The sequence below is a fragment of the Phoca vitulina genome, unplaced genomic scaffold (assembly GCF_004348235.1).
Source record: "Phoca vitulina isolate PV1807 unplaced genomic scaffold, GSC_HSeal_1.0 scaffold7, whole genome shotgun sequence".
Classification (NCBI taxonomy): Eukaryota; Metazoa; Chordata; class Mammalia; order Carnivora; family Phocidae; genus Phoca; species Phoca vitulina.
This window is the reverse complement of record NW_022589710.1, coordinates 68747012-69011917: the sequence shown is the minus strand read 5'-3', so window position 1 is coordinate 69011917 and position 264906 is coordinate 68747012. Positions and strand designations below refer to the sequence as shown.

The window sequence follows — 264906 nt, the reverse complement described above, 5'->3', positions numbered from 1 at the left end:
CCCCCCCTTATCCGGGTAAAAAAAAAAAAAAAAAAACAGCCACGCAGCCGCGTGTGGGCCCCAAAGGTGCAGGTTCCGTGGCGGCCGGGAGCGATGGCGTCACCCGGCTCACCCGCGCAGCCACGCTCACTCCCACAGACTGCACCCCTGGACGCACGCTCGCCATCACCCACACGCACCCGCACACTTGCCGACACAGGCTCTCAGACACGCATTCCTAAACACGGCGCCGCTCGGACGCGCTCACACTCACCTGGGCACAGACACGCTCACATCCCTCGCACTACCCACCCCTGCACGGACCGGCCGACACACGCTCCCGCACAGCCGTGCTCACAGCACACACGCGCGCGCTCACACACACATTCCTCGCACACACACGCGCGCAGGTGGGTGGGGCCGAAGGTGACTCAAGCCGTCTGGGCCTCCGCTCTCTCTTATTGAGAGGGGCCGTCGGAGCACTTGTCTGGTTGGAGTTCCTTTCCTTCCTCCCTGGGCTCCTCCCACACCCAGGAAGCCGCGCTCGGTCAAGTGTGACAGGGTGGCCAGTGTGCCACAAGTGCCCCGACTTCGCCTCTGGCCCGGGCGCCCCGAGTGGACGGGACTGCGCCGCCCGCGCACCGCTCTCCTGCGTCGAGCTCGGGCCTCTGCCGGAGAGGCGGCCTCCGGAGCCAGGGGCGCCCGCTTCTCCGAGGCCGCGGCCCCGCTGCCCCCCAAGTCATCAGCGGTACCCCTGGTCCTCTAAGACCGCTGCACCCCGCCTGGCGGGGCCTCTCTCGGGGAGGCTCCAGGCCAACTCTACCCATGTTGACAAGTCAACACTGGGGCAACAGAAAGGGCTTTTCGAGAAGGCTCCTGAAGGTCCCTGACCGGAGCTGAGGCCAGTGGGAGCAGCTCGGGCCAGTCTTCCTTCTTGTATTTCTCCCATGACTCATGGGAGTAGAGGCAGGAAGTCCAGCATCTCCTCCGGCAGCTTCCCCTTGGAACGTTCCGGAACCCTGGACCGCCTGCACAGGCTGCTGCAGCCATGGGGTCTGGCTCCATCGGCCCAGCAGGTGTCTGTCCCCAGCCACCGCAGCGGGGGGCCCTGCGCCCCAGACCCAGGCTGCAGTGGCGCCCCCGCTTGGGCCACAGAAGGGCACAGCTCTTCGAGCTCAGAGCAGAGAACCCGAGATGGCTGCCTTCCCCGCCCCCCCATCAAGCAACCATGTCCGGGTGACAGGCCGGCCGCAGCCAGCCTTTGCACACAGACCCCCCGGCCCCCGGCTGAGCCGAGGGCCCCTCATGGTGGGCTCCCCTCCAGAGCCCGGGGTGTCCTTTCCCGCCTGTGAGACAGTATGGTGAGCTGACCTGAAAGGGGCAGGCCGCGGCTGCTTCGCTCGGCCCGTCTCCTCCCAGGTCCCCAGGCCGGCTCACTGTCCCGGGACACTGCGGCCAGGGGCTCACTCCCGCCTCCTGCCTCACATTATGGCGCAAGGGCTCTTTTTAAGACTTTGCCAAAATAAGACTGCCAAAAATTCTCTGGGCTGGGCTATTTTTGGTCCTTTTAAAATAAGCCACAAGGTAGAAGTTTCGGAGATCCGTCAGGGGTTTTCTGGGACTCCCGCCGCTCTCCACCAAAGCACGTGAAGCAACACGGAGAAGGCGCGGATCCAAGATTCGGCCACCACCCTGGTGGAGCCCTCTGCTGGTGAGACCTGCTCCTGCTCCTTCCCGGCCACCTCTCCTTTCTCTTCTCCAGCTGTCCGAGCAGTTCTGGATCCCCAGCTCTAGGGACTCGACGGGAACGACAGCACGACCGTTCTGCCCCAAACAGGTCAACCGCTCTGGGGGCGGGTCCTCCGGCCTCTGCGGGTTCAGCCGGCCTAGCAGCCGTGATGGGCAGCAAGCAGGGCCAATCACAGCCCTCCTCTGCCTTTTAGAGGCCGCCCTCTCGGTTCCCTATGGCAACGCGGAACAACAAGCTGACACCATTTCTGGACAAAGAAATTTCTCCCGGGGATTTGTGTAGCATTACATGTTCTGTTTGCTGTGTTCCTGGGAGAAGTGCACACGGATATTAGAGCCGGGGCTCGGAAGCCAGTCCTGTTTGTTTTCCAGAGAAGGGGGAAGCGTAGTCATGGATAGTGTTAGGGGACTTCAGGCCTCTCCCTGAATGTGATGATCAGGCCTTCAAGTGACACCCACACAAAGACCATGGGCCCCCCGGGGGAGGTCTACTTGGGCTGCAGGACCCTGTCAACTTCTCCCACTGAAACGTGTTAAGTGTCACCTCCGGAGGGACCGGGACTCACGGCAAAATAAAACCAGTGATACCAACCGTCCAGGCAAGTGGCTTCCAAGCTTTGTGAATTTTACAGCACAACCCAGTCGTGTATCATGTATGTGCACATACACACACACGTATGACAGCACTTCACCTCAAACATGTGATGTGCTCTATTTTCTAGTCCATTCTGTTTTGTAAATACCGTTGTGACCCTCTCCATGCACTGTTGGTTTGTAACCTGAAGTTTGAAAACACTATCTTGGACTGAAAGAAGGGCTGAGGATGGTGCACTGGGCCCCCCGCGTGCGGGGGGGTGGTCGGCAGGGGAAATCCCCCTCCCTGGCCTGCTCCAGGGTGAGTGTGCGCTGCCCCTGCTGAGCTGGGCAGCCAAGGTCCCCAGCACCCCCACCCTTCAAGTGGACCCTGCGCACCAGCAAAGATGTGGACTACCTCTGCCCCTCTCTGGACAGGGGTAGCAGAAAGCAAATGCAAAGGAAATGGGGCCCAGAGAGGCCCAGGATGGCTAAGGTGTTCAAACCTAGCCAGGGGTCTTGTGCAAGTGACAGACAAGAGCAGGGAGGGTGGGAAATTTGGGGAACTGGCCAGATGAACTTTTAATTTTCTCTCATTTCTGTGGGCCACTCAGGGAGATGAAGGGGAAGACCCACTCTGGGATTTGCACACGTGTGAGTGCACACACACCATCTCCACACTTTCCCCCCAATCCTTCAGGAGAACCCAAGCACGGGGTGAGGCCAGCCTCCCACAGGTGCCTTGATTGGAGCCCCACATCGACCTTGACCTTTAACACCTTCTGAAAATTAGATTCAGTCTCACCAAGAAAAAGGGGTATTCTTCTGCAGGCCTCATGGGAGATAGGGAAGAGGGTTTGCATCAAGAACCACACAGCAAACTCATAAATCCTGCTTTGAAAATCTGGATGCCTGCCTTCAAATCCTATTTAGAAGTTTCACCTCCTCTGTGTGATCACTGACCTTCTCCCTCAACCTGCGGGTTTGTCACAGCCCCTTTGCTCCCCCCACCCCAACGCCCCCCTGGGAATTCAGCTCCAGCCTCAGCTCACACACACACAGCGAGCCAGCCAGTGGCTGGTAGAATCCTACTGCCAGCTCATCCTACCCCAGCAGACTCCTAGGAAGTAGGCTCTGCTCCTCCCTGCTCATTAGAAATGAGGAGGGAGGAGGTCATTAGGTCCAAATTAAGTCTTGGATTAATGAGATAAAACGTTTGAAAAGGAAAAGAATCGTTCTAATTCATCAAAACTGCAACGTGACATCTCACTATGAGTAAAGGCAAATGGGGTGCCCTTCCCCAGCTCTCAAGGCTGGTGGCAATGCACCTGAAATGTCATATGATGCCAGATCAAAGCCATTGTCCCCTTGTTCATTAGTGCAGTCAGTCAAGACCTGCTTGTAGTCAAGACCCTCCAGCTCTCTTCCAGCACAGAACCAATTAAATGCTTGCCCATTTGGAGCTTACCTTCTAGCAGGTGAAAACAAAATAAATTGCAAGTGAATTTATAACAAGAGCTCTGGAGCAAGCCAGAGCAGAGAAAGGGAAGAGGGAGGCCTGGAGCGAATGGTCAGGGAAGGAGGCAGGTAAGGTGCCAGGTAAGATACCACTTGCATGTAGAACTAAAAGAAAAGAGGAGGGTACCATGTGGCTATCAATGGGAAAAGCATCCAGGAGGAGGGAACAGCCTGGGCAAAGGCTTTGAGGTCAGTAAGCATTTGGGAGGCCAGTGTGGCTGGAGCCAAGGAGCCAGAGAAAGTCACAGAGGATGAAGGTGAGCGTGGGGATTAGGGCTCAAGGGAGCTGGAGACAAAGGGCCTTTCAGGTCATTAAGAGCATTTTGATTTTACTCTGAGAAGGGGACCACTGTAAAGTTTAATTGGCAGCTTATATTCTATCCACACTAGCCCTACATTTGATCGTACTTCATTTTCATTCAGCCAATAAACACATGCTGAGAACCAGGCAAATCTGAACAACAATGGGACGTTTTCTTGTTACATGATGAATGAGATCACCGTTGATGAAGCTTGGTGCAGGCCTGCAACTACGAACACAGACCTCCCGAGTGTTAAAAAAAGGAGGTGACTCCCTCTCGACACAGTGACCCCATGTCTGGGACTCTCTTCCAAAGAAATAATATCAATACTGGAAAACCATTAGGCACCTCCCCCCTCCAAAACTGAAGAAAGGGAATGAGCATCACCCTTTAGCTGGTGGCCATCACAGTGGTGTTCTAAACCTAGTAGATGCTTAAAGCCCCACGGGGCTGAGAACCCACAGCACACGGCCCATAGGCCAAGCTCTGGCCACAGCAGTGTGGCCCCACACAGCAGCCCTTGCCCCGCTGCTCTCAGTCCCCAGGAAAAACCGACGGGCTAAGGTTCCCCGAACTCACCTGCTCCACCCACACTGGCCTCCAGGGAGCCTCTGTGACTCAGGCCAACTCAGTTCTCAGAGCCTTTGCCCGTGCCGTTCCCTCTGCCCAGAACACTCTTCCTCCAGGTCTCTGTATGCTTCACTCTCTCTCTCCCTGTGGGTCATAGCCATTTGGAGCAATTCCAAATAAAACATGCATTTCTAGGATTTGCCCTATCCACCTCCAAATGGGCCCTTGGCCCGACACAGTGACTTCACACCCCAGCAGGAAGGATGCCATGGGTCAGGCCCCCAGCTCTTCTTGCCAAAGGGCCCCCCAAAATATTGTGGTGATGAGTTCCCTAGGAAAGGTGAACCAGAGAGGAATTCACTAGAACAGGACAATGCTAGACCAGGAATCGAAAAAGCAGAACTCAACTCATGACTAACTGTATCATCTTAGGAAGGTACCTTACCTCCCTGGCCCTGGGTTTCCCCTTTTGTAGAGCGGAAATAAGACTGCCTGCCCTACCCCAAGGGGGCTGTGAAGGAGGATGATGCCAGTGGGGCCATGTGGCCAACATGTCCCCCAGAGGTGCCCCGATGCCCAGAAGAAATGTGCAGGGCTGTATTTCAGATGCCCTTGTCCTCACTGTGTATAAAGGACCTGCCCGCCTTTCCCAGGTTATGAGGGATTGTTTGAATTGCAGGTGTTCATCATCGATTGCCATGGGTAAAAGTCACATTTGCCCCAGAATTTGGGGGAGGGATGTCACCTAACCTAGGACTTTCAGGGGTGCCAGCCATGTGCAATGTGAAATTATCCATTCACTGAAAAGCATTTTTTGAGGAGCTGGTCCTCGGGCTTTCACGGCCTCTATGAAAAGAACCGTGCCCGCACCAGTGCCCAGGGCACAGTGTTCTTCAACCTGCAGCTGCCAATCCCTCAGTAGGTCATAAAATCAGTGGAGCGGGCGTGACCAGCCTCTTATCAAAAAATGAAATAAAATAAAATAGAAAATAGCAGAAGGCTTCACACCGAGGGAGGGCTGGTATCATTCCATAAAACTCTTGTTCTAGTTCCGCCTGGCTGGTTCTGGTCATGTATCTTTCTCACCGTGCGTCCCGGTGAAGAAGTCCAAAAAGCCACGGTCCTCAGGGAGACACAGCTCCGGCGTCATTTCTACGGTCGTGTGAAAGCTCTTTTCCTCACTTCTGCTGACACATCTCTGTGTGTGCCAAGCAAATACAAGTTTCACCCACTCTGGGATGGAACACTCAAGATTAGTAGAGTCTGAATTAACAAGGTTTGTTATATTAAAAATGAAAACCATGATGATGCGGCTCAGCTTGCATCCCTCCTGCTCTCCCTGAGTGGTTCCATGGACAATGCTGGGCCCTGGCTTCCCCATCACCCGGCTGGCTGAAGGCTTTGGTCTGCGGGGTCAGCTCCCTCTCTCTCTCTCCAGGGCTGCCACAGGCCTCGCTGGGGCAGAAGTCACTGCCATTCTCCCACGCAGAAGGCCCTAGGCAGCCATTAAAATATCTAGCCAAGCGAATGAATGTCTGAGTGAATGAATGAATGAATGAACGAACGAACGAACCAGCGAACCATCCGTCCAAGCCACATCTCTCCTGTCCACTTCACGTACCTCCAGTTTCACGCGGTCAAACTTCATCAACAAGCAGCTCCCCACAAAGGACTCTGACCCAGGACTGGGCTCAGAGCTCGTGTCGGCTCCAGAATCTCCACAAGGTTTATGATGTGATCATCTGTCTAGAAGAGCATCCGAAGGACTTGTCTTCAATCCTTACTGCCATAACAAGATGATTCCTTTATTTCGTATGTGGATCTGAGGTGGATTTGGGGAGCTGTGGAAGATTGGGAGTCTTTGCCCACCCCTTGACCTCACCACTGTGTCCACTTCTGCATGGACACAAAAGAAACCCAAGGCCTGCTATCTGTCCACCCACCCCCCCCTCCAGCTGATCAAGAATCCACTCCAGAACACTAAAGATTTTGCTTCCCAGGGAGTTGCCACCCTCACCAGCTCTGACTTCATTCCTTCTGGCCAGGTTGTATTTGGGGCAGCCTAAGTGGACTTGTGTCTTGCTATTCACCTGAAGCATGTGAACTATGATTAATCAAGTCAACTATAACTAGAATGCCCAAACTCTGGGGCATTTTAAGGCCTCAAGAGTAAGCTGAAGCCAGTGTTGGGTGAGCTGGTACGAAGGAATCCAGTCTGGCCGTCCTTTCGCGGAGGTGGGTCTATGAGCGGTTCTTGGGGACGGCAGTTGAGGTGTGGAGTTTCCAGTCTGGAGTCCAAAAGGGATCTAATGAGCCCCGTAATCGCCAAATCACCTCTGTCCTCTGTCCTAGGTAGTTGAGCATAAAAACAGCAGATTCACAAATTCATGTTCTCATTACACCTCTAGCTAATCAATGGCTCTAAGATATTAATTTCCATGAGTGATTTGCAATGTAGATGAGTTTTCATAACGACCACATTTGAATTTCCCTCTACTATTTTTTAACATGGACCCAAATAAGCTCATTTCACAGGAAGACCTAACCTTGCTACGTGCTGATACCTGAAATGACAGTCATAGGGCTTCAGTCACTAATGACTGCTTTGTAATTAGCAGGGCACCTAAATAGCCCTGCTTCATCAGCCTAACAAGAGTTTGCTAAACACCAGCTGTATTGTACTTCCTAAAGCCAGGGGACCCAGAGCTGGCCAACAAGCCTTGAGGACACGATTAAAGGGACCAAGGACTGGAGTGGGCATCCACCTGGGGTCTCTACGGACCCTGTGGCCCCTGGCGCAGGTGTCTTGGGCAGGCCCTGGGCCTCTCCGGTGGCATACTTCCCCTCTTGTGGGGGATTTAAGTCAGTCGGGCAGGGCTCCCATACAGCGTCCCGTGACGCGGCCCACGATGCCCCAGTCGGGGCAGGCCCTGCGGGGTGGGCACTCAGGCACTCAGGATGCAGCCTGGGGTGGCTGCCCCCGATGGCTGTCACAGGAAATGGCCTTTCCTCCCTTGCTGTTTCTTTTTGAGTATGAGGCAAACTCAAAAATTCCCCCACAGATGGTGAAGGAACCAATGTCGGACACTCTAACTTTGGTTTGGGGATTTTGCTCTTCTGATGGGGCGCTTCATTCTGCAAGTCCAAGTGCAGAAACTGAGCTGCCAGTGCCCGGAACAAGGCTCTTCTGAGCAGCCGCTTCCAGGCCACTCCCCGGCAAGACCACCACCGGCCCAGGGCCTCCCTCGGACCCTGTCCTCTGTGGGGAAATAATTTGAATAGTCGCAGGCCTGTCTGAAGTTGCCTGGGTGATCAAGAAGTGGGACTTGGGGGGCGCCTGGGTGGCTCCGTCGGTTAGGCGTCTGCCTTCGGCTCAGGTCATGATCCCTGGATCCTGGGATCCAGCCCCAAGTTGGGCTCCCTGCTCATTGGGGAGTCTGCTTGTCCCTCGCCCTCTGCCCCTCTCCCTGCTTGTGCTCTCTCTCTCAAATAAATGAATGAAATTTTAAGAAAAAGTGGGACTTGGGTGTTCCTTCCATGCTTTGATTCCAATGGATGTGAGTCTTCTTGATTCCGAAAAGGAAAAAATGTTAGAAAAGGATCAAGGAGAAGTCCCCCAGCTTGTCTAGAATCTTGATTCCATTTTTTTCCCCACCATTTTTAAGGATAAATAAAATTCATTTTGCCCCAGGATCGGTCAAAAATAACATCCACCTATGCATCTTTGAAATGTTCATTCATTCCTACACTCACAATGCCCACTGGACAGGTGAGGAATCGGATCTACTCCGAGCCTCTTCTGCTTGTAAATCCCAAAAAGCTGCTCAGCCCAGGGGGTGGTGGGCAGGGGGAGACCGCATCTTCCCCTCTGTGGGTAAAGCCCTGTGAGGGGTCTTCCCCACTCCCTCCTCTTCACTCCCCTCTGCCCAAGCTTCAGGGCTCCCCAGGATGGCTGGCTGCGAGAAGGGGTGAACATGAACTCACTGAAATCGTTTTTCAGTGCTTTTTGCCCTTGGACAAGGGCCCAGCTACCCCTGGGTTGTCAAAAGACCTGAAACTAATAATGCAATAGAATCTCTGACATTTGTCCAGAAAAACAAGATGGCCTAATATACAGCTCCTAATACCTTTTGTCACATAGCATCATCCAGTTCTATGCATCGAAGTTAGGATCCTTTCAAAAATGCTGTAATTTACCCCCAAGCCATTCCTTGCCACCCACCATCCCTCCCTCACCCCTCACTCTCACCCGCCATTACCCCTCACCATTCTTGCCACCATCATCTCCATCTTCCCCTGCCATGACTCTCTTCCCACCATGCCCTCCCCAATTCCCTAACATCCTGTCCTGTGTGTGCCCCCTGCAACCACTAATGTCTCCCCCACATGCCTGCCACTCACCATTCCCCCATCACTCCTCTGCTGACCTCTCTCCTCCCATCATCCCCTACCTACCATCCTCAGCCTCCTGGGGATGAAGTGCGTCACTCTCCCTACTCTTCGACCCCTAGACCCAGCTGTTAAGCAAAGCCTGAAAAGTGGGCAGCCTTTGCGGGCTGGGGATTGATGCCAACACCTCTAAATTGCATCTTAAACCCCAGACCTCTGCCTCCAGGAATCACCTCCTTCCTGGCCTTCCCCTGCTCTCCTGGTCCTTGAAAACTCCAGCTTGTCTTGCAGAACCACACTCCTGAGACTGGGGACTTGCTCAAAAAGGCTGGAGATGCAGAGGGCAGTCTGAGAAGAAGTCCAGACAAAGTTTGATTCCTTTGGAAATGGGCACACTTCCAAAGTTCCCAACAAAGAAGAAAGACCTTTAACCAGCCTGCCACCGGCCCTCCTACTGAGCAACCACAAAGAGACTTACTGTTCTGGAAGCTTCTCTCCTGGATTCTCTAGTGGAAAAGAGGTTAGAGGGGCAGGATGGCTTGCTGGAGAACAAGGAAGATCTGTCTGGCTACAAACACGAGGGTCCCAGTGTACCGGACCTTCCGCTAACATTCATTGATACTGCCGTGAGCCAGGCACTTTGAGAGGCTCTGGGAGTGGAAAGAGAAATGGGACTAATGGGGCAGACATGTGTGCATGCACGTGCACACACACACACGTGCAAACACACAGTTAACCTGTGCACAGAGTGAGAACAGAGGACCAGCGGTTTGGACAGTGTCTCAAGTCCTCAGGAAGCCCCTCCTTCTGTTCTCCATGGTAACGGGGAGATGGACATTGTCTAAGAGTAGTGCATGGTCACAATTACTGCCCCACAAATTAGGCCAAAACTTAGTGGCTTACACAACAAAGATCATTTATTATCTCTCAAGGCTTCTGGGGGGTCCAAAATTCGGGAAAGCTTTAGCTGAGTAAAGTCCCTCCTCCAGGTGCAAGCAGAGTGCAGTGACGTCTGAACAGTATGGGGCTGGCTGAGCATCTCGCCACGTGGGCCAGTTTGAGCTTTCTCACAACACGGCAGCCTCAGGGCCGTCCGTCAGGCTAGAGGCTTCAAGAGCCGGTTTCCAGTCAACAAGGCAGGAGCTATGTTACCTTCCAGAACCTTCCACTGGAAGTCACACAGCCTCACTTTCGCCATTCCCTGTTGGTTACAAGCAGGGAGTGTCCAGGGCACCCTCTAGAGACACGAGTGGAATAGAAAATATCATTGGACCATCCTGAGAAAATACAATCTCCCCAGCTGAGTTCCCTGGAAGCAGAGCCTGAGAGGGATTCAGGGGCATGTGGTCTGCTGAGGGCATGCTTTTCAATAAAAGCCTGTCCGGGAGAGAGGGAGGGAAGTGGGGCAGGGAAGGGGAAAGAGCCGAGCAAGGGGGTGAGGGCCCAAGTAAAGTCAAGCCCTCACTGGTGCCCAATGGGCTCAGGACCACAAATCACGCCACAGTTGGCCCTGTCTTGAAGAAAGGGGGCCAGCCTCTTTGTACCTTTGAACCAGTCAGCCGTTGGCTGTGAGGACCCCCAGGCAGAAACAAAGAATGTAAGCTGGGGTGCGTGGCTCTCATCAGCTGAAGTCATTCTCTAGAGAAGACAGCTGTGAGCTGTTAGCAGCCAACCCTCAGAGCATTTGGAGAAGGGGTAACACCAGCCCTGTAAAGGTGGTCTAGGTGGGGCTCTGTGGAGACTGCAGAATGCCACAAATCCCTCCTATCTCTGCATCCATGCCCTTTTGCATGTGACTTTGTTACGCCCTCCATCAGGAGTCTGTTCCCCACTCCTTAAGTCTGGGCTTGGCCATATGCCTTGCCTTGGCCAGTGGGACATCAGCAAACACGATACATGCAAAGGCTTGAAAACTGCTTGTTCATTGGGGTTTATGCTCTCTTGCGGCACTTGGAGCCCTGAAACCATGGAAACGAGCTCAAGCCAACTTCCAAAGGGGCCACATGGAAGAGAACCAAGGCAATCCAGTCAACAGTCTTCATCCGGCAGAAATGTGCATCCGGCCATCCTAAATCATCCAGTCCCAGCTGAGCCACATGAGTGAGCCCAGGTGCGACCGTAGACCCACCCAGCTGAGCTCAGCCCAAATTGCCAATTCACAGAATCAAAGACCAATAAATGATGATTATTTTAAGTCACTAAGTTTCTGGGTTGTTTGTGACACAGCAAGGCTACCTAATAATACAAGCAGGTCCCCCTACAGGAATCTAGTGGTCCCAAAGGCCTGCTAACCCTCAATACTGGTATGGATGGAGAAAAAGAGGGGCTTTCTCCTGGGTCTGGACTTGGCCCTCTCACCCTCTGACCCTTTGGTATGCCACTCACACCAAGAGTGTTCCCTAAACACCCAGAGTCCCTCATCCCATAAATGAGATCTGTGGCCCAATCAGAGGCTCTGGGGCTCCTGGGGATCCTGGAGGCAAATGGGAACCAGCCCTTGAGGAATTCCCAGAGCAGTGCCCCCTGCCTAAGTCCATGCTTTTTGCCCTTGGGACTTTGACCTCTGGGGCCCCAAACTTTGGGGGGGGGGTTTGGGCAAAAGTCAGGGTCACAGAGTCATCTTTCCAGTTATCACAGCCTCACATTAGAGTCAGGGAACTAGGTCAGCAGGTTTAGGAAATGCCAAGCTGCTCCCTGCAAAACACTTTTTGGTCTCTTGGATAAAGATTTCAATATTAAACATTAAGATTTTGCTATGATTAAATTCTCACTGGGCATGAAGAAAGAGCTGTAACTACATTTCAGTGTAGCATTTGAAGGGATTTAGTGCTTTTCCATTAATTTTTTTTTAAATGTCAAGGGTATATATCTTTCTTCGAGGACTCAGCCTATGGCAAATTTCAGATTTAAAAAGACCCAGCGATGGACTTAGGAGACCAAAAGGGGAGGTGAAAATCTACAATTCAAAAATTATGAAACTGCTAAGTTTTCAGTTAATTCAAAAATCATCTCAGTGGAAAATTCTGTAAGCTTCCCACACATAATCAATGAGATCTGGTTTGGAATTGCAACTGAAATGAACCCTTGTAAGGGCTCGCTTTCTGAATTAAATGATCAAGCTGAGATCAAAGCAAATGGTGAGTGATCCAGTCTCATTACAAAAAACCCAATTGAAGGACCACATGTACACTGTCACAGAGAAACAGGCTGGACCCTCCCTCTCCCCTTCCCAGCTGCCTCCCTCTCTCCCTCAGCCCTGCCTCCAAGCCAAGAAAGCAAGCCAAGAAGAAGGCACTGTCTTCAGTTTTATGGAGCAATGAGATTTGTAGTAAATATTTATTAGCTGTTTAGTAAATACAATAAAATTTCTGGCTGAGCTTTACCGTGGCTATTTTATTCGAATTAACTAAGGTTTACTTTCAAGTCCAAGTGGATCCCGTGGAGTAAAGCCGCGCAGACGTTAAAGCGCAAATGACAGGGGCGCCTGGGTGGCTCAGATGGTTAAGCGTCTGCCTTCGGCCTCTGCCTTCGGCTCAGGTCATGATCCCAGGGTCCTGGGATCGAGCCCCGCATCGGGCTCCCTGCTCAAGTGGGGAGCCTGCTTCTCCCTCTCCCTCTGCCATTCTCTCCACTTGTGCTCTCTGGCTCTATCTCTCTGTCAAATAAATAAATAAAATCTTTAAAAAAAAAAAAGCGCAAATGACAAACGGGTGCTGGTTACAGCAGGAGGGCAGGGTCTCTCTGTCTCTGAGGATCAAAGGGCCTGGTCAGGGAGCCAAAGCCAGGGCAGATGCCCGCGTCCTGTGCCCTCTCTGCCCTCTGGCAGGTTACAGCAGGAGGGCACCGCCCTCCCTGGCCAGCACAGTGCCAGAGAAACCGTGGCTCCTTCCCCAGGAAGGAAGCGGGCAGGCAGGTGCCCTCTCAGGGCTGGGCACATCCACTCAGCACCCGTGTCACTGAGATGCACGAGAGAAGGCCTCTTGCCAAGGTCCTACAGGCCCCAGACAGAGCGGCCCGGACCACAACCTCCGGACTCCCTCCCAGTGCGCAGAACACTAACCCCACCCACTCACCACTTAAACGCATCTGTGCTTTCACCTCCTAAAAAAGCCTTTTACCCGCGATTTCATTCCTAGGTATCTGCTCTAGCGGAATGAAAACATCCGTCCGTACGAAAGTTGTTCCCGAACGTTCCCGGCAGCACAAGTCATGACAGCCAAAGGAGGAAGCAACGTCCCTGGGCTGACGAACGCACAAACGCAGTAGCACGTGTCCCGACCACGGGACGAGGCCCGAGACACGCGGCAACACGGGTGAACCCTCAAGTGGTCACGCTGAGTGGGAGAAGCCGGACACAAAGACCACACACGGTACGACCCACTATGTCAAATGTCCCGGACGGGCAAATCCCGAGACAGAAAGTAGATTCGTGGTGACCGGGCCGGAGGGAGGGAAATCGGGGGTGACCACTGCAGGACCAGCGGCTTCTCTTTGGGGCAACGAACTTGTTCTACAGTTGGTGTGGTGATGGTTGCACAACCTCGTGAATACAGCAGCAACCACTGAACTGTACACTTCAAAAAGTGGTACCGTTACGGTATGCAAATTACACCTCGTTTTTAAAAAGCACTTCCACTGGATGGGTGTGGTGGCAGCTAGGCTCTGGGTTCGAATCCCAGCTCCCCCTCTTACAGGCTGTGGGCCTTTGCATGACCCCCTTCGGCCCATGTCTTCCCGGCTCCCCGACCCCGGCCGGGTGGCGGCCGCGGAGCTGCGGTGAGGATCCCCGAGGCGCCCCCAGGCCCCCGACCTGCACCCAGCACACGCTTGCTCCTCCCGCTCTTAGCCTTTGGGCGGAAGAGGCAGGCCAGGCTCTGCCATGTGACTCGAGGCCAAACCCTGATTGGCAGAGCCAATGGCCCTCCTAGCCAATGATTGGCTCAGCACAGAGCATGTGACGCAATCTGAGCCAATCAGATGTGAGTGGCCGGCGACTGAGGAATGCGGCGCCCAGGGTTTGAGGCGGATGGGAGACGCAGAGGTGGAGGTCGTTTCCTTTTTCTGCTGATGGTTGGGTCGGCAGGTGGCTGCCAGGATCTGGTCAGTCACCGCGCAGCCGTTTGGGGACTCACCGGAGCATGGCAGGGCAAAGGTGTGGGAGAATGGCCCTTCAAGATGGCGCCGAGGGGCGAGGACCAGCCTGGAGCCGCCCGGCCTTGGGACAGGCCCCGTGCGCCCCCGAGCTCGGCTGGCTGTCCGTGCGGCGGAAGCGCGCTAGGCGGCGGCGGGCAGGCGCAGAGAAGCCCGAGCTGTAACGACAGGGGCGTCGCGGATGCGGGGTGTCCACGGTCAGCGTAGGGCTGGCAGGAGGCGTGTCTCCACGCAGGTGCCGAGCTGACCGCTGGCTTTTCTTTTGGAAGCATGCGCTCTTTGCAACGCTTGCCTGCCCTGAGCGTCCTTTCGCCTGCATCTGTGACTGATACGTGTGCTGGCTCTAGGGTCGGCTGCCAGAAGAGAAGCAGGACGCCCTGCTTGTGTGGAACTCGGATTCGTCTCTTGTGTGCTTTATCCTGGACACCGAGCAAGACAGGACGTCAGACCTCCAGCGCTGTGACCCTCTGGCTCTTCGCACCAGCACCCTGAGGTCTGACGCTGGTCACATCCTTCTCCCTGGCGGCCCCTCGGGGAGAAGGCCCGGATGAGGCCTTCAAGAGGTGTGTGCTCCCCCGTGCCAACCCCTGCCTCAGTTTCTCCATTGTCAGTGAGGAGGCCCAGATGATCTCTGCATCCCTCCTCTCTCAGATGTGCTACATGACCCCACGGTGCTGGTGGCAGGTAACAGGAGGAACAAAGGGCCACCTGTCCCTCTTTGGGGAGAAGAATTCATGCATTCATTCCTTCACTTCTTCCATGACATTCATTTAGTTCCTCAGGCTCCCCAAAGGAGGCAGCTGTTAAATTGCCTCTCAAGAGCGGCCGGGGCTTTCTGGGCTCAGGAGGAGAGAAGCGGTCTTCAGGCGTCGAACCTGAGAGGGGCCGAGGCAGGGAGACACCAGGATGTTGTGCAGTCAGGACACGGAGGGGCAGCAGGGACCCTCAGTGTTTGTTGCTCGCCCAGGTGGGGAGGTCAGGAGCACGTCTGAATCCTATCTTTGGACTCCAGGCAGCGGTTGCTGATGGAGGGGTGACAGGATGCTCAGATCCTCTTGAGGAAAGGAACTCCAGGTGGAGTGTGGACAAGGTGGCCATGGGCCCAAGGACAGCGATGCCAAGGGTCTGAGCAGATTCCCAGCTTTCATCTGGCAGGTGGGAGGTTGGCATTCTCTTTCCTCTGACACCAGCAGGACTGGATGACCAACTGGATGTCAGAGGAAAGAGAAGGTACAGCGGACCCTGAGGCTTCAGGTGCTTCGGCCTGGGCGCCCGGGGCAGGAGGTGTGAGGATAGTGGGTCTGGCTGTGCTGAGCTTGGATGTGTGCAGATGAGGCTCCTGTGGCACGTCTTGGGGAGACCCAAGGGAGCTGGGGTGGTGGTGGAGGTCAGGAATGGGAGCCTCTGAGGTGAGGACGGGGGATCTGGAGAGAGAAGGGGTCCACCCGTGGGGCCTTCGCCGGGCATTCCTTCTAAGCAGGCACGGTGGTCAAAGGCCTGCTGAGTCAGGGCCCAGTTTCTGTGAGCCAGAGCGCCCTGGAGGAGGGAGGAGAGAATCAGGGGAGTGGAAATAAGGCCCCAGTGACGAGCACAGACAGTAGACATGCATGGTTTAACTTGGGGTGGTAAAAATAACTCAAACCCAACCTCTCCCCTGAGGTACTAAAATTCCCCAGTTTTAGAGTGGGGTTAACTTTAGCAAGAGTGAGAGTAAGCCAGCTTGGTGGAAGACTGTTCCCAGGTCTCCTTAGGTGGCCTCATGGATTCCAACAGCTGGTTCCACCCCTGCCTCAGTTTCCCCATTCTTGGTGGTTGGCAGAGCTGCTCCCTCCCACAGTTTCACCCAGGGAGCAGCCCTCACCCTGGAACTTGGAGGCCCCGGGTGGGGAAATGAAGCCTCAGCCCCCTTGGAGCCACCGCTTTCCACTCGCTCATGCCCCAAGTCCATGGTCCTGCAAACCCAGCCTCCTCTTGGGCTTCCAGCAGAAATTTATAAAGATTTAACAGCTGAGGGCTGTAATGAGAGTTTAGATTATTAAGATCTCATTTCTCTATGAAAATATCTCATGAAGTATTCTCTTAAATAATTAAAACTAAATCCCACCAATCCAAATAAATGAAAAGGCGAGTGTCCTCGAGTGACTTGTCAGGGCCACCTGCTCTTTTCTGTGTGCTCTGAGCTGGAGGAATTGGCTCACAAATCCTGGGCTTTCTAAACCCACCCCCCCCCTTCTCTCAGGCCAATGTCGTTCACGTTGACACTGGCCAAGTGACCAACCTTCCCGATATACAGCCACCCTGAAGCTACACAGACAGGCAAAAAAAACCCATGTCGACATCAGATGTTGGCACCAATTGGCCCACCCCAAAATAAGGATTTATATATATTCCAAGAATGCAATTTCGTCTATACTTAGGAGATGAAAATCAGCCTTGCTGGACGGTGAGCTCATCACCTCCCAGGACTCAGCCGGCGCCTGTCTGTGGGACCTCCCAGCAGCCTCTCCGGGCGGCGGGGACCTCTGGCGGGGCAAGTCGGGGGCCATGGCTCCCTCGGGACAGGAGTGGAGGCCTTGGGCTGAGGCTGTTGCGACGGTGACGGTGACGGACAGCAGAGGGAAGGGAAGACAGGCTGAGCAAGCGGTACTGATCGGACGGTCTTCCTCTGCACGTCTGGGGCCCAGGTGTCTGTCGCTTCCCATTCATGCACCTTCCTGGTTCGCTTGGGTTCTGAACTTCCCTCCGGAGGGCCTCATTCACACACCGCCCAGGAAGGGCTCGCCGAGAGGCCATTTGGCCCGCACACACCCCAGGCAGGGCATGGTGGGGCGGGGAGGGGGGGGGCGGCTCAGCAGTGCCCGGCTGAGGCCCATTCCGAAAAACTGGGGCTGCCACGACCTCCCGGCCCCTCCAGTCCTTCAGAAACCACCACTCAGGTGTCACTGCTCCAGAACACACAGTGGCTCCCACGGCCAACCAGAGGTCCAACCCTGAGCGAGCAAAGCAGATAATTAAAGAACGAAGCCGACCATGGGCCGGAGCTGAGTCTGCCCCCAGGGGAGGGAATGTGAGGGAGACTAAGACGTGGTCTCGGCCCTTAAAAGGCTTCCCTTTAGTGGGGAAACAACTTCACACCCACAGTGTGGACATATGGGTGTGTACCCAGCACGCGAAGGCCTGGGGTCATCACGGGGGCCTCCCCAGAGGGGACGCCTGAGCCGGCTGGCCGAGAACATCCAGGCAGAGGGCACAGCTGGAACAAGGGCTGGAGGAGGCTAGGGGAGAGCGGGGGCCAGGGTGCTGAAGGCCCAGGAAGCTGGGGTTTACCTCAGGGCCCGGGGGAGCCACGGAAGAGGGGGGTCCTGGTCAGATGTGCTTTCTGGACAGAACCCCTGCTGGCCCAGGTGGAGGACAGACTTGTGGGAAGGAGTGGAGGGGGGAGGCAGGATCCCGGGGAGGGTGCTGAGAGCCTGAGCTGGGCAAGCAGCGGGAGACACCAAGCAGGAGGCTGGGCTTTGGGGCACTGCTGGAGGCGGCAGAGACGGGGCTGGTGGCCTGGGGACCGGGAAGGGGGGGGCGGGTGGCCAACCAGGGGATGCTCAGGATTGAGGCTTGGGTGGCCGGGGGGACGATGGTGCCACCGCTGAGGGTTGGGAGAAGGGCCAGGCAGGAACAGGTGCTGGGAACGGCAGAGGGGCGAGCTTCGAGGAGACAGTGTTATTCGTTCAGACGTTTCCGGCCCCAGGCCTCCATGGGTCAGGCCTCCTGCAGCTGGGGACGTGCTGGCGGTCAGCACGCACGGCTCCCTGCAGCCGCAGCAGGCAGGAGCCCTCACTACCCTATCCCACAGCAAGTATAACTCACAGGTGGGACAGCGCCTGAGCCCTCCAGGAAAGCCCAGGGGCTGGGAAGGCTTCTCTGAGGTGAGCCGGAGCCGAGCCCAATAGAGGGAGTCCTGGAGAAGGCTGGGGGGTGGCGGGGGGCTAAAGGATGTGGAGAGGAAGCTAGAGGTATCTGAAGAGATCCCATCAGGGCCCTGACACGGTTCAAAGTGCACTGTTAGAAGAGCTACTGCATTAGATAGCTCCAAGGAAGAGCTCTTCCTGGGCAGCCCTGTGAAGTTGCACAGGTTGTGCGTTATACAAGGTCAGATGTCACTCTCCAGACCCGTCCCCAGCCTCCACAAGGAGGGCCTGGCACTCGGTTTGTGGCCTTAGCTGGCCCTTCCCAGGATTCAAACCATGATGGAGAAGGAGGGAGGGAGAGTCACGAGGGGCCAGGAGGGGACACAGGAGCTGATCAGCTGTGGCCGCTGAACACAGGTTGGAAGAGAAGCCACACAGAGCATCTTGAAAAGAAAGGGCAGTCTGTCCAACCATGCTAATAATGATGATGATGATAATCGTAACAGTGATGGTAGCCTCCCCCCCTGCTTCTTCTCTCCAGCGCCCTGAGTTCCCCCCCACACCATTGTCTCACTTATTACCGCCCCCATGAGGAGCTTCCATCATCTCTGAAGCCCAGAGAGGGGAAGTAACTCTCGGGGGGTCACACAGCTCCTGAACGGCGCAGCTGCATGGACCCCCAGCACTTGCAGGTGGGAGCCAGGGACCTCTGGCCTCCCCCACCCAGGGCGCTGCCGCCCGAGAGCCAGTTCTAAGGCACACAGCTTGGCAAGTACACACAGCATAAAACACAGACGCTTCCAGATGGACTTGTCTGCATTCTCGACCTCTGACCACCCTGTGACTTCCTCCTGGGGCCCCCGTGGTTGCTTTCCAGAACCCCATCCTGCGCCCTGACCCCCTAAGCCCTGGATTCCCCTCCCCGATCTGGGCCCTGATGGAGCTGCCCTGGGATGTCTGTCCTCATCCATGCAGGTTTTGCCAGGGGGGGGGGGCGCCTTGCTTTGTGACCACATCCTCGTTCCTGACCACAGGAGAGCCGGTCTCGGGGTCAAGGAGCTCTGGGCAGGAGGCTCCCTGCAGGGCCATTCCGGGGGGTCCTGGGGCACACTGCTGTGGGTGAAAAGCAGAGGCTTTTGCTGACCTTGAGCCCTCTGGGGCGTTTTGTAGGAGCAGACCTTGACATCATTGTCCCCTTCTCTTCCAAGGCCATATGGTCTGAAGAAGGCACCTGGCCAGGCTCTGGGGGTATCCCTGGCCCGTACCCCGATTTCTGCACAGCCATGGGGGACGGTGCTGGATGAGCCCAGGTCCTGTGTCAGGCCCGAGCCAGCAGAGGGCTCATGCCAGCTGAGGAGTCGTTCCAGCCTCAAGGGGCACGGTTTCTCTGAAGCCAGGAAAGCTATAGGGCCAGCTCCCAGCAGAAAGAGCAGGACTGTCATTGCCCCAGTGGCCATCCTCAGCCAGCCGGATCAGTCTTTGGGTAAATAGCCAGCCTCCTTTCCTTCTGATGAGCCGTCCCGAGGTGCATGCTAGATGATTCCTCAGGGTCCCCGCGGATTGAGCCCTGAGTGATTGCAGCGGTGACTGGCTCCAGCCCTTGGCCTGCAGTGGCTCCGTGTGGGTCTCCTTCCTGCTTCCCTGGACCCTCGCCCAGATGAGCCGCCTGCACCCAGGTCCTTGCTGTCCCTGTTTTCCGGGCCCTCGTGTGGGCCCTAGGACCCCTCCGAGCTCTGACTTCCTCACCTGGAAAGAGCACCAGGAATAGGGCAGGAGGTTTGAGGGGCCCGGGCTGGGCTCATGGAGGTGCTCAGCAAACTGAGGGAGAGCCGTGAATGAGCTGACAGGCGCCAGTCTCGCTCTTATTACTTATGGATTCCTGGTGTATTATTATTTGTTGATTGTTGGTATAATTTTTGTTGATTTGCTGATTATTGTTTGTTGATTCTGGGCTTGCACAGCCACAGATATTCACATATCTCAAACATTCCCTGCTGTCTCCTGGCTAATTCAAGCAAAACCCAGAATGTTCTGCCTGGGTGCTCGGCGTCTCGCTGTTGCCTGATAATGGACAGGGAGAGGCCCTGCCCCGACCTGCTCTGGGAAAACAGAACGATCAGCCAGGAAGACTTCACTGGGTGGGTGGTCAGCATGGCGCGGAGACATCAGCCCCGGCTGGCTCTGACCACGCAGAAAGCCAGAGCACAGAGATGGGGGTGCTCTCCCCACACAGGCGCCGCTGAGGCTTTGGGGACAGGAGCTGATGGACAGCCACACCACTGTCCTCCCCCTCCCCACAGTCCAGCCCCCGGGACGCGCCTGCAGGACGTTGCCCGGGCTGTCTAGCTAAATCCTGAAATGCTTACACAGTAAGGTACATAGCAAAATAGGTGACATCAAGCGCTGTCCCAGCCCTTGCAGCTGGACACCGCGTGAGCGGCTGGGGTGGCAACGGTGGCAGCTTGAGGACGCACACGGCTTATGCACAGGGCCTGGGGCTGGGCCGTGTCGCCCTGCGGCCCCTGAGTGTGGCCTGGTCCAGACACCCAGCTACGGGGAGAACTCGCTTAGTCAGGGAGCTGGGGACACAGGGTGGATTTCTGTGGCAGGAGGAGGACCGTCTGCACGAAATGTCACAGAATCCCCTCCAGGTCTCGCAGGGACATGTGACAGCCGCAGTCCCGGCCATGCCAATGGGGAGGGGAGGTCTCTAGGCTGAGAGAGGCTGGGACACGGTGTTTACAGCAGCTTTGGAGCCGAGGGCACTAAAAATAGCTGGGGCCTTGCCCCCTGTACCCCCTCCGCCTGGCCGCCCGGCAGGTGCTGGGACAGGAATAGGCAGCAGACCCCAGCCTGCAGGCATGGGGAGCCTCGACCTCGCTGGGGGGTGAGCCAGGCTGTGGGACCCTGGATCCTTGCGCTGAGCTGCAGGGGGAATGAGGAAGGGTCAGATCTGGCCACCCTGGGGGACCCCTGTCCTGCTTGGGGCAGGGAAGCAGGCCCAGTATGATGAAGAGACAGGCCCCACCATTTTGAGGGCCAACCACTGTCCCCGAAGCCCCAAAGCAGTACCCTGGAGTTCAGAGCCAGAGCAGGGGTTCCTGGTCTGTGCATCAGCTCTGTAACCCCCTTAGCTCTCAGGGTGCAGCCTCCTCGCCTGCACTCCAGGCACTGTGAGTCTGACCCAGGGTGACGGGCATGGGGACCCCTAGGGCATGGGCAGCCGGGCCTGGCTCAGGGGGTCAACGGAGGACCCATACGCTGTGGCCGGGGTTTCCAGAACATCGGAGGCGGTGGACGTGAGCTGCGCCACACGAAGGGGTGAGTCTGGGCATGAGCGTTTCAGTCCCGAGGCCCAGAGGGAGCAGAGACCGGGGCCCCACTCCCGGCCCCCCAGGCACACCGTGTGCCCTTGCACAGCTGATAAGAATAGGCTGCTGCTTGATGGCTTTTCAATCCAAACCTTCTTGGAAGTGACATGTTCTGCAGGCTAAAAAGGTTCGGTCACCAAAATACGGCCCCAAGGCGCCAGAGGTCTGGGTGGAGGGCTGAGCCACACTCTTTGACATCGACCTCATGTTTTCAAAATATCACACCTCGTGACTGTTCCCAGCACGGCCTGGAGGGCTCAGGGCTTCTGTGTCGGTCTTCCGTTTTCACTGTAAGTGCGGGCAGCTGGTCCTGGGCTCGGACAGAGCGCTGCGCCCTGGCACCCGGGGATCGGGCACAGGTCGGCCGGAGCCGGAGCCGCACATGTCACCGGAAGGTAAAGACGTGCGGGCAGGAGAATCCCCCTGGAGAAGCTGAGAAGAGGACTCGCAGGGCTAAACTGGGGTTTGGAGAGGGTGACCACAGCCCAGTTCCGTCCTCAAGACTGCGTTCTTCCTCCAGGGTTGAGCATCCATTCGGCACCCCTTGTGGGCGTCACAAGCATTAGGCGTCCTGTGCTGGGGCCCCCGCACACAGCCCGGCAGACGAGAAGCTTCTTGCACCCACAAAGCTGCTGCGGGCAGATCCTGGCTGGACGGTAGACGGGGTGGGGGCGGGGTGAGGAGAGCCAGCACCCACCTGCCCACAGTCGCATGTGGGCTCCTCCCGGAAGGCCCTGCTCCCCTCGTACGGCATCCTGACAGAGGGCAGGGCTGGGTGCCAGGGCTGGAGCCCCTCGGTCCTCGGCAGCAGCCCCTCCCCGTCTTGCCCGTCCTGCTGAAGGCCTTCGGAGTAGACCCCGGGCAGCATGTGTATTTGTCGCCGTCATAAAGTGTCTGGGGCAGAAGGCTAAGAAACGGGCAGGCACCCCTTCTGTCAGGGCCCCTAGGCTCCAGATCACTGTTACCGTCCACCTGATCGCTCCCTGCACACTGTACACGAAGCGCAAACGGGCCATGGCTGGCTGGAGCTGAGAGCCTGTCCCTGCAGGGGCCTGGCCAGCCTCATGGGACCCTGCTCTCTCCCTCTCTCCCCTCCCCAGAGTTGCCCCTCGCCGCCCCAGCGGCCCGAGGACACAGGCAGGAAGGCAGGGACAGGCCCTGGGCAGCCTCCAGGGTTTCTACGGCCTCAGAACACTCTGAGGAGCTACGGCCCCTCTCCAGTCTCGGGATATCCTCCCTCCGTGGGGCTGGGGAACCCCACTGACTCCCTAAGCTCACCTGCTTCCCAGATGTCTGGGAGGGAGGTGAGCCTCTGAAGCGGTCCCATATGTCCCACCCACCACTTCCACTAAAGCCTCCACCTCGGGGACCCGGACCCCACTTGGGAGTCATTCTCCGCATGCCCGGGTCGCAGCCTGCGAATGCAGGTGGTTCAAGCAGCAGACAGGACTTCCGGGGCCACGCAGAGCACAGTGGTCACTGGGTGGGGGGGCAGCTTGAGTCTCACCAGTGGGCCTTCTCCTCAGCATCTGGGGACTGTCATCCCCAGTGGATGTCCCTTGGGAGTGGACTGAGGACCAGGACTGGGATCTGCCTCTGGACTTCACCTGGGTAAAGCCGGAGGGCTCAGGGATCCACCCAAAATGGCTTCTTGGGGACTTTGCACCCCAAACCAGGAAGTCCTGGGAACAGTAATGACCCCAAAGTCACTGGGCTCCCCTCCCCACACCCCCACATGCACACAGAACCTTGATACCCCCCACAAGTTGTTTCCAGTAGTTCCTAGAGCCCAGGTCTTGTTGAGCTCACCCTCCAGCCAGGCAGCAACCCGGGGGCTCTTGTTACCTGTGTGGCCCTCCACCTCCCCTGGGAACCATCCAAGAGGCAGCCCAAGGAATGGGGTGGGGACAGGCATCTCCCACGGCAACCCCGGGGCCCTGCGTTGCTCACTGTTGCCTAGGCAGCAGAGAGGGCTCTTCCAGAGCCGGCTTTCCCCACCTGGACGCAGGCCTGTGAGGTGAAGCCTAACAGCTCCTCATCCTGCCAAACTCGAGTCCCAGCTGGGCTCTTCCCGTGATGACTGGAAGGTGGCCCAGGTGCTCGGGCTGTTGCCCCTCCTTCCCCCAGATGCTCCCCCCTCCAACCTCCCCACCCCAACCCTGACCAGCCTTAGAGATCCAGCAGGGCTCTGTCCCATCCGGGCTGCATCCATCCAGCCAGTGGGGGGGTCCTTCCTCCTAACAGTTCCAGAGACGGGTTGCAGGGGCCAGGCGGGGGGGGCTCACAGCCTGGAGACAAGCCCGTCCTGACAGGTGTTCAGCAGCAGGGAGGGAATCCTCTGGATCACAAGGCTCAAATCCGGCCCACATCACTTCCTTGCTGCAGAATTTGAGGCAAATCCTTAAATTCTCCAAACCCGACTCATCAGCAAATGGGACAAACAGCCACTGTGGGAGGATGACACTCTGTGGGGTAGCTTACGTGAGGCCTGAGCAGACTCAGGGTGAGCTCAGAAAAGGGAGCAGGCGACGGAGAGAGCCAGAGACTGTGCGATCGTGCTGGGGACGTGGCAGCGTCCAGCCTCCGTGGTGGGGACGGGGTGGATGCCACCTGCAGGTCCTCATGGAAGCGCTTCAAGGTTGCCATCTGGGGGCTGTTCCCGGCAGCAGGGCCTCAGCCTGGTTCCTGTGGCTCCAAGATTCTGTGGGCTTCCCACTCCCCCTGGGTCACAGGCTTACCTTGCTATGTGATCAATAATGTGAGAGGTGAAATCTCCAGGCACAGTCTCAGACTTGTCTCCTCCCTTATTGTGTCAGATTTTGCCTCCTGCATTTTGAAGCCCTGTTATGAGGTGCGTACCCATTTATCATTGTTAGGTCTTCCTGCTCAGCTAGCCCTTTCATCATTATGAACTGTCTCTCTTTGTCTCTAATAATATGCTTCCCCTTAAAGTCGATGCAGGGAGGGAATACGTAGACCCTGGTGTTAGTATAACCTCCAGCCTTCCTAGGCTTACTGTTTGTCAGGCATGGCTTTTTCCAGACTTTTACTTGCAACCTGTCTGTGCCTTTGCATGCCAAGTACACAGCTTGGAATCAGACCTTGCTTTTTATCCAGTCCGACAATGTTTACCTTTGCACTGGAGTGTTTATTCCATCCACATGGACTTTTGGTTGCAGTTAAGTTAGATTTAGATCTGCCATTTTGCTCTTTGTCCCCTCTGTTGGTTCCTCTGTTCCTCTTTTCCTGCCTTCTTTTGTGTTACTACAATATTGTTTAATTTTTTATAGTTTTCCTATTGGATTTCCAGCAGTAGGTCTTTGCATATATTGTTTTTTCAAAGGTTGCTCTAGAGATTCAAATACGCATTTCAGCGTATCCCAAGCTACATGGGTTCTGGATTACTTCAGCTAAAACACAGCAGCAGGACATTTCCACTTACCCCACCCATAGGGGTATTGTTGTCTATTGCACATCTGTGTTATAAATACAGCAAATACGGTGTTAACTACTTTTGCTTTCAACAATGTCTTTTAAAGAAGATTTTAAAAAGTAGAAGTAAGTAGATAGCTCGCTGGTTATCAGTGCATGGTCTCTCAGCTCCAAATCTGCCCTTCTTTGCCCTGTGCTGTGAACCGGGAGCTGGACCCTGTAAATATTTCTTCGGCTGCCAGAGCAATGCTGGGCTTTGCCAACAGAGGGCACAAGGGGGCCACTGCAAGGCCACAGCCAAGCTGCAGCCTCTCTTCCCGTCCCCGGGCTTTTTGTCCACCTGTGGCCAGCGGCTTGCGGGAGGCCCACTGGTGTGCTCTCTCCAGTGCGTTTCTGGGCCAACCAGTGGGTCACTTCCTGTGAACCAGCTTCAACCAGCTCCTTCTGTCTGCTTTCTGCTACTCCTTGGGGCTCTGAATCTCAGCCTCGTGGGGCAGACATCCCTCTTCTACGTTCTTAATTTATTCTCCCTGAGCACTAGACGGAGCAGCTCTTTTCTGCTTTTGCTATTCCCGAATCCCTAAAGTTCTCTTTTGTCCGATTTGGGAGCTAACCATCTCTTACCAATTGATAATTCTTTGTTAAGACTTCTCTGTTTGAATTCGAGTGGCTTTGGTCTTCTGGCTGGCACTGGAGCCATCCATCTAGTCTCTTACTCCACGAGCGTCCATTCCTACCTGTCCTTCGGAGATGTCTTCTTTGGAGGTTATTTCCTTTCCCCCGGAACATCTTCCTTTAGCATTTCTTACAGTGAAGACCTGCTTGGAACAAATTCTCTCAATTTTTGTTTATAGAAAATTTCCTTCTTTTGCCTTTATTTGAAGGTTTTGCTGGATATAGAGTTGTTTGCCAGTTTTTCATGTTAGCACTCTGAGTATGATATTCCGAAGTCTTCTGTTGAGAAGTCAGCTGTTAATTATAGAACTGTTCCCCATCTATATAACCTGTTGTTTTTCTCTTGCTGCTTTCAAGACTTTCTCACTCTCTGGCTTTTAGCAGTTGTGCTATGATATTCCTAGGTGTAGTTTCCATTGTTTTCATCCAGCTTTAGGCTTACGGAGATTCTTGAATCTATAATTTTAATGCTTTCCACAGAATTTGGGGTCGTTTTTCTATTATTTCTTCAAATATGTTCCCTGTCCCTTTCTCCATGTCCTCACTTTCTGACTCAAGTAGATACATGTTGGCTGCTTCGTATTGTCCCACATAGATCTGACACTGTTCATTTTTCGTCCAATCTTTTATTCTCCAGTGTTTGGATTGTTTAATTTCTATTGGTCTAGAAGTTCACCAATTCTGCCATTTTTTTAATTTCTTTTTAAAAAATTTTAAATTTTTATTTGTTTTTAAAGATTTTATTTATTTATTTGAGAGAGAGAGAGAGAGCATGAGCAGGAGGGAGGAACAAGGGGAGAGGGAGAAGCAGGTTCCCCGCTGAGCAGGGAGCCTGACATGGGGCTCAATCCCAGGACCCTGAGATCATGACCTGAGCCAAAGGCAGATGCTTAACCGACTGAGCCACCCAGGCACCATCTTCTGCCATTTCTAATCCGCTAGTCAGACCATTTAAAATTTTTCATTTCAGTTCTCATACTGTACACCTCTAGAAATTCCATTTTTAATAGTTTTTAAAAACTCTTCTGAATTTCCCTATCATTAAAATAATGATCTCCTAATGATTGATACATACCTATAATAGATATTTTGAAATTTTTGTCTGCTAAATCCAACATCTAGGTCCACTTGGGAGTCAATTTCTATTGACGGTCTTTTTCCTGATCATGAATCATACCTTCCTGATTCTTTTCATGTCTATTAATCTTCGGTTGAAAATTGGACATTTTGGATAATACATTGTAGTGACTCTGGATTCTGTTGTTCTTATGATCATCATGTTGTTATTGTTATTGCTTAAGAGGGCAGGTAATGTGCCTACATTCATACTACAAGCAGCCAATATCTCTGCTCATTCTCTTCTGCTTCTAGCTGCAGGTTTTGTTACCCTGCTCCCGGGGGAACTCCCCTGTGCCTGTATCATCTGGCAGCCAGTCAAGGATTTCAATAAAGTGTATACATAGGAGCTCATTATCCCTGTGGCTCCCTTGCTTCTGAGGATTCCCTCCTGTATTCACAGCTTCTCTGCCAGCATCCGGTTATGTCCACTGGTCCCTCAAGGCAGTAAAGCTTCGGCTTTCTATCCCCCAAGCTGTACATATTTGGGGAATGCATGCAGTTCAAAAGCAGTAAACTCACAGATCTCATCCAGCTGCCTTTCTAGATTCCTCTCCATTCTGCTGATCATCCTGGTGTCTGTAGCACATGCACAGACTCATGGTCAGCCAGGGATGTGAGCACACTTTATACTCAGATTTGGGGGCTCATCCCCTCTGTGGTTCTCACTTCCAGAGGTCTCCTGAGGTTTCCTTCTAGCTCTAGACTCTGTTCTTGGTTACTTCAAGGTGATAGGGTTGTGGTGTCCCCTGCTCTTTTCCTCCACTCTGGCAGTGGGCATGGGGCAGGGTTCTCAGGGAAAGAGGAAACATAAACTCTCAATTCTTACCTCTTTTGGTTGCAGTTTTTTAGGAAAAATACTCCTCCAGTTCCTCTCTGCTTTTAGGTGTTTGCAGATCTTTTAAATAGTTGGAATGTGTTTGTTTTTATTTTTATTTTTTTAAAGATTTAATTTATTGAGTGCTTGGGTGGCTCAGTTTGTTAAGCGTCTGCCTTCAGTTCAGGACATGATCTCATGGTCCTGGGATTGAGCCCCGCACTGGGCTCCCTGCCCAGCGGGGAGTTGGCTTCTCCCTCTGCCTCTGCCCCTTCTCCTACTCATGCTCTCTCTTGCTCTCTCGAATAAATAAAAAATCTTTAAAAATTTGAGAGAGAGAGAGATCACAAGCTGGGGAGAGGGGGAGAGGGAGAAGCATCTACAGCATCTCTGAAGAGTCCAGGGTGCAAGGAAGAGAGAATGAACATGATGACTCTCGTCTCCTCTTGGCTGGAGTTCCTGGAGGGCGTTGACACCTGTCGCAGTTGCAGGTTGCACAATTGTGGGTGCTGAGAAGCCCCTATTGTGTTCTGTGCTTCAGCAGCTACAGGATAGCCCAGGCTGGAGAGAAGGGGTAGAGAGTCTGGGTGTGATGTGAAGCACCGTGGGAGTGTGTCCTTGAGCAGAAGCCCAGAAGCAGCTGCTACAACATGCCTGAATCCACAAGCACAGGAACAGGACAAGGCAATGCAAGGATGCAAGGACCAGAAAGCAGGGCACGTGGGCAGGTCTAGGGTGGTGTGTGTCTCGTGCGGGTGGGGAATGGGGAGATGTTGGCCAAAGGGTACAAACTTTGAGTTAGAAGGTATTTAATATGTTCTGGGGATCTAACGTACAACATGGTGACTGTTGGTTAACAATACTGTGTTGTACACTTGAAATTTGTTAAGTGAGTAGATCTTGTGAAGTGAGGGATGTGTTAACTATCTTTATGGTTGTGATTATTTGTTACTTATTATAAATCAATATATACATTTATCACATTTTTAAAATGTCAGTAGTACCACTGTTAAGAAATCCTGGCCTAGTGAAGGAAAAAATAAATAAATATATTAAGTCCTAGAGTCTGGTGTTCAGGGACCAGCCTCTAGGTATGAGGTTGCAAGGGCAGCAGAGCCGGGACAAACCTAAGACAGCTGAGCACCTCCGTGAAGCAGGACAGCTTTTTACCTGCATCTTCTCCTGCTGGACACAAAGAGCCTATCCACTCCAGCACATAGTGTCTTGGTTAGTATTGACATCTTAATAATATTAAGTCTTCCAATCCATGAACATGGGATGTCTTTCCATTTATCTGTCTTCTTTAATTTCTTGCAGTAATGCTTTGTAGTTTTTAGTGTACAAGTCTATTTCCTCCTTGGTTAAGTTTATTCCTAAGTATTTTATTCTTTTTGATGCCACTGTAAATTATTTTCTTAATTTCCTTTTCAGATTGTTTGTTGTTTGTGTAGGAAGTGCAACTGATTTTTGTGTGTTGACTTTGTATCCTGCTACTTTGCTGACTTATTAGTTCTAACAGTTTCTTTGTGTAATCTTTAGGACTTTCCACATATAAGATCATATAAGAAGATCATATGATCTTCTTTTCCAATTTGGATTACTTTTATTTCCTTTTCTCACCTAAATTGCTCTGGCTAGGATGGCCAGTACTATGTTGAATAGAAGTGGTGAAAGCTTGCATCCTTACCTTCTCCCTGACCTTACAGAAAGGCTTTCAGTCTGTCACCATTGAGTATGTTACTGTGGGATTTTCATATATGGCTTCTATTATGTTGATTTAGATTCCTTCTATTCCTAGTTTGTTGAGTGTTTTTATCATGGAAAGGTGTTGAATTTTGTCAAATGTTTTTTCTGCATTAATTAAGATGATCATGTGTTTTTAGTTCTTTCATTCTTTTTTTTTTAGAGGGGGGAGGGGCAAAGGGAGAGGGAGAGAGAGAGAATCTTAAGCAAGTTCCATACCCAGTGTGGAACCTGATGTGGGGCTCGATCTCACAACCCTGAGATCATGACCTGAGCTGAAATCAGAGTTGGATGGTAGGGCACCTGGGTGACTCAGTCGATTAAGCGTCTGCCTTCGGCTCCGGTCATGATTCCAGGGTCCTGGGATTGAGCCCCACATTCATCTCCCTGCTCACTGGGGAGCCTGCTTCTCCCTCTCCCTCTGCTGCTCTCCCTGCTTGTGCTCTCTTGCTCTCTCTCTCAAATAAATAAATAAATAAATAAATAAATAAATAAAATCTTTTAAAAAATGAGTCAGATGCTTCACCAACTGAGACACTCTAGGCACCCTGTTCACTCCAACCTCTTCATCTGTCATGTTTTCTTCTTCTTCTTCTTCTTTTTTTTTTAAGTAGGATCCATGCACAGCATGGAGCCCAGTTTGGGGCTTGAACTCATGACCCTGAGATCAAGAGTCAGACGGTGAACCAACTGAGCCACCCAGGTGCTCCCTTCTTTCTTTCTGTTAATGTGATGAATTACACTGATCGATTTTCATATGTTGAACCATCCTTACATTCCAGGAATAAATCCCACTTGGTCATGGTGTATGATCCTTTTAATATGCTGTTGAGTTCAATTTGCTAATATTTTGTTGAGGCTTTTTGCATCAATGTTTGTAAGAGATATTGGTCAGTAGGTATCTTTTCTTGTAGTATCTTTTTCTAGCTTTGGTATCAGGGTAATGCTGGTCTCATAAAATTAGGCAGTGTTCCCTCAATTTTTTTGGAAGAGTTTGAGAAGTATTGGTGTCAATTCTTTAAATGTTTGGTAGAAGTCACTAGTGAAGCCATTAGATCCAAGGCTTTTTCTTTGTTGGGATATTTTTCTTTTTACTGATTTAATCTCCTTACTACTTATAGCTCTATTCAGATTTTCTATTTCTTCATTATTTAGTGTTGGTAGGTTTTGTGTTTATAGGAATTTTTCCATTTTATTTAGGTTATCCAATTCTTTGGCATACAGCTGTACATACTACTCTCTTATAATCCTTTTTTATTTCTGAAGGCAGCAGTAATGCCCACACTTTCATTTCTAATTTTAGGAAGTTGAAGTCTTCTTTTTCTTAGTCCAGCTAAAGGTTTGTCAATTTTGTTGATCTTTTCAAAGAACTAACTTTTGGGTTCATTGATTTTCTCTACTGTTTTTCTGTTTTCTATTTGATTTACCTCTGCTCTGTTATTTCCTTCCTTCTGCTAGCTTTGAGTTTAGTTCTCTTTCTAGTTCCTCAAGTTAGCTTGTTGATTTGAGATCTTTGTTTTTGTTTGAAATCTTTTTTTTTTTTTTTTTTTAAGTAAGCACTTATAGTTATAAACTTTCCCCTTAGCACAGCTTTCACTGTGTCCCATAGTTTTGGTATGTTGTATTTTCATTTTCATCTATCCCTGGGTATGTTCTAATTTCCCTTGTGATTTCTTCTTTGATCCACTGATTATTTAAAAGTGGACTGTTTAGTCGTGCCTGGCTGGCTCAGTTGGTGGAGTGTGCGACTCTTGATCTCAGGGCTGTGAGTCTGAGCCCCACGATGGGTGTAGAGATTACTTAAAAATCTTTTTTTTTTTTTAAAATAAATAAAAGGGGTGCCTTGGTGGCTCGTCGTTAACCGTCTGCCTTCGGCTCAGGTCATGATCCCAGGGTCCTGGGATCGAGCCCCACATTGGGCTCCCCGCTCGGCGGGAAGCCTGCTTCTCCCCGCCACTCCCCCTGCTTGTGTTCCCTCTCTTGCTGTGTCTCTGTGTCAAATAAATAAAATCTTAATAAATAAATAAATAAATAAAAATAAAATGTACTTTGTCTGAGTATAGCCACCCTGCTCTGTTTGGTTACTACTTACATGGACTATCTTTTTTTATCCCTTCACTTTCAACCTGTTTGTGTCTTTGTTTTGTTTTTTTTTTTTTTAAGATTTTATTTATTTATTTGACAGAGAGAGACACAGCGAGAGCAGGAACACAAGCAGGGGGAGTGGGAGAGGGAGAAGCAGGCCTCCCGCCGAGCAGGGAGCCCGATGTGGGACTCGATCCCAGGACCCTGAGATCATGACCTGAGCCAAAGGCAGACACTTAACGACTGAGCCACCCAGGCACCCCATCAACCTGTTTGTGTCTTTGGATCTCAGCCGAGTCTCTTATAGACAGCATTTAGTGCATCATTTTTTAAAAATCCATTCTGCCAGGGGCACCTGGGTAGCTCAGTTGGTTAAGTGTCTGACTCTTGGTTTCCCCTCAGGTCATGATCTCATGGGTGGTAGGACTGAGCCCCGAGTTGGGCTCCATGCTCAGCAGGGAGTCTGCTTGAAGATTCTCTCCCTCTGTCCCAGCCCCCATGTGCATGCAGGTATGCGGGCTCACACACTGTCTGTCTCAAAATAAATAAATAAATCTTAAAAAAAAAAAAAAAATCTATCCTGCCAATCTCTGTCTTTTGATTGGAGAGTTTAATCCATTTCCATTTAAATACTGCTAAGGAAGGACTTCAGTCATCTTGTTGTTTTCTATATTTCTTCTAGGTTTTTGCCCTTCATTTCCTGAATTGCTGTATTCTTTGGCATTTACTTGATTTTTTTTTGTGGTGGAATATACTCCCCTCTCATTTCTTAGTATATATTCTGTCACTGTTCTCTTTGTGGTTACCATGAGGATTCTATTTAACATCCCAACGTGATAAAACCCTAATCTGAATTTATACCAACTTAGCTTCGATAACATACAAAAACTGCTCCTTTACAGCTGTCCCTACCCCTTTCAGTTCTCAGTGTCACAATTACAACTTTATATGTGAGTGTCCAACAGCTTAAGCTAGTAATTGTTTTTCTTTTAATGCATTAGTCTTCTAAATTATTTAGAAAAAAATGGAGTTACAAAGTGAGATAATACTAGCTTTTAATTTTAAATGTCAGTTTCTTAAATCATGTAGAAAACAAAAAGTGGGGTTACAAACCACTGTCACAATAATAGTAGCTTGTATAATTGCCCACGTATTTACTTTTACTGAGGTCTCAATTTCTTCGGAGAGCTTCCACTTACTGTCCAGTATCTTTTCATTCTGACCTGCAGGGGTCCCTTGAGGATTTCTTGCAGGGAAGGTCCAGTGGTGACAGACTCCCTCAGCTTTTGGTTATCTTATCTTAATTTCTCCTTCACTTTTGAAGGATGGTTTTGCTAGATGTAGGATTCTTTTAGCCCTTTGATATATTGGCCCCATGCCTTCTGGCCTCCAGTGTTTCTGAGAAGAAGCTGCTCATTATCTTATGAGGGTCCCCCATATGTGGTGACTTGCTTCTCTCTTGTTGCTTTCAAGACTCTCTTTGGTTTGGCTTTGGACAGTTTAGTTGTAATGTGTCTTGGTGAGTGTCTGAGTTCATCTTACTTGGGGTTCGTTGAGCTTCCTGGGTGTTTATATTTGTATCTCTCATAAAACTTGGGAAACCTTTGGCTGTTATTTCCTCAAATAATCTCTCACTGCCCTCTTTTCTTCCTGAGACTCCCACAGTCTGTACCTTGGTTTATCTGGTGGTCCCTTAGGTTCTGTTCACTTTTCATCAGTCTTTATTTTTTCTGACCTCAGACTTGATCATTTCAATGATCCGATCTTTAAATTTGCTGATTCTTCTGCCTGTTTAATCTGCTATTGAATCCCTCCAGTAAATTACTCGTTTCCAGTATTGTACTTTCAGCTTTGGATTTTTTTTGGTTTCCTTTTAAGTTTTTTATCTCTTTATTGTGATTTCCATTTAATTAATACATTGTTTTCTTGACTTTTTCCTCATTCTCCTTTAGTTCCCTGAGCATCTTTTTTTTTTTTTTTTTTTATCCATTTGACAGAGACATAGCGAGAGAGGGAACACAAGCAGGGGGGAGTGGGAGAGGGAGAAGCAGGCTTCCTGCCGTGCAGGGAGCCCGACGCGGGGCTCCATCCCAGGACCCTGGTATCATGACCTGACCTGAAGGCAGACGCTTTACCGACTGAGCCACCCAGGCGCCCCTCCCTGAGCATTTTTAAGACAGTTGTTTTAAACTCTTTGTCTGGTAGGTCTGCCATCTGGTCTTCCTCGGGAACGGTTTCCATTGGCTTATGTGTTCCTTTGAATGGACCATTTCTTTGTATGCCTTGTGTTTTTGTCGTTGAAAACTGGACATTTGAATCTAATAATATGGTAACTCTGGTGATTAGATCTTCGCCTTCCTCAACCTTTGCCACTGTTGTTTTGTTTTTATTTTTGTAGGCTACCCCATGCCAGGGATCGGCCTGAGGTATAATCTTAAGCCTTCCTTGGACATTTCCTGAGCCTGCATCTTTCCCTGGGCAGGTGCAGTGACTTTCTAATTTCCTCCATAGATGCAGTTGCTTTTGAATGTCCTAGTCTTCAATGTCTGGATCCCAGAGGGGAAAAAGAGGAAAGTGGGGGTAGGGGGTGGGTAAAAAAGGTGTTGGCCCCTTAAGTCCCCTGGAGGTTGCTTCCATCGAGGATGAGGGGCCTGCAGCAATCATGCCCTCCTGCCTCTGTGTCTGCACCTCCATGGTCAGAACACAGATCAGGATATTTGGAGGAGAGGATTCTTGCTCCCACAGGTGGCTCCAGGGACAGGCACATGGCTGCCTGCCATGGGGCTGGGTATCTGCTAAAATGCCGTGAGCTGAAACTGATGGACTGCCATCATCATTTATTGTCCAAGACCTTCCCAGGAAGTTGCAAGGCTTCAGTAGGCTCCAGATTTCCAGAATAATGATGTCAGGCAGATTCTGTTGGTATAATTGTTGTCTAGGTGGAAACAGATCCCTGCTATTTCTACTCTGCCATCTCCCACAGTCCTCTCTGAGGACTGTTGAAATTGCTGGTAGGTTCCGGTTCAGCCTGATCCGTTACCAGGTTCTCTACCAACCTACTTGATGGTTTTAGCAGCCAATGATGATCTGTGATTAGGTCTGTGATTTCATAGTAGGCTGCCAATTAGTTATTTTCATGTCCTTCTGCATGTATTAGCTGGAAATTCTGTAAGGAACATTTGCTCTTGGTGACTGGAGTGTACTGAAAAGTGTGGATAGGAAAGTTGAATACACGTGATATCCTCTAGTATCCAGGCGTGATCACTGGGTATTATCATTATGAACTTTTGGATTCTTCTGTTGGCTGCGTTTCAATCAGTCATTATGCTTTTGATGGCAAACTGGTCCATGTTAGGCCAGTGGGAGGCATTTTGTGTTGGCTTTCATGTCCTCTAGATACAACCCCATTATTTTCTGGGTGCTTCTTTGGGCAGTCTCCTTGTATACTTCTTGCCATATCTGAAACCAGCCACTTCTCCAAAGATCCCTGGTTCCTTTTATGGGGAAATGGCATTCAGAGACCACAAGCTGGGCTCGGAGGTGGGGATGTAAGGAAGGGCAGGTCCATATCCTAGCCTAGGTCATGCTGCACTGGCCGGGGGCCTGCCTACCTTTGCCTTCGTGCCTCATATCCAGGGCTGCCTTCCTGCTGCTGAGAGCCTGGGACCCATTCAGCAGCTAAACCTGTTAAGTACTAAACCTCGGCTCGTGGATGGATTATGCTCCCGGCAGGATGGGCTCCATCTCCTGAAGTCAAACCAAAGCTGGTGACAAGGCCTTCCTGGACGCCCCACAGGGAAGGAGACTCCGGGCCGAGATGGGACAAGGCCAGTGGTGACGCTCTGGTCCGTTGCAGCCCAGCCAACTAATCTAATCACAGGAAGCCTGTGGTTATCTTGGCTTTGTGGATGTTCCTACTTCCTGGTCGCCCCAACAGTGTGCTCCTTGAGGACAGGGACCTCACCTGTCTTGCTCAGTCGCTCTGCCAGGGCCGCAGTAAATACCTGCTAACAACCAAATGAACCCAAGGCACCATTTCCTTTGACCACGAATCCCAGCAACTGAATGACTCCCCGACCCTACGCAGCAGAGCAGGGCCTGGGCCAGAGGCTCCAGGCTGGCTGCCTCTAAGGCAGCCCCAGCTCCGCTCCCCATCCTGCTACTGGGTCCCAAGGGTGCCTAAGGGCTGTGTAGAGCATGCTGGCCTTGGCACTTTGCTTGAACAGGCCTGTAGGGACATCAGTCCTACTGGCTGCTCCCAGAAAGACTGGGACATTCCCCAGCCTCATTCTGTCCTGCAATCCAACCCAGGTTAGCAGGGGAAATATCTGTCCTTTAGTCAGGGAGGGAGCTGGGTGGCCACCTCCCTACCACGTCACCCAAAGAAGGAGGGAATGCCCCCCTCTTCCTGGTTGGGGGGGAAGAGAATGTGGAGGGATTAAAGCTTGCCTAAGGTCACAGTGATTCGGGGACAGGATCCAAGCCCAGTTTCTAGCCAGGCATGGTTTGGCTTCAAAGCTGGAAAAAGATGCTCCAGGCACACACAGGCTAGAGCAGGAAGGCAAGGAGAATGTGGGTGGAAGGAATGAGGGGAGAGGGCAGTAGGGAAAGCATTTCCATCCTGAATCCCCTTAATGAAGAAGGCGGACCCAGCAGGACCCAGACTTACTAGCCTGGAAGGCTATTGAGAGCGACTGCAAGAAAGCCTGCCGCCTCCCCACAATAAACATGCTCAGTCCATTGTGGGCTGGGCCCTGGCTCCGGGGTCTCAGCAGCCTGCAGCTTCCTCCCGGAAGGGACCCGTGACCCTGCCTCTCAGAGCTGGGATCCGAGCAGCACCCCAGGCACCAAAAGCCCGGCCTGTTCTGCAGCCTGAACCTTCTCAAATGCCCCTGCCTGCCACCCTCCCCCGCCCCCCCCCGCCCTCCCCACGGCTCAGTATCTCCTGCGGGTGCCAAACCACTCCCCAATCAGTGGCCTAGAGCCAGTCACTGCACATGCCCGCTGTGCTGGGGGACAGTGGTTTGGGCTGGGTTCGTCCTGGCCGCTCCCCCGGGGTTCCGGGCCTCACTCACAGGTCCGCCGGGTCCCTTGTGTCCACGTGGTTGTCCCACAGTTGTCCCAAGCTTCTCCACGGCAGAGCAGGTGGCAGCAGGGGGAGGCCGTCCCTGGCGCTCCCGGCACGCTTGCTGAGGTTCCGCTGACCTAAGCGAGTCGCGGAGCAGGCCCGGGGTTAGGGGAAGTGGCCTCACGAGGCGCGGGCACTCCGCGGCCGTCGCTGGCTGTGTTCCCTGAGCAGGCGCCGTCGGGGCCGTCGGGGTCAGGGCCAGACCAAGGCCCAGTCGTGTCCGAGCTCCGCCGGGGAGGCTGACCGGGCTCAGTATCCCAGGGCTGCAGACCAGCAGGGGTCACTCTGCTGAGGAAGGGCCTGGAAAAGGACAAGGTGGCGAGGGGCAGCAAGTCCTCTTGGACTGCCCAGGGCCACAGGGGGAGGAAGGACCAGGAAGGTCGTGGCGGAGGAGGAGGACCGGATGCGGGGTCGTCAGCACGGGGCACCACGGCCATCTGGGGGCAGGCGTTGTGCCCCGAGCAGGGCAGTGGGGCCGTGCCTACGGCATCGGGCGTCTGCAGGAAGGGTGCGCGCCCGCAGCCAGGCCTCAGCAGGAGGCAGCCGGCTGGAAGGGACATCCCAGCAGTGGCGCTTGGGCCTGTAATCCAGGACCGACTTGGGGGCGGCAGGGAGGCTCAGGTCGGGCCTCTTCAGTTGGGCCACAGCCCAGGCCCCTTGGCCCCAGCTCGGTCCACTTAGCGGCAGCCACGGCAGCGGGGCCTCGTGAGGAGCTCTGTCTCAGGGCCACCCACCACTTACTAGCTGAGTGACCTGCAGACGTCACTTCACCTCTCTGGCCTCAGTCCCCTCCTCTCCAAAGTGGGGGCCCACCTGTGTGACAGCAGTCGGCCCATGCCTCGGAACAGTCTGGCCAGGGACGGTCGGCCGCCTAGAATAGTGGGTGTAGAACTGGTGGGTTTTACTAATTTGGACCATGCTAGTTGCAAGAACTGCGTGCGTGTGAGTTGCAGGTGAACACACAAGCAGATGCGTGGCCAGAGTATGCCACCAAAACCACGTGGTGATCACTGGCCTGGGCAAGGACTGGAGGCGGGAATCTATGGAGAGAAGAGAGTTCTGTGTGCAGGACACGGGTCTCGAGCCGCTCCGGCCTTGCCCTGCCCCACAGGAGGGCCCAGCAGTGGCCCTACCACTGAGACCGGTCTTGACAGAATGACAGCACCGGCCATGGATCCGGTGTCTCTTCCACCAATCAGCCGGGCGAGCCGGAAGTGTTTCTGCACCGACCTCGGCTCCTCTCACCACCCTTTAAAGGGTGTCACCCTGGCTTCACAGGTGAGGAGCCGGGCCTGCGGGGCTGAGGGAGTGACTGAGATGGCGACATGCCAGCGCGGAGCGAGGACGGGAGCCAGCATCCTGGAGTCTGAACAGAGGCCGCAGGTGGAGTAGGGCCCGGCTGCGGCCTCGGGGTCGTGCAGCTCGGGCACGGCGTTCTTCTGGCAGTCCCGGTCTCGCCTCTAAAACAGGGATGTGGTCTCTACCCGAAGGTGGCCGTGGGCATTAAATCAAAGAAAGCATAGTTTGTCCTTGAGCAGCAAGGCAATCTTCAATAAATAAAGCAATTATTACTAAAAACCACAAATAATTTGCTACACATGATTATCCACTATATAAGACTTAATTGTTGCCACATTTATTTCCAGTCGATGAAGCACCCTGAGCAGCCCCAGCGGAACTTCTCCTTGGGCCCAAGGCAAGCGAGAGGCCGGGACCTTGGACCACCCAGCGCCCCGAAGGGCTTAGCGAGCACCTCACAGCCCGCGCTTGGTTCCCACGGTGCGGCCAGGACGCAGGGGCGACAGCAGCGCGCGGAGAAGCTGCCAGGACGTCAGGTCTGTGGCAGGTGTGAGCGTCAGCAGGTGCTCTGACCCAGAAGCTCCCGCCCTAGGAATCTGTCCGACAGCGGGGCCGGCGGGTGGCGAAGGCAGACGGTCACCCCCAGTCGGCGGCCCCACACAGGGTGACTGCCCGCACCTGACCACAGGACAGGGAAATCATCGGAGTCCTACCCGGAGGGCCGGACCGACGACCACGGAGCCTCCAGGGGCAGGACGCGTGGAAAGAGGGAGGTGTTGGTGTGTCGGGCGACACGAGGCGGGCACACGACGGCCGTTTGCCTGTGCGTGGAGGCTGCGCGGAGCGGGGCGGGCGGCAGCCTGCGGCGGGGTCGGGGCGGCCGGGGGCGGCAGGGCGGGACTGCGGTCCAGCGCGGCCTTCCAGCCCCTGCAGCGCTCGGCGACCTCGAAGAGTCAGAGACGTTTTAAGCCATTTCTTAAGAGCCCCGCGAAGAGGGAAGTGCAGAGGCGGGCGTGGGGGCAGCCCGGGCAGCAGGGGAGGCCCCGCAGCCGGCGAGCGCGCACAGTCCCGGAGCGAAGGCCCCGCAGCACGCGCACGCCGGGCTGGGTTTCTGTTCGAAGCCGCACACGGCCTGACGACGGCTGCGGACGAGGAGTGTCGGCCGAGCCGGGCGGCCCACGAAGGGCTCGCGCTGTCGCCGCAGGAGCAACGGCGGGAGGCGCGAGGGGGACTCAGAGGCGGGTGACCAGACGCGCAGCCGTGCAGACGCGGAGAACTCGCGAGGAGGAGGGGCGGGGACGTCCCGGCCGGGTCCCTGCGAGGCACGGACGGACGCGGCGCGGGCCCGCTGCGAGCGTGGTCAGGCCCCGGCGGGGGACGCACGGCCCGGGGCAGGGGAGCCGAGACCGGAAGGCCCGCGCGTGCGTCGGCGCCGCGTACGTGGGCGGCCGCCCCGGGAGGCTTCCGGCGGGAGGCCCCTCATGACGCAGCTGCGGCGGGGAGCAAGCGGGCTCTTAACCGCCGACGAGGACGGAGACCGGGCCGCGCGGCGCGTCCCCGGGGCCACAGCTTCGGAGCGGGGCGACGGGCGCCGGCAGCGGCAGGCTGGCCCTCAGCGCGCCCGGGGGAGCTGGGCCCCGCGCCTCCCGACGTCCAGGCTGCCCGGCGCCCTCCAGGCCTGGCCCCGACAGAAGCTCTGCGGCCCGGGACACTCCTGCCGCCTCCGCGTGTCCTTGGCCCCGAGGGCGCGGGAAAGCAGCGCCCACGAGGAGGGCCTGATTCTGAACGTGATCCCAGGAACGGGAGCGGGGACGAGAAGGGACAGGGGCCGTCTTCAGTCGGGCACCACGGTGGCCCGCGGGGGCTGCCCCAGCGCCTCCCGGCCCCGAGAGCGGGCAGCTGCGCCTGCGGGGCTGAGAGCAGGGGCCGGGGGGCGCGAGACGCGGCCGGCCGGGCTTCCTCAGGCCCCGTCGGGGTCGGGCCCCAGCGCTCTCCCGCTGCCTGAGGCCCGCACGGCGTGGCGGCGAGGCCGCCTTTGGGAGCCCTCCGCTCGGCACCGCCGGCCCGCCCGCCCCGCGTCCTCCCCTCGGTGCTGGGCGCTCTTCGGAGGCGGCGGAGGCCGAGCCCAAGCGGCCGTTCGGCCCCATCCTGGCAGGCGCCCCGCACTGTTGACAGGGGTCACCTCCTTCCCGCAGCCGTGACCCTCCTCGGCTCCCCCTGCGCCCGCACTCTCCGTTTCCCTCCTCCCACCTCCTGGCCGCGCAGCCCAGGGTGCTTTCGGTACCACGGGGCACCTCCACGGGGCACGCGGGGCGCCTCTGAGCCTCTGTCCGCCCCTCCTGGCTGCTGCCCTCAGGTGCCAGCCACGGAGACCTCTGCCGGGACGCCGAGCGTGGTGACTGCGGGAGGAACGCTCACAGGTGTCCTGCGAAGCCCCTTCTACCCTCTGCCGAGTCCCACACAGAGAGGGACCCCATCCCGTATCTTAAACGCTGCCCGAAGCAACGCCGGATTCGGAAGGCAGGTTCTCCTGGCAGTTCTCCAGCCAGATGCTACACTCTGGCTACAAAAGGGGACAGGGCAGAGGTGACCAGTGGGTGCTCCGAGTGTTCTTCATACCACTCGGAGGTGCTGAGGTCAGCTGTGTCCACTCTCGGCAGACCAGAGGCGACAAGGCAGTCGTCCGCCTCTTCGCCGCCGCGGTCCAGGGCCGTGCAGAGGCCAGCATCCAGGTGTCAAGCCTGGTCACGCTGAAAAGAGAAAAACCACTAATGGGGAAAAAAATGTCCTCTCACTGAACTTCAAAATGTAAGCCCTCAACAGCTGCCAACTTTTATGAATTCATGTACCTCAACTTGGTCCCAACTGTAAGTTCATCGTACATTAAAATTTAAAAAAAAAAAAAAAAAAAACAGTTCAAGGAGAGCCGAAGGCTAAACACAGAAGGCACGCGTGGCTGCTTCCAAGGGTGTAGCTCTGGGGGGCGTCTACGCTCTGAAACCCCAAGGCCCAAAGCAAACCCCACTACGCATTAGCGCGGAGCACTGCTTTGATGGAAAGGGGAGGGTGCAGAAAATGGTTTTGTCTCATATTTTATTACATCAATGGCTTGAAAATTTTTTATTTAACTTCAGCAAATATTAGAAATAGAAAAATGAATTCTGCAGAATTTCACAAATAAATTTTTCGATCTCCACTAACAAATGTTATCATTCAATGGCTAAGCAATTATAATGCTATGAACATTCACCACAATGAGTGTGCTGATATAGAAAACAGGCAAAAAGAGACATTAAAATATTACTTACAACAGCATTATTACAACGTATTTTCTTTAAAATTCCAACATGGATTTTATCACTTCAAAAGATATACAGCATTTCCATTATATTTGCAAACTTAACCTTATACATCTTTTAAAATCTTGAAAAATTTTTAAGCAATCTAAAAAGCACTTAGCAAAGTTGATAGGTCTACGTAATGGAATACTATCCACTCCAGTAAAAATTTTAGTTTTCGGAGAAGGTGACTGTAAACACTCATTATCACACGACATGCATAGACTCTACTGACCTTCCTTCTTCTGAATTGTAACATGGCCGCAATTGTGCTTTAGTGTAAGAGGGAAAGCTGCAGGGACCCAGGGAGGGGCGGAGAGAGAATCTGTTTTTGAGCATTGCACAAGATCACTAGATTCAGATTAGCTAACTACCTTGAGTCAACGTGAAGCCAAGTTTCACTCGATACTGAAAGCTTGGATCCTGGGTCACTGGGCTTAGACACAGGCTGGACGAGAGAGGAAACGAGGCTCTCGTCTGAGTTGGCTCCGTCTTTCCTTTGCTCCGTTTAAGCAGGGATCCAGTTAGTGTAATGCACTGTTTGGCTTATTTTTGGTATGCAATTATACCAATAGTACATCTGATATTTAGAAAGACAAAATAGGGCATAGTTGAAATTTAAAGTGACAGTGAGCACACTTAGAGTGGTGTGTGGTGTCTGAGGGAACTTTTATACACAGGAAACAACTGCTTAATTAGTCCACCACAGTAAGCTTGTAAAACGCAACAATTTTTTCATTTTCATTTTTTGATTAGAGAGGTTGGTGACCATCGAAGGGCTGTATAGGTTAAAAACTATCGAAACCCATTCTGAGGAACTGGTGTCCTGGTGGGCACAAGCAGCCCCAGACCACGCGGTGGGCGTGTTGCACTAACTGCCGGCCCCGCAGCCCCAGCACCCGGCCGAGCACAACCGAGGCGCGGCCTCCTGGTGAAAACAGCTACGTTACAGGGTCGATCGCTGGTTCAGACCAGTCAGCACAGTATTCAAGTAACAAGGTGTTTAAATGGATAAGTGAAAACAATTTTTACCTAACACTTTACACACCTACATAAAATTAAATAGAACAAACTTTTAATGCATATGCAGTACAATTTATATCTTTTAGGATTTCTAAACTAAAAGTTAAACTATCATTTGCTTCAATGGTACTATATTTTGCACAATAACTTATACTTAGGAGAAATTTTCCACAAAAATATATATATAATTATGACATTCACATGGATCAATTCTTAAGAAGACAAAGCTTAAGTGAACATTACATCCGCAGCAGCTGTCACCGTGGACCCTTATACATCCAAACACGACCTGCTGATGCACCGAAGTCTTGATATGTTAAAAAAGGGGCTTCACATAAATAAGATCAATCACTCAGCTTTTAAAGCTAAGTGATTTCTTGCATTTACAACATCATTGCAAAGACAGTGTAATGAAACAGTTTAAAACACAGTGCTACGTTATGCTTGAAACTACAACGAGGGAGTCAGGCAAAGACAGCCATCTTTCTTCCTTCTGGCCAATGACAACGACGGCGCCCCCTTCTGGTGGAGAAAGCCAGAGCCGGGCTGCTGTGGCGGCCTCGGGTACTGGAGCAGATTCCTCAGCACCGGGCGAGCACAGGAGCGGCAGGTGCAGAACACACCCAGGGGCCCGGCGCCCCTGCCGCGCTGCCTGCCCCGCTCCCTAGGAACCAGCATGGGGCTTTCACGCCTTGCCAGAGGGAGAAGTGCCCGGGCACGCAGAGGAACAGATCTACTGGCAGAACGAGACCCACTGCAGCAAACTGCCTGCTGCTTCCATAAAGAGGAAGGAGGCCTTGAGAAGCAAAGAGAACCTACGGCCTCGCTTCTTGCCTAGTGTCCCCTTTAAGCGATGTGCAAAACTTTTGCCACCTCCTCTCCATGGTTTACCTGCCATTTTCCAATCACACAGCAGGCTTAGGATACGAGCCCAAACAAACCCTACCTCATGACTAGTGTTACTAGGCTACCCCGTCTAGGTAGGAGCAGCGAGCTGTGACTGCCCTCTGGCCTCCTCAGATGCCGTTCTTCACACGCTCTTACCAGACCCACAGACTCCCTGTGAAGGGACAAGATGACAAAAGTCGGGAAAGTCCCATTTTACTCCCCTTGTGAATGACCTTTCTCCAGATTTCTAAAAACATACAAATCCAAACAGTCTAGGTTTCTAGCTGACGTTCTTCCTAAAGAGACAATCAGCTGACTTTAAAAAAAGTGGGGGGGAGGGGGGCAAGGTGCTTGGGAGTCAAAACACATCAAATTTTAATTGCATATTTTAAATTCTTAAGAATTCTGTTTGTGCCTTAAAGCATCTGCATTTTTTTTCTTTTTGGTATTGAAAGCAGGAAAAATATTTAAATGATGCAAAACAACAACAACAAAAGCTCCTTCAACATATTTAGTGCAGGCTGGACTGACCGTGGGCGGGACACAGGTTACGCGAGAACGCAGTCTGACAGTCTATCCCTCAGCCCCGCAGCGGGTCCAGAGTCTGGTACGAGAATAAGTGATTCTGGAAATCTCAGAACATTTATTAGAAACATTTACTTGTTCCCAGTCCAACCAAAAGGCATTACAGACCACTTTGTACATGGTTTCTTTTCGTCTTGGTCTTACTAGAGCCGATAAACTGATCACTTCTCTGTCCTGTACTATAATATTAAAAGAGAAAGAATGGTGTTTATATGATCATGTCAGTACACGAAGGACAAAAAAAGCTGTATGGAGTGAGATGTAGAAGGCCAGGCATACCAACAGAACGGGGAACACACAATGTGTAGCTTTTATAAAACCCTCACCAGCTATTCTAATACCCTTTATTGAGCTAACCTGACATTTAAAATCTGCACTCTGTCAGAATCTGCAGCAATTTCTCCCCTGTCTCCTAATCTCAGTGATGTTATCTTTGGCAAGCAATAAACTTTAAAGAAGAAATAAGACACTAAAACAGAAAAAGGGTTGATAACATGGTTGCCAAAAGGAGAAGGCACCAATTCCAATGCACAAGCACCAGGTACAGTGGTATGGACCGCATCTCTTGGAGTTGGATGGTGGGGTGGGGGGATCCAAAAAGACAGGGTTGGCTCCCGTCCTGGGATTACAATGCTGAAAGCTGAAGGCAGAAAGTGTTGAGGTCCACGTTCCCTTTAAGCTAGCGTCCAAGGACAGTTGCTGTGAATGAGCTTTCTACCACTTGGGAAGGGAGAAGGGCGAGATTTAAGCCAGATAAATTTACAAACCATAATTACACCCAACGTTTGGGGAAATGTGAGCTGTCTCAGGATGTTTGGCACAATGGAGGTTATAATGCAGTCTGCCAGTATACTGTGATTTCCAAAGAAGCATGATATCACTTAGGTGGCTGCCTCAGAAAAGACCAAGAGAAACTTTCTAAAAGGCCAACAGGGTCACAGTCACTCTGAAAATTACATTATGCACAAAGTAGAAGTTGCAGGCCATGCAGGAACAGAGTCGTGCCTTCCAAGTGGACTACCTGTTTGAAGAAGCTGCTGACTGGGCAGAGCTGCCATTGGTGGGGCTCAGGAGCTTCGACTGGGGAGGGGTCCCCAGAGTCACAGGAGGCGTGCAGGCCATGAAGACTCCCCAGCACTGAGGCAGAGTGTGAGAGATGCAAAGGGGCTCTCTGGGAAGTGGCGCCACATGGAGGAACGAGCACAGAATTAAGGCAGATGGAGCACAGGACTGGAAGTGTATGCCTTTTTTGGTAATAGCTGCTTGTCCACAGAGATGTGATGCAGATGGCTAGGTGATGTCTTGTAATACCTGATATCCTGGATAACACAGTCGTCCATACCAAGTGCTCAAAGCTACCAGAGTTTCTCATGAAGCAGATGCGTATCTGACGTCAAGAACAGAAGCAGCCTGAGGAGAAAAGGGGAAAGAAAAAAAAAAATCAAAGAGCAGGTAAACACTGCAAACCGCTACTTCTGGTGTGGCGAGACAGGGCGAGAGGGTGTGGGCCACCTGTCTATCCCGCACGCACGCGTGTTCCTAAGGGCAGGGCCTGGGCACGGCAGGCAAGGTTAAGGGGGCAGCCTCCATGGCCAGATATCTCAGGCTCGAATCCTGGCTCTTCCACTTTCTAGATGTGGATCCTTGGATGAGTTACTTCTTTTCCAATTTCTGTTTCCTCATCTGCAGAATAGACACAATAGTGACGTCTACTTCGCAGGATCAGATAAAACCCCTGGAAAGGGCTTGTCAGCACAGTGCGTGGCCAAAGGCAGCACTCAGGCGTGTCAGCACTGGCTGGAGGGAAGCCGTGGCACCTTCCCCACTCAACCAACAGCCACTGGCCCGCGCTGGGACACAGCGACACACAGGAGAGCCAAGATTGCGGGATCTTCTTTAAAAGCCTCAAAGGCATTTCTGAACTAAAACGGACTCCCAGACCCAAACCAGAAAGTTACAAGGTATCTTAGTGCTCATTGCTACCCTCATGATGTTGCTCTTATTGCTAGGGAAACCACTGGGTTATGAACCCCAAATCTGAAAACTGCGGTTCCTTCGGGCGATATCACAATTTATGAGAACAGTTAGGTCAGGAGATTTCTCCTCACTAGTAACGCACTCAAGCCATTCTGTAACTTTAAGGGAGACTCTACCTCTGAGCCGGTCCTGTCTAGCATCCCCATCACCCGTTCTGACACGCACCCACCCCTGCTCTGTACTGCATCCTTGTCCACCTCAGAGAACTCTGAATCTCAAAAGCTCAAAACCCGTGGGCTGCCTTCCCTTCTCAGCCCTGAAGGAAATAAAGCCTACAGCTAACAGGCCATTATGTTACTGGAACTTCTGGCAATTCTGATGTCCTCCCTCCTCCCTGTCTGTGCTACATTTAACACATAAAATCTGAGGGCAGAAGGGGTGGACAGGACACTAGCAGACCTCTTTCTTAGCTGCTGGAATCCACAGGCTACACAAGAACGAGAAATTACAGGGGCACCCAGTTCTGGGCACTGACTAGACAGACAATTAAACCAGCATTCTAACAAGTTCCCTCAGGCCCCTCATGGACACAGAGAAGCAGCTGGTCCCTGTACAGAATGATTTCCTTTTGCAAACTGCTATACGGAGAAGAGACAAGCAGGGTGGTAGAGTGGGAAGGCCGGTACGACAAGGAGCATAAGGAAGGGACCGTGGCGCCTGGGTGGCTCAGCCAGTGAAGCGTCTGCCTTCGGCTCAGGTCGTGATCCCAGAGTCCTGGGATCGAGTCCCGCATCGGGCTCCCTGCTCAGCGGGGAGTCGGCTTCTCCCTCTGCCTCTCCTTCTGTGATCACTCTTGCTCTCTCTTAAATAAGTAAATTAAGAAAGAAAAGGAAGGAAGGAGCCAAAGAAAAGGAAGTAAGGTGTGCGATGGCAGGGATTTAAATGACTGAGGAGGTGAAAATGTTTACAGACAACATAAAGATCATACATTAAAGAGAAGTCAGGTAATAGTGCTGGTTTTGAAGAGAAGGGTGGGCAGACACATGGAAGATCAACCACCAGAGAGACATGAAGATGTGCTGCTTGGTGGGAAATGTGGTCATGGGTGAGCCAATGCTCCCAGAGACTGGGAAGAGAATTATGTGCGTATATTTTGATGTGCAATCAACATGGTGAATGGACCATGAAGAATGGCCCTTCTGGACTACAAAGAAAAAAACGTACTGTCAGTGAATGAACCAGGCTTAAGAAAAGGGAGGAAAATATATGGGAAAGAACTCACATGCCATCCCATTGGTGATGGCCCTTGGTCCCAAATTTACGACCACATTTTTTAGGCTAACCCTGCCAATGCCCACTTTGATTAAATTTGAAGAAAGAAGAAAGCTAGAGTTTCCTATTATTTCTGCTTCCTGGGACTAAAGCTGAAAAACACACATGGAAGCTGTCCTTCCCTGGTGATTCTCACCTTTCAGTGCTTCCTGAGCGCAGGACGTGAGGGAAGTTAATTTGCTGCTAAGGCGGCAACCAGCACTGGGGCAAGAATTACTGCTCAAAGCTGCAAACCCCTTCTCTCTGCTCACACGCTGCCAGGTTCCAGGGTCTCAGGCTGGGCCATGCATGCGTGTGGCTCAGGAAAACACTCACACTGTTGATAATATAAATTCTGTACACTTATTACAAAGATTTTCTGGTAGAAAGCTCTAAAGAGTCTAACAAAGTGAGGATGTTTTAACCCCCTTCTGACAGATGAAGTACCTTGTGGCCTTTCACACTGGTGCAGAGGCACGGAGCGCTCCATCTATGGCATGGCGGGGGGGGTGCAGATCTCCCTCGTGAGGCACTCTGTGTGCTCAGGTCAGGAGGGGGGCCTCTGGGCAGCTTTTATAACCAGCCTCTTAGAGTAAAGGGGGAGCACAGACAATACAAACTAGGTAATTGCAAATCATTCCTGCATGGTCTGGGAGAGGCTTTGATGAGAAAGTAAAATTTCCTGTAAAGCTCAATTAATCCTTGGAGTTCCGTGTGAGTGAACAAACTCAAACGTCAAGTGATTGGCAATGAACTCTTACCTCTGTCTAGCCCCATTCTCCTCCTCTGTGGGAGCGGGGGTAAATACATGTAGCAGGGCCGGCCAGACTAGCGAGGGAAAAGGCCGCAGCCCTGTCCCAGGAAGCAGGGAGACAGCCGAGGGGGCCGTGCGGCCTCACTGATCTGGCTGCCTAAGCTGTGCCGAGCCGGCAGAGGAGATGGGGGCAGCTACCCTGGAGACGGCCAGAACGTCAGCCTCCAGCCTGGAAGGTCCAGCCAACCACAGAACCTGGAACTGTCCCCATCAATATGTAAACCCATTAGCCCCAAACAGCATCAAAGTCTGGATGATCTGGGACAGCAGAGCCAGACCTAGGAGCTCCTGGCTGGCCAGCTGCGCCGATTTACCAGTAAGTTCATTAACCTCCCATTGAGATGACAGTGCATTTTATATGACTGAGCGTGACTGACGCTGTTCAAGGCACTTCCAACTAACTGTTTTATGGCTGAGTTCTTACTTGATCTGAGGAATGTTGGTAATGTGGAATATACTGTGACTGGAGGAAACCAGGATGGAACTAAGAATTTGTACAGCAATTAAAATGTGAATAATTTACCTAGTGACCAAAAACTAACTGGCGTCAACACTCACATTATGGTATTTATAGGTAGAAGTCAAGTCACTGACAGAGCTGAGAGCTAAAAATATTTCTACAGCTGAGAAAGGCCATCAAAGAAGAAACCAAATATCGAGCATGAACCTGGCAGCGATCTTATTGTTTCAGATTTACCTCGTCTTCCTCTTCAGGCATCTTGATAGAATTATCCGGGGACTTGATAGGTTTCTGGCTACTGGGCCCATTGGTCTCTTCTTTACCATGTTCTGCCTCCCATTCTTGTAAAACTTCATCTATGTTGAAGCGGCGTCGATAATTTACAAAAAAGTTTTTCACTTGTACCACTGATTTGTTCCCAATCACATCTGAGATTGCCTGAAAATCTCGGCCATATTTCCTGATGGCTAAGGACGTAAGAGAGCATTGTTTTTCAATATAGGGGAAAAACAACTTTGAAAACCCACACAACTGAGACTTACCCCTTCCTTTATCTAGATAAGAAAACATACGGGGCTTCTAACAGCAGGCACTATCTTAATGCATTATACCAGTGGGAAAAAGCAGCAACGTAGATCTGTTTCGTAGATGACTGATCTAAGAAGTCCAGTATGACCCTGTCATCCAGAAATCTGCACCTTCTATCACCTGTCCCAAGATACCTGAAGTCACCCAGCCAGCATCCTGTGGCGATGGACATTCTGCATTCTTCTTTTCAGGATCCCCAGGACTAGAATACCGCCCAACTGTAAAATTCTGACAACCTGCTGCTTTTGGGGTTTTGTACTTTCCGACCATTCAGAACCCAACACACTCCCACAAGTGGTGGGATGGGAATGGGGTGAGGCATGACTTTTCTTAAAGGCGCCAGAGCTGCAAGCCCACAAGAAGGACTCCCCATACCTTGTACCGCAAGAAGCTGCTCTTCTGTGGTCCAACGTGCATTACATTTCTGAATGACCTGCATATCCAAATGAGTCACATGAGCATAATGCATCTACACGTGCGTATGTCCTTACGAGAGTTAATGAATCTTATTTTTTTTCCTATCAGAATTTCAACATCAACTAGGTTTTCAATATTGTGTCTATACCTTTCTTTCTATGGGATGTATACTGGAGATGTATTATATAGGCATTAAATTCTTAGCACATAAAACTTGGTTATGACTTCTAAGATGATGTCAACGTAATCCTACCTCTGGAAGCCGATATGGTTCTATTCCACCGTCAAGTTTTTCTTTGAGAGCACTGTTTGTCTGTTTAATATTCTGAATCTAAGAGAAAGAAGAAAGTATTTTAATTTTAAAAATGAAAAACTTTTATAAAGGTATGAAATGAAAACGAAACTAAAAAAAAGTAAAAGAAACAAAAAACCAAGAGCAAAGAAGTACCAGATCTGTATGGTAGCCAAGATTTGAGGTCCCTACATTATCCCTTCAGAGCATCTAACTAGATGCTTTGACTTGCTTAGAGCAGCATACAAGGGACAAGAAGGAGGGCATGGCGGTGAAAGGGCTCCTGTGTGCACAGTCCTAACTCATAATTTCGTAAGAGTTCATCCCCTGAGGAGCATATCTGGAGTCTGACACAAAAGAGAGGCAATGCCTGGGCTTCCCGCCACACAGAACTGAGCTCAAGCAGGAGAGGGGGCAGAGTCAGGGCTGAAGAGAAGAAGCACGGGCTCTGCAGCAGGACTGTAGTGCAGACTCCTGGAGCCCCAAGCACTGTCCGTCCAGGCGCCACACAGGGCAGAAGCCCACAGTGCAGCCTTCTTTAACGAGAAGAAAAAAGAAAGCAATATGTCAGTTTCCCACAAGCCTAATTTTCATCAACTGTAATTCTTCACTTTCTCACAGATTTTCTTTTCCACATTATTGCTTGGATTTGGTGCACCTAATCTTTCACTGCTCATACCTAATCAAAAGAAAGACACAAACACCACCAACCACTGAATCAATCCATGGCTCCTCCTGACTTCTGCACGGACTCCTGAATGAGCTGGGTCATGGGAATGGGCCCTTCCCGCTCAGCCCTACGTGCAGAGGCATTTCCAGGTGAAGCACCAGGGGGGGGACTCTGACCCTAGGGTTTTTCCTTTCTGAATAATCCCATGGGCAAAAAAAGAAAAAAAAAAAAAAAAAAGCAAGGGGAGAAACAAATTCATTTTCCCAAATAAAACCTCAAAGACACTCATGAGCAGAAGGTGCCCTCGGAAGCAGCAACCTTATTAAGACAAATAAAGAAAAGCAGGACTTCGAGGGGTAGGGGAGGGACGGGAGATTAGCGGAGATGGTGGTGAAGGACACGGTCTCATGGACACTTTAATAATTCTCTCCTCTACAAATCTTTTTATACTTAGAAGAAAATTTCATTTTCAAATACTTACGGTTCACAGAATTCTAGTTTTGCATTTCCTTTCCTATGTTTTACTTCTTCTAAAAGATTTAAAACGGGGGTGCCTGGGTGGCTCAGTTGGTTAAGCGACTGCCTTCGGCTCAGGTCATGATCCCGGAGTCCCGGGATCGAGTCCCACATCGGGCTCCCCGCTCGGCGGGGAGTCTGCTTCTCCCTCTAACCCTACCCCCTCTTGCGCTCTCTCTCTCTCTCTCTCACTCTCTCTCTCAAATAAATAAATAAAAAAAATCTTAAAAAAAAAAAAGTTTAAAAGATTTAAAACGGGGTGGAGATGTACAGGGGACCAGTGGCCCAGTAAGTAAGACCAGCGCTATCAGGGACCAGAAAGTGAGCCTGTTTGCCACTCATAAGGGCCTTAAAGCCTACCAGAAATACAGCCTACGCCAAATCTTTTTCTATTAATGGCAAATCAGAACATAGAAACAACCGAAAAGAAAAATATAGGAAATGTGCACAAAATTTACTCTACTGTAAAACTAAAACTGAGGACCCTGATTTACTGAAATTTGCTTTAGTGAATTTTTGAAAAGGTACAAGTCAAATAAAATAAACTGGTACCAGAAATTGATTCACAGTGAGTTGCTGGGACGGTGACGCCAAGCTCTCAGAGCAGCACTACCTCACAGAATGTTCTTGGACGCAGTATTCTGCAGCCGTGGCTACCTGACACGGGAGCCGCCAGCCACATGTCACTACTAAGCACCTGAAATGGAGCTTATGCAACTAAGGAATCGAATTTTTCATGTCTTCTACTTTCATCCAAACTTGAATTTAAATGACCATGTGTGTCTACTGGCTACCCGATCAAACAGCAGGGTCTTAGACACTTGCTCAGAGCTCTCAGGCACCAACCACCCATAAAATGTTGTAAGACATTCAAGATTATGTCCGCTGAACTCTCCTTAGGCTAAACACTAGACCTAGAAACTTGTGACAGGGAATTAGCGAATTCTCAAAAGTCAGCAATCTAGAATACTCGATGCTGCCAAGCACGCCAGTTAAATATGTTATTCTATTTGCTCCAGCTTGTTGTTCACATATGTATAAAACTGGGGATATATTGCATTGTGATTAAGTAACATACGTGTTTCTAAGGAGACCAACCTATTTGCCACATGCATCTTCTCTTTAAAAATCAATAAAGCATCACAGAGATTACGTAAGTGACTACACAGCAAGACATCCACAAATTCTGAACTAAAAGTTAGCTCTCAATTCTCATTAACCTTCACCTCTCTTCCTAATGTATTTGCCTTGTTAGAAATACTCAGTGTTTACTACCAGAATAAGGATAGGGTTTGGCTGCCAACATCATGCTACCTGGAAGTCAGAGTGGCAATGAGCTGCGTTAAGAAATACGATAAGAAAGCAATCAGCATTTAAAGAAAAAAACAAAAAAAGCCATTGACTTGGCCTGGTGCCTTACCTAGACCTCCCAGCTGTACGGGGCTTTTCTACTTTCTTGTGTGACCGTCTTCCCCTCCACCCAGGAGAACTAATGCACCAGGCACTGGGCGGTCGCTAATCTAACAGACGTCTGTTCCCCAGTCCCCCTCTCACAGGTATCGTCCATAGAGGCTGGGGGTCTTCCTCGGAGCTAGAAGGAGCCGTTCTGCAGAGCTCTGGCATGCACAAAGGACAGGAGCCCCCCGGGAAGGTAAAAGCTTCTCCTGCTAGGAGGGCAGATGGGCTGGCTCCGCCTCCAGCCCCTCCTCCGCCCTGAGCGCAGATGTGCAGGCCACAGAATGGCTTCTGAAGCTTCCATTGCGAGAGAGCAGCAAGGCGAAAGCCAGGACACTAAGAATGGCAGAGGAGAAAATGTGGAAGAATCTGGGTCCTCGACAACACCACTGAAAAGACGGGCTGATGCCAGTAACTACTGACGTTGGGACTTCTTGCTATTTGATAAAAATAAATTCTGAATTGTTTAAGCTGCTGTTAGTCAGGTTTTCTGCTATGTTCGTGCGAGCCCTTCCCTGATACCCCACCACACAGGGAGGCATCCAGAGAGCATGTCCAGGGTGTGGACTGGGTGCCACTGTTGAGTCGGCAAGTGCGTTTGGCAGTAGCCCCGCCAGGCTGTGGGGGGTGAACAAACCGTCTCCTCCCTGGAGATGTAACCCTCTCTATTCAGTGTGAACTCGGAGTAGCTACCTCCCAGTAAAAAACCCCCGCTCCCGACCCTGGCTGTGAAACCAAAGACCGATGTACCTGACTGCACTGTCAGTCACACCTCCATGGAAGAAGGGGCTCCTTTTCTTTCCTCCATGTATTAACGTTGAATGGCAAGCGTTAGGGACTTGCTCAGCAGAGGGGGAAACGCGGCCCCTTGTACAGGAAGATGACAGTGCATGTGGGAGCTCACAGCCCCAGTCAGAGAGCTCTTCCAGCACAGACAGAGCTTAAAACGCTCCCTCACGCAGCAGCCCTCCGACAGCCGGGGTGAGATCAGGCAGGCAAGGATTAATCTCCTCATTTGAAAAGAGGCCCAGAAAGATTAAGTGATTCTCCTAAGAAGAGGGTGCGGCACCGTGCCAGCAGCCAAGACTCGAAGCCAGGCCTCTGCCTGCACAGAACACTTGGTCCTGTTCTGGGCTGCCACCTGACACGAGGGGACAGACCCGGCCCACAGCCCCCTCCTCTCATCTGTGGAATGATGGTTGGCCTCCTATTCAACCTTCCATGGAACCATCAAGATCAACGAGTCAAAAGCAGCAAAAACTAAAAGTAAACCATCAGCCCACCACAACTGGCTCTGAATTCCAGAGAGAAAAGGATGGGGGAGGGGCGGAACACTAACGAAAGGACATTAGGCTACTCGATTCAATCTGCAGTTGAAATGTACCGTGTAAAATCAGATTCAAATGACGAGCCATTCCTCAAGAGAGACATAAGTAATTAGAAAAGGATTAATTTTAAGAACAGTATCCTTTACAAGAGCATCATAACGTACCAAACATCTAGGGTAACTCTGACAAAGCGCTGGACGCAGAAACAGCACAACACCGAGAATTACAGATCTGTGTTGGTGGGGGGCAGATCATGTTCGTGAGTCCCGGGTGAGTTCTCCAGTTTAATGCTAAGTCTCTATTTTGATCTATACATTCAATACAATCCCAATAAAAATTCTAGAATTATTATTCTTCTGGAAACTGAGAAGGTGAATCTAAATTTTCTATGGAAACAAAGAGCCAGGACAGACAATCTTGGAGGACTTACAATCTAGACCAGATACTCAGATTTGTAAGGTAGGTATAATGAAGGCAGGATAGTATCGGTGAAGAATAGACACACAGACCAGAGTAACAACAGAAAACCCCAAAGCAGATCATGCATATATGGACATGGGATTCAAAACAAAGGTCCTAATGCATTGAGGTGAGAAAAGGATAGTCTTCAATCAACATTACTGTTAACTAGCTATCCACATGGAAACACAAATGTCAACCCTACATGTAAAACACACACAGAAAAACATTTCCGGACAGACTGAAGATCAAAATGCGAAGAGCAAAACACCACTTTCAAGATAGCACGGGAGAACAGCTTCATAACCCTAGGAAAGGTTCTTAACTTAAGAGCACTAACCATAAAAGATAAGAATGAGAAACTGGACTACCTTAAAATAAAAAATTTCATCAAAAGATGAACCATTAAGAGGGTGAAAAGGCAAGCAAACCTCAGAATGGGAAGGAGTAAGTAATTTTGCCCCCACACCCGGGGTGGGCGGAGATAATTAGGCAACGCCTGAGGCCGTTTCGGCTGGCACAACTGATGGGGCCACGGTGCTACTGGCACCTCGTGGGTGAAGGCCAGGGATGCTGCTGAACATCCTACAACGCACAGGACAGCTCCTCATGACAAGTTCTTACCCAGCCCCAATGTCAACAGTGCTACACTTAGCAGGCCTAATGTAGTGTAACCAAACTCACATAAATCGACATGACCACCCTGGAAAACTGTTGGGAGTTGTTTTTGAAAATGCTGGACAGGGGCCCTTGGGTGGCTCAGCTGGATAAGCATCTGACTCTTGGTATTGGCTTAGGTCATGACCTCAGGGCCGTGAGCTCGAGCCCCGTGTCAGGCTCTGTGCTGGGCAGGGCGCCTGCTCCAGTCTCTCTTTCCCTCTCCCTCTGCATAACCCCTCCCCTCAAGAGAAAGTAAGAGAGGAGAGGAGAAGACAAGGAAAGAGAAGAAAAAATGAAATAAAATGTTGGTCATACGCGTACTCTGTGACTCAGCAGCTCTGCTCTCGTGTGCGTGTCCAACAAAGGTGCACACGTAACACCAAGAGTCACATAAAAAAATGTATCAGTATTATCTGTTAATGGCCTAAAACATCTACTAGTAGTACAATGGGTAAGCCACAGGGTATTCACACAGTAATGAGAAAGAACAACATCTACGGCTCTATACCATCCTGACGGATCTCATATGTTGAATGAATATCGGGTGTAAAAGAAACCACATCATATGATTTTGTTTATATAAAAATCAAAAAATGGATAAATAATGTGTGGTTTAAAAAGCAGACCAGCGATCAGCTACTCAAAGAAGGTGGGTCATGGGTGACAGGGAGATTAGTGAGCACTGGAGGCAGCACTGAGTCCCCGAAGGGCAGGGGCTACAAGGGGAAATGAACAGGCCTTGGGAGGCAGCGTTTCTTTTCTTGATCAAGAGGGTGGCTGTGTGGTGGGTGTGCTTACACTGTGAAAATCACTGACACACACACACACACACTATATATATAAATCTTCAATTTCAAAGTTAATTTAAAGAACACCAACGGATCAGTACCCAAGATCTTCTGTCCAATTCCTTAGAAACAAAAGCCCTCTGGAGATCTGTGACGAGCACAGCTAGGTGAGTGACACACAAAGGCCCTGGCACCCAGGACGGGCCACGGTACCTGCCGCTTGATGGAGACCAGCTCCATGTCCAGCTGCCTGAGCACCGTGGTAGCAGCCGTGGCGTTGGCAGAGACAGCCTCCACGTCTTCTTGGGACAGAAACATTCCTTTGGGAGGTTTCCTTTTTGCTCTATTTTTAGCTTGTGTGCTATGCTTCTCTTTTTTGATCTGAGGAACTGTCTCCGTAGGGGGCACCTGCATGATATACATATTTGATAAATGAGACTCTAAAACATTAAAATGCCAAAAGAACAGTAATAAGCATATTTCCTTAACATGGCTCTAAACACCTGAAGACAAACACCATGCCATATCATAATAACCATCTACAAACAGGCAGTTAACAAAAACATTGGCTACTGAATTTTGGCTAAACACATCAAAGTAGAATCCACTGCGGTCCGTATAAACAACCTTCTTCTATCACTCTAAGCCTCTGGCAATAGGCATTCTCAGTTCACTACAGTAATACAGGAAGAAAAAAGATCTGTATTCTCGTCTGGTGTGCTTTGTATATATGAATGGGGAGCTATTTAATCCTAATAGTTCTTAGCAAAATAGATGGATTTGGGACCACAAAAAGAAAAGAGAAAAATACGATTTAGCACATATATAAAAATCCATTTAAATTCTTTAAATCTATATAGAAGTTTATTAAAATATAAACTTCCATACAAAACTGTGACTTTTTTATATACCTCTTTTTGGATGACTCTTAACTTTTAGGGCAACTGTGTAATTTGCCTCAAAAATATATGCTGTCATTTTATAATGCATGACTGCTGCTCATTTCTTTAAGTGCTTTCTCTAAAACCGAAACCTGTGGAAATGAAATGAAATAAAATCTTGGCAAGGAAAGGATACTGTCTTCCTGATAACAATTTTAAGAAGAAGTTTTTGTAATTGTTAATAATCTCATCTTCCTAGCATATTTACATTTGCTGATGAAGCTGAGAATACATTCAGGTTTTTTTTACTTCATATTTTAAAACACTTGAGATAAGCAGACTCTGTAATTACGATGGTGCCCATGAGGTCTTGAACAAGTGGTCATAAACACTACATAAAAATATTAGGAGGCAATAACCTTTGTCTGTAATAGCACTACGCTGTTTAGTAAAGATCACCGAATGACCATGTGTCTGTTTTAACAACATTTTAGTACATAAAGAATTTAAGATATAAATCATTTTTCTCTTTTAATCAGAAATTGTGCTATATAAATAAGAATTATAGAAATTAATGTAAAATCAAGCCTTTCCTCTTTCATTTAAAATGTTCCATTGAAGAGCCTAATACAGAACAATGCATCAAAACAAAGCTTCCTAAAAATTGCAGGTACAATCTGATTTCCCAAACAATCTAATTTAGCTAACCATTAAAATAGTCTTGTTATTTGGGCATTCATATAAATCACTGGCTAGAGAGCCGTCCAGAAAGAATTACCAGTTTTCAGTTTGGTGGTATGCAGCAGCATACCAAAAGAAGCCTGACCCAACAATTCAACTTCCAGAAATTTGTTCCAATGGAAAAAATTCAGTGTACTAATATTTAATCATGAGATCAGCACTTCAGCATTGTTTATAATAGCAAAAAGCAGAGGGGAAAACCGATAAAAACCCCTAAGATTACTTGACTGAATTATGTAATGTGTGTATGATAAACCAACAGTTATGTATACAAATATATTTGACATAAAAACATGTCCAAGAAAGAGTAAACTTAAAAGGTTATAAATATTATATATTAAGATCCCATTTTATTTTTTTAAAGTGAGTACCGATTCAAAGTTATGTAAATAGGCATATTCATTTCATAGGAAGTCATCTGGAAGAAGTCACCCAAATGTTAGCAGTGATTAAGGATGATAATATTGTGAATCATCTTCATTTTCCCTTTTTTGTTTAACTGGATCTCCTACTTTGCCCAGAAAAATCATGTATTACTGGCGTGATTTTTAAGTTTAGGTATGTCCAGACCCTTTTGTTTTTCGTAGAACAGTCTAAAACAGCTGTTCTCATACTTTAGAACCTTTTGAGATAGAGAATTCTTTGAGGTTTTACTGAAACTATAGCTATAAGACTCTGTCTTCAGAAAAACACTTGTATGAACATATAAAAGTCATATCCCACACTGGGAGGCGACACTCCAGCCTGAACCGAGGAGCTAAAGGGCGCCAATGGACAACGAGGCCCTTTCCTCCAGGGACTGTATCACTAGCCCACCAGGGGCCTGCCGCAGGTAACGCTGTGCTGTGCAGGGTTTCCAATCTGTGCCAAGGAGCCTTGGGTTTCCTTGGAGGGCCCTCAGGGATCCCACATATGCTTTACTTAATTGTTATAAATGGGCAAAATAACCTTAGACTATAACCCATTTCAAAAGGTTAGTAGAATCAAAAAGATTCTACTAAGATCATCTAGACACCCCATCGTTCTCAATGGACAGTTTACAATAAAGAAATGTTATAAATATACAAAAGTCATATACAATTGTAGGAATTCATGGGTCTCTTGAATCCTCTGACATAATGATTTTTAAGATGTGAAAGATGAAACATTCACCATGTGTGAGGCTCGTTGCCATATGACCTATGCTGCTGGCTCTGAGTAACGGGAACACTTGCACCGAGTCCCTGCCAGCCCCCTCCAGCCTCCTCCAGAACCACTGTGCAGACCTCTGGAGCTGGCCATCATGAGGAAGGAGACCCCGAGGGCTGAAAGGAGGAACCAAACCCTCACCTGTTCCTCACCAACACCACCCCACCACTCGCTAACCTAGGGAAGAAGGCAGTGAGGACGGCTGCCCAGTGGCGACAAAATCCTTACTTGATAACACTCTCACTTCCTTTAGGGCTTCCTTTATTCCTGTTTCTTGGCAAACAAAATTCTAAGGTCTATAAAGCAAAGTTAGTATTGTTTAAAAAGTCTTATCACAATGCCTTATACATAGCACTTAATATTTTAAAGAGTAAGAGGAATGTTTTACTTATGGAACTAGTAATTAAATTTATTTGCCTAAATAATACTAGGGAAAAAAAAATACCTCCTTTTTGCTTTCCTTGTTTTGATCAATCTCAATGTCAATGGGGTTATTTCCATTTGTTTCTTCCAGTTCATCCTCACTGGAAGACAAGAACAAGTTACTGAAAGATTATTTGGTACTAATTCTATTTAATATACAAATATAAGCAATAAATTGATTTAATTACAAATTTAATATAAAATTAGTAAGTTTTCAGATTGCGGAGATAAAAAAAAATTTTTTTAATTCAAATAAAATAATATCAACTCCATAGTTCTCTTGGTCTAAATGATTAAAAAAAAAAAAACAACTATTAAAATAGGTCTCTAACTGCTTTATATCTGTAAAATGCTTTTTCTCAACTCTCCACTGAAAATATCAAATTTAAGACGCTTATGTAATTGCCCCATAATTAGTTTGTGGTGCGCTAGGATATGATCTTGAGACGTAACCAGGAGATGGCTCAAGAATCGAGTCCTACTGCATTGGGAACAAACTCCCCAACAAGTAAAACTCCATTGCAAGTCCCATGAGTAGATGCTCATAACTCAACACAAGTGAGAATGGGAGAGCCTTCTTGGTGGCCTACAGAGATTGGTATTTCAAATTAGGTTAATTTTAAAAAGAACATTCGGGGCGCCTGGGTGGCTCAGTTGGTTAAGTGACTGCCTTCGGCTCAGGTCATGATCCTGGAGTCCTGGGATCAAGTCCCGCATCAGGCTCCCTGCTCTGCGGGGAGTCTGCTTCTCCCTCTGACCTTCCCCCCTCTCATGCTCTATTTCATTCTCTCAAATAAATAAAATCTTAAAATAAAAATAAAAAAAAATAAGAACATTCGTGTTGACATGGTACTTCAAATGCTTTTGTTTATAGCCTTCCATGTATTACTAAATTTTTAAAAGAGCTTAGTAGTAGTTAGGACCTTTATTTTAAAAAATAAGAAAATAAGGATGACACAAGTCAAGTAGCTGGCCCTAGTTTGCCCACGGTTTTGACCAGCTCAACAGTGGTGGCAGCAAAACAGTCAGCTGTTCAAATGTCAATGTCCCCACTGTCTCAGGAATCCATCCCGGGGCCCATGCTACCCTTTCTCCCCACCCGCCCTGGCTGAGGAGAGTGTCTGAAAGGAGGATGGGTCTGGGGCTGAGGAAATTCTTTCCCACTATTGCCAACAACCTCTCTGGTGCGACCGCCATGTGGCGTGCCCTCCTTGGTCTGCATCCTGACAGCGGGGAAGGTGCTCGCAGGAGGTGGGAGCACAGCTGGTCTCCTACCCTTGGTGCTGATGCAAAGCACCAGGAAAGGGAGTACACAGGTGTCAGCCGATGCTCTTACCATGTCATACAAGGAAAACAAATCCCAGATACTTTTTAATTTAACTCTGATTTCAGCTTAGTAGAGTATACCTGCCTATAGTAATAGATTCAATTTATAAAAAGTAAATGAGACCAAACATAATGGGTGTAAAAATTTTTAATCAAAAGTTACTGGAACACTAAAAACAAATTCAGTAGTGTTTGCCACTTCTGGTCACTAAGAGTAATGACCCAAAAACAGACCCACTGGTATCTCTGCGGCAGACCACACAACATGCAGATGCCTCAAGGCCAACAGTCTTACAGACTCTTACAGCTGGAGAGAGCTTTGAGGATGTTCCACCACTGCCCCCATTTTACAGCTGGGCCCACGGATCCGAATTCTCCAAAAGTCATACTCCCAATTTGTTCCCACATGTTATTCTATTTAAAATCATAAAACACTCTCTTAAAATGGGGCCATGGAGGTCATACAGTCTTTCTTCACTTTACTTGTACTATTGATTTTTAAAAATAACATTACAGAAAATGTGGAAAACATAATTTTAAAAAGCCACCTATAGTCCCACCAACCTAACACAAAAACCAGTATGTGTATGCGCTGCCTTCTGGACTTAGAGCTTCTTCATTCTGAGTTGAGGAAGTGAGGCTTGGGGAAGGAGCATGTGGAGTGAACTCGCCTGTGAGCACACAGCCAGAGCCTCTGGAGCTCACATGCCAACCTGCCTCTGCGTGTGAGCACAGGGCTGTGCCCACTACTCTGTGCCATTTATAAGACCAAGGGAGTGCTGGCTAAGATGCAGCCTACTCACCAAGCTATTCTTAAAAGTAGATCCTTATTAAGGAGAAATCATAAAATGTTTCTCTCTCTCATACACAAAACAGATGGTCAAAAAAGGGATGAAGGAAATCTAAACTGTACAGTCATCTTTTAACATATCAGACATTAAAATATGGCAAATCTTATGTATCAAAAAATAAATTCAACCTAGGAAATAACAAGATTCCTTCTTATTAACAGGAGACACCTTCAGGGCAGGAAAGAATATGTGGGAAAGTTTGCTCTTTCAGAATGGAAGCTTGCTAAATGGCAGAAAGAGCGCGCTAAGAAAAACATCTGCAGAACAGAACGCGTGTTAACACAGCTCAGGAGCATCAGAGGAAGAGTATCTGTGTACGTGTGGCTCCAGCAGGAAGGCACTGGGGCAGACCCATCACTCAACCTTTCCTTTGTGCGTCTACCAGCTCTCAGCAATTTTACTGACCCAGGAGATCCCCATGTGGGGAGACACCACCTCCAGGCAGGCACTGACCTCTCCTCCCGCTCCCGCTTCTGTTTCCGAGCATGGCGGTCCATCACACTGGTTTTAGTCCTCGTCTTCTTCCAAGAGTAGTAAAATTTCACCAGACTTGCTATAGATTTATCAGGAAGCTAAACATAAAAACTAAGTTGGTTTCGATTTAGAGCGAATCTTCCCAAATCAAATGTGCTTATTAGGTATGGTTAAGGGTTGTCTCACGCACCCAGAAATGTCCTAAGTCACAGCCCTTTTCTCTGAGAAGGAGATTCAAAGAGAAGTCTTATCAATACATTCCAAACTAGTGCAGTGTGACTGGAAGTGACACTTGGCCCAGGAAAGATTGCTAAAGCAGTCTGAGATGAATCCAAGGATTTACCTAAAGTTTCTAGCCTAACTCTCGGGTTATTTTTTAAAAATTCATTTTAGCACTCATGTAACCACCAATAAGCTTTCCTAGTAGGACTCCACCAAATAGCCTTCTAGAATATAAGAGATAAGCAAACCTTCCCCAGGCAGATAGGGTTCCATGATGCTCCACCTCATCAAACAACCATCAAAGAAGCTTTCTATCAGACTAATCTGGGGAGTCCCAACAAGAGAGATGGGGATGGGGGTGGGGGTGGAGGAGGGCTTCTGTTACAGCTGCTATCAAGCTGGGAAGTGCTAGGAAATGATTCACTCTTGTAATGTAAAGCCTCTTATCTACCCCGCAGCAAGTATGAACTATCTAAAGGGAGCTTTATTAAAAATGAGAATATTCATGCTTGCGGGTTATCCCTACCCTTCTGGTATGCTACAGTGAAGAGAGGCTGGGGAAAAGAGAAAATACAGTGGTCTCATTTACTTACCATTTGTTGGATTCTATGAAAAGTTTTCCCATGAAAACTAAAGGCTTGTTCAAACAAGACTTTATCTTCCACAGTCCACTCATCTGGGAAGGGGGTAAAGTTGGGCAAATCAGCCAATGACTTTTCAATATTATGCTTATGCCAAAAGAGCATCCCAAGAGCCTAGAAAAATAGTATCAGTGAAATTTTAGACCAAAGGCAGGAGTGAAACATTAAAATGGCAATGAGATTAGCAAAAGAAGAGCCTGTGCTTCCCTGCAAGCAGACCAGACTGCCATGTGACTAAGGGGGTCTACGCCTGCCTACACGCGGGCGGCTGTGAGGCAGGTTCCATTATGCTCACTTCTCAGATTAGAATACGATGGTCTGAGAAATTAAGTCCTTGCCAACGGTCCAGTGTGGAAGGTAGGTGAAGAGGCAGTGTGGCCCCTAAATCTGTGCTCTTAGAAGGCCACAATCGAATGCCTCCATATACAATAGGACAAAGTAACTCATAAAAGCACTTAATTGGGGGTGCCTGGGTGGTGCAGCTGGTTAAGCTCCGACTCTTGGTTTCGGCTCAGATTGCAATCTCAAGGTCATGAAATCAAGCTGCATGTCAGGCTCCATGCTCAGCATGGAGTTTGCTTAAGACTCTCTCTCCCTCTGCACCCCACCTCGCTCGCTCTCTCTAAAATAAATAAATCTTCTAAAAAAAAATTTTTTTTAAAGATTTTATTTATTTATTTGACAGAGACACAGCAAGAGAGGGAACACAAGCAGGGGGAGTGGGAGAGGGAGAAGCAGGCTTCCCACGGAGCAGGGAGTCTGACGCGGGGCTCGATCCCAGGACCCTGGGATCACGACCTGAGCCAAAGGCAGACGCCTAATGACTGAGCCACCCAGGTGCCCCTAAAAATTTTTTTAAAAAGTAATCGTTCTGTTATTCTTTTGCCGAAAAAGCTCAAAAATAGTTTTGTTTTATGGTGTTTTTTTTTTTTTGGTAGCTCAGAAGGGAGAAAATATTCAAATGGGTGAGGGACAAAGTGGAAAAAAGAGAGAGAATTCAGCAATTTTTTCCTGAGAAAACTTTCTATAACTCCAAAGTGAGAATGATCATACTTTTGAAGATCAGAATCCTTAAAAATTCATACAAGTATATTTAGCAATCACCAATTTTTTTTAAGGTTTTATTTTTATTTTTAAGTAATCTCTACACCCAACGTGGTGGCTCAAACTCACAACCCTGAGATTAAGAGTCCCATGCCCTTTCGACCGAACCAGCCAGATGCCCAATTGCTGAGTAATTTTTACACTTTCTAAATAGAATTTATAATTGGTGATGTTTGGGCCGCCTAGCTGGCTCAGTCAGTGGAGCATGCGACTCTTGATCTCGGGGTTGTGAGTTTGAGTCCCACATTGGGTGTAGAGATTACATAAAAAATAAAATCTTAAAAAAAAAATTGGTGATCTGAGCAACTTCGTGAAGTTCATGAGTAGGGTTTGGAAAAAGAGAAAGCATACATCTCTTGCTTTGAAAGATTCTGGAACTATCTCATTGTAATTGGCTTCCCTAACAAATTCTACCAGGGTGGAATAATTAAAAGTAAGACCAGGGCTAAAAGAAGGAGTCAAATTCTATATAATGTAACTTAGTGGTACCCTCAGTCATGAGGATAAATGCTAGAAACTTACAGGTTTTAATACCTAGATCAATGCCAAAGCCCACAGCACTAATCCAACTTAATATACTTACTTTTAAAACAGTAATTAGAAATAAGGCTGACACAGGATTATTATCACACTTTGAGCAAAATTAATTTCATATATTTCTCATTAATAGGTTCCAAGCAATTTTTAAAAGAAAACCTTAGTCCAATTTCACAACCTGAAAGTGATTCAAAAGAACTGATATGAAAACACTGTGAGTCTGTGTGGGTCTGAGTGTGACAACACGGGGTCAGGAAAAAAGCCAACACACAAACACACAAACGACAAACACACCATGTATTCAAATAGGGAAGCCTCATGCCCAGGTATCTGGGCACCCCGGGGCTACTCTGGAGTTACAGGTGCCATAGATCTACAAACCCGCAGAAAGACGCAGATGCTTTTCAAACCAAAGGCTCCTCTAATACTCATCTCAAGCACAAAAGGGGGCTGGAGCCTCAATTTGCTAGTGACCACCAAAAATTTGCACTGCTACTCAACACACAGAACACAAACAATTTAACAGGTTAGCTACAACCCCTCCCCCTTTAAAAATAAAAAACTCATCCTGAACAACAAAAGAAAACCACGTCATTACCTGTTCCATGTTGTACCCATGCTTCTCTTTAGCGATGGCAATGTATTCATCTACTGAAAAACAAGACAAGAGGCCAATAAACAAACGGAGGGGCAGGAAACAACAGTCTAGGAGCACTAGAGTTGTATATATGTTTCAGGCCTGCCATGCACAGGAATAAAAATAAAGAACAAAGTCCACTACGGATCTTACATATATAAATCCCACAGAGGAATGGCTCAAAATATACTCAAGTATTAACAGTACTTGGCTCTGGATGGGAAGACTATGATTCTTCCTTTTTTTTTTTTTTAACTTGCTTCTACTTAAATTTCCTATGATAAATATTATTTTGCTACTCTGAAAGATAATTAAAAGAAGTATTAAAATTGGGGGTTTGTTTTTAGTCTCAGCCAAAGCTGAACAACAAGCCACTTATCTTCATATTAAAAAAATCTAAGAGATGAATTACACGAAGCAGCGCCTGGTATTTGCTTCCAAACCCCAACACGAGGCGACAAGCGCCGACTCTAAGCACTAAGGGTAACGCCAAGGAAAACTGACGGACTCAATCTCCAGGAGAAGTTAACACACCCCCAAAGTTACTTCCTCTCTACATTTTCTAGTCTTTTTTCCAGGAATAAAAGAGACTACCAATCAATAACAACACTTCATTGTATTCCTGTATAGCTTTTTTTTTTTTTTGATAAATTACAAAAAATAACACAGGCTCCCAAAAAAACCCCAAAAGCAAAAACAAAACAAAACAAAAACCAACCACCAAAAACAAAAAATTAAAAAAAAAAACCCAACTAGCACAGAACTGTCTAAAACAAACAGTAGTTTCCCATTGGCCTGTGCCTCTCTCTGGAGACCCTCAGCCTCACTCTCCAGGTGTGGCAGACTTGGAGATGCACACTGGAGGAGACCAAGATGCACACGGCAACACACTAGACCCTGAGGGATGGACTGCAGGTCAGATGATAAAAACTAAGTAATGAGGTGTGTTCAAGCCAAGGCTATGTCAGGGGAGAAGAGAAAAACAATCTACGGTGAACTGAGGGTCAACCCCGGAGAGGGTCTGCTCTAAGGGTGGTTTCTTTTAATAGATATTTGGTAAATGAACCTCAAACTTCTGCTGTACAACCTCAACTCTGCAAGCACACACATTTCCAGACGCTATTACTCCCCTCAGCTGAGTGAGGGACGTGTGACGCGTGCGCGGCCCCCCTGCAGTCACGTGACCCGCCAGCAGCTGCCCGCACAGGCCGGCCAAGGGGGCAGACGCGATCTGCTCCGTCAGCAGCAGGGCCAGTAAGCCTGTCCCCAGGTCTCCAACCAGATTTAGCTTAAAAATTACATGCAGAACCAAAGCAGTCTTTGGATGCTACTCTATTTTCATCTGCTTCTTTGCTTTCTAACATAAAAATTAGCTGGTGGTAGGAAGAGTAAAATTCCGAGTGTTGCAGCTAAGTTTGGACAGAACATTTTCCATGTTGTAAACAGCAAGGTATTCTTACTAGGTACCTTTAAAAATCACACCTCTTTTAGATTTTCTTGGAGACTAGCCTGAGGAATCAAATCTAAAGCAAAGGAAGAAAGAATTCTATCAGAACCACTTACGGGAAGTCACTTGGTATCTCTACCAGGTGCCCTAAAGGTGTGACCCCAGTAAGTTCAAACATGGGGAGGCTTGCAACTTGCCAAAGAATTACCATCTGATACCCACTGGCAAAAATACAATTTTTCATTCTTTTTATTGTCCCCAATGTCCAACAGAGATTAAATAGTTTGCTAAATGAATGCTAGGGGTGCTGTGATGTGTAGAGTGTCACCGAAAAGAAAGGCTCTTTTCTAGCAAGGTGAGAGGCGGTAGAGCTTAGCGATGTGGTTAAGAAAGATGGAGGTCCAGTCTTGGCTCTGTCTCTAGACAAAACGAGCTGACAGACAGTGGTGCGTGATGTATAAGTAAGAACTACAGTTTAAACTGTGTTACCTTTAGCAACTTTCCTGACCTTCCCAGGAAGGAGCTCTCCCCAGTAAAGCTGCGTCATCACCTATCTGAAAAACAGCAGAGTAGAAGTCCTCCCGCAATGTTTTCGTCTGGAGTGAATTCAGAAACCAAGCCATGTGCTCGCACAAAGGATGCTGCTTACAGCCTGGTCTCTGACTGCCTCCCTACTGTATATAGATAGTCCTCAGCTCTCGTTCCCTTTCACGATCAGGGGGACAGGGCTTCCCACCACAGTTTTTAGACTCCCGTCTTCTCTACCACCTACCCTGCTCCTTTACAGAGCGCATGCCAGTAGCTGCCAGTAGGGCATGATGAAAATGGAACGTGTGCATTTTCAAAACTTCCCACATGCTTTCCTTAAGCAAAAATAAGCTTTCAACCTAAGACAGTAAAATCCACTCCCACATGCCTTCATAAAAACAAAGGATGACCAGATACTTCAGGCTGTGGATGAAAGATGAAACAGGAAGGGACACAAGAGAAATACAAGCTACTTGAGACCAACAGCTCTCAAACAAAGAACACAGGGTTCCTTGGGGATTTTTCCAGTACTTTCTCATCTCTGGCAACAGGGATCCTGATTTCATCTCTAAGAAATTAAAGGTTAACCAGAGTCAGTCCCAATCTGGCAGTGAGGAGTCATTCCAGGCAGAGAGTCATCAAGCTGTGATTAGGACAATGCACAAAGTCCACGTGGCTTAAGGAAATGCCGGGACGTTTCTACGGCCCCGTCATTTATATCCGCCAGCCTTCCCCAACTTGGGCACAGGGGACAGAACCAGGCAGTCATCTGGGTGCAAGAAGAAGCTGAGCTGACATTCTCATCTGTCGGTGAGAAGCAGAAAGATCAGTCACTAAGTATACTCTCCTTTAAAAAAACAATTCCAGGGGCACCTGGGTGACCACGTCAGTTAAGTGTCCAACTCCTGATTTCTGCTCAGGTCATGATCTCAGGGTCCTGAGGTCAAGCCCTGCATAGGCCCCGTGCTCTGCGGGGAGTCGGCTTAAGATTCTGTCTCTCCCTCTCCCTCTGCCCCTTCCCCCACTCGCATGCTCTTTAATATAAAATCTTTTTTTAAAAATTTTAAAAAATGTATAATGCGGTATTTTTTTAAAAACTGATTTTTTTTAAAGTTTTTTTTTTAAATTTATTTATTCGAGACACAGAGATACAGAGAGAGAGGGAGAAGCAGAGGGAGAGGAAGAAGCAGGCTCCCCGCTGCGGGGCTCGAACCCAGGACCCTGGGATCATGACGTGAGGCGAAGGCAGACACCCAACCATCTGAGCCACCCAGGCGCCCCTATAATGCGGTATTTTTAAAAACTTGAATATCCTATGGAAACGACCAAAGAGAACTATCTGATCTTAAATTATGACGGATAAAGTCATGTATCACTCCGATTCTTTAAGGAGTACACAGACTGTACAAACCACTGGCTTTTTTGACAAGAACTTAGCATTACGGAAAGCACAGGTAAGTGAGTTATGTTTTGGCATAACATCACTTAAAGGGAGAATGTGAGATTCATCAAGAAAATTTATAAAATTCCTAAAAAAACAAAACAAAAAAAACAGTAAGAAAGAAGAAAGAAACTTTACAAAATTCCTAAAGCCTAGTCAAACATTTATTGAACTACCCTTACTCTGTACAGAATACTGTACTAAGTAGCAGGCCAAAATACAGAAGAAACTAGCTTGAAACAATACACAAGTAACAGAGAACAGAAATACATAAAGTAACAGTACAGATGTAAACTAGCATGGGAATCCAAAATAATCAGTAAATAATGATGGTAATGATGTTAAATCAAGATAAGCTTCCTGAAGATTCAACAGCTATATTGATTAATAACAATAGCTAATATTTGAGAATTTACTATGTGCCAGCCACTGTTCTAAGCTCTTTACAAGGATTATCTTTTTAATCCTCTCCAATAATTCTATTATCACTCCCATTCATAAATAAAGAAACTGAGGCTCAGAGAAGTTAAGTAATTTGGCCAAGTGACACAGCTGGTAAATAGCAGAAATAGGACTTATATACACGCAGAGTGTCTGACCACAGGACCCGTGATATTAAACCACTATATGCTATCCTACCTCTTGAGTAAAGGACACGGTGGGAGAAGGGCACTCAGATAAGAACAGTCTCCATGGTACAGAGAACTGAGCAAGACTAACCAATATTGTCTATGTCGCCTGAATAGAGTTAAGAAAATAAAACGGGGGTTGATGACGGAAGTGATGGAAAGCAAGGTTAACAGGCAAAAGGCTGCCTTGCAATAGGCATCATTTGCTTCTATATTCTTGTTTCTATCCGATGAACTAAATGTCTTCAGTTCCATTAGTGAGAGTCTCAAACTCAACTGCAAAAAAGGGAAAAATGCAGATGAAAGTTGCCACAGTAACCTGAGCTCCCCCACTCCTCCCTCCTCTAGACACTGCAGAGACTCAGGACACCTTGTGATCTTGCATATTCTATTCAGAGCAAGAGGCTGACACCATAAGGTGGGTTAAGGACAAAGCTATAACCTCAATACAGTTTAAAAAAAATTTTATTATCCTAACACTTGAAGTAGCATCAGTACTACAAAGGAACGTGGCACCAATTTCTCTCTCATAACTCAAACTGAGAATACCAAAATTTTCTTTAGGAATATGATAAATATCATGGCATCTCCTTTTATTATTAAAATAAGAAATGAGTTATCACTGTAACTCACTGAGAATGGAAATGAGCTTAAATCATTTAAGTAAAGCAATTATGCCACCTGGTGGGCATAGATATTACTACAGTTAACATTTCAATGATCCCTCTGAATATCTGGGGGGGGGCCCCCACAAGAAACAAGATAAGCCGCAGAGACTCTGCAAGAATACAATATAATGAACCAGTCCTTCCTAGTCAGTAATAAAATGCACTTTATGAAAATTGTTTCCTAATGTAGTTTCGTCAAAATCCCACTTTATAGAAAAAGCACCCCTGCAGGCTCTCCAGTAAATTTTACTACAAAATCCAACCCAGTCTCATAGACTATCTGATCAAGTGGAAGTAAGTAATATGAACACCCTCCCAAGCTACACGTATTTAAATTCAGTTTCTGGCATCTATTCCTACCTAATCTGCATTTCTGTATTCCCCGTCCCTGCCAGTATCCACTAGTATGACTGTGGCTAAGTTCCACCCCCGCCTCTGTGCCTCCTTTCCTCATCAGAAGAGTGGACTGACTATCATGATCTTAAAAGTGGTTCCAGGGCTAACATTTTATGAGTAATTAAAAAACTTGGGGAGGGGGCGCCTGAGTGGCTCAGCTGGTTAAGGGTTCAACTCTTGATTCGGGCTCAGGTCATAATCTCGGGGTCATGAGATCGAGCCTCAGGCAGGGCTCCACTGAGTCAGCTTGAGATTTTCCCTCTCCCTCTGCTCCCTACTCCCCGCCGCGCATATGTGCACATGCGCGCACTAATAAATCAATCTTAAAAAAAAAATTTCTGGGCGCCTGGGTGACTCAGTCGGTTGGGCGTCTGCCTTCGGCTCAGGTCATGATCCCAGGGTCCTGGGATCGAGTCCCACATCGGGCTCCCTGCTCAGTGGGGAGCCTCCTTCTTCTCCTCCCCACTCATGCTCTTTGTCGCTCTCTCTCAAATAAAATCTTTAAAAAAAAAAAAAAATTTCTCCCTCCCCCCCGCCCCTCTGGCTCATGTGCATGCTCTAAAATGGATAAATAATCCACCTTTACTCCAGTCCTCAAACACTTGTGAGCCTTCCAGAACGGCACAGGTAGGATATCCTGTATTTTACAAAATGATCATCACTAGAATGACATTTAGTTGTAATTAAAACAATAACTACCTTTCTCTTCAAAATGTGCAAGGCCAATGGTAAAGAATCAATCAGCATAGTGACACACTATCGCCTTGCATCTCTCACCTGACAGCTAAGTCCCTAGGCAGGCAACTGTGTACTCAAAATGATTTCATTTGCTCTCACCCATGTTTTCCGTTTACAGTATGAGCTGAAGGAAGGAACCGTGCTCCAAACAAGGTCTGCATCTCCCTTAACTAAAGGCAACATTCCCTGACAATAAAAGGAGAGAGGGGAACACACTGTAGATTCACCCATAAATTCACAGCAGGCAACAGTGAAAAGAGCCTTGCGTCCTTGCTTTCTATCAGGAACTTGCGAGCTAAACCCATTTCCTCACCTATTTGACAAGAGCGAGGTAAGATATCCTGCTCAAACCCTTTACAAAGTAGTAAAGCAGCCAAGATATACAAATATGAAGTATTACTAAAATGAATTCCTCCATAAACATGTGTGAGATTCAATTAGAGATGGGGTAGGGTGCACTTCACAACCACAGAATTAGCTTTATCAAGAGACACCCAGTCCTTGAATCCCAGGAGAGCTGTGCCCCAGTCCAGAAGTTCCCAATCCTAACTGATGAGAACCAGATGGTAAACTTTGAAATACTGATTCTTGGGTTCCACCCTCCTTCGTTTATATACATGTGTGTACACGTATGTAAGTTTATGCATGTATATTTATGTGCGTGGATGTGTGTACTTCATGTATATATAGTTTTTATAAAGTATGATGGGCACAGAGAAAAGCACACACATAAAGGCCCAGCTTGGTGATTTTTCAGAAAATCAAACACACCTAGCTCAAGGAAAGAACTGACTACACTCAAGATGTTTTGGTTTGCTTTCAATGCCCCCAGATGATTCTGAGTGAATTAGAGCATAATATTAATGTGTGAAGAACATGAGTTTGATAACATTCCTCATTTTAATGTGATAAAAAGCACCTCAACAAGCACAAAATTTTTAAATTTAGTATTAAAAAGATTAGACACTATCAGGACAACAGAAACAGGAAGAAATGTGCTTTTTATGTTACTACTATATAGAAAGGAGGTTTGTGAATTTCAATCATGCAAAAAAAAATTCCTTTCAGCGACTATACAGAAGTTCTCTTTTAAATTACCGACTTCAGGGGCGCCTGCGTGGCTCAGTCGGTTAAGTGTCTGACTTCAGCTTGGGGCATGATCTCAGGGTCCTGGGATCCAGATCAGCATCACGTTCCACACTCAGCAGGGAGTCGGCTTGTCCCTCTCCCTCTGCCCCTCCCCCCTGCTCATGCTCTGTCTCTCTCTCAAATAAATAAATAAAATCTTTAAAAATAAGTAGATTAAATAAATTACCCACTTCAAACTCCCATCCTGCAGAGGAGGAGGTGGTCAGAAGGATTTATAAGCCTGCAAATCCTAGTGACTCCTCACAGATTGGTCTACAAACCTCAAATTATAGGGACATTTGTCCTTTAACCCTGCCTCTGCCACCCTACATATACAATGGTCCTTCCCTTAGCACAACCCATTGTGTACAAGAATGCAGAAAAAAGGGATTCCTAAGTGAGACGAAAACAGCCAAGGGAAACACAGAGGGAGTCTGGGTTCTAGGACGGGCACAGGGACACAAGGCTCTGCCCACCACTCCCACAGACTTGAAGAAAGGCCACTTCTCCTCTGTGGGCCCTGGTTTCTCGAGCTCTGAAAATGGAAGGTCAACTGCACAGTGGTATAGTGAGAATGGGGGGAGGGGACAATGGCATGTTTGTTGGGAGGGGGTGGGCTTTCCCACTCTAAGTCCTACCCACTTTCAATGTTTGAATCTTGTGGGGGTGGCAGGGGTGAGGGTGGGGGTATCTTCATCCAGTAAAGAAACCCAACATTTCCAATTAAGTGGCAGAAAGGTGACATTTTATAATTACTATACTTATATTTAACCATTCTCCACTGATTCAACAAATCTTTCAGGCCTACTGTGTGCCCAGTGCTGCTTTTACAGCCACAATTAAAACAGCCTGCCTTCACAGAATTCAGTCTGGCTGGAGACAGAAATAATTACACAAATAATTAACTCCAATCGTCATAAGTGTCAGAGAAAAAGAACTATGAGTGCACTTACCTGGGAAACCTGATCTGCAGAATCAAGGGAGGCTTCCTTTTCTACTGGAAAAGGACATTATAAATTCCTGCTTACCCATTTGTTATTTTTAGTATGGAAAATTTGAAAAAATGGAAATATTCAAGAATGGGGACATGGTTAAATAAATTAAGCTATAAACTGAGGGTTGCTGGAGTGGAGGGGGGTGGGAGGGATGGGGGGCTGGGTGATGGACATTGGGGAGGGTATGTGCTATGGTAAGCGCTGTGAATTGTGTAAGACTGATGAATCACAGACCTGTACTCCTGAAACAAATAATACATTATATGTTAAATAAATAAATAAATAAATAAGGCTATATGATGGGATATTCAGGGATCAATACTCAGTTTAATGTTTAATTATAGGAAAATTAAAGTTGATAAACTATTATTTACAGTGTGACCCATCTGTGCTTAAATCCAGAGTGTGCAGAAGCATAAAGACATGAAAGCAAAATTTTAATAGTGGCTATACCCATGTGATGAGGTAAAGGAGTTCTAGGCTATTTTTTTTTTTTTTTTTTTTATTTGAGAGAGAGAGAATGAGAGAGAGAGCACATGAGAGGGGGGAGGGTCAGAGGGAGAAGCAGACCCCCCACCGAGCAGGGAGCCCGATGCGGGACTCGATCCAGGGACTCCAGGATCATGACCTGAGCCGAAGGCAGTCGTCCAACCAACTGAGCCACCCAGGCGCCCCTCTAGGCTATTTTTAATAATAAAAACAAGCTTGTGTGTTTATGTGTAATTTCTTTTCTGAACCATTTGAGACTACCATAATTATACCCTGTACTCTTAAATACTCAGCACATATCTTCTAAGAGTAGGTACGTTCTCTTACATAACCACAGAACAGTAAATTCAACATTTAAACAATAACCTGGGTCTGTATTCCAATCTGGCCGTGGACCCCAAAATGTGCTTTACATTGTGCTCAAGAATTTTAAAGTAAATACTAGTTATCTCTATATATAACCAATACACATCTTTTTAAAAATGTGGACCAAGAAAAGTGGACATATTTTTTTAATAGAACCACAATACCATTATTACACCTAACAAAAACAGCAAAATTCCTTGACGTGAGAAACAGTGGTACAATCACTGGATTGTCTAAAATGTGTAAGTCCAACAATAGCAATTACTGGTGAGGACATGGAGCACATAAATTTTGCATTTTATTGGTAGCAGTATGAACCAGTTTCACCACTTTGGAAAATAATTTGGCATTGATCTCTCATAGCTGAGTATCTACATTCTCGATGGATATCAAGAACCAAGTCACAGAAAGTTCCTAGTAACAGTCATAGAAATAAAAAACTGGAAGCAAATGTCCATTGTGAACAGAAACGATAAATAAATTGTAACAAGATGAAATTCTTTAAGTATAAAAGGATGAAGATAAGACACACTGGCATGATGAAAGGGGAAGGCAACCCTTGATTTTTAGTGGAGGGCTTCAACTACAGGCTGTAAATCCAGCTCTGAACATTGACCTAACTCTAAAACACTTAATAAAAATGACAAAAATAATTTTCACACGCTAAAAAACATCATTTTAATCACAATTATCAAGCTCTCTGAAAGCCATTTACTTATAAAAAGCTGAAAACCAAGGCCAGTATTAGCTTATCCTATCCTTACCCCTGCACAAATTCCAGTCAAAGACCTAACAGGTTAAGAATTTTAAGTTCACTTCTCCCTCCTGTCAATGACCAGGACAGGTTCCCATCAGACCATAAGCTACACTCGGACAGGGACTTGTCAGACTGTTCATTCTTATATTCCCCCAGTGCCTGGCACATATGTATCACTCAAATATTTACTGAGTAAATGAATGGTCACTAGGCGAGTGGCAAAAAAGAAAATGTTGGAGGATTCCAGATGACCCAAGATGCAGAACAGGGAGCTGAAAAGCCTGTATTTGCAAATCTCCATACAGAGGAGTGTCCACATCCCCATCATTTTCTCATTCACCGGACAAGTATTTATTATATCCACCATGTGCTGAGAGGATTGACAGCTGAGCAAACATACCAAGTTCCCCATCAGTTTTTAGTAAGAGGGAGACAAAGTAAAAAAAATACTACGTCCGGTGACGATAAATGAAACGAAGGCAATGAAGCAAGGTAAGTAAGAGGCAGCAGTAATCTCTATTTCACAGTGTGGTCAAGGGAAGCCGCTCAGATACTGACGAATAAGCAATGACCGGGAGGGACTGAGGGGGCCATGCAGACATTTGGGAAAAGACTATTCCAGACAAAGGAACAGAAAAGGCTCTAGGGAGCATGTTTTGGGTGGACTCAGGAGGGCAGAAGTGGGGTCAGACCATGTAGGGTCTTGTGGCCAACTGTCGGGTCTTCTTTTTTTTGGTTTTTTTTAAAGATTTTATTTATTTGACAGAGAGACAGTGAGAGAGGGAACACAAGCAGGGGGAGCGGGAGAGGGAGAAGCAGACCCCCTGTCAAGCAGGGAGCCCAGTGCGGGGCTCGATCCCAGGACCCTGGGATCATGACCTGAGCTGAAGGCAGATGCTTAACGACTGAGCCACCCAGGTGCCCAAAGGTCTTCTGATTTTTATACTGAACTGGAAAGGCACTGGAACATTTTAGAGATTTTTTTTTTTTTTTAAGATTTTATTTATTTATTTGGCAGAGAGAGAGCAGGAGAGCACAAGCAGTGGGAAAGGCAGAGGGAGAATGAGAAGCAGGCCCCCTGTCAAGCAGGGAGCCCGATGCAGGGTTCGATCCCACAACCCTGGGATCATGACCTGAGCTGAAGGCAGTTGCTTAACCAACTGAGCCACCCAGGTGCCCCTGTTTTAGAGATTCTTGACATGTACTATGTATTTATATGAATGTTAAAAAATTTACTGTATATCTATGAAACTTTCGCACACAATATAATCTTGAAAATGTGTTCTGAAGTCAAATGTCCTAACATAGAAACGTTTGTGTATGTTGCAGGTCTAAGGAAGGTTCTCATTCCAAGAAAGCTACAACTTGTTTTAAAATCTCTAATTTGACTTTGCCTTTTGACACATCTTTCAATTCTGTATGTCTAGCATATTGTATATGTTAATTTATCATTAGCCAGCTTAAAAAAAAAAATCATCCAGCTTGACGGTCTCTGCCATAGCTAATGATTTCCATCTATGTCCATTTTAACATTGAGATTTGTGCTTACCACTGTACCAGTTTCTCCTCATTTCTATACAATAAAAATAAAATGCAATCAAACACTTAAATAACTGCAGAAGTACTGATTATATATAACCTATAAAGTACATGATGCATAATTGAGCAGGACCATCTGTTTCACTGATTCCCAACAGCCAAAGTTACCTTGCAAATTTCTACACCCAAGGCAAGTGCAGCTGAGTCTAGGAAATTTGCTTCCTCAGGAAATGACCCACAGTGGGCATGGCTGTCCACCGGCTTGTCCTCTGGCTCCAATTTGCCTCTTATAGGTGAGTCAAACAACAAAAACCATCCTCAGATTACCCCCTTTCCTAACCCATCCTCTCTCCTGAAACTGCCTTCTAAGAGCTCTTTCAGGCCACAGTTCTGTATTACATTTGACCGCACCTGCTTTGGTAAACTTTTTTTTTTTTTTTTTTTTTCATTAAAGCAATGAAGTGAACCCAGACTTGGAATAAGATCTGGCCTAACTATACATTTCAAAGAAGACAAGACTATCCAGTAAAAAACAAACAAACAAAAAAAACAACTTTTTGAGATTTTTGCTACTAACATGTCCACTTTGTTTTGCTAACGTTCAGCTGCTTCTCTCCACAGTTCAGACCTTGGCTGGGTCTGCGTGTAACTGTAGGGCCACAAGGGGTAAGGACAGAGTAGCCTGTCCGCGCTCAGGGCAGCAGCTGCCCCCCAGAGAGCAGGCTGTCCTAAAGCCATTAGGTTGGGGCAAGCAGGTAGGCATCCAGGGTGTAGACCAAGTGGGATGAGGAGGGAGTCCCCAAGGAAGAGCAGCCTGAAATGGGGTGGGGAGGATGTTCACAGATGGGAGTAGAGGGGGGCATCCATGCAGGAGGGCACCTTACATACATCACAGAGGGGACTAAGGAGATGATGTCATATCACAGGTGCTTGAAAGTATCGATAAAAATGTGTGGAAGAACTGATGGAGTAGCACAGGTACACCTAGATATGATAGTATTCTGCTTATTTAAAGGTCTGTTAGAGGAGAGGGGTGGAAGGATGGGGTAACTGGGTGATGGACATTAAGGAGGGCACGTGATGTGATGAGCACTGGGTGTTATATAAGACTGATGAATCACTGGGTTCTACCTCTGAAACCAGTAACACACTATATGTTAATTAATTGAATTTATTTTTTTAAAATTTAATTATGTTAATTTAAATAAAAATACATTTTAAAGAGCAACAATGAAAATTTGGTAGAAAATGAAGCCTGAAACCAAGAACTATTTTATCATGGGTGGGTTTTAATAACCATCAACTAATAGATGTGAAATACTACTGCTTTTTTACCTGGAAAAGAAAGTAGAAATATTTCAAAAAATAATAATATTAAAGGCCTGTTCAAGGCCACCCAACACCCACCCAACCTCACATTTCTATGATCTCCATCTCCTCTGAGCAAGTTCACACACTCCTGACACTACCAGTGTGACTTCTCAGATTTCAATCAAACCTCTCTCTTTTTTTAGTTTTTATTTATTTGACAGAGAGAGACACAGCAAGTGAGGGAACACAAGCAGGGGGAGTGGGAGAGGGAGAAGCAGGCTTCCCACTGAGCAGGGAGCCCGATGTGGGGCTCAATCCCAGGACCCTGGGATCATGACCTGAGCCGAAGGCAGACGCTCAATGACTGAGCCCCCCAGGCGCCCCAATCAAACCTCTCTTTAACAAGCAATGGCCTAGTGAGGGCATCAACTTCTCTCAGCTGCAATGGATCAACACTTACTGCCTCTACCCTAGCTCTTCACTAAACCACAAGACTGTCAAGAGCCTTGACATACAGTTTCACTGCTTCTCACCTCCCCGAGGACAACCCGTGTCACAGCCAGGCAGGTCTCCAAAACAAAGCACTGCATCTCCTCCCCACCTCCTCAGGCCTGTCCGAATGCACATGCATCTTTCCCCTGTCTGCAGTGTGTGTGTGCACCTTGTCCCACCAGCCAGCTCTTATTCCTCAACACTCTACCCTGCAGTCAGCCGGCTCCAACGCTTCCCTTGTTTCTACCCAGGAAAATATTTCTTCTACATGAAAGGTGTCTCTACAAGGCACATTTTCTAGGCATACCCCAAAGGTTGGATCTCTCCCTGAAGTTTTACTTAGACACAGCCCAAAGCAACTCATGTAACATCATTAATGTTTTAAGAATGTAATTATAGTTTATTAAATGAAGCAGCACATGAAGGCAGATGTGTATAATAAATGCCATCTGGAGACCAGAGATCTAGCCCAAACTTGGCTACTAATTAGCTGTGGGATCTTAAGCATTTGACTTAACTTCTCTAGACCTCAACTTTTTGCATCCAAAAAAGAACTGGACTAGAGGAAATACATATAAATTACTTGTTTACATGTTCATTTTCCCTTCTTTCTCCATTAGAGTATAAGCTTCCCGAATCCCTCACTCCTGCTATAGTACCAAGCACACAAAGCTGCTCGATTCAGTACAACCCCAATCAAGATACTTCTGGAGAGAATGTGAAACTATGAGCCTAAACTTCACCTAGAAAAATAAATACATGAGCCAAAAACACTGAAAAGAATCAAAATGGTACAAATCAGGAAACAGATAAATCAATGAAACAAAATCAAGAGTCCAGATACAGACCAAAGTAGACATACAAGTTTAACATAAGTAAAGGAGAAAAGATTTAAATAATTCCAGATGAACAATGGTGTAATGAGGAGGGAGGAGGAAGGAGGGGAGGGCAGAAGACACGTAGGTATCTATGTCTGTAATATGTGGAGGGGAGGGGCATTTTCAGCATGACAGTATGCTAGAAGCCACAAATAAGGTTAATAAATTTAAGTACATATAATTCTAAAACACAAATTAAAAAATAAGGTAAGATTTAACTGCTATTTAGAGAAGAATTAAAAGATCAAAATATGAAGATGCTCAACCTCAGTAGTAATTAAATTCTTTTCTATCAGTTCAGCAAAGTTTAAAAAACAATTAATATTCTCATACAGTGAGACACCACCTCACATCCATTAAAACAGATACTATTAAAAAAAAAAAACTCAAGCAAACTGAAAATAACAATCCTGACGAGGAGGGGGAGCTACTGGAGCCCGTGCACTGTTGGTGGGAGAGTAAAATGGTAACAGCCTCCGTAGGTGGTGTTGAGGATGGTGGTGCCTCAAGAAAATTTAAAAATAGAAATGACCAAATCCAGCAATTCCACTTCTGAGTACCCAAAAGAAACGAAAGCAGGTCCTCAAAGAGGTATCCGCACACCCGTATTCACAGCAGCAGCATTCATGGTAGCCAAAATGCAGAAACAACCCAAGTGCCCATCAACAGATAAACAGAGACAAATGTGGTCTTATCCATTCGTATAGTGGAGTATTATTCAGTCATAAAAATGAAGGAAACTGACACAGGCTACAATGGGGATGAAACCTGAGGACATTATGCTGAGTGAAATAAGCCAGTCACCAAAATAGTATAATTCCACTTATATGAAGTACCCAGGGTGGTCAAATTCACTGAGTCAGAAAGTAGAATGGTGGCTGCCAGGTGCTGGGGGGAGGAAAAATGTAGACTTGGGTTCTTTAATGAGTACGGAGTTTCAGTTCTGCAAGATGAAAAGAATTCTAGAGGGACGCCTGGGTGGCTCAGTCGGTTAAGCGTCCGACTCTTGATTTTGGCTCAGGTCATGGTCCCAGGGTCCTGGGATCAAGCCCCACGTCAGGCTCCCTGCTCAGTGGGGCACCTGCTTCTCCCTCTGCCTTCCATTCCACCTACTTGTGTGCTCACTCCCCGTCCCCAACAAATAAATAAATAAAATCTTAAAAAAAAAAAAAGTTCTAGAGGTTGGGTGCACAACAGTATGAATTTACTTAATACCATTACACTATACACTTAAAAATGGTTAAGATGGGGCGCCTGGGTGGCTCAGTCGTCAAGCGTCTGCCTTCGGCTCAGGTCGTGATCCCAGGGTCCTGGGATCGAGCCCCACATCGGGCTCTCTGCTCAGCAGGAAGCCTGCTTCTCCCTCTCCCACTCCCCCTGCTTGTGTTCCCTCTCTCGCTGTGTCTCTGTCAAATAAATAAATAAAATCTTTAAAAAAAAAAAAATGGTTAAGATGGAAATATAAATCAACATATTTCATTTGCTTGTTATAGTTTCACAATAAAATTTGCTTGGAATTAAAGAAATGGTTAAGATGGTAAATTTTACACTGTATTTTACTATAATTAAAAATAATTATTAAAAAATTTTAAGAAAAAAATTAATATACCCAGTGATGGGGACATTTTGGAAAAGAGGCACACTCCTTTAACTCTTCGGATGACACATGGAAAGATCTATAAGTGTCAAATGTACATATCACTTGACCCAGCCACCCCACTTTAATGATGTTCACAGCACTGTTTAGAAATGCTTAACTATGAAACACCTATATTATATGACCATTAAAAAAAAATAGTAAGTGTATAGGGACTAATAGACACCCCAAATATTAACATAACACTGGTTAACTTGAGAGAATTAGAATATTTTTATCTTGTGCATATGTATTATTTTTTTAGTTTAAAAGAAAATAAACTATACACTTATTTAGAGTGGCCAAAATCCAAAATACTTGTAACACCAAATACTTACAAGGACACGGAGCAACAGGAACTCTCATTCATTGCTGGTAGGAATGCAAAATGGCATAGCCACTTCAGAAGACAGTCTTGCTCTCTCTCAAATAAATAAAATTTAAAGGGGGGGAGGCGCCTGGGTGGTTCAGTCAGTTAAGCATCTGCAGAGTTCATGATCCCAGGGTCCCTCTCCCCCTCCCCATCACTTGTGCTCTCTCTCTCAAATCAAATCAAATAGATAGTCTTGCAATTTCTTACAAAATTAAATGTATTCTTAACATACAATCCAGCGATCCTCCTCTTTGGTATCTACCCAAAATAGCTGAAAACTTATGTCCACACCAAAACCCACATATACATGTTTATAGCAGCTTTATTCATAAATGCCAAAACTTGGGAGCAACCAAGACGCCCTTCAGCACGTGAATGGTTAAACACACTGCAGTCCGTCCAGATAATGGAATGCTGTTCGGCACCAAAAAGAAAATGAGCCATCAAGCCATGAAAAAGACATGGAGGAAACTCAAATAAATGTGTATTATTATTAAGTCAAAAAAGCCAATCTGAAAAGGCCACAAACTATACCATTCCAGCTACATGACAGTTCTGGAAAAGACAAAACTATGGAGACAGTAAAAAGATCAGTAGTTGCCAAGAGTTATGGGGTTGGGGGAGACGCATAGGCAGATCACAGAGAATTTTTAGGGCAGGGAAACTTTTCAGTATGATATTACAACAGTGAATACGTGTCATTATACATTTGTCAAAGCCTCCAGAATGTACAACACAAGAGTGAGCCCTAATGTAAACTATGAACCGTGGGTAACAATGATGCATCAATGTAGGTTCACTGATAACAAGTTTACCACTCTGATAGGGGATGTCCACAATGGGGGAGGCTGTGCATGTGCTGGGACAGAAGGATATGGGAAATCTCTGTACTTTCTATTCAATTTGGCTGTGAACCTAAAACTGCTCTAGAAATTAAATCTATTTTTAAAAATGAAAAGAAAAAAGAAGAAATAATGTATTTGCCCCTTGGCCTAGGAGCTCTATTTCTAGGGATTTATCATTCCCTTACAGCTTTTTTTTTTTTTAAGATTTTATTTATTTATTTGAGAGAGAGAGAGAGAATGCAAGCAGGGAGAGGGAGGCAGAGGGAGAGGGAGAAGCAGACTCCCCACTAAGCAAGGAGCCCTACACGAGACTCGATCCCAGGACCCTCGGACCATGACCTACGCTGAACGCTTAACGACTGAGCCACCCAGGCGCCCCTCCCCACAGCTTTTTTAAAAAAGTTTAAAAACCAAGAAACAGACTTTTAACTATAGAGAACAAACTGGTAGCTACCGGGGGGCAGGGGGATATGGGTGAAATAGGTGATGGAGATTAAGGAGTGCACTTATGATGAATACCACGTGATTAAAATAAAAACTTAAAAAAATAATTAAGTTTAAAAAAGAAAGAAGAGCTGAAAGACTTCAAATATCCAGTTATGGAATGAGTAAGTAATGGGGAATGAAAGGTACAGCGTAGGGAATATAGTCAGTGGTACTGTCATAGTGTTGTATGGTGACAGATGTATGGTGACAACCAAGACTTACACATTCTTTGAAAATAAAGAACGGCAAGAAGAAAAGGTTTCTTTTTTGCCCATATACCGTGGGGAAGGGAGTTGAGGGGGAAATGGTAGGTGTGCAAATGGAAAAAACTGTGTACCCCTGTCCGCATTCATACTATAATCACACTGTAATGCCTAACTGTGATTAGACTACTAGTCACGAACTGTATGATTTACAAAGCTCCATAAACAGAAGCCTAGTACTAAGCGGAACCTAACTCATGTCAGGACACTGCATTATGTTTACGTCCTTACCCCTGAGCAGTTGAGCAAGTTCCCAATAATCCACACTCCATTCCTAGAGCTCTACTTAAGAAAAGACTAAAAACACAACAAAAACAAAAAACAAAAGAGGACAAAGCTCTAGGATTCAGTTTTTCACTATAGCTTCTTTTACAACAGCCAACAAGCAGAAACAACATAAATTTTCAACAGAAGAAGGTTAATAAACACATGGATCCACCCATATGATGTACATGGTTATTTAACAATGTGGAAAATGCTTAGGTCAGTATCAGGAAAACAATACACACACATACACACACCTACATCATCTTACTTATATAAATATGCACACAAGAGGAAAAAAAGAGGACAGGGAAAAATCCCAAAACGTTTACAACAGTTATCTCTGGGTAATGGAATAATGTGTGAGCTGTTCCTTCTTTGTAAGTTCCTGTATCTTCTGAACTCTCAACAATATAGCAATGTTACTTCCATATTGGTTTTAAAAGTCTCAAGTTTTAAAGGCTAACATTAAAACTGCAAGTTTATTTTAGGCAATGCCATTGTTTAAAAATCAACTAACTTCTCATATTCTCCTCTTTTCTTCTAGGTCTAGGAAAAATAAGAGAATATCAAAATTAAATTCTGACTCCACAGATGTCAACAGGTAATACAATCACGAAGGGCACTGATCGACTGTGAGCTGTAGGAACAGAAGATCATGGCAGAAATACAGAACACCGAGAGCTAATGAGTTCTCCCAAAGAGAGGCACTCAGAGCATGAATCAGGGTGAAATCAGCAAACCTGGACAGTGCTACTGGCTTCACCACTTATTATCTGTGTCAGTTTCACAAACCTTTGAACTGTGGAATGCCATCTGTAAAATGGGGACAAAAACTTCCTCTTGGCTGACTGTGAAGAGTGAATGCATTTTAGTGCAGGGCTTGGCATAAAGATTCAACGAATGCTCATGATTCTGGATATTCGGTTCTGGGCACCATCATTTCATATGGGCAGTCTGACCCAACTGGAACAGTAGTGCAAGAGAGAGATCCAAAAACCAAACCATCTGAAAAACACCTGAAACAACCAGGCAGGTTTAACTTGGACTGAGGGAAGCCTGAACATCTGAAAGACTTGTCAGAAAGCAAACCTATTTAGCAGAGTTCAGGAAAGTAAAGCTTTAAAAATTACAGGGAGGCAGATTTTCAGCTTTCTGTTAAAAAGAGTATGTTCAAAAAAGGAATAGATTGCTTTTGTAAGTTAATGCGAGTACTCAAAGGGGAAATAAACACGCTAGAAATACTTAAAAGGTCTCTCCCAGCATAGTGAAGACATCAGAAATGCCAATACACTTCCTTTTGCCATTCTGTTCTTCATTATAAACTCATTAAGCAGCAGCCTGATAGAGGCAAAATTAAGATACTCTTAAAATCAGATTAGACTGAGATTATTTTATTACTGCTAAATTCAGCATTAAGAGTAGATGAATTTCCCGTGTTCCATGGAGGGGACGGTACAAAAAAAGAATCTTTCCTGATCAAAATTAAACCTGTTTCTTTACCATATGAGCTCTTTGCACCTTAAATGTGCTAACATGGATACTGAATATACAAGAGGAGAATATTTAATGTGTATCCTCTCATACGAAAACACACATTGGGAAATCCTGATCAAAGCCTAAAAATCTGAGCCTTTACTCACAATCAAACAGTTTCCTAATAACATTTACCACTGGTGGCTTTCCAAGACCTACCCTTTTTTAGAGCATTGATTCTTAACCCATTTTTGTCAAAGACCCCTTTGAAAATCCAGAAAAACAAACACATACACCAAAAAAACTTTGCATGTGATTTCTAAGTTCACAAATCCCCATAAATTCCATCCATGAACCCCCATTGAAAAATTCTCCAAAAGGAGATTTAGTTTTTCTTAAGTTATGAAGAAAATAAAAACTTTGAAAATGCCAAAGACTAGAATTAATTTTGCTGGTATCATCTGAGCAGAGCGAATATAAAAGCTGAAAGAGCGAACTCTGAATATACAAGTAATATTACTAATAGCTAAAGGACCCCTATCCCCTCAAAATAAGATTCAAAGTAGCTCAGAGTATTCATCCTAATACAACTTTAAACTCATAAAATAGAACCAATTCAACAGTTCTCCTTCTAGCTAGGCTGAAGTCTTACAGTATAAATAAAGCCTGTTTCCAATAACATACATTTGCCCTTTGTAACCCTTCAATTAGAAATTTATAAATCTATCAATTCCCAGCTGATGGAACTTTACATTGCATTATAATTTTCTTCCACTCTAAGCTTTTCCTCCTAGTAACTCCAGCATTTTGAAAAAAGTAGATTATGAAACCACTGGTTAAGAATCTTTAAGTCCTTATGACAGGCCACAGTAAAGAAATGCACATTTAATTTGAAAAAAAATGTAACGTGTATAGGGACTTTTAGCTACAAAAGTGACTTTAAAACTTTGCATTAAATAAGAAAGGGGGGAAATAAAAGTCCTTTAAAACTTACGTTTTGCTTCTGATAGATTCTGATTAGGTGACCAGACCAGCATGCCAAGATTGTCTCGTTCTTGACTGCGTCTTGCTAGTTTGGCTTGGGAGAAATAAAAAAGAACATTCTTATTATAATTTAACAGACATAATAAGCAATGAGTAACAGCACCATTCTGGTCTTTTATTCCTCACAATATGGTGACATTACCCACCTTTTACTAAAATCTGCCCCAGTGGAACCTGCACAATTACCATCATAGGGTGAGGGTGGCCTTGGAGTCTGCCAAAATGTATCTACTTCCAAGCCCTTTACTATTAACAGACAGGTTTATTATTCTCATTTGCTAGGTGAGGAAACAAAACAGGTCATTTACTAGAACAAGGAGGAGTCAGGACTGAACTCAGGCAGAATGGCTACAGTACGTTTAAGCACTATTTACTAGGATGCTCTGCTTTCAGACATGGGACATCCAAAAGGGAAGCTTCAAAGATTCTTTTAAAATATGTATACTTCATGTGTGCTTTGAATACCTTTACCCTTCTCTGCCAGAATAACTTTTTAGGGACTTGACAACAGGAATCCAAAGATTCTTTTAACAACTTTATTAAAGAATAACCACTGGAGCGCCTGGGTGGCTCAGTCGTTAAGCGTCTGCCTTCGGCTCAGGTCATGATCCCAGGGTCCTGGGATCGAGCCCCACATCGGGCTCCCTGCTCAGCAGGAAGCCTGCTTCTCCCTCTCCCACTCCCTCTGCTTGTGTTCCCCTCTCTCGCTATGTCTTTCTCTGTCAAATAAATAAATAAAATCCTTAAAAAAAAAAATTACAAAAAAAAAAGAATAACCATTAAAAATAATCTTAAAGCAAACTTTTATTTTTAAAGATTTTATTTATGAGAGAGAGAGCGCGCACAAGCGGGGGGAGCAGCAGGCGGAGTTGGAGAAGCAGGCTCCCTGCTGGGCAGACAGCCCGACGTGAGGTTCTGAGGTTCGATCCCAGGACCCCGGGATCATGACCTCAGCTGAAGGCAGGCGTTTAACTGACTGAGCCACCCAGGAGCCCCTGAAAGCAAACTTCTTAAATGCATTCAAATTCTTAAAAATCTATGATACAAAATAGTAGGCCAAGGTTTACAAGTGGCATGTGTTGAGCTGACATGTGTAACTGGATTAACCACAAACAACAGTCATATACTACATCAGAGACATTTAAATGTTATCTTCAAAAGGTACAAAGGATTCAAGACATAAGAGGCTTACTAACACGCCTTTTACACTGGTTAGGCCCAAACTCACTCATTCCAAACTTCCAAAGGTATTCTTTCTTACCTTTGTTTTTTCTTTTTCCTTTTTTTAAGATTTTATTTATTTGAAAGAGAGCGACCAAGAGCGCGCGTGTGAGAGAGAGCATGCCCGCACGTGCTCCTGAGCAGGTAGAAGGGGAGAGGCAGAGGCAGAGGGAGAAGCAGACTCTCGGCTGAGCAGGGAGCCTGACGCGGGGCTCGATCCCAGGACCCTGGGATCATGATCTGAGCCAAAGGCTCATAAAGCCTGGTTTAAGAATTCCTGCTTCTATGAAACTGCCATATCTATCAATGTGTTCTAGGTTTTACAAAGAAAGAGATTTTTGGCAAAATCTAGGGGGCAGTTACTTTAAGGAAAAATAATGGGATGGTGGAAGGGAAAGACCCAAAGTGTGAACACGATGAATCTGGCAAGGTGGGAATGGGGTGTAAACGATGGAGAGACAGGAATAGGAAATAATTCTGACTTTCAGAAAAATGTTACTGCTACACATAATCTAAAAATAAAATAAAATCAACAAAGATGTATGTGGGGAGGACCCCACACGATATACAACCTTGCTGTATTTCAAATTAAAACTCAAAAGTCAATGGGGCGCCTGGGTGGCTCAGTCATTAAGCGTCTGTCTTCCGGCTCAGGTCATGATCCCAGGGTCCTGGGATGGAGCCCCGCATCGGGCTCCCTGCTCAGTGGGAAGCCTGCTTCTCCCTCTCCCACTCCCCCTGCTTGTGTTCCCTCTCTCGCTGTCTCTCTGTCAAATAAATAAATAAATAAATCTTTAAAAAAAAAAAATCAAAAGTCAAAACAGAAATAAAGGGAATACACATTGAAAAGGCAGAATTAAAAATGTCTTATTCACAGACAACATGATCATCTGTGTAGAAAATCTACAAAAAGTTACTAGAACAAATGAGTTTAACAAAGTTGCAGGAAACAAGATCAGTAGTAAAAAAAGGAAAAGTAAAAACCAAAATAGTTAATAAAAATCAAAATTAAAGAATACCTCTTTCAGGAGTTAATAAAGTTAATAAAAGTTAATAAAAATTAAAACTAAAGAATATCCCTTTCATATCCCTATTCCCTTTAGGGATCTGAAAAACATTCTGAAAGTCATACAGGAGCACAAAGTACCTAAACAGCCAAAATAACTTTGAAAAGGAACAAAACTGGAAGATCTACCTGAATCAAAACTAGTTATAAAGATGCAGTAATCAAGACAGTGCTGTACTGGCATACAGGGAAATAAATTAATATAACGGAGCCCAAAAAGAGGACCACACATGCAGCGTCAAACGATTACCCACAAAGGCGCAAAGGCAAAATTCAACGGAGAAAAAGAATCTTTTTAACAAATGATGCTGGAACAAATGGATACTCATATTTAAAAAAGTTAACATGGGTCCATATTTCACATATACAAATATATAAAAATTAACTCAAAACTGATGATAGAACTAAATGTAAAACCAGAAGTTAAAAAACTGCTAGAGGAAAACATTGAAAAAACCTTTTTTGGGGCACCTGAGGAGCTCATTGGTTAAGCATCCGACTCCTGATTTCCACTCAGGTCATGATCTTAGGGTAGTGAGATCAAGCCCTGTGTGGGGCTCCTCGCTCAGCAGGGGACCTGCCTGAGATTCTCTCTCTCCTCTGCCACTCCCCCTGCTCATGCACATGTGCTCTCTAATATAAATAAATAAATTTTAAAAAAAGACCTTTTTGGGGCACCTGGGTGGCTCAGTCGGTTAAGCATCTGGCTTTGGCTTGGATCATGATCTCAGGCTCCTGGGAACGAGCCCCGCATCGGACTCCCTGATCTTTGGGGAGCCTGCTTCTCCCTCTCCCTGCTTGTTCACTCTGTCAAATAAATAAAATCTTTAAAAAAAAAAAAAAATAAATGCATAAAATTTTAAAAAGACCTTTTTGAACTTAGGTGGAAAAAGATCTTACATAAAACACCAAAAGCACAATCCATAAAAGAAAAAAATCCACAAACTGGACTTCATCCAAAGTAAGAACTTCCGTTCTTCAAACGACCCTTTTAAGGAAACAAAAAGCCAAGCCAAAGACTGAGAAATTACAAATCACATATCTGATAAAGCCAGAATCTATAAAGAACCCTCAAAACTCAACATTAAGAAATAATGATACTGTTAAAAAAAAAAAACATTGGGCAAAAAATTTGAATAAACATGCCTCCAAAGAAGGCGTAAGAACAGCAAATAAGTACATGGAATAGAAAACTATACAAATTAGTCAATCTAGAAAGGCAAATTAAAAACATCCAAGATTTCAAAACAAACCTATTAAGAGTATAAAATTAAGAAGACAGACAATATCAAAGTTTGACAATAATGTGGAGGAACTAGAACTCTAGTGCACTGCTGGTTGGAATGTAAAATGGTACCATCGCTTTGGGGGGGAAAGTCTGGCAATTTCCTAAAATTGTGACATACCACTCAATGGAATAATTTTTCTTGGCAACTTTTCTCTTAAAAAAAAAAAATGAACTATTTAAACATACGAATGAATCTCAAAGTAATTATGCTGAGTGAAAGAGTTACAAATAAAGGGGGGGTTAGAAAGAATTCTGTAGTGCTGGACAGGATTGGATGTTAACAGTACAAACTCATAGTTTTCAATGTCCACTGAGAGGGTCTTGCTGCAACCCAGCAATAATGTGCACATCTAGCTCCCAGATCTTGATGCTAAATACCATTCTCTTATAAAAGAAACTAGATCTCCTTGGAGAAATGGTTGATTCCAGGACTAGGACAGGAAATGGACAAGAGGACCCTAGAACATCTTGTTATGCCAGAAGGTAAGAAGTGTTCAAAGAATGATGGGATATGTCTCCCCCTGGCCAAATCTACAACATAAGCAAAAACTTAAATGACAGCAATAAAATAACAATCTGTGAGTCCACATTGATATAAAACAAAAGGATAGATAGATCGAGTAAAGGGGGAGGCCAGAATTGTCAGGTCAAAGTTGGAAGTTGCACACAACTCTAAGTCAAGTCTTACTGTATAAAGGAACAGTAATCAAGACAGTGTGGTATTGGCAAAAAAACATACACACATCAGTGGAACAAGAGGCAGTTCAGAAACACTCATATAAATATGGTCAAATGATTTGTGATCGGGTGCAAAACCAATTCAATGGAGAAAGCATTCAATTCCATACCCTTTTAATAAAGGGGATTTTCACAATTGGATCTCCATATGCAAAAAGAAAAGAAGAGAAAAGAAAAGGTGAACCTCGAACTATACCTCAACACCTTATAAAAATTTTATTCAAAATGAATCTCATAGATAAAAGTAAAACCTAACAGTAAAATTTTTTTTAAAAATGAGAAAATCTGGGCGCCTGGGTGGCTCAGTTCGTTGAGCATCTGCCTTCAGCTCAGGTCATGATCTCAGGGTCCTGAGTCAGGCTCCGTGCTCAGCAGAGAGCCTGCTTCTCCCTCTCCTGCCTGCTGTTCAGCCTACTTGTGATCCCTCTCTCTGTCAAATAAATAAATAAAATTAATTAAATAAAAAATAAATAAATAAATAAAAATGAGAAAATCTTCGTGAACTTGGCTTAGGAAGAGTTCTTAGATATGACACCTGAAGTGTAATCTATAAAAGTTTAAAAATGGGGCACCTGGGTGGCTCAGTCAGGTAATCGTCTGCCTTCCACTCAGGTCACGATCCTGGAGTCCTGGGATTGAGGCCCACATCGAAGGGAGTCGGCTTGTCCCTCTCCCTCTGCCCCTGCCCACTGCCCTTCCCACCCGCTTGTGATTTCTCTCTTTCAAAAAAAATAAAATCTTTTTTAAAAAAAATTTACGGGTGCCTGGGTGGCTCAGTCGTTAAGCCTCTGTCTTCGGCTCAGGTCGTGATCCCAGGGTCCTGGGATCGAGCCCCGCATCGGGCTCCTGCTCAGCGGGAAGGCTGCTTCTCCCTCTCCCACTCCCCCTGCTTGTATTCCCTCTCTTGCTATCTCTCTCTGTCAAAAAAAAATCTTTAAAAAAATAAAAATAAAAAAATAAAAAAGTTTAAAATGGTAAACTGGGCTTAATCAAAACCTTGAAACTTACGCTCTGCAAAAGGAATCGTTAAGAATCCCTTGCAGACTGGGAGAAAACATTTGCAAATCACATATCTGACAAAGGACTTGTTACCAGAATGTATATAAAGAACTTCAAAAATGCAGTAAGAAAATGACCCAATTTTTAAAAAATGGGCAAAAGATCTGAACTACTTCACCAGAGGAAAATATACAAATGGCATGTAAGCACATGAAAAAATGCCCAAGATCATTAGCCATTAGGGAAATGCAAATTAAAGCCATAGTGAGAATTCAACACATACTATTAGAATGTCTAAAATAAAAGAAATAGGGGCACCTGGGTGGCTCAGTCAGTTAAGTGTCTGACTCTTGATTTCGGCTCAGGTCATGATCTCAGGATTGTGAGATCCATCCCCATGTTGGTGTGGAGCCCACTTAAGATTCTCTCTCTCCCTCTGTCCTCCCCCCCAACCCCCAGCTACAGCATGCTCTCTCTTTCTGTCTCTCTTTCTGAAAGATAAAGAAAAAAGAAATGGACAATACCAAGCACTGGCAAGAATGAGGAATATCTGAAACTTTCATAAAGTGCTAATATAAATGCAAAATAAAATGGTAAAAGTCACTCAGGAAAAGTTCTATAGTTTTTTTTAAAGATTCAACATTTAACAAATGACTGACCCAATAATTACACTCTTAGATATATATACCCTATAGAACTGACATGTTCACAATAAAACCTGCACAAAATATTTATAGCAGCTTTATTCACAATCACTGAAAACTGGGAGGAAAAAAACCCCAAATGTCCTTCAAAGAGTAAATGGACAAACTGTAGAGCATCCATACGCTGGAATACTACACAGCAATAAAAATAAACTACTGATACATGGGCCATATCTCCAATGCATCATACTCAGCGAAAGAAGTAAGTCTCCAAAGGTTACATATTATATGATTCCATTTATATGACATTCTGGGAAAGGTGAAACTATAATGATAGGAAAAAGATCAATGTTTCAGGGGTCAGAAGTAGGAGGAAGGCTAAGAACCATACAAGGTAATTTTTTGAAGAGATGAAACTGTTCTGTATCCCAACTGTGGTGGTGGTTGTATGGAACTATGCTTATTTTAACACTCACAAATATGTACACCAAAAACTAGTCCATTTTGCTGTGTGTGAATTGAAGAATACAAATATGATGAAAACAAAGCAATGTCATTAATTTCTGGATTGATACTGATGTCTTCTGAGGGTGCTAACTCTAAAGCTGCTCTCTTTGTTTAAAGTCGATTGCCAAGTGTTATAAACCTTAAAAAATAAACCCAGACCTGATGGAAGTAGAAGGATTACAAAGAAATTGAAATTACCAACTTCCATGAAGGGGGAGAAGAAAGAATTCACTAGTGAGAATATACCTTTGCATAACTACTTTAGAAAGTTGCCAGCATATGATAAAGTTGAAGTATGGATACCCTGCAAACCAACAATCCATTTCTAGATATAAAATATATACAATAGCAATGTTTTTCAAATTACAGGTCAGACCTATGAAGTTAATTTACTGGGACCTAATCAGGATTTTTTTTTTTTAATTAAGAATAGAAAGCATCAGCATATTGCTTCATTAAGTATGTATATAAGCTATTGGTGAAAATTTACACACACACACACATACACACACACACACACACACACACACACACACACCTACTGGTTTGGTTCTCTGGAGAACCATGACTGATATGACTGTTACCAGATGCTTGTTTATGGTTCTAAAATACAAGAAAAATTTAAAGGTCTATCAACAGGAATTGGCTAAATCATAGTATATGCAGTCAAAGGAATTAAATACAGAATATAAAATTGATCAGATGTACAGATATCAACAATTTTGATTCCAAAAAGTTAAAGGGTAAGATTAACAAAATCAAAGTTGGTCTCGAGAAAAAGCTAATAGACTAATCTCTGCAGAATTTGAGGAGATACAAATAATTTTAATCCAAAAAGTGGATATAATTCCAAATACATTAAAAATAAAGGGAAAAAAAATTACAAACGACACTGCCCAAACTTGAGAATTAAAGCAAAAGGATTGTTTTTGTGCGACGTTATATATGCATTATCCTCTTTTCTCTTGTAGTGGCTTAGGACTAGGAGCAACTGTTAAAAAGGCACTGCTCTAGGGGTGCCCGGTCTCCCTCTGCCTGCCACTCCCCGCTTGTGCTCACTTGCACTCTCTCTGACAAGTAAATAAAATCTTTAAAAAACTTAATTAAATTTTAAAAATTGGTAAATTCTTGGGGCACCTGGGTGGTGTAGTTGGTTAAGCACTGACTCTTGATTTCTGCTCAGGCCATGATCTCAGGGTCGTGAAATTGAGCCCTGCACTGGGGTCTACACTCAGCGCGGAGTCTCCTTGTCCCTCTCCCTCTGCTCCCTGCCCCAACCCAGCTCGTGCACTTTTTTTTTTTTTTAAGATTTTATTTATTTGAGAGAGAAAGAATGAGAGAGAGAGAGAGCACAAGAGGGGGGAGGGTCAGAGGGAGAAGCAGACTCCCTGCTGTGCAGTGAGCCCGATGCGGGACTCGATCCAGGGACTCCAGGATTATGACCTGAGCCGACGGCAGTCACTTAACTGACTGAGCCACCCAGGCGCCCTCAAATAAATAAGATCTTAAAAAAAAGGGTGATGCAATCCCATTTCTATTAAAAAAAAATTTTTTTTAAAGCCCTTAAAAACGCAAACTTCAGGGTGCCTGGGTAGCTCAGTCGGTTAAGCATCTGCCTTCAGCTCAGGCTGATTCCAGGGTCCTGGGATTGAGTCCAGCATTGAGCCCCGCATAAGGCTCTCTGCTCAGCAGGGAGCCTGCTTCTCCCTCTCCCTATCCCCCTGTTTGTGAGCACAAAGGCTCTCTCCCCTCCCCTAAATAAATAAATAAATTCTTAAAAAAAACAAAAACAAAAAACACTTCAAACTTCATCCAAGTGCTCCTGAATTTGAGAGACACCTGACATACCCTATCTCCGCCAGGTGATGAAAGTCAACATCAATATTTGGTAAGTCATGCTGATAGTATGTACCCCTGCAAGTCATCTTGAACCCCTCCTCCCCCACTTCCTGCCAGGTCCCTAACCCCAACCTACTAAACCCCTCAATTATACCTCCTCAACTTTTCTCAAATCACTCTCTTTCCAACCCCACTGCCACTGTCTTAAGTTGAGGTCTTCATCTTTTCTCACCTTATCTGGAACTCTCCAGGCTAACCAAGACCCCACACATGAACCTATCCTCAACGTCAGTCTCTCCACTCTGGCTAAAGCAATCTTTCGGACTCACAATTCTGATTAAATCACTTCTGATGTTTAAAATCCTTCCACAGAGAGAGATCATAACCCTCCCCTCCTTAAGTGTGGAATGCACATAGTATCTTCCTCAAAAGAAGATGTTATAGAAAGGAGGATGGGGAGGGGGGAAGGGAGTGATTAACCTCACAGTGGAGATACCTGACAAATCAGCCAGGCGATGAAAGCCAACATCGACAGAGACTAAGCCATGTTACTAGTATGTGCCCTTGACATGTGACAGGAAAAGCACATTACATCTGGGGTCTTCCTCCCAATACCTTCGGTCTAACCATTAGAAGAACATAGACAAATCCCAACTGAAGAACATTTTTTAAGATTCCTGACTAGTATTCCTCAAAACTGCCAAAGTCATCAAACACAAGGAAAGTCTTTAAGACTGTCACAGCCAAGAGAGCCTAAGGAGACGTGGCCACTAAATGGAATGTCGTGTCCTGGATGGGATCCTGGACCAGGAAAAGGGCATTAGGTAAAAACTAAGGCAATCTGAATAAATTATGATTTTGGATAATAATAATGAATCAATATTGGTTCATTAATTGTAACAAATGTACCATACTAATGTAAGATATTAATAATAGGGGAAACAGGGAGTGGGATATACAGGAATTTTCTTTGTAACTTCTGTAAATCTAAAACTACTCTAAAATAAATTTACTTTGAAAACAAATCCTCCCAGAGCTTCTCCACTGTCTTTAGGATAAAGCCATAACATTCTAAGGCCCTACACAATCTGGCCAGCCTTTCTAACCTTATGTCCCATTCTCATGACTCATCTACCCCACACATGGCAATTCTATTGCTGTGCCTTTTTACTTTCCCACGTCTTTCTTCATACATTTCCTTCTCACTGCAATGCCCCTCGCTATCTTTTCCCACCAGCTGACTCTCATTACTCTTTCAAGATAGCCCAAGGATTAGCATCTTTGGAAAGTCTAACTCTCCCAGGCCAGGTGAGCAGTCCACCCCTCCTCAATACTCCCATAACACTCTCATAGCTTAAAGTCTGATCATTCATGGTTTGCATGAAGACACACCGCAGGGTGCCTGACTGGCTCAATCAGTGGAGCCTATGACTCTTGATCTTGGGGTTGTGAGTTCAAACCCCATGCTGGGTGTAGAGATTACTTAAAAGTTAAAAACCTTCAAAGAAAAAAAGAGGAAAAACAAAGACACATTGCTGCTGGGCAAAGAAAAGGGGCTCTGTAAGTTAAGACTCAATTATTATTGATAGTGATTATTGTGAGTGACTTTAGGATCAATAAGATCTCATTATTATTAACTCTTACTATGTGCCAGTAACTGAGCTAAAGCATCTTACATTTCTGTGTCACAAAATACACAAAACAACCTTATGAGGTAAGAACTGTTCTATCTCTGTTTGAAAACAGGGGTTAAGTGACTTGCATTCAAGCCCAACACTGGCCAGGATCTGAGCTCACCATCTGAGACTAAGTCCCACACAGGGTCTGAATCCTATCTTAACCACCTTGTCCCTGAGGGATGCGGAACAGTTTCACGGACCCCTGCTGAAAAATGGAGAATGCTTTCCTTGTGTCCAGGTTTCTATGAGCATTAAAAGGGACACATATTAGTAAGTTCCTGGTACCTACTTAATAACGATTGTCCTCTTCTGTCTCCCCTATTAGACAGGTCCTTGAGACCTGTGTATCTTCACTGTCTGACACATTCAAGGTGCTTCATAAAAGATGAGTAAGTTAAAATGCATGAAGTAACAAGTTAGGTGGCCAGCTCATGGAAAGCTTTAGAAAGGGAGCAGTACATACTCTAATCCGGATCACCCCAGCAGTCCAGACTGACAAGGGTGGGAGCCAACAGGCTGAGCAGCACAAACTCTATCCCCACAGACAGGCTATTTCAAACATACCATGATTCACAATATTCCAAGCTGACCTCAGAACTCGTTGTGTCAGGGTCCGGTAACCTGAGTCCAGCCAATGCCTCACCTACATCCCTTTCCTGATTCCCAAGAAGGAAGTTAGATTCTAATCAAATGCCACTGAGGTAAACTGCTTATACTAGCAACTGGATTTCTGGACTCCATTTATTTTCTTCTCATTCCCCTGACCTACAGGTGCCTTGGACTCAGACTCAGTCTTCTCTAGAGAAAATACAAATATGTTTCTTCAATGCTATCAATTTAATTGACTCAACATTTAACACCAATGTACTATCACCACATATAAACCTTAAACCAAAACAAACAGGGACAAAATACTTCCGAGACACGAGTGGCGGCACAGTGTTGACCCCGTATGCTTTCTCCCAGTGCTTTCAACACTACGCCACCAGCGACATCACCAAAGCACAGTCCTCCGCACAGGCGAGGAAGACGATACTGGTGCTTCGGCACCAGGTACCCTACAGGGAAAAGCCTCAAGCCACAGTCCGATTAAAGGGGATGCACCACCATCTTAGGGGTGGTTCACCCCAGAACACAACATTCCCAATATCCTCACCACTTCCACACAGTCCAGCAAAAACGTTAACTACTTGAACTGCCAGCTGAGGACATATCTTTTGAATTCACACACGTTCTAAGAACTTCCTTATGAAGAGCTGAGATAGGAAAAAGAGAACACGGAATTCTTTCCAAAAGTTTGGCAGAGCAGGATGTTAGAAATGGGTACAGATAAAGTAGCCACCAAAAATGCTGACAGATGTGTGCTGTCAATTAGTTTAGGCTTTCTGAAGGGCAGTTTGGCAATGTTTACCAAAGGCTCTACTAATTTATCCTAAAACAAAAGATCCATCTACAAAGTTGTTCATCAAGTGCTGCTAAAAATGGCAATAACCTGGCAATAGCTCAGGAAGCCTGGGTGGCTCAGTCAGTGTAAGTGTCTGCCTTCGGTTTAGGCTAGGGTCCTGGGATCGAGTCCCGCATGGGGCTCCTTGCTCAGCAGGGCGCCTGCTTCTCCTCTGTCTGCCACTCCCCCCTGCTTGTGCTCTCTCTTCTCTCTGACAAATAAAATCTTAAAAAAATAAATAAATAAATTGGCAACAGCTCAAATGTCCAACAACAGAGACTTAAAGTTTCGTACAACAATACAGTGGAAACTACACACACATTAAAAGTTGTAGAAGTACACTTAACTTGGGGAAACAGTAAAGTAAAACAGCAGACTATGAAGAAGCACCTTACAGAATCATCCGATACAACTCATGTCCAACTGAAACCATGTTTCTATAAACAGAACTAGGTAAGTTAGAGGGGCCTCCCTGGGCTCCAGGAGCAACACCTGTGCTCACCCCTAAGGAGAGGAGCTACTGTCCATGGAGCTGCTCTCCACCAGTGCTTGTCCCAAAGCTTAATACTTAACAAATACAAATTACACTGTTGACTAAATTTTTCTTAGGAAAAACACTACTTTCTTCTCTCTTTAATCTTAAGAGGTTAGGAGATGCTGAGAGTATAAAGCTACCGATGTAGTTTAATGAAAGAAGGAATGAATATCCAATCTTTTGGTGCAATAAAAAATAGCACTATGGGTCAGATATTTTTTAACTTACTTATTACTGACTTTTCTACAATTAATCCAGATTTGTGAGAATTTTATTAGATTCCAGCCTCCACAGTCTTTCCTTACAGTGCCATATCCCTCTAAAAAACTGTTGAGCATTTCTGGTCCCACACAGTCTAAAATGCCCTGTTAGAAGCATGACAAATGTACAGTAGGCATAATTTCTGAATATACTGACACTAACCTAATCAGACCCAAGAGCAGTGTTCAAACAAGCTGGGCTCCAGAAAGCACAGAACCAAATTAAAAATAAGACTTTTTGCTGTGTTTTTAAACAGGAAGTAGGGAATTCCTTCCTTTTTGACATATAATGATATAATGGACTTTTTTGGGGGATACCATCTCATTCTTGTGAGCAATGATCTATATTGTATATATAGTCTGAAGCTACAACTATTACTATTCTAATTCAAACAATAACACTTACATAAAAATAAACATTATACCCCAGAACTCAGCAATATCACAATATACAATATTACTGGTGGTTCTTTTTTTTTTTTTTTTTTTTTAAAGATTTTATTTATTTATTTGAGAGAGAGAGAATGAGAGACAGAGAGCACGAGCGGGAAGAGGGTCAGAGGGAGAAGCAGACCCCCCGCTGAGCAGGGAGCCCGATGCGGGACTCGATCCTGGGACTCCAGGATCATGACCTGAGCTGAAGGCAGTCGCTTAACCAACTGAGCCACCCAGGCGCCCACTGGTGGTTCTTTTAAAAACAAATCTGAGCCAACTTTTAAGATTGTAATTTATGCAAGTCAAACCATATTAAGGAAACTTTATCCTTTTTTTTTTTTTTTTTTTAAGATTTTATTTATTTATTTGACAGAGAAAGAGAGAGAGAGCACAAGCACGGGGAGCGGCAGGCAGCGGGAGAGGGAGAAGCACGCTCCGTGCCAAGCAGGGAGCCCAATGTGGGGTTCGATCCCAGGACCCTGGGATCATGACCTGAGCAGAAAGGCAGACGTTTAACCGATTGAGCAACCCAAGCATCCTGAAACTTCTATCCTTAATATTATACTTGAAGATGAAAACTGTCGTACAATTTCTTCATAGCATACTAATCTGGTAATGACACACTTTAACAATGGCAGAAACCCAGATGCTGTCAATTTCTTATTAGCAGTCACAGAAAAGGTACATCTCTTTTCCCCTTAATTTAGAACAGATTGAAAAGTTAATTTTATTACACAAGATATGAAAAGAAACTTAATTTTTGCCCAAAAAACCTATGCAAAAGTATCTGTTCAAATTTCCGTATTTGTTAAGAAAATCACTTACAAATCACAACAAATATCACTTACCTTGTACATCAAATTCTTAGAGCTATTTTATTAAAAAGCAGCAAAATGTTCACATTCAGCAGAGCACATAAACCGTACTAACTTTGGCTCATATCTACAGAGAACCTACTAAGAGGAATTGGTTAAACAGAGGAGCTCAGAGCTCAAACCACCATGGGTTAGAAAACAATCACAGGTTAGAGTTCCAGTTCTGCACTTAGAAAGTTAAAGACACTGGAAGTTTCTTAGAAGGAAGTCTTTATCTTCTTATATGGAAAAGGCAGTTAAAAAGAATCTCCACCTCACAGTCAAAGAATTAAATGAGACAATACATGTAAGGATCTTGGCTAAATGCCTTGGCTCACCTTGAGTACTCTACTTACCAAATAATTGATTACTCTTATTATTAAAGCCAACTGTTGGGAGTAAAACAAGCAAAAACAAAACAAAACAACAAACCTAAAAATAACTGAACATTACTTCCCTCATGCTTCTTGGCTATGGCTATCTTCTCCTACATTTCCAAACATTGGTCTAGGCCCTAAGTTCCTTGTTCAGGTTGTAGTAACATCCTTACCAAACTTTGAGATTCTTCTCCTTGCTTCCAAATCCAAATCTATTCCATAAACAGCAGCAAGAAATATTTCCCCTCTACTGTCCATGTGATAGTACTTCACATTACTTTGCAAGAAATGTCTCCAAAATTCATGCAAGCTCAGAAACTGACTCAGAATATTAAAGCTACAAAGAATATCATAGACGGAGTTTGCTGGGGCGCCTGGGTGGCTCAGTCGTTAAGCGTCTGCCTTCGGCTCAGGTCATGATCCCAGGGTCCTGGGATCGAGCCCCACATCGGGCTCCCTGCTCGGCGGGAAGCCTGCTTCTCCCTCTCCCACTCTCCCTGCTTGTGTTCCTGCTCTCGCTGTGTCTCTCTGTCAAATAAATAAATAAAATCTTTAAAAAAAAAAAAGAATATCACAGACGGAGTTTGCTTAGTCTGTAAGTGAGGAAGCCACACTCTCAGAGACGTGAAGTGTCTTGCCCTTGGCGGTATGGTGTCAAAGCTGTCTTCAGTGGAGGCTCCCATCCCTACTCCGGCCTGGTGTTCTCTCAGCCACACTTGATTACATTCAAGGTAAATCAAGAATTGCTCTATTTCTTGTTTAAGAAATAAGCATAATTCTTTGTCCTGGTATTCTGTGGCACTTCACAGGAATTTCTGGTAAAACAAGGTGAGTTTCTCTGTTGTTGATAATATTATCTGGCACCAGAATAGCCAATATAAAAATGGAAGACTTATGGGGCCCTAATGATTCTGGTACTTAGCTATTTATAAATGCTGATGAGATGAAGAGACATTTGTTTGATAGTAAAGATCTCGTAACTTTCTATCAACAAACCTACCCATTCAAATACAAGTAGGTAGTTAGTAATTCATCCAAATATTTATGCAGATCCTAAGTAAAGCGCTTTTTAAAACCAAATAAAAAGCCCAATAAGCCAACAGAAAAATGGGCAAAGAAGATATTTCCTAGAGAAAGCAGCTTCTCTGAAGAATTTCAAATAATCTACATAAATACTCCCTACAAGAGGTGGAGATTAATTCCCTCAAGTGTGGTCTGTACTTAGTAACTTGATTTCAAAGAATAGAGTGTGAAAGGGGATTGGGGTAACTTTATAGCAGAGAAACCTAGTAAACATTACCTGGGCCAGGTAATCAAAGTTAACACAGCCAGTGAGAAGTCATGATTACAGCACACACACTGCCCTCCAACTCCAATACGATAAAATGCGAAGGGCACTTTATCTCTGTAGATTCTTCCCCAAACCTATGTTCCCAGTCTAATCATAAGAAAAAAGGTCAGATAGGGGCGCCTGGGTGGCTCAGTTGGTTAAGCAACTGCCTTCGGCTCAGGTCATGATCCTGGAGTCCCGGGATCGAGTCCCGCATCAGGCTCCCTGCTTGGCGGGGAGTCTGCTTCTCCCTCTGACCCTCCCCCCTCTATGCTCTCTCTCTCTCTCAAATAAATAAATAAAATCTTTAAAAAAAAAGAAAAAAGGTCAGATAAATTGAGGGATATTCTACACAATACCTAAACCTGACTAGAACGCCTCAAAACTCTCAAGATCATGAATAACAAGTTAAGACTGGATAACAAGTTAAGACAGAAACTGTCACAGACCAGCGGAGACTGGGAAGGCAGGACAATTAAATGCAATGTGGTACCTTGGATTGGATTCCAGAGCAGAAAAAGCAAAATGTGAATAAAGGCTGGAGCTTGGTTAGTAATAGTAATGTACCAATGCTGGCTTCTTAATTTTCATAATGTAATGTAATGGTAATGTAAGATGTTAACATTTGGGGAAATTGGGTGAAGGGTCAGATAACCTACCATAGTCAGGAAATGCGAAGGGACTGGTAGCCACTCCCTTGCTGAGAAAGTAACACTCTAAAAACTCCCAGAATTAGAGCCATAAACATATGAAAAACATCAAAACTACAGTTTGTAGCTCATTTTTATGATTTTATTTATTTTGAGAGAGAGAGAGCACGAGCTGGGGGAGGTCCAGAGGGAGAGGGACAGGGATAAGCAAACTCCCCACTGAATGCAGTGCCCGACTTGGGGCTCGATCCCAGGATCCCGAGATCATGACCTGAGCCAAGGTCAGACACTTAACCCACTGAGCCACCCAAGTGACCCTGTAGCTCATTTTTAAAAAGAAAGATCATTCAGGGGCACCTGGGTGGCTCAGTGAGTTAAGCATCCAAGTTTTGATTTCCACTCAGGTTATGATCTCAGGGTGATGAGATCAAGTCCCATGTGGGGCTCCTCGATCAATAGGGATTCTGCTTGAGGATTTTCTCTCTGCCTTCACATTCCCCCCACCCCCGCTCACATGTGTGCTCTCTCTAATAAATAAATCTTAAAAAAATAAAATAAAATTGCATTAGATAAATAAAATTTCTAAATACCTGAAAGGATGGATAAGACTGAAATTTGTGTTTTATACTCCAGGTAGTTTTCTAGTGTGCTGACATTCTAATTACACACCAATTATGAAGTTCTCTGTATCTGCAAAAGCCATTAATTAATTAATCCTCAGAACACCTCTGTGCTATATCAATCTTACTCTGGATTGAAGACAACTTCACTAGAAAGGTTAATATAAAATTAGCTCCATGTGGAAAGAATCAGTCTAGGATTAGGATGAAAATACCTGGTGGGTTGGTTGGTTGATTGTGTGTGTATATATGTATGTACGTATGTCATCTCTACCCCCGATGGAGGGCTTGAACTCACAACCCTGACATCGAGAGTTGCATGCTCCTCTGACTGAGCCAGCCACGCACCCGAAAATACTTGTGGTTTAAAAAAATATATATGTATTTATTTTAGAGAGAGAGTAAAAGCAAGAGAGAGAGTGAACCGGCATCTGCCGGGGGGGGGGGGGGGGGGGGGGGGGGGGCGGGGAGAATCCCAAAGATACTCCCTGCTGAGCACAGAGCCTGACTCAGGGCTCAATCCCAGGACCCTGAGATCACGACCTGAGCCGAAATCAAGAGTTGGACGCTCAACCGACTGAGCCACCCAGGCACCCTGAAAATACTTGGGTTTTAACACATCTACCAAGAAGCCAGTATGGCTGTATGTTTTAAACCTGAGGACACTGGGCACCTGGGTGGCTCAGTCGGTTAAGCGTCTGCCTTTGGGTCAAGTCATGATCCCAGGGTCCCGGGGTCGAGTCCCACATCAGGCTCCCTGCTCATCAGGAAGTTGGCTTCTGCCCATGCCCCACCCCCGCTCGTGCGCACTCTCTCTCTCAAAAAAGAAATAAAGTAAAATCTTTAAAAATAAATAAATATACCTGAGGACATGAAGTCACCTAAGAGGACCCACAGTAAGAACAATACCAGTGGGAAAACCTAAATCCAGACACTAGGCACACAACAGCATTCATCACTGTGATGAGGAACATTTTGCAAAGATATCTTCAAAAATCTTGTTCACAAGTCTCTAGCCCGTATGTGTTTGGGTTACAGTCAATGTAAAGAAATTATATAAGGGAAGAACTAGGCTTGAGGAATTTCTTTTTAAATAATCTGAGCAAAGTGAATTCAAAGAATGAAAATAATTTGTTTCCACTCAAAATGAATGAGTTCAAGAAACAATTCACACAAGCTTAACCTTAATTTTGGAATCCACTGCACGGTCTGGTTCACAAATATTTTTTCATCTTTTTTTTTTTTTAAAGATTTTTTATTTCCTTATTTGAGAGAGTGAGCGAGAGAGAGGGAGAGAGAACACGAGCAGCGGGAGGAGCAGAGGGAGGGAGAAGCAGACTTCCCGCTGAGCAGGGCGCCCGATGTGGGGCTCTATCCCGGGACTCTGGGATCATGACCTGAGCTGAAGGCAGACACTTAACCAACTTAGCCACCCAGGCGCCCCTCATCTTGCTTTTTTTTTTTTACACACACCACCAGTGGGAGGGAAAGACGGTACAAAACGAAAGGAAATATCTATTGATCAACTATTATGTGCCAGGAACTTTCACAAACCTTAGCTTGTAATCATCGCAATTTTCTGAAATAGATACCAAAGCCAGTTCTTAAAACAAAAGTGGAAAATCATAAAAACACAGGAAAATGTCATGATAAAAAGAAAAAAGCGAATTACAAAACTTGCCACAGGAAAGGTACTGAGAGGAAGGAATACCAATGAGCTTGATGAAAGGAAAAAAATGTCTGAATGTGAGTCATTCAGCTTCCTGCCGTTCTAAAGTGCAGCAGCAAAGATACTCCTCTGGAAGCCAGGGTCAACTCATACAGAAGAAACTAGTAAAAATGGCTGTCTCGGGCGCCTGGGTGGCTCAGTTGGTTAAGCGACTGCCTTCGGCTCAGGTCATGATCCTGGAGTCCCGGGATCGAGTCCCGCATCGGGCTCCCTGCTCAGCAGGGAGTCTGCTTCTCCCTCTCCCGCTCCCCCCTCTTGTGCTCTCTCTCTCTCTCACTCTCTCTCTCAAATAAATAAATAAAATCTTTAAAAAAAAAAAAAAAAAAAAAAAAAAATGGCTGTCTCCAGGGAGGGGAAAATGGAAGGCTAAGAATGCAGGAGAGGTCTCCTTTTTATGGTACATACCCTTTTGCACCTTTTAATTCTGTACCACATATCTGTATTACCTATTCAAATATCCAATTAAAAAAAATTTTTTTTTAAGTCAACCACAGGCAAAGAGGTGTGACCAAGACCAACAATTATAAATTACACAGATCAGATCAGTTTTGATCGCCTTCCTCTGCCAGGGAACACTGTGGTTCCAAAACACCCTTCTCTCTAGGCCTCCCACATCACAGAGGGGGGTCTGCTGTCAGCACCCAAGAGCCATCATAAGGCATTACTCAATGACTGAATGACTAGCTCCAGTGAGAACTAAATCTCGTCTTTACTCACTCTTTACCCAAGTGCCCAACTCAAAATGGAATCCATACTGTACATGATGGCTACAAACATGTAAAATGAGTCTTCTGAGAATTAAGGAATAACACTATAAAATTCAAGTTATTTTCTAATAGCTTTTTTCCATACTTCTCTGAAATCGTGCATACACCCTTCCAATTTTATGTGCACAGTTATGCATTCTAAGTACATTCATTATTTACCAATAACAATATTTTTGTCTGGGGCGCCTGGGTGGTGCAGTCGGTTAAGCGTTCAACTCTTGGTTCCGGCTCAGGTCATGATCTCAGGGTTGTTAGATTGAGCCCCGTGTCCAGCTCCACGCTCAGCGGGGAGTCTGCTTGACATTCTCCCTCTTCCTCTACTCCTCCCACTTGTGCGCACATGCACACTCTCTCTCTCTCTCAAATAAAATCTTTAAAAATAAATAATATTTTTGTCAACTGGAAGACAGAAAATGTTAAAAAGTAGGTGGTTGCTATGTATCTATCAAAAAAGTCTCATCTGGGAAGCTGGTTCTAGGTAATACAAACAGAATATACTAGCAAGAAATGCAGTTTGGAGAATTTTCACCCAAATTAGGGTCTCAATGAAAAGATACAACATACTTAAACACAAAATATTTAAATACAGATGTGGAGGAATGGTACGACACTTGGAAGAACTGTTCAGAGGAACACAGAGGCAAGCTTAGGTGTGGAAGAAACGGACATAATGCAATCACACAAAACACTCAGGCAAAGGTCTGAGAAATGTGAACACTCCCAAAGAAGGCAGAGCAGGGGAGAAGGAGCCTACGTGTAACTCACTTCTCAGCATTCCTCCTTCCAGGTAAATGGATACGGGAGGCTCAAGGTATTCCCTGTCGGCCATTCTTTAATTCAGCTAACATTTATCGGGATCAGTCCAGTCTAACATTTATCAGGATCAGTGTAACAGTCAAGTGTCACCGAATAAGGTCCCAGCTCTGCCTAGATCAAAGGAGAGTTCTCTCTCTCTCCACCCCTCAGTTTTCTTGTCCATAAAAATGGAGGACATAAGACTTTCCCCACAGAGATGAAATAAAATAGCATTTTAAAACAAGTAGCAAAGGTCCTGCTACATATTGGGAGCTTAAAATAATCGATCCGGACGTGAAAATAGATTGAATCACAAGGATGTTTTTAAGAGACCTGGTTACAATGCTCTCATCTAAAGCAGATCTAGCAATTCCTACTTATTCCAGCCAACTCAGCATAAAGATCTCCAGTCTAAGTTTCCTTTTATTTAAAAGATCTACTCATAGTCAACTCAGGCAACACTCAGCCGTAAGAAATCAGATGTGTGTAGCTATCTAAATAATTAGGGAGCCCATTTATTTCACAAGTACACTTACTCTTATCAACCATTTCTACTTCAGTCTCCCCTCATTAATGTCAATATACAAAATTTACTGTCAAATTATTCTAGCCAACCATATTTATTGTGAATTTATTGTAATTCACAATACAATATTTTGTATTTATTTTATTGTGAATTTATTGTGATTTATTTATTTATTGTGAAACAATGACAATTCCATCAGGTGCTAGTAAGTTAGGAGTTAACTTTAAAAATGAGAACATTCTCATTAAGATATCTGGATTCTATTATGAGTCCGAGTCTCAATGCCTAATACAGCAACTGCTTTTGAGAAGAAAACTAAACTATTCGGTACAAGGGGAAACTATCCAACATTTGATGACTAGGACTGACAATTCTGAAATGAGTCCTATACTTTTAAAACATTTCAGGAAACTCATTCCTAACTTGGCTGTAAGGAACCCACAATTCCAATGAGAACAAATGGAGCCCAGTCACCCCAGGACTATTCCTTCTTATACAACAACCACAGAATAACCAATGGCTTGCAGAAATGTAGAAATTTCAAAAAAGTACCCAAGACTCAGTTTCCGCATAAGTAAAATTAGAGGACTGGACTTGACCTCTAGAGTCAATTTGATAAACAAATGAAAAGGCATAATCCTGTCCACTATGTTTTGAAGTCTGACCTCCCTTTCCCGCTATCCCAGGAAATCCTGTTTTGTTTTGTTTGTTATGAGTGGGTATGGTGAGGTTTGTAAAATTTGTGTTTTTTCACTCACTTCTCCCTGAAACTTAATACAATGACTGAATAATAGACTAATCTTAAGTCATTAAACACTGCTGATTACTTTGATTCTTCAAGCTCTCTCTCCTTTCTCTCTTCACTGCCTTCATATACAACCAGGCTAGACAACCAATCTATTTCCTTAGAGACTCTTAGTGCCAATTTCTTCATCAATCAGATTTTTTACTCTAAACGGAACCCACTCTGCTACTAGAAATAACTAAGAGGCTCCGAAAACGTCTAGAAGGTAGGAGAATCAGGCTTAGTGGCCTGATCACAGGCTGACCCCAGAATGATCCCACAGTGCTGCTCTGGTGGGCACTGCTCAAGCTGCTGCTCAACGAGGGCCCTGGACAGTGGGCACTACCATTAGAACCTGCTGCCCCTAAAAGCTGGATGCCCTTCAGCCTACTGATGCTGGGCCTACTTTACACCACCTGCTCCCCACTCTCGGGCTTGCCTTGGGATTCAGGGAGCAAAAGTTACATGTCTACATGGCTAACTACAAAGAAGGGTGGGAAGGAAAGCATAACAGCTCCCACTTTAGGATTAATAAAGTAGGAAATCCCCCGCCAAAGATAAGAGTGTTCAAAAGTACTAGTGGCCAAACTGCATAATACCCACAAGTGATGCCACACCAGCCGCTTCCCTCCTAAGGCCCATGCCCAGTTTTTTCTCAGCTTATTCCCTAAAGCTTGGTGTTATGGCTCTCTCTCTCCTCACTCTACAGAGTGAAATCACTTTCAACTCTCTTAGCCGTTTCTACTATTTCTAAACAACATGTTTATACTGCTATTGATTTCCTCCCCAGTTTCAATAATATCTACTCACTACCTTATATAGAAGAAGAGGATTTGGCTTTCTTATACAAACAACCTCTCCCTTTCTCCAGTCATTCCACAATATGCTTAACATGTTTTGATTAAATTAATATTTTAGCTGTTTGTGACTATGTGAATGCTACCCACAGCTGATTCACGTTGCATACTATTATTACAGGTCCATTTTTGTACAGTATGCCTCATCTGGAATTAATAATTGTCTTCTTTTGCCTGCTTGGTTTTCTGCATACTCAACACTAATTCACTCCCTCCCTCCAAACTTCCACCAGAAGTGTAAATCTCAGTTGTTTATTTCTTGAAAACACCCCTTGAGAGCCGCCTTCACTCGCCGACCCAGACGGCTGGTTGATGCCTGCCGAGCTACGATCTCAAGATTTCTCGTTACCATCACCCTGGGAATTCCCTTCACCTTATCTCCCTTGTTGAGTTCCCCTTTTCCTGGATCCCATGTCCAAGCCAAGCTTTCAGGAAGAATAAGCAAATGGGTAAATATACTGAGGATAATGAAAAGCAGGACCCTCGGTGCCAAAGAAGGGAGTTAAGAAAGAGGAAGGCCAGAATGAACTCTATGGTGCCCGATCAAAAATGGTGGCACTGGTATGAATCCAGGTGTCTAATATATACAAATGGATAGGTATAGAAAGATGTAACAGAGGTGTGTATGTATATACATAAATGTCCTTTCTAGTTCTGCCCACTGAGAGGCCTCGAAGCAATGATACTCTGGCAGCAATGAGCACATCTAAGGCCCCAGTCTTGGTTTCTACAGTACTATTCCCGCCACCAAAAGCAATCAGTCCTCCTTAAAGAAACAGCTGACTACAGCATGAGGCAGGAAAAATACAAGATGAACTTGGAATATTTTGACACATCAGCAAACAAAGAAGTATTCAAAGAATGGTGGAAATTTGTCAAGAGGACAAAGGAGCCAGCTTGAAGGGGCCTTCACTGGACAAAGCTGGAATAATTTGAGCATCAAATAAAATAATAATAGTTATGAATTGTAATCCTTTGAGTAAAATGGAAAATCATAAGTCTACACGGATATAAATAAAGGAATAAATGTGTGGCAGAGAATTAGAAGCTACATACTATTTCCTCACAAAATATTTATTACAAATCAATCAGTATAAAAATATTTCTTAAACAATTCTACAGTGCAGAAGAATCCTGGCAGACACCAATTAAAAGTCAAGAAATAAAGGTTACATACTAATATGGCCAATACCAGGACAAACCGATATTGTGTATCTCCTGCTAGGATGCACTAAGAGCACAGTGTCTCTTCTGCACTATCCCTGCCCCAAAACACAAAACTTGAATTTAATCATGAGAAAACACCAAACTCAATTCTCATCTATAAAGTAACTAGTTGTATTCTTCAAAAATATCAAGGTCATAAGAGACGAGGAAAGACCAAGGAACAATTCCAGATGGAAGGAAACAAAAGAGACAGGACAACTAAATACGACACACGATCCAGGACTGGATTCTGGGCCTTCAGAGAACATTACTGGGACAAATGATGAAATTTAAATGGGTTTGTGGATTAGAGGTATGGCTGCATCAGTATTCCAATTTCCTCATTTTGACAGTTATACTGTGGTTGTAAAGGAGAACACTCTTATTCATAAGAAATACACAGTGACATATTAAAAAATAATGGAGCAGGGGCGCCTGGGTGGCTCAGTTGGTTAAGCGTCTGCCTTCGGCTCAGGTCATGATCTCAGGGTCCTGGGATCGAGTCCCGCATCAGGCTCCCTGCTCAGTGGGGAGCCTGCTTCTCCCTCTGACCCCCCCCCCCCATGTGCTCTCTCTCATTCTCTCTCTCTCAAATAAATAAATAAAATCTTAAAAAAAAAAAAGATGTGGAGAAACTGGAACCCTCCCCTACACTGCTTGTAGGAATGAAAAATGATGCAGGCACTTTGGAAAACAGCTTGGCAGTTCCTCAAAGTTAGTTAAATACAAAGTTAACATATGACTCAGCAATTCTACTCCTGGGTATTTCCAAGAGAAATGAAACACTTATTTCCACACAAAAATTTGTATACAAATGTTCACAGCAGCCTTATTCATAATAATTAAGAAGTAGAAACAACAGGGGCGCCTGACTGGCTCAGTCAGTAGAGCATGAGACTTTTGATCTTGGGGTAATGAGTTCAAGCACTACGCTGGGGGTAGAGTTTGCTTAAAAATAAGTTCTAAAAAAATTTTTTTAAAAAGTAGACACAACACAAATGCCCATCAACAGATGAGTGGCTAAATGTGGTATATCCATATAATGGAGTATTATTCACCAATAAAGAATGAAGGACCGATACATGCTATAACATGGATGAACCTAAAAAGTACTATGCTAAGTAAAAGCAGCCAGTAACAAAGGATCACATATGATATGATCCTGTTATATGTAATATCCAGAATAGGCAAATCCAGAGACAGGAAGTAGATTTGGTGGATGCCTAGGACTGAGTGTTGGGGAAAATGGGGAGTGACTGCTAATGGGTATGGGGTTTCTTTTAGGATGATGAAAACGTTCTAAAACAGATGTAGTGATGGATGCACAACTCTGTAAATATACTAAAATCACTTAACTGTACACTTCAAATGGGCAAATTATATTTCAATAAAGCTATTATTTAAAAAAAAAAAACAACAAAACCCTCTGGGGCACCGGGCTGGCTCAGTCAGTAGACCATGTGACTCCTGATCTCAGGATCATGAGTTTAAGCCCCACATTGGACAAAGAGCCTACTTCAAAAAACAAAACAAAACAAACCTCAGAGAACAAAAATAAAGTATCACATCTGTCCCTTATTCTCAGAGTCCCAAAAAAGGCAGCACATGTAGTGATGGGGAAGGTAAGCCCCCCACCCTTAAAAAAAAAGAGAGAGAGAGAGAGAGAGACTTGTCTAAAAAAATGCCTTTGTTTCCACACCTGACACAGTTTGACATAAGACTCCTACATTGGAAGAAATACTCCCAGCATCCGAAGACACTATTCATTCCACTGTCACCTACATTCCAGTGTCATGCAGATCCTCAGGCCATTGTTATAACTTGATTTGTTGCCTCTGGAAGATTTTGGGATCCTCTCCCTTCTCACTGTTCTGAAATCTCATTGGGATATAACGACATATATTTTCTCTTATTCACTGTGCTGGGCACTCAGTAGATCTGTTCATTCTGGAGATTTATGACCTTCAGTCCTAGAAAATGTTTAAGTGTTAATTTAATCACCGTTCCCTCCTAACCCATCCCCCCACACCTAGGAATTCAGAGTTTGGATCTCCCGAACTGATCCATTAATTCTGTTATGCTCTGTTTTGTTTTGTATTCATCATTATTAACGTTGTGCCATAATAGCTTTAATTTCCTCTCTCTCGTGCCTGCCCTCTCTCCCTCCCCCCACACATACACATAACCATTTGAAGAATGCAGACACCATAACACTCAACTCCTTCAGTATCTATCTTCTAGGAATAAGGACATTCTGCTACATAAACACAGTACCATTATCACACTTTGGAAAAATTAACATTAATTATCACTTAATATACAGTCCATAGTCACATTTCCACACTTCCTCCTCCCACCTTAAATGATATTTGTCAATCAAGGATCCAATCAAGGCCCAGGCACTGTCCAGTCTCTTTTTCATCGGTCTTTGCCTACTACTTTCTGGAAGATTTTCTCAGTTTCCTATTGAAAATTTTCCCTGCTATTCTTTTTTCCAAGAGTTTCTTATTTTCTGAATGGTTGCCTGTTTTACCCCATCCTATTTTTGTGTCACGAATGTAATGCCCCCTGTTCCTGAAGTCTGAACTCCTTCTGCGGCCTGCACTGCCTCTTTCTTCAGGGTCTTTTTGTCTGTTTTTGTTGGACTGTTAGAAGCTTTCTTCATGTGTAGGATGATCCCTGACTGCTCAGTCATAGTTACGAAGAAGTACCAGCTAAAAAGCAGACCTGATGTTCATGTGCACAGATGGAGCTTATTAGGCAGCAAGGCCTGCCTGTGGGGTGTTCAGACCGGGGTCTGTTCCTCTAAGAGGCGCGGCAGACTGTGTTTTCTAAAGCTGACCACATTATCTCCCATCTCACGTGATCTTCTTACAGTGCAACCAACTGGACCTCTTGCCTTCAAGAGGTGACGTCTGTCTATGTTCTCTCCCCCTTGAACCTGGGCAAATTTGTGACTACAGCAGAAATGATGTGACATGACTTCCAAGACTAAATCATAAAGAGATGAAACATTCTGCCTGCCGGTTCTCTTGAGACAAATATCTTTGGACAATGCGTGTGCATGTAAGCAACTGAAGGGCCCGGAAGCAGGAACACAAACTAATCCACACACAGAGACCTAATGGAGAGGCTCTGAGACCACCTGGAGAGAGAAGTACAACTCCTGCCCCCCCGCCACACACTGCCTCACCTGCCCTGTGCCCACTGCTCTTCCAGCTCCACCAACTGACTGACTGCCACCCCAAAAGTGACCTGAGCCAGAACCACCCAGCCAAGCTACCCTCAACTTCCTGACCCAGAGAAACCATGAAATTATTTTAAGTCACATAATGGGGGAGGGGAGTGTCATATTTTAGGCAGCAAGAACAGGCAGAACAGATTTTGGTACCCGGAAGTGAGATGTTGCTGTAACAAAAACCTAAAACAAAAGGTACTGGCTTTGGGACTACTGGAAGGCCTTGAGGAGGCTGTCAAGAGAAAGCCTGCAGGGCCTCAACAAGGAGACGATCAGTAAAGGTTTGGTGGAAAGTAAGAAAAATATTACTGTGTATTGGAGAAGGGGGTACCCTTGTTACGTAGTGGTAGAAAACAGGAAACGCATCTAATAAGCTCAGTGATCTATCTAAGTTTCCAGGGAGAATACTCAAAGTGACACCTAGCTTCTTCACACAGCCTAAGACAAATGAGAGAAGAGAGAGATGAGCTGGGGAAAACTGTTAAAAATAAAAGCATCAGGATTTGCTGGGTTCAAAAATAAAACTATTTCTCATTCCCAGCCTCCCTGAAGGCAAAACAATTCTCAGAAGACATGGCTATAGGGGGAAAAATCAAATCCAGGTTACGACTGAAAAATTTTTAAAACCTCAGAAAGATCCAAGAAGGTGTCAGCTGGGCCTTCCACGGATCTCTAAAGAGCCTCTCCAAACAATGGAGTTTCATAGACTGTTACAGGTGGTTGTCCCATAGCACACTCACAAAGGAGTCCAAGGAAGCAAAGAACTTATCACAAAGAGATTTGTAAATGTGGCTTTTGTCTAACAGAGTGGATGTTTCTCTAAAGAAAATTCACAAATGGTCAAGAAGCACATGAGAAGATACTTGGTATCACTAATCATTATGGAAATGCGAAACAAAACTACAACGAGACTGATTACCTCACACCCATTAGGAAGCCTACTGCTAAAATAATAACAATAACAATAATAATAATAATAATGTTAGCATTGGCAAGGATGTGGAGAAAGTGGAACCCTTGTGCCCTACTGGTTGGAATGTAAAATGGTATGACACTGTGGAAAACAATATGCAGTTCCTCAAAAATTTAAAATACAATTACCATAAAAAAATTACCATATGATCGGGCAATTCCACTTCTGGGTATGTACGTACCCAAAACAACTAATAGCAGGGTCTTGAAGAGACATTTATACTCTCAAAGAGACACTTGTATGTACATACAAGATTATCCACAATAGCTAAAACATGGAAGGAACCCAAGTATCCATCCATGAAGAACAGATAAGCAAAATACAGTATATATAGCCACACAATGGAGTATTACTCAGCCTTAAAAAGGAAGAAGATCCTGACATAGGCTACAATATGGATGAACCTTGAAGGCATTATGCTAAGTGAAATAAGCAGTCACAAAAACACAAATAACTGTATGACTCCACTCACACGAGGTACTTAAAAGTATTCAGCATCACAGAGACAGAAAGGAGAATGGTTAAGTGCCAGGAGTTAGAGGAGGGAGAATGGGGAGTTAGTATTTAATGGGTACAGTTTCAGTTTTACAAGATGAAAAGAGGTCTGGAGGTGGATGGTGGTGATGGCTGCACAACATTATGAATGTACTTAATACTCCTGAACTGTACACTTAAGAATGGTTAAGATAGTAAATTTCATGTTATCTGTATTTTAACACACTTAAAAACAAAAAAAACAGCCACTGCTTATGGAAAAGGATAACTTATTTTTTTTAAAGATTTTATTTATTTATTTGACAGAGAGAGAGAAAAAGAGAGCAGGAACACAAGCAGGGGGAGAGGGAGAAGCAGGCTTCCCACTGAGCAGGAGCCCGATGTGGGACTCGATCCCAGCACCCTGGGATCATGACCTGAGCCGAAGGCAGACGCTTAACCAACTGAGCCACCCAGGTGCCCCTGGGAAAGGATAACTTAGAAGGCAAAACAAAACTCTCAGAGTAGGGGTGCCTGGGTGGCTCAGATGGTTAAGCGTCTGCCTTCGGCTCAGGTCATGATCCCAGGGTCCTGGGGTCGAGTCCCGCATCAGGCTCCCGGCTCAGCAAGGAGCCTGCTTCTCCCTCTCCCTCTCTCCCTGTATCTCTGTGTCTCAAATGAATAAATAAAAAAAATCTTAAAAAAAAAAACCACACACACACACACACACACAAAACTCTCAGAGTAGAGCCAAGAGCCTCAGGGAAATCATTCCCAGGCAACAAAACTAAGTCTTTACCAAGGAACTGGCAAGTTGTGCCTGACTGGATTTCAGAAAAGCTATGAACCAGAGACTTTTTTACCTTTTTTCCCCTTTTCTGAACAGATGTGTCGACAGCCATTATCCTAAGCCTGGCCCACCATTTTAAGTTGGAAGGAGTGGCAGATTACTTGTCTCTTGAGTTCACATGTGTTGGGATCTAGAACTATACCTGAGTCTCGTCTAGCCACAACTGAGCCTGATTTAGATAACAAGACCCTGAACTTAGAGCTAATGCCATAATGGGATGAGACCAGGGAGAACTGGGGGAGAACAGGAATATAATTTGTACATAGTAGAACGTATTACAAGCAAAGGGTAAACTGGTAAATCCTACTTTCCAAAGATGGCCACATCATCATCCTACATGGTCTCCTTACAATCTGACTTTTTAAAATAATTTCGACACCCAATGTGGGGCTCTAATTCACAACCCCCAAGATCAACCCCTGAGATCAAGAGTCAGATGCTTGCTCTTTCTCGGCGCTGCCTGCGGAGGTGGCAGCCTTCTCTTACTCAGCATCACGGCTGCCCTCAGACCTCTGATGAAGCCCAAGATCGTTAAAAAGAGAACCAAGAAGGGGCGCCTGGGTGGCTCAGTCAGTGAAGTGTCTGCCTTTGGCTCAGGTCATGATCCCAGGGTCCCGGGACTGAGGCCCACATCGGGCTCCCTCCTCAGTGGGGAGCCTGCATCTACCTCTGCCTCCCGCTCCCCCTGCTTGTGCTCTCTCTCTCTCAAATAAACAAATAAAACCATTAAAGAGGACCAAGAAGTTCATCCAGCACGAGGCAGACCGATACGTCAAAATTAAGTACAACTGGTGGAAACCCAGAGGCATTAACATTAGGGTGCGCACAAGATTCAAGGGCCAGATCTTGATGCCCAACACTGGTTACAGGAGCAGTAAGAAAACAAAGCACATGCTGCCCAGGGGCTTCCGGAAGCTCCTAGTCCACAACGTCAAGGAGCCTGCAGTGCTGCTGATGTGCAGCAAACCCCACTGTGCAGAGACTGCTCACAGTGTCTCCTCCAAGAACCGCAGAGCTATTGTGGGAAGAACGGCCCACCGGGCCACCAGAGTCACCAATCCCAATGCCAGGCTGTGCAGTGAAGAAAATGAATAGACAGCTTATGTACATGTCATATTTGTGTCAATTAAACCATAAAACCACACACACACACACACACACACACACACACACAGAGTCAGATGCTCTACGGACTGACCCAGACAGGAACCCCTACAATGTGACTTTGATTCAACATCTATCAAGAGATGGAATCTACACTGTCTCCTGTCTCCCTTTAAAACATGAGAAAAGATGTGTGGCCAGCCCATTTGGCTTCAGTCACCACGTGACCACAACCTGAAGAGAAACCTGAGTCAGAACTGCCCAGCTGAACCCTTCCAAAATCCTGACCACGAGAAACTGTGAGAAATCAGAAAATGATTGTTGTTTTAAAGCAACAATAACTTGAATACAGGGTGACAACTGTCAAGACTGTTGACATTTACACCTGGGCTACTTTTCTCCCAAAGAAGAATCTTCTAGTCTGCTGCCTAGAGAGTATAAGCCAGGCTGCAAGAATTTGGGGGATGTTCTGGGGTTCTCCCCATTCAATATGCAAGCTTTCACTGAATCTATGCACCTTCCCACACTCCCATGTCCGGTTCTATCCATCCTTCCCTCTTCAAATCTGGTGTCCCTCTGGTTCAAACTCCACCAAGAATTAATCTGTCCTCTGCTGGGACAGGAAAGGGGCAGTTGCTGGGCTGCTGGAGTGAAGCCAGAAGCTAGGGACTTAACTTCCCACCGACGTTGGGTCAGCCCTCCAGTCTGCCTCACCACAGCACACGGAGGCCTGGGGAGGCACCTGGTACTTCTACTTCCCAGGCCTCTCTGCGGTTCTGGGGCAGCAATCTGCTTACTTCTCACCGGTGTCACTACTTCTCCTTCCGGTTTCAGCTTTCTCAGTTTGCCAAGGTAATCACTCTACATTAAACTATTTTTTTCAGTTTTCAAAATATTAGTGACATCTCCAGACTGCTCTACTGTTTACAGAACCACTACTCAAAGTATCAAAACTCGCGCTTTTTACCTCCCTTCCTCTCTGCCAGCCCAGTATGGTTTGTTCACATCCTCTCAAACATGTTCCATTCCTAATGCTTTGAGCCTTCACTCTCTAGTTCAGGACTGTAAAATGTTTAAAATGGCATTCCTGACTCCATTCTCCCCTACTCCAATCCCTCCTATGATGCCTCAGAACACTTTTCTCCCCATACTATGCTAGCACATACTAAATGCCCAGCAAGTTTAACCATTAGTATTACTGTTAAATCATCAGCCCAACTCCTTGCTCAGCAGGCAACCTGCTTCTCCCCTCTGCCTGCTGCGCCCCTGCTTGTGCACACTCGCTTGCTCACTCTCACTCTCTGGCAAATAAATAAAATCTTAAAAAAAAAAAAATCATCAGCCCAAGACTTTTATAAAGATTCTCTCTTAATCCTCTATATCGACCCTGTGAGATAAATATTAAGTCCACTTAATAAATGAAGAAAATAATTCAAAAATTATCTATGGAATTGAACTGTCCCTCATTTTCCTCTTGCCAAATAATCTCGATAATCAAGCTGTAAATTTTTTTTTTCTATTATTTAGGGGTAAGAAACTGGAGGCACTACATACAATTAATACTAAACGTAGATTTCCAAGACCACGGACTCTCGTCAATATCAACATTTAGAGTTTGTTCCTTCTATTTGATCCCTTCAATTACTACTTACTTATTCCTTCACTTAGATCAAGAAACTAAAAAGACACAGGGCCAAACTAGATACAGTTGGAGCAGGAGTGGAGAGAAAGGGGTAAAAACTACACATACCAAAAGGAATGGAGTCACAATTATCTCAATCCCTATGTTAACCACCCTCATCTCCAAACACTGGATCTTCTCAAATTACAAGAGATTTCTCTCAAATGTTCCCAAGATGAAATCCAAAAATATAAGGTTCCCTTGATAAATATGCAGATTCAATGCTACTCCAACACTCAATGCGATTTCTCTATGAATAGGAGTTTGTTACATCTACACAAGTTCAAAGCTAATAAATGAAGATAACCATCTTTGTAAAACCAGCCTTCATATACATTTGACACGCTACTCAAACCCCATAGGAACTACGCTATATACAGGGAACAAAGCAGAAACAAAGAATAGACCCTACTTTCCTGGAGCATACAATCTAGTGAGCAAGAAATAGTAAATCTTGTGCAAGTGATTTAACTTCTCTAAGCTTTGGTTTCCTTATCAGTAAAATTGAGTTAACTGAGTTTAACTGAGTTAAAATCGACTACTTCCTAAGATTGTCCTGTAATGTACTATCACAGTGGCTGGCACACAGAAATGCCTAAATATTATCCATTATTATTAAATAACTATTCAAATAATTCTTTAAGTTATAATCGGATAAGAAGGGAATAAGCATAGTAGCCTCTGGGGGAACTGTGTGACTTTGAAAACATAGGTAAGAGACCAATTGTGTTTTACTGTATTATCTTTTTGAAATTAATTTAGTTGTTTTATACCAATGACACACTACCTATTAAATTTTTAATTAAAAAAATTAAAATGTCAACCAAAATAAGAGTCCATTATCTCAATCTCCAGGAGGCTTCCATGGTGAGACCCCCACGTCTTCTGGAGTCAGAAGGACTACCTAAAATACCTGTCCTTATTCTGCAATGTTACGTACACTCTAGGATGGATCAGGTGTAGTCCATACACATCTGAATACTGACCTTTTAAGCTTAAGAGGCTAAATTTACAGAATACAGTGAGTTATTTCAACTCTCCTCCCTTTCAAACATTAAAATTAATTAAAAACAGAACCAGTCCTTTCTATTAAAAGAGTTTACACAATTTCACAGTTATAATTCCAAACCACCCTGTTTAAGTTACCTTCCCCCACAGAAGGTAAAACATCCAAACACCTTTTAATGAGAAAATTTTAATACGTTCCAAGCTAGATCTGCCTAGCAACAAGTTATAAACTCACGTCATCCTACTTGTGTTCCCATGGATACAGTCATGAACAGTACGGTGGCAGCTGTACAAATCAAGAAAAGAATTCCAAGAGAATTGTATTTAAAACGTGGACAGAAAACAATACTATAAAGGTAGGAATAACATCTAGCACCCTTCCCATTTAAATCCACCTTTCCAGGGACGCCTGAGTGGCTCAGATGGTTAGGCATCTGCCTTCTGCTCAGGTCGTAATCTCCAGGTCCTGGGATCGAGCCCCATGTCGGGCTCCCAGCTCAGCGGGGAGTCTGCTTCTCCCTCTCCCTCTGCCTCTTCCCCTGCTTCTACTCTCTCCATCTCTCTCCTTAAATCAATCAATCAATCAATCAATCCACATCTTTAGGGGTGCCCGGCTGGCTTGGTCAGGGCAACATGCGACTCTTGATCTTGGGGTCATGAGTCTGAGCCCCACGCCGGGTGATTACTTAAAAAAACAAAAAACCCCATCTCTCCATTCCCTGTAAGTCCCAAACAGCCTTCCACTTAGAAACTCCCTCCTTAAGCCCGCTCCCACCCAGTATTCCTGAACACAACTGTAAATAAAGCTTTAGCAACAACCTCTGCATTAGCTGATAATGACTTTGGGCTATTTGTTTGTATGCTATTCCCAGGACTGGTACATAGCTCTTTCTGATGTAGCAAACTTATCACACTGGCTTGAACACAAGGTAGGAACCCATTCTACATTTTAAACCTGAAATCTGGGGAATGTTAAACGTTTTTATTAGTTTTCTAAAACATTTTTTTTTTAAAATACTGACATTTGAACTAAAAGAAGTACATGATCCAAACTGTGAAGAAGACAATTATTTTATATTATAACTAATATATATTATTTTGTAAAACAACCGGGATGGATATTTATTTCCAGTGTTTAAACACTGTAAGGACCATAAAAAACTAAATTTAGACACACTGCAACTAGAGAAAATAAAGGAATGCTCCCACAGAGCAATTTAAAGACACTCTTCCTTTGTTCAAATACGTTTTCCTAAATTGTAAAACTTCTAAAAGCACAAAAAGAGGCATATGTTTTTTAAACCATCTTTCTCCTAGCACTCTATCAAAAACTAGAGATTAACAATCCCAGAATTCATAAATAAAATGATAAATCTGACTATATAAAATTTTAAACTTTTCTACAAACTATCCATACATCCCCAAAAGAAAAACATTTACAAAACTTCTACCAAAGACCTAGTCCCTTTAATATATAAAGAGTTCCCATAAATCAGTAAAAACGTGAAATGAGCAAAGGTCACAGATAGGCAGTACACAGGAAGAAAAAACAAATGGTCCATAAATATATGAATAGATAGATGCTTAAGTTCACAAGTTAAAAGCACTGACAACTACTCTTCAAGTAAGGACACTTTTAAAATCTGCAGTGAATGAAAAGCAGCCTCTGCAGAAGGCAATTTGGTAGTTATCTCAATTTTGATCCAACTATTCCACTTCTAGGAATCTACTCCACAGAAAAGTTAACCTATGTGAGCAGAGATTATATTAGAAAGAAAATCATGCAGAATTAGTTGTAACAGAAAATATTAGAAACAAGATGGCCATCAGTAGGGTCAAATTATGATTAAATCCATACATTCTACATACTTACTATGAAAAAATACAGCTGTCTTTAGCTCATTTCTGTATATGTATATACACATTGTAAAAAACATAAATTACTTCCATTATTTTTTATGTTAGGAGATTTTAGAAACATACATGAAGAAAAATCTACAACCCACATGAGAAAAACTAGGAGAAATGGACAGGGAAGGAAGACTTCTTAGAAGCACGTGCAAAATAAACCACAGATTTGACTTTAAAAACCTGGAAGTACTAAAAAGGCAAGCACTGGGGTGCCTGGCTTACTCAGTTGGTAGAACATGCAACTCTTGGATCTCGGGGTCATGAGCTGAGTCCCATGTTGAACTTAGAAATTACTTTTTAAGAAAGGCAAGCAGGGGCGCCTGGGTGGCTCAGTCAGTTAAGCCTTTGCCTTTGGTTCAGGTCATGATCCCGGGGTCCTGGGATTGAGCCCTGCATCATCGGGCTCCCTGCTCAGAGGGAGCCTGCTTCTCCCTCTCCCTCTGCCTGCCGCTCCCCCTGCTTGTGCTCTCTCACACTCTCTCTCTCTGTGTCAAATAAATAAACAAATCCTTAAAAAAAAAAAAAAAAAAAAGGCAAGCATTCTCAGAATAACATAGTTGTAACAGGTGACTAAGTATCTCAAACTATTAAAACCATAAAAACCCTATTTAATGGGAAAAAGACAAAGACAATTCACAAGAGTACACAGAAAATGTTCCACCTGTCTGGAAATGAGAATACTTAATAACGTGGCAATCTTCTGCTCATTAAACTTGTCTGCTTACTGCAAGCCAGATTACACAGCAATACAGCCTGCAGTACACGCTGGGACACACACCAGCGTACGCCCTCTGGAGAGCACCTGGCAATGTCTACCATCTTCACTATGTTCATACATTTTGACCCGGTAAACTCACTTTGGGGGATATACAGAAATAATCCAAAATATAGGGAACTGTTATAACTACATGAAGATTCATCTCAAGTTGCTTATAAAATGAAAACAAAACAAAACAAAGACACTTTCTGAGCAACCCTCTCGGGTCCCCTCCCTCCTCAGGAGCTTCGTACTATCACTTTGCTATCGCTCAATAAACCTTGCTTTGCTGCCCCCCTCTCAAAAAAAACCTTTTTAAAATGATCTGGTAAAGAGGAAGGGTTTTTTTTAAATCAAAGTATAGTTGACACACGTTACATTAGTTTCAGATGTACAGCACAGTGATTCCACAACTCCACCCCGTACATCATGCTGTGCTCCCCACAAGCGTACACCCATCGTCACCACACAACACTATGACAGTACTGCTGACTGTATTCCCTGCGCTGTACCTTTCACTCCCCACTACTTACTCATTCCATAACTGGAAGCCTATACCGCCCACTCCCCTTCACCCATTTTGACCATCCCCCTTAGAAAAATGAATTTTGAACCCAAATACTGACAACAATAGGAGCTGGTATGCCTGGTAATATTCTATTCCATGGACTATTATCCAATTATTAAAAAGTCTTGAAGACCATGCACATAGAAAACTATTAATGTTAATAACAATACTAATAGTGAACTTACTTCTTGTCAGGCCCTATTCTAAGCACTTTAAGTATATTAATTCATTTAATAATAGTGTTGGAAAATATTAATGGCATAAAGCAGAGGCTCTTGAGGCTGTTTTTTGAGGCAGAAAACATTGAGAATTTTATGAAAGCTATGGATCCTAACATTTTCCAAAAAAATGCACATATAACAGTTTGCACACAACTTCCAAGGGTTCATAGGTCCCAGGGTAAAAAACCCAGTATGTTGAATATTTACAACAATGTAAGAAATAGGATATGAAAAATATGAAGGCAATATAGCTAGTTATAACAATTTTCCCAGGAAGGTTGGATCTATGTATTTGGTGGAAGATAAAGTATAGACAGGGTAGTTGGGAACTACCAAAATGGGGGGCAGGGAGAGAGGGGATGGACCACAAGCATTTTATCTATTTTTATTTTTATTTTTTTTAAAGATTTTTTTATTTATTTGACAGAGAGAGACACAGCGAGAGAGGGAACACAAGCAGGGCAGAGGGAGGGGGAGAAGGAGGCTTCCCGCGGAGCAGGGAGCCCGATGTGGGGCTCGATCCCAGGACCCTGGGATCTTGACCTGAGCCGAAGGCAGACGCCTAAGGACTGAGCCACCCAGGCACCCCACCACAAACATTTTAAAGCCAAACAAATCTGAGATCAAATCCAAGCTTTGACAATTACTAGCTGTATCACATACAACCCTGGGAAAGTCAATCTTCATTCCCTCATGTATAAAATGACATGGTCTTCTTCACAGGACAGCTAAAAATGAGTACATATAAAAGGTACTCTATAAATGGTAATCCTTTCCCTATTTAACAGTTCTTAAATAAACATTACCTGTGCCAAAGTCATCTTAAAAGTCAATGTTTTCCCTGAATCTCAATATAAACCAACTTGTCAAACAACTGCAAAGAAAAGTGTACTTGTCACCCTGATTTACCGACCCACCTTCCTCCCCAACCCTAGAGGTAGACCAACAGCAATACAGGAGGTTGGGCTTCCTTATTAACAAATGCTGCCAGTGTCAGAGCTGCTGCACCATTAAAAAGCGTACTATAAGACATGTCGTGAGGAAAAAATCATAAATATATAGAATATTTGGTATATATTACATAAAATCAGTGGGAACCCTGTGCTCCCAGATGGCAGAAAGTCATGTGACTATAGTCATATATTAGTGACCTGTTCAGCCAAAAAAGATGTCACAACTATTCAGCAGAAACATGGAGAAGTTTGTTTCTTATACTGTAGTCAGGATTAATAAATAAGGAGACTATTACACTGCATTCAAGTCAAGAATTTTCACTGAACCTTCCCCCCTCCCCAACCAGCGCAAGACACAGAACTGCATCAGGTAAGCATTCCGTAAGAATGACACCCTTTCCCCCCAGGGAACAACTTCAGGAAAGACAAAATGGACCCTCCTACTACGTTCCGAAGCGCAATCACGTGTGGGTGCACAAGCATGAGACATGCTGGAGGCACGTCACTTCAAAATGGGATCTTAACGGCAGGCCTCCGAAATCTAGCAAATCTAGCATCTATTGTACAGAAAAGTGGGATTTTTAATTTTAGAATTATCTTTTACAGCCAACCTTTTAAGACTCAATATTCTTTTGAGAAAAAATTCCATTTTGGATTGCAAACTAACTTTTCTTAACAGTATAAAGCAACTTTACCACATACAGTTGTCTGGATTCCCACCTGGCCCCAGATCACATCCAAAGTATGAAAGCCTTTATCACGGCTCTCCAATTGTTGTTTGGGTACTTGTAACAACTTTCTATGAGACAGAACAGAAGTTTAGATCTGGAAGAGACCTCTGAGATCATCTGATTAACTGCAGAACGTAGCTAGGTCTTATGATAGGATTCCAAGTTAATAAGGTGAAAATGGTACATGGTCAAAATTAATCTTGAAAAATACCTCAGGAAAGCCACCGGCTGGAGACCAACAAAATCATCTCAGTAAGCTCAAAGCCAGTTTCCCACTCCACTGTTAGAGTAAGTGATTCCTTCTATAATCATTGGGCACCCAAACAAAGTTGTTGGATTGTGTTTAGAAGTCATGTTCAATTTAGAACATAAGCAGCCTGGGACGCCTGAGTGGCTTAGTCGGTTAAGCACCTGCCATCAGCTCAGGTCATGATCCCGGGGTTCTGGGATCAAGTCCCGCATAGGGCTCCTTGCTCAGCGGGGAGTCTGCTTCTCCCTCTGCCTGCCGCTCACCCTGCTTGTGCTCTCGCATGTGCTAACAAATAAATAAATAAAAACAAAATCCATGAGCAGCATATTGAACATGGTCCTATTTTCACACTAAGAAGATCACATGGAAAAATTCAGGGTAATACCTATCTCTTGCTTCTTCCAGGGCACAAGTATGACTATGATGACCATAAGTCCAGGTTAGTCCTGGACAGTTCCAATTTACACCTGTCAACCTGGCATAATTTTTAATAGGCCCTTATTCACTCTCAAAAGTAGTTTGGGCTAAGAGGAATGTTGAAAAAGAAAAGCAAAGCTGGCGGCATCACAATTCCGGACTTCCAGCTCTACTACAAAGCTGTCATCATCAAGACAATATGGTACTGGCACAAAAACAGACACATAGATCAATGCAACAGAATAGAGAGCCCAGAAATGGACCCTCAACTATATGGTCAACTAATCTTTGACAAAGCAGGAAAGAATGTCCAATGGAAAAAAGACAGTCTCTTCAACAAATGGTGTTGGGAAAATTGGACAGCCACATGCAGAAGAATGAAACTGGACCATTTCCTTACACCACACACAAAAATAGACTCCAAATGGTTGAAAGACCTCAATGTGAGACAGGAGTCCATCAAAATCCTAAAGGAGAACACAGGCAGCAACCTCTTCGACCTCAGCCGCAGCAACTTCTTCCTAGAAACACTGCCAAAGGCAAGGGAAGCAAGGGCCAAAATGAACTATTGGGACTTCATCAAGATAAAAAAAGCTTTTGCAAAGCAAAGGAAACAGTCAACAAAACCAAAAGACAACTGACAGAATGGGAGAAGATATTTGCAAATGACATATCAGATAAAGGGCTAGTATCCAAAATCTATAAAGAACTCATCAAACTCAACACCAAAAGAACAAAGAATCCAATCAAGAAATGGGCAGAAGACATGAACAGACATTTTTCCAAAGAAGACATCCAAACGGCCAACAGACACATGAAAAAGTGTTCAATATCGCTCGGCATCAGGGAAATCCAAATCAAAACCTCAATGAGATACCACCTCACACCAGTCAGAATGGCTAAAATTAACAAGTCAGGAAATGACAGATATTGGCGGGGATGGGGAGAAAGAGGAACCCTCCTACACTGTTGGTGGGAATGCAAGCTGGTGCATCCACTCTGGAAAACAGTGTGGAGGTTCCTCAAAAAGTTGAAAATAGAGCTACCATATGATCCAGCAATTGCACTACTGGGTATTTACCCCAAAGATACAAAAGTAGGGATCCGAAAGGGTACGTGCACCCCGATGTTTATAGCAGCAATGTCCACAATAGCCAAACTGTGGAAAGAGCCAAGATGTCCATCGACAGATGAATGGATAAAGATGTGGTATATATATACAATGGAATATTATGCAGCCATCAAAAGGAATGAGATCTTGCCATTTGCAACGACGTGGATAGAACTGGAGGGTGTTATGCTGAGCGAAATAAGTCAAACAGAGAAAGACATGTATCATATGACCTCACTGATATGAGGAATTCTTAATCTCAGGAAACAAACTGAGGGTTGCTGGAGTGGGGGGTGGGGTGGGAGGGATGGGGTGACTGGGTGATGGACACTGGGGAGGGTATGTGCTCTGGTAAGCGCTGTGAATTGTGCAAGACTGTTGAATCTCAGATCTGTACCTCTGAAACAAATAATGCAATATATGTTAAGAAAGAAAAAAAGAAGAAGAAGAATGTAGCAGGACGGGAAGAATGAAGGGGGGGGAAATTGGAGGGGGAGAAGAACCATGAGAGACGATGGACTCTGAAAAACAAACAGAGGGTTCTAGAGGGGAGGGGGGTGGGAGGATGGGTTAGCCTGGTGATGGGTATTGAGGAGGGCACGTTCTGCATGGAGCACTGGGTGTTATGCACAAACAATGAATCATGGAACACTACATCTAAAACTAATGATGTAATGTATGGGGATTAACATAACAATAAAAAATTAAAAAAAAAAATAGTTTGGGCTAGGGGCGCCTGGGTGGCTCAGCTGGTTTAGTGTCTGCCTTCAGCTCAGGTCATGATCCCAGGGTCCTGGGATCGAGTCCCGCATCGCGCTCCTTGTGCTGTGGGGAGTCTGCTTCTTCCGCTCCCTCCGCCTGCCACTCCCCCTGCTTGTGCTCTGTGTCAAATAAATAAATAAAATCTTTTAAAAAAAAAGTAGTTGGGGCTAGTCTACCCCCAATAAACCTACTCCCACACCCTCTGTAGTCAACTCTCACAACGAATCCAAGCTGGGCCATGACTCATGTTTACCAAGGAAGTGTGGCAGAAGTGATAATGTGCCAGTTCTGGGCCTACACTTGCAAAGGGCTAGCAATTTCTGCTTCCTCCTTCTTGAAATGCTTGCTTTGGGGAGCCCTGAGTCACTAGGTGAGAAATCTGACTATCCCACTAGAGACCTCTCCCACTGGAAAAAGGATAGGCCCTGAGACTACACAGAGATAAAAATAGGTCCAGCTGTCCCAGCATCTCAATGAAGCCACCCCATGACACCAACCCCACAAAGCAACCAAAGGAGACACTCTAAGCAAGCCCAGCAGAACAACTATACAACTAGGCAAGAATCATAAAATAGTAATTTCAAACAATAAAATCTGAGTGGTTTGTTACAGTTTCCTATGAGGGAAAAGGGGACTCCTGTAATTCCTCAAGGAATACCCCAGAGGTAGATGGAGGTAATTAATAACTTGAGCCAGAAAAGGCAAGATCCTTCACGATGGCAGTCACCACTACCATTCTAATCTTCTAGACAAGGTACGTACCTCTGATCCAGAAACCTAAATAGGAGGACTGAGCCTAGGAAGATGTGGGAAGGCTAAAGCTGAGAAAGGCTCTAGGTTGAGTTATTTTTGCACCGATCTGAGAGAGAATTCCTAACTTTGAATGGTTCTTTGTGCCAAGTATACACTGAGCAGATACTCTGGTTATTTAACACTATTATGGCTATAAGGGGTTAAATAGCCTGCCCAACATTCCTAAGTTCCTGCAGGACACAACATCTATTTAGGATATGGCATCTCATGTAAGAACAGTCAAGAATACAGATCTAGATCAACTCGGATTCTCCCACTTACCAGTGGAGACCTCAGGCAAGTTGTTCAAGCTTTCTACATCTGTTTCATTGTCTGCACAAATGGGGATGATACCACTTGTACTGTAGGACTGTTCCAAGAATTAAATAAGGTCTTATTTGTAAAGCTCTCCAACACAGTGCTGGTTCTTACACACACAGCTAGGAGGAAAGGAGTTGAGAAGGATGGCGAGGTGCCTTCGGAATCACATCACCTCACCCAGTCAGGCTATAAAAGACCTATGCAAAAGGCATCTATGAGCCAATAAGGGTACCCACTGCTGAGAACTCGGGCTGAAAACCTCTGTTTTGTAAACTTACTAGAAAGAGTTGCTGTCCATGTTTTTAAACAAACAAAGTTGTTACTGAGAGACACTTGTACCAGCCGCTATTCTAGATCACCTCACAGAGCTTACCTTCTGGTTGGAGCAGTCAGGCAAAAAATAAGATAAATAAGGAAGTATGTGGATAATGATAAGAGTGAATGAGAAAAAATAAAGTAAGGGGTACAGGAAACACCAGGGATGCAGCTGAAATTTTTAGAGGTATTAATCAGGAAAAGCCTCACTGAGAGTGTGACACTTCAATGCAGAGGGAAAGAAATAAGACTATGAGCTATATGGATTAAGAATAAGGGGAGAGGTGTAGAGAAGCAAGGAAAAAGCACTGGAGGCAGAAGAAAAATGAGTGCAGAGACCCTAAGGCAGGAACATATTTGGCGATGGTCAAGAAAGAGCAGGTAGGCACCTGTGACTAGAGTGGAGAAAAGAAAGGAGTAGCTGGAGCTGAGGTCAGGGGTGACAGGGACTAGATCTCCTACAGAACAAACTGACATCTTGTTCTAGATGTTTTGGGAGAGAAAGGGTTTTATGATGGTTAATTTTATGTGTCAACTTGACCAGGTTGTAGGTTGCCTAGATATTGGTCAAACATTATTCTGGTGCATCTGTAATAAGAGTATTTTTGGACGAGATTAACATCTGAATTGGTAAACTGAGTAAAGCAGATTGCCCTCCATAATGTGGGTGGTTCTCATCCAGTCAGGTAAAGGCCTGAATTTAACAAAAAGGCTGAGTAAGAGGGAACCTCTCTCTCCAGCCTCATGGCTTGAGCTGGGACACTAGTTCTCTCTCAGGCCTTTGGACTCAGACTACACCTACCATCAGAATTTCTCTTGCGCCTCTAGTTTGCTGACTGGCAGATCCTGGAACTTCTCAGCCTCCACAGTCACATGAGCCAATTCCTTATAACAAATCCCTTTAATATATACTTCCTATTGGTTCTGTTTCTCTGGAGAACCCTAACTGATCAGGTTTCAAAGAAGAGTGATCTACTTGGGTCCTGGGGTAAATAAGGTGAAGACTGCAAGTTGACATTAGATTTTGCAACATGGAGGTCACTAGTGACATCATGAGCAATTCTGGAGAAGCAATGGGGGCAACAGTCTGAAAGAAATGTGTTCAAGAGGAGAATATGAGAAAAGAATGGAAAACAGAATATAGACAATTATCAAGAAAAAATTTTTTAAACAAGGGAGATATAACAGCCTGCTATATGCACAACACAGAATAAAAGTTTATGATGCAAATAAAAGATGAATCACTGGCGTGGTATCGAAGGGTCTAACGCACATGCAGAGGAGCTGGCCTTGGCTGGGAACAGGGATAAAGCAGAGGATTAGGCACAGATGCAGGAAGGTGGCACATACAGCAATGGGAACCTGTGGAAGTTCTCTTCCAATTACTTCCATTTTGTTCTACTTAAAGGAAAAAAGAGGAAGGAAAAATGGAAGATTTTTTTTTTGAAGATTTTATTTATTTATTTATTTGACAGAGAGAGAGAGATAGCGAGAGCAGGAACACAAGCAGGGGGAGTGGGAGAGGGAGAAGCAGGCTTCCCGCTGAGCAGGGAGCCCGATGTGGGGCTCGATCCCAGGACCCTGGGATCATGATCTGAGCCGAAGGCAGACACTTAACGACTGAGCCACCCAGGCGCCCCAAAATGGAAGATTTAAAGTGAGATATTCAAATACTATCTAGAAAAGTAACTGGAGTAGGAAAACAGAATATAACCTATAATGGGCCTATGTGATTTTGGTGGTCATGATTTTAAGTGAGATTAGTCAGTATGGCTTCTTCAGTCACATTCAGCTGTCTGGATACAAGCAAAAAAATAAGCAAAGGCTGGATTAAACAAGCCTTAACAGATGCAGTTCATGCACCCTCCCCCAAATCCACTCTGCCTTGCCTGCTGCTCTACTTCCCAGCGGGAGCAGCCCCACGAGGCCTAGCAAAAACGCAAGCTTCAGGCGATCATAAAGCCTCTCAGCTCACTGCCCATGTCTTCTCTCCTAACATCACCAGCTGTCTCTAGCTCCCCCAGGGGTACAGGCTGAACTCTGGTAGCCTTCACCATGTGCACTGTGACCGAAGCCACAACAGCTCTAATACCCAAATTCTGCTGCTTCTCCAGGAGTTGCCTGGAGAGGCCAAGTAACAAGCCTGAAAGAAGAGAACAGTTAAGACCCTATGGGGCAACTCTTACCAGTAAGAGACAGGAAATGGGAAAGGGCCAACAAATTCCTCAGCTGTCCTTTCCACATACCTGCCTGCCCCCCATCCCCTGGGAGTGCTCTGAGAGGGGTCATGACTCACTCCCTACAGATTCCCAGCATGGCCCAGCAGTCAGCCACTAAGGTTCTCATGAAGCTGTGACGGCTTGGTAACATACCACTTTGTATTTGTTCTCTCTCCTTCTCTGCCTCACCTTTTTTCTCTCCTCATGCTAACTACAAACAAAGCATCAGCACATACACTCATGCCCTCTTCCAGGGAATTCAGGCTGAGAGAGACTGTATCTTAGCCAAGATTATAGATGAAATGAGAGGAAAACAAGAGAATACGAGTACAGGACATATTGTAATGACTATGGAATTTAAGGTGAACAAAGACATGAGAGTGATGGGAAAGGTGGCAGGAACGATGAACTGAAATTCACGATGGGACTGAAGACTACAGGAAATGGGATAGTAGAAGGTGTGAGCTATAAAGTCTGGAAGAGGTAGTCAGAGTGCTAAGTCTGAAAATGAGGTGGCAGAATTTTTTCAGATAATAGTAATTCAAGGGAATGGGTTACCAAGGTAGGGTAGAGAACATGATAGCTGGGAGAGAGGTCAAAGAACTAAGAAGCCAAAGTATTTGAAGGATCAGGGTCACTGTTGTTCAATAGTTGTCCAGCCAGCCATTCACAGTTGCTCTGGGACGAATTATTTCCAGGGTTACTGAAATCACAAAAGACTAAAGACACTGTACTGTAGCAGGTGAGAAAAGTAGAAGCTACTTCTACTCTAGTAATAAACTAAGTAACTTACACCCCTCCCACTGAGGACAATCAGAGAAGCTGAACAAAATATTAACATCTGCTTGAAGGAACCAGAGAACTAACAAGACTGGGCTGGAACACAGCAGAGACTGAGGCTTAGGAAGGGAAGTACAGATCTTGGGGTCACTTTTCCCCCAGAGGTTATTTGCCAATTCCAGAGGAAAGCACTGAGAGGCTGAGAAACTGAATAATGCATCTGACAGGCTCATGGCTTTGGGTAATAGGCTCTGACTTCAAGTACTGCCACTGGGGGGAGGGAGAGAGAGCAGCAGCTAGCAATGACCATTTCTTTGAGTTGGAACTCCAAAAGGCCGTACCCTGGAAGTTAAGAATAAAACTGAAGTTGGGGGGGGGGGATGTGCCTGGGTGGCTCAGTCGGTTAAGCATCTGCCTTTGGCTTGGGTCATGATCCTGGAGTCCCGGGATCGAGCCCCACATCGGGCTCCCTGCTCAATGGGGCGTCTGCTTCTCCCTCTCTCTCTGCTCCTCCCCTGCTCGTGCTCTCTCGTTCACTCTCTCAAATAAATAAAATCTTAAAAGAAAAAAAAACTGAAGTTGGGGCACCTGGGTGGCTCAGCTGGTTAAGCGTCTGCCTTCTGCTCAGGTTGATCTTGGGGTCCTGGGACAGAGCCCCACATCAGGCTCCCTGCTCAGCGAGGAGTCTGCTTCTCCCTCTCCCTCTGCCCCTCCCCACCATTCACGCATTCTCTCTCTCTCTAATAAATAAATAAAGTCTAAAAAAAAAAGGGGGGGGGGGCCTAGGTGGCTCAGTTGGTTAAGCATCTGCCTTCAGCTCAGGTCATGATCCCAGGGTTCTAGGATCGAGCCCTCATCGGGCTCCCTGTTCAGCAGGGAGCCTGCTTTTCTCTCTCTCCCTCTGCCCCTCCTCCCTTCCTGCACATACACACATGTGTTCTCTCTCTCCCCTCTCTCAAATAAATAAAATCTTTAAAAAGAGAGAGAGAGAGAGAGAGAAAACCTAAAAAGAAATCAAAAAAATTCTGGAGATGAAAAATGCAATAATTGAAATGAATTTAAATACTATTTTTTTTAATGTTTTATTTATTTATTCATGAGAGTCAGAGAGAGAGAGAGAGAGAGGCAGAGGCAAAGGGAGAAGCAGGCTCCCCGCCTAGCAGGGAGCCCGATGCGGGACTCGATCCCAGGACCCTGGGGGATCATGACCTGAGCCGAAGGCAGACGCTTAACCATCTGAGCCATCCAGGTGCCCTGAAATGAATAATTTACTATAGGGACTCAAAGGGAGATACGAGCAATCAAAAGAATGAATCAGTGAATCTGAAGATAGGAAAATGGAAATTGTCAAGTCTAAGGAACAGAAAGAAAAGATTAAAGAAAAGTGAACAGAGAGCCTAAGGGACCTGTGGGATACCATCAAACAGACCGACATATGGATTGTGGGGATCCCAGAAGAGAGAGAGGGGCAGAGAGAATATTTGAAGAAATAATGGCTAAGAACCTCCCAAATTTGATGAAAGACATGAATATTAACATCTAAGAAACTCAACAAACCCCAAGTAAGATGAATCAGAGACCTACACCAAAGCACATTATAATCAAACTTTCCGAAGTCAAGGACAAAGACAGAATCTTGAAAGTAGCAAGAGAAATGACTCAACACATATAAAGGATTCTCAATAAGTTAATCAGATTTCTGATCAGAAAGTACAGAGGCCAGAAGACAGTGGACCAATACATTCGAAGTGCTAAAAGAAAAAACTGTCAATCAAGAAACCTATATCCTGCAAAACTGTCCTTCAAACAGCCTTGAAAAGGAAGGAAATTCTGACATAGGCTACAACATGGATGAATCTTAAGGGCATTATGACAAGTGAAATAAACCAGTCACCAAAAACAAATTCTGTGTGACTCCACTTATAAAAGATACTTAGAGTGGTCAAAATCATAGAGACAGAAAGTAGAATGGTGGGGTGGACAGGGGCTGGAGGAGGGGTGCACGGAGAGTCACTGTTTAATAGGAATAGAGTTTCAGTTTTGTAAGATGAAAAGAGTTCTGAAGATGGAAGATAAGGATGACTGTACAGCCCATTATGGGTGTATTTAATACCTCTGAACTGTACACTTTTTAAAAAATGGTTAAATATGACAAATTTTATATTGTTTATTTTACCATAATTTTAAAAATTGAATACAAAACTAAAAACACCTGTAACCCCTAGGATAATCATTAAGAGAATACTATTTTTAAAAAGAGCATATAGGGGTGCCTGGTTGGCTCAGTCATTAAGCGTCTGCCTTCAGCTCAGGTCATGATCCCAGGGTTCTGGGATCGAGCCCCGCATTGGGGTCCCTGCTCCGCAGGAAGCCTGCTTCTCCCTCTCCCAATCCACCTGCTTGTGTTCCCTCTCTCATTGTGTCTCTCTGTCAAATAAATAAATAAATCTTAAAAATAAATAAACAGGGGCACCTGGGTGGCTCAGTCGTTAAGCGTCTGCCTTCGGCTCAGGTCATGATCCCAGGGTCCTGGGATCGAGCCCCACGTCGGGCTCCCTGCTCCGCCGGAGGCCTGCTTCTCCCTCTCCCACTCCCCCTGCTTCTGTTCCCTCTCTCACTGTGTCTCTCTCTGTCAAATAAATAAAATCTTTAAAAAAAAAATTAAAATAAATAAATAAATAAATAAATAAATAAATAAAAAGAGCATATAACTACCAAGCTAAGGAGAGAGGGTAGAATAATAATAAACACTAAAACAATGCAAAAGAAGGGCAAAGGAACAAAAACGAAACACAGAACAAGTGGGTCAAATAAATAGAAAGCTCTGAGTTGGTAGATCTAAATACAAAAACATATCAATAAATACTTAAGTGAAACTGTAAATGGAACGAAATGCCTTAGGTAAAAGCAAAGATTTGCTTTTATGATTTGGATAAAAACCTGTTTAGACATACCTAAATCATCAGAATAGAGGAAGGATGAAAGCACAAAGATGAAAAGACATAGTATGCAAACACTAACGAAAAGGAACGGGCACAGCTGTGCCGATATTACACAGAGCAGGCATGAAGGAGCGTTACTAGAGATAAGGATAAAGGTTCACTCTTCCAGCAGTTTGTGGAAAGGCAGATTACAGCAAAAAGCAGTAGTAAATGGTGTAATCTGATGACATCATATTCATAGTGGGGTATTTTCGGGAAAAGAATGGTATGGAACTGGCAATAAAGAACAAGGAGAACATCCCACTTCCAGGCCCAGGGACACAAGAAATGTAGCGGAAGCAAGTACTACTTGAGAGTGCTACAGGGAAAACAGTGCCATCAGAAGACAATCAATTTTCTGTTAGAACAAGAATGTAAGGGAAATTCACCAAAGAAATTGAGGATTGGGGGTTCTGCTGATGCACCCAGAGTTTCAGAAGGCTCAGTGTGAAGACTTCAAGGGAAGGTCAGAGGTGGGAGATGAGGTCAGAAAAAACAACGCAGGTAAGAGTCTTGGAGGTTGGAGTCCACATAATGGGAGGATGACCCAGTAATTCTGGCCTGCTGGGTGAAATCACTTAAAAAAAAAAAGCACATGATGAGATTAATACTGATGTTCCCAAGGCAGAAAGTGATGGAGAAGCTAGGTGTGCTGAGGCAAGGGAGGGGGTGTGTGAGGATTTTGCCAGGAACAGCAAAGCTCCTGGGCTTCCTCCTGACATCTGGTGAAGCCTCTTGGCTGGCAGAGGGCAGTCTCACCAAAGCAGTGCTCTTCCTTTCTGCTGAAAAAGGCTGCTAGGTTTGGGCTAGGATTGTAAAGAGCCAATCAATCTCTGGTAGCTACCAAAAAGAGGCTTATTCTCAGAGGAAGAAGTAGAGCCGGTGACACAACCCTCCTCCAAAATCCATCTCTAGAGTTTGTAACTGCCCAAATTCCAGAGGATTTTATATTACTTTTAATAATGTTGCTAAGCACAATTAATCTAACAAAAGAAAATGTTACTTTTCTATGGACAGTAGTGAAGGCTAGGCAGTTTATCAGTTCTGTGCCTTGGTATTTCATTCACTTATTCAAGAGATTTTATTTTGTACCAACTATGTGCTAAACAATGTTCTAAACTCTGAGGATACAGGAATCTAGATACAAAACAAGGGTGTTACAAAACAAAGACCCATGCCTTTATGGGGTTTATGATTTTTTAAAAAAGATTTTATTCATTTATTTGAGAGAGAGAGAAAGCACAAGAGGGGGGCGGGTCAAAGGAAGAAGCAGACTCCCCGCTGAGCAGGGAGCCCAATGCGGGACTCGATCCTGGACCTGAGCTGAAGGCAGACGTTTAACCGAATGAGTCATGCAGGCACCCTACAGAGTCTGTATATATTTTAGAACAGACATTAAACAAATACGTACATTTACAGCATGTTAGAAGGTGCTATGAAAATTAGAAATAGTAGAGCAAGATGAGGGGGCCTGGAGTGCAGTGAAGTTCCCATTTTAAATAGGATGGTCGAAATACCTCCTGTAAATTATTCCTGACAAAAATAAATTTTTTTTTTTTTTTAAAGATTTTATTTATTTATTTGAGACAGAGAGAATGAGAGAGAGAGAGAGCACATGAGAGGGGGGAGGGTCAGAGGGAGAAGCAGGCTCTCCGCCGAGCAGGGAGCCCGATGCGGAACTCGATCCAGGGACTGCAGGATCATGACCTGAGCCGAAGGCAGTCGCTTAACCAACTGAGCCACCCAGGCGCCCCTGACAAAAATAATTTTAATCAAAAAATCAATCAACCTCCTAAATCTAACTACCAAGTTTACAGAAAATACAGAGGACAAAGAACATGATAAAAACATCAAGGCGATACATCAGCAGATCCAGCATGAGGGAAACTCATCCAGACAATCTAGTGTTTTTCCACCACTAAATTACAAGGAAAATAAAAAAAGGAGAAAATCTATATATTAAAATTGAGTGGGTATGCTTTTGGCCAGGACGGAGTAACAGAGACCAGACTGACCCTCACCCTTGAAACATCCTGAAGAACAAACAAACAAAATATATGCAACAACGGTCTTCCAGTCAACGGACATCAGGTGACAAAGGACAGTGATCCCTGATGGGAAACGAGATGAGCTTCCAAACTGTCCCAACGTACTGCTTTGAGAGAGTTTCCAGGCCATGAAGCTGAGAAAGGGAAGTGACGTTATTTCACCAAAGAAGATGGGGATGGCAAATAAGCATATAAAAAAACAAAACTCAGCATCATTTGTCACTAGAAAAATGTAGGTAAAATCAGATACCACTACATATAGGTCAAAATGTCTAAAATTAAAAAGACTGACCACACCAAGTGTTAGCAAGGTTGTGGAGCAACTAGAATTCTTATACACTGTTGGTGGGATGTAAAATTGTAAAACCACTTTGAAAAATTTTGCAGTTTCTTAAAAAATTAACAAACATACAACTACTATATGATTCCATTCCTGAGGACTTTACCCAGCAGAAAAGGGAATATATACTCACACAATTGCACACGAGATTGCACACGAATCTTCATAGCAGTTTTGTCATAGCCAAACAATGGAAATAACCCAGATGTTCATCAAGAGGTGAATGGATTAAAAAAAAAATTAGTGTATTCATACAATGTAATACCACTCAGGAATAAAAATAATCAATTGATACATGCAACAATGTGGATGACCCTCAAAATAAGTATGCTGAAAGAAGTCAAACTAGTGCATAATTTAAGATTGCATTTCTGTAAAACTCTAGAAAATGCAAACTGATCAATAATGACAAAAAGAGGATCAGTGGTTGCTTAAAAGAGTGGCAGGTAAGAGGAATTATAAAGAGGCATTAGGAGGGCGCCTGGGTGGCTCAGTTGGTTAAGCGACTGCCTTCGGCTCAGGTCATGATCCTGGAGTCCCGGGATCGAGTCCCACATCGGGCTCCCTGCTCAGCAGGGAGTCTGCTTCTCCCTCTCCCGCTCCCCCCTCTTGTGCTCTCTCTCTCAAATAAATAAATAAAATCTTAAAAAAAAAAAAAAAAAAGAGGCATTAGGAAACTTTTGGAAATGATAGATATAATCAGTATCTTGATTGTGGTGATAACTTCACAGGTGCACATATATGTCAAAACTAATCAAACTATACACTTTAAATATGAGTTTATTCTATGTCAATTATACCTCAACAAAGCTATTTTTAAAAAATGCAACATGTGGCTCATGTCTGAATCCTGATTCAAACAGACCAACTGTTTAAAAATAGTTTACTTAGAGGGGCACCTGGGTGGCTCAGTCAGTTAAGCGTCTGACTCTTGGTGTCAATTCACGTCATGATCTCATCATGATCTCATGGGTCGTGAGATCAAGCCCCATATTGGGCTCCATGCTCAGCGGGGAGTCTGCTTGAGCTTCTCTCCTTCTGCCCCTTTCCCTACATTAGCAGGCACACACGCTCTCTCAAATAAATGAATAGATCTTTAAAAAAATAAAATAAATAAAAATTAAAATAGTTTACTGAAGATTTAATTCTACTAAAGAATAAATATTTTATTTAATGATGATATTTGCAGTTAGATTTTGTTGTTGCTGTTTTTATATTTAAAGACTACTTTCTTTAGGGCAGTTTTAGGTTTACAAGAGAATTGGCAAAGTACAGAGATTTCCCACATATCCCTGCTCCCACACATGCAGAGCTTCCCCCATTAACAACAGCCTCCCCCCTCAACACACACTGAGTGGGACACCGACAGATGAACCCACACTGACACATCATAATCACACAAAGTTCATAGTGTACCTTAGGGTTCACTTTTGGTGTGCATTCTGTGGGTTTAGATAAATGTATAATGACATGCACCCATCATTGCTGTATCATACAGAGTGGTTTCACTGCCCTAAAAATCCTCTGTGCTCTCCTTAATCTTCCCTGCTCCTACTCTAACCCCTTAGCAACCACTGATCTTTTTACTGTCACCATAGTTTTGCCTTCTCCAGAACTGTCATATAGGTGGAACCGTACAATATGTAGCTAGATTGTCTGAAAGTCATATTTTAGAGATAATATGCTTCTAGATGGATAGCTAGGTAGGTCAAGATAGGCCTCATTGAGATGGTAACATTTGAGCAAAGATCTGAAAGAAGGGAAGGAGATAAAGTCAGAGTAGTAGTGCAAGACCAGACTAAGAAGGTCTTATGAGGCCCCTGTCAAATGTGGGCCACTGTGAGGTTTTAATGGCAGAGAAACATATTGACTTACGTTTTAATAAACAGAAGCAGGAGACCTACCAGAAGGCTACTGCAGTGATTCGAGTTTCAGATGATGATGGCTTACAAGGGGACAGCAGCAGTAGAGGCAATGAGAATTATATACTGCATGCTAGTTAAATGGTCTGCAGGAGGGATCCAAAAATGATATGGGCAGTCCCCACCTTCAATGAGCAGCAGAGAAGACGTAAAAGCTAGCAACTAAAGATGGAGAAGTGCCATAATAAAGGTAAGTAACAAGGTACACACAGAAGACATACAAGGTGGACCTAACTTAGAGGAGAGACAGGAGAAGAGTCCATGACAGTTCAATAAATGCTGCCTGAATTATTATGTGCAGGCATCTCAATCTCGAAACCGCAATCACTCCTATTTCAGTGAATGGCATCATCAATCACACAGTCACCTAAGCCAGAAATCCAGAAGTCACTGTCGCCTCCTTGTGCCCCACATCCAACCTACCATCAAAGTCTATTCTAACAGCTTAAGAGCTTTCAAATCTATCCCCATTCCCTTCCCCTCACTACAACTTAATTCCATGAGGGCAGAGAATGTCTAGTTTGTTCACAGAGCCTAGAACAGTGTCTGGAAAAATAGGAGATGCTTATTTAAAGGTTTCTGAATGAATGACTAGTATTCTCTACCTTCAGTGAATCCATTCTTACAAGCTCTCTTCAACACAACCACCAATGATCTTTCCAAACTGCAATTACATTCACACCACTGTCTGGCTTAAAATTCTCCAGTGTTACTCACACTGAAGAACAATGTTTATCCAAAATGGAGTAGTGTGGTTTTAAAATGAATCGTCAGGGGTGCCTGGGTGGCTCAGTCAGTTAAGCGTCCGACTCTTGATTTTGGCTCAGGTCATGATCGCAGTGTTGTGGGATCAAGCCCCAAGCCAGGCTCTGTGCTGGGTGTGGAGTCCGCTTGAGATTCTTTCCCCCTCCCTACCTCCTGCTCTAAAAATAAATAAAATAAAATAAAAAATAAAATGCATGGTCAATACCACATGCATTATTTCACAAAAATATACATTACTGCTTCCATAATACAAACAAACATTAAGGAAAGTATATTATTTTTATGCATATCAAAAAGACTTGTATCTTTAATGATTGTTGAAAATCATTTAAACAACATTTAAAATAAATTCCAAATAGGAATGACTGCTAATAAGTACAGGGCTTCTTTTGGGGTAATGAAAATGAAATTAAGATAGTGGTAATGGTTGCACAACTGTGACTATATGCAAACCCACCAAACTGCACAGTTTTAAAGAGTGAATTTTATGGTATGTGAATTACATCTTAATAAATACATTCCTCAGCTTGGCACACAGGCCCTTGTGATTAATATGTATCTACCTCTCCCATCTCACCTTCCAACACTTTCCTGATTACCTTCCTGAGTTTTAATTATATCAAACTACTAATGATTCCTCAAAAACGTCAAGCCCTCTCTACCCATAGGGCTCTATGTAAATACATAGCTCCTTCAGCCTGGAGCATTGTTTCTTCATCTGCCCTTCCAGACCCACCTTAAGGGTCACCTCAAGAAAGCATCCCCTTCCACACCCCATTTCAACCACGTCACCTTGTCCCACTGACCCACAGGCTCTCAGAGCACAGGTACGCCCCTATAATACAGCATTTATCATACCAGACTAGGCATTTTATGACTGTGGAAAATAGTAGATATCCAATAAATAATTAAGTCTAAAAGGGTTAGACTTAATTATTATATTCTGTAATATGCAAATACCACTTAAAAGCAAATTTACTAAACTTCAGCCATAAAAACTCTTTTTGATTAACAAAATATGACAAAAATCATACAATTATTAAATCTGGTTGCTAAACATACAGGATTCATTAATATCCGATTTTTTCTACATGTTTAAATTTTTCATTAGCAAAAAAAAAAGCAAGTTACTAATATTTAGGGAAACTATATGTGTAATATCCTCTAACAGAAAAATTTAGTGTTCTTAGGTCAGCAAAATTATAAGGAGTCCATCATGTTCTCACATAATGAATTCCTAAAAACATGTACAAAAGTGGAATGTGTGAAAGCAAGGCAATAGACATGCCCAAAGGGTCATAATCATGTTCCTGAAAAGCTAAAAACTAAAAAACACCTAATTACATCTCATTTTACTTTTCCACAGTGTAATCCCAATTTTATACATGTTCTTGGTTTTCTTCCCTTCACAGTTAAACACAGCCAACCAATGAATACGTCTGAGGTAAGAGCTGCATGCTTTTAGAATGCCTAATGATTATTAGCTTTGTCTCAACTGCATGAAAGTTTGTAGAACCTACACTTCAAATCACTGGTATCAACACTTTCACTTTGCTATTGCTACTTGTTCTTAATAAGGCAGAAAGTGTGGCTTTAAAATTTTTACAGCAATAAAACTCTCTAAACATTATCTAGAAACTTAATATACAAAGCTAAATAAAGTTCAGCTATTGCAGTTTATAAGCTCCTTCTAACAGGGTAAGGGGAAGCATCCCTACCCCCCAACTTCTCGGCACCATTAACAATGCTGTACAGAAACGGCAATGCCATGGCAACTGATGTGCTGCCGAGCAAGCAGAACACCAAGCGGCTACTCAAAATGATAGTTCATGAGCTGATCCATAAAACTCTAATTTAGTTTAGTATCAATATATGGCATTTGAATGCACCAGATGTTCAAAAATCTCAAAGACATCCAGCTGAAAGTGACTAGAAAACAATAAAAATTCTGTGTTTCAAAAGGAATACACATATCATTTTACTACATTCCAGCAAGATGGAGGTCCAAGACAGTCCAAGAATGAGATATTTCCTAAATCATACTTTTCTCAAAAATACATTAGAAGTAGTAAGTTTTAAATAATTTACTTTCTAAAGAACGGTGAATTTTAAAAAACTCTCTTCCTTTGGAAAATTGTGGGCTAGAATCATCAAGTTTCAATGAGCGGGTAGATCAGAGGAAGCACTTTATTACAAATACTGAAATGAATAGTGGCTATATAAAAACACAAAATTTGGCATTATGGTTTCTAAAAGCATTATTATTCTATTTACAGAATGTTTTCATGAACATAAAACCCAAATTTGAAAGTTTAAAAGCCGGGGCGCCTGGGTGGCTCAGCCATTAAGCGTCTGCCTTCGGCTCAGGTCATGATCCCAGGGTCCTGGGATAGAGGCCCACCCCTCTCCCCGCCCCAAATCGGGCTCCCTGCTCAGCGGGAAGCCTGCTTCTCCCACTCCCCCCCTGCTTGTGTTCCCTCTCTCGCTGTGTCTGTCAAATAAATAAATAAAATCTTCAAAAATAAAAGAAAGTTTAAAAGCCTTACCAACTTCAAGAAGAAACCAAATAGGTTAGGGGCAAAAGGCAATATATAAAACAAGTACCAATGTTTTCTAACAAAAAGCAAATGTAACAGGGTGCCTACCTGGCTCAGTCAGGAGAGCATGTGACTCTTGATCTGAGTGGTGAGTTTGAGCCCCACATTGGGTATAGAAATTAAACAAATAAAACTTAAAAAAAGGGGGGGGGGAATATAACCAATTCCTCTGCTTACCTTTTTTAAGTTTATTTACTTAAGCAATCTCTACACCCAACGTGCTGCTTGAACTCACGAGCCCAAGACCGAGAGTTGTATGCTCCTCCAACTGAGCCAGCCAGGTGCCCCTCTGTTTAGCTTTAAAAAAAATAAAGGGGCACCTGGGTGGCTCAGTTGTTAAGTGTCAGCCTTCAGCTCAGATTATGGTCCCAGGGTCCTTGGATCAAGCCCCGCATCGGGCTCCCTGCTTGGCGGGAAGCCTGCTTCTCCCTCTCCCACTCCCCCTGCTTGTGTTCCCTCTCTTGCTGTGTCTCTCTCTGTCAAATAAATAAATAAATTGAAATAAATAAAATAAAATCTAGAAAAAATAAAGTTTTTGACCTTTTGCTTCCAGCCAAGGTGGAGTGACATGAACCAGATTTACCCTGTTGTCTCAAACAACTAAAACCTGGACAACTATATGAAGCAACAGTTTTCAAGACACTGGACACCAAGCAACAAAGTACAGTGAGCCCTGAGAGATGAGAAATGAAGTAAATCCTACAACTGCCCCAGTTTATTGCCTGAAGAGTTTCCACCTGACAGCATGGGTTTGGGGACTCAGGGAAACTCTTTCTAGGTTGAGGGAACAAGTTGAGTTCAAGAAGCCAAGGCAGTTTGTAGGGAAGAATATCAGAAGAGAGCTGGATGCTGCACAGAACTGGGATGCCAGAGATCTGCAGAGGGTCCCCCCTGAATATTCAGAAGAGTACTGAGGAGCACATTAGCACATCCTTATGAAGAAAATACTTGAGGTTTCTGGATGAAGAACCACCCAAAACAATAAAAGGGAACAATTCACAAAGCCCACATACGGCCAAGAGGACTGCCTGTTCCCAACAGCCAGAGTAGAAAACCTCAAAATTCATGGACTACTGCGTAGACTACTCAGAAGAGTTTTGACTCTGTAGTGGGAAATAATCAGCTCAGATGAAATGCTGCCCCGACGCTGCCTACCAAAGCTTAAAATTTAAATGATCTGAAATGAACAGGCTATTTCTAAGGAACTTAACCATGTCCCAGAAAAAAAGCTCAAGAATATTTATAGGAATACAAAAATATCCAGCATCCATCAAAGTAAAATTCATAATGTCTGGCATCCAAACAAAAACTACCAGACAAGCAAAGAAGCAAGAAAAGGCAACCCATAATGAGGAGAAAAATCAATCAAAACCAACCCAGAAATGACGCAGATGATAGAATTAGTAGACAAAAGCATTAAAAACAATTGTAACTGTATTTCAATGTGCCTAAGATATTAAAGGAAAGACTGACTATGCTAAGTAGAGACATGAAATACATATAGAGGGGTGGGGTGCCTGGGTGGCTCAGTTGGTTAAGCGCTGTCTTCGGCTCAGGTCATGATCCCAGGGTCCTGGGATCAAGCCCTGCATCGGGCTCCCTGCTCGGCGGGGAGCCTGCTTCTCCCTCTCCCTCTGCCTGCCCTCTCTGCCTACTTGTTCTATCTCTCTGTCAAATAAATAAATAAAATCTTTAAAAAAAAAAAAAAAAGAAATATATATACAGGGGCACCTGGGTGGCTCAGTCAGTTAAGCTTCCTCTTGGTCTCGGCTCAGGTCATGGTCTCAGGATTGAGGTCAAGCCCCATGTCAGGCTCCACGCTCACTGTGAGAGTCTGCTTGGGATTCTCTCTCCCTCTTCCTCTGCCCCTCTCCCCAGTGCTCTCTCTCTCAAAATCTTTTTTAGAAAAAGAAATATATTTTTATATACACTTTTTGAGATTTTACTTATTTTATAGAGAGGGAGAGTGTAAGCAGGGGGAGGAGCAGAGGGAGAGGGACAAGCAGACTCCACACTGCGTAAGGAGCCTGACACAGGGCTCGATCCCACGACCCTGAGATCATGACCTGAGCCAAAATCAAGAGTAGGACACTCAACCAACCGAGCCACCCAGAGGGCCCAATGAAATATATTTTTTTAAGAAGACCCAAATCAAACTTCTACGTATGAAACCCATAATGTCTGAGATGAAAAATGGGATTGAGGGCAGATTATACATTGCAAATGAATAGTAAACTTAAAGACATAGCAATAGAAAGTATTCAAAATGAAACAAAAAAAGATTAACGATAGCATCAGTAAGCAGTGTGACTTCAGCCTATCATACGTCTAACTGTACACTTGAAATACGCAGTTTGTCAATTATACCTCAATAAGGCTGTTTTCAGAAACCTAACCTTTGAAGACAAGGCTGAGACTTCATACTGTCAATTTTTTAAGTCCTACATTTATCTTCAATATAGCCATACATCTTAATCATTGTTCTGGTTTAATTAGGTACTAAATAACCACCTCAAAAAACAAAGCTCTCCTAAGCTTTCTATTTCTACTTGCTTTCAAGAAGCCTCATTATAATACCTTAAGAGCACTATTTAAACAAATACCCCACTACAAGACTTCAGTACACAGCCATCATAATATTTAGCAGTTGCTCCAAAATCCCATTTCACCACACACCTTGATTAAAGAGGCAAAACTTCTGAACTAATTATAAAAATTGAAAACAAGAAAACTTTCAAGTCGTCAGAATCCCTAGATCAGTGCTGTCCCGCAGAACTTTCTGGTATAACAGAAACGTTCTATTCTGCACTGTCCAATACGGTAACCAGTACCTACACAGGAATACAGAGCACCTGAAATGTGGCTAGTGTGACAGAACGGAATTTTTTGTTTAGTTTAGTTTAGTTTTGTTTTAAATAATCTCTACACCCAATGTGAGGCTGGAACTCATGACCCCGAGATCAAGAGTCACATGTTTTACTGACAGATTTTAATAAATTTAAATTTAAATATTTTTATATAGTAGTGGCTACATTATTGGACAACACAGCTCAAGACAAAAAGAAAATCTGGATTGAAATTTTTAGGATTAGAATTTTCCCAAAATAATTTTTAAAATTTATAGCTTATATATACTGATTTTAAAATAAGCACCATAAAATCGTAAATATTAAAGAGCTCTTTTTTTTAAGTAGGTTCTACGCCTGACATGGGGCTCGGACTCACAACCCTGAGATCAAGAGTCACATGCTCCAAAGAGCCCCTGAAAAACTATTTTTTAAAGCTTGGCTCAAAGGATCGTATCACCTAAAACTTCCTGGTTCCTTCAATTGCCCTACCCTCCACCCCAGGAGGGATCAGGTGGCCCCACTGTCAGGTCTCATGTACTCTCTGTATACTGTCAGCAATGTACTGGGGGCTGGGACAGTGGGGCGTGGGAAGTAACCACCTCATGGGGAGGTGATTTCCTTTTAGGGGGAGGAAAATGTTTTGGAACCAGACAGGGTGGTGGCTGCACAATGTACTAATGAATGTACTAAATGCCAATAAATTGTTCACTTGAAAATGGTTAATTTTATGTTACGTGACTCTCACCTTGAGAAAAAAAATTTTAATGTATCTAAGCAAGATGTGCATCTCTAATTTATACAAATTCACTGTAAGAAAGCACAGAAAATGGGGGAAATCAGTTTTTACCAGCAATTTAAAAGTTCATTTTTCCTTGGGTTTTCACTTCTTAAATAATTGAACTTGATGCTTAGTTATTAAATGTCCATTACAAAATGCCTATTCAAAGAAAGTCAGCCAAACCAAGCACATGGCTCAGAACCACACTCAGCTGGGACAAGTTAGCAAATGAGCCTTAAAATATTTAAACCTGAATTGGTGACTCAAAAAACTATACTATTGCACTCTATAAAAGCAGAAGTACATGGCACCACTAGCTCCCAGAAAACTTGACAGTATTAAGACCAAACTAATTACTTATTCTACTCTTTCTACTATCCTGGTCTCCCTATGTCCATGCTAAATTTGAAAGCAGAACAAGCCCCAAGTCCAAAAGCTTCCATGCCACTAGAGGTAAAGAAGGAACGTGACCTTAAGTGAGAGAGAGTGCATGTGTATATGTGTGTAAAACAACACAGAAATGCCCTAAATTCAGGTAAATATTAATGTTTAGCTAACCTCAAAATTTTAATCAACCTTTTCAGACAAAGGCCATCAGGCAGTGTTTCCGGGCCAGTAGATGAAACTGGAAAAAGATACCATAGCCAAACTTTAGGAGCAAAGACTACTTAAGTAACCTCAATTTAAGTACAAAGGAAGCCCTGAGGTTCTGGGCAGACAACAATTAGTCCTTCGGTAATTTGGTCCTTAAATTACACTATGATAAAATCAAACATGGCATAGCTCATATCTGAGTCCATCAGAAAAAGGCTTGCAATTTTCTTTATACTCTGGTCTCTAAAAAATAGAACAAAATTGACTAATAACACCAAGAAATATATACTTTGGAATGGGGGGCAGGGTTAGTTTGGGGGGGCTTGGGGGAGGGGCTTGAAGAGGGGGGGCTTGAGGAGGGGAGGGAGGATAGGAATAATATGCAAGAAAGGGAAATTAGTTGCTGAACAATACTAACCAGATAGCTGGTACAGGTGAAATCAAGGGTTTTTAAAAAATACTCTGTCAAAAATTAATTAATTAAAATAAATTACTTTCGGGGTGCCTGGGTGGCTCAGTCGTTAAGTGTCTGCCTTCGGCTCAGGTCATGATCCCAGGGTCCTGGGATCGAGCCCCACATCGGGCTCCCTGCTCGGCGGGAAGCCTGCTCTCCCTCTCCCACTCCCCCTGCTTGTGTTCCCTCTCTTGCTGTGTTTCTATCAAATAAATAAATAAAATCTTTAAAATAAAATAAAATAAATTACTTTCTCAGATATTTTATCATTTCACACCTTATTCAAGGCATGGTTCTTAAATTCACTCCACAGCTCAAGTTCAATGTGAACCTGTAGAAAAATGGACAGGAGGATGGGATAAACAATATTTAAATATTATATTCGTATTTGTTAAACTAAAGGGTAACCAACCTAACACTATCCATTATAACCTTAAATCATACAATCATAAGAAATCGCTCCCCTCAAAAAAACTTACAATTATGTTTTAAGCTCTGAAGAAGACTATTTCAACATACATGCAGGAGTAAAAGAACTCACTCCAATTTGCGCCAATCAACCAAACCAATCTGGGTCTTCACTGCCAGAAAGAAGAGGAATATAACTGGACATGACACGAAGCGGACTCTGGTAATCCTAAACCTGTAACTTCAGAACACCTGAGAGCACATGGAAACAACTAATCAATTAATTGATCCAAAAAGCACTACTCCTATGTAAGTTTTTTCTTCAAGAGGACTTCTGGCTGACTCTCCCTAAAATATACTAGATTAAAATCTAACTGCAACATAACAGTGGTATCTTGGAGCTTTTCCTTTCTTGGTGATATATAAAATAACGGTACATCTTACAACTAATGGCATCTCAGAATGCACTACCTTGGGCAAGTTATTAGGTTAAACCAGAACGGTAAGCCTTTGTTTCCTCATCTGGAAAATGGGGATAACTACTTTACCTTATGTGATTGTGTGTTATTTAAGAGATATAAAGTATTCAAACCAGACTGGAACATAATAAGCACACTCTGACCCGGCATTGATAGATCATTCCTTTGAAGGTTTTGTTAGTGATGACAAGTTTTACCTCCCCATCCACACACTCACCCATTCCCTTATAATCAGTGGCAAATCCATCAGACAGATAGATGAATTTAGCACCTTAACCATTTGCAAGAAACTAACCAACCATTACAGGAACTAAAGCCATTAACTTTAACATGCTGCTGCTTTAACTACATGCTGGACAGAAATTAAATCAGCTTTCCAAGTCATCTGGCACTGTAATGTGGGCCAATCGGTTAATAGTTTAGTATACCAAAATGACTAACACTGAAACAAAACAAAAAAAGATGTCAGTTCTCAGTAACATTCATCTTACAAATCAAGGATCCTAGTGATAAATATTACAGGGGCTACATTCCAAGGCCAAGCTTTAAGCAGAAATATGTCCATTCAGGGATATTATTTTTATTCCTTCCTAACCAAAGAAACTCAATTAATACCCCCCCATACTAAAGAGAAAACAAAAACTCTATATATGCAACCCTAACAAAGGATTATAGCCAAATTATAAAGAACTCACACAAATCAGTAAGACCAACACCCTACAGAAAAACAGCAAAAGGCATATTCTTTTTCATTTTTTTTAAGATTTTATTTATTTATTTGACAGAGAGAGAGAGAGATAGTGAGAGCAGGAACACAAGCAGGGGGAGTGGGAGAGGGAGAAGTAGGCTTCCCGCCGAGCAGGGAGCCCAATGCGGGGCTCGATCCCAGGACCCTGGGATCATGACCTGAGCCAAAGGCAGACACTTACCGACTGAGCCACCCAGGCGCCCCAGCAAAAGGCATATTCATAGGAGGAATCCAAGTAGTCAAAAAACATATAAAAAGACATTTAACTCACCAGTAATTAGAAAAATGACAACAGAGGAGTGCCTGGGTGACTCAGTCGGTTAACCGTCTGCCTTAGGCTCAGGTCATGATCTCAGGGTCCTAGGATCGAGCCCTACATGGGGCTCCCTGCTCAGCAAGGAGTCAGCTTCTTCATCTCCCTCTGCCCACCCCCCCACTTGTGTGCTCATGTACTCTCTCTCTCTCAAATAAATAAAATCTTTAAAAAAAAAAAATAAGAAAAGAAAAATGCCAACATAAACCACAAAAGGAGAGCAACTGCAAAAAGTTAATAAATCTAACAGTATAGTGAAGATTGGGTGAAATGGAACTCATGTGCCTTGTTAGTGGACATGTACTCGTTTGGAAAGCATCAAAGCAAATGAATATACAAAATAATTTCATTTACAAAAGGATTTTGACATCACAAAACATATTGTTTATCATACATAAGTATGTATTAAAATACAAAAACATGTATGGGAATTCTGAAGGCCTTGAGAGCATGGCACTCAGATTTCCCTTCAAGAGAGAAAGTGCTGAGAGATGTCTAATTAGCTGGCAGTCCCATCCGCCTGGCACCTTTGGGATCCACTGCAGCATTCATACCAGTGCCAGGCCAATGACTGAACACAGCAAGCATTCTAGAGCAGGGCCACTCCTGCCCAATGGACTCCTCTAACAAACAATCTGCTCTGGCTCAGACTTTCTCCAAGCTGCACTCCAACCTTAGGCTCCTGGATCCAACCACAAACCATCCTGCCTTCTGTTTTCCTTCAGGGGTGTCACGCCGACATCCAGTTTGAAGGCTTTTGCCACCTAAGCATCCCCTCCTCTTTATCCTTCACACGCATTTACCCGATGAATCTCTTGCACATCTGATCCTGTCTTGGCATCTGCTTCTAAGAGGATGCAAATGAACTATCTCAGGAAAAACATCAATCAACTCCAAATTAATGCAGGAAGTGAGAGAATTAGCCTTCAGCTGCACATGACACAAATACAGCCTAATATTAAGTATTAATCACAGTGGTGGGTACATGTATTACTTGCTGTTTTATCTGAATGTTTACTTTTTTTTAAATAACTCTATGATTACAATTCTATCCTATCCAATGGTAATACACAAAGATATTCAAAATATGCGTAACTATCCAGTCACTTCAATTTAAAAAAATTTTAAACTCTTATGTCTCGATCTAAAATTTTGAACACATATTACTGCTCCCAATTACTGTACCCAGTAACAAGACTCTACAACATCTAAAATAAGCCAAGTTTGAAGTTTGGCCTCATATGGCCTCAACTCAACCTTGTGACACTTTCAATGATTAGATATTGAAAGAAAGACAAACATAAGTCATTTTATCTCTTTCTTTCCTCATCTAGGACATAGGAAGGTTGGATTAGATGGGCATTACAATTTTCACTCATTACTTTGAGGGAGAAAAAATTAGAAACTTCAAAAATTATGTCTGGTGTTCAATTTTCATTAAGACCCACATCTTTTAAAAATCTGACTAATTTGAAAAAATAGGAGTTTTAGGGCTTACTGTTAACATCTTATTTATTTATTTATCAGAGAGAGAGACAAAGACAGAGCACAAGCAGGGGGAGCAGCAGCAGAGGGAGAGGGAGAAGGAGGCTCTCCGCTAACAAGGAGCTCAACGTGGGGCTCGATCCCAGAACCCTGGGATCATGACCTGAGCCAAAGGCAGACACCTGACCAACTGAGCCACTCAGGCGTCCCTCATTTATTTCTTTTTTAAGATTTTATTTATTTGAGAGAGAGAGCACGGGTGCATGTGTGAGCAGGGGGGAGGGGTCACCCAGGTACTCCATTAAAATGTCATTTAAATGAAATGTTAAGGGGAGCCTGGGGGGGCGCCTGGCAGGTCATGATCTTGGGGTCCTGGAACTGAGCCCCACTTTGGGCTCCCTGTTCAGCGGGGAGTCTGCTTCTCCCTCTCCCCCTGCCCCACCCCCCCACTCTCCCTTCGTGCACCCATGCACACTCGCTCTCTCTCAAATAAATAAAATCTTAAAAATAAATGACATTTTGGGGCGCCTGGGTGGCTCAGTCGTTAAGCGTCTGCCTTCAGCTCAGGTCATGATGCCGGGGTCCTGGGATCGAGTCCCACATCGGGCTCCCTGCTCCGCGGGAAGCCTGCTTCTCCCTCTCCCACTCCCCCTGCTTGTGTTCCTGCTCTATGTCTCTCTCTGTCAAATAAATAAATAAAATCTTTAAAAAAAAAAAAATAAATGACATTTTAATGTCATTTCTCTCAAACATTTTGGAAGAACACTTTGTCACCTTAAACCAACTTTAAAAAAAAATCGACAAGGGGGAAGGGGGGGTCTGGCTGGCTCAGCTGTGGGGCATGTTGACTCTTGACCTCTGCGTTTTAAGTTCGAGCCCCATGTTGGATATAGACATTACTTAAAAATAAAATCTTTGGGGGGGCGCCTGAGTGGCTCAGTTAGTTAAGCGGCTGCCTTCGGCTAGGGTCATGTTCCCAGGGTCCTGGGATCGAGCCCCACATCGGGCTCCCTGCTCAGCAGGAAGCCTGCTTCTCCCTCTCCCACTCCCCCTGCTTGTGTTCCCTCTCTCACTGTCTCTCTCTCTGTCAAATAAATAAATAAATAATCTAAAAATAAATAAAATCAAAAAATAAAATAAAATATTTAAAAAAATACATAAATAATAAAAATCAACACAGAAACCATAAAACTCAACTAGACACTAGATACGATGTATTAATAAAACATTCAAAACACAAAACAGAAGAAACTGTTATATTGCAACTATAACCCTATCATTTCTAGGGTCACAAATACTTTCGACAATTGTATTTAAAGCTGTGGGAGGAATTAACTCCTTCCAAATCACTGAATCAGTATTCAATCCCCAAACTCTACCTTATTCAGACTTCTACTACATTGCTACAGATTTCCTCTCCCACAAAGTGATTTCAAGTTCTGTTTTTAATATAAATACAAACTTACATTACACCTTAGCAAAGATCACTGTTTTCCATTAGAGTAGGGGACATATAGAAGACTATTTCTTTTTACATTATGCACGGAACCTCTGAAGAAAGACTCAGAAAAAAGTGAGGGCTAAACCATAAATTGCTTACAACAATCTATGTAGCAGAGAAGAAAATATAAAAAGACAACCTGGGAGAAAATACAGTAACTTGGATAGAACTTTGATGTTTCATCTCCAAAGATTTAAGAGTTTTTTCAACTGAACTGCCCCCCAGAACCTTATAATACCAAGGAAAATGACCTTCTAAAAGCCTAAATTTCTACAGTACAAGTTAACACTGATTTTATTTATTTTTTTTAAAGATTTTATTTATTCATTTGACACACAGAGAGCAATAGCGAGAGCAGGAACACAAGCGGGGGGGGCGGGAGAGGGAGAAGCAGGCTTCCCTCCGAGCAGGAGCAGGGAGCCCGATGCGGGGCTCGATCCCAGGACCCTGGGATCATGACCTGAGCCGAAGGCAGACGCTTAATGACTGAGCCACCCAGGCGCCCGATTTTTTTTTTTTTTTTTTAAGATTTTATTTACTTGAGAGAAAGAGAACATGAGCAGGGAGCCCACTGTGGGTACTCGATCCCAAGACCCTGAGATCATCTCTTGAGCCAAAGTCAGATGCTTAACTGACTTGAGACACCTAGGCGCCCCTTAACATTGATTTTTTTTTTTTAAAGATTTTATTTATTTATTTGACAGAGAGAGAGACAGCGAGAGAGGGAACACAAGCAGGGGGAGTGGGAGAGGGAGAAGCAGGCTTCCCGCCGAGCAGGGAGCCCGATGTGGGGCTCGATCCCAGGACCCTGAGATCATGACCTGAGCCGAAGGCAGACGCTTAACGGCTGAGCCACCCAGGCGCCCCTATTGATTTTTAAAACCACTATGTTCTGGTCAGTCTCAACCAGCTAACCTTTGAATCACAGTCACCATCCACGGAAGGGAGTACTGTGGTAGAACCCTACCTTGAAAGCATTAACTCTCAAAGACAAGAACCTCAAAGTTTAGAGCAAAAACTCCCTGACTCAGAACCTAGTTAATGTGTACCTCCCCTGGCCCAGGGAGTGATTCAAGGTGTCTTTACACTATCTAGAAACTTGATCTGAAGAGATTTACCTACGCTCTCTGGTCCTCAGTATTCTTTTCTGCTACATAAATGTTTTGGACTCCTCCATCTTCGAGGAAAGGGTATATAACTAAACTGTAGTAAGTACACGTGACTTAAGAGCAATCATCTTCAAATATCTCAGTGCATGACTTACGTTCAAATCAATGGCTTCATTATAATCCAGTCTTCCCTATGAGTAAAGCAGGTGATGCAAGGACCACTATTTGGCAACTTAAGTTAAATGAATGATAATCAGAATAAGGATAGCAGAAAATGTTTACTTAGCACTCTGTGTGCCAGGCACTGTGCTAGGCATTTTACATGTGTAAGTTAAGATATTCTATTATCTGTTTTACAGATGAAGACAAGAGGGAGGGAACTTGCCCAGGGGCAACACACACAGCTGGCAGGAGGCCCTGCCAGGACCCAAACCCAAGTTTGAGGACGGAGCACCGTAAGGCACTGAGACAGCCCAGGCTCTCCCAATCCACGCTACACTGCTTCTGAAAGAAACACGAAATTACAAAGGGGACACGTGGGTGGCACAGTCAGCTAAGGCTCCAACTCTTGGTTTTGGCTCAGGCAGTGATCTCAGGGTCCCTGGGCTCCACGCTCAGCGGGCAGTCTGCTTCTCTCCCTCCCCCTCTGCCCCTCCCCCCGCTCTTGCACTTGTGCTCTCTCTCAAATAAATACCTTAAAAAAAAAATTACAAAGAGGACTATAACTGACATAATCATGGACTATTAGTGATGCAAACAACCCCTGATTTATGACAGAGGAAACTGAGGTTTCTGGAAATAAAATGACCAGCTCTACCTTTAGCACCTGCTTAGTCACAGAGCCAGGGCATTCAATCTGCAGACAACCAGTTCCAAGTGTCTCCTCACCACACGACTTGACAAGGTTGATCTCACAGGATCTATCATTACCCCAACCTCTCATGGTTGGGTGAACACTGCTGTCTAAATCACAAAACATTCACCGTAACTTATTAATTTTAGAATATTTATAAAATTGATTTTTACAATGAAACTGAAGCATAGAAAATAATGTGTTCAAAGAGGAACACAGAACCACCAGTAAAAAATGAAAAGCAGGTCCAGGGAGTCTGCTTCTCCCTCTGACCCTCCTCCCTCTCATGCTCTCTGTCTCTCATTCTCTCTCTCTCAAATAAATAAATAAAATCTTAAAAAAAAAAAAAAAAAAAAAAAATGAAAAGCAGGTCAAGACCTCTGTTCAGTAAAATTATTCCACATTAAAGCAGAACACATTTTACTAATATAAATCAACTCTGAAGTGACAGTTGAGTCAATGACAACCCAAATTTTCAAATCTCATTAAGTTGGATTCAATGTTCCAAATATAGGTTGCTTTTTTAAAGGACCATTATCTCAAAAGTATTTATCATTAACAATTTCCTCTTCTGTAAGTCTCAACTTTAGTATCAGTAAACTGTGATACTGAAAACCAATCCAGGATAAAAGTTGACATAATAACCCATGCTTCAGAAAACAAAGAACTTGAGTCAACCTTAACATCCTGTCACTGTGTTTCTCCAGCTAGAAGACAACAAAGAGGAAGAGTACCAAACAATGATAGAAATATATAAGCTATAAAAATATATAGGTATCTATCTATGTGTATATATATATATATCGACTATAGATTCCTTCCTTTGCATGCTTACTGGTAAGATCATGGAAACATTCACATCTTTATATAGAAAAACACTACTCATTTCCAATTAAATTATGCTTTGCAAGTGTAGGAAATAACTAACCAGAGGTAGGACAAAGTAAGCATTCCTCCCTCTTACTCTATTCTGTGATTACTAAATTCTAAAAGAAACCAACGACAACTCAGCACACGCTACAGCACGGGTATGGAAGGACAGTCTGGACGCCAGACCTGGGAAAGAAGCCTAACTTTTGTGTGTTTTTTTTTTTAAAGATTTTATTTATTTGACAGAGAGAGACACAGCGAGAGAGGGAACACAAGCAGGGGGAGTGGGAGAGGGAGAAGCAGGCTTCCCGCTGAGCAGGGAGCCCGATGCAGGGCTCGATCCCAGGACCCCGGGATCATGACCTGAGCTGAAGGCAGAAGCTTAACGACTGAGCCACCAGGCGCCCCAAGAACAAAGCCTAAGTTAAAGATGTAGAACTACATTCTGGTCTTTGTTTTTAAAACTAATTGATAAAACTTTTCCTATCATTTTATTTGCCAAGTCACACCACAGTCCACAAATCTAGTCTGGGTCTTCATCTGATTAGAAGAACTGAATCAGCATTTTAGGGTTACAGTGCTCCATCCATTTTATTCACTACCTGTAAGGAATGACAGAAGTGGATCTTCCTTGGACTATACAGGGAAGGTCAGGTGTTCCTAGCTTCAACCATTTGCTTTTAAAGCTAAATAAGGTCAAGTTGGGATACCATAAAGAAAATCTGACTTTAAAAAAAACTAAAATCAACTTCTTCCACTCACACATCTTTACCAGAGATGTTTTTTTAAAAAAAGAAAGAAAAAAAGGCTTCCTGAGGAGTTTCACATTCACTTGTTTAAATTCTGGTTTAAAAAAAAAAAAAATGCACTCAAAACTCAGGCAGGGAGAAACAACAAGCACTAACAATCACAATTTCAAAGTCCGTATTATTCCTAACCTGTACTCATAGAAAGAACCTTTCAGTCTTAAGACCTAAAAAAAATTTTTTTTTTTGCCATGAATCAAACATGGTGTACCATTTCTATTCCGAAATGGAAGTCTCCTCTTCCTGATACTAAGTTCTGTATAAGAACACACCTAAAAAAAAAAAAAAAACAAAACTAGGAAACAATGAGTTCCCACAATTTTCAGCCATACCTATGAATGTGTCCCACTGCTCAGACTAGCAAAACAGGGCTTAAAATTGTTTGTCAGTTAGATTCCTTTCCAGATTAAAACAACACAAAATAAGAAATTTATAAATATTAATACCAAACCCCAATCAACTGGCAGTAAGACTACACAGAACATTTACAATGTTTTACTTTTTAGAATGGCAGCTCTCTAGTATTTTTATGGTTGTATCTATTCCATCAAAAATACAAGGGCAGCTCAAAATATGATCCTACTACATCTGCTATTTCAGAGAACAAACCCAAAGAAGTCATTACTAACAATGCAGAGGTAGACATCCATATTTAGAAGAACGTCAGAAATCTAATTCCTGTTGCTGCCATCAAATATGCCCTTTTCCTTAGTCACATCATTTAAGTAAAGCTCTCGAAATTAATATAACTAAAACGTAGTAAAAATCGACCAACTTAACTAAAAGATCTATGCAAGTTGATTTTTTTTAATATGTGTGGGAAACTTGGTGACAACCTTTGCTTTATGTTCTGTATATTAAAACAAAGATGGACTTGACCTACAAAATGAAGATAGGGTCAACTGTAACCAAAAAACAGTATGCTTCCCCTGGTGGCCAACCTAGGAACGGAGAAGGCATGCATACAAGAGAAAAAGCCTGGTCTCCCGGTCCTATCCTGTCACTCTTGTAAATGAGAAGTCACTACCAAAAAAGGAAGATGTGGGGGAAGGGGAAACTATCAAAAAGACTAACACGAATTTAAAAGGAATACAAACCTGGGTATTATACTACATAAATTTAAGAGATTTAAATCAACAGACTAAAATTTAGAAGGCCAATATGGGCAAGGTCATTTATTTCCAGAGTGCCCAAAAGCTCACTCAGGGATCCCTGTGTATTTTCACTTCAAAGAACACCCAGAGTTTAGTACCTTAATAACAGCTTAAGAGCAATCTCCTTTTTCAAGGACTAGATCCTTGCAATTTTCTGCAGTCTTGTTTCCAAGGAAAAGCATTTATGCATTTATTTTCTCAAATAAACTAGTGGTATAACCTACATAGATACCTTCCAGCTCCAAAGCCCTCCAACCAGAAAGCCTGTTAACAACTCCAGTTCTGCAGGATTCTCTTTTGAATTTTATTTCTGAAATAAAACCCGTATCCTTTCAAACATCTTCTATGCCAACAATCTTTAAAGAACAGTCCTACGGAGACCAGCTAGAATCTCACGCATTAAAATCTGACGAATTCCTTTGTCTGATTAGATTTTTTTCTGGTACCACTTTAAATTTGCTTCCACGCAGAATAGCAGCAAGGAAAGTAAATGTTCCATTCTAGGGTGTAGGGATTTCTCGGAGGTGGAAATCATTCCTTAGGCTAAAGCCTCTGAAGGTTCTATTCTTTCACAACCCCTTCCTTCAAGGAAAACAAAACAAAACAAAACAAAAAAGGAAACACACGGACATTTACAAATAGGTCCTAAAATCAAACTGCCACGAGCAAGCCTCTCTCCCCAGGCAGGCGCCCTCTGGGAAGCACACTTCTTAACTGATTTTGGGGGGTCGCTTTTCTACTCCCCCTCGGGCTGGGAGGGGAGTCAGGGGCGAGCAGAAGCCCGGGGGGCCGGCAGGAGGAGGGAAGGGCCAGCGCTGCGACATTTGGCAGGACAGAGACGGGTGGGCGGACGTCCCAAGTGCAGGGCGCTCGCAGCACGCTAACTCTCCGGCGCCGGCACCCCGACCCCCCGGCCAGGGCGCAGCCGGCCCGGGACCCCGGGCCCGCGGGAGCCTGCAGGCCAGGTGCGGCCGCGCCGACGCCGCCCCCGCCCCCGGGGCTCAGCGGGCCCGCGGCAGCGACCCGACCCCGGGCGGCTTGGGCCTCCGTCCCCGGGGTGCCGAGGCGCGCTGGCGGACCACGCTCGGGTGTGTGTTCCCCTCCCGGTTCTCGCCCTGCTGTTCGCCCCGCGGACGGCAGGGCGAACACACACAAAAAGAAAAGTTGTCCGAGGGCCCCCGCCCCCTCGGGTCGCGGGGCCCCGGGCCGCTACTCACCGGGGTCGAAGTCGGGCACCACCGCCTGGTACTGGGGTCCGACCCGCATGCCGCCGCCACCTGCGGGGAAGCAGAGCACGGCGGTCAGCGCGGGCGGGCGGGCGCGGGGGCGGCGCGGGGCGGCTGCCACCTACCGTGCTCCTCGTCGCTGGACGAGCCCGAGCTGCCTTCCTCCCAGGAGTTGCTGCTGCTGTTACCATTGGGCGCCGCCGCCGCCAAACTTTTATTCTGCCCATTATTGGGGGCGGCGGCGGCCGAGGCGGCGGCCGAGGCGGAGGCGGCGGCGGCGGCCGAGGCGGAGGCGGCGGCCGAGGCGGCGGAGGCGGCCGAAGCGGAGGCGGCCGAGGCGGCAGCGGCCGAGGCGGCCGCGCTGGCCGCGTTGTTCCTCCCTCTCCGCTTCCCTGAGACCTCGGGGCCCTTCTCCACCATGGCCGGCATCGGCGGGGGCCGGGGCCGGGCGAAAGTGGCGGGGCCCCGCGGCTCCTGAGGAGGGGGCGCCGGGCCGGGGGGGTAGGGAGCGCGGGCGGGCGCGGGGCTGGGCGGGCGCGGTGGAAGCCCGCGGGCGCGAGTCGGGGCTGGGGGTGGCCTGGCGGGCGGAGAGCGGTGCCGCTTCAAGCCCCCAGCGCCGAGCCGAGCGCAACTTTCGCTCTCATCGCCGCCCGCACTTCACTGGCACTAACTACTCCGGGAGCCGCGAGCGGGCGGGGGGGGGCGGGGCCTGGGGCGAGAAGGGGGGAAAGCCGCGCGCAGCCCAACCCGAAGCGGGCTGGCTCCGCCCCCCACGGGCTCCCATTGGCTTCTGTGGGATTCGGACAGCGAGCGGCAGCGCGGTTGGCTCGGCACTCCCGTCTGTCCAAGGGACGGGGGCGGGAGCGCGGGGAGGGGGAGGCTCCGGGCTTCCGTTGGTCAGGTTCGGTTGACGCGTATCGCCCGGCTGTACGTGGTTTGAGGTTTGTAATCTCTCTACGCCCCATGATCCATCTCTCTAGGCAATAGCGAGGAGTTAGCTGCCCTCCCCGCCCCCTCCCTCTGCTGCGGCCCCCCCCACCCCCTCACCTGCGCTCACCCCCCGCAGCCTCTGCCCCTACATTCCGCGAAGGGCCCCACTGTGAGTCCCGTTGGCTTCAAAAAGTAAAATATGCGCGACACGAGAAGAGAAATAGGATGCAAGGTCGGGACTACTTTCCCCCTCGCGCGGAGGATTACAGCCACAGTTTGAATGGGTTCTATACAAAGAGGGGAAACTAATTGGAAGAAACTAATTGCGCCCCCACCTTTCCCAAGGGATATGGGGGTGCCTCGGTGCCGGCGGTCCCCGGTGCAGGGGACAGGGTTCCCAGGTGACAGTCTCCCCTGGAGAGAAAGGAAGCAGCGTGGGGGCTCGGAGGGTCTGTGGAGGTTTCTGCTAATTGGGTGGGGGGAGGCTGGAAGTCGCCGCAATTGCCGGAGTTGCGGGCGCGGCGTCCGCGGGGGCCGGAGGGAGGGTCCCGAGCGGCCCCTGGCCAGACGCGGAGTCCGGGCGTCGGGCCCCCTGCCATCCCTGATGACCGTTTAGTCCTCGGTGAGGGGGCCGAATTGTCCCTGCGGGAGGGGGCACTTGCAGAAATGGGGAGGAGGACTTATAGAAATGGGCTGGGGCCAGGAAGGGTAAAGAGGAAGAAGCTATTTTCATCCCAAGCCCTTGGTAGGGGAGGAGGGTCAACTTCCTCCCAGGCAACAGCCACTTTTCCGGATCTGCTGCCTGCCCTGCCTCCCCCAGTCCCCACCGGGCACCCGGCGAGGGAGAGCATGACCCAGCCCGAGACATCCCCGCCTGGAGGGTGGTCACCAGCCAGCCTGGGGGTGCTTTACCGCTGGCTGGGGAGTGGGGGGAGCGTGGGACTCCCCTGGAGGTCCGCGTCAGTCCCACCTCCACAGGCCCCCCCCAAAAACAGCGCGCTGATCCTGCATAATTAGGAGGCAAGAGAAGATCTATAAATGATTTTTTTTTAATTCAACGGATAGCTATTTTTCTTTTAAGTTACTTCAAACCTAAGCTTTATAGGGGGACAGTTTACACCAGCTCTAGATATAAATAGCTACAGGGAGAAATCTGGAGTTTTATGTTTTTAAAACCTGAATAAATAAGCAGAGTGTTCTCGTCCACATTTTATGCAGCATGAACCATCATTATTAACTTCAGTGAAGTAACCACATTCACTTCTGCCTACATGGCCTTTAAGAAACAGGGCTGGGAGCCCTCCCAGTGGAGGACCCCTGCCCCCACCAAGTTCAGGGTCACATCTTCTGGCCTCCCCTTAAAAGGATGCCCCTCTTGTTGGAGAGCCCCAAGCGTTGCAGATGTGTGCCCTTGGGAATCCCCCTAGACCACCACCTCCCCACCACCACCAGCTGGCCTGGGTAGGGTGCAGACAGCAAAGCCCAGGGTTAGGAACCAGAGGTGGTATTCTGGGGCCCAGCCACCTGCTCACTTGGAGTCTATGAAATTCTACCACCAGACCCTGGAATGATTAGCCTACAACAGCACGAAGGTGATACTAAGTCATTTATTAGGGCAGCAGGGATGGCAGGACACCAGGTCATGAGCACCACCCACCAAACCCCAAGGTTGGGGCTACTTCCTGACTGGGTTATGACTGTGGTTACATCATTGGGCTATCCAACCATTCACTTTCTTCAACAAATATTAACACCTAAGTTACTTTGACATGTGTTGAGGCCTCTTTCTAGTTTGACCCCAAAGCCACGTGGATACCATACTGGCCTTGACCCTCCCAACTTCCTCATCTGTAAAACACAGACAACAATAACCACTTCCTGGCCTGGTGAATTTTTATAGAGTCCATCTCCCCAGCCCCAATCTTCGTCTGCCATAGGGAACCCTCCAACCTTAGGAAAACCCCCTTCCTGCACCTCCTATTGCTTGGGGCAGTGGAGGGCCACTGGGGTGTCCACACACAACCCTTCTGATTGGGAATCTGTGACCTCAGACTTCAAACAGGCAGAGTCAGCAGCCCTACCATGTTTTCCAGTGACACTCTCTCCCACTCTGAGACTAAGATATCCCACCTTCTCTCCTTTCCTCACACCTCCCACAGTCCCTTCTGCCCTCGCTCCCAGCCAACGACCTTGGGTGACCTTCTCATTCTTGGGTGAGAAAAGCTGAAGCCATCAAATGGGATCCCTCTGAACTTCCAGGCCCCAAACGGACAAATGCCCGGGCCTAGCACCCACTCCCCTCCCCTTCAGGCTCTCCCACTCTGATCTGGATCTCTGGCACCTGCTTCCCGCTGCCCTCCCCTGGCTGGTCTCCTGTGCCATCAACCTCTCTCTTTCCCCTGGGTCAGTATTTTCCAAAGAAAGGGGAAAACTCTCCCTTGCTTCCAAGCCTCCTCCCCCTCCTGCCCCTCTCCCTACTCCACACAGAAACCTGCAAAAATGTGTCCACTCCCTTCCTTCCTTCCTCGTCTTTCCTCATGCCACCTTAGCAGGGCTGTCCCCACTCTTTATTCTTGCTAAGGTCATCCACAACCTCCAGGCGTCCCAATCCAGTGGTCAGTTCATGGTTTCACTGAGCTCCTCAGCAGCACCTGAGCCCATCACTCCACCTTCTGGAAACTCCCTGAGGTGTCTAGACCTCAGGATGCCTGGTTCTCCTGCCTCACAGACCACTCCTTCCCAGTCCCCTTTGCAGCCTCCATCCCCCTCCTTTCAACCTGGTGCATAGTAGGTGCTCACTAAATAATTACTTTATTATTATTATTTTTTTAAGATTTTATTTATTTGACAGAGAGAGACACAGCGAGAGAGGGAACACAAGCAGGGGGAGTGGGAGAGGGAGAAGCAGGCTTCCCGCGGAGCAGGGAGCCCGATGTGGAGCTCGATCCCAGGACCCTGGGATCATGACCTGAGCCGAAAGCAGATGCCTAAGGACTGAGCCACCCAAGAGCCCCTCACTAAATAATTATTGAGTGAGAAGTGAGCAGTAGGGAATACAGGCTGCTGTTGGTGCGCAGAACAGGAGCCAGTTCCAGTGAGGGGAGGATTCCTGAAACAAGTGAGGTCTGACCAAGACTTGATACGTGCCCTACAAGAGGGGAAGACCTTTGAATTTCATCAGCCCAGCATCTCCCCAGAGCGAGCCCCTCCCCATCATCCTCCTTCAGGAGTTTGGCTTGGGGCCTTACGAGCCTGTGACCCAGGCCTGGCTAGTCAGAGCCCCCCAGCCCCTGGCTGCTGTGACCGGCTCAAGCATTGGCACATGACCTAGCCAGGCCAATCAAGGTCCTTTCTGGAACTTTTTGGGGAAACTCTTAGGAAAGAGTGTCTCTCTCTCTGAGGACCAGGAAAGCCTGGAGCCTCCAGGTCAGGGCCAGGTACCTGGGTCCTGTGCCCAGGCTCCGTGTGGTCGGTCAGTAGCCCAGGCACCTGAGGAAGGAGTCCTCACTTGTCCTGGCCCTGCTCGAGGGAGCACCCACTACCTGACCAGCCTGTGGACAGGGGAGGGCTGAGGCCTGATGGGATGTTTGGAACTCTCCTCCTCTCCACACCCTATAAACGGCCTGAAATCCTGGCCTTTTAAATGGAGCAATTTGAGTTTCTGTTAGAACGCAAAGACTCCTGGGGCGCCTGGGTGGCTCAGTTGGTTAAGCAGTTAAGCGTCTGCTTTCTGCTCAGGTCATGATCCTGGGGTCCTAGGATCCAGCCCCAAAGCGGGCTCCTTGCTCAGTGAGGAGTCTGCTTGTCCCTCTCCTTCTGCTCCTACCCACTGCTCGTGTGCTGTCTCTCTCTCTCTCTCTCAAATAAATAAATAAAATCTTAAAAAAAAAATGAACTCAAAGACTCCTGACCGCTACAAATAATTGGGCATTAACCTGGTGCAGAGCAAGGGAAAGAATGTGTAGGCAGAGGAAATAGCAGCCTCCCGTCTCCTGTGAAAGGCTTAATGAAAATAGCTGGGGCGCCTGGGTGGCTCAGTGGGTGAAGTGTCTGCCTTCAGCTCAGGTCATGATCTCAGGGTCCTGGGATCGAGTCCCGCATCGGGCTCCCTGCTCAGCGGGGAGTCTGCTTCTCCCTCCCCCCACCCCTGCTCCTCCGCACTGCTCATGCTCTGTGTGTGTGTGTGTGTGTGTGTGTGTGTCAAATAAGTAAATAAAATCTTAAAAAAAAGAAAGAAAATTAAAAAGCTGGTATCTTCGGGGTGTGCCTGTGTGCCCCGTTCTGCTCTCAGCCTTGAAATCCTACACTGATGGAATCAGCCCAATAATCCCATGAGGTGAACACAGTTTTGACGGCCCACCCATGCCTTGCAGGTAAGCAGAGGCACCTAGGGAATGAAGTAATCTGGCCAGTGGAGGGGCCTGCATGTCTCAGCCACACAGCTCTGCAGCCTCACTTTGTTAACAAATTCTGCTGGGCCAGGAATAGCTTCCCCAAGTCTGCAGCCAGGCAGAGGGCGAAGGGAACAGGGGCTGGGGTGGCAGGAAAACTGCCCAGAAGCCAGTCCTGGGAGGGTTCGAACCCCCAAGACTATTGAGAAACTGCGATATGCGGCATGAATTTTAGCCATCCCAGGAGTTCTTAACCAATCTGTAGATAGAATTCAGGGGAACCGTGAACCAGGGAGAATAATTACAGCTTTATGAACCTTCTTTCACTGAAATCCAGCATTTTCTTCAATTATGAATGTAGGTGGTCTTAGCCATGGCTGCGACTCTGTCACTCATAGAATTCATGATACTGTCTCATCATCACACTGCAATTGTTGGAAAGATCTCAGAATAACTTGTACCCTCACCTCCAAAATCACAGAGATGTTAGACCCACTGCCAGATCTTGTTACCTTTAATGTATTAATAACTCAAAAAATAACTCAAAATGGATCATAGACCTAACTGTAACAGCTAAAACTATAAACCTTGAAGGAGAAAACAAAGGAGTAAGTCTTGGTGACCTCGAGTTAGACAAACGCTTCTTAAATGCATTCCCAAAGCATAAGGAACAAAAGAAAGAAGTCGATAAATCAGAGTTCTTCAAAATTCAAAAATTTTGTGTTGCCAAGTGATACCATCAAGAAAGGGAAAAGACAGTCCACACAATGGGAGACAATATTTGCAAATCATGCCCTGTAAGAGACTTTATCTGAATATAGAAAGAACTCTCACAACTCAATAATAAAAAGATTGAATAACCCAATTTTAAAATGGGTGAAGTATCTGAATAGACATGTCTCCAAAGAAGATCTACAAATGGCCAGTAAGCGCCTGAAAAGATGCTCAACATCAGTCATCAGGGAAATGCAAATCAAAACTACAATGAGATACCACTTCATACCCACTAGGATGGCTGGAGTGAGAAAAGATAATAGCCAGCGTTCGTGAGGATGTGGAGAAATTGGAACCTTCATGCCCTGCTCCTGGGTATGTGAAATGGTGCAGCCACTTTGGAAAACAGTCTGGCAGTTCCTCAAAAAGTTAAATATGGAAAAAATAGAAGAAAAAAAAAAGCTAAATATAGAGTTACTATATGACCCAGCAATCCCACTCTTAGATGTCTAACCAAAAGAATCGAAAATGTATGTCCGCACAAACACTCATACATAAATGTCCATAGCAGTATTATTTACAGGAGCCAGAAAGAAAGTGTCCAGCCCCTCTGTCTCAGCAGCCATGGAGGGGCAGCAGCTACGGCTCTGCGCTCCCCCGTGGCCCATGGGCCTCAACAAGGGCCACAAGGGACCAAGGACATGAGCCAGCAGAAGTGCAGCCGCCACGGTCACACCAAAATCTGTTCAGGACATGATCCAAGAGATGTGTGGCTTTGCCCCATATGAGCGGCGTGTCATGATGCTGCTCAAGGTCTCCAAGGACAAGGGGGCCCTCAAGGTCAACAAGAAAAGTGTGGGGACACACGTCTGTGCCAAGAGGACAAAAGATGAGCTGAGCAAGGTCCTGGCAACCATGAGGAAAGTGGCAGCCAGGAGGGACTGAACACCCACCCCCTCTCTACGCAATAAAACCTTTTCAGAAAATGAAAAGAATGGGGCGCCTAGGTGGCTCATTTGGTTAAGCGTCCTGCTTTTGATTTCGGATCAGGTCATGATCTCAGGGTCCTGGGATCGAACCCCCCATTGGGCTCATGCACTGGGCATGGAGTCTGCTTGAGATTCTTTCCCCTTCCTTCTCCCCCGCCCCATGCGTGTGTGTGTGCGCACGCGCTCTCTCTCTCTTGCACGCAAATAAATAAATCTTTAAAAAAAAGAAAGAGGGGCGCCTGAGTGGCTCAGTTGGTTAAGCGTCTGCCTTCAGCCCAGGTCATGATCCCAGGGTCCCTGCCGAGCAGGGAGCCTGCTTCTCCCTCTCCCTCTGCCCGCCGCTCCCCCTGCTTGTGTTCTCTCTATCAAATAAAGAAATAAAATCTTTAAAAATAAAAAAAAATTTTTTAAGTTAAAAGAAATTTAAAAAAGAAAGAAACAATGTCCATCAACTGATGAATGGATAAACACAATGTGATCTCTCCATATGATGGAATATCACTCATGAAAAGGAAAGAAGGACTAACACAGGCAGCAACATGGATCGTGGATGAACTCTGAAAACATTATGCTAAATGAAAGAAGCCAGTCATAGGAGACCACATCGTATACGATTGCTCTATAGGAAATGTCCAGAGCAGGCAAATGTCGAGAGACAGAGAGTAGATTAGTGGTTGCCGGGGGGGGGGGGTCTGGAGGGGTAGGGCAATAGGAAGTGACTGCTAATGGGCATGGGGTTTCTTTCTGAGGTGATGAAATATTCTAAAATTGATCGTGGCGACAGTTGCCCAACTCTGTGAATATACTGAACACCACTGAATTGTAGTTTAAATGGGTAAATTGTATGGTAGACGAATTCTATCCCAATAAAGCTGGTTAAGTAGAGATGATCAACACAGAGGAATCAGGAGGAAGGAAACACATAGGAGACATCACACGGAGCCTGGTATTTCTGTATATTTTGTTTGGTTTGCATCCCTCATTTGCAGGGGGAGGATGGGAGAGCCTCCCTGCAGGGCCTAGAGGTTTCCCCGTCCTGCTCCACACCAGCCGCCTTGGGCGCTGCTGACTTAGCTAGGTGACCACAGGAGGGCCACCCCGAGGCTCCTCGTCCCACAGACCCCTGACTGGCCAGTTCGCCATTGTGCAGTTACGGAGGAGAGACCTGAGCCGGGGTCTGTCAGCAGGGCAGGATGTGGGAAGGGAAGTAGACCAGGCCCTTTCTGGCCCAAACCGCCTCACTCTTCAGAAGCTCCCCAGAGGGTTTGGGACATAGCTGCTGGCCTGGTAAGAAGGAGGCCTCCCAGGGTGACTCCCTCAAGGGGCCACAGGCACATGGGAGGACCGGCAGAGACAGACCCCAGCCCCAGGCCTCAAACGTGGCCAAGGCAAGTCTCCACGCTGGAGGCCACAGTCTCCTGGCTCCGGTCTGCCTCAAGAGTCCCCCATTTTGGAGACCTCTCCTTCCCAGGGGATGCTCCTCTTACCAGGCTACATGGCCCAAACTGTGTCCACTTGTCCTTCATGACTCAGCTCATAGGTCACCTCCTCCCGGAGCTCTTCTGACCTCTATGACCAACTCAGGCCCCTGTCCCAGCCCACCTGGCACCAATCACGATGGTAATGACCTATGGGTGGTGCTACCTGTCTTTCCCTCCCCCTGAAAAATAAGCTCCGCGAGGTCTCATCTGTGCCCGTGTGTCTGGGATCCCTGCTCGGCACCGGGCCTCGCACACCGCAGCTGCTGCGGACCTGGTCGTGGGGTCAGCCTGGGACACCTCCACAAAACAGAGTCAGGGCACCAGCGTATCGCCGGGAAAGAAACGCTGAGCATGGCTCTGGCTTCCCCGGTAGCCCTGTGGCTGGCAGATGGCGGCTCACAGGCTGTCTTCTGGCCGCACCCAGGCATTTGGACCCCCAGAGGGAGGAGTGTTCCTTTTCTCAGAGAGAAACCGCCTTCCAGCGTGCGGTTTCCATCCTGGGGACCCACCCCTTATCCACAGCAGTGACAGCGGGAGTGACGGCCTCCCCTTCCCCCACAGGACCCTGGAAGGGAGAAGGCGGACCCGCTAAATTCCCCGTGAGACCCAGCAGAGACTGGTGGCCCTGGCAGGTGGCGGGTGGGCGTGCTGAGAGCTCTGTTGACATACAGTCCTGGGGACAGGTCACTGTGTTGGGGCCAGGCCCAGGAGAGCCACGTGGAGCCTCCCCCGGGCCAGGCTGCCCCCCTCCCTCCCAGCGCTCCATCCCCTAATCACCGGACAGCCAGAGATGATCTTGGAAACACAGACTGGATCTTAGCCTTCCGTCCTTCCAGGGGCTTCCTGCTGCCCTCCCCCCAGGATGTGGCCCACCTCCCTCCCTCCTTGACCTCCACTCCCTGCCTCTCCCTCCCCTCCTGCCTCCAGGGCTTCGCACAGGCCAGCGGCTGTTCCTCAGCCTGGGACACCTTTCCCTTCGTCTTCACAGGCTGCCTCCACCTCGTTCAGCCGGCACCCCTCGGACAGCATGTGCAGCGCCCCACCTCCAGCCGCCCACCCCCACGGCCTCCTCCCTGCTGCACCCCGTCTCCGCCTTATCTCCACGACAGTTATGGCTCTCTTTGTTCCTGTTATCACTCCCTCACTAGACTCCCCCCGGGCACAGGGGCCTGTCTGTCTGTCCAGGCCTGTGCTGCGCATGCTGGGGCTCCAGCCCCTGGCCAGAGCCTGGCCTAGCGCAGACTACGCCTGGGCCTCCTCGTGGTGCCGGCTGGGGGGCTGCTGGGGCTGACGCAGGTGCAGGGGAGGCCTGGGGAAGGCCACTGGGGCCACTTGCGCAGGGAGATCTGTCATGGCCCAAGAGGCCTCCCACCACACCGCCTCCTTCTGCCCTTACTGCCCTCACAGCTGGCTCGCTGGCATCTGCTCCCCCTGGCCTGGCACACAGGGGGCCTCGGGAGAGGGGGCTTCTGGAAGGGTGCCCCAGGAGGGCAGCATCCTCTTAATGGGGGGACCACACGAATGGCATCGGGGCTCCTTCACTAAATGCCCAGCATTTTCGGAGCCGGTGGGGGAACCACACAGACCTGGACCAGCAACCCCCTTGGTCACCAGCTGTGGCCCTCTCCTCCGAGAGGCCTCCCTGCCCCTGCTTCCCCTCTGAGGAGGGGGTGAAGCCTGTCCCAAAGGGCTGCTTCGGAAATCTTAGAAGGTCTTAGAAGGAAAGGAAAGATGGTGGTGGGGCCCATTCATTTACCTCCAGTCCCAGCCGACCAGAGTGAGAAGAAAGGGACAAAGACAGCAGAAGGACAGAGAGCAGCAACAAACCCGGGAAGCCCAGATGGCCGAGTGGTCGCCGGCCTCGCCCACGAGAAGCGCCCACTCCGAGCTCAGCTGAGGGCAAAGCTGAGGAGTGACCCCTGACTGTGGAAGCCTCCAAAGCAGCCACGAGTCGCCTGCACCACTTCTACCCACAGTGTGGACCCCAGCCCTGCCCCTCTGCGCCCTGGCACGGGACTCACTTCTCCCCAGGGTATTTAACCATCCTCGTGGCAGCTGAAGTAGGTTGGACACTGTCCACCTGGACGTCACAGACCTGGCCAAGAATGGGGGACCGAACCCTAACAAGAAATGAACTGTGCATGGGACGCCTGAGTGGCTCAGTCGGTGAAGCGTCCGCCTTCGGCTCAGGTCATGATCTCGGGGTCCTGGGATTGAGCCCTCTCCCTCTGCCCCTCCCCCTGCTTGTGCATATTCTCTCAAATAAATAAATAAATAAAACCTTAAGGAAAAAAAATGAACTATGCACGGACACAAGCTACAACATGGATGACCTTGACAGCATTACACTAAGGGAAAGAAACCAGCCCCAGAAGGTCACAGGGTGTCTGATGGCACTTACACAAGATGTCCAGAACAGGCAAATCCACAGAGACAGAAGGTAGCTTGTGTTGTCAGACTCTGGCGCGGGGAGAAATAGGAGGGACTGTTTAATGGGTACGAGCTTTCTTGCCCGGTGATGACGAAGTTCTACGCCCAGATAACAGATATGACTGCACAACGCTGTGAACATCCTTAATGCCACTGCACTGTACATTTCAGAATGGTGAAAATGACTAATTTTGTTACGTGCATTTCAAACACACATACACACATACACACACACACACAGAAGCACGCACAAAGAATTGAGGGACCAGAGTTGGAGTCCAGCCTTCAACGTCAGTGCAAAGGCCCACTGCACAGGATGCTAGGTGTCTAGACACGGCCGCGCACCCCGCACTCTGCCCCTCCATATTCCCACCTGCCGCTCCTGTCTAGAGGACAAGCCATGGATTCTTGGGCTGTGACCCACAGTCCCGGAGGAGGCAGTGGTCTGTGATGGAGGGGCCTGAGCACCAGCATGGCTTTTGTGGTGATAGTGAAGTAACCATCTGGGCTGAGCCCCCCTCCAGGTGCTGCCCTGTGCAGGGACAGAGATGCTGCTTTTATTGTGTTGGCCCCAAGCCTCTGCTCTTGTTCCCCCTTCAGGGATCTCAGGCGGGCTCCTGGCTTTAAATAACACCTCTACTCCGATGACTCCCAAATCTATGTCTCCAGCCGGGACTTGGCCTCAAGTCCAGCCACCTGCTCCAGTCTGCCCAGAGTTGACCAATGGGCACCACACACATCTCAATGCTGAGCCCACCCCGGGTCCCACCTTGAGGGCAGGTCACCTCTTCTCCCACATGCTCATGCCAAAACCTTGGAGGCATCTTGGCTCCTTTCTCTCAAACTCCACATCCAGCCACCACTCTGCCTCCAGAAACATGTGGAATCCAGCCCCTCTCCTTCCTCTACCACCTACACCCTGGTATGGCCCCGTCACCTCTCCCCTAGACTGTCTGCTTCTGCCATTGACCTATGAGCACTAGAGGAAGATGCTTAACGCAGAAAACAGATCATGTCATGTCCCTGCTCAACCTCCCAGTGGCTCCCAGCTTACTCAGAACGAAAACAAAGGCTTTCAGCAGCTCTTTCTGCCCACAGGGCCTGTCCCTGTGCTTTAATGAAGCCACCTTTTGCACCGAAAAAAAAAAAAAAGAAAGAAAAAGAAAAAGAAAAAGAAAACAAAGGCTGTCCAGTGGTTTACAAGGCCCTCCACAGCAGGCCCCTGGGACCTACCAAATACTGTCTTGTCATCTCATCTTCTCTGTGTCACCACCTGGCTCCAGCACCACCGGCCTTCCTGCTGATCCTCAGACAAACCAAGCATTCCCAGGCCTCAGGGCCTTTGCACCTGCTGTTCTCTGTGCTAGGAATGCTTTTCTCTGGAGCTGTCCTGGGCTCACTCCTCATCTCCTTCAGACCCTGACTCGGATCTTACCTTCTCAGTGAATCATCTCTGAGCACTCTCTTGAAGAAGGTCACCCCTCCCGCCACCCAACACACTTTTCTCCTTTACACATGCCACCAGCCAGCAGGGCTTATTGACTCGTACCGCCTGGTTCCCCCTTAGGATGGTAGCCCCTTGAGGGCAGGGATTCCTGTCTGTCTTGTTCCCAGTTGTTTCTCCAGAGCCTAGAGTAGTACATGGCATACACTGGGCTTCCACAAATATCTGAGAAATGAATGAGCCATTTTATGGTAGGACACGAGGCCCAGAGGGCAGAGTGAGCAGTTGTAACCGGCAGCACCAGGCTTCCCTAGGCCTGTCTCCCAAGCTCCCAGATCCTTCTAGCTCGCGGTGCTTGTTATTTTTGTTAGTATCCACACCCGAATGGAAGACAGAGTGTTCTCACAGCATCTTCTTGCTGAGAAGGCAAATATTCAAAAATACTTTGACAATGACATTCTCCAGTTCCCCGAGGCTGTGTGAGATGCCAAAAATGATGTGACTAATTAGCGGCACCGACTTCCCGAACATCCCGGCATCTGTGTCTCCCAGGGACAGGGCACGGCCGCCAAGACTCTCTGGTGCTGCAGGGGAGTGTCTGGGGGGGCCCCTCAGGGGAGAGTCCAGTGGAGCCCCGAGCCTGGGCCAGGACTGGCCCGCCTCTGGCAGCCTGAGAGCCCCCGAGCCGGTCCCTGACACTTGCTGGCCTCAGTTTCCTCATTTGTGAAATGAGGGGGCCTTCTGGCTCGGATTCAGGTCCAAATGTTATCCGCCACAGGAAGCTCGATGCCGGTTCCTAGAGAACGGGGGGCATGGTGCGCGCAGACGACCCTATGGTTTCCTGCAGGTCTCAGAGCCACCTCGCACAGCCCCGAGCCACTCTCGTCCAGACCCCGCTTCAGGCCTCCTGCACTCTTTTTTCAAGATTTTAGTTTTCGGGGCGCCTGGGTGGCTCAGTTGTTAAGCGCCTGCCTTCGGCTCAGATCATGATCCCAGGGTCCTGGGATCGAGCCCCGCATCGGGCTCCCTGCTCAGCGGGAAGCCTGCTTCTCCCTCTGCCACTCCCCCTGCTTGTGTTCCCTCTCTCGCTGTCTCTCTGTCAAATAAATAAATAAATAACCTTAAAAAAAAAAAAAGATTTTAGTTTTCATTTATCTGGAGAGAGAGAGAGCGCGAGAGAACACGAGAGAGAGAGCGCATGCGCGCACAAGAGGGGGGAGGGGCAGAGGGACAAACAGACTCCCTGTGGAGTGGGGAGCCTGACAACGCGATGAGGGGCTCGATCCCAGTACCTGGGACCGTGACCCGAGCCAAAGGCAGACGCCCAACCGACTGAGCCACCCAGGTGCCCCTATCCTGCACTCTTCACACCAGGGCCACGCGCCTAGGTGCCCATGCTGTGCCAGGGGCTAGGGACACGGCGACAGGTCAGCTCTCTGCAAGGCCTGTGCTTTCCCCCTCCTGACCGTCACCACCCCCACGGTGTCCAGCACACATTAATACCCACTAAAGAGAGTCCAGTGCTGTCCGCCATCATCCTCGGTTCCTCACAGTCCCTTTGAGCCTGTAAAGCAGCCCCAGGAGGCGTCCACTGCAAGGATTATTGCTCCCATTTCACAGATGTGGAAACTGAAGCCCCAGGAGGAAAAGTGACTTATTCAAGACCCCGCAGGAAGTTGAAAGGCAGAACCAGAACTCGAACCTGGGCCTTCCCATAGCTTGTTCAGGACTTTCATCCCGACACCTCCAAGGAGTGCCAGGATGGGGCCTCGAAAGCTGGACCTCACCCCGAACAGCAATATCATTAAGCCTCTCCTCTGCTCAAGAACACCTCAAGGCACCCTACTGCAGCAAGCCTACCTCTCCTAGCATCACCCTAAAACCCCACATATGTCACCCTCCAACCCAGCTGCAGCAGACTCATCTTCAGGAACCCCCAGCATTCCAAACTCGTCCCACCTCAGCACCTTTGGCCAGGCCAGGACCCCACCTTGGGGCACCCCTCCTACCTAGTCTTATTTCCTTCACTCTCCAGCAGCCCAGACTCCATGCCAGGTCTCCTTTCCTTGGGCCTGGAGATCAGAATTCTGGAGGACAGGGTCCCCATCCTCCAGAAGCTCATGCCTAGTTGGGAAACAGATACATTTATAAAATATCAGAATATAACCAACAAGGGCACCTCGGGGGTGAAGGAGCCGAAAGGGTTGCAAACTTCTTATTCTACCCGGTCAAAAGAAGCCTCAGGTTTCCCAAACCTACATCTCTGGATGGGCATTCCCAGTATGAGGAACAGCCTGTGCAGAAGCCTCCTGAGAGTGAAGAATGTGATGTTCCTGGAAAAAGGTCCACCATGGCCCACTCCCAGGCTCTGTGTGCAGATGGGACAGCAGATAAAGCCCAGAAATATGAAGGAGCTTGAATGCCAGGTGAAGGTGTCAGGCAGGGCTCCAGCCTCGGGGACAGGGGTGAGCAACTACTGCCAAACCCAGCCCATCACCTGTATTTGGACAGCTGCGAGCTGAGAATGGTTTTATATATTTGTTAATTTTTAAATTATTATTTTTTATTATTTTATTATTAATTATTTTTATACGTAATATTTATTTATATAAAAATAAATTATAATTTTAAAAAAGATTTTATTTATTTATTTGAGAGAGAGAGAACACATGCGCACACGAGCAAGAGGGAGGGGGAGGAGCAGAGGGAGAAGCCGACTCCCCGCTGAGCAGGGAGCCCGATGCGGGGCTCGATCCCAGAACCCTGGGATCATGACCTGAGCCGAAGGCAGACGCTTAACGGACTGAGCTACCCAGGCGCCCCTACATTTTTAATGGTTGAAAAAAATCCATAAAAGAAGACTAATTTGTGACCCTAGAAAATTCCATGAAATTCAAGTTTCAGTATCTACACATAACCTGTTATGCCATTTGTTTACATGTTCCATGCAACTGTCTTTTCATTACAACAGCAGAGTTGAGTAGCTTGTCTCTATGGCTCACAAATCCTGAAATATCTACTACGTAGTGCTTTTCAAAAACTTTGCCCACCCTACTCTAGGAAGTGGCCACCAGCCCAGGCAGTGGTCCCCAAAGGAGATTCCAGGGAATACTCATCCTGTGAGATGCTCTAGGAGAAAAGAGTTCCCCAGCTGGGTAAGCCTGGGCTGCTCAGCCTGCTCATCCCACTCTCTGCCAAGGGGAGACAGTGAATGATAGCCCAGTAAAGGCGCTGAGAAGTCCTGCAGGAAAGAACCTTATTTTACTCTTGTGAGTCTTTAAACATGTCCACTCCTTCCTGGCATACGGGAGGATCGCATATCTCTTTGGAGTTAGACATGGCTGGGAGACTCCCTTTGCCACTGAAATGTGAGTGGAAGTGACATGTATTATCTCTGGGTAGAAGCTCTTAGAGCCAGTGGGTAACTTAACCCTTCCTCTTTCCCTCCCCCACTGCCTAGCAACAAGTGAAGCTCCATCAGCCGGCATCCTAGAGTGAGAGGACCAGAGACCCTGCCATAATGGACACGAAGCAAGAGCAAGAAAATGACCCTTGTTGTTTCACCATTAAAAAATTGATGGGGGGGGGGCACTTGGGTGGCACAGTCGGTTGAGTGTCCGACTTGGTTTTGGCTTAGGTAGTGATCATACGGTTGTGGGATCAAGCCCCCTGTCAGGCTCCGTGCTCAATGTGGAGTCTGCTTGAGATTCTCTCTCTCCCTCTGCCTCTGCCCCTCCCCCCACTCCTACTCTCTCTCTCTCTCAAAATAAATAAATAAAATCTTAAAAAAAAACCTTAACACCCAAAGAACAAATAATCCAATCAAGAAATGGGCAGAAGACATGAACAGACATTTCTGCAAAGAAGACATCCAAATGGCCAACAGACAAATGAAAAAGTGTTCAAAAATCACTTGGCATCAGGGAAATACAAATCAAAACCTCAATGAGATACCACCTCACACCAGTCAGAATGGCTAAAATTAACAAGTCAGGAAAATGACAGATGTTGGCGAGGATACAGAGGAAGGGGAATCCTCCTACACTGTTGGTGGGAATGCAAGCTGGTGCAGCCACTCTGGAAAACAGTATGGAGGTTCCTCAAAAAGTTGAAAATAGAGCTACCCTACGACCCAGCAATTGCACTACTGGGTATTTACCCCAAAGATACAAATGTAGTGATCCGAAGGGGCACATGCACCCCAATTTTATAGCAGTAATGTCCACAATAGCCAAACTATGGGAAGAGCCTAGATGTACATCAACAGGTGAATGGATAAAGAAGATGTGGTATAGATATACAATGGAATATTATGCAGCCATCAAAAAGATGAAATCTTGCCATTTGCAATGACGTGGATGGAACTGGAGGGTATTATGCTAAGCGAAATAAGTCAATCAGAGAAAGACAATTATCATATGATCTCACTGATATGTGGAATTTGAGAAACAAGACAGAGGATCATGGGGAAGGGAGGGAAAAATGAAACAAGACGAAACCAGAGAGGGAGACAAACCATAAGAGACTCTTAATCTCAGGAAACAAACTGAAGGTTGCTGGAGTGGTGGGGGATGGGAGGGATGGGGTGGCTGGGTGATGGGACATGGGGGAGGGTATGTGCTATGGTGAGCGCTGTGAATTGTGTAAGACTGATGAATCACAAACCTGTACCCTGAAACAAATAATACATTATATGTTAATAAAAAAAAATCTTAAAAAAAAAATGGATGGGGATGCACCTGGGTGGCTCAGTCGGTTAAGCTTCTGACTCGATCTCAGTTCAGGTCTTGACCTCAGGGTTGTGAGTTAAAGAGCCACATTGGACTCCATGCTGGGCATAGTCTACTTTAAAAAAACGAATATGGATTGGCAGGGGGCACCTGGCTGGCTCGGTTGGTGGAGCACACCACTCTTGATCTCGGGGTTGTGAATTCGACCCCCATGTTGGGTGTAGAGATTGCTTAAAAAAGAAAATCTAAAAAAAAAAAAAAGCATATGCCACAATCTATTTTAAAAAATGGATGGGGGGCGCCTGGGTGGCTCAGTTGGTTAAGCAACTGCCTTCGGCTCAGGTCGTGATCCTGGAGTCCTGGGATCGAGTCCCACATCGGGCTCCCTGCTCAGCAGGGAGTCTGCTTCTCCCTCTGACCCTCCCCCCTCTCATGCTCTCTGTCTCTCATTCTCTCTCTCACAAATAAATAAAATCTTAAAAAAAAAATTTTTTTTTAATGGATGGGGCTCTGGGTGGGGTGGGAAATCTCCACCTTCCACTCAACTTTTGTTGTGAAGCTAAAAAATAAAGGCTATTTTCAAAAAAAAAAAAAATGGACTGAGGATCTGAATAGACATTTCTCCCAAGAAGATACGTAAATGGCCAATAAATACATCAAAAGATGCTCACCATCCTGAGTCATGAGAGGAATGCAAATCAAAGCTACAGTGAGATCTCACTTCACACCCAGTATCGAAAAGACAGACAATAACAAATTTTGGCGAGTACATGGAGAAACTGGAACCCTCATCCGCTGCTGGTGGGAATGCAAAATGGTGCAGCCGCTCTGGAAAGCATTCTGCCAGTTCCTCAAAAAGTTAAACATAGAGTTATCATAAGACCCAGAAATCCTCCTTCTAGGGATACACTCAAGAGAAATGAAAACAGGGGCGCCTGGGTGGCTCAGTTGGTTAAGTGTCTGCCTTCGGCTCAGGTCATGATCCCAGGTCCTGGGATCAAGCCCCGCATCGGGCTCCCTGCTCAGCGGGGAGTCTGCATCACTCTCTCCCACTCCCCCAGCGCATGCTCTCTCTGTCAAATAAATAAATAAAATCTTTAAAAAAGAGAGAGAAATGAAAACATATGTTCACATAATAACTTGTACCCCAATGGTCATAACAGCATTATTCATAATAGCTAAAAAGTAGAAATAACTTAATGTCCCTCAACGGAGGAATGGATGAACAAAATGTGGTCTCTCCATATGATGGCACATCATTCGATCCCTAGAAGAGAGGAAACACTGTCTCGTCACACCACGAGGATGAACCTTGAAAACATCCCCCTAAGTGAAAGAAATGAGGCACAAAAAGCCACGTATAAGGATTCCATTTATAGGAAATGTCCAGAATAGACAAATCTATAGAGGCCGGAGGACTAGTGGTCGCCGGGAGCTGGGGGAGTAGGGAAAGTAGAGACTAATTTCTAATGGGTCCAGGGTTTGTTTCTGACGACAAAAATGTTCTAGAATGGTGATGGTGGCGCAACCACTGGATCATACATTTTCAGGGGGTGAATTTTATGGTAGGTATATATGTCAATAAAACTGTTAAATAAAAAAATCTAGGTGATCATTAAAAAAACAAAGATTCTGAGCCTGTTTGTTAGGATCCCGTGTCCCGGCTTGTGCTGTGTGATACAACTCAGGAAGAGGAAGTGTTTGCCCAGACCCCGCAGCCCACTGCTGGCCTCAGTGCCCCCTTGGTGGGTCCCTGGTGCTCTGAGAGAGCTCCGGAGCGAGTGCGCGGGCAGCCCCCCTCTGCCCCGCGGGGCCCACCCTGGAGGACAGCCATGGCTCCAGGCAGCTACCGTGCAGGGGCAGCTGAGCCCCCTACTCCACTTGCAGCCACCACAGAACCCTGCCGATTTCCCAGCGGGCCAAGCACACAGCCCCCTTCCCGTGCGCTCGGCCAGAGCCCCTCCTGGGGCACTTGGGCCGCTGCACAGCCGGGACAGGGGGCCCACCTGCTCGGTGGCTCCAGTCCGGAGCACAGGCTCCTTCTGTCATTCACGCACTCACTCATTCATCATGGGGCTGCTCTGCGCGCTCCCGCATTAGCCAGACAACCCCTCACTCGCCTTCCAGCAGACCCTTCAGTCCAGCCCCGAGTTACGTGACGATGGTCCCCCTCCACTCCCAACGTTCAAGGACTCCCAGCCACTCCATCAGCCTGGCCAGCTTCTCCCACCACGGCGGGGCCTGGGGCTCCTGAAAAAGCAACCTGATCCGCATTGCTCCTGAGCCCCGGAAGAGCTGGGGTGGCGGGGCCCAGAGGCCCAAAGCCGACACCCTGGCACCACATGACGGACAGGGCCCCACAGGGGCCGGGCCAGCAGGTTTTTGTTTTGTTTTTTGTTTTTTTAAATTTTATTATGTTATGTTAGTCACCATACAATACATAATTAGTTTTTGATGTAGTGTTCCATGATGCATTGTTTGCATATAACACCCAGTGCTCCATGCAGAACGTGCCCTCCTTAATGCCCATCACAGTTTCTAATCTGTCCCCAGTGGCCCTCCCATGGAAAGCATCAGCTGCCTGAGGTTTAGAATATAAGTTCACGAGAACGCTCCTTTCTGGGAATAAGTGCGAGCCTCCCAATTGCCTAACATACTCCCCTCGGTCAGATGAAGTTCCTACAGCCCATTCTCCCTTTATGCCTTGCCTGCCAGGAAACTCATAGCTACTTTTGATGCACAATTACCGATCGGTAGTGCCAGGGATGGGTAAATGCGTGTCTCCCCCACATTCTTGATTGTTCAATATTATCTATTCTGATGTTATGAGTTGATCGTTTTTGACTTTCTGTAGGCTGTTGCTAATTCTTTCTGGAAGACTGAGTGGTATAAATCACAGATTATGCATAAGGATCACCCAGCATATATTTGAGCACTCTGAACAAATTCTGGAACTATATGGCTGAGCGGGAAGGAGGGGGCGCTGGAGAGCCCCGCCACCCCTGCCATCGTCCTGTTGAGTCCGGCAGCCTCAGCCCTGACCACGCAGTCTGTTTCAGGAGGTCCCACCTCCCTGCTACTGCCAAGAGGTCGAGGCGCCTTCGCCGGGGCTCTGCCCCTGCCTGAAAGCCCTTCCCACTTCTTCTATCTTGGTTGATGCTTTAGGCTCAGCTGGAGGGCACTCTCCACCACAGAGCCCACCCTGATCACCAGGGCCCAGGTGATCGGGCTGGTCCCTCCGTTACAGCGTGAGTGGGGTGGACAGGGCCACATGGTGCGCATTTCCTGAACCTCCACAGTGATCCCAAAGCAAGGTCTTCGTCCTCCCAACCGGGACCAGAGCATGTGGGGATATTAGCCTGGGTATGGACAGCCAGCTGGTGCCTGGGGCAGGGCTTGGGTGCCCAGGGCTGCCGCTGATGGGAACGGAACCCCCATCCCAGGAAGACTGGGCTAAGGCTCTCTGAGCCTGGGGAAGGTGTTGGCTGGAGGGCATGGCAGGGCTCTCCGGTCCCCCCCCACAGCCCTGCCTCCCCACATGCACCCCATGTGCTGAGTGATGCTTTAGCTTGTTGATTAGCTGAACGAACACTGGGAGGGCTGCCACCAAAGCCCCCCAAGCCTCCTGCCCCTGGGTTGTGTAGGGGTGCTGGGGCCCAAGGGGCCCCCAACATATCACAGGCAGCTCCTCACACACTCCAGGCGGGGGTCAGGGGCCAGGGTGTGAAGGAAAAAGGGGATGGCAGGCCCAGAGCCCAGGATGCGGGGGCCTGAGGGCTGCAGAGCTGGGAGGCTGTCCGACACGGTTCATCTCTGTCTCATGCTGCCGCGTTGGTTCTGCTTCCTAGAGTGAGAATACCACATGGGCAGGACCTAGCTCAGGTCACTCACTGGAAGGACATCACGCTTGGCAGAGGGGCCCGGAGTCCTCACGGAGCCCATCCGTTCCCTGAGGGTGGGCTGGTCCAGCAGGGCTGGCTGGGCCTTTTTTGTGACCCTCCCAGAGTGACCTATTACTTTTCCCTACCCCATTAGGAACAGCCTCTCGTCTCCATCCCCATCCCCACCAGTCAGAATCACTGCACACTGGGAGGACCTGGGATCACCCCGGAGCGTCAGGTAAGGAAATCAAGCCCAGGGCCCCACAGGTACTGAGGGGCCTGTTGACCCTGGGGCTGGCTGGCTTTTCTTGGTACTGGGACTGTGGGTTCTGGGATCCCACCCCTCACTGTAGGGCCCCTGGCCTACAGTCTAGCCCAATGGGGCTGGGCACGGAGGAGAGAACTTGCCACCTCCAGACACGCCTCAGGCGCCCGAGGCACAGTCCAGAGAGCCCCAGGGCCCCGTGGCACCTCAGCCCAGCCAACAGTGACTGGAACCAGGTCTTGGAGATCCTAGGGCTGGGTGGAGGGGGCTGGAGTCTAAACCTCTGTTCATAGTCTTTTACAGATGGGGCTGAACTTGTGGTAGGGGGATGACAGCGTCCCCCAGCCTGTGACTGCCGATGAACTGGGCTCTTGGGAAGGAACTGTGTGGCTGGGCAGGGCCTTGCCGACACACCAGGAGGGGAGTGGAGTGAGCTGGGCTTCTGCCACCATGACATTATCACCTGGTCCTGCCGGGGCCCGTGGGTTGTGGCAGATGCTGGAAGCAGGGCCAGGCCAAGAGAGAGGGATCATCCCTGTCACTCCCTGGCCCCCCACAGCCTGGCCCCAAGCTGGAAGAGGCTGCCCTGGGCCTCAGCAGGTGCCGGGTGACCCTTCTCCCCTCCCCTCGCCACCAGCCAGGACTTTGCCTCCTCCTGTGTCTGATGGAGGGAGGAACCTGGGCCCCTCAGAAGTCTGCATATGCCCCAGGCCCCGCACCACCCCCCCACCAGGACCTTCTGAGTTTATTTTTTGCCAAGAGAAGAGGAGAAAGGAAAGAAAAGAACAGACAAACCCAGGAAGAAGCCGAGAAGCTGTTGGAGCCGCTGGGGCCCTGCTCCATTGTCCGGATAAGGAAACTGAGGCCCAGAGAAAACAAGAGGACCCAAGGCCCCTGGAAGGCCAGGGCTCACAGTGAGGCTTCCACGGGTCGCTCCAGCTGCCACTTTGCCAGCGTCCTTTGACTCCCACCGTCACCATGGCGACAGCTCCAAGCTGGCACCGCTGGCTGGGCAGCAAGGCAGGCAGGAAGATGCTGCCAGCAGATGGAGAGCTGCCCCGTCCCCAGGTCAGCTGCAGGCCAGCCTCAGTCTCCCTGCCAGGCAAATGGGCACACTGCAAAGGAGCAGCCCTAAATGTGCACCTGGGATGGCGAGACTGGCTTGTTCCCCTTTGGGGGGTCAGGACAGGACCCAGGCGCACTGGCTGAGTGTCCCCGCGTGGGTCCCTTGCCTCTCCCCGCCCCTTCCCGCCCATGGCACATGAGTACGATCCCATGTGGCTGCAGGAAGGCCAGGTGCCAGCTATTTGCTAGCGACTGTCATTATTCTGAATAAAACGTGGTGACTTGGGTCTAGTTGATTCATTCATCTGATGCCCACGGCGCAGTGTGTGGGCAGGCCCGGGCTGGGCAGGGCCGAGGCAGGACGAGCCGGAAGCGGCCCAGCCCGGCTGAGCCGGCCGCACCTGGACCTGAGCCTGCAGGAAGCTGCTGGAAGAGCATTTCCCGCTGCTGAGCGTGCGGCACAGAGTCCGGGGGCCAGAGGTCTGGGACTCTTCCCCTGGCCGGAAAGAAAGTCCCTCCTCAGGAGGACCCTGCAGGGCAGCCACAGAGGGGGCCAGGCTACAGCCCCCCGGGAAGGCGCGCTGCTTGGGCTGCCCCCTCTGCCCTCCTACGGGCTCCTCGGCCTGGAAGAGACCCCTCCGGCTTAATGCTCTGCTGTTGCCGACTTGAACTTCCTAATTTTTGAACGAGGGGCCCTGCCTTTTCATGTTACGCTGGGCCCTGCAAATTACGTAGCTGGTCCTGCCATGGAGGTGACGCAGAGCCAAGGGAGGGTGTGTTGCTTAATTTTTTTTTTTGAATTGTGTTAAAAATACACCACACACACGCACAAAACCATTTTAAAGGGTGCAGTTGAGTGGCAGTAAGGAATTGTTGTGTGACCATTACCACTGTCCTTCCCCGGACTCTTTTCATCCTGCAAAAACGAGGCTCTCTCCTCTTAAACACTAACTTCCCAACCCCCAGCCCCCCAGCCCCCCAGCCCCCGGCACCCACCGCTCTGTCTCGAAGCATTTGACTACTGCAGGGACCTCACATAAAAGGGATCATACATAATTTGTCCTTTTGTGACTGGCTTATTTCATTAGCATAATGTCCATCGGGTCCATCCATGCCGTAGCATCTGCCAGAATTTCCTTGTTTAAGACTGAATATATTCCGCTGTAGGGATAGACCACATGTCGTTTATCCATTCCTCTGTCGGTGGACATTCGGGTCCTTTCCACCTTTTGGCTGTTGTGAATAGCGCCGCTATGAACACGAGCGTGCAAATATCTGTTCGTGTCCCTGCTTTCAATTCTTTTGAGTGTCTGCCTAGAAGCGGAATTTCTGGATCATACGGTATTTCTAACCATCGGAGGGCTTGCAGCAAGCGGTGCTGTGGCCTGGCGGGGTAGCGGAGACCCTCGCTGGCTGGAGGGCAAACTGACAGTGGGAGGCTGAGAGTCCCCACAGCTGGAGCATGGAGTGGGGACAGAAGTCTGCCGCGTGCTGGCTCTGGGCTGGGGAGCCACCACTCAGTACATCACGTGCCCAGGTGCACAAGGGGATGACTCCACCAGAACTTGCTGCTTTAGGGGAGCAAACGAGTTCGTGTGCCAAACCTCGGGCAGCGCCTAGCGCGGTGCCACCATCACTGTCCTTAGCTCTGGAGAGCGGCCTCTGGGGAAGAGGAGTTACAGTCCTTGTGGAGCTGGGGGAACGGGGAAAGAAGCAAGAAGGGGCAGGTCCTCCATCAGGAAGGGGTTGGGCTCTCCCCTCCCCCAACGCCGAGGCCCCCTCCCCCTCCGTGTTCACCTGGCACAGTGCCTGCTCCAGGAGCTCTCTCTCTGGCCCACATGGGCACCCGGTTTTCAAAACTGAGGATACCTGCAAACATCCCCCACCCCCTCCTCCTCCAGTGTCTGGCAGGAAAAGCTGCTGGGGACATGGCTGATGCACAAGCCGGTGGCAGATTGGTGGGTACAGCTGCAGTGGCCCCTCTTGCAGAACCAGAAAGCAAAACTGTTGAGTGCAGGGTTAACCGGCCTGGGGCTGCTGGGTGCCACGCAGGACGTGCTGCTGCTCGGAGCGAGGCTCGAGAGTTTTATTTGCTTCGCTCCGCTTTCTGCATGTGCAAGACCTCACAGCCGTTCACAATGTCCATGCCACTCAAGGGGGGGATCAGGGCAGGAGCAGACAGCTGCAGAGGCGGCGGTGGGAGTGACCCCAGCTGCAGGATGGGCCAGTGAGTCTTCATGGCACTGATCAGGACCTGGGTCTCGGCCAATCAGTGAGAAGCCTTTCTGAGCAGGGTGGTGGGATCAGGAGGGGCAGGTGACTGCCTGTGCTTTTCTAGGAGGTTCTGGTCCTGCCAGGCTTGCTGAGGAGCGCTTTCCCAGCGCTCAGGGGTAGAGCCAATGGGGTCCCCTTTACAGCCTCACCTGACACTACCCTCCCTGCCCTCAGCATTCACTCTTCTCCCTTTCATCCATTCCTTCATTCATTCAGTGGAAACCTATGAGCATCAGGCACAGGGCTACATCACAGAACAGGGTGGATGGACAAAGAGACCTCCTCCAGAGGCACTCAGGCCACAAGCCCCCCCCCACCGGGCCCCCCTGAGAGCTCATGACCCTCCCACCTCCTGTCTTTGCTCCTGCAAATCTCCTGTCTGCTTCCATCTCTCCCTCACCTCTTTTGTTTAACTGCTCTCATGCTCCCCCTCAAACTTCCTTTGGCAAAGCAGTCTGTCCGGCTCGCCAGCATGGTAGGGTCCCCTTTGTGCACATCGACATTTTTCAGCCCCTCCCCTCCACAGATGTTAGCACAGTCTGAATAGAGGGCCAGCCACTGATTCGTCAAGTAGGTCACGCAATCAATTTTTGGAACAACCAGCATTTTCTTCCTTTTATGCAAAATTATCATACAGTGCAATGCACCCATTTAAAGTATCTAGTTCTGTACGTTTTGACCAACGTACACACCAATCATAATATAGAACATTTCCATCCCTCCAGAATGTTCCTCGGCGGTCCCTCCCTGTCGATCCTCCAGCCCCAGGCAACCACTGATTCACTTTTCTGTCCCCAGAGATGAACTTGGCCTGTTCTAGAACTTCCTGGAAATGGAGCCACAAGGTGTGTTTGTGGGATGAGGACTCCTTCACTCCCTGTGATGCCTGAGAAGTTCCTCCGTGGTGTTGGGCGGATCCGTAGCTCCTTCATTTTCATGGCACATGGCATTCCTTCTTACAACTACGGCACGCTCGTGTATCCATTCCCCGGTTGTGGGATAATCGGGTCGTCCCCAGCGTGGGGCAATCATGAGTACAGCCACCAGCATTTTAAAAAATGAAGTAAGTTCCACTAGACCATGGTATTTGGTAAGGGGATGCTGTTCATTTCTGTAATTGGATATGTGCACACGGGGTGCAGGGGTGGAATATAATCCTTCCCGCAGCCGCCACCGAGCAGCCAGCTCAGGACCTGCTCCGGGAGGCCAGAGGCACTCCGGCCCGGCCGGGGCATGTGCGGGTCTGCGCTAGAGCTCAGCAGGCCTTGCTCTGGGCAAGAGTAGGAGTGGGGAGGGTGGTCCATGCCTAGAAAGAGATATCCACCTTGCCCTGGAGACCTGGGATCAAGTGGGTGGGGCTCCCAAAGGTCCCGGGCTGGTGTCTGTGCTGGTCACTGCTCCCAGGCCCCCCCACTCTCTCTGATCCCGCCCACCTTCTAGGGTGAGAGAAAGCCTGGGGGTCCGCCCAGCCTTTGCGATGCAGCAACCTTTCCTCCAGGACCCCTGTCCCCACGGTCAGAACCCCGTCCCCTGCTAGATCCCAAGCCGTGACTGGGGGAGGTGAGGGGCCTCTGGGAAGGAGCCCAGATACCGCCTAGGGCCTCAGACTTGGTGACACTCCTTGTCTCTGGAGACATAGCTGTGCCCACATCAGTCTCTCCAAGACAGCAGCAGATGAGACTTGGCGGAACCATCCCGGGAAGAGGCGATGGGGCTTGTGGCTTGGGCCATCCCAGGGCTGAAGAAGCTCCCAGGCATGCAAGGCGGGAATGAGCCAAGTTACCAGTTTACCACCAGGTCCCTCCAAAGTGGGGGTTGCCATGCCTATGATTTGGGTGAGGAAACAGGCCTGGAGGCCAGGCCCTGCCACGGGAGGGGCTGGAGCCACGGGCTAGGCAGTTCAGACCCAAATCCTGCCACACATCCCCTTCCGGTCCAATTGCTGCCGGCCTCCCTCCATGGCCCAGTGCGGTTACCCCTCCTCCGGGAGGGCCCCCGCCGGCTGTCTCTGCCTTTCCCAGCTGTCTCCTACCCCCTTGCCTGGGATAGGTGTGTGTTGTGAGCCCAGTGTTATGGATGAGGAAACAGGCCCAGAGAGGTTGCACAAGGTGCCCCAGGCAGCTCTCCCGCACGCACAGGGGGGAAACGGTAAAGCCAGAGTCAGCCTCCCGCCTCTGTGCCCCCGACGGAGTGTCTCAGCCCTGTGCCCTTAGTGGTTGCCAAGCACTGAAGCACCCCCAGAAATCCTTTTTACCCCCACCCCTCCCCGCCATTCCTGGCGCTCACCTCCATCCCCTGGACCCTCCTCGAGCTTTCAGGCCACAACGCGGCTGATGGGCCTGGGACTCCAGCCTGCGACCAGTGTTCCGAGCTGGACCCAGGCTCCCAGGGCAGGACAAAAGAAAGCCTGGCAGGGTGTGCAGAGGCGTCCATCTGCAGCTGAGCTAAGAAGAGCAAAACCAGACAGCCGACCTCAACACCCACCACCGGGGCCTGGTGCACACACGGGACTGCCCGGGCACCGGGGCCTGGGGGAGTCAGACCGCTCTCTCTGGGTGTCTTGATGGTGGAAAGAGCGCCCAGAGTGGGACACCTGGGTGGCTCAGTCGTTAAGCGTCTGCCTTCGGCTCAGGTCATGATCCCAGGGTCCTGGGATCGAGTCCCGCATCGGGCTCCCTGCTCAGCGGGAAGCCTGCTTCTCCCTCTCCCGCTCCCCCTGCTTGTGTTCCCTCTCTCGCTGTCTCTGTCTGTCAAATAAATAAATAACTTAAAAAATTAAAAAAAAAAAAAAGAATGCCCAGACTGATGCCTAAGTGAATACAGCAGGATGCAGACCATGGATGTGGAGCGAGAGCCCCTCTCTCTGTGTGAGAGAGACCGAGTGGGCGGGGGAGGGCGCGGGGGTTGACATCAACAGGAACTGGAAGGACAGGACAGGATGCCGGGGAAACCTGACAGCCTAGCAGTGCTTGCCATTGTTGGGTGGTGCTTTTCCAAGACATCTGGTGCCTTCCCGATGTTTCTACCAGAAACATTTATTACTTACATGAAAACAAATTATACAAAATCTCCCAAATTAGGGGCACCTGGGTGGCTCAGTCAGTGAGGTGTCTGACTCTTGGTTTCGGCCCCAATCATGATCTCGGGGTCGCGGGATCGAGCCCCGCATGGGGCTCCCTGCTCAGCCCGGAGGAGTCTGCTGGAGATTCCCTTTCTCCCTCTCCCTCTGCCCCTCCCCCCCGCTTATGCCCACACCCTCTCTCAACCCCTCTCTCTAAAATAAAATAAAATAAAATAAATAAATAAATAAAATCTTTAAAACAACAACAACAAACAAAATCTTCCCAATTAAAAACAAAATCAAGCCTCGTTGAAGCCTTCAGAATCTTCCTAAGCAATGTCTATGGAGAGGGGCGCTCCCTGGGGTGGGGGGCATCTCTCACGGGCCTGTGGTTCCTCCCCCACCCCTCCCACCACCACCATGGTCTTCCCCAATCCTCCCAGCCCCTCCAGCTCCAGGCTTCCCTGTCCCCAGGTGGATCCGTATTCTCCCTGTGGAAGCTCTGGTTACCATATTCCCTCCTGAGCCCATCAGTGAGTGTCCCCCTCTGGATCCCTCTAGCCCCTTCCCCCAGGGTAGGGAGAGGCTCCTGAGTGCACAGGATCCCTGGGGACTCTACTGCTCACTCTCAAGGATTTTTTCCCTCCACCCTTATCTCTTTCTCTATTAATTAATTAATGTGTATTTTTATCCAAGTAACGCAGTAGTTCGAAGTATATGCACATGATATGCACAGAACTTGAAAGGACAAACAGGCCCACAATGAGGATCAGCAACCCCTTCCCAACTGCCCCCCACCTCCAATCCTTCCCCCTGAACAACCACATTCAACTCTTCTGGCTTTTTCTGGATTTTATCCCCATGTTTATAAATAACATGCTTGTGTGGCTGTTACTTGATTTCCCAGTTTGAGCCATTATCTACTAACTTCCTTTCACAGAAGATAAGGGTTCAGCTTTCTCATACCCTTCCCTGCAAGGCACCCACGCCGCATGCTCTCCCTGTGACCCCTCTCATTACCAATATGTAAGGATTTTCGGCTAAACCAATATTCAGTTGTTTCATGTAATGATTATATAAACATTGCTTGCTACTGAGCCAAGTAATGCACTGTGGTTATGTTTCCTTTCTGTTTTTTTCTGGTTTTTCATCAAGTGAATAATTAGCTTTGTTTAGTTGCTTCAAAAACGGCTCCCAAAGATCCCCACCACTGTGTGCTCAAACCCTTTGTAGCCATGTTGTGGGTGGCCTCTGCGGAGAGGCCCGTGTGACAAGAAGGACACATGGCCTCCAGGACCTGGGGGCAACCACTGGTCAACAGTCAGCAAGAAACTGAAGCCCTCGGTCCCAGGCAGCAGGGAACTGAATTTCAGCAACAACTTCAGTGAGCTTGGACGTAGCACCTTCCCCAGTTGAGCCTCGGATAAGACCGCAGGCCCAGCAGGTGCCTTGAGCATAGCCTTGTGGGATCATAAGCAGAGGACCCAGATAAGTCATGCCCAGACTCCTGACCCATACAAGCCACAAGATAAATTTGTGGCCATTCCTTACGCAGCCGTCTCTAAGATCTCCCAGTGCTCCAGCAATCTCCCAGTACTATCCACCACTCATCCCAGAATCTGTCCTCACCACTGCCCCCCGAATTCCTTCCCAGGAGCCCCTCCTGCGGCAATCCAAGCTGGCTGTTCCCCGGGCCTGCAGCACAGCTACTGTTGATCCAGGTTTCCCCTTTGCTTCTCTCTTCCCTTGGATCCTGTCTCCTGGATCCCATGTCTTTCTCTTTCTCGGTTTCCTCCCTCACTGTGCTGGGGGACATCCTCCAGCAGCTTCCTGAGAAAAGTGCATGGAAGATTGATTAGTATAATCTCTGCAGACCTGAAAAGGTTTTCATCCAACCTCATGTTTGGCGATGGCTTAGTCAGGTATAGAATTTCAAGTTGCACAAGGCCCTTCATGCCTCTCCTTCCAGGACCCCTGGACTTGCGCTGTAGCACTCCTGAGCTCATCTCCTACCTTGCTTGGTTTTTCTTTCCTTATCTTCTATCTATCATTTAAGTCTACTCTCCAGGGGATTTCCCTTTTTCCCACCCTTTATTTTTAACTATCATCTTTTTTTTTTTTTTTTAAAGATTTTATTTATTTATTTTGACAGAGTGAGAGACACAGCGAGAGAGGGAACACAAGCAGGGGGAGTGGGAGAGGGAGAAGCAGGCTTCCCGCGGAGCAGAGAGCCCGATGTGGGGCTTGATCCCAGGACCCTGGGACCATGACCTGAGCCGAAGGCAGACGCTTAACGACTGAGCCACCCAGGCGCCCCATTAACTATCATCTTTTAAACTCCACAAGCTCTTTGCTCCATTAAAACAAATATCATTCTGGTTTAATGTCTTCTCTGAGGAATTGGAGTTTACTTGACATTTGCTTCTGCTCCCAGAATCATCTCTTTTCATCCCACTTCTCTCTCTCTTTGTTTTGGTCTCTGTCCTTCCCACTGGAGGTTTTTCTCTAATGCCTGGGGAGCCTTGGCTGCCATGAACACTAGAGTGGGGCACGGACAAGCCAATTGGAATTTCTTGGTGTGGAAGAATTCCCTGTTGGGTTATCAGGCATCCAGGCAGCTTGGCTAAATTATGTTGCAGTAACAAACGCCCCCCAAATCTCAGGGGCACAACAGCCAAGGTTTATTTTCCCTCATGTCATATGGCGTCTGCAGGCCTCTCCAGCTCTGCTCTGCGTCGCTGGCATTCTGGGACCTGGGCTAGAGGAGCTGCCTCCATCCAGGACGTTCTCTTCTGAGGCAGAGGGGAAAGAGCAAAGGTAGCACCACATGTCACTTCCACTCTATTTTCATTCACCAGAGGAAGTTACCTGGCCTTTACGGCCAGGGGCAGTGGATCATCGGGACTCTTCCAGGCGTGGTGCTATTGGGTCTCCACAGACGACCCCTCCAATCCTCTGCCCGGGGATGCATGCGTGGTTTTTGGCATTCTAGAAGGAGGGCAGGGAAGAGTTGGGTCACTCAAGCACCTTTTCCAGCCCCACACTCATCCCTACCTCTGCCATGCCTATTGCCCTGATTCTGGAATCTCTCTGCAGAGATTATGCGTCTCCTGCAGGAGGATGCGTGGAAACAGTAAGTGGATGGACCTGCCCCGCTGAGCAGCTGGAAGACTTGTGAGTGTATGAGTTTTCTATGCTGTATAACAAATCACCACAAATGAGGCAGCTGAAAATAGCACACATATATTATTTCACCGTTCCCGGGGGTTAGAAGTCCCACTGAGCTGGTCCCCTATTTGGAGCCTCATATGGCTCAATCAGGGGGTCAATCCCACAGTCATCTGGAGGGTCAGCTGGGGGAAAAAATCTGCTTCCAACCTCATTTGGTTGCTGGGGCAGGATTTATGTCCTTGTGGCTGTGTGACTGAGGGCCCTGGCTCCTTGCCAACAGGAGGATCTCTCACTCCTGTCTAGATGGAAGTGTGACATCCCAACACCTGTGCTGTGTTCTATCAGTTGGAGGCAAGTCACAGGTCCTGCCTACACTCAGGGGGAAGGGATTCACAGGTGTGTGTGTGTGTGTGTGTATGAACATCAGGGGGCAGGAAATCACTGGGCTGTTTTCTGACCCCACCTGGCCTCCCACAGTGTCCAGCCCCAGCCCCATCAGTTTCTGCTAGCACATGGGTGCTTTCCTCAGGCACCCAGGGAGGCCCATCAGTGCTCCTTCCTCTCCTCTGCTGAGTCCCATCAGTTTCCGTCTCCAAAAATGTTTTGGACCACTAATCCGTCGTTATCTCTTCTCTTGTTTATGCCTTTTTTTTTTTTTTTTATTCTTTGCCGTCGTTGTAATGAAGTTTCCAGAGGAAGCAGAGATAAGCACTGGGTTTATTCTCCATTTTCAACCTCTCTGCTCTGTCCCCCAGCTAAACCCCCCACCCCCACCCCCGCCCAACAGCCTGAGCTTTGATGTGGCCTTCCCTGCCCCGCCTCCACCACCCTCCTCCGCAACCACCACGTACGCCCAAACCCAGGGGCCTCTCTCTGCTCCTCACCTGCACCTTAGCAGCCCCAGAGAGGGACAATGACAGATGCCTAGGCAGTCTTCAAGTTCTTTATACTCAAGTTCTGAGTCAGGGGTATCCCTGGCACACTGTGCTCTCTCCTGACTGCGCCTTGGCAGATGCCATTCCCTCTCTCTCTCTCTCTCTCTCTCTGAAACCCCTCCAGCCCCAGCCCTGCCTCCGGGCATGTCTCCCTGGTGATTCCTACTCATCTGCAGCCTGGGACCCCTCTCCCACTCTAAGTGGTACACACAGAACTGGTGTTCTCTGTCCCGTTCAGCCCATCACAGCCAGGATCTTACCTCGGTCTACAAACATCTGCAAAATGGGTGTGGCACCCGTCCCCCTCACCAGGCTCCCCTCACCTCCCCAAAGCCACAGCAGGGTGAGACGGCAGCTTGCAGTGTTGCATGATGCAGCAAGGAGTTCTTTTCTGCCCAAGCTGGCCGAGCCCTGGATGGGCACCGAGGCCAGAGGGATCCACTAAAATCCTAAGGGCCACACTACACCCCAGCGTAAAACCCATTCATGGCTACTCAGTGCTGCTGGGCTAAAATCCAAACGCCTGCAGGGCCCACAGATACTCCGTGGGCCCCAGTCTCCGCTCCCTGCCCCCACCTCGTTTTTCTTTCAAGGAAGCCAGAGTCCTCCCAGTCTCCTGGCTAACCGCTCAGAGAACTTTCCTTCCCTCCACCACCAGCCCCTTCACAGACACTGTCACTGTGCAGCTCTCTCAGAGGCTCCCCCTCAGGGAATCTCAGGTCCGCCTGGTGATGTGCCCCTCCCCTTAGCTCTGCGACACAGACCATCTCTTAGGTGTGTCCCAGCCTGTAATCCCCAGTGGGGCAGGGCCCTGTCTCTGTCAACTCAGGACACCTCCTGAGGCTATCTCAGAGAGGAGGGGCTGAATGAATGAAGGAATCTGGAAAATGGAACAGGTTTAGGGTAAACAGATAAACTGAGTCAGGTGAGGACTTGAAGACCCTGAACAGCCAGAAGCCAAAAAAGCCGATGGGAGAAGTCTAGTATGGACCCAGCCTCAGACCCGTCCAGGGGCTCTGTGACACCAGGACCATGCTCTGCCGCCTGCCCTCCCTTTTCCACCCCCTTGGATGAGATCCTGGACAGAGGAGCCCCTAGCAATGCCAGGTCACCAGCACCCCCTCCCCCACTACTGGGCTGGGTGCTTTCCCCAAACCAGTAGGGAATATGCTGATTGCCAGGCTCAGAGCTGGGAGGGTAATGCGCCACTCGCCATAGCATGCCTGCAGGGTGGCTGGGTGGGGCTCCCCCTGGAAAACCAGGGTGCTCTTATTTGAAGAAGGAGGGGTGGAAGTGGACAGAGGACACTTCAGGGTGAGCCCAGTGGAGTGGGAACAGCCCTCAGGCTCAGGAGGTCCAGCCCTGGAGGGCCCCCACAGGTCACTGAGCCCAGGTGAAGAAATCCAGGGTGCCGGCTGGCCTTGCTCTAGGCCCCTCAGTGGTCCAGCCCAGGCAGCTGGAGAAAGAAGCAGTCACACGTGTGCCCTCCCCATCATGCGCTCAGGGCGCTGAACAAAGGACCCACTCCAGGCTAGGTGGTGAGTCACTGAGTGGAGAGGAGGCTTCCGGGATAAGGTGGGACTCAAGACCTGGGACTCCCAAGGGTGTGTGTGTTGGGGGCAGGGTGGGATGAGTGGGACCATATGCACAGGAAACAGCACGGCAAGTCAGGTTCCTGGTCATGGCACTGCCCGACCCCGTGTGCCGCCTGCAGAATGGGCCAACAGTCCTCCTCCCCAAGAGGCCAGGGGGCAGTTGGAAGGAAGAGATGGAGGCCAGACAGAGAGAGGGGCGGGCAGCCTGGCTGCGGGAGTGGTTTGCAAGGCAAGGCCAGGGTTTGGAAAGCAGTTGGATTAATCTTTCCCATCAGGGTTCCAGGACAGAGTCCAAAGTTCCCACTTAATCTCCTGGGGTGGCAGGAAGAGGGGCGCACGCTCGGTGGGCTGGGGGCGCCGCACACCCGCAGGTCCCCGGAGGCGAGGAGCCCCAAGTCTGCAAACTGCAGGTCCGTTCACTACAACCTCACCCACAAGCCATTGGGGTGGGGGGAAGAGGGTGGAAACTGGCTGCCCGGTCGCTCGCTGTGCAGGGCACGCGCTACTGTCCCCCCAGGCCAGGCTGGGGCAGGTGCAGCGATGGCGGTGCGTCCCTACCCAGGAAAACCCCTTGCTGGGGCGGGGGCTGACCGAGGACCCCGGGTCTGGGCTCTGAGACCCTGGAGGTCGCCGAGCGGCCCTGAGCGCCCCTGCCCTCGAGGAGACCCCTGCCCTCGAGGAATGATGACACCTGCTGCCCGGGCCCCGCGTACCCCAAGTGGCTCTAGGGGTAGAGTCCAGGCCACAGCAATCTTTTGGGTTTTGTTTCGTTTTGTTGTGTTATATTGTCTGAGTTTTTCCCTGTGACCGCATAGCTGTTGGGATCGGACCACAGAACGCCCTCGCCAGGCCGGCGGCGGGGACACGACTTGGGGACTGCGGTCGGCCCATTTCACCCATGCAGGAGTCGAGGCTCACGGCGGGGGGGCGGGGCTGGGACCTCCCGGGGGGGCCTCCCCCTCCCGCCCCGGACACGTGGTGCGCCCACCTCGCAGTGCGCCTGCTGCAGGATGGGGACCCCCCGCGGCTGGGAGGGCGCCCTGAGTCTTCGGATTTCTTCCCGCCCCCCTCCCCTCAACTCCGCACAGGCGTCCTCCCGCGGGGCCACCCGGGCCGAGTTTCAGGGGCCCATGGGGCGCTCTGGGGTGGGGGGGTGGGAAGGCCGAATGGGCCGCCCGTGGCGCCGTCAGCAACCGACAAGGCTAAGCGAGCACCCGGGGCCCTGGCCGGGCGGGCGGGCCAGGAGGGCCTCGAGGCTCAGGGGGCCCCCCTACCCGCCGCGCCTCTGCCCTCCCCCAGCTCCCGCCCGTGAGAGGCACAGAGACGCTTCCTGTTACAACCAGGGAAACTGAGGCCCAGAGAGGTTAAGTTGCCTTTTCAAGCTCAGCGAGCGGGCTTTAAGCCGAGCCTCGAAAGATGGGAAAGATCTGGACGTTTGGAACAGGGAGGGTCGCTTGGTAGGCAGGGGAAAGATTCGGGCAAGGCATGGAGGTGGGCCAGGATGCAGGGGTGGGGCGGGGGGTGGGCAGTGAGCAAGGCCCGGCCAGATGGCGAGGACCCAGCAAACGATTCCATCTGCCCAAGGGTCAGCGGAGGCTTAGCTGAGCATCTGGGTCGCGGGATGGTCGGACGGAGTCGGGGAAGAGCAGCGAGGAGGTTGTCCAATGTTTGCTGGAGAGATTTCGCGGCTGGTCGGGAGGCGCCGGGAGGGCCACCACGCAGGAGGCCAGGCCTTGCGGGGTCTGTGGCACCGGGTGAGTGCTGGGAAGCTGGTTCTGGGGAGAAAGCAAATATCTGCGTTTTGATGGGGGGAGGGGGGCTGGATTCTTGCAGCTCTGCCTACACAGATCCCTCATCTGCGCCCTCAAAAGGCCCGGGAATGGTTAGGGGGCGCGGTGGGCTCCCTGCAGGAGGAGGCGCCTCGCGGAGTGGCAGTCGGCTCGGAGGGGTGGGTCGCTCCCAGAGAGGCGGCCCGTAGGGGCTCAGGGCTGGGGACCGTCGGCAGGGCGCCGGGCAAACGGGTCGGACCGGCTGATGAGGGGGCACAGCCACTGGGTGTGGCGAGCTGGCCACGCTCCTGACTCGCTGCCGCGGGGCTGGGGACCTGGGAGGCCACATCCGGGGCGGCAGCCTGGGCGGGGTCTGGGGCGGCGCCGGGCCTGCGGAGAGGGCGGGGCGTGGCCACAGCGGGCCCGGGGCCCCACCCCCACCCCCACCCCCACCCCCACCCAGCCATCCTAAGCAGGAGCTTAACCCCCTCCTCAGCCTTTGTCCCCACACCCGGTCAACAACTGTCCTGTCCCCTCTGCTTTTCCGCAGCCAGGCTCCTCCCCAGAGATGTCCCCCCCCCCGCAGCCTCTCCTGGGGGGCCTCCCTCGTCCTCACTCTGCCTTCTGCCCCCCTGCTTTCTCACCGCTCCAGCGAGGCGGAGGCCACGGTGGCCGCGCCCTCAGCCTTCCTTGGCCCACCCTTGGCCACAGAGATCCTCTGTCCCGTCTGCACCCACTCTTCCTGGAGGTGAGCTCTCCTCTCCAAGAGTCATCAGTCCCCTCCGCACGCCCGGCTGAGGGCACCCAGAGTGCCCAGTTCTGACCCCTCTGCTTCCCGAACTTCAGACCCAGATATCTGGCTGGGTTGGGGGGCTTATTGCCCATCTCTTGCAAGGCTCGTCTGACACACCATGCCCAGTCCAGATGCCCAACCCAGCTTCCTCCTTGGGCTCAGACCACGTGGATCTGAATCCCCGCCAACTCCAGCTCTTACCGGCTGTGGGATTTGAGAACAAACTACTTTCCCTCTATGTGCCCCATAAAATGTGGATAATAATAGTGCCCACCTCCTAGGGTGGTATTGAGGAGTCGGTATAAAGTTCTCGGAACAGTGCCTGGCACAGAGTCAGCGTTCGGCTCTGAGTGTGTTTGATTCTAAGGAGAGGACGACTTCCTTACGCGGCTCAACCTGGCGTCCCTGGGAGACGGTGGTAGGCAGCCTCCAAGAAGGCCCTCCACCATCCCAGCCATCCCAGCTTCCCTATTCACATCCTGCTGTGATCCTTGCCCCTTGAGGGTGGGTGGGGAGTGATGTCTGGGTCTAGTGAAGAGAAAACAGGAAGTGATGGGGTTATCACTTGTAAGATTAGGTTATAAAAAGACTTGAGCCTGGGGGGTTCTCTCTCTCTCTTGCTCTCTTGGTCTGGGGGGAGCCCACTGCCATGCCCTGAGCAGCCCTATGGTGAGGCCCAGGTGGCCAGGACCTGAGGCCGCTAGCAGCCAGGTGGGTGAGCTTGAGAGCAGATCCATGCTTTAGGAGCCTCTGAAATGTTACATTTTTCTCCCAGTCCATACAACTGTCTCGTCTATACCAAACTCAATGGCAATTTTTCAAATTAACTTTTAAGAAACCTTTCTGAAACATCACCTTAGTGTTCATAGACACAGTGACCATCTTTTTGCACTAATATTTTGGCAGTTTGTGTACTATTCAGTTAAAGGACTCCCATTACATGTTTGACGGGTATAAAGAGGTCAGAGAACAAGGCGCATGTGACTCTGGGTAGGGCAGAAGCTTGGGGCAGGCTTGGAGCAGCCCCTCTCGGGGGTTCCTAACTTGGGGTGGGGTGGGAGGATGGGTTTAAAGGTTCCAGGAGCTCCTTGAACGTGTACCCACTTCATTGGCATGGATGGGTCTGTCTGGGTTTTGGAAAGGGTCAGGAGCACCTGTCAGCTTTTGCCCATGGGCTTCGCAGAGTGTATGGAGTGGCTCGAGTGCTGTGAGCGGATTAAGTGCCACTGAGTTAAGAAAGCTTCTGCTGCACTGTCATTATTTAATTACCTACGGGTGCTATGGGCCCTTTAAAGGCTAAAATGTAGAAAATGTCTCTGTCAACTCCCCCCGCCCCCTTTTGCCGCTGGATCACATCAGTCACCAAGTCTCAGTGGTTGTGCCCCCTAGATATCTCCTGGGTCCCTTTTCTCCTTCCTAGGAGCTCTCCCCCTCCCTCTCCCTCCCCTCCCAGTTCAGTACCTTCTGGAAGGCCAGGCCAAAGTGGGCTCTTCCTGCCCTCCCTGGGCAGCCAGAGGGTGTCACCTTGGGCTCCTCCCCTTTATGCTCCCCTGCCCCTCCCCTCACCCAGCCCCTCCTGCCCCTTGAACTCCAGCCTTCCCACCTCAACTAGTGCTTCCCACTTTCAGGTTCCTTAACCAGCCAGGCGCTTGCTCGCCCCCTGCTCCCCCACACTGCAGCTGGAGGAGAAGTGCAGAGCCTGGGGCTCTGCGCCTACCAGTCAGACTGCTTATTAGTCCTCTTGTCCTACTTGTCTCCGTTGCAAAAGGGCGGCAGCAATGGCTGTCCTTGCCCTCCCTGGATGGTTGGCAGGATCAGAGAAGACAGATGAAAGGCTTTGTGAAGGACTGCCATCATCCTTACTATTATTTACTATCGTTGTTCTTATAAACACTCAGAAACAAGATGCTCAAAGCCATAGGACGGCTATTAAGAAATGCCAAAAACTGGGGCGCCTGGGTGGGTGGCTCAGTTGTTTAAGCGTCTGCCTTCGGCTCAGGTCATGACCTCAGGGTCCTGGGATCAAGCCCCGCATCAGGCTCCCTGTTCAGTGAGGAGCCTGCTTCTCCCTCTCCCTGCTTCTCCCCCTGCCCGTCCCCTGCTCGTGCTCTCTCTCTCAAATAAATAAAATCTGTAAAAAAATTAAAAGTAAAAAAAAAAAAGAAATGTCAAAAACCAGCAAAAATTCACCTGGCCCTTCCCTAGAGTGGCGGGTAGTGTAGGGAGAGGCGGGAGAGGTGCAGAGGACCTGGGTTCAAGGCCCAGCCCATCAGCTTCCAATGGGAGGAGGCTGCCAGGACATTCTCCCTCCTCAGACACTGGAGACACTGCCTCTAAGCCCATGAAATGCTTCCATTTTGTTTAAAATCAGGAAGGAAAAAAAAAACTTTCAGGGTGAAGAAAATGTTTTATTCCTCTCTCTACCAATGCAGTCACAAAATAAAACTTTCAGGGGCGCCCGGGTGGCTCAGTCGGTTAAGCACCTGACTCTTGATTTCGGCTCAGGTCATGATCTCAGGGTGGTGAGGTCGAGCCCCACATCAGGGTCTGTGCTGGGCGTGGAGTCTGCTTGAGGTTCTCTCTCCCTCTCTCTCTGCCCCTCCCCCTGCTCTACCTCTCTAAAAAATTTAATAAAATAATAAAACTTTCATATTTTTAATGGCGGCAGGAGCCTGGGAAGGTAAAGTGCCGTGGGCATGTGAAAGTCAAATGCAGCCTGGGTCCTGGGTCCTGGGTCCTTGGGGTCCTGGGTCCTGCGCAAGGTTTTCACATGGCGAGTCTCAGCTTGCTGGCCTCTAGAGTGAGCATGATCATGTAAGCCATGTGAGAATCAGGGAGCCCTGCAGGCTGAGTGCTGGGCTCGGGGTTCCTCCATCCACCGTCCAGTGGGGATCTCTGTTGTTCTGCACTTGAGACACAGCATACGGGAGGTGGACAAGGTCCAGGCCTCCCGAGCCCCTTAAAAGGATTAAAAGGGGTAGAAGGAAAGTAGGGGACAGGGAGCCAAAGGAGTCAATAATACAAGGAAACCTTTGAAGAAGACAGATCTGGCTGAAGAAACCCTTCTCTTCCTTCTCTGCTAGTGAAACAGAGACCTGGGGAGCTCCACCGCCCCCTGTGGCGGGGCAAGCCTCCCGAGGAAGGAGCGGAGCCGGGCAAGGGACAGGGGCCTTCCCAAATCCTGTCAATAACCCAGTGACCTGGGGCAGCCGGCCGAGCACTTTCCGTGCATCAGTGCGTCTCTGTGACGTGGGGGCAGGTCGCTCACTTGCCTTCCAGGCCGGGAAGCTACTACTCAGAGGGGTTAAGCGGTGGACGAGGGGCTCTGTCCGGGGACCTGTTCTCCAGGCTTGGACGTGGCCCCTCTTTCTTAGGGAATGTGTTGCTTTCCCCAGAAGATGCTCAGAGGAATTTCAGACAGCCTGATGAAAGGAGCAGGGGGGTGTTCGGAGCAGGAAGTCTTCCCTAGGTATCCTAATACAGAGAGATTGATCGCCTAGGGGAACATCTCCACATACACACAAATATGCCCCTAGCAAGTGTCACCCAACACACTTGACCACCACGCAGGCGTACGCTTAGCCACCGCACAGGGACCACTCACACACAACCTGTGGACAGATGCATAGCGGGTGGAACGTGATGCTCCAGCCCCCTCAGTTTTGGCCTCCTCGTTCTGAACATAGACGCTGCCCACCTGCACAACCCTGGGACAAAGCCAGAGAGGCAGGGCCTACCCTCGGGCAGAGATGGGCTTGGCCAGCCACCCCCAGCCCTTAGTCCCGTCGAGACCCCCTTAGTGCAGCCTGGGAGCGCACAGTGGAGAGGGCTTCCTGGGCAGCCCTGCTCCCCTCTGGGCCCCAGCGCTCGTCCAAGCCTGCTGGGAGAATCATGGTATGGATGGGGGCGCTGAGAGGGGGGCTGCGGGGGCATTAGGAGGGCACACCAAGAGGGGCCCTGGTGTTTCTCTCCCAGCCGGGACCCCTGCCAACTACCCCAGCTGCCTCCCTTCACGCTAATGGTTGAAGAGAAGGTGGCCGGGAGACCTTGTTGAAGTACAGCATCCTCCCGAGTGTGTCTGGAAAGTCCTGGGGGCCCTCAGAGGCCGGGGGTGGGGTGGGGGTGGGGGAGGGGGGTGGGGGGGTGGCACTGAATGCCTTTGGGCCTCAGTTTCTCCCAGTAAGACAGGCCCAGAACCAAGAGGAATCTTGGAGGCTGGGGGTGGGTCAGGCGTGCGCGCTTCCCTGCCTGGCCTGGCAGGCGGTGGGCCGTCTTGGCAGAAGCGCCAGCCTGTTGGCTCCGGAGGAGGAGCCGGGTGGGGGTGGGAAGCAGCCAGCTCTGGGGGATGGAGCAGAACAGCCTCAGGCTTCCCAGGAAGGGCCTGCAGCCTCCCATCCTGGAGAGGCCGGACCCCCCAGGCCAGTGGCCTCTCACTAGGAGCCAGGCTTGGCACAGATGGAAGAGGGGAGGGGGTCGTCTTGGGTCACTCGGTGGTGGGGGTGGTGGTGTACCCCTCGCCAGCCTCCATGGCCCAGAGGAGCTCTGGGACACATCCCTGGCCATCTCCAAAGGCCTGGGCCTGTCTCCACCACAATAAAGTGAGGGGCTTCTGGTTCCCGCCTGCCAGCTACCAGGCCATGTGGGGCCTTGGGCACTTGGGTCTACTGCCCTCCGGAGCCTGTCCCTCCAGCCACTGCTTTTACCTCCTCCCCAGGTTGCAGGAGGGTTGCCAAAACCCGGGACTTCACAGCCCGGTTCCTGGGATCCCAGACTCCAGAACCCCAGAACGGGGAGCCCTGGACTGGAGTCTGCCTGGAGCTTGGGCTCTTGGGAGGCGTGTGAGCTCTTCCACTGTCCTTCAAGCCCCTGGGCGCTTTTCAAGTCGCCTCGCCGGACTGCGGCCCCGGAGGCAAGGCCAGGCAGAATGGACAGTCTTCCCAAGGAATCTTGGGGCTCCTTCCCTGGCACCTCCCACTGTCCAACCCTGGGTGAGTGAGTCCTGCCATCTGTGGGGGCTGAACCCCATCCTGGAGACTCCTTCCACTGCGCTGTGAGGTCACCAGGGGGGAGCAATGCCGCCATCTATGGATGAGGAAATGGGGTGCCACAGAGCTCACCCACCCCCTCACCCAGCCTTCTCAGAACAGGAGGGCAGTGTCCTTAGGGCTACGGGACCGGAGGCCCAGTGAATTGTCTGACCCAGGCAGAGGGGGGCAGGGCCTCTGGGGCTGCCCTGTGTCTACAGTTCTCGTTTGCTCACTGCTCCAGCCCTCTGAGGCTCAGGGGCTGCTGAGGCCATGGAAGGAGACCTCCCCACCCCCACGCCTCTGGGCTATGTGGGAAGCCAGGCCAGGAACCCTGTACACCCCAGCTGGGGAACTGGCACATGCCGGGCCTCAGGACAGCCATGGTCATGGACGCATGGCAATGCCCAGGGCCCATCCCGGGCCAGGGTAGATGCTGCACCCTCTGTGTCTCTGTAGGCGCTGGGAGGAGCGTCCTTGACTAGAGCGTGAAGTGATATCCTCTTTGGATCCTGGACCCCACAGAGCCTCAGTGAGCCCCACATTGGGGCTGGGTCCAGGCCCAGAGGAGGGAATCTAAGCCCCAAGGGGTGGGCCCAGCCCGCTGGCCACCTGGCATAGACCCACTCTGGGGCCTGGTGGTCTATGCTACGTAAGACTCTGGGGGACCGAGCAAAGCCCCAGCATTTCACAAGTCCCCAGGGCTCAGTCTCCAGTCTGGGGAATGGGGACATCTCCACCTCAAGCTGTGTGTTTTTGTTTTTTGTTTTTTTTTTTTTAAAGATTTTATTTATTTATTTGAGACAGAGAGAATGAGAGAGAGAGAGAGAGCACATGAGAGGGGGGGAGGGTCAGAGGGAGAAGCAGGCTCCCTGCCGAGCAGGGAGCCCGATGCGGGACTCGATCCAGGGACTCCAGGATCATGACCTGAGCCGAAGGCAGTCGCTCAACCAACTGAGCCACCCAGGCGCCCTCAAGCTGTGTGTTGAGGACCAGCTAACAGCAGGGAAGAGCCAGCCTGGTGTGTGGCCTGCCCAGGCCCTCCTTCCCTGCATTAGCCAGGTGGCCTTGGGAAGGTGGAACAGAGAATTTGGCTGGAGCCAAGAACTTCAAAGGGGTGGGGCTGGAGGCTGGCATTTAAACATCTGGAACCTTCCACAAAATCTAGGTCCATTGTGGGGCCGGGTTTTAGGATGTTGCCCTCCCACCCCTGGTGGTGGAAGGCTGGGCAAGCAGCACAGGCCCCTGGAAGGCCAGAGCTGGCCTCAGGTTCGGGTTCTGCCCATGGCCTGTTTCTCCATATGTATCCTGGGGGCCCAAGGTCACCCTCAACCCCATCTGACCTCCCTGCCAGTCCCTCCCCACAGCCCAGCTCTGCAGATGGCACCTCCCTCCCTGCCCAGACCCCTCCTGTCCCCCCACGGCCAGGTCCTGCACACGGCTCGGTCATTCTGTTGCCTGCCGCTCCTAAATATTCACACCTCGTGCCTTTGCTTACTCTCTGCCCCTGCCTTCCCAGCCCCAGCTGTCCGCCCTGCAGATTCCTGCCTGTACCTCCTCAGAATGAACTTCCCTGTCCCATGTTATCCCAGCTCCTGGTATTCACATCAGCCAGACCTCCTGCTCACCTGCCATCCCTCTCACAGAAGCAGGCACCCCCGAGGGCAGGCCCCTCTGCTCCCCTCTGGGGAGGGAACACCAAGGGCACTAAGGGCTTCCCAGCAAGTGCTCGTGGAAAGCAGGAAAGTCTGAATGGACAGAAACACATCAGTCAACAGATGCAATTCACAGCCTCACGAGAATCCCATGTTATCTCCATTTTACCAATGAAGTGAACTCAGAGAGGTCAAGTGACTTGCCTAAAGCCACACAGCCTTGAAATGGCAGAATTGATTTGAAGCTGGGTCAGTGGGTCTCGAGCACTGGGCCTCCCTCTGGACCTCCTGGGGCCCTGACAAGATGCAGGTGGAGATGCTGTGGCCCTCACAGCCAGGCTGACGGGTAGAGGAACAGAGAAGCACCAGGTCTTGCTGTGGGAGGAGGGTGAGCACCTGCTTCCTCTCCTGCCTGAGGAAGGAAGTTGTCCACATCAAGAACCCACGAGAGAGGGGTTCAGATACCAAAAGAGCGGGCTGGGCCTGGGCCCGGGCCTGGGCCCGCTGAGACCATGGAGGCCCCCGAGGGTCTTGGTCCAGGGGCCTGGCTGGGGGCAGGATTGGACAGAGGTCCCCGGCCTTGCATCCCCGAGGGGAGGACTGTGTTGGGCTTCCCTGACGCTCGTGCCCCAACCTGCACCCTGAGGTGTTCCCTTGTTTACCCCAGTCCCCTGGAGGTCACCTCTCCACAGCAGTTGAGGCTTACGGGATCAGAGGACCCCAGAAGCCTTCCACCAGCCCTGTCCCCCTCAGAGCACCTGTGTGGGGACCGCCCTTGCGCTTGGCATGAGGAAGGGTTGGGGGGGGTTGCCCGAGGGCAGGCAAGCTGTTTACGCCAGCCTCACCTCCACACCCTCCCTGCCTCCACCTCCCCAGGAGAAGCCAGGCAGGCACCCGCGAGGCTGCCCTGTGGCCCGTGTCCTCCGCTTCGTCAGGGTCGGCTCGGGGGGCCAGAGGGCAATAATCCCTCATGTTTCCTGTCATTGCCCCTGACCATACTCAATGCCAATCGTACTGATAGCTTTCACTAAGTACTTACGTCAGCTGTTCCGAGCGCTGCTAGAAAGGATCTCACTCAGGGCTCCTGGTTGGCTCAGTCAGTTAAGCCTGATCATGATCTCATGATCTCAGGTCTCGGGGTCATGGGATCGAGCTTGAGTTGGGCGCCAAGCTGGGTGTGGAGCCTGCTTGGGATTCCCTCTCTCCCTCTGCCCTGCCCCCCATGTGCCTTCTCTCTCTCTCTCTCTCTCTTTCCCTCTCTCTCTGGGGAAAAGAAAAGGAAAAAAAAAATAGTAAAGGATCTCACTTAACCTCACAGCTCCTGGTTTTACAGATAAGGAGTAGGAGGCACAGAGGGGCTATGTGACTTGCTGGGGGCCACTCAGCCGGTGGGTGTAAGACTCCAGATTTGAACAAAGGTGGTCTGGCCCAGAATCCTGTTCTTAACCACTAGGGTCACATGTCTTTTGTATGAAACATCTTAAGCCCCCATTTCGAAATCGGGAGAAGGTCCTTCTTGCCTCCCTGGGCCCCTGACTCCGTCCCACAGTAAATGCAGGCGCTCCTGGTGCTTCCTCAGGCCTGGAAAATGACGACGAAATCCGCTGTCACGGGTACACACTTCCCCGCCGCCTGCCTGCCAGGGTCACCTTGCGGAGGGGGGGCCAAGGGGACAGGAAGGGAGCAGCATGGGGCCCCTCCGAGTGCCACCTGCCTGAGTATGCCCTTTGGTTTCAGACACCACACATTCCCTGACCCCAGCCCCAGGCCTGGATCACAGCAGGAAAAAGAAAGCCATAGAAGACGTTATGAGGAAAAGCAACATGCTATCCTCCCTTGTCCCCGGAGAGCCATCTCGGCTCCTGGTGGTCACCTCACCCCCTGCCCACTGTCCCTCCCCCATGGCATCCATCCCCAGCTTGGGTCCTCTAGCCCTGCCAACTTTGTGACCTTTGTGTCAGTCCCCTCAGCTGCCGCCGGTCTCAGGAGGACCTGGGCCACCCCCTCCCAGCCCCTGTCACCTTGTCCTCCTCCCCTCCTCTCCCCCACCACCCCCTGCGCCGGCACATCCACCCTTTTTCCAGGACCACAGCCCTTCCTTGCTGATTAGATTCCAGGCACATCCAGCTCATCCCCTTAACAGACTTCCAGGCTGTGTTCATCAGTTTGCAGGTTGAAAATCAATAATCAGGTTTAATGCTCTTGCAAATCTGTAAGTCTTGGAACAAGCAACTTCGAAACCGGATCCTCTGCTATCCTTGGTTCTAGCTTCCCCCAGTTCACTGCTGCAGGGTCACCCAATGTCAGGGCATGGAGAGGCCCCGGAGACGGCCTCCCTATACCCCCATTGGAGACACCATCCTACAGCCCCAGGCAGGAGCTCAGAGAAGCTATGGGACTTGCCCAAGGGCACACAGCTCCTCGGCGGTAGCAGAGACTGCTCACTGTCCTCCACGCTCCTGTCCCCACCCCCACTGCCTCCAGTGGTCGAAGGGAATAGAACCCCTGATAATTTACCTGGACATTTGCTGCTTAGAATTAAGATACTTCTAAGTCAGTCAAAGAAGGTCAAATACCATATGATTTCACTCATATGTGGAATTTAAGAAGCCAAACAGATGAACATAGGGGAAGGGAAGGGAAAATAAAATAAGATGAAAACAGAGAGGGAGGCAAACCGTAAGAGACTCTTAACTATAGGAACAAACTGAGGGTTGCTGGAGGGGAGGGGTGTGGAAAGATGGGGTAACTGCGTGATGTAATGAGCATTGGGTGTTATATGCAACTGATGAATCACTGGATTCTACCCCTGGAACTAATAATATAGTGTATGTTAACTAAATTGAATTTAAATTAAAAAAAAAAAGAAGATACTTGTGGGGCGCCTGGGTGGCTCGGTTGGTTAAGCCTCCGACTTGATTTCAGCTCAGGTCATGATCTCAGGGTCATGAGCTCGAGTCCCAGTCGGGCTCTGCTCTCCGCCAGGAGTCTGCTTGTCCCTCTCCCTCTGCCCCCCACCCCCTGTTCTCTCTCAGATAGATAGATAGATAGATAGATAGATAGATAGATATAGATAGATAGATAGATAGATAAAATCTTTATTAAAAAAAGAATTAAGGGGCTCCTGGGTGGCTCAGATGGTTAAGCATCTGCCTTCGGCTCAGGTCATGATCCCAGGGTCCTGGGATCGAGCCCCACGTCCGGCTCCTGGCTCAACGGGGAGCCTGCTTCTCCCTCTGCCTCTCCTCCTGCTCGTGCTCGCTCGCTCTCTCTCTGTATCTCTGTGTCTCAAATGAATAAATAAAATCTTTGAAAAAAAATAAAAATAAAAAATAAAAAAAGAATTAAGATAGTTCCCAGTCTCCATTATACTTAGGTGTGTCCATGTGACTAAAATTTGGCCTGGATGTAATTATAGTGTTTGATATTAGGAAGGATTCTAAGGGCAAGACACACCCTACTCCCCTTTCTTCTGCTGCTGCCTGTAATACAGATCTAATGGCCGGAGCTTCAGCAGCAATTTTGGACCATGAAGTGATCTTGGAAATGAAAACTATGCATGGCAGAGCCACAGTATAAAAGGAGCCCAGGTTCCTGGCACTGTGATACTGCTTGACATATAAGCCCTGACCACCTATAAATATCTTTTTTTTTTTAAAGATTTTTATTTATTTATTTGAGAGGGAGAGCGCGCATGTGTGTGAGTGTGCGCACGCGAGAGAGAGAGAAAGAGAGAGAGAGAGCAGAGGGAGAGGGAGAAGCACTGAGCAGGAAGCCCGATGTGGGACTCAATCCCAGGACCCTGGGATCATGACCTGAGCCAAAGGCAGACGCTTAACCGACTGAGCCACCCAGGCGTCCCCACCTATAAACATCTTGAGTGTGGAAGAAAACTAAACTTTCGTCCTGTCTAAGCCATTGTCGTTTTGGGTTTTCTTCTGGGTCTGTTTGACTAGTCCAGTGCTCTTCTCACTGCGCTGGGGGCCTTCTGTAAGGAGGCCCAAAAAGGAACAATGAAGTCTTGGTGCAGAGCAACCCTGGGGTTCATGACTGGCCCCCTCATGGGGGGAGGGGCCTCAATGATTTTTAGTGACTTAACACCTTTTCACAGGAAATCTTTTTTTTTTTTAAAGATTTTATTTATTTGACAGAGAGAAACACAGCGAAAGAGGGAACACAAGCAGGGGGAGTGGGAGAGGGAGAAGCAGGCTTCCCGCCGAGCAGAGAGCCTGATGCGGGGCTCGATCCCAGGACCCTGGGATCATGACCTGAGCCGAAGGCAGACGCTTAACGACTGAGCCACCCAGGCGCCCTTCACAGGAAATCTTACTGAGAAGCTCAACAACAACATCCCTCCTTAGAGAAGCAAGGAAGGGAGTCCCCCCTACTCAGTCTCCCCTCGTGGGTCCTGGAGCCCCCGAGCACACAGAGCCTCTGCCAGGGCTATGCTCTCAGAAGCCCCCTCCTGTCCCCCTTACCCTGGGGTGGCTGGGTCCCTGCGTGTCAGGATGACAGATCGATGGAGGGCTGAGGGGACTTAGCCTGGGAGGCACAAACAACCGGTACCTCCTGGGGCCAGGGTGGAGCCTCTGTCACCCCCAGGGCACCCCAGGCTCTAGGGCCTCAGGGAGTAGCGGTACCCTTCTCCAGGCCCTTGGGGCAAGTGAGAGAAGCAGCAGGTGTCCTCTCTCCAGGACACTGCCTGGTGATGGCCGGACAGCTGGGATCATGGTCAAGTCCAGAGGAGCACAAAGGCCTGGGGCCACAGTCCCCTCACCAGGCCTCCTTGGTGCAGACTGGCTGGGCCCGAGGATCTGGCGGGGGGGGGGGGGTGGAGGGGGGTCCCACAGGACAGCCAAGAGGGTTCTTGGCTTCTCACGGGAGGGAAATCAAATGCGAGCCAGCAGGAGGCGAGAGCAGAGTTTATCGAAGGCATAGAGTGCGGGTATAGACAGAGTGTCTGGGGGATGTGCAAGGAGAGAGAGTCTGGTCTTTGTTTGGGGTCTGGGGTTTTTATTGATTGTGGTCCCGTGCATGCATCTTCAAAGGCATCCAGGAACAAAGACAAGTGTTTAGGTGTCCTCCCAAAGTTGCTTATGCCCTGGAGCCAGGGGGCTTGGTGAGTCAGTGGTCTTGGAAAGGATGACCCACCAGGTCACTCCTTAGATGTTATCTGTTGTGCTGGAAAACTCCAAAGAAGTCGCTAAGTCCTTGACCTTTATAAGGAAGACATACATTATCTGTTCTGGGGGGGCGGGTGTGAGGTAGGGGTGTAGGTCCTAGCAAGAGTAGAAGCAGCAAAAACAGTCTTCCGGGGGTCCCTGCAGGTGCCCTTTCTCCCCACCCCACTCTTCTACCTTTCCTCTGTGCTGTCCGGGCCCCTGGCCTCTCTGGGCTTCAGTTCTGCCTTCCGGCCCTGCCTGCCTCCCTCCCACACTGCTGGGGCTCAGAGATAACAGATGAGCAGGACCCTGGCACAGGAGGCTGGCATTCATATGGCCCATCTGGGGGGCTTGAGAGGCAGCCACGAATGACCCCCTCGCTGACCTGTTCCTGTTCCAGGGGACTTGGCCTTTCATTTGGTGAGTCATCATGAAGCTTGTCACAAGGTAGGTTGGTCCTTTCTCCCCAAAGGGGCTGATGGAACATAACCTTCTCGAACTTTACCACCCATTTTTTCCTAAATTGTGGGGGCCAATGAACCCAGAAGACGGGACCTGCTGCCAGCACAAAATCCCTCGGTTTACTGAAGAATCCCTGTGGGGGTGGTGCTCTGCCCCTTTAATAGGGGAATGAAGTAATGATGTTGAGTAATGCAGAAGTAAGATTTGACGCATTCACTTGCTTCCCCGCCTCCCACCCCACATGTCTGAGTCAACCTGGTGCTCTGGAAGCTGACCCATGTCTGTCCTGTGGCGACTCTCCCCCACCACACACTCCTCGTTGAGAAAGTTGTAGGAGAGCGTGAGTTCTGTGGTCAGAGTGACCGGTTTCCAGTTGTGGCCCCAATGCTCTGTGGCCCTGGGCGTGTCACTCAACCTCTCTGAGCCTCCATTTCCTCTCTGCTTTCACTCCCCAGTGAGGCCAATATGGGGATGGGGTTTGGGGTAGGGACAGTGCTCAGGATGCTGTTTCCTTCCGTGGCACAGAGCAGCCCCCCCAGAACCTTCAAGTGGATCTGCTGACAGGCTCCGCGGGGGGCAGGGGCATCATGTCAGTCAGGAACCGCCTCGGGCAGACTCAGGAGCCTGGAAAAGTGGTTACTGAGGCCAGCCTGGGCGGTGCCAATCCTCCAGCCCCTGCTTCCAGGAAGAGGAGCCTCGGGGAAGGAGTGCTGCCTGCTGTGAGACTTCTCTCCAGGGGCAGGTCCCCTCCCCACCTCCTGGCGCCCTGACTTCCAGGCCCCTCAGCCCGCTGCTTAGGACCGAGGGCCGCATTAAATAAGAACTCCCCTGCTCTGTCCCCTCAGCCCCTGGCTCCCCCCATTCTACTTTCTGTCTCTGTGAATTTGACGACTCCATGTATCTCATATGAGTGGAATCATGCAGGATTCGTCCTTCTGACTGGGCAGCATCATGCCCTCCAGGTTCATCCATGTTGTAGCCTATGTCAGCGTTTCCTTACTTTTTTTTTTTAAGATTTTATTTATTTGACACAGACAAAGCGAGAGAGGGAACACAAGCAGGGGGAGTGGGAGAGGGAGAAGCAGGCTTTTTAAGATTTTTATTTATTTATTTGAGAGGGAGAGCGTGTGTGTGTGTGTGTGTGTGCAAGAGAGAGTGAAAGAGAGAGAACGAGCACAGAGGGAGAGGGAGAAGCAGGCTTCCCGCGGAGCAGGGAGCCCGATGTGGGGCTCGATCCCAGGACCCTGGGATCATGACCTGAGCCGAAGGCAGATGCTTAACGACTGAGCCACCCAGGCACCCCAACATTTCATTAACTTTTTAAGACTGAGTGGTAGTCCATTGTGTGGATAGACTACATTTTGTTTATCCATTCATCTGGGTTTTTAAATTTTTAATTTATTATTTTTAAAGATTTTATTTATCTACTTGACAGAGAAAGCCAGAGAGCACGAGCAGGGGAAGAGGCAGGCAGAGGGAGAGAGAGAAGCAGACTCCCCGCTGAGCAGGGAGCCCGATGCGGGGCTCGATCCCAGGATCCTGGGATCATGATCTGAGCCAAAGGCAGATGCTTAACGACTGAGCCACCCAGGTGCCCCTCATCTGTTTTTTTACAGATTTTATTTTTTAATATTTTATTTATTTATTAGAGAGACAGAGATAGCAAGAGAGAGCGCGAGCAGGGATGAGAGGGAAAAGCAGACTCCCCGCTGAGCACAGGATCCGAAGGCAGACGCTTAACCGACTGAGCCACCCAGGCGCCCCCACATCTGGTTATTTTTAAGATTTATTTGAGAGAGAGAGAGAAGCCAGGGAGGGGCGGAGGTAAAGGGAGATAGAGAATCTTATTTATTTTTTTAAGATTTTTTTATTTATTTGAGACAGAGAGAGAGAGAGCATGAATGGAGGGAGGCGGAGGGAGAGGGAGAAGCAGATTCCCGATGAGCAGGGAGCCCGATGCAGGCTCGATCCCAGGACCCTGGGATCAGGACCTGAGCCGAAGGCAGACACCTAACGAATGAATCACCCAGGTGCCCGAGAATCTTAATTTTAAGCAGGCTCCAGCTGCTTGAAATCGGGGCTCGAGCTCATCACCCTGAGATCACGACCTGAGGTGAAATCAAGAGTCGGACACTTAACCGACTGAGCCACCAGGCGCCCCAATCCATTCACCTGTTGACGGACACCGGGTTTTCCCACCTTCTGCCCACCGTGCACGACGCCGCCATGAACATGGTGTGCAGATGAGGACCACTACCTCGGCGGTGGCGACTTCACGTCACCACATCCCCTGGAGTAAACAAGCGCACGGCCCGTGGGCAGCTGAAGGGATCCGGCTGATTCAAGGACACCGTTCAAGGTTGACGGTGGAGGGCCGCATGGGCCTGGGTACGGCTTGGGTCTGGGAACGTCTCAAGTGGGCCAAGCGGATGCCTGCCCCAGGCCTCGCTCCCGGCCTCTCCCTCTCCGAGGCCCCGCCGGCCCCACCCCTGCCTGCCCTCATCGCCCTCCCCGGGCCTGAACGGGACCCGGCGCCGCCAGAAGCCGCAGCTACCCCTCAAGTCCCTCCGCATTTATTCAGACTCGGGTCCCAGGGAGGCCTCGGATTGGCTCCGCTCTCACCAGGCCGTTCCTGATTGGTCACTGGTCAGTCTATGGACGGGCTCACCCTGGTCAGGTGTCCATGCCTGGTCCAATCAGCGGTGGGGCCTGTGGTTCCCCCAGGGGTCGGTGGGCGGGCTGACTCCCCTCTCCTGGGGCTTGTCCTGCGCACCTGCTGTTTAACCGCGTCACCTGGTGGTGGGAGGGGGGGCTGCCGGGAGGGGGGAACCTGGAGGGCCCCAGGCCGGCTGGAGGGTGAAGGTCAAGGTCTGAGCTGACTGACCTCTGAATCCCAAGCTTGACCATAACCAAGGGTAGTAGGTGGGTTGGGGAGCAGTCCTGCCTCTGGGCTGGGCCTCCCAGGTGCCCCTTCTAGCAAGGCACCTGAGTCTTGGCGCCTGGGGAGTTGGTTGGTGTGGGGATAGGAATAGGGGGGTGTTTTTTGGAGGGGGTGCTGTCCCAGGCTCTCCCCAGATGCTGCTCTTCTGGGCAGCGCCCTCCTGCCAGCGCCCCTTTTCTCACTCAGGGAGCCCCCACAGTGAGGACTTCAGCTCCTGTGCTGTTTCTGACCTGGCCTCAAGTGCTAGGGTGTCCTCTTTGGGGTCCAGGTCTCAGCACAGACTCCTCAGTAGTGAGTGCGCACAGGGGCCTGGGGGTATCCCGGCCCTTTGGCTGCAGGCTCAGGTCAGTGTGACCCTGTCCCCGCGCGGGGCGGGGGCTGGGGGTGCTGTTCCCAGGCACACACGCTGTCTACTTCTCCCAGGGGATCTTCCCTTCCTGAAGTGTCTGCCAGGGGGCTGGGCCCCACCCCCACAGAGGAGCGTCTCTAATTGTCCGGGACTAATTGTGTGCTTCACCTGTGCATCTGGGCGAGGCCTCCCCTGGGCCCTGGGCTTGTTATTGGAAGGAAACGGATTTCCCCAGTTTGGGAGAATGCAGACTTCGGGGGTGAACCTATTGTGGTTCGGAGCATTTATCATTCACCACAGGCCTCATTCCCTCGAGGAGAGTTTGCTGTAAACAACTCAGAGGGCACCCCTCCCACCCAGCAGGGGCTCCTGACCTAAGGGACTCAGGTGGCACCCTGCAAAATACACAGGCCCCAAGGGTTTGGGGCAAAAACCTGGAAGGCTCAGGCTGCCCCCAGCACCAGGGGGCTCTCAGCTGAGCCGCAGGCCACCCCCTAGGCCTAGGCCTCCATCCTTTCTCTTCTTAAGAACTATACTGATATATATATATAATAATTATTATTATTTTTAGTAGGCTCCACACCCAGGGTGGAGCCCAACCTGAGGCTTGAAGTCACCATCCTGAGATCAAGACCTGAGCTGAGATCAAGAGTTGGACACTTAACCAACAGAGCCACCCAGGCGCCCCTATTGATGTATAATTTATAACCAGGACACGCCCCCAGTTGTAAGGGCATAGGTCAGTGCTTTTCAGTAAAGGTATGGAGGCTTCAGCACAGTCCGGGTTAGACCATTCCACCTCCCATGCGAAGTTCCTTGTGCCTCTGCAGCCAGTCCCTGCTCCCACCCCCAGCCCCAGGCAATCACTCACCTGATCTCTGAGTCTCTGGATTTGCCTCTTCCCTACACTTCAAGGTCACGGAACCTTACAATATGTAGTCTTTTGTGTTTGGTTTCTTACTTTTTAAAAAAACTTTCTTTTATTGTGATAACAACACCCTCTTAACACAATTTTCAGTGTACAGTACATTCGTGTGGACTACAGGTGTGTTCGGCTTCTTGTCCTTATCATCATGTGTTTGAGGTTTATCCCCGTGGCATGTATCAGGTGTTCATTCCTTTCTGTTGCTGGATAATTTTCCATGGTGTGGATACACCACACTTTCTTGATCCATTCCGTGTGAACATGTGCTTCCATTTTTAAAAAAAAAAAAGATTTTATTTATTTGACAGAGCGCGAGAGAGAACACAAGCAGGGGGAGTGGGAGAGGGAGAAGCAGGCTCCCCGCTGAGCAGGGAGCCCGATGCGGGGCTCAATCCTAGGACCCCGAGATCATGACCTGAGCCAAAGGCAGACGCCTAACCGACTGAGCCCCCCAGGCGCCCCTTTAACTTGCATTCCCAATGACTGGAACATCTTCTCATGTATTTGTTGATCCGCTATGTATCTTCCTCAGGGAAGTGTCTTTTCAAATCTTTTACCCTTTTAAAAATTGGGTCATGGGGCACCTGACTGGCTCAGTCGGTGGAGCGTGGGACTCTTGATCTTGAGGTTGTAAGTTCAAGCCCTACGGTGGGTGTAGAGATTACTTAAAAATAAAATCTAAAAAAAAAAAAAAAAAAATGGGTCATGTGTCTTATTAAGTTCCAAGAATTCTTCATATACTCTGGATAGATATGTGATTTGCAACTATTCTAGCTCAGTTTGTGGTATCACTGGTATCTTTTGAAGTGCAAATGTTTTTAATTTTTATAAAGTCCATTTTATCAATTTTTTCTTTTATAGGAAAAAAAATAAAATATCTAAGACCTCTTTGCCTAACGCCAAAGCCATGAAGATTATCTCCCAAGCTCCTCCTTGAATTTACCTTATTTTCCCTTACCCCCCCACTTCCTAGGCCTGACCGTTCTACTTCCTCAGCTTTTTCTTCTCCCACTCAGGCACCCCACTTTTGTCTCCTTTTAACAGTTTTTTTGTTTTGTTTAATTGTTTGTTTTTTAAGTAGGCTCCCCACAAGTGTGGAGCCCAGTGCGGGGTTTGAACTCACAACCCTGAGATTAAGACCTGAGCTGAGACCAAGAGTCGGACATTTAACGGACTGAGCCACCCAGGCGCCCCTGGTTTTTTTTTTAATTCTTATATCAAATCATACCCCACAGGGGCAGGGCTGTTTCTCTGTTTTGATCACTGGTGAGTCCCAAGTGCCGAGAGCAGTGTCTGGCGTACAATAGGTGCTCAGTAGATGTATGTTGGGTTCAGTCATATTGTTCCTTGGGGGGCGCTGCATCGCATTTGGGAGAAAAGTCCAGCTGCATTATCGAGGCCTACAAGGCCTGACATGATCTGGCCCTGCGCGCCCTGCCCCCTTGCCCACTCCTGTCCTGCCCACTGGGTCTTCCCTCCGGCCCTCAAGTGTGCCAAGCTTACTCCCAAATCAGGGCCTTTGCTATAACTGGGCCCTCTGTCTGGAATTCACTTCCCTCCACATTCCTCAGGTCTGACGCCTGTCCACCAGAGCTCTGCCTAAATGTCACCTTCTTTGAGAAGTCCTCCCTGGCCACCTCATCTAAAGCAGCTGCCCCGTCCACCATGTCCCATCCCACTATCACATCGCTCTGCTTTCACTGTCCACAGAGCACAATCTCCAATCAGAAAATTCCCAGTTAGTGTCTTTACATAGTGGTCGGTTATCCTCCAGGCTCCGTGGGCTGCAGGACAGGAGCAGGGAGGAGAACGGAGCTCCTGCCCCTCTTTGGTCAAGCCCTTTTTTCTCCAGGAGCCCTCCTTGGTTATTCCAGCCCCTGGAGGTTCACCGTCTCCTCTGACTTCTTTGCTTTCCCACTGCGGTAAGCTGCGACTTCAGGGGTGCCCGATGGACCACGCTTCCTGATAGTGATGGCACTTGCAAAGTCTCATTCCACACTGACTCTGGGCTTGGCCATGTCCCTTGTTCGGGCCAGCAAAATGTGAGCAACTGAGATGGAAGTAGAGGTTTGATAAGCTCTTGCACTGGGGCTTGTTCTCAGTGGAAGCTGGCTGACATGCTGTGGGAAAGGCCAGGTTAGCACCTGGAGAGGCCACGGAGGGCCAAAGGATCTGGGGTGACAGCCCGTGCTGGGAGCGAGCTGAACTCCCGGCTGACAGCACACATCAGCTGCAGCCGCAGGTGAAACCACTGTGGATGTTTCTCGCCAGCTGAGCCTCCGGCTAATTGTAGCTGCATACATGAGCTCAGCTGAGGTCACATAAAGCAAAAGAACCAACCAGCAGGTCCAGAGAATTGTGAGAAATAAGGACTCATTGCTGTTTCAAGCCACTGTTGTGAGCTGTTTGTTACACCGCGGTAGGTAGCTGATACACCCGTAGAAGGCTCACTTGTCCTCGGGGTTCGCTCTCCTCCTCACTCACTGTCCATCACTCTTGAAGGTGGGCAGTTCTCCCAAGCACCCCCCTCCCAGGCCCTCCCAGGCCTTACTGACCTGTCTCCTCGCCAGTCCTGTCCTGTGTTCCCTCCACAGTGGGCGTCAAGAAAAGCCTAGGACTTTAGTAACACTTGGCAAGGCCCTCCCCACCCTCAAGTACCGCAGCTCTCCATTGGGCAAGGGGAGGCAGAGTAAGGAAAGGCTTCAGTGGGCTCCCCAAGGCGTGTCCTGGGGGAGGGGGTCCCCGCAGTGGGAGCAAAGGACAGGCTTGGGACACAGTAACACAAGAGGTGGCCCAGCAGGTCACAAGGGATGGCGGGGATCCCCCCGGCCACTTCCCAGCTGTGCGCCCTGTGGCCCGCGAGCTCCTCAGAGCGCTCTCGTCTCGGTGTCTGCATCTGTCTATGACATGGGCCGGGCATGTTGAACCCTGGGCCTGCTTGGCACTCGAGAGGCTCATAAAAGTGCACCTGGGGAGGGCGAGGAAAGGGGCCAGTGTTGTGGGTCAGGGAAGCCCCTGGGGGGCGCATTCAGGCCGCTGGCTGGCTGGGCTACATTCCAGGTGGCGGGCACAGCTAGTGCGAAGGTATGTTCCCTGGGGGGCAGCTGAGGCTGGGCCCGGGGCCACTGCGGCCTGCAGGCCATAGGGGTGCAGAGGCCGGGCTGGCGGCCTTGAGGCTGACTCCCGGTGGGGGCTGGGGGCAGCGCTCGGCCTCACTTCCCAGACCCGGAAACTGAAGCGCCCCTCGGCCTCTTCCGCTCCGGAGAGCCGCCCTCCCCACGCGGCGGCCCGCGGGGTCCGAGGGCTCCCGGGCGGGGGAGGGGCGGGGAGAGGAAACCCGTTCCCCTCCTTCCCCCGCACCCGGCTTCTCGCCCCTCCTCGCGGGACAATCCGCTCCGCCCCCTACGCCCCGGGACTTCCGATTGGCGAGTCAGGGCAGCGGCCGGCCCGAGCCCCGCCCACGAGGAGGGGGAGGGGCCGATACCGGGGGGCGGAGGGGGCGGAGGGGGCGGAGCGGGCGAGCCCGGTGCTCCAAGGGCAGCAGAGAGCCGCAGGCGTAGAGTGGGCATGATCGTGGCTATTTCATAGCGAAGACTGAGACCCAGAGGCTTGCGGAGGCCACGTAGCGAGTGGCGAGCGGGGTGAGGTGTCGGGGGTGGAGACCCAAGCCCGCGGACCCCGCCGCCGGGTAAGGGCGCTCAGATGTCCTTGCCCCCGGGCGACCTGGCGCCGCACCCTCGCTGGGCCCGGGACCGGCTGCAGGCTGCGAAGACGCGCGCGGCCGCCAGGGGACGGTGTCGGCCCGCGCTGGGCGCTGGGGGCGCTGGTAGGACGGGACCGCACCCCGGCTTGCTCTTGTCCCCTGCGCGTTCGGGGAAACTGAGGCCGAGCCCACACTGGCTCCGGCCAGTGCCTGGCCCCCTGCCCAAGGCCGCGGGGACCCAACTTCCCAAGCCTTGCACCCGATGGCTGCCACAAATCGAGTCAACGTCCCGGTCCCTCCATGCACCTGCTTTGGCCCCCTGCCGGGTGGCGCCACCTCCCTGAACTTGTTTCCCCTCGAGTCACTACAGAGAAAGGGTTTCTTCGGACGCAGGGATCCAGGCTCCCACGGCTTGGGGGCCTTGGGAAGGGGGAGTGTTCCCACGCTCAGCTGGCACACAGGGGCCAGTGTTACTAAGTGAGCTGGGTGACCTGGGCCAGGCCCTGCCCTACGGCCTCAGTGTCCCCTTCTGCCTCACTTCACTGCAAGCCAGAACTCTTTACCCATGACGGGTTAGTGGAAAATAAGGCGGAAGGCTCAGACAATGGGGGGCTGTGCTTGTCCCCATGGCCCCCGGTGTGCAGCGTCCAGCCAGTCGGTGCCCCAGTCCGGAGGGCTTAGCCAGATACCTCTTGACCCTTAGGGGGCACCGACACTCTCAAGGTCACACAGACACGCGGCTGTACTGTGCCCTTCGTGCGGGGGGTGGGGGGCTGGGGGAGGAAGCAAGCTCAACCTTCAGCCTTCCCCACTGCTTTCTTTGCTTGCCAACTCCCCCTCCTGTCACCTCCGTCCCCAGGGCTGGACCTAGCCTCCACCTGAGGAGTCAGCTCTGTGTCCTTCAGTCTGCACTTGGGCTGGGCCTCTGCTGCAAGCTCGGGCTGTGCTTAGGGTTTCCTAGCGGCAGGGACTCTGGTGCAGCCTGGATGAATCATGTACTTCCTGCTCCCAGCCCTCCAGGGCGCCTCAGGCATCAGGACCTGCCCACACTACCCACAGCCAACCAGGCCTGCTAGGCTCCCAGCCCTGCCTGCTTCCCCCACACTGGGGCGCCCTGACCCCACCCACCCACCCACCCACCTCCTTCTCCACTTAGTCATCAGCATTTATGGGGCGCCTACGGCCCCTCCCTGTGGTCTGACAGAGAAGAACCCCCAGGAGTGCAGGACAGTGTGGTGGGGACCCAGAGAGGCTGGGGGAGCTCCTTCAGTCAGGTGACACCTGAAATGAGGATGTGCAGACCTCTGGGTACCAGCTGTCCAGGCCCGTGGGAACCGCATGAGCTAGGCCCCAGGGACCTGAGCAAGGACGGCCAAGGTTCCCAGTGGAATGTGAGGGGGTCCGGCCTTGAGGCAGAACAGGGGTTTTAGTCGGAGATGGGCAGCATCTTTAAGCCAAGAGGCTCTGAGCCGAAGAGGGCCCCAGCTGACATGGCTTTGACAGGATCCCTCTCAGGCTGGAGGAGGCTGGGGCTGAGAATGGAGCCACGGGAGTGGGGGGCAGCCTGGACCTGGGAGGTGGGGTGGAGCAGTGCAGACTGGTGGGGTCAGAGTGTTTGGACACGGAGCCCACAGGACATGATGATGACACGGGCTGCATGTGACTCCTCCTCATCTCAGGTAACCTCCTCCTCCTGGAAGCCTCTCTTGCCCACTCACCTCTGGTGCTCAGAACACGCTCCAAGCGCCCGTTTTTGGGTAATGAGTGAAGCTGCTTAGAAGTGCTGGCTGACTGCCCGACTCCCCTGGCCAGGGAGGGAGGGGCCCTGACCCACTACCCCAGCCTGCGTGGGAGGCCTCCCTTCTGTGAGTGGGAGAGACTTCCAGGAGGAGGGGCCTCAGCTTTCATCAGCTCTCACAAAGGAGTCTGAAACCCCAGGGGGGCTTGGAACTCACGAAACCAAAGCCTTCCCTTCTTGGGACGAGATGAAGCTTATTGGTTCCACCTCTGTGAGCAAAGCCCTATCCCTTGAGCCTCATTTTCCCTACCTGTGAAGTGGGCTGACAATCCAATCTACCTTATTGGGCAAGGCAGTGACGTAACGGCCATGAGACAGCATTCGGCCAATGGAAACTGCCTCTTTAAAAACTTACCTTGGGGCGCCTGGCTGGCTTAGTCAGTCAAGCATGTAACTCTTGACCTCAGGGTCATGAGTTCAAGCCCCATGTTGGGGGCAGAGATTACTTAAAAAAAAAAAAAAAGCGTACCTTAACTACACAAGTAATATCTGAGTATGTACCCCTTGCGAAAGATTCAAACCACAAAGAAGTACAGAGAATAAAAACGAAAAGGGTCCCTTTCTCCTTTTTGCTGATTCTCTCCCCAGGAGGCACTGCTGGTGAGAGATCAGTGTGTGGCTTCCAGCATTTTTCAAACAATATGTATGCTCTTTCTTTCCACAGTTTTATGTTGGAATATTTAAAAACGAATCCTGGCAGCTCAGTTGTTGGGGCTAGCTCTGTGCCACGCAGAGCTGTGCCCTGTGAGAGCTCGGGTTCCCTCAGGACGGCTGTCTGTGGCTGAGGGCATTCCTCTCTCCACTTGACAGACGAGGAGCTCAGGCTCTGTGTTCTTGCCGGTGGCCCCATAACACTGGTATGTGCATCAGTCATTACAGTTATGCCGGGACCACAGGCACTGTCCCAGGTAAAGACTCTCAAGAGTCGGGACTTTCTCAAGGGATGGGCCCTGCCTCCGACTGGCCTCCGGCCAAACGAGAATTCACCAGCTCATTTAATGAGAAAGCCCGAGATGCAGCACGGCCGGACCAGAGATCCTACAGGGGCCCAGGGATGCATGGGAACTGTCTCACGGGAGGGGGGGCTGCGGGGGGCAGGAGAGCGCAGTCTCGGGCATGAGGGAGTTGGTCCCTAGGCTTCAGGCTCCCACAGCCTCCTCAAACCCAGCAGGGGCACAGGGAGTGGCTGCTGTGTGGCAAAAACCAGAGCTGGGAAGGGTGAATCCTGATTATTTTAGCCATTCATCTTTGGATGGTCACCTAGGTGGTTTCCAGGTTGTCACTGTTAAAAACGCAGCAGGCACACTACTTCCTTCTTGCCTGTAGTCACCTGAATTCTTCTCAAAGGTTTAACTCTGAAGTAGTTAGACATAAGATATGACATTCAGTCTAAATTCTTTCATAAAACTTGAAAGGAGTAAGCAAGTGAACAGAAACCACGTGGAACTTGTTGGCATGTGGGCCAGTACTTATCTGGGATGAGATGCCTACCCCTCCCATTGCTGGACCCAAGTGCATCTCCCCTGCTGGGGGGCCCTCGGAGGTGCCTTCCCCTCCTCTGCCTGAGAGCGAGGGCCTGATTCTTCACCCTGCTATATGTTTGCTGATTTCTTACAAAGCTAAAGACCTTCATGTGTTTATTGGCCGCTTTGTGAATTGCCTATTCATGTCCCTCGCCCATTTTCCTCCTGGGTTAGTCTTTCTCACTGGATTGCCGGAGATGTTTACACCTTCTGAGTGTCAGTCTTTCACTACGCATGTTGGACTCTTTGGTTCCCAGGATATCACTTGTCTTCCCTTGGTTTTATCCTATCTTTGGTCCATATTGGCATCTCAAGCAAGCCTTGAAAGACCGGTTGGATGGCATGGAGAGTTCTGTGGGAGAGCTTGAACCCTCAAGTACAAGTGGGGACAAGCCCAGCCATCCAAGGGGAGAAGCTGGAGGGGCAGGAGAGAGCACCCATGGAACGGGCCCTTGGAGGCCAGGTGGGCTGTGGCCCAGCACAGCCAGGTGAAGTCCAGGACCCAGGTGAGGTGGGGGCAGGGGGTAGGAGGTCCCCATCCTCTTTCCTGGTCCTGGCCATTTCACATACTGGCCTTGCCCAATCCTGCCCTTCCTTTTGAGATCTGAAAATCCACCTGATTCATTTCACAGATAAGAGGTGGAATTACTCAGCCTAAGTCCCCACAGCTGGTGAGTAGCTGATTAGAACCCAGCATGTTTGGCACCAGCCTCCTCCCCCAGGAAGCTCCCTGCCCTCCTCCCTCTACCTGTAGCACACACCCTGAACTGGGCTCCAAGGCCCTCACTGACTCTACTTCCCTGCCTGGGCACACCCAGATGCCCTATGGGACAAGCTCTCCCGGGAGAGCAGAGTAGGTTGGGGGTTGGGTTCCAGAGGGAACACAAAAGGGTCAAAAGTCAAACCCCAGGGCGCCTGGGTGGCTCAGTTGGTTAAGCAACTGCCTTCGGCTCAGGTCATGATCCTGGAGTCCCGGGATCGAGTCCTGCATCGGACTCCCTGCTCAGCGGGGAGTCTGCTTCTCCCTCTGATCCTCCCCCTCTCATGCTCTCTGTCTCCCATTCTCTCTCTCAGATAAATAAATAAAAAATCTTTAAAAAAAAAAAAACAAAAAAGTCAAACCCCATACCAAGAAGGCAGTCCCCCCACCCCAGGTCTCCTCAGTCTCTCCATCGTCCACCCACTCCCTTCTGCCCCTGCCACCCTTCACCCCCTTTGAGGCCATCCTTCCCTTCCTGAGGGAAGCTGCCCCTTTGCACCCTGTTCACGCTGTTCCTGAAGCAGTCTGGCATAAGAAGGGTCTGTGGAGGGTCACACCCTACCTCGGCACTTCCTCCCTGGGTCTGGGCCCCAGCATGGCCCCCAGGTAGGCACAGGCAGGACGTTCACAGCTAGCACTGCTGGGAGACCACACATGTGCCCAGGCACAGGGGACAGCTCCCCCCAGCAGAAAATGCCTCAGCGACCCAGAGCCACCCAGAGCGGCATGTCCCCCTCCCCCTGAGGATGAGTCTAAAAGGAACGTTGGGAGAAGAGAGCAAGCCGCTGGTAGAGAGGGCTGACCGGTGCCGTGGCAGCCAGCCTTACGTTAGCCACCACCGTGGGAGAGACCCAGGGCTGGGCTGGGGGTAGGATGGTCACGCAGGCCTTCAGGCTTATCCATCTGTTACCTCTTAAACTGGACCATGGCTCCCAGGCATTCATTATGATTATTTTTGTATGCCTGAAATATTTCACTAACCAACTGACTTCCAAACCCCTTCCGCCTTCACTTCCAGATCCTCAGGACAAACCCGAGCTCCTTGCCCCAGCACCCAAGGCCCGGCCCCTCCCGGTGGACCTTTGCAGCCTCCCTCTGCCGCTCCCAGACCTTTGCTCCAGCTGTGGCTCCCAGGCCCCACCTGGTCTTTCTGGTTAACGCATGGGCACAGGAAGCTTCTACGTGGTAGAGAAATGAGATCAGAGGGACTTTTAGAAAGATGCCTTTAGGAATCCCAGTGAGGAGGGCAACTTGAAGGGTGAGGCGAGGGGCATGGAGAGGTGGAGAGAGACCTGCCCTGAGGCCAGCTGCACACCCTGGCACCCACACACGCTGCCCTCACATCCTCAGTCCATCGGTAGTCATGGAGATGGAACTCTAGCCCTGGAAGAATGAGGACAAGGAAGCAAGGAGGCTCGAGCCTTGAGCCCCAGGTAGGTGACCTGAGGCACCACATCCCTAGGATGTCTCCCAGGGTCTGGGGGCTCCAAAAGGCCAGTCGTCAACCCCAGGATCTCCATTCAGTTCCCGCCCCCAGTCATACTCAGAGATGCCAGAATGGGAAAGCTAGGACAAAATGCAGGGAAACTGCGGCCCAGAGAGGTCAGCAGGGGAGAGCTGAGGTGAGGCAGGTGGATCCCAGATCCCTGGGGCCAATGACCTAGTTTCTTTAAACCTGGTGGTGGCCACGGACCCCCTGAGAGCTTCAGTGCAGGTCTATGAGACCACAGCCCGCCTAGGTGGGGCAGGGCTTCCGGTGCGGTATGTGGTGAGGTATCAGCGTGACCTTGGGCGCCTGCCTGTGTGGCACCCCAAACCTTGGACCCTTTGTGAAGAGGCTGGGGTAGCGGGGCCCAATCCCCCACAAATGTCTGAAGAAAAGTAGGGGAAGCACCTGGTTTCCCTGCTGGCTGCTCCTCACTTGGAGGCCACCTCCCCGTGAGCCTCAATCTCCTGGCCTGTGAATTGGGGGTCATAAGTCCCACCACAGCCAGTTGTGAAAATGAAGAGAAATCAGTTATGTTTGGCACGGGGACTGGCACACAGAGCGCGCTCATGAATAGCTGTCGGCATCCATTCACCGGTTCCCTGGGAACGTCGGCCTAGAGCCGGGGCTCCCGATGCCCCGACCCTGGCCGGGCAGAAGGCAGTTCTGGGGCCCTTAGGGGTCACAGCTCTGCCTCTTGACCCCTCCATGTAGAGCCGGGAAAACAGTCCCGGAGGTCTCCCTCAAGCTCATAGAGGGTCAGTGCAAAGGGGAGGTGGAATACCACTCCCGGGTGACGAGGACGGCACTGTCCGTGGAGCCGGGGCGCCTACGCGCGCGCCCAGACTCGCATCGAGAGCGGGCCCCAGTCGTCCTCCCGGGCCCCGGCCGCCGGGAGCGGTTCCTCGCCACAGGCTCGGGTTTCCAGGAGCCCCGCCCCGTGTCCGCCCGCGTCCGCGCGCCCTCAAGTTTCTCCCAACTTTTCCGCGGGTCCTGCCGGGCGCCCCGCCCACAGGCTGGTGACGTAACAATGGTGCAGCGTAGCGACCAATGAGCGGCGACGAGGTCCAGCAGTGCGGGCCAATGGCGGCGGCGGACGGTCCCGCGGTCCTGCCGGGCCGGGGCCGCACTGCGCCGCCCGCCGCCCGCCGCCCGCCAGCCCGCCCGTCGCCGGCGCTGCCGCCCAGCTATCGGGCCGCGGCGGCTCAGACCGCGGCTGCGGCGGGCGCGGGCGGCGGCGGCTCCCTTCCTCCCGCCCGTCTTGGGACCTTCGCCTGCGCGCCTACCCGCGGGGGAGCAGTGCGCGCTCCGGCCCTCAGCGGGGACTGGGACGTCAGGTCCCCGGCCCCGCCGCTCCCCACGGTGAGTCCCCCCTTCCCCCGGCCCGCTCGGCGCGCAGCCCCCGCCCCGGGCGGTCTCCCCTGGCCACCGCCCCCTCGTGTCCCCTGGACACATGCACACGCAGGTGCAGCCCTCACTGCACTGGCCACCGGTCGGCAAACACCCTGGCCTAGCCCCCCGCGACCCGCGGCCGCCGGGAGGGGACGGGGAGGAGCTGGCCCCGGGCACACGACCCAGCCCTCGGTGGCCCAACCCCCCATTCACGGAGCCGCGGCCGTGACTCGCTGCCCAGTGACGTGGGGCGGCCCAACTTTACGTAACCCGCCTGGCGCCCCACGGGTATCGACACGGGGTACATACACCTGGGGCGCAGAGTCCCAGGCTTGGGGGTTTTTCCGGTCATGGTGCCCCCCGGAAGAGCGCTGTGGCTGCAGCCCACCCCCACCGTGCCCGTCTCTGTAACTTAGTTACCCAGTGTGTGTGGACGCGGCCTGTCCGCTGACCCAGCCCCCTGTGACCAAGGGCTTACCCTTGAGGGAAAGCAGTGGGGAGCTTGAACCAGGGTCAGGGGTCAGAGGCCAGGGCTCAGGTTGGGGCTGGGGCTCAGAGGGCAAGGTCAAGCTGGGCTCCCTGTGGGTTGGGGATCCCCCCACTTCTGGAATGAGCCCAAAATGGGAGGGACGAAATCTGGGTTGTAGGCCTGGCTGTACCATGACCTGCTGACTGACCTTGGACAAGCTTGCCCCTTGCTGGAAAATGGGATGACAGGACCTGCTTCATCTAGTAGTTGGGAAGATCAAGAGAAGTAGCAGGCCTGGAGGGGATTTGCTGTGAAGAGTTGAGCTCACGTTTCTAGGTTGCTGGAAGCCAGGGTTGCTGATATCCAGCAAACATCATCCACCCCATCTCACCCTGCTGGGGCTCAGCGTGCATTCCTCCCATCCCCTTTCTTACAGATGAGGAAGTTGAGGCTCAGAGAAGGAAACTGGTAACACTCACGTCCTGTGATCGCCTGTGATCGCCTGTGATCGCAGTCCAGGAACCAGGTAGGTCTGGAACTCTGACCCTGCCTGGCATGGATGGGGGGGAGGCTCTAGGGGCCCCTATCTGTGGTCAGGGGTCAGAGGAATAGGGTCATGGTTAGGAGGGGCTTGGCCCTGCTGAAGATGTGGATTACAACATTTTACCACTGCCCCCCCCCCCCCCCGTCTTTTCTGTTTGGGGTTGGAAGTACCTAGTCGGCCAGGTCACCGGGTCCCTGGGCTGGAGGAAGGGGGGAGGTCGGCTTTCAGGGTGGCCTTGAGTGTGGGTGGGGCTGTGGAGGTAGGGGGCAGGGAAGGGCATCTCTAGCAGAGGTGCCAGAGAACAAGACACAAAAAGGTTGGGAGATCAGGTGCAGCTCGATCAAGGATGTGGGAGGTGGTTCAGGGCCTAGGAGAGAAGGGAGCTGTGGAGAGCAGCTGGAGCTCCCTGGCGGGTGGGCTGTGGGAGCCTCGCCCGAGCCTCACCGCGATCTCCTCCCCGCAGGTGGCCAGCCGCCAGGCCCATGCCGTGAGGCCCGGAGGTGCCCCGCCGCCACCAGCATGCCTTGGGATGCAAGGCGGCCCGGGGGCGGCGCGGACGGCGGGCCCGAGGGCGCGGGCGCGGCGCGCTCCCAGGCGCAGAAGCAGTGTCGCAAGTCGTCGTTCGCCTTCTACCAGGCCGTTCGCGACCTGCTGCCCGTGTGGCTGCTCGAGGACATGCGCGCCAGCGAGGCCTTCCACTGGGACGAGCGCGGCCGCGCCGCCGCCTACTCGCCCTCCGAGGCGCTGCTCTACGCGCTCGTGCACGACCACCAGGCGTACGCGCACTACCTGCTGGCCACGTTCCCGCGCCGCGCGCTCGCGCCGCCCAGCGCCGGCTTCCGCTGCTGCGCCGCGCCCGGGCCGCACGTGGCGCTGGCCGTGCGCTACAACCGCGTGGGCATCCTGCGCCGCATCCTGCGCACCGTGCGCGACTTCCCGGCCGAGGAGCGCGCGCGCGTGCTCGACCGGCGCGGCTGCAGCCGCGTGGAGGGCGGCGGCACGGCGCTGCACGTGGCCTGCGAGCTGGCGCGCCCCGAGTGCCTCTTCCTGCTGCTCGGCCACGGCGCGTCGCCCGGCCTGCGCGACGGCGGCGGCCTGACGCCGCTGGAGCTGCTGCTGCGCCAGCTGGGCCGCGACGCCGGGGCCGCCAGCGCCGCCGCCGGGACGCCCGCCGCGCCCGGGGAGCCGCGCCCGCGCCGCCTGCTGCTGCTCGACCTGCTGGCGCTGTACGCGCCCGCCGGCGCCGCCGGTCCCGCCCGCCGAGAGCTGCTGGGCGACCGGGCGCGCTGGCAGCGGCTGCTGGGCGAGGACAAGTTCCAGTGGCTGGCGGGCCTGGCGCCGCCGTCGCTCTTCGTGCGCGCCATGCAGGTGCTGGTCACCGCCATCTCGCCCGGACGCTTCCCCGAGGCCCTGGACGAGCTGCCGCTGCCGCCCTTCCTGCAGCCGCTGGACCTCACGGGCAAGGGCTAGACCCTGGGGGCGGGGGGGGGCGTCCCCCTGGGCGCAGGATTTTTGGAAAATCTATTTTTCAGAGCGTTGTACCCGGCACTTTACATATATTGATCTCTGTACAGGAGAGTCCGCTCCGTATGTTGCGCGCGTTGCGGGCTGGGCCAGGCTGGGGAGGTGGCCCCAGCTGCAGGTTTCCTGGGTCTGGCTGAGCTCCGCTCCCACTTCCCTCCCCTTTGTGCAAGGTTTAGGGGTCGTGCGACCCTGTAGAGTCAGGCCCTACGCTCCACTAGCTTCCCAGCCACCGAGGTCGGTGAGGGCCAGCCTCCCATCTTGATCTAGAGTCTCCAGGACTAAGTGTCCCAGAGGGAGTGACCGCTGAGCTGAGCACAGGAATTGGGCAGGGGCAGGGGGTGTGGACTGACGGGTCTAAGCGCGGGCACAGCGTGTGCAGAGGCCGAGAGAGCAGGTCCTGTGAAACCCTAGGAGGAGTTCCTCCTTGCGGTAGGCACGTGGGGCCCTCGCAGACCGCCGTGGGGGCCGAGGAGGGCGGGAAGGCCTGCTGTGCTGGTGCCCCCTGCCCCTCCGCGGGTGTCCTTGTGACCCCCCCGCCAATACCGGTGTAGCCCAGCTTGGGCTTGGCTTGTCCCTGTCCCTCCTTTTGCTCTTTCCTGACGAGTAGCAGGCACCTAGTCCTGGGGCTCCTGCTTCTCGTCTCTGCTGTGAAACCCCCGGCCCCTTGCTCCACCCTGTCAGGTGGGATTAGGTGTCCTGACCACCGTCCAGCCCTAGTGTGGGCTCCCGTGTACCCCCGGCCCAGCCCCCAGCGGTTGTCAGGTGGAGTCTGTGGGTACGACCGGGAGGCTGGAGCACCTGGTGGGCACGGGCTCCTGGCCCAGCCCGTGGAGCTGGCTTCTGCCGGAAGGTTCTGAAGATGACCTGTTAACAGATGTACCACTGCCCTTCAGGGCGAAGGGACTGGCTGAACAGCTGGGTCCGTGCCCTGAGGAGCCTTGAGGCCAGGGAGGATGGCCAGGCGGCCCTGCCCAGGGAATTCCACTGGGCTATGAAATTCAACCTGCGCCGGCCGGGGCTGGAGGGCCACGATGTGCTGCCAGAAGCAGAAGGCTAAAGGTCTGCCCGATGGTGGGAGGAGGGGAGAATGGAGGGGTGCACAGCCAGGGGCTGATCCTAGACTGCAGGTGGGAGTGAGGGCTCCTCCCTTCTGCTATGTGTCCTGTGGGCCAGTTAAGTAGCTTCTCTGAACGTGGACACTTGGGGGCAATGGATGCTAACCTCTCTCCCAGCTCAAAACTTGGGGATCAGGAGCGTCTGGTTCCTTTAGGCAGTCCCAGGTCTTCATGTCAGCGATGCCATTGTCGGGGGGAGGGCTGGTTGCCTTTGGGGGTGGATGAAGGTGGAGACAGAGTAGCTCAGAGTAGCAGGTGGCTTGGGGGTCGTGGGCCTGTGGAGGCGTTGGGGAACCCTTGGTGCCTGGAGCCACCAGCAGCCTCTGCCTAGAAAGCCCAACAGGGAGCCCGGGCCTACAGACGTCCCGTCATGTCTCCCCAGGCCCAGCTCTGTCCTCGGTGGATCAACCCCCCTGGGCCCCTCTTCCCTTCCACTCTACACCTACAGCTAACCCCTTTGAGGCCCCTGGGCTGGGACTGGGGTGATGCAGAGGTGCAGCTGCCCTGCCTTGGGGCTCCCTGGGAGGCCATGGAAGGGGCACCCCACAGAACCCATTGTCAGGCAAGCAGGAGGCAGGACCTGAGCTGGATCATTCTGAGCACCGCAGCCTGGGGGCCCAGCCTGAGCACGTTCAGGGAAGTTCTGGGGCCCAAGCGGGGTGGTTTGGTGGGAGGGTGACTAGGAAGCAGAAGCTGCGGGGACTGCTCCATCATTTGCTGGCTGACTTTGGGGCCCCTAGGCCTTGGAGGGCTGAGAGCGCAGGAGGAAGGTATCCCGGGGCACTGGCCCCTGATGTCCTCCTTGCTGTGGGTGGGTGGGTGGGCCGGGGGCCGGGAGGGTAATGGAGTTCACACTGCTTGGAGCTGCTCCGAGGGCTGAGGAAAGCAAGGTCAGGCCGGCCTCTCTGCCCAATGGCAGCGGAGTGGGGCCCGATTCCTGGCACAGCTGCCACTGAGACTCACGGGGGACGCCTGGCTCAGGGCACTGCAGGCCTCTGAGTGCAGAGGACCTAGGGAAATGGTGCAGGGTGATAAGTGGAGCCTCGGGGTTATCTGGTGGCCACTGCTGGCCAGAGGAAGGGCAGGAGGCTGGGCAGGAAGTACCTAGCGTTTGGGTTATCAGGCCCTGGGGCCCTGCAGCCCCAGAAAGGGCAGCCAGGACTCAGCTCTTGGTCGTTGGCAGGTGGCCTCGCTGGCTTCTCAGAGGCAACTGCTCTCTGCCTGGAACGAGGCCCCCTTTTCTCTGGAGCGAAGCACGTTGGTTCAGGTGTTCGGTTCACTCATTCCAGTCTTTCTAAGGAAAACCTGACTGCAGCCCACCCAGCAGCCCGGTGAATCCCAGCCTGTTAGAGCTCAGCGGCCAGAATCTCATCACCCCACATGCCTGCTGGGGAGGACAGGGGAGGCTGGGCCGCTCCTCCACAGAGGGGGCCGTGATCTCGGGCCGGGAACCCAGAAGGGACACCACAGGACTGCCCGTGCCGTCGGGACGGCCTGGGGGAGGTGGCCGTGAGGGCAGGGGCTAAGGGCCCCGCACGGACTTCAGCCGGATGCCACCTCGATGCAAATTACTCTGATTTCCCTTCCTCCCGATTGCTTCACCAGCCTCAAGCTCCTGGACTGAGAGCAGTTTCCTGAATTACTTACTGCCAGTCCTGTTCAGAACAAGGATGCTTCCTGGGAGCCGGCAAGGAGGGCGGCCGGGGCGGTCGGGGGAAGGCCGTGCCTGTTCAGGGGGCGGGCTCCCCTGTGGTTCAGTCCGGCTGCATTTAAAACGGAGGCATGACTGACCTATGATAGATGCACAGACTTTATATATTTTTAAAGATGGAAAGAGGCCTTTTTTTTTAATTTTTAAAAATAGGCTTTACACCCAGTGTGGGGCTTGAACTCATGACCCCAAGATCAAGAATCACACGCTCTCCCCACTGAGCCAGCCAGGCGCCCTGAGATGCACAGACCTTATACGTGTCGTCTGAGGAGTTCTGACAAATGTCTACACACATGTAACCACCACCCCAGTCAAGATAAGAGATTTCGGTCTTCAGTGATTTGTAAAAAGAATTTCTGCTTCTAGAATTCACGCTCCAGGTGGAACACCGGAACCGCAGGGAAAACCAGGGCAGGGCGTAGCTGGGCTTCCGCGTGGAAACGTCATCCTGTCCCCCCCACCCCTCCCCATGTGGCTGCCAAATAAAGGGGCCAACTACCTGCCGCCACCCCACCAACCAGACAACCACAGCTAGCATCTGGGTGTATTTTCTTCCAGTTTTTTCCATGCACATCTATAAATGTAACATTCTTCCATGCATATTCTTTACATACATGACATGAGATCACTTAAATACTTGAGTATTTTTAAACTTACTATAAGCATTTTCCTATACTGTAAAATGCTTTGTAAATAGGTTTCTCAGAAGTCTTTGGTGTTTACTTTGTGATACTTGACTCACCGCTGTTGATGGCATAAGGAGTCAACGTTAGCACTGTGTTTAAAATGTCAATTTTATTTATTTTGAAATAAATAATACATTTACATGGCTCGAAATTCAAAAGGTACAAAAAGGTCTAGACCACAGGCAACCACCGTGACCAGCTGTGTAGGGAACTCGTTCCTTCGGCCCCCCGGTGCCCTCATGCAAACCCACCGGAAGTTAGACGGGTACGAGCGCACGTGCCTTAGATGGTTCCCGTCCCCTCTCTCCCTCCCGTCTCCCTGTCTCCCTCTCTCTCGCCCTCTGTACGGTCTTCCGCCAAACCACGTCCTTACGCACAGCCGACGGTGCGCGTGGATGCAGTCAGGTCGTGGCCCGTTTCCCCCAGGCCCCCGCTCTGTGACAGTGGTCCCCGACCCCGTCAGGCGGCTCCTAGAGGCCGGGGTCACAGACAGGCCTGCCCCATACGTCTCCCCGCAACTTAGGATTTGTTCGTGGGGACAGGTCCCAGAGTGGACTTGGTGGGTCTGCAGGTTTTAAGGCCGCTCTCCTTGCTCTGTCCACGCCCCACCTGGGCGCCAGGCGTTTGCCAAGTGACACCCTTTCATCGGTGTCCGGACGAGGGCCTTGGGTGTTCCTCCGACTGGTGTGTACATGTTTTTAAGGTATATATTCACCATCCGTGATGCCGCAATTCCCCCCTTTAATTGGGGTTTTAAATTTATAGCATTTTAATATTTTGAGAAAATCAAATCTATATACTTAATTTCCTGTGTGGCTTTTTCCATCGCTTTTGAGTCTAGAAAGCCCTTGCCATCCAGAAATCAGATACTATTCCCCCTAGTTTTAAGATTTTTTTTTTAAAGATTTTTATTTATTTATTTGAGAGAGAGAGAGCATGAGAGCGGGGAGGGTCAGAGGGAAAAGCAGGCTCCCCACTGAGCAGGGAGCCTGATGCGGGACCTGATCCCGGGACTCCAGGATCATGACCTGAGCTGAAGGCAGTCGCTTAACAACTGAGCCACCCAGGCGCCCCAAGATTTTTTTTTAAGTAGGCTCCACGCCCAGCATGGAGCCCAACATGGGGCTTGAACTCATGACCCTGAGATCAAGATCTGAGCTGAGATCAAGAGTCGGACGCTTAGCTGAGCCACCCAGGCGCCCCTGGTTTAAAAATTTTAACCCATTTGATATTTGGTCCACATAATGAAGGGGTGGGGCACATCAGTCGGGACCTCAGCCGCCTGTTCCCTCCCCTACGATGTGCCATCGTGCCAGCTCCCTGCGGGTCCGGTCGGGCCACCTGCCGTCCCTGGCCCTCCCTCCCACGCCATACTTAACTCGCCCGCTGCTGTCAGCACTCTTGGTAATTCCCACCTGTTTCTTCCCTGGACAGTGAGGTGGCATCACACGGCGCTGGTCTGGAGTTCCCCAGAGCTGGGCTCCAATCCCAGTGGCCCCTGTGTGACCTCCAGCAAGTTACCGAACCTCTCTGTGTCACCGAGCCCCCGCAGGGGCCCTACGGGTACATGGAGCTGTGCAGGAGCCTCAGGCACACGTCTGGCAGTCGGGGGCACAAACGTCATTCTGGGACTTCTTCCCTGCCTCCCCTGACAAACCATCCCAGTGAGGGTTCTTTTCTAAGATTTATTTGAGAGGGAGGGAGAGAAAGAGAGAGAGAGAGAATGAGCAAGCGAGAGTACAAGAGTAGGGGGAGGGAGAGACTCCCCGCCGAGCAGAGAGCCCGATGTGGGACTCGATCCCAGGACGCAGGGACCATGACCTGAGCCGAAGGCGGACGCTTCACCGACTGAGCCCCCCAGGCGCCCCCCAGTGAGGGTTCTGGCAAACTGAGTTAAACCCTTTGCAAAGGATGGATGTCTACACAGTGTCCATCTTTCATCAAGGACATCGGACATGTCTTCTTGATTCAAGCTTTCTTCGATGTCTTCTACGGAGTGTGACGTTCCCTGACAGGAGTCGAACATTCCTCGTTCAGGTCTCCCGTGGCACACGATGTGTCCTGCGGCTATGAATGGGATCCCTTCCCGCATGTTGGCTTCCAGTAGGGTGCTGCTGACCTTCAGTTCTGTTTCTTGGATGGAGCCTTCGACCCAGGGGCTTGAACCCGTCCGAAGCCTGCCCACTGCAGCCCTGCGCTCTGCCTCAGCTGACGGTGTCCTTCCCAGCGGCTACCGGGGGCACGTCCACCTCTGGAGGGACCGTTCCCTCGGGACAGCCGCCCTGGGGACGCTGGTGCACATTTAAACATCACGTCCACCACACTGTCCTGTCAACGGGGCTGGGCTGGCCAGCCAGCGGCAGATTCTTCCAGCACAGGTGGGCACGCCACCCTTGTGAGTGCCCGCCGGGGGCCCCTTCTCACAGCCCAAACACCAGACTCGACCAGGTTTGGAAAAAGTCTAGTTTATTGCACTGTCTCAAAGCACAACTAAAAATTAAAACCAGAAAGAAAAACCGTACAAAGCACTGAAGCTAAAAGTAGTTTAAAAGTATCAAACTAGACTTGGGTTTAATTGCACTAAAGTCCCGTGGGTTGAGGCGAGCTGTGCCGTGTGAGGGGGGCCGGGCAAGGCACGACATACAGAGGAGGGGCCGCAGCCGGCCTCGGCCGGCCTCTGCCGCCACCAAACTTCTAAAACAAGGATTCTACACAAGTGGAGTGTGAAGAAGGATCTGGGATTTCAGCTTCTTGTCCTCATTTAGACCTGGAACGCCTCCATCTTCGCGGCTGGCTGGGTCCCATCAGAGAACACATTTTATCGCTCTTCGCCTGTGGCCCGGGGGCTCCCGGACACATTTACTTAGTGGAAAACAGCGAGTAATGGGGCCCCGGGCCAAAGGCAGCCTAACGAGAGCAGCGAGGCTGGGGTCCCGTTTGGGAGCTGCCTCCGGGACGGAGGGGCGCTGGGCTCGGGGCTGCCGAGCCTACGGCCCAGAGGCCCAGCGAGGACCCCCAGGACTGACGTCTGGCGTGGCCACAGCGGGCACAGGCTGAACCTCGCGGGGGCGCCCACCCCGGGCCCGCCCACAGGGCCGGCGGCCGCGCGGACCCAGCCGGCAGGTCCCACGACGGCCCCGCGGGGGGAGCCCACGCGCAGCAAGGGTGCAGCTGAGGACAGTGCAGGCTCCGGGCAAACCACGCGAAGGAACCAAAGGCCTTCCACTGGTTTCAGAAAATACATTTCTCCTCTAAATTTATAAGAGTTGATTTCAAATGAGGTATCTTATGCAGGTTTGTAATACAACAAACAAAAAAGGCAATAATTAGTAGACTCATCCTGCGAGGACGCTTCTGGCCGTTATGAGGTCCACCAGCAGCACTAGACATCACCCCAAAGACCGTGCTCAGTGAGCTCCCGTGGCCGAGCTCCCCCACGTCCGGCCACACCTCCCGGGGCCACAGCTGCCTTGGAAACACGTGCACCTTTTCTATGCCTTTATTGTTTTGGGTAACGTGTGTCCTCCAGGAGGCGAGCGTGCCGTGCCCTGAGTGGGCCCGGAGGGCGTGGGTGGTGTGTGCGCGCCCGGGTGGGTGTGTGTGTGTGTGTGTGTGTGTGTGTGTGTGTGTGTGTGCGCGCGCGCTGCATCCTGGCACAGACCAGCACCCCACCTCGCAGACGCAGCCTTGGTGTCCCCGCCGGGGTGGCCAGCATGGAATGTGCTAGAACTTGGGTCCCTGTGGTGACCGCGAAGCCGGCGCGGACCCCCTCATGGGTGGGAGCGCGCTGACCTGCGGCTCCCCGCTCGTCCCTCTGCGGGCCTGGAGAGCCGGGGGGGAGGCGGCCCTGGCAAGAGCTCAGAGGCACCGCGGCTCCGGCGACGGCTCCAGGTCGCTCGGCCGAGGCTGTGGGTTCTGGAACAAGACGGAGACAAACATGGATGAAAGCAAGTGCGGGCTGTCCAAGCCGGCCCGACATGTCTGGACAAGAGCTGATGAGGCGCGGCCGAGAGCGAGCGACTCCGAAACCACCGTGTCCGCCACCCGTCTCGGTCTCCTCCCTCCTGAGCGGCCCTGCCCGAGGCTCCTTCAGATGACCTCCCACTCGTCCTCCAGGTCCTCGGGGTGGGGGGTGGGGGCGTGGCTGCTCGGGGCACCATGCGAGTGGCTGAACGTCCTCGTCAGCCGCTGGAGGAGGTAGCCGGGGGGGCCCACTGCCCACAGCTCATCTGACGAGGTCACTGCAGGGATGAGAGGCAGCCGCACGCTCATGAGTCACCCAGCCTGGGCGGCAGGCGCGGGGGGAGTCGGGCCGGCTCCACATCCCGACGTGACACTTTCTAGCTGTGGGCCCCGGACATGCCACCCCCAATCTGGGCCTCAATCTCCTCAGCTCTAAAGTGGGTGGCCCCGCGCCCTGTCCTCCCGGGCCACTCTGGCCAGCAGGGTGCTAGGTGCCCTCCCTCAGGTGTGACCCTCGGCTCTCGGGAGAGCGAGCCCCGAACCCGAGGAGAGCCGCGCAGCCCTGAGCCCCGTGGAGCCTAGAACTTGCCTGTGAAACATGTCACATTGCCGGGAATTTTCTTCCAGTAGTCTCCTGCGGGGTTCTTGTCGGTGACGCCGTACCGTCGGGCAAGATCACCATTGGGGCAGCGGGCCCACACGGTCCTGGTGCTCAGTGCGAGCTGGCAGGCCTGCAAGCCTGCACGCCAACACGGTGTCCGTCTGTCCTGAGCCCCCGGTGGGGATGGGACAGACCACCCTCCCCGAGTCTGCTCCCTCCCATCACTGGGTCTTGTCGACCAAGGGTGGCCCCGTGGTGGCCCAGGGTCCAGGCAGTCTGGAAGCAATCCTCCCACAGGCACTCTGAGGGAATGGGCCTGGCAGCAGTTGGGCAAAGCGGTCCCTCAGACAGGGTATTCAGTTAGCCCCTTGCTCTCGCCTGCCTCAGCAGGACAGCAGAAAGGACATAAAGCCCCGAGGGCAAAGGCCGGGCCTGCCCTGTGCACACCGGCTGCTGGACAGAGCGGGTGCCTGTGTCCGGGGGCAGCCACGACGCGCTGGCGTCCTACCTGGCACGTGCTCCCAGGCGATCCCCACCGGCATCTCTTCGGTGATGCCAGCCCGGACGTGCACGTTCCACCTGCTGTCGAGCGCCCACAGCATCTGGTCGTTGGGGCTGGAGTGGACGCTGACCAACGTGACCCCCGCGGGCTGCAAGCCGGAAGAGACTTTCCTCAGGGAAGGAGGTGGTGGGGCACGTTATTTTTGGAGAGAGCAAGGACAGAAGGCCTGGAGCCTGGCACAGGACAGGCAGCGCAGGGGGAGGCAGAGCGGACCTCACAGGGCGGGACGCCATCCCTGCCATGGCAGGCAGACCCAGACGGGGGGCTGCCCACCACACAAGCACGCCCAGCTGGTCCGCAGCGGCATGTCCCGGGGGCCAGAGGGCAGGAGGACGCAGGAGGTGCACACGGGGTCCCGCACTGGGACAGGCAGGTCGCAGCAAAGGGCAGCAACAGAAAAGCACGGTGTGGCCACTGTCCACGTCTCTGCCTGACGACAGGTGAGACCGGGAAAGGGAAGGCCGGCTCTGGGGAAACACGTGCTGCAGGACCCGGGCCTCTGAGGTCCCCACGGGAGCAAGCACACAGCCACATGCTCACGGCTCCATGCTCAGAGAGAGCAAACATGGCACAGCGTTACCAGTGGTGGGTGTGGACGAACGGTCTATGGGGCTTTACTGAAATATACCTGCAGGGTTTCTGTTGGCCTGAAGTTTTTTCAAGATAAAAAGTTTAATTTAAAAAATCATAGAGGGTGCCTGGGTGGCTCAGTCGGTTAAGCGTCTGCCTTCAGCTCAGGTAATGATCCCAGGGTCCCGGGATCGAGCCCCGCATCGGGCTCCCTGCTCAGCGGGGAGTCTGCTTCTCCCTCCGATCCTCCCCCGTGTCATCTGCTCTCTCAGTGTCTCTCTCAAATAGATAAATAAAATCTTTAATCTTTTTTTTTTTTTTTTTAAAGATTTTATTTATTTGACAGAGATAGCGAGAGCAGGAACACAAGCAGGGGGAGTGGGAGAGGGAGAAACAGGCTTCCCGCGGAGCAGGGAGCCTGATGTTCCACATCTCCTGGTCCCTTCAGTGTCCTGGGATCAGGACCTGAGCCGAACGCAGACGCTTAACGACCGAGCCACCCAGGCGCCCCGATAAATGAAATCTTTAAAAAAATTAAAAATCATAGAAATGGGACGCCTGGGTGGTGCAGTTGCTTAAGCATCTGACTCTTGATTCCGGCTCAGGTCGTGATCTCGGTGTCGTGAGATCAAGCCCCGCGTCGAGCTCCGTGCTCAGCGCAGAGTCTGCTTAGGACTCTCTCTCCCTCTCCCTCTGCTCCCCCCACCCCCTGCACGCTCCCTTTCTCTCTCTCTAAAATAAGTTAATGTTTTAAAAAACTATAGAAATAAAATCCACCGAGATACACTACTGCTGTCGGGGGACTGTGACAGAGGTGCAGGGGGAGGAGGCGTGTGACGGCCCCCAGGAGCTCCATCAAGGGGGCGGGTGGCCTGGGGAGGGACAAGGTGGTGTTGGGGCGGTGGGCCTCCCCACGCACTTGAGCCCTCGCTTCTACTCTGCTCTTCATTCAGACAGGACAGGACAAGGGCAAGGCTGACCGTGACAGAGCCTCTGTGTGTGCAGCAGGAAGTAGGGACTGGCGGGCCAGAAGGCCAGTGACCCTGCCCACCAGGCACAGGCCTGGCCCTCAGTGACCTCATGACCAATGTCAGCTGAGAACAAGGGCATCATTTAACTGCTGCTGTCTCTTCTGTAAGCCCCCCGTGCTTGTGAACGGCCCATCTGGAGCCACCCACCTGGCCTGGCCCCAGCCAACCCCCCGGGTCCTGACACCCAACAGGACGACGCCTCTTGGCTCAAGCTGCCCTCCAGTATGTTCCCTTGGGCAGTGACGTCCCCTGCTGGGTTGGCTTCCCTTCCCCGAGTGGGCACAATGCCGGCTGCCCTGCCCTACTCCCCAGTCAGCCTGCGTCCATGTTCCACATCTCCTGGTCCCTTGTCCCCTTTTCACAGGACAAGAGGAAGCCCCTTCAGTGTCCTGTTTGCCACCCACTGACCTGCTCTGGTTCGTCCAGGGCTGCCCACCCCTTAGCCGGACGCTTCTCTGCCCGTGAGGACAGAGCCATCTGTTCGGTCCCAGCCTCTGGTCACCGGCAGTGCTGGTGAGCACCAAGCCTGGGGTCTGGCTGTCCTCCCCCTACTGACCGACGCTGCCCGTTTTCCCTGGGCCTCTTGGTGGTCCCTGTTACAGCCCCGGTCTCAGACCCTGCCTTCCTGGGCTGCCTCAACGGGACCCAAAGCAGTCGCCCAGTGGACGCTCGGCGCTGACGTGCAGCTCTGTGCTCCCGGCTGTGGTGAGCGCGGTCACTCTACATGCCTCGTGCCCAAGACGCATCCGCACGGGGGCTCCCTGCTGTCACGCGGCCATCACACACCTGCCAGCCAGCCACCAGACCCTCTCAGGGCATGTGGGCAGAGGGGCTCACTTTGCTCCCTCCGCCCCGTCAAGGGATCGGGGGCTCAGCCTCCACCCCTCTCACCGCCCTGCCGTCCTTCTCATCACTAGCAGCTTTGGGCAGGGGCTTCCCATCTGCTCGATTCACGGAGGGATGAGCCAGCCTCGGGTGGGGGGGCACCAGGTGCCCAGCGGCTCAGCTCCTGAGTCAAACAGTGGTTCTCGGCTGCCGCGAGGCCAGGGGACACGGAGGACGGCGAAGAGGGAGGAGGGCAGCCACCGTCTCGAGTGTGGTTACTAGCGCTGCGTCCTCACCCACCACTGGGAGCCCCGCCCTCAAAATAACGTCCAGTGCTTCCGGAGCTGGGGAGACCTGAAGCTGCTGCCGGCTTGCCTCCAGAGACCTGGAGCTTCCCGTCTCCCCTCCCGCCCTGGGCCCGACTCTGGCCGCTCCAAACTTCTCCCTTACGTGGAGCTCACATGCACACGAGCAGCCACACGCTCCCAGCCCTGCAGCAAGGGCCACCTGTCCGCCCGCAGCGTTTCAAGAGAAAACAGGCGTCCGTCCTAAGAGTCCAACCAGCAAACGGCTCCCTCCTCGGCCGCACACGAGGGAACCCTGGCTCAGCTCATCAGGCCTGCAGACACCGGGCCCGAGGAGTCCCGGGGAGCAGGGCACACTAGGCTGACTGTGCAGGGGACGGGACTGGCCGGGCAAGAACCATAAGGCCTTTGAAGGCTACTTCAGATGAGGACAGGTGCTGTCAGGAACTGAACGGAGCACTGTGACGGGGGAGGCAGCCCTGGGACAGTGGATGGCCAGAGAGGAGGCGGTCTGGGGGACGCATGGCAGCTGTGGGACTAGGCTCAGTGGGGAGCCAGTGGGTGGGGGAGGGGCTGTGCAACTTACTCTACAAGCTTAGTGACCATGCTACCAAACCAGTCCCTGCGGAAGGCCAGGCTGGTAAGATGTCGCCGAGGCTTGGCCCACCCCCAGACAACAGTCACCAATATAAAATCAGAGTAGCCTATAAAACCCCGAGTCACTTCCCAGCACCAAGCCGCAGATCCCCAGCTGAGTTTCCCCTGTCCGCTGGGCAGCCAGGTGGGGGCCCGCAGGGCTGTGAGCGTGGGGGGGCTGGATCCCCAGGGACCACACATAAAGCCACAGAGCGCCTGCCCTGCTCCGAGGGGTGCGAGATGTACCAGAATCCAGTGCATCTGGGCATTTCTGCTTACCCCCTCCCCTCTGGGCAGTATGGACACCTGTTTAGTCAGCTTTGTTTAATCCACCCGTTTGGCCACGGAACATGCTTTTTTACATATTACACCTATTCCATCCCACGACCTGGGGTTCCCTTTGGGATGTATTGCTCTAGGGCCCCCCCGCCCCCCGCCCCATTCCGTGGAGGATGAAGGGGCTCCAGGGCGGGGAGGGAGAGGCAGGGGCCAAGCAGAGGGAACAGGACTGTGTCTTTGTGGCATCTGGAGAGGCAGCCCCACCAACATCCCCATTGTGGCCCCACGGAGACACGAGTCTGTCCCCTCCCCTGGAATCTGGTCTGTGACTTTTTTGACCAACAAAACATGGCAGAAGCAACTCGATGGTAGGGCCGAACCTGGTCTCCGGGTTCCCATCAGAGCCCAGCAGTGAGAGATGTCGGCCGTGCAGAGGCCACGTGGAGGTGGAGGGAGGCACGCGTGGGCCCGCTCGGACCCAGGCCCCAGGCGCACAGAGGGGCTGTCCACGCACACGCTGCCTGCATCCGAGGGGCATCCGAGGGGTAACGATAATAAGCTACTGTTTGAAGCCATTAGCTTTTGGGGCAGTGTGCTGTGGACAAGCAGAACAGTGGGAAGACACAGAAGGTGGTGACGGGCCAGGGACAGTGAAGAAAGAAGGGGGGTGACATGACGGGGAGACAGCAAGAGAGGGCGGGTGGAGAAACCCCCGAGAAAGAGGCAGGCGGAGGGAGAGTGAGGATGAAGACAGGCTGCCTGAAGGCCAGGCTAGGCAACTTCTCTCCCCCCGTCCTCAGGCTCCCTCTACTCCACTCCCCCTACTCCCCATCCTGGCTGCCAACAGTTCTTCGTCCTGCAGCCACCTTGCAGCCACCTTGTCGCAGCCTTCCCAGGGCCCTGGGCCCACAGGACGCAGTGGGACTTCCTCTCGCGGCCCAGGCTCAGCCAAGTCCGTACCTTACCTCCTCTGTCTCGCCACCATTCCCTTCCCGCACGCTCTCCCCCTGCATGCCCTCCTTCACCTGGCAAGCCCTGAGCCTCACACCACCCCACTGAAGTGCCTGCCCACAAAGCTCTGGCCTGGCCCAGTGAGGTACACCTGCCTGAGGTCGGAGGCCATGTCTCTTCCCTTCTGGGGCTCCTGAGGAGCGCTGGCAGGATGCACACGCTGCTCCCTGCTTCTCGCTGAAGCGTCGGGCAAGCCGAGCTCTTTGCTTGCTCTCATCCAATAAAAGGGCAACTTTTTACCAAAGGATCACATGCATCCAAAAAAGCACACAAATCCTAAGTGTGTAGCTCGGTGGGTTTTCACAATCTGAGCACAGCCGTGTAACTGCACCCAGCTCTGGAAGCTGAACATGAGCCCGAGTGTGCACCCAGTTACTGCCCTCCCTGCTCTCCACACCCCAACACGGGACGTGAACCTCACTCCGACGGAGCAGGCAGCACGGAGGCTGCCTCTGAAACAGGTAACAGCCCTCCCCAGCAGCGGGAGGCCTGCCCACAGGACAGCCCAGGGGAGGCCATGGGGAGAGGGCGGGACATAGACCAGGTCTCCAAGGACAGAGGAGCACAGGTGGTCTGAATAAAAGCACCCAGGAATGCCAGTAACTGTGCATTAGAAGAGGAAGAGCAGGGCGTCCTTATGAAGCAGAGCATCTCGCAGCATTCCCCAGACTGGGTCCCGCGGAACACCAAGCCACCTCCACAGAGGTGCTCATGCTGCCTGAGCTCTTGGACCAGCTGCCTCCTGAACACCTCCATCGGGGATCACACAATCACTTGCTGGACAATGAGCACCTTCAGTGCACCAGTGCTAGGCACTGGGGAAACCTCAAATGCAAACCAACCACACACCTGCCCCCAGGAGCTTCTATTCTACTCGGCTGGCTGAGCGAGGCAGAACACACCAATGCAGTAATGGAGGGGTGCTAGGAGAGCCTTGGGGCAGTAGGAGGGGGGGCCGGGGGGGTTCCCTGACCTGGCCACCCCGGGAAGGCATGCTCGGCAGACCCAGCGAGTGCAGAGCCCACAGACAGGTGCAGTTTTGGGAGCGGGAAGGAGGCCGGGTGGCTGGAGCCCAGTGACCTGAGACAGAGTGGTGAGAGGTCAGATGGCGTGAAGGCCACGGGCTGAGGGAGGAAGTGGACTTCATGCTGAGCGAGGTGAGAAGCCACTAGATGGTTCTGAAAACAGGAGTAACATGACGTGAGCCTGGCTGTTGGGAGGACAGACCTCGGGGAGGCCCATTCCAGAATCCAGGCGAGACAAGAGATGGCCTGGCCCAGGGGTGGTGGTGGACAGCCTCAGGGCAGGCCTGCAAGGTGCTGGCCACGTCATGCCGGGGCAGGGCTGCTGCTTATCTGGATCCTTCAGAGCAGTCGCGGGGAGCCCCCGGCACACTCGGGTTGATAAACATAAACGTGAGCACAGCGGCTGCTGAGTCAGAGCATGAAGACAGGGAGAGGCCTCTAGTGCAATAAACTGATGTCCTTTCCAAAAGAAGAAAACAAATGGTTGCAAAGTTGGCTGCTGGGAGGGTGGGCAGTGGAGACGGCAGGTCTGCCTACAGGGCTCGGGTACGCCTCCCGGTCACGAGCGAGCACCTGAGGGCCGGCCAGGGCGGGGCTGGACGCGTCCTGGGGTCAGAAATCACTGGAGCTAAAAGCGAATGCCTTCCTCTTTCTCTGGAGCTAACAGGTGTCAGGGTCATTCCCGAGGGAGACAGTGTGGGGTCCGGGGAGCAGGGACCCCCAGTGCTCACGTACCATGAGCACTAGCCTGTGGCTCACCCACGACAACGGTGCTTGTCACCCAACTCATTAGCCGCTTCTCTGGACCTTTGCCGGATTTATTTTATGAACTCAGATTTTTTTTTTGGTAATTGTCACCTTTGGATTTGTTCTTTTGTTCGTGGACTACTGTTTTAATTTTTTAAATTGAAGTAGAATTACCACACAGTGCTGTATTAGTTTCAGGCGAACAACACAGTGACTCAACAGCTCCATACATCCCCCAGGGCTCCCGCGGTAAGTGGGGTCGCCACCTGTCACCAGACAACGTGACGGCAATATGGTTGACTATATCCCCTGTGCTGTACTTTTCATCTCCGTGACTTATTTCATAAATGGAAGTTTGTGCCTCTTAATCCCCTTCACCTACGCCACCCATCCCTAAGGCTATTTCTTTGAAGAGCACCGAGGGAAGCACAGGAGTGCGTCCTCCTTGGGCCATCCTGTGAGGGGACCCGAGAGCTTCTGACTGAGCGTGGGGCCCTCAGGTTTACCGGCTGCGCGCCTGTGAGAGGGACTCACAGCGTCTGCCCGTCGGCACCACAGAGTCTGGGGCTAAGTGAGCCTGAGCACGTCAAACCGAGCACACCAGAGGCTTCCGGACAGGGTGGGCATGACTCAGGGTCCCAGCAGCCTGCTGGGGAACAAAACAAACTCCCAACCACTGGGCCCTACGTTTCCACAGGCTCGTTAGAGAAACATGAAAAACAAAATAAATTGTAAAAAGTGATTTTGAGGACACTTATTGTTAATACTTTGATTTATTTTTAGTTTTTTTCCTATGTAAAGCTCTTTATTTAAAAAAAAAATCTGGCTTATGTCATTTTGTGTTCTGCTTTTGGCTCAGTTCACAATACACGAAGCCTTCCCCCCAGGCCACCACAGCTGTGATCCCAACAGTGGCTCTCCCCCCCGGTCACCCAGGGGGCTCTGGAAGACAGACCTGGGCCTTGCATTAGGTGCTCTCAGGAGGGCCCAGGCCTTGGCATTTGTGATGCATGGGGCACAGTCATGAAAACATCTATAACCGATGAGATAATAACAAAGAAGTAGCAAGCAGGAAGGGCTGGACACTGGTATCGAGTGTGATTCAGAGGGTGGGAGGAATACAAAATGAGGTCACTAGCAGTTCCTGGAGACCTGGGCGGACAGGGAGTGGCCTGGGGCCTTGGGATCAGATTGCAAAGGGTTAAGAGTGAGCGGAGAACAAAGTGGGTGGGGGAGGCAGGGGAAGGGGTGGGGAGGCAGGTGAAAGGGCGGTGAAGCCTCCAGGAGGGGAGGGCTCAGGGCCTGCGCCCAATCCCACCTGGAGGAGTGGAGGGCTTCTTAGAGAGAGGCCTTGTCTCAGGAAGGGAGGAGACAGTGCTGAAGAGCCCTCAAGCACCCCGCCCCACCAGCCCCACGCGCTCCCACCAGTCTCTGGGACACTGGGGCCATGGCCCTGACAACATACTGTGTCTTAGTGACCTTTGTTTCCCGAATAACAACCAAATAGTAGGCCCTAAGGAATGTTTGTTGAAGCGGAGACAAAGGAGGTTCTGGAAACTCACTGATTGGCTCTTGCCAGCCTCTCAGCCGGGCACTCAGCCACCTACCCATCCATCTACCTAACATCCACCTATCATCACATACCTGCCTACCCCTCGTGCCTCCACCATGCACCTATCAACCACCAGCCCACCAACCCATCCAACAGAGCTTTACCCGAGCACCTGCCATGTGCCAGGCACGGTGCTAGGGATCAATTTTCTTGACTCCTGATATTAAAGTCTGGTGAGAAATACTTACTAACCAAACAGTCCCACAAAGAAACAGAAGACTGCAACAGGGAAGGCTAGAGAGTGAGGTGCTCTGAGAACGTATGTGCGTCAGACCGAGGCCAGGAGGGCAGGAAGAGCATGTCAGGCGTAGTGAGGGCACAGGGGAGGAGCGAGCAAGGGACCTGGGGCCAGGTGGTAGGAGTGGGAAGGGCAGGGGCAGCACCGTGCAAGGCCCGCCTCCTCGTAAATTGCAGGAAGGTCCGCTGGGGCCCAGGGCTCTGAGGCTGAAGGTGATCAGAGAGGGAGAGGTTGGAAGAGGTACCCGAGGGCAGAAGGTAAGAAACAAGACACAACATACAAAGGCTTCTCGGCCGACTTGAGGGATCAGTGGATGGCACGGCACCCTGGCCTGCGTAAGAAAGGGTTAAGCTGGAGGCCATATGGAAAAGACAGGTGCCCGCCTGGGGTGACAAGGCAGCAAAGAGTCCATAAATGTCACTCGCCCTCTGCCACCACTCTGAGAGCTCCCAAACACGGTCCAAGACACATGGTTTCCCAAATGGCGACTGGAGAAGTCCCGACAAGCTTACTCCCAGTGGAAAAGCAGGGCCAAATGCCGAGATGGGAGATGGGGGTGAACAGGGAGCAGGCTGTGAAGACGACGCATCACACACAGGCCATTTTCAAACTAGGAAGCTTGTTTTTGCTGAATCCAAGTCCCTCCAGAGGGAAGGTGAGTGAGAGCAGGTCCAGTGGTTCTTAAAACTTACAGTCCCCGGATTTGTGTGGGGAACTTATTAAAATGGCACATTCCTCATTATTCAGCCATAAAAAAAGAATTAAATCTTGTCATTTGTGGAAGGAGCTACAGGGCATTATGCTAAGTGAAATAAGTCAGTCAGAGAAAGACAAATACCATATGATTTCACTCATGTGTGGAATTTAAGAAACAAAACAAATGAGCACAAGGGAAAAAAAAGAGAGAGAGAGACACAAACCCAGAAACAGACTCTTAACTACAATAGAACAAAGGGATGGTCGGGGGAGGGAGGAGGGAGTGGGTAGAAGGGGGGAACCGGGGATGGGGATTAAGGAGCACACTTGTGATGAGCACCCGGTCATGTAGGGAATTGTTGAATCACTATATTGTACACCTGAAGCTAATATTACACTGTATGTTAACTAACTGGAACTTAAGTAAAAACCTTATTAATAAATGAATGAATGAATGAATGAATGAATGAACAAACAAACAAATGGCACATTCCTGGGCTTGGGTCAGCCTTTCTGCATCAGCCTTTGGGGCTAGGGCCCAGAAATGACCTTTTAAACAAGCATCTCAGGCAATTCTGTTCAGGTGATCTGTGAGTTACCCCCCTCCTTTTAAAAAAGATTTTATTTATTTGAGCGAGCGTGAGCAGAGGAGCAGAGGGAGAGGGATAAGCAGACTGCGCTGAGCATGGAGCCCAATGTGGGGGTCCATCTCACGACCCTGAGATCATGACCTGAACCGAAATCAAGAGTCAGATGGTCAACCAACTGAGCCACCCAGGCACCCCTCTGTGGGTTGGTTACCTTTTGAGAAACAATGCTCTGCACTTCTGTCAAGAAGTAGGCAAGACAATACTACCCGAAGCAGTCTACAGATTTTAATGCAATCTCTATCAAAATTCCAGCTGTTAGGTCAGCAGAAATGGAAAGGTGAATCCTAAAATTCATATGGAATTGCAAGGCACCCTGAGCAGTCAATCTTGAAAAAGAAAAATTTGGAAGACTCACACTTCTGATTTCAAAACTATTATGAAGCTACAGTGCTCAAACAGTGTGGTACTGGCCTAAGGACAGACATATAAATCAATGGAACAAGAGTGAGAGTTCAGAAAAGAAATCCACAGAGTCAAGGGAGTGCCAAAATCGATAAGATTGCCAAGATCATTCAGTGAGAAAAGAACAGTCTTTTCAACAAATGGTGCAGGCACAATTGGGTTGCACACATGTGAAAGAATGAGGTTGGATCCTTACCTCACACCACATACAAAATTATCTGGAAATGAATAAAAAATAAATGAGAGCACTAAATCTGGCAATGGTTTCTTAGATATGATACCAAAGGCACGAGCAACAAAAAAAGGAAAGATAAACTGGACTTCACCAAAATTAAAAACTTTTGTGCATCAAAGGACACCATAAAGAAAGTGAAAAGACAGCCCACACAATGGGAGAAAATATTTGCAAGCCAATATCTGGTAAGAGTCTAGTGTCCAAAATAAATAAAGAACTCTTACAACCAATAACAAAAACACAAACAACCTAATTAAAAAATATGCAAAGGACTTGAACAGTCATTTCTCTAAAGAAGACATACAAATGGGGGTGCCTGGGTGGCTCAGCTGGTTAAGCAACTGCCTTCGGCTCAGGTCATGATTCTGGAGTCCCGGGATCGACTCCCGCATCGGGCTCCCTGCTCAGCGGGGAGTCTGCTTCTCCCTCTGACCCTCCCCCTCTCATGCTCTCTGTCTCCCATTCTCTCTCTCAGATAAATAAATAAAATCTTTAAAAAAAAAAAAAAAAGACATACAAATGGCCAACGAGAACATGAAAAGATGATCGACGTCATTAATCATTAGGGAAATGCGAATCAAAACCATGCAATACCATTCCATACCCACTAGGATGACTAGAAAAAGGAAAATGGGAAATAACAAGCGGAGAGGATGTGGAGAAATGGGACCCTTCCTACCTGTTGGAAGGAATGTGAAGTGCTGCAGCCATCATGAAAACAGGCAGTTTAACCTCAAAAGGTTAGACACAGAATGACCATATGACCCAGAAATCCCACTCCTAGATACATCCCAAAGAACTGGATCAGATGTTCAAACAACACCTACACGAATGTTCATAGCAACAGTCTTCACAACAGCCAGAAAGTGGAAGCAGCCCAAACGTCCATCAGCTGTTGAGTGGATGGACGACGCGTGGTCTGTCCGCAGGGTGGGATATCATTCAGCGGAAGTACTGATAGGGAAACAACACGAACACACCTTGAAAACACGATGCTCCGTGCCAGAGGCCCATTGCAAAAGGCCACCTATCGTATCAGTCCCTTTACACGACATGTCCAGAAGAGGAAGATCCATACAGAGAAAAAGCGGATTCGTGGCTGCCAGGGCCAGGGGAAGGGGGGCTGGGGAGTGGCTGCTATGCACACAGTGTTTCCTTGAAACCTGATGAACATGTTCTGGAACCAGACGGTGATGAAGGTTGCACGACATTATGAATGCGCTCAAAGCCACTGATGGTAACTTTCATGTTACATGGACTTTACCACAGATTTTTTTTTAAAAAAAGGAAAACCTGACAAGCCTTGATTTTCATGATGTACTACTATTTTGCAAAATGTTATCACTGGGGAGGCTGAGGAAATGGTACTCACATCTCTATTATTTCTTACAAATGCATGTGAATCTGTAATTATCTCAATAAAAGTTTCAAAAGAAAAGTAAGCAGCCTCAAATTTTGCCTTACTCACATTCAAAACTTCATAAAAATGAAAAAAAAAAGGAATGAAGGTTACAAATGTAAAATGGAGCAAATCAGGAATTTAAGATTTAAAAATCATTTGGAAATGCTGAAGAATTAATGTGTAGCTTTGGTGTCCTTCCAAAGACTGTGAGTGTGTGCCCCGCTCCTGCTTATTTTTGTGTCTTTCAGAGATGAGATACAGGGCAGGCATGAGGAGAGAGCACATCCACTTTCTGGAAGTATCCGGTGATTTAATGGCAGCCATCAACAGCCTCTGATATTGACAAGTCAAAGAGGCTGCTCACGGCGGAGGTTCCCTTGATCAAGACCTCACGGGGGAAAACCAGGCTGCTATCCTGCGTTCACAAATGATAAACACTTATTACTAATTATCAGCCATAAGACTGTATTTTATTTATTCCAAGCTGCCAGTACTAGCATAAACCATTACTCTTTCCCATCAATCAGGAAATTCTACAGGCAGAACTTACTATGAGATCAGGACCAGACATACAGTTGGAGTGAAGGAGTGAAGTTTTCTGTGATGCAGCCCTCTGCCTGCCCGCCTGGGGCCGCCGGGGCCTGTTCTCGGGTCAAGGGCTTCATCTTAGTTGTCAAGTGCAAAGACGTGCTTCTCAGCTTAGATAACGTGAGCTAGAAATGGGACGGGTTCTGTGTTTCCTGGAATGAAGACAAGCTTGTTTTTGAGTTATATACGGGATTTGTTAGCTCAGCTCTGACTCCAACGGTCTCATGTGGTAGACCCCCCCAAGAACTGGGGCTCCAGCCACTGGATTCCTTGCGGCAAGACTACGGTCCCAGGAGAAATGTCTCTGGCGACCACGTTAAGACTGTAGCCGAGAGTCCCGCAGCCTGCTGCGCACACCTCCGCCAGCGGAAGCCGCCAGCAGGGGCAAGTGGGCAAACCAGAAGGCATCTACGCTCTCGCCCAGCGACGCACTCCAGAGGCTGGTGGCTCTATCCGACTGAAAGCTTGAAAACCAGACACCAGTACGAACACGCCTGTATTTAAAGCACCAGCAGACTCTCCGAGCGAGTGGGGTCCGAGGGTCCGAGGCGTAGACCCTGCTGTCTTTTCTTCCCACTGAGCGTGTGACCCAGGGCGGATCCCCTCCCCCTCGGGCTCCGTGTCCTTGTTCTGAGGGTGAGTCAGATGGCCTGCCAGGCTCCTGACTCGGGGTTTTCGTGCTCTCACGCCAGGACGCAGCCGGTTCCGCCTGCCATGCCGCATCCTCCGTCCTCGCTGCCCAGAGACCAAGAGGTCTTCGGCTGGAGGCCTGAGGCGCCCTGGCTCGGCGAGCCGCCTTGGGGCTGCTGCGAACGGCATCCTGGGCAGTCTCATGGGGGCGGCTCTGCTGTGACTTGTTGAACACACTAGGCTGAAGTGTAAGATTTTATCTGAAGAATGAGCTCCATTGCTAGAAATGTTTGACAACTGCTGGCCCAGCCGAGTGAGGCTACCAGAGGCCGGTCCTGGGATTCTGCCCCTGCTTCTCTCCTCCGGCCAGTCGACGGCAAAGCCCGACGCCCTCTCCCCCGTCACTCCCGCACTGGCTCCAGCGATTTCCTACCCCTCCGCATCTGGTCTGAAGCAGGACCTGGAATCCAGCGAGTTGCAGCATCTGCTGACAGCAGACAGATGTGCTAAACAGAGCGCTCAGAGGCCGCTTCCCTGGGCAGCTGTCACGTTCTTTCCCTCCCGAGTGGGGGCTGGCGAAGCCGATGGTGGCCACTCCTTCTGTCCACCGCTGGGGACCCTGCCACTGACACCAGCCCGACGCCTAGGCTGCAGTGACCCCGGAAGCCCGCAGAAACTATCCAGCTGCACTGGCCCCTAGGTGTCTCTGACAGCTGACCTCACGGCAGCCGCTCAGACGCAGGCCCGCCACCGCGGTCCCTTCCGCTGGCTGCTGCACTGGCAGGCCCCGGGACTGGCCCTGAGGGAGTTATGCCTACAGGACGGGACCCCGTGGCTCTGCCCCTCTGTCTGGCATGCAGGCCCCTCCTGGTGCTCACAGTTGTCTGGGGCACACGCACATCAGGCTGGGACACGGGACAGGTCACACGCCATGCTGGAGATGGACGAGGGCACGGCTGCGGGCCCAGGCAGCCCACGGTACCTGGCGCTCCTTTATGGGGAATTGCAGCCTTCCAGAACGAGGGGAAAGGCGGAGACTCAGCTATCCCGAAGGGTACTATTTCTTAGCAACAGGGTTTGAGGAGGAGTGCTCAAACACAACTCTTGCTCAAATGAGCTAAAGGAAAATGGGCAGCATGGGGAAAAAAAATAAAGGAAGTGGCAAAAAATTTAGTTTTCCTCAAATTGGGGTTTTTATGTCCAACAGCATCAGACACCATTTTTGGAGGTTTCCCATCTTCACTTCTAGGCTGCCCCGCTGAGTTCACCAAACCCTGGACGTGTAAAGGGAACCCCACCCACCCCTAACCACCACTCAGATTTCTGAGGGCCGAAGGAGCGTGGACGGGGGACGTGGGCATCCCCCGAGGGCTGGACCATGGAGTGTGGAGTTGAACTGGGTGCCTCCACCCAGATTCTCAGCACGAGGGTGTCAGAATCAGCTGTGGAGCTTTATTTTTTTTATTTTTTATTTTTTTAAAGATTTTATTTATTTATTTGACAGAGAGAGACACAGCGAGAGAGGGAACACAAGCAGGGGGAGTGGGAGAGGGAGAAGCAGGCCTCCCGCTGAGCAGGGAGCCCGAGGCGGGGCTAGATCCCAGGATCCTGGGATCATGACCTGAGCCGAAGGCAGACGCTTAACGACTGAGCCACCCAGGTGCCCCAACTGTGAAGCTTTAAATCCCATGGCCTCCTGGGCCGGGAAAGCAGAACGAACGCACACAACCATCTCACTCCCTTTGCAACACACAGTGAGAACAAGAGCTCAAACAGGCTCAAACCTCCTCTGCACTGGGAGAACGAGAGGGCTAGGCAGCCACCTGACTGGGGAAGTGGGAAGGCGTGGGGGAGTAGGAAAGGCCCTAGTGGGGCCGGAAGGCCGAGGGAGTCCAGCAAAACAGCCCAGCGAGCCACCACACAGGGAACCCCGCGCAAAGCTCCTCCCAGCAGTGTGCGCCACTCTCAGAACCAAGACTGCCAACATCCAAGGCCAGCCTCTGCCACACAGAAGACAAGACAGATGCAGAGAACAGGCAACTACAGGGCATGGAGACCACACAGGAGAAGAAACTTCAGAAACATCCTCGGGGGGACAAAAGGAAGTTTGATAGCGGGAAACAGCAACAGGGACTTCCAGGAACTTAAAACAGGCCCACAAAATGATCCAACAGAGGGACTGCGGGACGAAGCTGAGAGTGTCTTTTAGAAAGTAGGACAAAAGCATAAGAAGAGAAAACAGGAAAGGGAAGAACAGCGGAGGCCGGTTTAGGAAGTCCCCAGTACAGAAGCAGGAATCCCCGAGAGAGCAAGTGGAGAAAGGAGGGTAGAGGCAGGAAGCAGATCGCCAACAGGGTAGGAGGATACCAACTCCAGGCTGTAAGGCCTATCAGCACAGAGGCTAAAATAGGTCCTCCCTGAGGCGCGTCACTGTCTGTTCTGGGAACACTGGGAACAGATCTTACAAACTTCCAGAGAGAAAAGCAGGTTGGATATCAAGGATCAAGGATCAGAATGCCTCAGACTTCTCAACAGCAATGCTGGACACCAGGAGATGATAGAGAAAACCCTTCGAAATTCTAAAGTAAGACAATTCCCAACCCAGACTGCTCTACCCAGCCAAGGCCAAGGGCGAATGTAGGCAAAAGACTTTCAAGTTACTTATCATGAGCTGTTCTCAGGAACCAACTGGAGGATAGAGCTCACCAAAACGAAGAGGAAGACATAGGATCCAGGACAGAGGGGACTCAACATGGGGTGGGGGGGGGCAAAGGGCAATCCGAGGTAGACTGGGTGACCAGGCCAGACAAGGGCCAGCCAAAGCCTCCAGGAGAGATCCCTCCAAGAGGATGAACTGGATGGAACCAGATGTGCCCAAGTGTATGGAGAGGAAATGGAGACAACTGGCATGGGGTTGAATATGTAAAACCACCCAGAAAACTAGACGGAAGAACAAGACAATTATCCAATCGAGGGAAAGGAGAGTGGTACAGACAGGAAAATGTAGTGTAGGTTGTTACCCCCAGCTCAGCTGTGAGGAGCATGTTCCCTACCCTCGCACCGTGGACGAGAGTAAGGGGCGCTGTGGCAGGCAGGCATGGGTGCAGGATGATGAATTGCTCTGCATCCTTCTCTCCCAGCAGGGAGTCAACAGAAAACACTTAGAGCTAGAAGGATTGAGAAATTGCTCCCTAAGCCATCATTCAGGGATATGAAGCTAAAGGGAAGTAGCTCCCCAGAGAGGGGAAAACAGGTGGGGAGGGTTTCTTGTAGCTTCTTCTAGCTGACGTTAACCTCTGTACTTATGTGTGTGACTTGGATTAAAACCAACCAACCGAGGCGTCGGAGCCCCACTCCAGACCTGTTGAGTTTATCTCCAGGACAGGGACCCACGCCAGGACCTCTGAAAACATGCCTCACGTTGGCCTCACGTGGATCTGATTCTTCACTCTACTGGTTAGGAAATGAAGGGTTGGGCAGTTTGGGCAACTTGCTCAAGGTCACTTGGTCTCATGGAAAAATAGGAGTATTAGTTCAGGTTCTTTTGATGTCAAGTAATAGGCTCTTCCTCTGGTGAGGACAGTCCTGGTTGGTGGGGCCACAGCTGCTTCCCAGAGCACCGCACCCTATCCCCAAGAGCGGAGGCCCCTGCAGGCAGCCGAGGAGAAGGCCACATGCCTGCTTCCTGCCACGTCTGTCCACGGCACTTGTGTGCAGACCAGCTGGGAGGGATGCCTCCCGCAGCACTGCTGGCTCAGCAGGACCTGAGTGGGGCCACGAGAGGGCCAGCAGGCACACGCAGGGGGCACTGGACCAGTCCCCGAGAGAAGTTTCCAGGGCTCGCTGCAAAACTTCCTCATTCAGCTCCTGCCCGGATCTGGGCCAGAGGACATCTCCAGTCTTCTCTTTACACAATATGTTCTCTAAACTCTACGGTCCCAGTTCTCATTTGGGTGCTACTAGTATTTAGTGCTGAGAGGCACAAGAAACTAAGGTCTCCCAGTGCTCAGGACCCCAGCCACCAAATGTCCTGTCCAAAGCCCCAGGGGCAGCACTTTTCCCTACTCAGAAACACCAGGCCAAACCCAGGACTCGCTGGTCACTGGAAATGCCCGCATCTGCAGGACCCAGTTCAAAGACCACACGGCCCACAGAAGCCAGGGTTGGCCACCCGGGGCGATCGGTGTGTCTTTCATGGTTGAGATCATAACCCTACCACACCCTCTTCTTTGGGTCAATGATTGGAGACAGCTTCATGCCTTTCTGTTCCCTCTGCAACCCCCAACACAACGTACTGCGGGCTATCCTCCTCCCTGACATTTCTTCACTGCTTGGTACAGGTTTTCAACAGCTCACAGAGGTATAACTAACATACACAAAATGTACACATTTAATGTGTACAACTTGGTAAGTTTTGACATACATATGCACTCAAGAAACCATCCCCATGTTGCTCGTCTGTAAACCCTCCCAACCACCCACCGATCCCCAAGCGACCACTGCTCTCTGTAACCACAGATCAGTCAGCATTCTCTACACTTTATATAATTTAATCATATAATACGTATGCCTTTCTGTCCGGCTTCTTCACTCAACATAATTATTTCATCAAATTTGGAAACCTTTTGGCCATATTTCTTCAAGTCACCCCCACTCCTCTTTCTCCTCAGGAAGCAACTGCATTTGAACTAGGCCCTGTGAGGCTGTCCCATGCTCACTGATGCTCTGAGTTTCTTCCAGTCTTTTTTCTCTCTGTTCTAGTTTGGATGGCTTCACTGCTGCATCTTTGAGTACCCTGATCTTTTCTCCTGCAATGTCTACACACTCACCAATCTCATTCAGAGTATTTTCCATTTCAGACATTGTAATTTTTATCCCTGGAAGTGTGACCTAGGTCTTTTTTATAGATCCCCATTTTCTACTTAATGTGTGCAATCTTTCCCCCAGTATCTAGAACGTAAAGGGTAAAGTTATAACAACTGTTTTAATGCCCTATGAATTTCATCATCTGGATCATTTCTGGGTCAGCTTCTGTTGATGGATTTACCTCCCTTCATTGTAGGTGATATTTTCCTGTTTCTGTTTGCCTCGTGAGTCCTGATCAGATGTAAGACAATGTGAATTTTACCTTGTTGGTGCTGGATACTTTCTAATTTATAAATATTCTAGAGCTTTGTTCTGGGATGCCACTAAGTTACTTGGAAACAGTCTGATCCTTCCAGGTCTTGCTTTTAAGCTCTGGTCACCAGTATTAAAGTTGCGTTCAGTATAGGGCTGATTGTGCCCCATCATGAGGCCAAACGCTCTTGTATGACCCAATTACGGATGGATAGGCCTTAGGAGGCTTCCTACTCTGGATGGTGGGGTCAGGAACTACTCCTGGCTCTGCCTGAGCTCCCGGGCATGCTCCCTCTAATGCTTCCAGGTGGTTCTCTGGCCCTGGCTGGTTCCTCAGCTGAAGCCCTGTGGGGCTCTGCAGCTCTGCAGGCCCTGCCTCAAGGTCCTGCCTCCTGGGCCTCCCACATGCCAGAGCCATGCCCTCAACTCAAGGAGCAGGCTGGGCTCTGCCAGCCCCTACCTGGGGTCTCCCTCCCTGTGCAACAGCTTGGCAACCATGGGGTTCTCATTTGTTTCCTATTTCTCAGGGGTCACTGTCCTTCATTGTCTGACATCCAAAGTCTTGAAAACCACTGTTTCACACAATTTGTCTGGCATTTTAGTTACTTCAGGCAGGAGGGTAAATCTGGCTCCTGTTACTCTGTATTGGCTGGAAGCAGAAGTTTATTTGACTGGTCTAAAGCTTCAGATTTCATGTCCAAGTGATGATCCCTACTGTATATGGACTGTGTCCACTGTGTACATGGAGTGCAAGGTATCTTATCTATGTATCACGTATTTTAACTTAAGAGAGAGCTACTTAGAAATGTCAGCTATCAGTCTCACTAGAAGAAGAGCATTTGAAAGACAACATTCTAGAGCTTATCCAGTATTCACAGACGTCAGAGCACGTGCCAGGCAGCAGGTAACTCAGAGAGTGTGAGCACGTATGTGGAAGGACACTGAGAGAGGCTGGAACAAAATGGGGATTTCAGAGGGAGGCAACATTACTCATTATTGTGCCCAAACCCATCGGGTTTCCCGAGTCCCCACTCTTGGAGGTAAGTGTTTCCCCCACACAGACAAAAAGTATTTTTGCGGGAGTATTTTAGGTTTTTTTACTCTCCTGACTCTGCTGGAAAGTAAAGGAGGTGAATTAACATTTACTATGCGTTTTCTTTGTGCCGGTTACTTTATACACATTATCAAATACCTGCCTGCCCCCGCCCAAGCTTTATTACGACAATTTTGAAACATACAAAAAACATGAAAGAATTCTACCGGAAACACCCATACACTCACTACCAATAACACTTTACTGTGCATGCCTATTCATGTATCCACCCGTCTGTCTATCCACCCAGCAGTCCATCTTGCTTCTGGAAGTGTCTCAAAGAGAGCTGCAGACATCAGCAGAGTCTCTCCTAAATCCTTCAACATGCAAATCATCAACTATAGTCAGGATTAGTTCACAGTTCTCTCTTGAGAACTGTTTACATACAGTAAGTGTATGGACCATAGGCACGCCATTCCATGAGTGTTGACAATTGTCATCCCCGGGGAAGTAGCCTCAAGCCCCTGCCAGTCATCTCCCCCCCCCCGCCCCCATGTCCCCCAGGCAACCATGGGTCTGATTTCTGCCATCAAGATCCGTTCAGTTTGACCTGTTCCAGAATCTCCTGTAACTGGAGCCACACAGGAGCCATACAACCTATAGCTGTCGTGGGCCTGCTGCCGCCTCTGTTAAGCAGTCAAAGGCCAGCTCCAAAGCCACTAGGGCCACCCCTCCACTGGGAACAACTGTCCTTATCAACACTCACCAGGACATGATCTTTTTTTTGGTAAAGATTTATTTATTTACTATTTGAGAGAGAGAGGGAGAGAGAAAGCATGAGCAGGAGGGGCAGACGGAGAGGGAGAGAGAATCCCAAGCAGACTCGCTGCTGAGCAGGGAGCCCGATGCGGGGCTCGATCCCACGACCCTGAGAGCATGACCTGAGCCGAAACCAAGAGTCAGACGCTTAGCCCACTGCGCCACCCAGGCGCCCCTCACCAGGACATGATTTTAAACGGCTTTTCAAAGTACATCCTTAATTATTTATAACAACTGCCACTGTCATAATTTGCTAAGTGGACTCTCCACAAGGCGGGTGCTGCACCTGCTTCACTCACCACACACAGCCTCGCTGCACCAGCAGAAGAGTCAGTTCACACTGCTATTGTGACAACAAATAGCTTTGGGAACATATTTGATTATTTCCTAAGATTGAGTCTTATTTAGATTATTCACAGTTATGAACTACTTATTCTATAAGTAGTATAAGTCCATTGCCAGATTTTCAGAAAACAAAGGTAAACAAAAGGAAGAAAAAAGATCAGCCACAATAGCACCTCCCGGACGTAACCCTTATCATTCGCTGTGTATCTTTACAGAGTTTTCAGCATATACATCATTTTTTTTTAAAACGAAAATAGTATCATTGAACATGTTTTGTAACTGACATTTTTACTCCACAATGTGCTGTGAGCATTTCTCCATGGGAATAAAAACTCTTCTGTGGAGTAATGTGGCAGAGTTATGGTGGATTTTCCTGAATAAACACATCATAGTTTAACTCAGCTCCTTCATAGCAAATCCTAGTAACATCCCTCCTACAGAGCAGAGACCTCCTAGACACTAAACATGTAACTAGCAATGACTTTTTCGGTCTCTTATTAAAAACAGGGACTCTCAAATGGGATTCTGTCTGCTGCTCTGGCATGTAAAGCTCTGTGTGTGTCGCTGTCCCAGAGGACGATACCCCCACTGCCCCAGGGGGAGGAGCTATGTTGGCAAAGTCCAATGAGGAACGAGGCTGACTTGCTGCACAGTGCTGTGCATTTGCACGAGAGAGGGATCTAGCCCATGGCCTCCCAAGTGAGGCGACAGGGATCTGGTTTCATTATCCCCAAGGCCTATTAGCACTTTTATTTCAGGAGAGAACACTAGTCATCAATCAGAACACCCCAAAATTCTTAGAAGTAGGTGCTCAGCTGTACCCACAGAGCTTGGCTTTGGGCTGTGGGTGCCCCTCCTTCCACTGTCTGTCCCCTGCTGAGAGTGACCTGTGCTAGGACAGTGGGTGCCACGAGAGGGTGCAACGAGGGAGAGTGTCATCAGGGCTGCTCAGCTGTGCCTTCAGTGAGGGGTAAGGAGAGTGAAATCTCAGACTGCTCTCTGCTCTGCTGTCCTGAAATGACTTTCATCTTGATGAATCGACAGAAGGCTCAGTTCAGGCGGGGTCTCCTCTAATGCTAACCCTTCTCTAACGAAAGCTCTCCTGCTGTTAAGTGTGAACTTTTCCAAAGATCTCGATGCGTAAAGTTACAGATCCCTACTGGCAGGTCTGGGGGCATGGCATTCTTACAAGTATTATCTATTACCATGCTTATATACTTATTTTATTGTTTTGTTGTTCATACAGCTAAAAATACCTAATGCACCTGAATGTAAATAATTTTTTAAATACTAGTTTGGCCATTTGCCAGACACAGCTCTCATCCAGGCAGAGTAAATGAGCCCTGGGGAACCCATGAGCAGTCCACACAGAAGGGTGGGCCGCAGCCTCACTCCATGGGAGGCACAGCACCAGGGGTCAGGAAAGGGCAGTCTGTTCAGGACACAGAGAGGGGACAGGAGGTGGACGGGAGTGAGCGGGCAGGTAAAGAAGCCCCGTCTGAAAGGAGAAGTGGGGCCAAACTGGGGCAGGCGCAACCAGACGCTTCTCTTCTTTTCCTGGGGCCCTCGGTGCCCACAGTCAGGTGAGAGGTCACCTCATCGACTGAGCTTGCTCTCGCACTACCTCTAACATGGACAGAACATTCTCTCACTAAAGCAAAAATGCCAAAAAAAATCCTAAACACAACTATAAATATCTTCTCCAAACCCTTCCATATGTTAGTAAGTCTGAAAACTGAGTCATTTGTTTTGAGTATTTTGTGAAAACTTCACCCCAAAACTACTACAGGGGGGAGGTTTTCACCAGGCATGAGAAGAGGAAACAGAAACGGAGTCGGCGCTGCTAACCGTGAAGGATCTCTGGTGCTTCGCTCCGTTGTGCCCGGTAGCATCTATGACCCGCCTCCCTCTGTGTCCACTGCGAACACATCCTACATGCTGGCCAGGAAGCCCGAGTTGAAGAATGAATAAAAAACACAGTGGGAAGAGGTCAGTCATGATCGCAACATGGAAACCCCGTTTAAACTCTAATGCTCGGATCCAACCACACAGTCCTGATTTTCTAAACCCTTCCGGTGAAGCATCATCTCCCCACTGCCACACTCATCTTGTCAGGCCCTCTGCAACTGAGTGGTGGGTCCCAGCTGCCCAGGAGAGGCAGGCCCCGCCGACTATCAGAGCGCGGCGGGCCTGGGGCCCGGTCTCGGCTTGCTCACTCACTAGGGCTGCGGTTCTGCCCAGTCACGTGCCTGTCCCAAGTCACATGCTTCCTGTGGCAAGTGGGGAGAGCCAATCCTGACTCCTACGTCCTGTGGTAAATTCAGGACTACGGCAGCTCAGGCTGGTATAAAAGCCTGGGCAAATGTAAAGTCTGACTTTTTTCCCACAGGAACCAATTTGAAAAGCATTTTCTATCTTCAAATTCCACAGAAAGTGAATGTCTTCTCCAGTGCACTAAAAGCTAACTGAGTCTGAAAACGTGGCTCCGTTCAGTGGAACTCCTTGGAATAGTTAGTGTTTAACAGCCCATTTAGCAATCATTACTTTATTCAGAGCACAGCTGAGGCCCTTTCATGTGAACTTGCTCTATTTGGCCATTTTCCTGGGCAAAGCTGTTAATCGCTACAGTCAATAGAGCACTCCAAGTAAAGCTCTCTTCCCAATTTGAGCTCCGCTTCCTGGAGGCTATTCTAGAAGCTAAACAGAGAAAGCCAGAGTAATTTGCAGGTTCACAGAGTCTCTGATGTAACCCTATGGCTGAGCCATAACTCAGCCAGCTGCCCGAGTGGCCCATGGCCGCAGACAGGGGCCCAAGCGAGGCAAGGCTAGCTGGAGCCCACACTGGTAGCAGCTTGCTGTCTGGCACCTCCCCCCCCCGCCCCCCCGGGTCGCCCACATCCGGGCCTTCAGCTTGATGGGCAAAGGCTGAGGCCAGGCACCAGCCCACTCCAGCCCTCTGACACCACACGCCCTGCAGACCTCACTCTCACTCTCAGCAGCCCTCCACTGATGCTGCGTGGCCCTGTGCTGGGACTCTGCACACCTTTCCAGCCACGCTAGGTCTTCTACAGCACGTGATAATGTGACAAATACTGCTGGGAACTCTCAGAGCAATGTTACTAGCAAGCAGAACACTGTGCACAACAAGTTGTGGAAGAACAAGCATTACAGTGAAAATGGATGCACTCAGGAATAGAAAAACAATAGAGAAAAATCAACAAAACCAAAAGACATTTTTTGAAAACATCAACAAAATTGACAACTTTTAGCTCTACTGACTAAGGAAAAAAGAGGGAAAGCTCAAACTACTAAAATCATAAACAAAAGAGGGAACATAACTATCAACCTCATAGAAATAAAAAGGATTATAAGGGAATACTATGAACTGGATGCCAATAAATTAGGTAATATCGATGAAATGAACAAATTGCTAGAAAGACAAACTACTGAAACTGAATCAAGAAGAAACAGAAAATTCTAAGTGGACCTATAATAAGTGAAGAGACTGAATCAGTAATCAAAACACATCTCACAAAGAAAAGCCCAGGCTTACACTGAGGAATTGTAAATGCTTAAAGAATAATTAACACCAATCCTTCAGAAACTCTTCCAAAAAACAGGAGGAAGAAACACTTCTCGACTCATCCTACGAGGCCAGCATTATCCTGAGAGCAAAACCAGACAAACACATGACAAGAAAAGAAAACCAAAGACCAATCTCTCTCATGGACACAGAAATCCATGACAAAATACTGGCAGGCCAAATCTAGGACCATATATATAAAAGATTATATAGCACGACCAAGTAGGATTTATCCCAGAAACAAAAGGTGGTTCAGCATACAGAAGTCAATCAATACAATACTTCATATTAATAAAGGAAAAAAGCCCACAGGATCATCTCAGTAGACGTAGAAAAAGCACTTGACATAATCCAACATCTTTCATGGAAAAAAAAACATTCAACAAACTAGGAATAGAAAGGAGCTTCTTCAGTCTGAAAAGGGCATCTATAAAAAATGCACAGCTGGGCGCCTGGGTGGCTCAGTTGGTTAAGCGACTGCCTTCGGCTCAGGTCATGATCCTGGAGTCCCGGGATCGAGTCCCGCATCGGGCTCCCTGCTCGGCGGGGAGCCTGCTTCTCCCTCTGACCCTCCCCCCTCTCATGTGCTCTCTCTTATTCTCTCTTAAATAAATAAATAAAATCTTTAAAAAAAAAAATGCACAGCTAATATCATTATTTAATGGTGAAAGAATGAATGTTTTCCCCCTAAGATCAGGAACAAAATGAGCATGTCTGTTCTTGCCACTTCTTAACATCGTACAGGAGGCTCCAGCCAGGGTAATTAAATAAGAAAGAGAAGTAAAAGGCATCCAGATAGGAAAGGAAGAAGTAAAATTATCTCTATTTGTAGATAACATGATTTTGTATATAAGAAATCCTAAGGAATCCACAAAAAAGTTATTAGAAGAAATAAATAAGTTTAGCAAGTTTTCCAGATCAATATACAGAAACTTATCCTAGCAATGAACAAACTGAAATGGAATTGAGAAGACAATTCCGTTCACAATAGCATCAAAAAGAATAAATGACTTAGAAGTACATTTAACAAAAGTAGTTAAAAAAAAAACAAATAAACACATACTCTGAAAACCACACAAATGCCGAAAGAAATTAAAGAAGATCTAAATAAGTGCAAAGATAGCTCATGTTCATGGATTGGAAGATTTACTTCTATGAAGATGGCAAGACTTCTCTCAAGTGATCTACAGATTCACACAATTCCTATAAAAATCCCAGTGGGCATTTTTTTGCAGAAATTGACAAACTGATCCTAAAATTCATATGGATATGCAAAGGACCCAGAGTAGCCAAAACAATCTTAAAAAAGGAAAATCACTTCCTGATTTTGAAATTTATAACAAAGCTGAATAATCAGGACAATGGGGTACTGGCATAATGATAGACATACAGATCACGGAAATAGAACTAAAGTAAAAAATCCTTAATTTATGATGCATTGATTCTGACAGCCCTCCAAGACAATGTAATAGGAAAAAAATAGTCTTTTTAATAAATGGTGCTGGTATGTATAATTGGATATCCGTGTGTAAAAGAATGAATTTGGACACCTACCTTACACCATATACAAAAATTAACTGAAAATAAATCAAACATTTAAATATAAGGGCTGGGGGCACCTGGGTGGCTCAGTCAATTAAGCGCCTGCCTTCAGCTCAGGCCATGATCCCAGGGTTCTGGGATTGAGTCCTATATTGGGCTCCCTGCTCAGCAGGGAGTCTGCTTCTCCCTCTACCTCTCTTCCTCCCCCCTGCTCGTGTGCTCTCTCTCTCAAATAAATAAAATCTTAAAAAAAATAAATATAAGGGCTAGAACTGTAAGACTTCTAAAAAAAACACAGCTGCAAATCTTCATGACCTTGGATTAGGCAACAGGTGTGCATACGTCATCAAAGGCATATGTAAAGCGTATATCTGATAAGAGTCTAGTATCTAGAATACCTAAAGAACTCTTATAACTCAATAATTAAAAGACAAGGGGCGCTTGGGTGGCTGAGTTGTTAAGTGTCTGCCTTCAGCTCAGGTCATGATCCCAGGGTGCTGGGATCAAGTCCCGCATCGGGCTCCCTGTTCAGCGGGAAGCCTGCTTCTCTCTCTTCTGCTCCCCCTGCTTGTGTTCCCTCTCTCGCTGTGTCTCTGTCAAATAAATAAATAAAATCTTTTAAAAAAAATTAAAAGACAAACAGCCCAGTTGAAAAATGGTACATAGTTCTCCAAAAAAGATACACAAATAACCAATAAGCACATGAAAAGATCTTCAACATCATTAGTCATTAGGGAAATGCAAGTCAAAACCATGAGATACCATTTTTACACCTATCAGGATGGCTAGAATAAAAACATCGGGCAAGAAAAATTTTTGGTGAGGATGTGGAGAAACTAGAACCCTCATACATTACTGGTGAGATGTAAAATGATGCAGCCACTGTGGAAAACCATTCGTTTGTTCGTTTGATTTTATTTTTAAGTAATCTCTACACCCAATGTGGGGCTCAAACCCACAACCCCAAGATCCAGAGTCATGTGCCCCATCAGCTGAGCCAGCCAGCTGCCTCAGGTCCTTAAACATTTAAAACATACATTCACCATCTGACCCTGCAATTCCCTTTAAAGGTATATACCCAGTAGAACTGAAAACATAACTCCACACAAATACTCATCCACAAATGTTCACAGCAGTCCACACATGGGTACAACCCGAATGTCCATCACCTGATGAATGGATAAGCAAAATGTCCATCAACACGACGGAACATTATTCAGTCATAAAAAGGAACAAAGTACTGATATGCTACAACATGCTACGGTACTTATAACGGTGATGCTAAGTGAAAGACGGCAGACAAAAATAGCCACATACTGTACTATTCCATTTATATAAAACAGGCAAATCCAGGAACAGGCAAAGGCATAAACAGAGAAAGGAGATGAATGGCTGAGGGAACTGGGAGGTTCCAGGAGAAAAGGGAGTAACTACTAATGAGTATGGGTTTTCTTTTTGGGGTGATGAGAAAGTTCTGGAACTGGACAGTAGTGATTGTTGCTCAACTTTGTGACTATACTAAAAACCCCTGAACTATACACTATGAAAAAGGTGAATTAGAACTCTTTTTTTGTTTGTTTTTTGTTTTCCAGGCTCCCCGCTGAGCAAGGAGCCCGATGCGGGACTCGATCCCAGGACCCTGGGATCATGACCTGAGATGAAGGCAGACGCTTCACCCGCTGAGCTCCGCAGGCATCCCACAATTTTCTTTTTTTTTAAGTAGGCTCTATGCCTAGTGTGGAGCCCAACACGGGACTTGAACTCACGACTCTGAGCTCAAGAGTCAGACACTTCACCGACTGAGCCACCCAGGCACCCCTGAATGATAACTTTTTTTTTTTTAAAGATTTTATTTATTTATTTGACAGAGAGACAGAGCGAGAGAGGGAACACAAGCAGGGGGAGTGGGGGAGGGAGAAGCAGGCTTCCCGCTGAGCAGGGAGCCCGACGCGGGGCTCGATCCCAGGACCCTGGGATCATGACCTGAGCTGAAGGCAGATGCTTAACGACTGAGCCACCCAGGCGCCCTGAATTATAACTCTTAAAAGAATTAATATAAAGCTCTTAGAAAAAAAAAAGGAATGTGTTAGCAATGACGTATCAAAGGGCTCAGGTAACAAGAAGGTGCCTTGCATAAAAAGAATTTCAGAATGATAATGACACGAGCCACCCGCTGGTCTGTCTCTCATCACCATGACCCAGCAGTGCGCAGCAATGCCAGTGACCACAGGCTCCCCTCTGCCGGGTGGCCTGCTCCCGCCGTGCTGTTCTTAGTGCACCGCTGTACGCAGAGAAGGGAGCGTGCACCCTAGTTCAGTATGTGTGACCTTGAGTTTGCACCGTGCTTTCTGATCCACGAGATGCTGTCCCTGACATTATTCTACTCACTCTTCCCTCAGTCCCATGAGCGAGGAAGACCTACCAGTGAGGACACAGAGCCTCTCTGGGGTCATGACCGCTAACTGGCGGCCTGCAAGAACTCTGACCTGACCCCGGGTTCCACTGTAGGGCCTCCCAGCACACGGCCCATGTCTGATGGGAGAACTGGCCCTGCGCCTTGCTCGATTTCTGTCACCCCATCCCTGGGGGTTCACGATGTCCAAAATGTCGATGATCATGAACACAGGCATTTACTCAAATGCTTGATTTCCTGCCTGTCTCCATTCAAGCATTTGTTTGTTTGCCCTGCTGCCGCCTCTGCAGATGGCAACTTCGTTGTTTTTTTTTTTAGGATTTTATTTATTTATTTTTTTAAAGATTTTATTTGACAGAGAGAGACACAGCGAGAGAGGGAACACAAGCAGGGGGAGTGGGAGAGGGAGAAGCAGGCTTCCCGCGGAGTAGGGAGCCCGATGTGCGTCTCGATCCCAGGATCCTAGGATCATGACCTGAGCTGAAGGCAGCTGCTTAACGACTGAGCCACCCAGGAGCCCCAGATTTTATTTATTTGAGAGAGAGAGTGAGCCTGAGCATTAGCAGGGGGAGGGCCAGAGGCAGAGGGAGAAGCAGACTCCCCGCTGAGCAGGGAGCCCTACCTGGGGCTCAATCCCAGGACCCTGAGATCATGAGCTGAACTGAAGGCAGACGCTTAAGCAACTGAGGCACCCAGGCGCCCCGGCAACTTTGTTTTTTCCAACAAAGTCACAAAGTAGGGGCTAGCAGGAGTTGGAGCAGATAACTCTCATGAAATCACAGCGTCCTAATTATAAATTTTAACAGAAATGTACCTAGTATAGCAACCAGGCCGATTAGATCTTTAAGGGTAATTAAATAGTGCCCTAAAATCAGGCTTCTGCTTCTGATATGAATGGTGGAACGGTCAAGAGAAGAAGAAAAACATTTAGAATACATGGTAAACTGAAATAAGGCAGGGGTGGGGGAGGGGACAGGGCATAGGGGATGGGAAACAGAATTTCAACCAACCAGGAAAGGCATTCACAAAATGCTGATAAGATTGTCTACATGACAAGATTTTAAGTGACTTTTAATTTCTTTGCTATACTTTTGGGTACTGTTTGATTTTAATTTTATTTATTTATTTATTTTTAAGTAAGCTCTATGCCCAGCACGGGGCTTGAACTCACGACCCCGAGATTAAGAGTTGTATGCTCCACCGACTAAGCCAGCCAGGTGACCCTGATTTTATTTTTTTAAAAAACAATGTTCGTTTTGTAAAAAGTTAAAAATTTTGAGAGGAAAAAAAACCTTAAGTGCTGAGATCATCTTTAACGATGTGTTCAGTTGAAATTCCACGACTGGGATGCCAATGAGTGAGCACACGCTGGGGGCGTACCCTGTTCCCTGGACACACGCCTCTGCCCCCACTTGCTGGGAGGCCTACACAAGCGGGTGCGGCCCCGTCTCCAGGAACTGCGTTCTGACAGCTTGTCTCATGGAGGAGCAGCTTGCTATCAGTTCAGTTTTGCTTACCTGGACAGGTGGCTCAATCATTATCCAGGCTGGAAGCATCAGACTGGGATTGAGAGGCTGGGTTCCCACTCGGAAGTAAACTCCACCCCTGGAATCACAGGCCCAGATGTGCTGATTTCCACATGCCAAGCTTGTCAGTTTTACAGCTCCTGTAGACAAATAAAGGAAAAGTCCACACACTAATTACTTTTGTAAAATGACGAATCCTTCGTTTAATCTATGGACTTTGGTTTTATCCTTCAAAGGAAGAGGGTGAGGCTGCACTTGCGGTTGCCCCTGTTGTCTGAGGGCAGCACATCAGAGGGGCTGGCGAGGCCTCGGGCTGCCCCGCCACCTGCCAGGCGCCACGCGGAGGCTCGCCTGCCCCACAGGCGAAGCAGTCAGGATGCTGTCAGCACGGGGCCCCGAGCCAAGAAACGCAGGGTTAATATCTGTGTGGGCCTCATCGTTAGCTTCACCACGTAAGCGCATACCACCAGCAAATTCTGCCTCTGGGGAGAGGAACTCCTCTTTGTCGGGAATCCTGATCCTGAGAATTCGTATGAAGTAGCTACATCTCCTAGAATCTTCATGTTTCTGTTCATATTTCTCCTGGTTGATTAAACCAATTTTAAGAGAAAAGGAAATGGGAGGAGGCTTTAAGGAGAAATTACACTTGATTAATCGTCTACCTGGCAGAGCAGCTGCTGTGGGACAGGGAGCAGCTGAGTCTGACAGCCTCACTTCAAGCCCTGCACCAGTGACGCGAGGTGACTTACTAGCTCAGGTCACACTCGAGGTCGTCGGGACTCAGACACGAAGACTTGCCCCAGGTCCCAGGGCGAGGATGATGCTAAGCCAGGAGGCAAAGGTCTGAACCCAGGCCATCCTGACTCCTCTACACCAGCCATGTGCCCTCTGGGACGCCAGTGAATGCACAGATTGGATGTTCCGTTCAGTCAGTTTTGACAGATGAATGACCCAGGGAACCAACGTCCTGTCAAGTTATAGAACATTTTCATCACCCCGGAAGTTCCCCTGGGCCCCTTTGTGTCAATCCCCTTGGTTCCGAGGCACCCACTTTTCTGATTTCTGTCAGCATGGGTCAGTTTAGTCTGGCCTAGAGGTCCACATAAACAATCACAGGCAGGCTCTCTCTGGGCTGTGTCTCTGTCGCTCCGTGGAACGTGTGCAGGTTTCGTCCCCAGTGTCACTTCTTTATGCTGTGAGCATTACTCCACTGCAGGCCAATACCGCAGTTCACCCAGCCCCCTGGCAATGGACATCTGGGCCGTGTCCACTTCCTGCTATTAGGAGTAAAGCTGCTACAGTCACTCCTATAGAAGACTTTTTTGTGAGCATGTGTTGTTTTTCTCGAATGGTACCTAGGAATGAAGTGCAGGGCCGCAGGGTGGGCGTATACTTGCCGTCCTGCACACCCACCAGATGTGCATGCCGCGGCCCACACCCTTACCAGCACCTGGTCTTGCCCCCTTTTTCACATCGGCCATTCTAGGAGGTGTGAAGAGGTATCTCGTCATGGCTTTAACTTGCATTTCCCTGTTAACTAATGATGCTGAGAATCTTTTAATGTGCTTATAGGGCATAACTTGCTTACTGGGTATATCTTCTTCTGTGAAATGCCTATTCAAGTCTTTTGCGCATTTTTCAAACTGAATGGTCTGTCTTTTGATGACTGAGTTAGAGGCTTTCTTTGTATATTCTGGATACGAGTCTTTTTGTCAGACACACACTTTGTGCCTCTTTTCTCCCAGTCCGTGGCTTGCCTTTTCATTTTCTTGACAGTGTTTTTCGCTGAGTTTGTAATTGCAGTGGGTCATTCTGACTTTAAAGCAGGGGGAGGAGGTGGTGCAGCTACGCCCCGTGGCCGTGCTCCTGTCAGCCAGCTCACAGTTGTCACTGCGAGTGGATGGCAGCCCACGGATCTGTGCTGAGGCCCAGGCACGGACCTGCTATGTGGAAATCCTGTCTGGTGCCTTCAGTTAGGACACCAGCTGGAAAGTATTCACCGACCACTACACAAACAACTCTCGGTATTCCTCTGCGCATACACTGAAGTTAACTGTAGTTTTTCCTTCCTTACTCTTTTATGGAATATCTTACCAGGGAGTTCGAATGGACTTCCTAGAGCTCTAACACTACATGGTGAAAGACTGGTACCATTCCAAATACACTACCTTCAGCAGTAAATTACAGAAATAGCTGAGAAACAAATGCTAATTTTAAAATGTTAAATGACAATTTTATGCTGGAGTCTTCAATCTGCCCTACTAGGAACTCCAGGCAATAGTGGATGGTGAGAACAGTTGCATGGTGACCAAGGTACACCGGGCCAGCATCTCCGACAGCAGCGACTAACGCCGCTGCCACCAGAACACACAGTTCATATTCCAGGAATATTCTTTCAGGACAAAAGTAAAGGCAACTAGAATACACATTCGGAAGTGAAGAGACAGGTCAAAGAAGAAAACGTTTAACTGAAGGCTGCAGCTTCCCACCTCACAGAGGGCCCCCCAGGCTGCCTGAATCCAGACAGTACATGAGACTGCTCTGCAGAGATGGTCAGGACAGGGGGAGAGACTCCTGCCCTCCCCAAACACTCCACACTGCCCTTCGGTCCCTGCGAGTTAGGCGGGGCCCGTCGCTAGTCTGGACAATGGGCTGTGACAGGCAGAAGCGACTTTTGCACTGAAGCATAAGAGAGCTGGCAAGGGGCCTTTCAGCTGTCCCTGCTATGGTGACCAACCCAGGGAAGCCACAGGGCTCAGCAGCAGGGCCAGCAAACTGCCACCCAAGGGACACAATCCTAAGGGACTAGGAGCCAAAGGCTGAGAGCCAACTTTGTGGCAGCAGGGAAGCAACATTATATGAAGTCGCTGACATTTTGGGCCCATTACTACGTGACCAGCCTGATGAACACAGACACACTACAATTTTCTTGCCTTTCCCTGTTGTTTTTTCTACTTATTAATTACTTTATTCAACAAAGGAGACATTTTCCCTTTAGGATTATTTTTCAGCATATATTTTAGGACAAAAAGTAACATTTATTTGGTGTTTTACTATTTATAAAACACTTTTCTGCATAAATTACTGCCTAATATAATCCTATTTGTTACCTAAAGGCAAAAACTGACACTAAATATTTCCTCATTAAATGCTGCGACCAGAGGGGGCGCCTGGGTGGCTCAGTTGGTTAAGCAACTGCCTTCGGCTCAGGTCATGATCCTGGAGTCCCGGGATCGAGTCCCACATCGGGCTCCCTGCTTAGCAGAGAGTCTGCTTCTTCCTCTGACCCTCCCCCCTCTTGTGCTCTCTCTCTCTCAAATAAATTAAAAAAAAAAAAAAAAGAAAATCTTAAAATGCTGCGACCAGATAAATTAAATTACAAATTGCATTAGTTTGCTAAACATTCCAATGTCTGACAGAATGCATATTTATGTATACTGGGAAATGAAATGTTATCAGCATCTTAAATATCTGTTAAATGATGCAAATTTTCTTCTAAAAACTAGGACTATAATAGATCACAAAACTCCATATTCAGTCTCTAAAGCTGGGTTCAGTAGACAGACATTTTATTTATTTATTTATTGTTTTTGTTTTTTGTTTTGTTTATTTTTTTAAAGATTTTATTTATTCATTCATGAGAGACAGAGAGAGAGAGAGAGAGGGAGGCAGAGGGAGAAGCAGGCTCCCCAAGGGGCAGGGAGCCCGATGCGGGACTTGATCCCAGGACCCTGGGATCATGACCTGAGCTGAAGGCAGATGCTTAACCATCTGAGCCACCCAGGCGCCCCTATTTTTTTTTTTTGAAAAGATTTTATTTATTTATTTGACAGAGGGAGACACAGCGAGAGAGGGAACACAAGCAGGGGGAGTGGGAGAGGGAGAAGCAGGCTTCCCGCTGAGCAAGGAGCCTGATGTGGGGCTCCATCCCAGGACCCTGAGATCATGACCTGAGCTGAAGGCAGACGCCTAACGACTGAGCCACCCAGGAGCCCCAGTAGACAGACATTTTAGAATTCTCCTAATTTAATCTCAAAGCAGCAACTGACATGGTAATTTGATTAGGGGCAGAAAAGAGTGATGTTAGGTCTTAAGAAAGAAATGAAAGGTAGAAATCACATTCATGACTTGATACTTTGCAAAAGTCATCCATGAAACTGAAATTTTTCTTTTTTTTTTTTTTTTTAAGATTTTGTTTATTTGAGAGAGAGAGAGTGAGAATGAGCTGTGGGGAGGGGCAGAGGGAGAGGGAGAAGCGGGCTCCCTGCTTAACAGGAAGCCTGGGATGTCCTCCGGGCTCTGTCCTTCCCCTGGCTCTGGGATCCAAGACCCTGGGATCATGACCTGAGCTGAAGGGAGAGCCACCCAGGCACCCCAAAACTGATATTTCTGCTTGCAATGTAAAAGCTGGTGACATTCCAGACTTTACAAGAACCTGGCATGGCCGGCATGAGGTGGGCCGCACCCCACCATCAGCACCGGGAAGACAGGCTTTCATGTTTCATGTCTGTGATGTCAGGATACCTGTTAAGAAGAGGCCAGCACTGCAGAGAACAGCACAGATAAATCACATCCCTGAACAAGATGGTGGCAACTCAGAGGTGGATTAACCAATGATTGTTCTCATACCTGCCTGTTAGGCAGTTTTATTACTGATTATCAGGATCAAGGCCAAAGACAGGATCAAAACTCGTACCCTGGGGCGCCTAGATGGCTCAGTCAGTCAACTGTCTGCCTTCGGCTCAGGTCATGATCCTAGGGTTCTGGGATCGAGTCCCGCATTGGGCTCCTTGCTCAGTGGGGAGCCTGCTTCTCCCTCTGCCTGCCCCCCCCGCCCCCGCTGTGCTCTCTCTCTCTCTCTCTGACAAATAAATAAAATCCCTAAAACAAACAAAAACTAAAAAAACCTCGTATCCCAGAATTACTTAGAAATGGGAGTTACCAGTAACAACCAGTTTCCCTGACGGTCTACTTTCCCACTGGGCATGATGCGGCCAAGCAAGTGGACCCCTCTGTGTGCAAACACCACATGGGGTCAGCCTGAAAGGGCCGCTGTGACAGAGCAGGAGCAGGGCACTCAGGGCATGGGGTGGGGGGTGGGGGGGGGGGGGAGGCAAGCATCCCGAGGGAATGCGGACTGAAGGAAGCCGGGGGTGGGGCGGGGGACAGTCTTGGCGGAGGCCTGAAGGAAGAAGAGCCGGGGGAAGGACAAAGCAGGGAGGACATTCTAGGCCGTGGCAAGACAAGTGCAAGGAAGGCCGGGCCAGGCTGCGATGGCCTTGCGGGCCACCCTGAAGCTGGCGCACTGTGGTGCTCTCTCATGCTGAGGGTTCTTCTCAGGAAGATAGCTCTGGCATCGTGGGAAAGGTGGGCACACTACTGCGTGGGGGGAGGGGAGCAGGGAGAAGAGCCTCGGAGACCCCACGGGGTAGATGGAAGAGACAGCGCTAAGGCACTAGCCCCAAACAGCCACAGGGGATTCTGCCCTTTCCAGAAGAATTCAATGGGAGAAGAAGAGCGAAATCAGGAAAAAGTACATTTGGAAAAGAGAAGTTTCATGTTGAACAAAATCCTCACATGCAGAGTCATAGTCCTAAAAGGCTGTGCTTCCTTTCATTGCTGTGAGCACCCACCATGGCCAATGAAGCATCCCATTAATCTCAAATAAGTAATTCAAGGCAGCATGAACGCTACCTCGATCACTACACTTTCTATTCACTACTATTCGATGCCTGCTGCCTTATAACAACCTGCCATGGCCGCTCCCACGTGGGGCCCTGGGCGGGGAGCACACAGCTGAACTTAAAATCTTCATCCCCTCATTTAGATAATAAGAATTTATTTATTTACTTATTTTAAGATTTTATTTATTTATTTGACAGAGAGAGACACAGCGAGAGAGGGAACACAAGCAGGGGGAG

At 49.0% G+C, this 264906-nt stretch overlaps 4 protein-coding genes across 4 annotated transcripts in view; 1 reads left to right on the top strand and 3 right to left on the bottom strand.

Annotated features, from left to right (window-relative positions):
• Window positions 1-311, bottom strand: part of TRAF3 (TNF receptor associated factor 3) — a 112130-nt gene extending 111819 nt beyond the window's left edge. Inside the window, exon 1 of the mRNA XM_032405970.1 lies at window positions 254-311. The gene's annotated coding sequence lies outside the window, so the exon portion shown is untranslated. The remainder of the gene's footprint in view (window positions 1-253) is intronic.
• Window positions 312-40807: 40496 nt separating this feature from the next.
• On the bottom strand, window positions 40808-155880 carry RCOR1 (REST corepressor 1). The gene is made up of 12 exons (XM_032405968.1): window positions 155577-155880; window positions 155443-155502; window positions 84536-84619; window positions 64358-64410; window positions 62071-62232; window positions 61235-61353; window positions 58627-58705; window positions 55585-55779; window positions 49457-49534; window positions 49162-49219; window positions 48436-48665; window positions 40808-45046 (listed from the first exon to the last, which is right to left on the bottom strand). Exons 1-12 carry the CDS (start codon window positions 155878-155880, stop codon window positions 45005-45007), a joined length of 1464 nt encoding a protein of 487 aa, XP_032261859.1. The 3' UTR covers window positions 40808-45004.
• A 62474-nt stretch (window positions 155881-218354) lies between these two features.
• On the top strand, window positions 218355-223023 carry ANKRD9 (ankyrin repeat domain 9). The gene is made up of 3 exons (XM_032405967.1): window positions 218355-218519; window positions 219455-219544; window positions 220026-223023. The coding sequence occupies exon 3, from the start codon at window positions 220082-220084 to the stop codon at window positions 221030-221032; it is 951 nt and encodes a 316-aa protein (XP_032261858.1). The 5' UTR covers window positions 218355-218519; window positions 219455-219544; window positions 220026-220081; the 3' UTR covers window positions 221033-223023.
• Window positions 223024-226425: 3402 nt separating this feature from the next.
• TECPR2 (tectonin beta-propeller repeat containing 2) overlaps window positions 226426-264906 on the bottom strand; it is a 107752-nt gene continuing 69271 nt past the window's right edge. The window contains exons 17-20 of the mRNA XM_032405962.1: window positions 258977-259125; window positions 229671-229812; window positions 229151-229300; window positions 226426-228839 (exon numbers count right to left, since the gene is read on the bottom strand). Of these exons, the coding sequence (XP_032261853.1) occupies window positions 228688-228839; window positions 229151-229300; window positions 229671-229812; window positions 258977-259125 (593 nt within the window). The 3' untranslated portion in view covers window positions 226426-228687. The remainder of the gene's footprint in view (window positions 228840-229150; window positions 229301-229670; window positions 229813-258976; window positions 259126-264906) is intronic.

Coding starts and splice junctions, on each gene's coding strand:
- RCOR1 (XM_032405968.1), bottom strand. CDS start 155,880: ATGCCGGCCATGGTGGAGAAGGGCCCCGAGGTCTCAGGGAAGCGGAGA. Junction 155,503..155,576: donor GTCCAGCGACGAGGAGCACG/GTAGGTGGCAGC, acceptor GCTTCCCCGCAG/GTGGCGGCGGCATGCGGGTC. Junction 49,220..49,456: donor AACCATATCGGCTTCCAGAG/GTAGGATTACGT, acceptor TTGGATATGCAG/GTCATTCAGAAATGTAATGC.
- ANKRD9 (XM_032405967.1), top strand. CDS start 220,082: ATGCCTTGGGATGCAAGGCGGCCCGGGGGCGGCGCGGACGGCGGGCCC.